At 51.0% G+C, this 288,358-nt stretch overlaps 5 protein-coding genes, 1 long non-coding RNA gene and 1 pseudogene across 10 annotated transcripts in view; 3 read left to right on the top strand and 4 right to left on the bottom strand.

Moving 5' to 3' along the window:
* The window catches only part of SPEN (spen family transcriptional repressor), a 63,761-nt gene extending 28,885 nt beyond the window's left edge, over window positions 1-34,876 (top strand). For 2 of the 4 annotated variants that reach the window (XM_083161821.1, XM_083161824.1), the window contains 12 exons: window positions 9,931-10,091; window positions 11,151-11,351; window positions 14,033-14,184; window positions 17,216-17,341; window positions 19,647-19,760; window positions 20,401-20,514; window positions 21,419-21,519; window positions 21,681-29,433; window positions 29,606-29,968; window positions 31,208-31,402; window positions 32,212-32,370; window positions 33,709-34,876. In XM_083161821.1, coding sequence (XP_083017947.1) covers window positions 9,931-10,091; window positions 11,151-11,351; window positions 14,033-14,184; window positions 17,216-17,341; window positions 19,647-19,760; window positions 20,401-20,514; window positions 21,419-21,519; window positions 21,681-29,433; window positions 29,606-29,968; window positions 31,208-31,402; window positions 32,212-32,370; window positions 33,709-33,840 — 9,571 coding nt within the window. In that variant the 3' untranslated portion in view covers window positions 33,841-34,876. The remainder of the gene's footprint in view (window positions 1-9,930; window positions 10,092-11,150; window positions 11,352-14,032; window positions 14,185-17,215; window positions 17,342-19,646; window positions 19,761-20,400; window positions 20,515-21,418; window positions 21,520-21,680; window positions 29,434-29,605; window positions 29,969-31,207; window positions 31,403-32,211; window positions 32,371-33,708) is intronic. The other 2 variants (XM_083161822.1, XM_083161823.1) reach the window with 2 other exon arrangements.
* A 15,423-nt stretch (window positions 34,877-50,299) lies between these two features.
* ZBTB17 (zinc finger and BTB domain containing 17) lies at window positions 50,300-101,165 on the bottom strand. Its single transcript, XM_083161825.1, has 15 exons — window positions 101,067-101,165; window positions 86,802-87,008; window positions 86,522-86,713; window positions 84,110-84,208; window positions 83,737-83,832; window positions 81,367-81,791; window positions 65,619-65,761; window positions 65,247-65,547; window positions 60,489-60,576; window positions 60,287-60,403; window positions 58,645-58,765; window positions 58,436-58,566; window positions 58,118-58,351; window positions 50,885-50,974; window positions 50,300-50,719 (listed from the first exon to the last, which is right to left on the bottom strand). Exons 1-15 carry the CDS (start codon window positions 101,071-101,073, stop codon window positions 50,457-50,459), a joined length of 2,514 nt encoding a protein of 837 aa, XP_083017951.1. The 5' UTR covers window positions 101,074-101,165; the 3' UTR covers window positions 50,300-50,456.
* A 5,544-nt stretch (window positions 101,166-106,709) lies between these two features.
* LOC146041661 (uncharacterized) lies at window positions 106,710-124,221 on the top strand. Of its 2 annotated transcripts, none has more exons than XR_014463525.1 (3): window positions 106,710-106,769; window positions 116,919-117,125; window positions 123,454-124,221. It is a non-coding gene; the product is annotated as an uncharacterized LOC146041661 (long non-coding RNA). The 2 variants fall into 2 exon arrangements; XR_014463523.1 differs by lacking the exon at window positions 106,710-106,769 and adding an exon at window positions 108,606-108,814.
* An 11,012-nt stretch (window positions 124,222-135,233) lies between these two features.
* Window positions 135,234-149,953, bottom strand: HSPB7 (heat shock protein family B (small) member 7). Its single transcript, XM_083161826.1, has 3 exons — window positions 149,717-149,953; window positions 138,219-138,352; window positions 135,234-137,184 (listed from the first exon to the last, which is right to left on the bottom strand). Exons 1-3 carry the CDS (start codon window positions 149,883-149,885, stop codon window positions 137,005-137,007), a joined length of 483 nt encoding a protein of 160 aa, XP_083017952.1. The 5' UTR covers window positions 149,886-149,953; the 3' UTR covers window positions 135,234-137,004.
* On the bottom strand, window positions 149,100-149,232 carry LOC146044473 (U2 spliceosomal RNA; annotated as a pseudogene).
* Window positions 149,954-176,116: 26,163 nt separating the features above from the next.
* CLCNKA (chloride voltage-gated channel Ka) lies at window positions 176,117-213,983 on the top strand. Its single transcript, XM_083161827.1, has 20 exons — window positions 176,117-176,245; window positions 187,003-187,165; window positions 190,644-190,772; window positions 191,319-191,447; window positions 191,892-192,031; window positions 192,116-192,193; window positions 193,957-194,035; window positions 194,166-194,291; window positions 197,470-197,554; window positions 206,969-207,070; window positions 207,263-207,347; window positions 208,859-209,032; window positions 209,764-209,833; window positions 210,773-210,883; window positions 211,117-211,330; window positions 211,554-211,687; window positions 212,119-212,216; window positions 212,342-212,425; window positions 212,496-212,582; window positions 213,332-213,983. Exons 1-20 carry the CDS (start codon window positions 176,240-176,242, stop codon window positions 213,368-213,370), a joined length of 2,133 nt encoding a protein of 710 aa, XP_083017953.1. The 5' UTR covers window positions 176,117-176,239; the 3' UTR covers window positions 213,371-213,983.
* Window positions 213,718-275,445, bottom strand: FAM131C (family with sequence similarity 131 member C). The gene is made up of 6 exons (XM_083161828.1): window positions 274,909-275,445; window positions 234,517-234,686; window positions 233,428-233,512; window positions 229,039-229,221; window positions 227,649-227,759; window positions 213,718-220,933 (listed from the first exon to the last, which is right to left on the bottom strand). The coding sequence occupies exons 1-6, from the start codon at window positions 274,928-274,930 to the stop codon at window positions 220,578-220,580; spliced, it is 927 nt and encodes a 308-aa protein (XP_083017954.1). The 5' UTR covers window positions 274,931-275,445; the 3' UTR covers window positions 213,718-220,577.
* Between the last annotated feature and the right edge of the window lie 12,913 nt (window positions 275,446-288,358).

The following is a 288,358-nucleotide window of genomic DNA, read 5'->3' on the forward strand; positions in this document are numbered from 1 at the left end:
TCGGGAGCAGAGCGGTTCTGATGGCAGATTGGGCACTTACATTACTGACGGACAGGATGGCATCCCTTCCCCAGGCCATGTCCTGGTCTCCTCCCGAGCTGTGGATGAGCAGTGTGCACGTGGCATTCCCCGGGAGCAGAGCGGTTCTGTTGGCAGATTGGGCACTTACATTACTGACGGACAGGATGGCATCCCTTCCCCAGGCCATGTCCTGGTCTCCTCCCGAGCTGTGGCTGAGCAGTGTGCACGTGGCATTCCCCGGGAGCAGAGCGGTTCTGATGGCAGATTGGGCACTTACATTACTGACGGACAGGATGGCATCCCTTCCCCAGGCCATGTCCTGGTCTCCTCCCGAGCTGTGGATGAGCAGTGTGCACGTGGCATTCCCCGGGAGCAGAGCGGTTCTGTTGGCAGATTGGGCACTTACATTACTGACTGACAGGATGGCATCTCTTCCCCAGGCCATGTCCTGGTCTCCCGAGCTGTGGCTGAGCAGTGTGCACGTGGCATTCCTCGGGAGCAGAGCGGTTCTGATGGCAGATTGGGCACTTACATTACTGACAGGATGGCATCCCTTCCCCAGGCCATGTCCTGGTCTCCTCCCGAGCTGTGGATGAGCAGTGTGCACGTGGCATTCCCCGGGAGCAGAGCGGTTCTGTTGGCAGATTGGGCACTTACATTACTGACGGACAGGATGCCATCCCTTCCCCAGGCCATGTCCTGGTCTCCTCCCGAGCTGTGGCTGAGCAGTGTGCACGTGGCATTCCCCGGGAGCAGAGCGGTTCTGTTGGCAGATTGGGCACTGGGCACTTACATTACTGACTGACAGGATGGCATCTCTTCCCCAGGCCATGACCTGGTCTCCTCCCGAGCTGTGGCTGAGCAGTGTGCACGTGGCATTCCTCGGGAGCAGAGCGGTTCTGATGGCAGATTGGGCACTTACATTACTGACGGACAGGATGGCATCCCTTCCCCAGGCCATGTCCTGGTCTCCTCCCGAGCTGTGGCTGAGCAGTGTGCACGTGGCACTCCCTGGGAGCAGAGCGGTTCTGATGGCAGATTGGGCACTTACATTACTGACTGACAGGATGGCATCTCTTCCCCAGGCCATGTCCTGGTCTCCCGAGCTGTGGCTTTGCAGTGTACACGTGGCATTCCTCGGGAGCAGAGCGGTTCTGATGGCAGATTGGGCACTTACATTACTGACGGACAGGATGGCATCCCTTCCCCAGGCCATGTCCTGGTCTCCTCCCGAGCTGTGGCTGAGCAGTGTGCACGTGGCACTCCCTGGGAGCAGAGCGGTTCTGATGGCAGATTGGGCACTTACATTACTGACTGACAGGATGGCATCCCTTCCCCAGGCCATGACCTGGTCTCCTCCCGAGCTGTGGCTGAGCAGTGTGCATGTGGCATTCCCCGGGAGCAGAGCGGTTCTGATGGCAGATTGGGCACTTACATTACTGACTGACAGGATGGCATCCCTTCCCCAGGCCATGACCTAGTCTCCTCCCGAGCTGTGGCTGAGCAGTGTGCACGTGGCATTCCCCGGGAGCAGAGCGGTTCTGTTGGCAGATTGGGCACTTACATTACTGACTGACAGGATGGCATCTCTTCCCCAGGCCATGACCTGGTCTCCTCCCGAGCTGTGGCTGAGCAGTGTGCACGTGGCATTCCTCGGGAGCAGAGCGGTTCTGATGGCAGATTGGGCACTTACATTACTGACGGACAGGATGGCATCCCTTCCCCAGGCCATGTCCTGGTCTCCTCCCGAGCTGTGGCTGAGCAGTGTGCACGTGGCACTCCCTGGGAGCAGAGCGGTTCTGATGGCAGATTGGGCACTTACATTACTGACTGACAGGATGGCATCCCTTCCCCAGGCCATGACCTGGTCTCCCGAGCTGTGGCATTCCTACCGGTGACCTGTATGTCGTAGGTAGATGATGACGGTGTAATGTGATGACATGGCCGGATTATGCAGCTCTCGTGTCTCCTCTCCACCCAAGGGAAAGATCTGATTGCTGGCATAGCACTTAGTAAATGGTAGCTCTGTCCTAGCACTTAGGGCATGATCTCATGTAGTCTGGACACTTTCCCATCTGCTATTGGGGCCAGTAGGGCATTGCACATCACGTGGGAATACCAGCCCCTGGCATTGTGCCCAGCAGGCGTTGTGTACGTGCTGTAGTAGCTGCTATGGCATACTTGCTGCTGGTTCCCAGAGTCTGGCCTTCTCCATGTCGCCCTCTACCCCTGCAGCTAGCAGAGCTGATCACCTGTGATCTACTGAGGAATGTGTCCCTTCCACCTTCTATTATCCTCACCTGTCTGACCGTTCCCAGGACTGCTATGTGCAATGCTTAATCACCTGCCACTTACCAGGTCACATGCGAGGAGTCGTCCTGACAACATTCTCCATAAATGAGTAACTTCTGTACAATAGCTGTGGCACGGGGAGTCACATGTCACAGGAGGCGTGTGATACCAGAGACTACTGATATATCACAAAACACCTCTCCTGCCATCTGGTTACTTCCTGCCTGCTTCCTACCTCTGGAATTCTCTACCTCTCCCCATCAGACTCTCAGACTAACATTCATTTTCTGAGGGTGTTCATATGCCTATCCCAAGCATCTTTACATTGCCGTACTCTCCACGGGGTACATTTACTATAATGTGAGATTAATCCCCAGTACCCCTTCACCTCTAACAGGAGGTTGATAGAACCCTAGAATGTGACGGCAGATAAGAGCCGCTTGGCCCATCTAGTCTGCCCCTTGTCTATCCATTAGGTATAATGTCATCCCTTGGGTCCCCTGATACCGCAGCGTGTATATACCATGTACTTCCTGCCTGCGCCTCTGTTTATGTACAGTGTTAGATGTGGCGTTATATATATGATGGTAAATAGCTGCGTCCTCCTACATCCCGCTCCGTGCACCTCATGGGGTGACATATCTCAGTCAGCCACCAGGTCCCCAAAACCTCTGCTAGCATTGGGCCCTATAAGCCATGGCGTACAAAGCGGTGTTGGGCTGCATTATAGATGTATGGGGACATGTCTGTAAGCATCAGAAATTGTGTGGGGTAACCGTTGATGTTTGTTGGCAGTGCCATATGAAGGAACACTACACTGAGCTGTAGGGTTAGGTATGGGAGGCTGACGCCTAGTGGGTAGGTGTACTATCCCGCTGTGTTCCGGCTCCCCTTTCCCTCGGTCCGGGGATGTCTGATAGACAGATACACCACCCAGGAGGCAGGGACAGCTGGGGTTTATAGTGCAGCTGCTCCCATTGTATCTTCTGTTTGTTCATGTATCAATGGGCCCAACCATCACATTGCAGCCCGTGCAGGAAACTGCGGTGTCATTGGTGCTCTGCTGCAGAGATCCAGTGGATTTATAAGATCAGTATCTCTTGGCATTACAGTTGGGATACGTTGGATTCCGCTGTAAGAATTATGTAGTTACTGTGTATAGAATACAGACAGTAATGTCAGTCCCCATCCTATGGAATAACTGGGAAAGGACTGAGGGAATAGAACATCTCCTATAGCTGTATTGGGATTCTCTGCGAGTTGGGAACACAAGTGACCAATCCTAGCCTAGATCTGCCCTCTGCCCAGCAATCTTTCCTCCCTGCATTTTCAGTTAGTAAATGAAGATTTGTCTCAGCTTGCGTCTCCCCATCCGTCAGCGTCTGGCTGCAGTGCCATCGAGTCAGGAACAGAGACTTAAATGTGTGTGTGCAGGTTATCAGCAGGCGTCCCTGTGTGTGTGTGCAGGTTATCAGCAGGCGCAGAGACTTCCATGTGAAATCCTGTATGTATGGCCTAGAAACCCCATTTCTGCTCTCCATGATGGTACGGCTGCGTTTCCCAGCATGCTCTGTTATCCGAGAACGATCCCTAAGATAGTCTCTGTGTTTCTGGTATAATCTATCCAGGGAAAATCACTAGCAAATGGTGTCGGCCAAACCGGTCAGACACGTTCTTGTTGGGGATACAAGACTAGTGCTTAGTAGCGTCTTCTGCACCCATGTGCTATTACTATCCAGCCAGCATCAGTGCAGACTAGAATAAACCTGCTACTTGCCCAGTGAGCTAGCACTTGCTGCTGGTTATTGTACTGTGTAATAGGGTATATAGAGGTCAGCGCTTGTTGTTATATCTGCAGGTGATGCTACGGGCAGGTCTGTGTTATCACTGGCGCACCTCGGGGGGCTTCCTGCTGACCAGCACTTATTTTTTCTTCCTTCTCAGTTTGCTGGAAGATTTGTATTATTACTGCGTGTTGTATATTAGGTCAGCAATATCTGAGTTGTCCCCAGACGTTTGACATGCCCAAGTTCAAGATTGAAAAAAAATGCTGACTCAACAAAAAGGTCGACATGAGTATTTCACTTTTTGTTGGTGTCCGTGTCGACATCTTGGCACCAGGACTCCCCAGTAAGTGTACTGCATCCCCTCGCCATACGTCTTGCTCCACTTCTCTGCCCACTTTATCGTTCCCACCGAAGGCCACGTGGTGGTGAATTATGACAAAGTAAAAAAAAAAAAATGGGGGAGAAAGTTCCAAAAGCTCATGTCATCCTTCTCGTGTCGACCATAGCCACCCTCAGGGACTCAGTAAGTTGGGCTGTCACCTCCCTTCCCATAATCTCACCTGGTGACAGAGACACAATGTACGAACTCTTAAAAGGTTGTACCCTACTGGCCATTAAAATGTCAGCTCTTGCAATCAGGACCCTCATTCCTCGTTAGGTGAGGATGTGACTGGCTGTGCTGGGATGCTCCCTATATAATCCTGTATGTTTGCTCATGTGCGGTGTTATGTAAGGGTATAAGGACATCCGTTGTCCATCAGGTGATCCGGAATGGAATGTCAAGGTCTTTGCTGTGTGTGTCATGGCTTGTGGTGGACTCACCGATGTGGTCTGCAATGTGCGAGCCATGACTGGAAGTGCTGGGTATTTGTGTCTGTGGCCAGCTTTCCCCCCAGCCATTGGGTGATTGGTTCAGTACAGATGGATTCCCGCAGTGTGGTTCTCTGGTTTGTGTCTTGTTTCTAGGAATTAGCTGGCAGCTGTCCATGCTCTGGGCTACATGGTCAGTCTGCAGAACCTCCATGTAATGCGTGTCCTACAGCAGATACCATCGGGGAGCCTTGTTCTAGGCCGGTAGCTGTCCGTTCTCTGGGCCACATGGTCAGTCTGGAGAACCTCCATGTAATGCATGTCCTACAGCAGATACCATCGGGGAGCCTTGTTCTAGGCCTGCAGCTGTCCGTGCTTTGGACCACATGGTCAGTCTGCAGAACCTCCATGTAATGCATGTCCTACAGCAGATACTATCGGGGAGCCTTGTTCTAGGCCTGCAGCTGTCCGTGCTTTGGACCACATGGTCAGTCTGCAGAACCTCCATGTAATGCATGTCCTACAGCAGATACCATCGGGGAGCCTTGTTCTAGGCCGGTAGCTGTCCGTTCTCTGGGCCACATGGTCAGTCTGGAGAACCTCCATGTAATGCATGTCCTACAGCAGATACCATCGGGGAGCCTTGTTCTAGGCCGGTAGCTGTCCGTTCTCTGGGCCACATGGTCAGTCTGGAGAACCTCCATGTAATGCATGTCCTACAGCAGATACCATCGGGGAGCCTTGTTGTAGGCCTGCAGCTGTCCGTTCTCTGGGCCACATGGTCAGTCTGCAGAACCTCCATGTAATGCATGTCCTACAGCAGATACCATCGGGGAGCCTTGTTCTAGGCCGGTAGCTGTCCGTTCTCTGGGCCACATGGTCAGTCTGGAGAACCTCCATGTAATGCATGTCCTACAGCAGATACCATCGGGGAGCCTTGTTCTAGGCCTGCAGCTGTCCGTGCTTTGGACCACATGGTCAGTCTGCAGAACCTCCATGTAATGCATGTCCTACAGCAGATACTATCGGGGAGCCTTGTTCTAGGCCTGCAGCTGTCCGTGCTTTGGACCACATGGTCAGTCTGCAGAACCTCCATGTAATGCATGTCCTACAGCAGATACCATCGGGGAGCCTTGTTGTAGGCCTGCAGCTGTCCGTTCTCTGGGCCACATGGTCAGTCTGCAGAACCTCCATGTAATGCATGTCCTACAGCAGATACCATCGGGGAGCCTTGTTCTAGGCCGGTAGCTGTCCGTTCTCTGGGCCACATGGTCAGTCTGGAGAACCTCCATGTAATGCATGTCCTACAGCAGATACCATCGGGGAGCCTTGTTCTAGGCCTGCAGCTGTCCGTGCTTTGGACCACATGGTCAGTCTGCAGAACCTCCATGTAATGCATGTCCTACAGCAGATACTATCGGGGAGCCTTGTTCTAGGCCTGCAGCTGTCCGTGCTTTGGACCACATGGTCAGTCTGCAGAACCTCCATGTAATGCATGTCCTACAGCAGATACCATCGGGGAGCCTTGTTCTAGGCCTGCGGCTGTCCGTTCTCTGGGCCACATGGTCAGTCTGCAGAACCTCCATGTAATGCATGTCCTACAGCAGATACCATCGGGGAGCCTTGTTCTAGGCCTGCGGCTGTCCGTTCTCTGGGCCACATGGTCAGTCTGCAGAACCTCCATGTAATGCATGTCCTACAGCAGATACCATCGGGGAGCCTTGTTCTAGGCCTGCGGCTGTCCGTTCTCTGGGCCACATGGTCAGTCTGCAGAACCTCCATGTAATGCATGTCCTACAGCAGATACCATCGGGGAGCCTTGTTCTAGGCCGGTAGCTGTCCGTTCTCTGGGCCACATGGTCAGTCTGGAGAACCTCCATGTAATGCATGTCCTACAGCAGATACCATCGGGGAGCCTTGTTCTAGGCCTGCAGCTGTCCGTGCTTTGGACCACATGGTCAGTCTGCAGAACCTCCATGTAATGCATGTCCTACAGCAGATACTATCGGGGAGCCTTGTTCTAGGCCTGCAGCTGTCCGTGCTTTGGACCACATGGTCAGTCTGCAGAACCTCCATGTAATGCATGTCCTACAGCAGATACCATCGGGGAGCCTTGTTCTAGGCCTGCGGCTGTCCGTTCTCTGGGCCACATGGTCAGTCTGCAGAACCTCCATGTAATGCATGTCCTACAGCAGATACCATCGGGGAGCCTTGTTCTAGGCCTGCGGCTGTCCGTTCTCTGGGCCACATGGTCAGTCTGCAGAACCTCCATGTAATGCATGTCCTACAGCAGATACCATCGGGGAGCCTTGTTCTAGGCCTGCGGCTGTCCGTTCTCTGGGCCACATGGTCAGTCTGCAGAACCTCCATGTAATGCATGTCCTACAGCAGATACCATCGGGGAGCCTTGTTCTAGGCCGGTAGCTGTCCGTTCTCTGGGCCACATGGTCAGTCTGGAGAACCTCCATGTAATGCATGTCCTACAGCAGATACCATCGGGGAGCCTTGTTCTAGGCCTGCAGCTGTCCGTGCTTTGGACCACATGGTCAGTCTGCAGAACCTCCATGTAATGCATGTCCTACAGCAGATACTATCGGGGAGCCTTGTTCTAGGCCTGCAGCTGTCCGTGCTTTGGACCACATGGTCAGTCTGCAGAACCTCCATGTAATGCATGTCCTACAGCAGATACCATCGGGGAGCCTTGTTCTAGGCCTGCGGCTGTCCGTTCTCTGGGCCACATGGTCAGTCTGCAGAACCTCCATGTAATGCATGTCCTACAGCAGATACCATCGGGGAGCCTTGTTCTAGGCCTGCGGCTGTCCGTTCTCTGGGCCACATGGTCAGTCTGCAGAACCTCCATGTAATGCATGTCCTACAGCAGATACCATCGGGGAGCCTTGTTCTAGGCCTGCGGCTGTCCGTTCTCTGGGCCACATGGTCAGTCTGCAGAACCTCCATGTAATGCATGTCCTACAGCAGATACCATCGGGGGAGCCTTGTTCTAGGCCGGCACCTGTCCGTGCTTTGGACCACATGCTCAGTCTGCAGAACCTCGTGTTCTCTCAGCCTATGGAGGTGCCATCAGAGTCCACCTCCCTAATTAACGTCTAATAGAACCTGACTCTAAGCCCGACCACACACGAATCACCCACTTACAGTAGCCTTACGATCTGTAGATGGGCGAGATTTACCACTTTGGATAGGTAACTGTTACTGCTCCCCCTTAACATCGTTCTGCTGGCCCACCCCATTTCAGCCCTCCTTATGGATGGTGGTTCCAGAGTCCGGCTGTTGAATGGCTCCCTGGGCTAATTTAATTTTTTCCTACTAACTGTAGTAGAAACACTTTGATGATGAAGCATGGATATGGCAGAGTCTATGGCCACCAGCTGGGAGGAGGCAGGAGGTGGCGTAGTGCCTTGGATCCCCTTTGTGTGTGGCCAGGCGCAGTCAGATGAAATATGATGGGAGATGTGGGAAAGATTTATCCAGTGATAATTACTAAAGTCTTTCCATGGTGGTCATGGCGTTTTATGACTCCCATGTGTCCTTCCTTATTATGCTGCCCTTCCCGATCCCCTGGTGCCCTTCCCACCCCCTGGTGCTCTGCCCTTCCCGCCCTCCTGGTGCTCTGCCCTTCCCGCCCCCTGGTGCCCTGCCCCAGAACCTGTATCCACACATTTCTCTTGTAACGTGTGCATTGTGCGCGGTCTCTCATGTAACGTGTGCATTGTGCGTGGTCTCTCATGTAACGTGTGCATTGTGCGTGGTCTCTCATGTAACGTGTGCATTGTGCGCGGTCTCTCATGTTACGTGTGCATTGTGCACGGTCTCTCATGTTACGTGTGCATTGTGGCGGTCTCATGTAACGTGTGCATTGTGGCGGTCTCATGTAACGTGTGCATTGTGCGCGGTCTCTCATGTAACATGTGCATTGTGCACGGTCTCTCATGTAACGTGTGCATTGTGCACGGTCTCTCATGTAACGTGTGCATTGTGCGCGGTCTCATGTAACGTGTGCATTGTGCACGGTCTCTCATGTAACGTGTGCATTGTGCACGGTCTCTCATGTAACGTGTGCATTGTGCACGGTCTCTCATGTAACGTGTGCATTGTGCACGGTCTCTCATGTAACGTGTGCATTGTGCACGGTCTCTCATGTAACGTGTGCATTGTGCATGGTCTCTCATGTAACGTGTGCATTGTGCATGGTCTCTCATGTAACGTGTGCATTGTGCGTGGTCTCTCATGTAACGTGTGCATTGTGCGTGGTCTCTCATGTAACGTGTGCATTGTGCGCGGTCTCTCATGTTACGTGTGCATTGTGCACGGTCTCTCATGTTACGTGTGCATTGTGGCGGTCTCATGTAACGTGTGCATTGTGGCGGTCTCATGTAACGTGTGCCTTGTGCACGGTCTCTCATGTAACGTGTGCATTGTGGCGGTCTCTCATGTAACGTGTGCATTGTGCGCGGTCTCTCATGTAACGTGTGCATTGTGCAACCAATCAGCACTGAGCTAACCTTTTGTAAGTGCATTCTATAAAATAAGTAGCAGCAGATTGGTTGCCATGGGCAATGACTCCACTTTTCCACTGCATGGTACTCCTACCCCCAATTTGCAGTGATTGAGGTGCCAATCAGCCGCCTACGACCTTGTTGTCCTCTCTGTTGTCTGCAGCTCTGTCCGTGCCTGAAATATGTCACAATTTAATGTTGATTATGAAACAAACGCTGCACGGCTGTAGTTGGGGACCTGCTGGGTCTGGCCGTGAGCATCGGGCTCCCCCTTGTGGATGAATGGTTCACTGCACACTCTAGTTTATTTCTTGGTTAGAATGTTGTGTTGAATACTTCCTGAGGTCTCATTCTTGTCCCTGTAGCTCTGAGTGTGATTATATATCCCCCCCATACCCTGTATCAGACATGCTGCATCAGGATTGGGTACATGCTAGGACTTGTAGTTCTACTAGAGCCGCTCCGTCCTGCAGCCAACCTAACCACAATTGCTTCTCTTACAGCAGTGATTCCAGCAGCACTTCCAGCGATGAGTCTCCTGCCAGGTCGGTGCAGTCTGCTGCTGTCCCAGCGCCTCCGTCTCAGCCACTTTTATCGCTGGATAAGGATGAACCGCGCAAAAGCTTTGGGATAAAGGTTCAGAATCTCCCCGTGCGCTCCACAGGTAGATATGTCTCTCCGTACGTCAGGCTGTGTGTACACACCATATGGATGCAGTGTATGATGTTTAGCTGCTGGTTATATAACAAGCTGCTGATATTCTCCCGTAGCAGCAATATGACGATTTGCTAACAAAGCAGCATCTGAAGGTGTAAGTCGGCAATAAGGGATTTATCTGCAATACATATGGCCGATCAATTTGTCTCCTGAGGTTTGGGTAACCCAGAGGTCGGGGCGCGGAACAAAGCCACAACCGGGTCAAGAACGGGTCCCAGTGCTCATGCAATTGGGACCATATCCCAATAAGAGGGCAAGTCGACCAAATATGTCAGTGCCTTTCTCCGCACAGAGTCCCGGCATTGATGTGACGTTGCTGGTAACACGGCGTGGAGTCTGATAGGGACCAGATACCATCAATTCTACACGGTATAACCGGTTATAGCGCCACACGCGACCATACATAACCTCCTCTCTTCCCATTGTCAGTCATCTGAAGTCACACTCCCGAACTAATTCATGGGGGTCATTGGGAAGTTTCTGTTGTCATTATGATATAAAAAGAGTAAACACAGTTGTGTGACAATAAATGGCGTCACCCAACCACTAATCATGACAAATGGCCAGAAATCACCCATTCTGCTGCTGGGGTATGTAACTTATCAGCACAACTGTAGGTTCACAGGAAGCAGGCAATGGTAAAAGAGAGCTTGTAAGTTGGGATTGGATACAACTTGTTATTTGATTGTATTGATAATGACACAAGGAGGGAACATCAAGGCGTTCCTGAAGTTCTTGAATTTTAGATTTTCCTTTAAGCTGAATAAATCCGTATACGCCTTGTTTGCACCATGGAGACAGATAGGAGACCTTAGTATTCATCCATCTCACTTTATGTATATAGGAGATATAAATACACATATCATGTAGCCCAATGCATGTGGGCTATGTTTATAGGGACATTACTACAATGTGTACATTGGCTTTATTTCCCAGCAGTGTCATCTCATGCATGATTGGTTGCCCTGTTCTGGTTGTATAACAGATGTTTGTGTGTTGTTTCCAGATACAAGCCTTAAAGACGGCCTTTTCCATGAGTTCAAGAAGTACGGGAAGGTGACGTCTGTGCAGATCCACGGCGTGTCCGAGGAGAGATACGGCCTGGTCTTTTTCAGGCAGCAGGAAGATCAAGAGAAAGCACTTAATGCCTCAAAGGCCAAACTCTTTTTCGGCATGCAGATAGAGGTCACTGCGTGGGTGGGGCCAGGTATGTTCCCTGTCACCTGATCACGGTCTTACATTAGCCTGGTTATTGGAGACTGACTCTGCCGCTTGTCTCCCGATGTATAATTGTAGATATCTTTTGCTGAGTGCCCAATGGCAACATACAGGGTAGAAGAAGAAAGGCGGCACTCGGGAGCTTTTCAGTAGTCAGAGTGCCGCCTTTCTTCTACCCTGTATATAGGTGTCATATCTATCTATCTATCTATCTATGAGAGATTTTATTTATTATTACCAGTTACTATATAGCGCACACATATTCCACAGCGCTGTACAGAGACTATTATTACCAGTTATTATATATCGCACACATATTCCGCAGCGCTGTACAGAGACTATTATTACCAGTTATTATATAGCGCACACATATTCCACAGCGCTGTACAAAATATTATTACCAGTTATTATATAGCGCACACATATTCCACAGCGCAGTACAGAGACTATTATTACCAGTAATTATATAGCGCACACATATTCCGCAGCGCTGTACAGAGACTATTATTACCAGTTATTATATAGCGCACACATTCCGCAGCGCTGTACAGAGAATATTATTACCAGTTATTATATAGCGCACACATATTCCGCAGCGCTGTACAGAGAATATTGTTACCAGTTATTATATAGCGCACACATATTCCGCAGCGCTGTACAGAGAATTTTATTACCAGTTATTATATAGTGCACACATATTCCGCAGCGCTGTACAGAGACTATTATTACCAGTTATTATATAGGGCACACATATTCCGCAGCGCTGTACAGAGACTATTATTACCAGTTATTATATAGGGTACACATATTCCGCAGCGCTGTACAGAGACTATTATTACCAGTTATTATATAGCACACACATATTCCATAGCGCTGTACAGAGACTATAATTACCAGTTATTTATATAGCGCACACATATTCCGCAGCGCTGTACAGAGAATATTATTACCAGTTATTTATATAGCACACACACATTCCGCAGCCCTCTACAGAGACTATTATTACCAGTTATTATATAGCGCACACATATTCCACAGTGCTGTACAGAGAATAATATTACCAGTTATTATATAGCGCACACATATTCCGCAGCGCTGTACAGAGACTATTTGATCACTCACATCAGTCCCTGCCCCAGTGGAGCTTACAATCTATATTCCCTACCACATGTACACGCACAGAGACATTCTAGGGTTAATTTGTTGGGAGCCAATTAACCTACCAGTATATATTTTTGGACTGTGGGAGGAAACCGGAGTTAGAGAGAGAGATGCAGGGAAGCCCGGCACTACTGGCCTGATAGGAACAGCATTGGAGCCTTGCCGCCACTACTGGCCTGATAGGAACAGCATTGGAGCCTTGCCGGCACTACTGGCCTGATAGGAACAGCATTGGAGCCTTGCCGGCACTACTGGCCTGAAAGGAACAGCATTGGAGCCTTGCCGGCACTACTGGCCTGATAGGAACAGCATTGGAGCCTTGACGGCACTACTGGCCTGATAGGAATAGCATTGGAGCCTTGCCGGCACTACTGGCCTGATAGGAACAGCATTGGAGCCTTGCCGGCCCTACTGGCTTGATAGGAACAGCATTGGAGCCTTGCCGGCACTACTGGCCTGATAGGAACAGCATTGGAGCCTTGCCGGCACTACTGGCCTGATAGGAACAGCATTGGAGCCTTGCCGGCACTACTGGCCTGATAGGAACAGCATTGGATCCTTGCCGGCACTACTGGCCTGATAGGAACAGCATTGGAGCCTTGCCGGCACTACTGGCCTGATAGGGACAGCATTGGAGCCTTGCCGGCACTACTGGCCTGAAAGGAACAGCATTGGAGCCTTGCCGGCACTACTGGCCTGATAGGAACAGCATTGGAGCCTTGCCGTCACTACTGGCCTGATAGGAACAGCATTGGACCCTTGCCGTCACTACTGGCCTGATAGGAATAGCATTGGACCCTTGCCGGCACTACTGGCCTGATAGGAATAGCATTGGACCCTTGCCGGCACTACTGGCCTGATAGGAACAGCATTGGAGCCTTGCCGGCACTACTGGCCTGATAGGAACAGCATTGGAGCCTTGCCGGCACTACTGGCCTGATGGGAACAGCATTGGAGCCTTGCCGGCACTACTGGCCTGATAGGAACAGCATTGGACCCTTGCCCAGGTGCCTGCCTGTGAAGGCATATAGGAAGAGATAGACGTCACTCCAGGGCTGGTGAGACATTGAAGCTTTACTGCGTTCTGTGCAGTTTCAGGCTGGTTGACCCTCTTCAGGACCGTTTAAGACTGACAACCTATATCTCCCAAAAGACAGCACTCAGGAGCCGGCTGTGAGTCTATACCTGATGAAGGGTGTCAAACCCCGAAAACTTGCTTAATACAGACGCATTCACTTTTATATCGCGTCCTGAGTGCTGTGTTTTTGGAGATGTATACACTGTTCATTCAGCACTGGGGCCAGCTGGACGGAGATTGTTTGCTTGAAACATTACTCAACACAAGTCCATAAATACACAACCAGCAAATATTGTTTGTTTAATAATGTACCTTTGTATTTCAGTGTCTAATAATCCTAGTATTACCCCTTCATGGACTCACATGTTGGTCCTACACAGATACGCCCTCTAATCCTCATGGTAGTGACAGCTGACGTTTGTTTCCTATAGAAACCGAAAGTGAAAATGAATTCCGACCTCTGGACGAGAGAATAGATGAATTTCATCCCAAGGCCACTAGGACTCTATTCATTGGTAACTTGGAGAAAACCACCACCCACCTGGACCTGCATAACGTTTTCCAGAGATTTGGTGAAATTGTGGTACGTCTGCTTTGTCCTGTCCTGTAACTTGTCAGAGCCCCCCTAGTTATCAGGTGTGGGGGCAGCTATGAGACGCTGGATAACGGCAGGTGGGGGGATTATGTTGGACAGATCCTGTCCCCCCTAGTTATCAGGTGTGGGGACAGCTATGAGACGCTGGATAACAGCAGGTGGGGGGATTATGTTGGACAGACCCCCCCCCCCCCCCTAGTTATCAGGTGTGGGGGCAGCTATGAGACGCTGGATAACAGCAGGTGGGGGATTATGTTGGACAGATCCTGTCCCCCCCTAGTTATCAGGTGTGGGGGCAGCTATGAGACGCTGGATAACAGCAGGTGGGGGGATTATGTTGGACAGATCCCGTCCCCCTAGTTATCAGGTGTGGGGGTAGCTATGAAATGCTGGATAACGGCAGGTGGGGGGATTATGTTGGACAGATCCCGTCCCCCCTAGTTATCAGGTGTGGGGGCAGCTATGAGACGCTGGATAACAGCTGGTGGGGGATTATGTTGGACAGATCCCGTCCCCCCCTAGTTATCAGGTGTGGGGGCAGCTATGAGACGCTGTATAACAGCAGGTGGGGGGGATTATGTTGGACAGATCCCGTCCCTCCTAGTTAGCAGGTGTGGGGGCAGCTATGAGATGCTGGATAACAGCAGGTGGGGGGATTATGTTGGTCAGATCCCGTCCCCCCTAGTTATCAGGTGTGGGGGCAGCTATGAGACGCTGGATAACGGCAGGTGGGGGGGATTATGTTGGACAGAGCCCGTCCCCCCTAGTTATCAGGTGTGGGGGCAGCTATGAGACGCTGGATAACAGCAGGTGGGGGATTATGTTGGACAGATCCTGTCCCCCCCTAGTTATCAGGTGTGGGGGCAGCTATGAGACGCTGGATAACAGCAGGTGGGGGGATTATGTTGGACAGATCCCGTCCCCCTAGTTATCAGGTGTGGGGGTAGCTATGAAATGCTGGATAACAGCAGGTGGGGGGATTATGTTGGACAGATCCCGTCCCCCCTAGTTATCAGGTGTGGGGGCAGCTATGAGACGCTGGATAACAGCTGGTGGGGGATTATGTTGGACAGATCCCGTCCCCCCCTAGTTATCAGGTGTGGGGGCAGCTATGAGACGCTGTATAACAGCAGGTGGGGGGGATTATGTTGGACAGATCCCGTCCCTCCTAGTTAGCAGGTGTGGGGGCAGCTATGAGATGCTGGATAACAGCAGGTGGGGGGATTATGTTGGTCAGATCCCGTCCCCCCTAGTTATCAGGTGTGGGGGCAGCTATGAGACGCTGGATAACGGCAGGTGGGGGGGATTATGTTGGACAGAGCCCGTCCCCCCTAGTTATCAGGTGTGAGGGCAGCTATGAGACGCTGGATAACAGCAGGTGGGGGGATTTTGTTGGACAGATCCCGTCCCTCCTAGTTATCAGGTGTGGGGGGCAGCTATGAGATGCTGGATAACAGCAGGTGGGGGGATTTTGTTGGACAGATCCCGTCCCTCCTAGTTATCAGGTGTGGGGGCAGCTATGAGACGCTGGATAACGGCAGGTGGGGGGATTATGTTGGACAGATCCCGTCCCCCCCGAGTTATCAGGTGTGGGGGCAGCTATGAGACGCTGGATAACGTCAGGTGGGGGGATTATGTTGGACAGATCCCGTCCCCCCTAGTTATCAGGTGTGGGGGCAGCTATGAGACGCTGGATAACGGCAGGTGGGGGGATTATGTTGGACAGATCCCGTCCCTCCTAGTGATCAGGTCTGGGGGCAGCTATGAGACGCTGGATAACAGCAGGTTGGGGATTATGTTGGTCAGATCCCGTCCCCCCTAGTTATCAGGTGTGGGGGCAGCTATGAGACGCTGGATAATAGCAGGTGGGGGATTATGTTGGACAGATCCCGTCCCTCCCAGTTATCAGGTGTGGGGGCAGCTATGAGACGCTGGATAACAGGTGGGGGATTATGAGACAGATCCCACCCCCCTAGTTATCAGGTGTGGGGGCAGCTATGAGATGCTGCATAACGGCAGGTGGAGGGATTATGTTGGACAGATCCCGTCCCTCCTAGTGATCAGGTCTGGGGACAGCTATGCTAATAAATCTACACTCTTAAGGCCCCCATACACTAGCCGATTTTGGTCCGATTTCGGCCAGATCAGTCGGATCTGGCCGAAATCGGACCAAAATCGGCTAGTTTTGATGTCCCCTCAGATCTGATGCGCGGTCCCGTGCGCATCGGATCTGCGTCGGGTGGTCGGACCTGCTGCACGTCCGACCACCCGACTTGGGACCTAGTGGGGCGGCGGTGGAGGGAGCAGGGGGGGGGGGCTGGGGACGCTGCGGGGGACACAGGTGGCATAGAGCCGGGCAGGGGGAGCCGGCCGGGAGCTGTCAGTAATGAATAAAAAAAAAAAGCCCATACAATGAATGGGCGGCCTGTGATTGGCTGAGCGCTCTCTCACCCAGTCAGCAATTGGCTGAGAGAGCGCTCAGCAGCCAATCACAGGCTGCCCATTCATTGTATGGGCTTTTTTTTTTTATTCATTACTGACAGCTCCCGGCCGGCTCCCCCTGCCCGGCTCTATGCCACCTGTGTCCCCCGCAGCGTCCCCAGCCCCCCCTGCTCCCACCAGCAGCCCTGCTCGGTAGCCTCCCCCCCCCCCCCCCGCTCCCCGGGTTTTTTACATGTGATAAATCGAGACGATTTATCACATGTAAAAAATGGCACATCAAGTGGCCAATCTAATCAAGCTCCCCCGGGGAGCAGCAGGGGAAGCTCAGGGGGAAGTCGGGGGCGACTTGTCCTAAGGACAAGTCGCCCTAGTGTATGGGGGCCTTTATATTGCACTTCCCGCAGTCTCTCCCCAGATCTGCAATCTGTTCCCAGTCCTGGTCCTTACCAGGGATGGATTTGTTTAGCAGTAATTTTGTGTGTGTCCGTGTATAATTCAGTTTAGTTGCAGCCCTCACAGCTGGCTGTGTATTCATACTGCTGTTGATCTGACTGTGTTCATCTCTTCTGCTGTCCAGGATATTGACGTTAAGAAGGTGAATGGGGTTCCTCAATATGCGTTTTTGCAGTACTGCGATATCACAAGTGTTTGTAAAGCCATTAAGAAGATGGATGGAGAATATCTGGGGAAAAACCGTCTCAAGGTAAATAGCTGAATGGTTCTCGCGTCTGCCTCATTTCTGTGCACTGGTAGACGCTGGTAGGCACAGTATAACAGAGCTGGGTGTAATGGTGCTCAGGGAATCTGAGAAATCCAATCTATTGCACTGCTCTGATTTGCCAGCTTCCACAAAACAATACGATCTGTATCGGCGATTTAGTGATGTTTAGTTTGCATGAGTTTTTCCCATTGGATGCTGATTTATGTGTACGATGGCAAATCAAATTGGAGAGTCTATGTAAAACAGAGGCAATATTGTCTGGCCATGCCAGTAATAGCAGTACAACCAATCACCAGTTCCTATAATGTCAGTGGTTGCATGCAGTGATGATGATGATAACGGCTTGTATGAGTTATCGCCACAAAATCGTGCGTCCTTCCAGATAACTGCAAAAGGGTTCGTCCTTCTCATGGTCACGTCTCATTGCTCCAGACACGGGGGGGGGGGGGGGGGGTTGCAGCCTGTTATGTGCCATCTCGCTGTAGATGTCTTATGTACTCCGCTGGTGTGTTACAGCCTGGCATGTGCCATCTCGCTGTAGTGTGGTCTTATGTACTCCGCTGGCGTGTTACAGCCTGGCATGTGCCATCTTGCTGTAGTGTGGTCTTATGTACGAATGCTGGAAATTCTCTGCCCAACGCAGGGCCTGGCGTGTCACAGCCTGGCATGTGCCATCTCGCTGTAGTGTAGTCTTATGTACTCCGCTGGCGTGTTACAGCCTGGCATGTGCCATCTCGCTGTAGTGTGGTCTTATGTACTCCGCTGGTGTGTTACAGCCTGGCATGTGCCATCTCGCTGTAGTGTGGTCTTATGTACTCCGCTGGCGAGTTACAGCCTGGCATGTGCCATCTCGCTGTAGTGTAGTCTTATGTACTCCGCTGGCGTGTTACAGCCTGGCATGTGCCATCTCGCTGTAGTGTGGTCTTATGTACTCCGCTGGTGTGTTACAGCCTGGCATGTGCCATCTCGCTGTAGTGTGGTCTTATGTACTCCGCTGGCGTGTTACAGCCTGGCATGTGCCATCTCGCTGTAGTGTGGTCTTATGTACTCCGCTGGTGTGTTACAGCCTGGCATGTGCCATCTCGCTGTAGTGTGGTCTTATGTACTCCGCTGGCGAGTTACAGCCTGGCATGTGCCATCTCGCTGTAGTGTGGTCTTATGTACTCCGCTGGCGAGTTACAGCCTGGCATGTGCCATCTCGCTGTAGTGTGGTCTTATGTACTCCGCTGGTGTGTTACAGCCTGGCATGTGCCATCTCGCTGTAGTGTGGTCTTATGTACTCCGCTGGCGAGTTACAGCCTGGCATGTGCCATCTCGCTGTAGTGTGGTCTTATGTACTCCGCTGGTGTGTTACAGCCTGGCATGTGCCATCTCGGTGTAGTGTGGTCTTATGTACTCCGCTGGCGAGTTACAGCCTGGCATGTGCCATCTCGCTGTAGTGTGGTCTTATGTACTCCGCTGGTGTGTTACAGCCTGGCATTTGCCATCTCGCTGTAGTGTGGTCTTATGTACTCCGCTGGCGTGTTACAGCCTGGCATGTGCCATCTCGCTGTAGTGTGGTCTTATGTACTCCGCTGGCTTGTTACAGCCTGGCATGTGCCATCTCGCTGTAGTGTGGTCTTATGTACTCCGCTGGTGTGTTACAGCCTGGCATGTGCCATTTCGCTGTAGTGTGGTCTTATGTACTCTGCTGGCGAGTTACAGCCTGGCATGTGCCATCTCGCTGTAGTGTGGTCTTATGTACTCCGCTGGCGTGTTACAGCCTGGCATGTGCCATCTCACTGTAGTGTGGTGACTGGTAACCTTTGCTCTAAGCTGACCTCTGATCACAATGCTATTACAGGTTAATAACCGTTCCTGCTCTCTATTATTTCCGTTCATTTATCCTGCTGATTGTCTTACAAGCTAGGAGCGCGCACATCCGCATCAGCGCGTTTTTACTATCTCTACATCTGACTGCTCGTTTTAGCTTTTTCTGGTTTCTGTCTCATTAGCAGCCTGTCGGCTCTTACATCGTATGTAGATGGAGGGGGCGATGGTGTCAGAGCTGTGCTCTTATAGATTAACATATATGTGCTTCCAATGCACTAGGGAGACCATGATCTCCTGCCAGACTCCTCTGGAAATGCATGGGGGTGAGAGGACAGCCATCTGGGATGGGAGTATTGGGGGCTTTGCCGTTTCCTGGTGACTGAGGTGCCATAGCTATATATATATATTATCTATACAGCAGTCTGTACTAGACCCAGTCAGTAATACTACAACACCCTGTCCTCTCTGTTCACAGCTGGGATTTGGGAAGAGCATGCCTACCAACTGTGTGTGGATAGACGGCCTGTCCTCCGGCGTCACCGAGCAGTATCTGACTCGCCATTTTAGCCGCTACGGGCCTGTGCTGAAGGTAGGTTGGGTTACAGTCAGTCGGTAATGTAGTGATTCCTGCATCTTCTTAAGTCTTTCCTGTCCTTTCCTCCTTTTGATTACGATTACATATATTGTCAGACGACACAATCGCTTATTAGAGACAAATCCTAGATGTTGACGTAACAAAGCTGGTCTGACTGTATTTGTAATAGTCATTGATAGCGCACACATAGACACCACAACCTGCACCATCTGTATTACACGTGTGAGCTTCAGCTTCCCCCTCCCCCACCGGCGGTTTGTGGAGCGGGCGCGAGCCGTACATAATGCATTCATATATACCATCGCTCAGCGAGGCTGCTCTCATTTGTGCCTCTGTACAAGCCCACAGCTGTCTTACCAGTAACAATAAATGAAAGGGGTTTTTATACAGAATAGCCGATGTGTCTTAAAGAGCCTGGTAATCAATCCTTTAGAAATGGGGACAAACCGTAGGCAAATTAGCCCACTCAACATCCAGCCAAATTGCGGAGTCCATTTTGCTACGTGGGATACGAGACGCCCTCTGGGTCAGAATCCTCATTGAAACGAGACAAGATGAACGCTGATCTTTCACCCAAGTCCCCAGTGGACGCGGCTCTTACGTGTACTTTTTTTGTTTTTTTTTCTCCCGACAGGTGGTGTATGATCGCTTTAAAGGCATGGCTCTGGTTCTCTACAGTGAGATTGAATCTGCCCAGGCAGCTGTAAAAGAGACCAAGGGGAGGAAGATTGGTGGGAATATCGTTAAGGTGTGCAGAGAACACCTTAATAAGTGCAACAAAATTTAAAACCTGATTTTATACTTTTCTAAACGTTTGGCAGGGGATTAATAGCAATAACCTGGGCAGCTGGTAACTGAGCGCAGCTTCCCCCAACACGAGTAGGGCGGACGCAAAGCATTTCGTAGCCGAGCGTCAGCCTCGTGTCGCTCTCTGAGCTTTCTTGGTGTTGTCGTTTCTATAAACTTCTCTTGTTACTGGTAAGCAGTTAAACCTCTGCACCAAGATCATCCCCGGTTCCTGGGTTGCGGATTCAGTTTTTGAATCGCATCCCCTTTAATTGCATAGTACAACATTTCTATGTGTGGTCAGAGGACGATTGATGACCTCTATATAAATATAAAACTCGCCATCCCCACACATCGGATAGGCTTACACATTCTGCCTCTTAACATTGTTTCCCGATGTCTGGATCTCCCTGCCTGTACCATACCATTTCCACTTTCCCTGCCGTTGTGACATTCCTCCTGTTCTGTCTTTTTGTGGCGATATATCATGATAACCGAGCAGCTGCTTCCATCACGTGTGCCGTGGAAAGTTCTCCTTATTCTAAAAAGCAGACAATTTGAGTTTATTATTCACCTGATATCAGGTTTTGTGCATTAGACATTAAATCTGGGGAATGGGGGTGGTATTAAGTTGTGGCTTTCATTTGCATTGAATTGCTTCCAGTATACGTGTCCTGGGCAATGACTGAATGGAACCCAGGTCTTATGCAAAACCTGATTTTATGTGACGACTGCATATATACTGCCCTTATAGTATTTATATCCCATGATCCTCTGCTTTTGTTTCATCTACAGTGCTGTTTTTAGAATGAATCGCTTTGTGCGCGTTCACATAAATTATCGCCGTTCTTGATTTTCTTTTAAAGGTGGATTTTGCAAACCAGGAGAGTCAGTTGGCTTTCTACGGCTCCATGGAGTCTTCGGGGCAGGATATACGGGACATCTATGAAATAATATCCGAGAGAAGGTAAGTGGTCATCACTTTTCTCACTGTAAAATTTGCTTGGCAAACCTGCTGTATTTTGGGGGGGGGGGATTTAACAAATCTGTTTTGTATAGCCTTTGCTTTTGTAAGTTTTCGAAACCATATATGCTTAGAAACCGATATATCGTATTTTCTTCTTTCAGAGGAGATGAAACACGGAGGGGATCTTATCATGAGTTTACTTCAACGGATCGTACTTATTATGAAAGTGTCCGTACAACAGGCACGTACACAGAGGAAACACGACGAGAGTACCCTGCCAGGAGCAGAGAGTTCTACCCTGACTGGGAATCTTACCAAGGCGATTATTATGATCAACGTTACTTTGATGAGTCAAGAGAATATAGAGACTACAGGGACACATACGATCAGGATATCCGTGAATACAGTTATAGGCAGAGAGAAAGGGAACGGGAGCGCTTCGACACTGACAGAGAGCGGGACAGTGAGCGGAGGCAGATAGAACGCAGCCAAAGTCCCACCCACTCAAGAAGACCGCAGAGTCCTGCAGGGTCACCAACACAATCGGAGAGAATTACAAGTGACCCGGAACGCAGAATCTACAGCCGCTCTTCTGATCGTAGCGGCAGCTGCAGCTCCGTTTCTCCTTCCAGGTTTGATAAGTCGGAGAAAGCTAGGGCTGAGCGATTCGTCAAAGGTGAGAAACTTGAGAAGGAACGCGCTTTCTCTGCTGAGAGAGCAGATAAAGAGAAGCGGCCTTTGCGCAAGGAGAAGACCGAGAAAGTTGATAAAGATAAACCTGATCGGACAAAGCGAAAGTCTAAAAATCATTCAACGAGCTCACAGTCTTCAGAAACAGATCAAGATAATGAAAAGGAGCCCAGCTTAGAAAAACAAAAAGGGAGCAGCAAGCAGCTGGCCAAAGAGAAGAATGACAAGGACTCTGCTTCTAAAAACCGCTTGGAGCTCATGCCATGTGTGGTTCTCACAAGAGTCAACGAAAAGGAGGGTAAGGTCTTTGATCCTCCTGGAGTAGAAAAATTGTCTAAGAATAAGTCAGACACTGAGTCAATAAAATCCCCATCATCAGATTCCAAAATTCAGCTGATTAGACTTGAGCAACCGAAGTTTGAGCAAACGAAACCTGAATCTATAAGGACTAAAGTGCCAAAAGACAAACTTCTCTCCAGCCACGTAGAAGTTGTAGACAAGGAGGGCAAACAAAAGCTAAAAAAGCACTTAAAGTCAGAGCCTCCAACAGAGGGACCCATGACCGCAGATCTGGACAAGTTGGAAGCGCGAAAGCGGAGGTTCGCTGATGTGGCTTCAAAGTGTGACCGGCAAAAACTTGATGTTCGGCGAAGCAACCCTGATGAGGAAGATGCACGTGCAGGCTCAAGGAAGCAGCTGGAGCCTTTATCTTCAAGAGATTTGACTTTGCTTCGGGAAGGGAATTTTGAAAGGAAGGGTTCCAGGAAGGAACTTTTAAAAAGAGACCTCTGCAAAAACAAATCTGATAGACATTTCATTGTCAACAGCCCCAAAGATGGACAAGAGCAATTGCCAGTCGGTTCCTCTATACGTCCTAATTCAGATCTGCATTTCCGATTAGGAGAGCCAGTAGACGAGCCGTTTGACCCTCCAGAGATCACCTATACAAAGATGAACTTCATCAAAACTCTTCAGAGACATGTACAGCTGTCAGAAGATGTTGATAAAGACTCTTTAAAAGGCGACGCAAAGATGTACCTTTCCAGGGAAGCGTTGGGCCTGGAGAGATCAGAAAATGAGGAAAAACTTGCAATCGATATAGATTACACCCAGAGTTACAGAAAACAGATGGAGCAAAGCCGAAAGCTGAAACAGCAGATGGAGTTGGAGATTTTGAAGTCTGAGAAGTTTGGGAGTCCGAGCAAAGAAGCTGAGGAATACGAAAGGCGCAGTCTTGTGCATGAAGTAGGGAAACCACCACAGGATGTCACAGACGACTCCCCTCCAAGTAAAAAAAAAAAGACTGATCACTTGGAGTATGAAATCACCAAGCCGGAAAGGAATTATAGGAGTTCCCGCCAGATAAGTGACGAGTCTGAGAGAACCTCGTTTTCTCCAAGCATGCGACAGTTTCCATTCAATGAGGAAGAATATAACCTAGTCTCCCCAAGACTAATGCCAATCAAAGAGTTCAAGGAGTCTTGTCCAGTAGATGAGAAGATGATGTTCCCTAACATAGTGCTTAAAGATGAACATTATAAATTAATACCAACAGAATCAACCAAGAAGGAACAAATGACTGACTCTGCCAAAGGTAAAATGACCATTAAGAGCCCTGAGGAAGAATATGGTAAATGGGATTGCCAAACCAAATTGGACAGCAACCGTGTGGATGTGAGTTTTCCCAGCAACGTAATAAAAAGGGAGGGCATCAGAAAGCGCTCGAGGGATCTAGAACCTGGCGAGGTTCCTTCAGACTCTGATGAAGACAGCGATCACAAATCCATTTCACCAAAAGTCTCCTCCTTTCTAGATGGTTCAAGGTTTTCTTTTTTATTACGAGATGGAGAAGAGAAGCTGAGGGACCGGGAGGAGCGTCTGTCTGCCTCGCTGGAGAGGAATAAGTTCTACTCTTTTGCATTAGATAAAACGATCACCCCCGATACAAAAGCTTTGCTTGAGAGAGCCAAATCTCTGTCATCTTCTCGTGAGGAAAACTGGTCTTTTTTAGACTGGGACTCCAGGTTTGCTAATTTCCGTAGCAATAAAGGCAAGGAAAAAGTGGACTCTGCTCCAAGGCCAATACCGTCATGGTACATGAAGAAGAAAAAGATAAAACCTGACTCTGATGGGAAGTTGGATGATAAGAAAGAAGACCACAAAGAAGAAGAACAGGAAAAGCAAGAGCTCTTTGCCTCTCGTTTCCTTCACAGCTCTATCTTCGAGCAAGACTCAAAACGTCTTCAACATCTTGAAAGGAAAGATGAGGAAGCTGACCATAGCGTCCTGCGACCTTACGGGAGGCAGCTTTCTTCTGACTGCATAAGTAATGCTCCCGATCTATTGCAGGAACCTGTGGTACTCTTCCACAGCCGATTTGTTGAACTCACCAGAATGCAGCAGAAAGACAAAGATAAAGAGCAGAGACCGAAAGAGGTAGAAAAACCTGAAGAGAAGGAGAGTCCACCAAAGACGCCAGACTCTGAATGCAAAGAACGGGAGGTTAAATCATTTGTGTCTGTTGTACCAGCGGCTCCACAAGAACCTGCTGCAGTTGTACACGAGAAAGTAGCTGCTAAGTCCCCACCGCCGTGTCCTCCTCAGCCTACAGAAGACAAGCCAGCAGAGCCCTGCGAGCCACCTGTTGAGGAAACTAAGCTGTCTATAGTTGCTTCTCCTGTTATTCTTCCTGTCCATCCATCAATTCCAGTGGAAACTGTGCAAAATGTTACTGAAATGATTGAGGTTCAGCCTGCCCCACCAGTTCCTGAGGTGGTCGCACCTGTCGAAAATTCTCTATATATGGACACAAAACCACCAACACCTGGTACATCGTTTTCAGAAGCCAATGCTGATCCAGTTACAGAGCTCAAAATTATATCACCGACCTCTTCACCTTCCATACCCGACAAAAAAGTGGAAGAATCTATTGAGCCACTTGAAGAACCACCACCTGCCTTTCCAAATACTGATGCAGACACGTGTCAGAAGCAGGAGACTGTTCCAGAAGTAGAAGAACCCCAGATCCCTGAAAATGATGTAGAAACAGAACCTCTTATCGCAGTGAGAAGCAAAAAGGCCTATAAAGGCAAAAGGTCTAATGCCAGCGATAAACCAGCCACAAGGAAAAGTGTGAGGATTGACCGTGAAAAGCGTAACCGATCTACATCTCCGCGTGGTGAGACCCAGAAACATGTGGACATAAAGAATGAACATGACCGAGGATCAAGGAGTGCAGCGAAGTCCCCAAGTGCTGTTACTGAACCTGAGGTGACAGAGCCATCCTTGCCTTTGTCACGAACGCGCAGAAATGTCAGATCGGTCTATGCTACCACAGGTGGTGATGAAGGACAGTCTTCCGTTAAAGAACAGTCAGAAACACCTCGATCCACACGAAAGAGATCAGATAAAGATATTACAGAACCTCCAGTTGTTGTACCTAACACACCAAGAAGAGGGCGACCTCCAAAGCTCCGCAAAAAAACAGCTGGGGACCAGTCTCCTTTTAAAGCAGAGGCAGTAAAGCAAGAGACAGAGGACACAGAATGTAAGGAACCAACTGAAAATGCTAAAACGTTAGAAGGGTGGAGGTCTCCTCGGTCTCAAAAAACGGCACAGAGCCATTCACCTGTGTCCAGTAGCCAGCAGGGTAAAAGAAGTAAAAGTGAGTCCACATCACAACTACACGAGTGTCTGGAAGACTCAACTGGAGATGTTACTGAAACCACTGAACCCGCCGTCGAAGAGGACTGCAAGCCAAAGTTGGGCAAAGATGAACCGACAGAAGTTAAGCAAGATATAAAAGCTGTAGAGCCAGATAAATGCCCCTCAGAAAGCCCGGTTACTGATGTCCCAGAGAAGATCGTAATGGAAAAAGCACCAAAACCTAAAGTTGGAAGACCTAAGAATTCAAAGGCCATTTTACGTTTGAAAAATGTGGAGATTCGTCTTAATGCAGATGAAGTAAAAGGTGCGTTGCGACCACATGATGATGCTGCTGCTGAGGAATTGGCTGTCTCCCCCGTTAAAATAAAAAGCCCCCAAAAGGAAGATGTTTCACCACCTTTTACAAAACCAGCCGAGACTGTTTTCCTGGAAACATCGGACACAGATGCCTTAAAAGAGCCCACAATTTCACCTGAAGCAGTACAGCTGGCACGGCAGATAGAACTTGAGCAGGCCGTTGAAAACATAGAGAAGATCACAGAGACAGCGACAGTCCCAGCTTATAAAGATGCTCAAGGCGGTGAAGTGTCGGAGGCTCGCTCCGAAGAGGACGGTGATAAGCCTGCACACCAGGCCAGTGAAACAGAGCTCGCAGCAGCTATTGGGTCCATAATATGTGACATTTCTACTGACACAGAAAGTTTTCCCCCAGCTCCACCATATCCACCTGCAGGAGAGGCGGAAGTTCCATCTGATTCTACCGCAGTTTCGGCTGCTGCTGCTGCTGCTACTACTACTCATGCAGATAACTTGGAGCCCGAGACAGACCAGACGGCAAACCTCCATTCTAATACTACTCCCAGCACCCAGAGTGGAACACCTGCACCAGTCTCTTCTGGTCGGTCACAATTGGTGGAAGCTAAAGAACCAGAAGTTAGTCTCAGCGAGTCTGCAGATTCTGCCAGAGAACCCGAACCTGCAAAAGATCCTGAGATCCTACCAAAACAGAGAGGTCGTAGCAAGGCGATTTCCAAGAAAAAGCGAAGGGGTAGCAGAAATCGTGACACAGTGGACAGCAGTCCGTTCGTTCCTGAGGCCGTTCAAAACAAATCTCCCAAAAAAGATGAAAAGATCCCCACAGACGAAGGACAAAAAGAGCAACTGGACAAAGTGCCGGTTATATCAAAACCTGAAAAAACGACAATTGATACAAGCATGGATACTGTTCCTGAAACTGTCTCCAAGGAAGGAGATGATGAATTTAAAGATGAAGATGTGTCGGGCGCTATGAGTATGTGCGATTCCCCGCAACCACTGTACATCGATGATGTTAGCCAGGGTAGCTTCAAACTACGTTCAAGTACCGAAAATGCCCCTGTAACTCCACCCGACATCCCCACCCCTTCCGTTCTGTCGGCTACACCAGGGAAAACTGCTCCTCCCGTTCCTTTGCTATCCCATTCCGGCTCAGCGATATTACCTGAATGGATGGTGAGACATGAAGAGAGTGCGACCATTTCCACTCCACCCCCTGCTTTGCCTCCAGATACCAAGGCTTCAGATGTGGATACAAGCTCAAGCACCTTACGAAAGATATTAATGGAACCTAAATATGTGTCATCATCTAGCAGTACTCCTAGTATCGTTACAGCAGCTATCTCTGAGCCGGTCTCCGCTTCGCATGTGGAAGAGTCCGTTCATCCCCAGGTGGAAGCTATTAAACCATTATCTGAAGAAAAATCATCTGTTCCTCTCACCAACACTGTTGCCACACCTGCAGCTGAGGCCCCTATTTTTCAAGAAAAAACAACTATAGTGGCCCCTAAGGCTACCTCTGTGATTAGTAGAATGCCCCCCAGCTTTGATCCTGAAGATTTGCCAAGAATAACACTAGCAAAGCACTCTGCACAGCCCCAGCCAGCTCCACCGTGCATTCCATCTCAGAAGATCAAGCCGAGGCATAATACGAATGACAGCCGGGCCTGCATGAAGCCAGCAATGACTATTCTAGAGGAAAGGCCTGCAGAAACTGGCCCTAGCCCAGGGCTGAGGGTGAACACCTCACAGGGGGTCATGCTTTTAAGTTACTCCGGCCAGAAGACAGAGGGTCCCCAGCGTATCAGTGCGAAGATTAGCCAGATCCCACCAGCAAGTGCCGTTGATATTGAAATACAACAGACTGGGTCAAAGACTCAAATTAAACAGGAGCCACTCACACCATCACAGATCTTACCAAAAGGGCCTCAAACCCCGACAGGTTACCAACCGTATAATGCGTCCCCAGTGATCTCAACGATCAAACAAGAGCGGTCGTCATTGGAAAAGCCTGAATCGAGCCACATTAGTGTTCCAAATGCTTCCTCTCAGTCTGGAGCTGTTAAAGTACTGACTCAGAATGCATCTCCTGTTCTCATGCATGGTCAGATGTTGCCGGGACAGATGGTATCTGCTGGGAAGAAGATTACAGACATAAAAGTAGAGTCAAAAGTTCTCCAGCCTACGAATATGAGCCCCCACCATTCTTCTCTGGCCAGTAAAATTCAGGCTGAATCCAACCATGTATCTTCTGGAGCTAGCACACCCACAGATAGAGCTCTACCACATCTTGGTATTAAACAGGAGCCTCATTCGCCCTGCAACACCGGTCATTCCACATCTCCATTTGGCCGGTCTTGTCACCCCAGTGTTACAGCTTCTTCCGCCTTAAATAACAATGCCTCTGTTATGCTGGGCCCAGGAATGCCAGTTCCTCAGTACATACCTAGCATGCTCCCTGAGCAAACGGTCATCATGCCACCTCATAGTGTAACGCAGCCGGTCTCCCTTGGTCATCTCTCTCAAGGTGACGTCAGGATAAATACCCCACCACTGCCCTCTATGCAGTATGGCATGAGATCGGAAGCCCACCATTCTCCCAGAGCAACTATGCAGCCCCAGATGGATGTCCGACCTCAGAGATCCAGCACACCTCAGCCAGCGCCTGTTCGAGAGATGGTACTCCCCACATTGTCTTCCCAGCATGCTGCGGATGAGGACATTCATTACCACCACCCTGTCGGCAGAGGTTCAGCCCATGTCCAGTCTGATGTGCTGGTAATGCAACATGACTACCGTATGTCGACTTCAGGGATGCGCCTGGATCCATACAGTGTTCCGCAGGATGTCATATTGCCACGTATGATGATGCACTCCCACATTACCTCTGTTGGCGACCACCACCAGGAGGCCAGGCAGTCGAGAACTCCGGAGGGTCCAGTGAAGACTCCTCCAGCCAGTAAAACACCACAGCCTGTGAAGGAAATGGCAAAACAGCCTGAGGTGAAACTGTCCCATTCTCAACACACTGATGCCAGAATGCTCACTGGGCTGAACCTATCCCAGCCAGTAGTGGTTCCACACGGAGTGCCTCTCATCCATCCTACCGGGAGCTCGTTCCATGACTATCGTCCAGTGTACACAGACATACGGAACTATCATCCTGCCACTCAGCTGTCCCATCCTTCGTTCCCTAGTGCATCACCCATTGGCCTGCAGTCACGGAGCATGACCCCTTCCCAGGTAAGGATGCTCACTTTCACCTCTAAAACACTGACATATAGTAGATGTCAAGCTAGCTGATGTCTGACCAGTATCGCCCACCCCATCACACCCACCCCTATTACCATCATGGGCTGTTACTTGTTTCCTGTTTCAGTTCTTCTTTCTAATGTGTTAACCCTTTCTATTTCAGGTCGGCTCTGATAGTGACCATTCACATGTAAACCCCCCAGGGCGCAGCAAAACGCCGCAGGATGCCAAGGTGTCGCAGTCGACTGCTAGTGAGCAAGTTCACCATACCACAATCAACCGGCATTCCGGGCAGATGGAGTCCCACATTCAGCACCTCCAGAGGTCATCGGTGGATACGTCTCAGACTTCCTATCCATCCCCCGTCACCATTACCATGAAGCCAGAGTTGCCCTCCCCTCACCAGGCCCAGAAGCAATCGGTCTTCTTACCATCCACAGCAAGCGCCCTACCCAGGACAGAGGTCCAGCCCCTCCCGAAGCAAGACCCCTCCCAGAGGTCTGTGGATATGGTGCAGCTGCTGACGGTGAGTATGTTTCCCCTTCCGAAATGAGAATTGGATGTCACCCAGAGACCCCTCGTGCAGCAGTGTACGTTTCCCCATCCAATATGAGGAAAGGACATTACCTAGAGACCACATGCAGTTTGCAGCAGAGTACGTTTCCCCGTCCAATATGAGGAAAGGATGTCACCTAGAGACCCCTCACGCAGTTTGCAGCAGAGTTTCCATGTCAGATATGAGAAACGGACGTTACCTAGAGACCACTCATGCAGTTTGAAGCAGAGTACGTTTCCCTGTCCGATATGAGAAACACGGATGTCACCTAGAGACCCCTCATGCAGTTTGCAGCAGAGTTTTCACGTCCGATATGAGAAACGGACGTCATCTAGAGACCCCTCACGCAGTTTGCAGCAGAGTTTCCACGTCCGATATGAGAAACGGACATTACCTAGAGACCACTCATGCAGTTTGAAGCAGAGTTTCCACGTCCGATATGAGAAATGGAGGTTACCTAGAGACCACTCATGCAGTTTGCAGCAGAGTACGTTTCCCCGTCCGATATGAGAAACACGGATGTCACCTAGAGACCCCTCATGCAGTTTGCAGCAGAGTTTCCACGTCCGATATGAGAAACGGACGTCATCTAGAGACCCCTCACGCAGTTTGCAGCAGAGTTTCCACGTCCGATATGAGAAACGGACATTACCTAGAGACCCCTCACGCAGTTTGCAGCAGAGTTTCCACGTCCGATATGAGAAACGGACGTTACCTAGAGACCACTCATGCAGTTTGAAGCAGAGTACGTTTCCCTGTCCGATATGAGAAACACGGATGTCACCTAGAGACCCCTCATGCAGTTTGCAGCAGAGTTTCCACGTCCGATATGAGAAATGGACGTCATCTAGAGACCCCTCACGCAGTTTGCAGCAGAGTTTCCCCGTCCGATATGAGAAACGGACGTTACCTAGAGACCCCTCCGACATTTTCAGCAGAACTATTCTGAGTCAAGTTATTCAGCATCTGAAGCTTATGATTGCACCTCCCACTGATAAGAAGTAATAAAGGATTATAAATGATTGTTGTAAGGTATTTGCCCGCTGTCGCAATGCTTTCTGTGGGTGTGGTGGTCATTATGAGCTGGCAGAATGTGATTAGCATTTTTCATTAGCTACTGCTGGTAAAGTAGATTATGGGGACCAGTTACCTTGCAAGGCTATGTCTGTAAAGGGAGTCAAAAATAACAAGTCTGTCTTTTTCTTTTAGAAATACCCCATTGTGTGGCAGGGACTCCTTGCACTGAAGAATGACACGGCCGCGGTACAGTTGCACTTTGTGTCCGGGAATAATGTCTTGGCTCATCGGTCTCTGCCAGCCCCAGAGGGTGGGCCACCGCTGAGGATTGCCCAACGCATGCGGCTAGAAGCCACCCAACTGGAAGGCGTCGCCCGTCGCATGATGGTGAGAGTTCATTCATAGAAGCATAGGCTAAGGATCCCATGATGCAATGCCATTGTTGTTCCCAGATTAAGTAAGAACATGGCTTTCTGTGCTGCTGTATGCGGCTACTGGCGAGGGGACGCGGTGCACCGATACAGTTTCCATTATTCCTGCAAGTCTTCTAGAGCAGTTGTGTCCTCATACTGCTGCTCATGCCACTAAGTGCACCAGGTACCAGGTGTCTGCTGCGATATTATGTACTCATGTGCGACCTTGTCTGTTCTGTAGGTTCCAGTTCAACAGCTGTGGCTTTTTCCCACATCAAGTTTTGTGTTTCATCTGCGACTTTGTACTTGTCAATAGTTAACAGTGTGTCCAAACCCACTTGTGCTGATTCCGCAAATTGTCCAGGTAAATCCGCGGTACTTATGTTAGTTGGGCGCCCACTATAGTAAGTACGCTCATACCCCCACTATCCATGTCGGCATGGAGCTGAATTTATATAGTGTGGCGAGCCACCGAGCCTGAAGCGTGGCGAGCCACCATGAGGGAACGCGGAAAACTAAGCAAATAGCTTAGTGGGCGCCCAACTAACATGTAAGTACCAAATCCGCTATACTACTCCTCACCAATCATCACAGTTGTGTTTGTGCCTTGCAGCAGCAGGTGTAGGATGTGTATAAGGACTCATCTGAAGTTTTAGATCCTACTCCAGAGCAGTTCTAATTGAAAGGGTGATACCAAACTTGTCAAGTGCACCTTTGTCTTTTTATCCTCATCGAAAAACTGTTATTGGTTGTTAAAGCGCTTTCCGGTCTGCTTGTGTGCAGGTGGAGAGCGACTACTGCTTGTTACTTGCACTTCCTTGTGGCCGTGATCAGGAGGACGTGGTAAACCAGACTGAATCTCTGAAAGCTGCATTCATCACTTACCTACAGGCAAAGCAGGCTGCGGGCATTATTAATGTACCCAACCCGGGATCCAACCAGGTACCGCCCCTGACTGACTTGTTTATAAACTGACATGAGTTGCTAGCCCTGCGCAAAGATAGTAGAGCAGACTTAAGTTGACAATTTCACTTTGCATAATTACTCTTCAATTAGCATAATTTATGGAAGATAGGGGAGAGGGCCCTTCTCACACACTGTTACAATCTATAATAAATATGAGTAGACATAGTGAGGAGGGTACGGCTAAGGCTGAAGATAGGGGGAGGTAAACTAGAATAAAAGAAAAAGGTTGTAACTTCCAAAATGTTAGCGACCAGAAGTTAGGAAGACGCCTCAGAAGAGTTGGGTATTCTAGAGAAGAAGAGACTGGGTGCTGTAATTGAGCAACAAAGAAGTGTCAGGAGCTGATCTAGAACTAGATAGAAGAGGGACAGGGACGGTGGTTTATCTTCCACCACAGCCCGTCTGATCTAGAATGAGATAGAAGAGCTGGCCCGCTTATGTAGAATGAGATAGAAGAGCTGGCCCGCTGATGTAGAATGAGATAGAAGAGCTGGCCCGCTGATGTAGAATGAGATAGAAGAGCTGGCCCGCTGATGTAGAATGAGATAGAAGAGCTGGCCCGCTGATGTAGAATGAGATAGAAGAGCTGGCCCGCTGATGTAGAATGAGATAGAAGAGCTGGCCCGCTGATGTAGAATGAGATAGAAGAGCTGGCCCGCTGATGTAGAATGAGATAGAAGAGCTGGCCCGCTGATGTAGAATGAGATAGAAGAGCTGGCCCGCTGATGTAGAATGAGATAGAAGAGCTGGCCCGCTGATGTAGAATGAGATAGAAGAGCTGGCCCGCTGATGTAGAATGAGATAGAAGAGCTGGCCCGCTGATGTAGAATGAGATAGAAGAGCTGGCCCGCTGATGTAGAATGAGATAGAAGAGCTGGCCCGCTGATGTAGAATGAGATAGAAGAGCTGGCCCGCTGATGTAGAATGAGATAGAAGAGCTGGCCCGCTGATGTAGAATGAGATAGAAGAGCTGGCCCGCTGATGTAGAATGAGATAGAAGAGCTGGCCCGCTGATGTAGAATGAGATAGAAGAGCTGGCCCGCTGATGTAGAATGAGATAGAAGAGCTGGCCCGCTGATGTAGAATGAGATAGAAGAGCTGGCCCGCTGATGTAGAATGAGATAGAAGAGCTGGCCCGCTGATGTAGAATGAGATAGAAGAGCTGGCCCGCTGATGTAGAATGAGATAGAAGAGCTGGCCCGCTGATGTAGAATGAGATAGAAAAATCAGTGCTGAACAGTAGAAAGGGGTTTTGGAGTGGAATGCGTGAAGTCAATGGGGTCAATGTCTCACCCAAACTTCTTGTCCTTCCAGCCCGCCTATGTTCTGCAGATCTTCCCGCCGTGTGAATTTTCAGAAAGTCACCTGTCCCGCCTTGCACCGGACTTACTCGCCAGCATCTCCAACATCTCTCCTCATCTAATGATCGTCATTGCATCAGCATGAGACCACTCGCGGGTCCTCACCGACCAGTCAGAGACAAGGAAGAATTGTGCCGAGCTAATGCCCTCTCCTGCCCTGCAGTGCGGAGGGTTCCCCCAATGCCGCTGGACGGAGCTGGCCATGCTGCTTTCCAGGATGTTTACATATTGCTTACGGACAAACTGACGCACACAGACTGCAAGATCCCACGCCCATCCGACGCGGCTAGTCCAGGATGGCTGCTGTTCGTGTGCTTTGTTCTGTTTTATTTTTGTTTTGTTTTCTTTTCTTTTTTAAGAAAAAAAAGCTGAACCTGCCTTTGCACTAAATTAGTGACTCAAGACCTTTGTACAGCATTCCCCCACCCGTTTTTATTTTGGTGTGTGTCATATTTTTGAGCGACATGCTGTGATATAGGGAAGCCTGGATTTAATGAATTAGCGATCAGACGCCTGTGAATATTGGGACTGGAGACTGGGAAAGATGGATGGTTTGGGGACGGCGGCTGATCTTCCGCTACAGCCCGGCTGATCTTCTCCGAGGACTTCTCGCTGATCTCCTTTTCATTTTGGGATGTACAGTTTACATTGGGGGAGGGAGGGCATACAAAAGGGAGATCTATTTTCCTTTCCTTGGATATTATAGGACTCCATGGGCGTGTGTACATAATTATATATAATATATATTATATATATATATAAATATATATAATACTGACTTTAGAGAAATCAAACCCCACGACATGCATTTTTTTTAATCTGTGCCAAAAATGTGTTTTCAGAAAGAATCTTATTTTCATACTCAGAAGTATCGTCCCTCATTTGTAAGTGCTTTTCATTGAGACGTTCTCCTCCGCTCATCGCCATCTGTGGGAAAGTGGACGACACTTGGACATGACTTTTTAAAACCTCATGTTTCCCCTCTTTATTTTTTTATTTTCAGTTTTTTTTTGCCGACACCTCTTAATTTATGGAATCTTCTTCCCTTCCCATTCTGGAGTTTTGTTTGTGTGTGTCCATTGGATTACAAACTTTATTAAAAAAAAAAAAAATTGATACAAGCCGGACTTTATATATGGTTATGTTGGACGCAGGTTTTACTTTCATTCCATTATTTGTGGCCTGTTTGCGAATGTGGCTCCTCTTTGTGCTCGTGACCAGTATCTCAGGGCTGGTTACATAACCTTGTCAGTCCAAAAACTCCCTGTGGCCATGTCCTAACGTGGAATCCACCTGGTACCTTTCATAATGGGTCACTGTGTGTAAGGACAGGGTAGAACGTGTGGTAGAGGCTTTTGGTCATCCTAACTCTGCAGGGGCAGATTGTATTCCTTTTTAGCCTGCTGAATCCATCTCCTCCCATTTGGTATTACGTACCAGAGCACTGGAAGCTGGGTTATACAGGTACATAGCGTAATGACTAAATTGAAGTGATACCTGTACTGGTCATCTGGTATATAGGGAATTACGTGATGGACTATATTGTACAGGCCACGTTTTCAGGGACCACAGACCTATGTGAGCTGTTTATATTCTCCTCTTGTCAGGTTGGAATCCCCTCTTAGAAGATTGAGTAGTGTTCTCCCCCCTTCTCGATCATGGCAAGGTACTCTTTACCTAAACCGGCGCCCGCGATTAGAATCGCGGGCGTCGGGGGTAAAAAATCGCGGGCATCGTGGGTACATAAAAAACGGGTGCGACGCGATGCCCGCGATTTTCCCATAGGGATCAATGTTAAAAGTCAGATTGGTCGCGATTTTAGTGTTAAATGCCTCAATGCCCGCGATTTTTACATAGGAAACAATGTTAAATGGGCCACAGAGCCCTAATAGTCCCACTGAAGTCTTAAATGGCCCCCACAATTTTTAACGCCACCCCACGATCAACGTGAACCCGAAGCGTGGCGAGCGCAGCGAGCCCACGAGGGGCGGCGGTACGCGTCCTCCGACCTTTTCATACCCCCACTATCCACGTCGGCGTGGAGTTGAGAATAGAATAGTGTGGCGAGCGCAGCGAGCCACCGAGCCCGAAGCGTGGCGAGCATACGCGGATACCTTCACAGTTATACGCGTCCCCTCGCGGGCTTCACAGGTGTCCGTGGCGACGCGGACACCTGTGAAGCCCGCGAGGGGACGCGTTTACCTGTGAAGGTATTCGCGGGGCTCGCTGCGCTCGCCACGCTTCGGGCTCGGTGGCTCGCTGTGCTCGCCACACTATTCTATTCTTAACTCCACGCCGACGTGGATAGTGGGGGTATGAAAAGGTCGGAGGACGCGTACCGCCGCCCCTCGCGGGCTCGCTGCCCTCGCCACGCTTCGGGTTGACGTTGATCGTGGGGTGCCGTTAAAAATTGTGGGGGCCATTTCAGACTTCAGGGGGACTATTAGGGCTCTGTGGCCCATTTAACATTGTTTCCTATGGAAAAATCGCGGGCATTGAGGCATTTAACACTAAAATCGCGTCCAATCTGACTTTTAACATTGGTCCCTATGGGAAATCGTGGCCATCGCGGGCATCGCATCGCACCCGTTTTTTAGTGCATTCGATGGTCGCGATGGGCGCCGTTCTAGGTAAAGAGTACCCATGGCAAATTTGTACTGCGTAAACGACGGTGCTCTTACCTACTGAGTGCCGGTATTGTTCATGGTTTATCAGGTGGCTGATTGTAGTGATTTAGGGTGTGCACCGTGGAGATTAGATCCCCACCTATACAATTATATTAGGTCTGCTTGTGTCACATTGGGAGTGCTGTTCTGAACGGCTGGACTTGGTAGTGGAACGAGTTTGGATTAACCCCTTACAGGGTTGGGTATATACCCGCACAACCTTATTTAAATTTTTTAATTGAAATATGGCAAGAGAGACCCCCGAATTTGTATTTATACCAAGGGGGGTGCTGTTCCCAACAGAAGTACAATGTATTTTGACAAAAGAGAGAAAGGCTGTATAGGGGAACGCACTGAAAGTTAAAACGTAACTTTTATTAGTTATATATTTAATTAAAAATGCCTTGTATCATAGTATGAGGCGGCATATAAACAGCAAAAAATATTGGAAAAATTAAAAATACATACAAATTACACACAGAATGAGTGATGAGACAAAAGATAAAGAAATAAGTGTTTCTAAAATACACAGAAGTTGGTTAGGGAGGAGAACTGCAATATAGTAGAGATTGAATCTCTATCTAATTATAACTCCTAGTATTATGTATCCAGGTATTCTTCGGAAGGAGATATCACAGGGAGTATGGTATTCAATTATATGGATACGGAGTAAATTTCAATCTCAGTATTTGAGAGTGATGCTTAGCTTAATGGCAAATGCCAGTTATTAATGTAAACTGTATAGGATATATATTTCTGGTCGTTGCCACAAATTATTCAGATACACAGAAACCACTCACTTTAATTTCACACACAATATATGGTATTATTGGAGATATCACTCAAACTGTGTACATGAGTGGTCCTTTCTCACAAGCAAACCGTGGCGCCTAAACCAGTATTTGATATATATTTAATACAATGGATATATTCCTGGGGGATATTCGCAGTGGGTATTCCACTCTCACTGGTTCCCTATTTGCGATATAATTCACAGATTGTCTTCATATGCACATAATAGTGTATTTTGATGGGTTATATTTTTATTCCCATATTCCAGTAGTACACCTGGTTATTGCCACAATTGGCAGTGAGATACAGTTCTGAGACTGTCCCTATACAGTAATAGGTATACCACTCTCACTGGTTACCTACTTGCGGTATAATCTCTTAATTTACAATAAGTATATTTAATACTGTAGATTTTATTCACACATCTCACTGATACACATAATTGTTACTCCAAACAGTTCAAAAAGTATCCATATACAGTGATTGATTATTTAATACCAATGAATTGGATCAGAACATCACTGTTTCTTATTGCTGCATATATTTATACATAAGTAGTGCAATTGTGGGCTTTGACTGCCCTCATGTGGTCAATTGACAAAATTACGCTTATGTCAATATTGCAGCAGTATAGTATCATATCTATCTCCCCGTCCCATCTCTCCTGATCTCCTGTTATACAATCAAACGTTATATTAATCTAATCACAGCATTACATTATGCTACAAGGAGTCCTCCCTAACCTAACTGTACCAACGCAGCGTTTCGCTGTTTAAGCTTTTTCAAGGCCACTGAAAAAGCTTAAACAGCGAAACGCTGCGTTGGTACAGTTAGGTTAGGGAGGACTCCTTGTAGCATAATGTAATGCTGTGATTAGATTAATATAACGTTTGATTGTATAACAGGAGATCAGGAGAGATGGGACGGGGAGATAGATATGATACTATACTGCTGCAATATTGACATAAGCGTAATTTTGGCAATTGACCACATGAGGGCAGTCAAAGCCCACAATTGCACTACTTATGTATAAATATATGCAGCAATAAGAAACAGTGATGTTCTGATCCAATTCATTGGTATTAAATAATCAATCACTGTATATGGATACTTTTTGAACTGTTTGGAGTAACAATTATGTGTATCAGTGAGATGTGTGAATAAAATCTACAGTATTAAATATACTTATTGTAAATTAAGAGATTATACCGCAAGTAGGTAACCAGTGAGAGTGGTATACCTATTACTGTATAGGGACAGTCTCAGAACTGTATCTCACTGCCAATTGTGGCAATAACCAGGTGTACTACTGGAATATGGGAATAAATATAACCCATCAAAATACACTATTATGTGCATATGAAGACAATCTGTGAATTATATCGCAAATAGGGAACCAGTGAGAGTGGAATACCCACTGCGAATATCCCCCAGGAATATATCCATTGTATTAAATATATATCAAATACTGGTTTAGGCGCCACGGTTTGCTTGTGAGAAAGGACCACTCATGTACACAGTTTGAGTGATATCTCCAATAATACCATATATTGTGTGTGAAATTAAAGTGAGTGGTTTCTGTGTATCTGAATAATTTGTGGCAACGACCAGAAATATATATCCTATACAGTTTACATTAATAACTGGCATTTGCCATTAAGCTAAGCATCACTCTCAAATACTGAGATTGAAATTTACTCCGTATCCATATAATTGAATACCATACTCCCTGTGATATCTCCTTCCGAAGAATACCTGGATACATAATACTAGGAGTTATAATTAGATAGAGATTCAATCTCTACTATATTGCAGTTCTCCTCCCTAACCAACTTCTGTGTATTTTAGAAACACTTATTTCTTTATCTTTTGTCTCATCACTCATTCTGTGTGTAATTTGTATGTATTTTTAATTTTTCCAATATTTTTTGCTGTTTATATGCCGCCTCATACTATGATACAAGGCATTTTTAATTAAATATATAACTAATAAAAGTTACGTTTTAACTTTCAGTGCGTTCCCCTATACAGCCTTTCTCTCTTTTGTCAAAATACTTGGTAGTGGAACGCAAGGTTCTGAATATAGAAAATCTCAAACGCGCAAGAGTGTATATCATAGGCACTATGAGGGAGGAATGCCAGCCCCCGAAAGAATTAGAGCACACAGAGTATGTGACGCTTAATAATACCAAAAAGTCAATGTTCATAAAAAATATAGACTATTTATTACACAATTTGAAGTATAAAAATGCTATCAGACCTCCCAGGGGTATTAAACATAAATGCATAAAATCATACAGCACAACGGTATCCCCATTAATGGGGTTGAATAAAATCTATATGTATATATAATTCTCTTAGTACTTGGGGCTCGCCAAGTCCTCATGCACTCTCAGTGTGGAATATGATACTTATGCATCACTCCTTCAGATATTGGGTGTTCAAACAATAATAGCTGTGGTCCTTCAGTACGCACTGTTGTCCTCCAATAAATAGATGGTGCAAATATCTAGATGCTTGTGAATGCACAAAAATATAATCTTAAAATACAGGATAGTGTCTCCAGTTCTCACCTGCCCTTGTGTGGCGGCCCCCAGCTCCTCACACTATATGGCGAGGTTCTGCAGCCTATGTGTGAGGAGAGAACGTAATACCTTGCCATCTGCAGACCACAGCATCCGTTGTACAGCAGGCACTGGAGGTGCTCTGGCCGTCAGCGCGGCTGTATAATCAGCTGGCCGCCAATCAGCAAACTCTTGGTGGGATGCAGCGCCAGACTCCAGTGGCCGCCAGAGATGGTCCTGGTGGCAGCTGTGTGTATTAACCGCTGATGGGATTGTTTCCTACTATGGAAAGTCGTTAACCTCTGTAAAAATTGCTCCGTGTGTATGTACTAAGCGAATAGCACCTCATCCCTGGCCATACATGCGGGCAATAACGCCCAGCGTATATGGACCTAAAGTCACTTTTTTTTTCACTGATTTACTATGCAGTTTCCCCCCCTTCACCATGGTTGTGTTGGTCTTGGCTGGCTACATTCTCCCCAGTGAGCTCATAGTAGAGATTGTCACTGTACAGGGTTGTTGCAGAGAGACGGTGCACCCATCTATTCACCGCTAATCTGGATAGCTTGCACCATCATATACACAAACAGGATACATCTTATCTAGAGTTAAAGCGTAACTTCTGCTAAAGGTAGAAACCATGTCCTCAAATTGCTCACAGACAATACTGACTAAACAAATTCATGTCTTAACTGTAAATCTGAGGGCACCGTTAACACTTTACTCTTCTTCCCCACCCGACTCGTCGCTCTCTGCACAGCATCTGCTTCCGTATGTGTCATTTTGCAGCGTCTAGCGCCTATACTTGTTGCATTAAGTATTTAATTTTTAAAGTTACTGTAATGAGCTTTGCTAAATACTATGAATAATTGGGGACAGGTAGGGCCTTACTTACAGTGATCACCAAATCCCAGGTGTTCCAGATCATGGTACCTCCTCTACATGGGTAAGTGGGAGTAAGATTGCTGCCACGGACCCTGGATCCGCCTACAACCCCGATGTCCCCTGTGGGAACCCGAAGAAGAAATGGGGGGGGGGGGATAACTTTGTTCTTCCATGCTCTGTACAGATATCTAATACAAGTTTCTGTTGTCCCCTTCCTGGGGCATTATCAAAGAACCCCAACCATGCCATGTCACTCTATAACCCAGCAGGGTCACAGAAGAGGGACCGGTCCGGGTGTTGCCTGGGTTGTGGTAATCAGAACAGATGGCTTCCATATGTACAGGCTTTGGGCATTCATTTGTGGTTCCTCCGAGGTTGGTTATTACTGTTTTCGTTGCGATTCTGGGTTATATTCTCATTGTATATTATATCTGATATTTCCTGGAGAACAATTGTAATGTGACTGACTGAAGAGCAGAGATTACTCACCCAGGACACAGTCCCATTGGGATGTTTTATACATGTGTGTTCTTAGTTCTATTTATTGATTTTTAAAGTTTGAACTAGAATATGGATGGAAACTTGACTCTGGTTGTGCACAGAGGACAATGGTTTTTAGGCCTCCAATCAGGTCCACACCGAGAAGCTTCAGAAAAGGTGCACTGACCATATGGGCTGGCACTGGGTTCTATTATTGGAAGCTTCAGCCTACAGTTGTCACATGCAGCATGGCGCGGCTTCCAGCAGGTGAGCAGTATCCTGGACATGGTTCTTTGCAGAAGATTTTCTAGTATAACCATGGTTTAGTGGCACCATGAGGAGTCTGGAATATCACAAATGTGTATATGCTTGTTCTTCTAGTATGAACATTGACCTTACATAGAGATCGGTCACAGCTTACAAGACCTGCGTTCTACTGGAGACATAATAGATGGTGTTGCATCATAAGCTATCGCTGGGTTATCCTATTGGTTGCATTGGAAAGCTCTTACCATCTTCCTGTCAATCACATGTTGCTGTATACATGTTTACCAATATTGCTCACTGCATGATTTTATTCTACAATAGTTCTGTGTATTGGTGCTTCAACAGGGGTGCAAATTGTTTAACAGGTTATAGGCGCAGACACTGCAAAACAGCTAAATATTCCAGTGCATGAGCGTAAGTCATCGCTGTATTTAAAAGTGAGTAAAGAAGGAAAGTAAACCAAAAGAAGAAGAAAAGCTGGCAGCTCAGAGCTTTAGCATCAGCCATGACAATGCTTAATAATGACAATGTCCAACAATGGATAAGAATGTTGACCAGCTAATACATCTGATGCCAAAAAGCTTGCAGATGGAAGTTGAACTGAAGGGATTGAATACAATCTACTCGTATCCAATACAATTATAAACAAACATAAGCAGTCTCCTACACATTGGTGTAATCACATTGGTGTAATTGGTTCTATGAAATTGCCCATCTCGGGTATCCAAAGATGCTTAGTGACTGTTTAATATGTTCAGCTACTTATCATTTGAAGAACAAAAATGTTATATTGTACAAATGTTGTGGACAAAGTCAATTACCCACGTCCACAATTATGAACTGCAGCTCTCTAGTGTGTCTGTATACACCCACCTAGTTATTTGAGATTGTTCCATATTAGTGGATTCTAGGATTAACAACTACAGCGAGCTGTAATTGAAATGCAAGAAGAGGGCTGTGAGAAGAGGACCCTGACCAAAGAGCTTCACAGTCTAGCGCAGGGCTGGGCAATTGCGGCCCTCCAGATGTTGAGGAACTACACATCCCAGGATGCTTTGCATTAGTTTTGCTATGGGGCCATGCTGAAACTGATGCAAGGCATGTTGGGATGTGTAGTTCCTCAACATCTGGAGGGCTGCAATTGCCCAGCCCTGGTCTAGTGGGAGTGGGAGACAGATGATAAGAGTCCTGAAGACAATAAGTGAGCATGGCAGGAATGACCAGGATATGAGGGGGCAGGTAGGGAGAGCGGCCTCTGTACTAGGTTATACAGGAAGTAAGCATCCCCTCCTATACACCGCCTCCCAGGCTAGTTACGTTCAGTTTTTTTCCAAGCCAGGCAGGAGACAAGATAGAAGGAAGAGAAACCCATACAGAGACACATTCAACAAATATATATGTGTGTGTGGTTGCTCAACAGAGGAACCATAACTGTGACATGTATAAGTACCTCAACAAAGGAACTTTTAACTAAGTTCACTCAACGGAGGAACTATGAACTTCAATACCATGAAGCAGGCGCGGCAGGGAGGGATCCCTGTGGCCCCTGACGTCCTCGAAGAAAGAGATTTAACAGGTAAGACATAAATCTCAGTTTCTTCTGCGGCAGACGTCAGGAGCCACAGGGATAACAGTGGGATGTCCTAAAGCAGCCACCTATGGGTGGGGACGCACCTGGGCCGCAGCTAATACACTCCGGCCAAATGCCGAGTCTTGTGAGGTAAACGTATCAAACGCATAGAAGTGTAAAGGTGCCCACAGACGCTACAATTATCGAATGCGTTTTGTACTTTTTAAGCACAAATTGCATCTTATGTACAATTATTGGATGGTGTTTATGTTCCCTGGAGCCCGATATTGTATGTCTAAAAAAGTACGTGCTGCACGTACTTTTTAGACTACATCTGAAATTTAACATTACAAACATGGGTTCATCACATGCATCCAAGTGCACATCTCATAGCAAGCTGGAAGAAAAATTGTATAGAACCATTGTACAGTCAAAAACGCATAGCACAGTACAATTGTAGCGTCTGTGGGCACCTTTAGAAAGTATGAGGAGACGACCAAGTCGCTGCCTTGCAAAGTTGCTCTGCTGTCGCACCACCCCTAACAGCCCAAGACGCACCCACAGATCTCGTGGAATGAGCCCGGACCCCCCTCGGAACAGGGAGGGGAGGCACCTAAGTAAGCTTGTTTGATGACAGACCTTAGCCACCGGGCAATGGTCTGCTTTGTAGCAGGCCAACCTCTTTTTTGAAATCCATAGAGGACAAAGAGAGAGTTGGATTTCCTAAGTGTTTTAGTATGGCGCACATAAATACGTAACGCACGCACTACATCCAGGAACCGCTGTTCAGGAGAAGCATCCGGCCTACGAAAGGCCGGGACCACTATCTCCTGATTAACGTGAAATTTGGACACCACCTTGGGAAGGTGGGAAGGGACGGTTCGAAGAACTGCCCTATCAGGGTGGAAAACCAGGAGAGGAGACTGACAGGACAGAGCTGATAAGTCAGAAACCCTCCTGGCCGAAGCAATGGGCAACAGAAAAACAGTTTACCATGTAAGCCAAGATAGATCCACTGATCGCAAAGGTTCAAAAGGGGGGCCCTGTAGGGCCTTAAGAACCAGAGAAAGATCCCATGGAGCAACCGGTGGGACAAATGGAGGTTGGATTCGCAAGACCCCCTGCAAGAAAGTGCGGACGTCTTGCAACAACGCCAGCTTCCTGCGAAATAGAATAGACAAGGCTGACACCTGTACCTTTAGTGAAGACAGTCGGAGGCCAGCCTCTAAACTCTTCTGCAGAAAGGACAGAATCCGAGACAACGATAGGTTTTTGGATTAAACTGCCGGGAGCTACACCAGGAAAAGTAAGCCCGCCAGATGCGATAAGCACCAGCCGAAGAAGGCCTACAAGCCCTGAGCATAGCGAAATCACACGAGAATTAAAGCCTTTAGCTTTTAACAAGCCGGTCTCAACAGCCACCCTGTTAAAGACAACCGCTGCAGATCGGGATGGAGGCACGGCCCTTGTGAGAGCAGATCCGGCCACAGAGGTAGCCGGATTGGAGGGGTCACTGACAGGGCCTGCAGATCCGAGAACCAGATCCTCCGAGGCCAATGAGGGGCCACCAGGATCAACGTGCCCCCTTTAACTTGCAAAGAACTCAGAGAAGGAGCGAAAATGGGGGAAAGGCATACATGAGAGCGAACGGCCACTGGGCTGACAGAGCGTCTACCATGCAAGCGGCCGGATCTCGAGACCTGGAACCGTACAGGGTGACCTGGTGATTGTGGTGTGATGCCATCAGATCCACCTCCGGTCTGCCCCACCGGTCCACCAACATCTGGAACGCTTTTGGATGGAGGGTCCATTCGCCGGCATCCAGAGTCTGACGACTCAAGAAGTCCGCCTCCCAATTGAGGAAACCCGGAATGAAGATTGCCGACAATGCAGGGATCTTGTTCTCCGCCCACTGGAAGATACAAGAGGCCTCCACCATGGCTGCCCAACTCCGAGTGCCACCCTGGTGGTTGATATAAGCCACCATCGTCGCATTGTCCGACTGGACCTGCACTGGGTGACCTTGAAGCCAATGACCGAGAGTGGAACTGTGCATACTCTGCCATGTCGAAGGCCGAGACCATTGAGCCCAGCACCCTCATGCAGGCATGGATTGAGACACACCTGAGCGAGAGAAGATGCTGAACCCGGGACTGTAGAGCCTTGCGGCGGACCTCCGGCAAGTAAATTCACTGATTTACTGTGTCCAACAGGGCCACTAGGTAAATCATGGATTGAGTAGGGACCATGGATGACTTTGGCCAATTGATTATCCAGCCGTGGCGTTCCAGGACCGCCACGACCTTGGTCAAGTGTGCCTGGAGAACCTGAGGCGACTGTGCCAGGATCAACAGATCGTCCAGGTATGGGAGAATTTGGACACCCTGGTTGCGAAGGGCACTGCACATCACTGCCATGACCTTCGGAAACACCCGGGGAGCTGTGGCCAGGTCGAAAGGCAGTGCCTGAAATTGAAAATGACGGTCCTGCAGCGCAAACCTGAGGAACCACCAGTGTTCTTGTTTGATGGGTACATGCAGATATGCATCTTGTATGTCGAGGGATGCCATGTAGTCCCCTGGTTGCAACGCCAGTACAATGGACCGCAAAGTTTCCATCTTGAACTTCGGGACCCGGAGGAATTTGTTTAACCTCTTTAGATTTAAAATGGGACGGAAGGTCCCATTGGGCTTCCGCACCAAGAAAAGACTGGCGTAGAAACCTGTGCCTTGTTGCGACACTGGAACGGGGGCTATGACACCTGCAGAAAATAGTTTTTGTATGGCCTGTTCCAGGGCTACGCGCTTTTCCAAGTCCTTGGGAGAACTTGTTGAAAAGAACGAGCTTGGTGGTCGACGGCGAAAGGTTATAGAATAGCCTTTGGAGACTACATCTCGAACCCATGCATCTGTCGTGGAATCTAGCCACATGTTCGAAAACCGAAGCAGGCAACCCCCCCACCCTGGGATCCCCCAGGTGGAGCGCCACCCTCTCATGCCAAGGGCTTATCCTCGGGTTTGTGGTCAGGACGTCTAGTGGGCCAGGGACGTTTTCCCCTGGCCTTAGAGGGCTTTGCGGGTTGGGCCTGAGTCCTTGTAAACGACTGCCCCCTACCCCTGCCCTGAAAACGAAAGGACTGGAACGCCGGGCGAGGACGTGGAGCAGGAGTGGATGGCAGGAAAGCCGCCTTTGAGGCAGCCACCGTGGCCATGATTTTGTCCAATTCTGATCCAAACAATAGAGAGCCCGCAAAGGGTAACGCCTCTAGAGTTTGTTTGGAATCAGCATCCGCTTTCCAAGAGCGAAGCCACAGAGATCGCCGTGCTGCCACTGCTGAGGCGGACGCTCCCAAGGTAAGAGTGGCTGCATCTAATGCAGCCTCCCCCAAATATAGTGCAGCCTGATGCATGATGTCAAGGATAGGAAACATGTCATCTACACTATCTCCCTCAGTAATAATATTAGTGAGGAGAGAAATCCATTTTACCATGGCCTTCGCCACCCAGGCAGATGCCAGGGTAGGCCGTGCAACCGCCCCAGCAGTTGTAAAAATAAGCTTAAGAAAGTTCTCCAACTTTCTGTCAGCGGGATCTTTAAGAGAGGCGGTTGGGATGGGCAAAGTACTGGAACGCACAATCTTAGCGATATGTGCATCCACTTTGGGAGCAGTCTCCCAGAGTACCCTATCCTCTGGAGGGAGCGGATACAAGGAATTAAACTGCTTAGGGAGCTGAAACTTCCTATTTGGCAAAACTCAGGCCTCCCCAAGGACATCCTCTAGCTCAGAAGACTTAGGGAACACTGACCGCGCCTGCTTGGGACGCTTAAAAGATGGGCCCACAGACTGAGCGAGCTCATAGACATCCTGTAAATTTAAAACGTCTCTAACCGCAATTACCAGGGCCCCTACATCGGCACATGGCCGAGACCCGGATGGTTCCGGCTGCAGGGATGGTGCAGTAGAGAGCTTGTCTATTAACTGCGACATGACCTGGGTAAGCTGGGCCCAAGCAGGTTCCTGTGAGGAAGCTGCCACGGGGCTGCGCATGCGTCTTTATACATTGTAAGCATAACCCCTCTACAAGCTGGGGTACGCTCGGCCTGCAACGTGTGCAGGACACCAATATAGGGGCCCATGTGTCCTCACCGCTTTCCTCTGACATTGTACAAGAGGCAGCTGATTGTAACATTTAACACAATATACTTTCTGACAGGCAGTGATAGTGTTAAGACAATATGAGACACAGCACACAAAGAGGCATACAATTAAAAATAAAAAATCTGGCACTGGGCTCCGTAAAGCACAAAGGCTGGCAGGAGCATAAATTACTGTAACCTGGTGTCCTTGAAGGAGAGGTACAGGTGGGATTTGCCCAGATGGCCCAGCCATGAAGAGATGGAACTCCAGACTTGCAGAGAGCTCTCTGTGTCCTTCCAACACGTGCAGCAGGCAGGCAGGAAGAGATCAGGGCTGGAAACCATGTGGGTATATCCTAGCTCCTGTCTCCGGGGGAGGGGCTGTGTGAGGAGAGGCTCCCTCCCCCTACTAGCAAATGGCCGCCAGGATTTAATGACTCATGCAGCGCCGGTAAAATGGCAGGGATCCGGCGCTTGCCGGGCGGCCCCGCATACCGACGCCGCTGCCCACACTCAAAGTCTCCCTGGTGGTCCAGCGGGACAGAGTGCTCAACACTATTAAAGGTGGCGGTTCTGCCGCTTGCTAGTGCAGCCCGGCGATCCCCCTTCGCCGGGCTGCTCAGCCGCCATTACAGACGCGCGCGCGTTCCCGGCGGGGAGCGCGTTACCTTTAAGCGGTGCTGACCGCTGAAGTCCCGGTCCCCGTCGCGGCTGTTCTCCCAGTGCATCGGAGCCAGCCGACACCCCCGCTGTGGAAGCCACGCGGGAGGTGTGCGGCTGCCGGGTCCCGGGTGATGGAGCGCAGTGCCGGGGTCTAAAAGACCCCCAGCGCTGCTGCTCTGTCACTGACTCTGTGTCAGTGTAAAATAAGAAAAAAAAATAAAAAACGAAGTTTATGCTGCTAAAAACAGCACCTTTCAAAAATGCGTGTTGGCTCCTGCCAGCACAATAAAAACTGAACGTAACTAGCCTGGGAGGCGGGGTAGAGGAGGGAGGAGCCAGGGCTGTCTCTGGGCAGCCAGAAGTTTTTAACCTTTCTGGTGCTGGATTGGTCGTGACCTCACTCCTTAACCCACTGTTATCCCTGTGGCCCCTGACGTCTGCCGCAGAAGAAAGGGCTGCCACTAGTGTGTACTGCGCTATGGACTACAAGTCAGCGCTATGACTAAAATCTGTACACAGCCCAGACTCTCCGAGCCTGACTTCTACTTTCCAACTGTGTAACTCATAGAGCCTGGGGAAGGCTGAAGTCAGCGGTGCAGCAGCTGGACCCGTCTGATGCTTATAGGCGGCAGGAGTGGTCCTTCTCCATCACAGGCCCGGAGCACATTGCTGAAAATGGCCGCTGCTGTGAGGAGGAGCGCAGGGGAAGCCGGGAGCCTGAGCTCTGCGCTAAGCTCCGCGAAGAGGCGTGCATTTGTCTCTCTCTGAACTGCCAAAAACCCGGTCTGCCCTGCTAACAGGGAGCCGGGATTATACTCACAGAAGCCGCTGGCCGGTGAGGCTCTGAGGGCTGCGACGCAGACTGCAGGCAGTGGCATCCAGCTTCTCTGGGACAGTGGTCCCAGGAGCCGGGGACCCTGGCGCAGATCTCAAGCAGTGGTATTGGGGTCCCCTGGCAGCTCCCACGGTGCAGCCAGCAGTTGGCTAGGCTGCTTGCTGTCCTCAAGTGTAAAAAGTAGATTAAATAAACATTATAAATAAAAATATAAATAAAAATAAAACCAGCTCCTAGGGCACAATCTAAAGGTGCGTACACACTTACAGATCTATCTGGTGGGAACAAAAACCGGGAAATGTATGGGAACAACTGACAATAAAAAAATTGTTCCCAAACACTTGAAAATAGACAGTGATCAGTCAGACAAATTGTTTAATCGTTTTTAAATTTATCAAAGCAGATTTTTTTTTTCAGTTTTCCTGCATTTGATTGTCAGTTGCTCCCATACATTTCCAGGTTTTTGCTCCCACCAGATAGATCAGACAGAAAATCTGTACATGTGTACGCACCTTTAGACTGCCTGGTTGGGCTAAGTAGAGGGGAGGAGCCAGCCACCCTTCTAATTTCTTAAAGTGCTTTAGCTCCTAGTATTCCCCACTGTAGATCTCCAGTGCCCCCTAGTGGATGAAGGAGAAAAATAAAGTTTAAAAAGTAGTAAGGCTCCATCAAGCAGCCCCTCTCTGTGGTGCATGGTGGCTCCTGCCAGTACCAAAAAAACAGAGTTGCCTGGCCTGGAGGCTGGGTAGAGGAGGGGAGGAGCCTGGCTGCCTGGGAGCAGCAAGAAGTTTAACCTTTCTGGTGCTGGAATGTGCTCACTCTCCCGCTCACTACCCAGCGTTAGTCCTGTGGCCCCGGACTAAGAATAAAGGGGGCAGCATGTGAGAAGTCTTGGAGGTAGCAGTGGGAGGCAGTAAGCCATAGGCTGGAAAGGCGGCGTGTGCATTAGTGGAGTGCACATGGTGGGTAGGAGTGTTTGGGATTTGGGAAGGGGGTCCACTGAAGGAGAGGTGGACAGTATGTTAGAGAGGAAGATCAGCTGGGCAGCGGCATTGAGGACAGATTCAATTGGATTACAATCACTTCATGGGATACCTGCACTATTCCTAATATCCAGCATAAGGAGAAGACGCCCAATAGGGAGGAAATTGAACCCTAACAAGGGAACTATTTGGGACTCTCATCACCCTGCTCTGGTCTACAAAAATACCAGAAAACATCAGATGGTGATACACATCAATATCTAAGCATCTTTCATTCGATAAAAAAGCCATTTTATATGGAGCTCCACAATATATGATATAACATCTACGTCATATTTTGATCATGTTTTATGTATTTTTTAAACATTAAATTGTCCTTTTAAATTGAGAAACCGCCTGGTCTACATATTGGCTCAGCCAGCGCTGGCACATCTCTCTTTGTTTTTTCCTATAATTGTTTGGGCTTGACAACCCGAGGGCCAATGTGTGTGTTTTCTGTAATATAATAAAGGGAGGATGGGGCAGTGTGGGGGCGGGGCTTATTCCCATCCTCCTCTCCACACATCCCCAGTGGAGAAGGTGTACAGCACGCTTGGCGGCCATCTTAAATGATCTCATTAAATGATGGCTGCCACAAAGCTGAAAAGGAAACTTTAGACACGTTCCTGCTGGGTTGCGTTTAGCTTTCTCCCAACACTGATATTAAAAAATAATATTTATTTAACACATAAGGGCACTGGTACAGGCCATAACTTATCACAAATACAAGTTTACAACTCTGCGGAAGTAGCTGGAGCGTTCGAGAACATCCCCCCATCCCATGTCCACAGTCCTCCCGACCTCCTGCACCGAGGAATGGTCACTCAGCAGGATTCTGGCATTCCATCGGCTGCGCTTGGACGTCTGTCCCTTCCCGGTGCCGGAAGAGGAGCTCGCCGGACTGGATGACCTGCTCCGTGTGCCACGTGGTCTGCGCATTGTACTGCTGATAAATGTCAGTGTCTGACTGGAACATGACCAGGGCCTGGGCTGTGTGCATCCGGACATGCTCGGCCAGGCTGCTGGCGTCCAGGAACTTGTCTCCACAGGAGTCGCAGGCGTATAGAATCTGGGTGTTTGGGTCTGAAAGAGGAGGAGACACGGAACACGTCTCAACACGCATGAAAAGAACCCATACATTAACCAAAGCGCATTATATGTGTGTGTGTGTGTGTCTGGCATTACTTATTCCACCTGGTGGCAGCGGCACACACAGCGCTCTGCCTCGCCCGCAGCCCCGCAGCTTACCTGCTTCCTGCACCTGTTTTACCGCCTTGGTGATCTCGGCTTTAAGTGCTTCTGTCTCATCTGCTGTGACCGAGGCCGAGATTGGAACCACTGGAAAAGAAGGCGATTTATTACACTGGTCACATGTCTATAATTACATTGGTATATACCACGCTCATCAATCACACCATTGCCTCTTGTCTATGATCTTCCTGTCCTGATTGGAGGAGGCCCAGGATATACCGGGACCTTTGTGCTCTAGTTACTAAGCTTTGGAAGAAGATACAATTCCAGCCAATCAGATCATGTCATTTTTCAAACACAGCCTGGTTCCTTCTATATTGTACAGTCAGTCACCCAGCTTCATCGGGAGCTCCTCCTCCTGCTCATATTCCTGCTCTTCCTGATGAAGCTGGGTGACTGGCCCCAGGGAAAGGCGTTGAGACACCATTCACACCTATTCCACTGGGAAACTTTATTCACCTCAGACTTTTATTTGGACATATCATCTTCCTACATTTACACCATAGCCCATCCGGAGGCCGTTCCGAGGTGACCACAGAACTGCAGGTTCATCCAGGTTCACAATCCTTGTTGTTATGTGTTACATATAATTTTATTCATTTCATTCCATATGTTTCAATTGTGCATTGTGGTACTCTAAATTAGAAGGGCGCCCACGATTTTGATCGTGGGCATCGTTAGTAAAAAATCTCGGGCATCTCGGGCATTGAATGCACTAAAAAATCGGGTGCGATCAACCGACGAGATGCCCGAGATTTCCCATAGGGAACAATGTTAAATGTCTCAATTGACCCAATTTTCCTGTTCAATGCCTCAATTGACCCGATTTTTCCATAGGAAACAATGTTAAATGGGCCACAGAGGCCAAATAGGCACCCTGAAGTGTATAATGGCCACCCGAATTGTTAACGCCACCCCACGATCAACGTCAACCCGATGCGTGGCGAGCGCAGCGAGCCCGCGAGGGGCGGCGGTACGCGTCCTACGACCTTTTCATACCCCCACTATCCACGTCGGCGTGGAGTTGAGAATAGAAAGTGTGGCGAGCGCAGCGAGCCACCGAGCCCGAAGCGTGGCGAGCGCAGCGAGCCCCGCGAGGGTACGCGGACAGCTGTGAAGCCCGCGAGGGGACGCGGATACCTGTGAAGGTATCCGCGTGCGCTCGCCACGCTTCGGGCTCGGTGGCTCGCTGCACTTTCTATTCTCAACTCCACGCCGACGTGGATAGTGGGGGTATGAAAAGGTCGTAGGACGCGTACCGCCGCCCCTCGCGGGCTCGCTGCGCTCGCCACGCTTCGGGTTGACGTTGATCGTGGGGTGGCGTTAACAATTCGGGTGGCCATTATTCACTTCAGGGTGCCTATTTGGCCTCTGTGGCCCATTTAACATTGTTCCCTATGGGAAATCTCGGGCATCTCGTCTGTCGCATCGCACCTGATTTTTTAGTGCATTCAATGCCCGAGATGGCCGAGATGGGCGCCCTTCTAAGTAAAGAGTACCTGCATTGTTTTATCACAGTTTGTTCTCAATAGCTAAGAAACCGTTCACCTTTTTACCTTTACATTATACACAGCCGGCGCTGGTGCAACACTTTTGGTTCCTATTATACGTACATTTGGGACTGACAACCCCAGTGCCAGCTGCTTGATAGTAGCTCTCACTACCTCTGTAATATGGCAGTTAGGATCTGATTGGCTGGGACATTATCTCCGTACATAGGCCCTCTATCAGCATGAGATTTAATTTTACTAATTAATCACAAAATTAGGAGTTCCCAGCGGCAGGCGGCATAGGTGGGGACACAGCACAGGTTAAGACCAGCTGGTACACCAGGTCTCTCAGGAAGATTCTGAAAAAGGATTGCAAAGAGCCGAATTCTGGGTTTCTATGGCCCTTGGTGGCATTGTGTGACCCGACTCTCACCGGGTGACCAGCATTTAGTGCTGAACGGTGTCAAACATCACCATTGGTTTTAGGGTGTTATCCGGAGACCAGCAGCCTCCAACAGTAAGTGAATTTAGGACTGGGCAACCTTGACAGCTCTGCCACATCTGTGACCTACAAACACTAGCAGGCAGTTACTCATGGCCCAAGGCCTGCTAGTATAAGGACCCTCATTGGGTAACGAGGGACTGCTGAGAGTGATTGCACTGCTAGATGATGCTCTCTAGTATGAAACTAGGCCAGGGGTACCCGAGGCCTCCACCTTCAGATTGTACTCATATAGCGCCCCAAAGGGATGGGGATTGTTTGCATACATTGTAGACCATAGGACGTCATTGCGGACAAAGTAGTAAGTGTTCTCCTACACACGTGACACTGACTCAGGCAGGTAGACGGCACCGGAGGTCCTCCACGCACAGCACAATCAGCTGGAACCCGACAAAGCTCACCAGTGCTGCCGGTCGGAGAACACAAAAAGCCCCGAGTGGGCAGGGACCAATGTAAACATGTACTACAAATGTCAGAAGGTCATCTGGGTTTCTAATGGCAACAAATAACATAAGTGACCACTAAGGCTAGGAAGGTTCCTCCGCAGATAATGCAGCCGTACCCTCTACGTAGTTATGTTCTTAGCATCATTTTTGGCTGAAATGTATGGGCCCATCTATCACGGCTAAGTGACGTCATGAGGTAGGTTCCCAACAAGTCCAGAGCATGAGGCCCCCAGGGCCAGCACAACTAAACGCCCCAAGGCATCACATTCCGCATGTTAGTGATCACGAGATTTATGTTTTACCTGTTAAATCTCTTTATGTGAGGACATCAGGGGCCACAGGGACGACAGTGGGTAGTGAGTGGGAGAGTGAGCATTTCAGCACCAGAAAGGTTAAACATCTTGCTGCTTCCCAGGCAGCCAGGCTCCTCCCCTAATCTACCCCACCTCCAGGCCCAGGAAGTCAGTTTTTAACAAGCCAAGGCAGGAGACAAGAGACAAGGAAGAAAAACACCGCACAGAGACACATTCTGAACTTATGTGAATTCACTCAACGGAGGAACTATTAACTTTTAACACAACTAAAGCCGGCGCGGCAGGGAGGGATCCCTGTGGCCCCTGATGTCCTCAAAGACAGAGACATAAATCTCGTTTTATTCTTCGGGCACATCAGGGCCCACAGGGCTAACACGGGGACGTCCTAAAGCAGCCACCTAAGGGTGGGGACACGCCTGCGCCACAGCAGTACACTGTGGTCAAATGCTGAGTCCTGGGAGGCAAAAGTATCAAACGCGTAGAAGCGCAGAAAGGTATTGGCTGTTGCACCACCCCTAACAGCCCAAGACGCACCCACAGACCTCGTGGAATGAGCCGGACCCCAGCAGGAACTGGGAGGGAGGAGCCCAAGTATGCCTGCTTGATGACAGAATAAAGACGGGAGATAGTCTGCTTAGTAGTAGGCCAACCGCTCTTCTGAAATCCATAGACGACAAAGAGAGAGTCCAATTTCCGAAGAGCCTTAGTGCGGCGCACATAAATTCACAAAGCACGAACCACAAATAGGGAAGACTGTTCAGGAGAGGCATCCGGTTGCTGAAAGGCAGGGACCACAATCTCATGGTTATCATGAAATTTAGACACCACAATGGGAAGGTGTGAAGGAACGGTTCGAAAAACCGCCCTGTCAGGATGGAAGATTAAGAAAGCTGATTAACAGGACAGAGCGGACAGGTGGGGCCGAAGCAATTGCCAACAGGAAAACCGTTTTCCAGGTAAGCCAACAAAGGTCTACTGACCTTAATGGTTCAAACAGAGCCCCGAGGACTAGTGAAAGATCCCACGGAGCAACTGTAAACAAAGGGAGGTTGGATACGCATGACACTCTGCATGAAAGTGTGGACATCCTGCAATAATGCCAACTACCTGCGGAACAGGATGGATAGAGACTGAACTTGTACTTTTTAAGAAGACAAACACAGGCCAGCCACCAATCCCTTCTGCAAGAATGACAGACGGCCAAACGCTAACTCCTGGAATTGAAATCGTGAGTGCGACACCAGGGAAAGTAAGCCCGCCAGAAACGATGGTAAGCACTGGCTAAAGAAAGGTTTGCGAGCCTTGAGCATAGTTGAGATAATCATTGAGTTAAAGCCTTTGGCTCTTAACAAGGAGGTCTCAATAGCCACCCCGTCAAAGCCAAGCGCTGGAGGTTTGGATGTAGACACGGACCTTGAGTGAGCAGGTCTGGACATAGGGGCAGACAGATCGGAGGGGCTACTCAGAGCGCCTGCAGATCCGAGAACCAGATCTATCTAGGCCAATGTGGAGCCACCAGGATGAATCTGCCCCCTTCCTCCTTCAACTTGCAGATTACTCTAAGGAGGAGCGAGATTGGGGGGAAAGGTGTACATCAGAGCAAATGGCCACAGGGCGTCTACCATGCAAGCCCCGTGGTCTTAAGTCCTGGACCCGTATAGGTTGACCTTGTAGTTGTGGCGTGATGACATAAAGTCCACCTCTAGTCTGCCCCAATGGTGTACCAAAATCTGGAACTCCTCCAGATGCCCCATCCACAGTCTGATGGCTCAGATAGTCCACCTCCCAACTGAGGACCCCGGGATAATGATTGCTGAGAGAGGAGTGATCTTCCCCTCTGACCACTGAAAGATGCAGAAGGTCTCTGCCATAGCTGCCGACTCCGAGTGCCCCCTGGTGGTTGATATAAGTCACCGTCGTCGCATTCTGCGACTGGACCTGCAAGGTTCCTCCAGGTCGAGGGACCGTAAGACTGCCCTCAGTTCGAGGACATTGATCGATTGATGGGATTCTTGTGCATTCCATAATCCCTGGAAAGATAGTTATCAAGTCACTGCATCCCAACCACGGAGGCTGGCGTCTGTGGTGAGAGGAGTCCACTGGTGAACCCAAAATGGTCTCCTCACTGTGAGGTTCCGGTCTAGAAGCCACCAGGACAGGGACATCCATGCGGCCAGTCACAAGACAATCAGGTGGGACCGAATATTGGAGTAGGATCCTGTCCATTTGGTGAGAATCTCCCGTTGTACAGGGTGCGAGTGGAACTGTGCATACTCTGCCATGTCGGAGACGATACCATCGAGCCCAAGACCCTCATACAGGCATGAATGGATACCCGCCTGAGGGAGAGGAGATGCCGGCCCCGGGACTGCAGATGGTCCTCTGGCAGATATATCCGCTGACAAACAGTACCGGGCACCCAGATGGATCATGGATTGTGCTGGAAGCAAGGAGGATTTGGGCCAATTTATCATCCAGCCGTGACGTTCCAGGACTGTAACCACCTTCGCCAAATGAGCCTGGAGACCTCTGGTGACTGAACAGGTCATCCAGATACGGCAGTATCCGGATCCCCGGATTACGCAGCCTGCTGACCATCACTGCCATGACCTTCATAAACAAACGAGGTGCCGTGGACCGGCCGAAAGTCAGAGCCTGAAACTGGTAATGACGGTCCTGCAGTGCAAACCGCAGAAACTGTTGATGTTCCAGTCTGATGGGGATATGCAGGTACTGGATATCCAGGGACGCCATGTAGTGCCCTAGTTGTAAAGCTATGGAGCGTAATGTTTCCATCCTGAATTTTGGGACTTGGACAAATTTGTTGAGCCGTTTTAAATTGAGAATGGGGCAGAATGACCCGTTGGGCTTCCAGGCTAAGAAGAGGCTGGTGTAGAAACCTGTGCGTCGCTGAGGTGTAGGGACTGGAGCTATGACCCTAGACAACAGGAGCTTCTGGATGGCCTGCTCCAAAGCTCTGCACTTTTATTTTAAGTCCCTTGGATAACTTATGGAAAAGAACGAGCTTGGTGGACACCATGCGTCTGTTGTGAATTCCCGCCAGATGTCAGAGAACCGCAGCAGGTGACCCCCCACCCTGAGATCCCCCAGGTGGAGCGCTGTTATGCGGACGGCTTATCCTCCGCCTGGTGGCCCAGGGACGTTTGCCCTTAGCCTTGGAGGACTTGGCGGGCTGGGGTTGGGTTCTTGCAAAGGAGTGCCCACTGCCCTGGAAACAAAAGGACTGGAAGGTCGCATGGAGACGTGGAGTAGGGGTGGACGGTAGGAAAGCTGACTTGGCTACCGTAGCAACAATTTTGTCCAGGTCCAACCCAAATAAGAGGGAACCCTCAAAGGAAAGTGCTTCTAGGGTTTTCTTAGAGTCAGAGTCTGCCTCAAACATGGGGGAGGTCAGGGTGGCTGCATCTAGTGCAAATAGAGAGCGGCCTGATGCATGATGTCAAATAGGTCCTTTGCACTCCCCCCCTCTGCAGCAGTAGATACAAGGGCGTAGTCCATTCCACCATGACCTTAGCCACCACCCTTGAAGTGGTATAAATGAGTTTTAAGAAGTTCTCTAACTTTCGGTCTGCGGAGTACTTAAGGGATGCGGTTGAAATGAGGAGAGTAGAGGATCGCACAATCTTAGCGACATGTGCGCCCACTCTGGGGGCTGTTTCCCAGCGGACCCTGTCCTCCTGAGGGAGGGGGTAAAGGCAGGCAAACCATCTAGGAAGTGTAAACTTCCTATTGGGTATCTCCCAGGCCTCCCAGAGGGTATCCTCCTTAGACCTGGAAAATACTGCCAGGGTCCACTTAAGATGTTTAAAAGTAGAGCCGGAGGACCTGGGCTGTTTAGCAGGGTCCTTTAAATGTAGGACCTCTTTGACCACCGTAACCAAGATGACCACATGCGGCAGTGGTAAAATGGCGGGGATCCGGGGCGCGCTGGGTGGCCCCACTTACAGTCACCGCTGCACACATACACTGTATCCCTGGTAGTCACTGACTCCTGCCAGCACCGAAAAAACAGTTCCTGTCCTGGAGGCAGGGTAGAGAAGGGGAGGAGCCTGGCCTGGAGGCGGGGTAGAGGAGGGGAGGAGCCTGGCTGCCTTGGAAGCAGCAAAAAGTTTAACCTTTCTGGTGCTGGAATGCTCTCTCTCCCACTCACTACCCAGCGTTAGCCCTGTGGCCCCTGACATGTCCCAAAGAATAAATAATACAGATAGAGCCTTCTCTGGATAGCCATGGTGAGCCAAGGCCTATCAGCTGCAATACAATACATAGAACAATACAGTAGGGGATTAGTTTAGGATTAAGTCCGACAGCTCTGGGTCACTTAATCCTATTAAAGGGCTAGATGAGGATGGCTCTACCCGTACGTCTGTGTTCTGTTGCAGTACAGTGTGGGGGTCATACCTACCTACATACACATACACACACACACACACACAGCTGTGTCATGCCGTGCCGCTTACCGGTCAGCTCTGTAACACCCGTGTTGGCGATATCCTCTGCTGCCAATGTCACCATCTCATCAGAGGCCACCGTCACAATATTCACCTCTTCCTCGTCCACGTCCACCTCGTCGTCATCCCTGTCCTCCATCTTCATGCCAGCCTTGCCTTTGTGCACCGTCTTCACATGAGAACGCAGGTTGTCCACCCGGTTGAAGCCTCGGCCGCACTTGTCGCACAGGTACGGCTTTTCCCCTGTTGGATCAGATGTTGCAGTGTTACCGAGCACAGGGATGCCCCCCCCCCCCCTACCCCGCAGACATGGCGGCCGGCGCTCACCGGTGTGAATGATGATGTGCTTCGTCAGGTCCCCCACGTTGACGAAAGCCTTGCTGCATATTTTGCACTTGTGAGGGCGGACGTTGTCGTGGTGTCGGATGTGATTGGCCAGCTGACTGGACTGAACAAACCTGAGCCAATAAACATGGGATTAGGAGAATGTCACAAAGCACAAGCTTACACAGGAGACAGGGGGGCTCCACACTCACCGCTTCCCACAGCGCTCACAGACATACGGCTTCTCCCCCGTGTGCTGGCGGACGTGAGCGATCAGCGAGCTTGCCTGAGTAAATGCTTTTCCACAGATCATGCACACACACGGCTTCTCTCCTGCAAGTGTAAGATCATACTTGTACTTACTCTCCGAGGCTGTAGGGGCAGTAGTACCACCTCTTACTCCCTACAGAGGGAAGTACCACCTCTTACTCTTACTTATAGCCCGTCCTTCCTCTGGGAAGTACCACCTCCTATGGCCCATCCCTGAACAGGGAAGCACCACCTCTTACTCCCTACAGTCCCTCCCCACACCACCTCCTACTCCCTACAGCCGGAATTACCACCTCTTACTCTCAGCAGCCCCTTCTCACACAGGGAAGTACTACCTCCTACTCCCTACAGATGGAAGTACCACCTCTTACAACTTATAGCCCGTCCTTCCTCTGGGAAGTACCACCTCTTACTCCCTACAGCCGGAATTACCACCTCTTACTCTTACTTATAGCCCGTCCTTCCTCTGGGAAGTACCACCTCCTATGGCCCATCCCTGAACAGGGAAGCACCACCTCTTACTCCCTATAGCCCCTCCCCACACAGGGAAGTACCACCAACTAGTCCCTATAGACCCTCCTTGCACAGGAAAGTACCACCTCCTACTCCCTATAATGCCATCCTTCCCCTGCGAAGTACCACCTCCTATAGCCCCTCCCTGAACAGGGAATTACCACAAACTGATCCCTATAGCCCCTCCCTACACCTCCTACTCCCATTACTCCCTCCCTTCACAGGAAAGTACCACCTCCTACTCTCTATAGCAGCTCCCCGCAGAGGGAAGTGCCACCTCCTACTCCCTATAGCCCCGTCCTTCCCCTGGGAAGTACCACCTCCTATAGCCACTCCCTGAAAAGGGAAGTGCCACCTCTTAGTCTCTATAGCCCCTCCCCACACAGGAAAGTAAAACCAACTGCTCCCTATAGCCCCTATCTGCACATGGAGCCACCACCTCCTACTTTTTGGAGCTCCTCCCTGCACAGGGAAGCACCACGCTTGTTTCCATACAGCCCCTCCCTGCACAGAGAAACATCACCTCCTAGTCTTTATAGCCCCTCCCTACAGCCCCTCCCCAGGATACTCACTAGAACGGAGACAAGCCACGCCAGGAGGGCTGGCACTGTATCATTCCGGCTTAGTAAAAGAGGGGGCTTCCTCTGTATACTGTGCCAACTGCCAAGTAACCAGTGCTGGGGGAGTGATGGGAGCTTCCTGCCAGCAGCTAATACAGAGAACTGACCAACATATGAGCCAGAGGCTTGTGTGCCCCCTCAGGGACTAGGCCGAGGATCTGCCCAACACTCCGGCATCCAGCAAACCTGCCCCAGAGTAGGCTAAGGTGGCTTCAGTTAGCCAAGCTGGGCTAATGCCAGCCTAAAACAAGGTGTGTCCATATAGGTCACAGCCTACCTAGATACCCATCTGGGGCACTGACATGATCCAGGTCTCCTACCCACACGCCACATGCAGGTGGTTAATAGTGAGGAGCAGGCTGTTCTTTCCTCAGGACTCCCCCTACTGGTGATGAAAGGGGGACAACAAGAAGCGTGGCACAGTATAGTAACATGAGGAGGAGGGCGTTACCGGTGTGGGTCCGGACATGCCGTTGTAAGGCCCCCGGGTCAGCAAATTTCCTCTTGCAGTGGACGCACACATAGGGCTTCTCTCCGCTGTGGATCCGCAGATGTCGCTTCAGATTCCCTGTAGGAAAACCACAGAAGTGGGGTCAGGATCAGAGGTTTCCCGGGGGCAGAAGACATCAGTAATATCAGAGCGATGGCCTCACCTGAGGTGGTAAACTGCTTCCCACACTCTCTGCACTTCAGCGGCCCATCCGCAATGTGAATCTTCATATGGGCTTTCAGATTCCCCAGCTGCAGCGATAAGGACACAGTCACCCCACAGCAATGTGTCACCCCGCAGCCATACATCAACACCACAGCAATGTGTCACCCCGCAGCTATACATGAACAATGCAGCAATGTGTCACCCTGCAGCCATACATCAACACCACAGCAATGTGTCACCCTGCAGCCATACATCAACACCACAGCAATGTGTCACCCTGCAGCCATACATCAACACCACAGCAATGTGTCACCCTGCAGCCATACATGAACAATGCAGCAATGTGTCACCCTGCAGCCATAAATCAACACCACAGCAATGTGTCACCCCGCAGCCATACATCAACACCACAGCAATGTGTCACCCCGCAGCCATACATGAACAATGCAGCAATGTGTCACCCCGCAGCCATACATCCACACCACAGCAATGTGTCACCCCACAGCCATACATCAACACTGCAGCAATGTGTCACTCCGCAGCCATACATCCACACCACAGCAATGTGTCACTCCGCAGCCATACATCAACACTGCAGCAATGTGTCACCGCGCAGCCATACATCAATGCCACAGCAATGTGTCACCCCACAGCCATACATCAACACTGCAGGAATGTGTCACCCTGCAGCCATACATGAACAATGCAGCAATGTGTCACTCCGCAGCCATACATCCACACCACAGCAATGTGTCACCCCGCAGCCATACATCAACACTGCAGCAATGTGTCACTCCGCAGCCATACATCAACACTGCAGCAATGTGTCACCCCGCAGCCATACATCCACACCACAGCAATGTGTCACCCCGCAGCTATACATGAACAATGCAGCAATGTGTCACCCTGCAGCCATACATCAACACCACAGCAATGTGTCACCCTGCAGCCATACATCAACACCACAGCAATGTGTCACCCTGCAGCCATACATCAACACCACAGCAATGTGTCACCCTGCAGCCATACATGAACAATACAGCAATGTGTCACCTCGCAGCCATACATCAACACCGCAGCAATGCGTCACCCAGCAGCCATACATCAACACTGCAGCAATGTGTCACCCCGCAGCCATACATCAACACCGCAGCAATGCGTCACCCAGCAGCCATACATCAACACTGCAGCAATGTGTCACTCCGCAGCCATACATCAACACTGCAGCAATGTGTCACCCCGCAGCCATACATCAACACCGCAGCAATGCGTCACCCAGCAGCCATACATCAACACTGCAGCAATGTGTCACTCCGCAGCCATACATCAACACTGCAGCAATGTGTCACCGCGCAGCCATACATCAACGCAACAGCAATGTGTCACCCCACAGCCATACATCAACACTGCAGCAATGTGTCACCCTGCAGCCATACATGAACAATGCAGCAATGTGTCACCGCGCAGCCATACATGAACAATGCAGCAATGTGTCACCCTGCAGCCATACATCAACACTGCAGCAATGTGTCACCCTGCAGCCATACATCAACACCGCAGCAATGCGTCACCCTGCAGCCATACATCAACACCGCAGCAATGCGTCACCCTGCAGCCATACAGCAACACCGCAGCAATGCGTCACCCAGCTGGCATACATCAACACTGCAGCAATGTGTCACTCCGCAGCCATACATCAACACTGCAGCAATGTGTCACCGCGCAGCCATACATCAACGCCACAGCAATGTGTCACCCCACAGCCATACATCAACACTGCAGCAATGTGTCACCCTGCAGCCATACATCAACACCGCAGCAATGTGTCACCCCGCAGCCATACATCAACACCACAGCAGTGTCACCCCACAGCCATACATGAACAATGCAGCAATGTGTCACCCCGCAGCCATACATGAACAATGCAGCAATGTGTCACCTTGCAGCCATACATCAACACCGCAGCAATGCGTCACCCAGCAGCCATACATCAACACTGCAGCAATGTGTCACCCCGCAGCCATACATCAACACCGCAGCAATGCGTCACCCAGCAGCCATACATGAACAATGCAGCAATGTGTCACCCCGCAGCCATACATCAACACCGCAGCAATGCGTCACCCAGCAGCCATACATCAACACCACAGCAATGTGTCACCCTGCAGCCATACATGAACAATGCAGCAATGTGTCACCCCGCAGCCATACATGAACAATGCAGCAAAGCGTCACCCAGCAGCCATACATCAACACCGCAGCAAAGCGTCACCCAGCAGCCATACATCAACACTGCAGCAATGTGTCACCCCGCAGCCATACATCAACACCGCAGCAAAGCGTCACCCAGCAGCCATACATCAACACTGCAGCAATGTGTCACCCCGCAGCCATACATCAACACCGCAGCAATGCGTCACCCAGCAGCCATACATCAACACTGCAGCAATGTGTCACTCCGCAGCCATACATCAACACTGCAGCAATGTGTCACCGCGCAGCCATACATCAACGCCACAGCAATGTGTCACCCCACAGCCATACATCAATGTGTCACCCTGCAGCCATACATGAACAATGCAGCAATGTGTCACCGCGCAGCCATACATGAACAATGCAGCAATGTGTCACCCTGCAGCCATACATCAACACTGCAGCAATGTGTCACTCGCAGCCATACATCAACCCCACAACACTGTGTCACCTGCAGCCATACATCAACACCGCAACCATATGTCACCACACAACAATGTGTCACCCTGCAGCCATACATCAACACTGCAGCAATGTGTCACCCTGCAGCCATACATCAACACTGCAGCAATGTGTCACCCCGCAGCCATACAACACCGCAGCACTGTGTCACCACGCCGCCATACATCAGCCCCGCAATAATGTGTCACCCCGCAGCAATACATCACCCTACAGCAATGTGTCACCCCTCAGCCATACATCAACCCTGCAGCCATACATCAACCCCTGAATAAAGTGTCACCCTGCAGCAATACATCAACACTGCAGCCATGTGTAACCCCGCAGCTATACATCAACACCGCAGCAATGTGTCATCCCACAGCCATACATCAACACTGCAACAGTCACCCCGCAGCCGTACATCAACACCACAGCAATGTGTCACACTGCAGCCATACATCACCCAGCAGCCATAAATCAACCCCGTAACAATGTGTCCCCCACAGCCATACATCAACACCGCAGCCATGTCACCACACAGCAATGTGTCACCCTGTAGCCATACATCGCCCCACAGCAATGTGTCACCCCCAGCCATACATCAAAACCGCAGCACTGTGTCACCCCGCATACAAACATCAACACTGCATCAATGTGTCACCCGCAGCCATACATCAACACAGCAGCACTGTGTCACCCCGTATCCATACCATCACCCCACGGCAATGTGTCAACCCAGCATACATCAGCCCCGCAAAAATATGTCACCCCGCAGCCATAGATCAAAACCACAGCACTATGTCACCCCTCAACCATACATCAACACCGCAGCAATGTGTCACCCTGCAGCCATACATCAACATCGCAGCACTATGGCACCCTGCAGCCATACATCAACACCGTAGCAATGTGTCACCCGCAGCCATACAATAACACTGCAACACTGTGTCACCCTGCAGCCATACATACCACCACAGCAATGTGTCACCCTGTAGCCATACATCAGCCCCGCAATAATGTGTCACCCCGCCGCCATACATCAGCCCCGCAATAATGTGTCATCCGCCGCCATACATCAGCACCGCAATAATGTGTCACCCCGTAGCCAAACATCAACCCCGCAACAATGTGTCACCCCGTAGCCATACATCAGCCCCGCAACAATGTGTCATCCCGCAGCCATACATCAACACCGCAGCCATACATCAACACCACAGCAATGTGTCACACTGCAGCCACACATCAACCCCTCAACAATGTGTCACCCCGCAGCAATACATCAACACTGCAGCCGTGTCACACCGCAGCCATAAATCAACAACGCAGTAATGTGTCACCCCGCAGCCATACATCAACACTGCAGTACTGTCACCCCGCAGCCATACATCAACACTGCAGTACTGTCACCCCGCAGCCATACATCAACACTGCAGTACTGTCACCCCGCAGCCATACATCAATACCACAGCCACACGTCACCACGCAGCCATACATTAACACAGCAGCAATGTGTCACCCTGCAGCCATACGTCACCACAAAGCAATGTTTCACACCACAGCCATACAATCCACAGCAATGTGCCACCCCCCAGCCATTCAGCGACACTGCAGCCATACATCACCACGCAGCAATGTGTCACACCGCAGCCATACATCAATACCGAATAAATGTGTCACACCACAGCCATACGTCACATGGCAGCAATGTGTCACCCCGAAGCAAGAAGTCAACCCGCAGCCATACATCAACAACAAAGTAATGTGTCGCCCCACAGCCGTACATCAACAACGAAGCAATGTGTCACACCGCAGCCATACATCAACGCTGATGCAATGTGTCACCCCACAGCAATGTGTCGCCCTGCAGCCATACATCAACACCGCAGCAATGTGTCACCCCGCAGCAGCAATGTGTCACCCCGCAGCAGCAATGTGTCACCCCGCAGCAGCAATGTGTCCCCTTTGTAATAACGTACCATCTCCGATGTAATAACGTAGCAGCACCTACACCCACTGCCACAGATCCTCCCCTAATTAATAATGTAGTAGCGCCTACACGCACCTGGTTGAACTTCTTGTCACAGTGGGGGCACTTGTGTTCCTTGTTCGTATCGTGGGTCTCCAGATGACGCATCTTGGAGGTGGGGTCAGAGAAGGGGCGGTTGCAGTACTCACACAGGTATGGCTTCTCTCCGCTATGGACTAGTTGGTGCCTCTTGAGGTTGCCCGATGTGGTGAAGTGTTTGGCGCAGACCTTGCAGTAGTAATTCGGCTCTCCGGTGTGCCGCTTCTTGTGCAGGTTCAGCAGACTGACCAGACGGTAACTCTTTCCACAGTCGTCACAGCCGTGAGGCTTCAGAGGGCTGCGGAGGGAGAACTATGAGCGACCTCAGATAACGTTTATATCTAGCTATAATATCCCTGGTATACTGACCTGTGCGTCTTCTCGTGCGCTTTACAGGCGGCGGGGTCAGAGAACGCCTTGTCACACTCCTGGCAGTGGTACGGCTTCTCCCCGGTGTGTATACGGATGTGCCGCGTGTAGTTCCCCGTGTGCGTGAACTCCTTATTACAGTACTGCAAAAAGAAGATCCGTCATACATGACAGGTCACTGGGGTGGGGGGGGTGTCAGTCACTGTACATGTACGGGGGGGGGGTACATGTATACGGGGGGTGGTCACTGTACATGTATACGGGGGGTGGTCACTGTACATGTATACGGGGGGTGGTCACTGTACATGTATACGGGGGGTGGTCACTGTACATGTATACGGGGGGTGGTCACTGTACATGTATACGGGGGGTGTCAGTCACTGTACATGTATATGGGGGGTGGTCACTGTACATGTATACGGGGGTGGTCACTGTACATGTATACGGGGGGTGGTACATGTATACGGGGGGTGGTCACTGTACATGTATATGGGGGTTGGTCACTGTACATGTATACGGGGGGTGGTCACTGTACATGTATACGGGGGGTGTCAGTCACTGTACATGTACGGGGGGGGGGGTACATGTATACGGGGGGTGGTCACTGTACATGTATACGGGGGGTGGTCACTGTACATGTATACGGGGGGTGGTCACTGTACATGTATATGGGGGTTGGTCACTGTACATGTATACGGGTGGGTGGTCACTGTACATGTATACGGGGGGTGGTCACTGTACATGTATACGGGGGGTGTCAGTCACTGTACATGTATATGGGGGGTGGTCACTGTACATGTATACGGGGGTGGTCACTGTACATGTATACGGGGGGTGGTACATGTATACGGGGGGTGGTCACTGTACATGTATACGGGGGTGGTCACTGTACATGTATACGGGGGGTGGTACATGTATATGGGGGGTGGTCACTGTACATGTATACGGGGGGTGGTCACTGTACATGTATACGGGGGTGGTCACTGTACATGTATACGGGGGGTGGTCACTGTACATGTATACGGGGGGTGGTCACTGTACATGTATACGGGGGGGGTCACTGTACATGTATACGGGGGGTGTCAGTCACTGTACATGTATATGGGGGGTCACTGTACATGTATACGGGGGGTGGTCACTGTACATGTATACGGGGGGTGGTCACTGTACATGTATACGGGGGGTGTCAGTCACTGTACATATATACGGGGGGTGTCAGTCACTGTACATGTATACGGGGGGTGGTCACTGTACATATATACGGGGGGGTGTCAGTCACTGTACATGTATACGGGGGGTGGTCACTGTACATGTACGGGGGGGGGGGTCACTGTACATGTATACGGGGGGTGGTCACTGTACATGTATACGGGGGGTGGTCACTGTACATGTACGGGGGGGTGGTCACTGTACATGTATACGGGTGGTGGTCACTGTACATGTATACGGGTGGTGGTCACTGTACATGTATACGGGGGGGGTGGTCACTATACATGTATACGGGGGTGGTCACTGTACATGTATATGGGAGGGTCACTGTACACGTATATGGGGGGGTCACTGTACTACCATGGGGGGGTCACTGTACATGTAACATGGGGGTCGCTGTACATGTAATATGGTGGTCACTGTACATGTAACATGGGGGGGTCACTGTACTACCAGGGGGGGGTCACTGTACATGTAATATGGTGGTCACTGTACATGTATATGGGGGGGGGGTCACAGAAACACAGAATGTGACGGCAGATAAGAACCACTTGGCCCATCTAGTCTGCCCCTTTTTTAAACATGTTACCTCAAACCATATTCGATCCTTATTTCTGTGTAAGGATATCAATATGCCTATCCCAAGCATGTGTACATTGTACTACTGTATTTGCGTCTACCACCTCTGTTGGGAGGCTATTCCACTTATCTACTACTCTTTCTGTGAAAAAAATTCTTCCTCACATTTCCCCTGAATCTTCCTCCCTCTAGTGTCAGTGCATGTCCTCGTGTTCTGCTGCTCCTCTTCCTGTGAAGAATGTCTCCCACCTGTACCTTCCTCCCTCTAGTGTCAGTGCATGTCCTCGTGTTCTGTTGCTCCTCTTTCTGTGAAGAATGTCTCCCACCTGTACATTCCTCCCTCTAGTGTCAGTGCATGTCCTCGTGTTCTGCTGCTCCTCTTCCTGTGACTAATGTCTCCCACCTGTACCTTCCTCCCTCTAGTGTCAGTGCATGTCCTCGTGTTCTGTTGCTCCTCTTCCTGTGACTAATGTCTCCCACCTGGACCTTCCTCCCTCTAGTGTCAGTGCATGTCCTCGTGTTCTGCTGCTCCTCTTCCTGTGAAGAATGTCTCCCACCTGTACCTTCCTCCCTCTAGTGTCAGTGCATGTCCTCGTGTTCTGCTGCTCCTCTTCCTGTGAAGAATGTCTCCCACCTGTACCTTCCTCCCCCTAGTGTCAGTGCATGTCCTCGTGTTCTGCTGCTCCTCTTCCTGTGAAGAATGTCTCCCACCTGTACCTTCCTCCCCCTCTAGTGTCAGTGCATGTCCTCGTGTTCTGTTGCTCCTCTTTCTGTGAAGAATGTCTCCCACCTGTACATTCCTCCCTCTAGTGTCAGTGCATGTCCTCGTGTTCTGCTGCTCCTCTTCCTGTGACTAATGTCTCCCACCTGTACCTTCCTCCCTCTAGTGTCAGTGCATGTCCTCGTGTTCTGTTGCTCCTCTTCCTGTGACTAATGTCTCCCACCTGTACCTTCCTCCCTCTAGTGTCAGTGCATGTCTTCGTGTTCTGTTGCTCCTCTTCCTGTGAAGAATGTCTCCCACCTGTACCTTGTTAAAACCCTTGATATATGTGAAAGTTTCTATCATGTCCCCCCTTTCCCTTCTCTGCACTAAAGTATACATACTAAGATCTTTTAGTCTTTCCTGGTACGTTTTGTGATGTAGGCCATGCACCATTTTAGTTGCCCTTCTTTGCACAGTCTATAAAGGGCTTTTGTACTTACCGTAAATCCTTTTTTCTGAGTCCACAGGTGTCACTGGAGTTACACTGGGGAATAGAAGGCGGCCACAGGGAGCATGGGCACTTTAAATATAAAATTAGTGTGGCCAACCCCTCCCCTCTCAGGCAGTTCTAAAGATTGTGCCCGGAAGGGAGCAGGAAGATAAAACACACTTCCGAAGAGGAGGTTAAACACCACATAACATCATTCAATACATAAGTATAGAAGAAAACATAGGTAGAGAAGAACAGTGAGAAAACACTGCAAAAAAACACATACAGTCAACAGACCATGTAACATAAAAACATACAGTAATAAACCGTAACAGGGAAAACTAAAAGGTAAGAACCCTGAAAGGTAACCTGCCCTAGGGCTAGGTAGAGAACAGGGCTGAGGCGGGCGTCCAGTGACACCTGTGGACTCGGAGAAAAGGATTTATGGTAAGTACAAAATCCCTCTTTCTCCTTCATCCACTAGGTGTCACTGGAGTTACACTGGGGACGTCCCAGAGCTTCCCAAATGGCCGGGAGAGCTCTGAGAACCCCATAGTACTGTGCGGCCAAACAATGAAGCAGGAGCCGCAAAGGTCTCAAACCTGTAAAACCTAACAAAGGTTCTACTGCCCGACCAGGTAGCAGCTCGGTAGGGTTGCTGGAGGGAGACACCTCAGGCAGCCGCCCAAGAGGGACCCACCGATCTGGTTGAATGCGCTGTTATGCCAGCAGGAGGAGTCTGAGAAGAGGTGACATAGGCCTGATGAATGGTCAGCCGAATCCACCTAGAAAGTGTTTGTTTAGATGCTGGCCACCCACGACGTAATGGGTTGTAGGTGACAAACAGAGCATTAAACTTTCTAAAGGGGGCTGTGCGAGACACATAGATGCGCAGAGCCCTGACCACATCCAGTGATCTTGCTTCCGGCGAGTCCTCGGTGAATGCTGGAACCACAATGGGTTGGTTCAAGTGAAAGGTAGATACTACCTTAGTTAGAAAGGACAGACTAGTGCGGAGTTCCGCTCTGTCAGAATGGAACTGAAGGAAGGGGGAACGACAAGAGAGAGCCCCCAGTTCAGATACCTGTCTGGCAGAGGCCAGTGCCAGTAAAAGGACCACCTTCCACGTCAGACAATGGAGGTCCACCTCCTCCAAAGGCTCAAACACTGAAGTTTGTAAGAACTGGAGAACCAAGTCAAGGTCCCAGGGAGCTGTTGGAGGTCGAATGGTGGTTGCAAATGCAGCACTCCCTGAAAGAAAGTCTGCACTTCAGGAAGAAAAGCCAGTTTCTTTTGGAAAAAGATGGAGAGAGCTGAGACCTGCACCTTCAGGGTATTCAGCCTCAGCCCCGAACTCAGTCCTTCCTGTAGAAAAAGGAGGAGTCTTGCCTTTTTAAACAGGGTCCTGGCAACTCCACGCCGCTCACACCAAACCACATAGGAACGCCAAATAGTAGGTATCACCGCTCTAGGAATACCAGCATGCCTCAGGATAAACCTTTCAGCAGCCACGCCGTCAAATGAAGAAGACTTAAATGTGGGAAGATGAAGGGTCCCTGGCTGAGAAGGTCACCCTGAAGAGGCAGGGGCCACGGCTCGTCTATCAGCAGTGCTGTCAGATTGGTGTACCAAGACTGACGTGGCTCCTTCTATCCGGATGCGTTGAAGAACTCGAGGTATCAATGGGAATGGCGGAAAGAGGTACACAAACTGGAAGGGCCAAGGAGCGACCAGTGCGTCCACTCCTGCTTGTGGGTCTCACGTCCGAGCAAAGTACCTGGGGAGTTGAAAGTTGTGTCGGGATGCCATCAGGTCCACCTGAGGACAGCCCCACCGATGGATCAACCTCTGAAAAATCTGAGGGTGTAAGCACCATTCTCTCTGATGCGCAACTGCGGGTGCCTCCCTGCTTGTTGATGTACGCCACGGCCGTGGAGTTGTCGGACTGGACGCAGGTGACCTTGCCCTGAAGGAGACGTTTTTCATGGAGAAGGACATAATAGACTGCTCTCAGTTCCAGAATGTTGATCGAGAGGAGATTCTCCTGTTGTGTCCATAACCCCTGGAACTGATGTTCCAAGGTGACTGCTTCCCAACCCTGGAGGCTGGCGTCCATGGTGAGGAGGGTCCAATCCCAAACCTTTTTCCTTGCTGGAGGTTGGTGGTGTTGAGGACAGACGAGCTTGAGGGGATAGGCTCAACATCTGTTGTAGGTGAAGGTGAGATCCCAACCACTGAAGGAGAAATGACAGCTGAAATGGGCGAGAGTGGAAACGCCCATACTGTATGGCCTCAAAAGGGGAGACCATCTTCCCCAGGAGCCTGGTACAAAGGTGAACGGACACCTGTCTGCGAGCAGAACAAGCCTGACCAAGGCCTGTAAGGATTGGATCTTGTCGGATGGTAAAAACACTTTCATCTGGACTGTGTCCAGGATCATCTCTAGAAACAAAAAACACTGAGCTGGTTGACGCTGCCACTTTTCGAAGTTGAGGATCCACCCATGGGATATCAGGGTTCTCTGAGAGAGAAGAATGTTCTCCAGCAGGGTCTCCCGAGAAAGACTCTTCAGCAGAAGGTCGTCCAGATAAGGGATGATTGTCACACCTTGAGTGTGGAGAACCTCCATCATCAATCATCACCGCCATAACCTTGGTGAAAAGCCGAGGTGCTGAAGAGATCAGTGATGATCCTTCACTGCAAACCAAAGGAATGCTTGGTGAGGGGGCCAGATGGGGATGTGTAGGAATGCATCCTTGATATCGATAGATACCAGGAACTGTTCCAACCCCTCCATTTTGAATTTGACCACCTGCAAGTATGGGTTCAAATCCTTTCACTTTAGAATGGGGTGTACCCAGCCATCTGGCTTTGGCATGAGAAAAAGACTGGAGTAGTAGCCCTGGGTACGCTGTGCTGCAGGGACCAGAACCACCACTCCTGTGTTTCTCGATTTGACAATGGCTGCCAATAACAGTTGCCCCTTCTCTGGAGGAACTGGCAGCACTGTCTTGAAGAACCTGTTTGGAGGAGATAAACGGAAATTAATCTTGTAGCCTAGAGCCACAAGATCCCTTACCCATGAGTCCTGACAGGGCTGGAGCCAGATGTGAATGAAGTTCTTTAGTCAAACTCCCACCCTGGGGTCCCCCAGATGGGATGGAAGACCATCATGGGACGGAAGACCATCATGCTGTGGGCCTGGTGGTCTTGGGGTCCAGTGTGGTTGTAGAGGCGCCTCTGCCGCGACCTCTTGAACCTCGGTGTGAGGGTGCACCACCTCTGGAATGACCCTTAAACCTGTTTGAGGGGCAAGAGGACCGAAAGGAAGGAACCTGTGTGGTCCTGCGAGAAGGAGACGGTGCTGCCGAAGGGAGGAAGTGAGACTTACCTCCTGTCGCCTGGGATATCCATTTATCCAGCTAGGGGCCGAACAGGACCTCCCCATTGAAGGCCAAGGCCTCCACTGCTCTTTTAGATTCGGTGTCCGCCTGCCATTGGCGCAGCCAAAGGGCTCTACGAGCAGATATAGATAGCGCAGAAATTCTAGCCACAACTATACAGATGTCCGAGGGCGCCTCCATCAGAAATGTTGAGGCTTTCTGAATCTGCTCAGACAGCTGAATGACAGTAGCACGGTCCGAACCCTTATGTATCTCAGTTGAGATTTGTGAGCCCACACACCTATTGCCTTATTTACCCAGCATCCGCCCTGTGCCGGACGCTGTAACACCCCAGCGGCTGAATAAATATTTTTCAAGGTTAACTCCAACTTGTTAGAGATGTCCTTAAGGGTGGTGGCTTAGGGACCCGCTGCCCGCCCCACTGCTCCCCCTGATGAGGATCACCGCCCGCTCCCTGCTCCCCGACATGTGATAAATCACAGGAGAATTGGGTCCGACTTGTCCCAAGGACAAGTCGGCCTAATGTATGGGGGCCTTAAGCGTGACATGACATCTGTGATCTGTGTAGCACAGAAAAGGGGGTCCACTGGGGTCTGTGTCAGACGGGGATTGTCAGTGAATTTATCACAGTCCCAATCCACTCTGAGGAAGGTGTAAATTTAGTATTGGACTTTTTACAAGCAATCCTCTTGGAGCTTCCCGCTGCCATTATTACAAATATAAGGCACACAGACAAGTCTACAGACTGCCACACACCCAAGGGAGAGGAGGTATAGAAACACCACATAGAAACACTGGATGGGAGAGATGGGAGAGTAGGTATAGAAGAACCAGATAGAAACACTGGATGGGAGAGATGGGAGAGGAGGTATAGAAGAACCAGATAGAAACACTGGATGGGAGAGATGGGAGAGGAGGTATAGAAGATCCAGATAGAAACACTGGATGGGAGAGATGGGAGAGTAGGTATAGAAGATCCAGATAGAAACACTGGATGGGAGAGATGGGAGAGGAGGTATAGAAGAACCAGAGAGAAACACTGGATGGGAGAGATGGGAGAGTAGGTATAGAAGATCCAGATAGAAACACTGGATGGGAGAGATGGGAGAGGAGGTATAGAAGAACCAGATAGAAACACTGGATGGGAGAGGAGGTATAGAAGAACCAGATAGAAACACTGGATGGGAGAGTAGGTATAGAAGATCCAGATAGAAACACTGGATGGGAGAGATGGGAGAGGAGGTATAGAAGAACCAGATAGAAACACTGGATGGGAGAGATGGGAGAGGAGGTATAGAAGAACCAGAGAGAAACACTGGATGGGAGAGATGGGAGAGATGGGAGAGTAGGTATAGAAGATCCAGATAGAAACACTGGATGGGAGAGATGGGAGAGGAGGTATAGAAGAACCAGAGAGAAACACTGGATGGGAGAGATGGGAGAGTAGGTATAGAAGATCCAGATAGAAACACTGGATGGGAGAGGAGGTATAGAAGAACCAGATAGAAACACTGGATGGGAGAGATGGGAGAGGAGGTATAGAAGATCCAGATAGAAACACTGGATGGGAGAGACGGGAGAGGAGGTATAGAAGAACCAGATAGAAACACTGGATGGGAGAGATGGGAGAGGAGGTATAGAAGAACCAGATAGAAACACTGGATGGGAGAGATGGGAGAGGAGGTATAGAAGAACCAGATAGAAACACTGGATGGGAGAGATGGGAGAGGAGGTATAGAAGAACCAGATAGAAACACTGGATGGGAGAGATGGGAGAGGAGGTATAGAAGAACCAGATAGAAACACTGGATGGGAGAGACGGGAGAGTAGGTATAGAAGAACCAGAGAGAAACACTGGATGGGAGAGATGGGAGAGTAGGTATAGAAGAACCAGATAGAAACACTGGATGGGAGAGATGGGAGAGGAGGTATAGAAGAACCAGAGAGAAACACTGGATGGGAGAGATGGGAGAGTAGGTATAGAAGATCCAGATAGAAACACTGGATGGGAGAGGAGGTATAGAAGAACCAGATAGAAACACTGGATGGGAGAGATGGGAGAGTAGGTATAGAAGATCCAGATAGAAACACTGGATGGGAGAGATGGGAGAGTAGGTATAGAAGATCCAGATAGAAACACTGGATGGGAGAGATGGGAGAGGAGGTATAGAAGAACCAGATAGAAACACTGGATGGGAGAGATGGGAGAGGAGGTATAGAAGAACCAGATAGAAACACTGGATGGGAGAGATGGGAGAGGAGGTATAGAAGAACCAGATAGAAACACTGGATGGGAGAGACGGGAGAGGAGGTATAGAAGAACCAGATAGAAACACTGGATGGGAGAGATGGGAGAGGAGGTATAGAAGAACCAGATAGAAACACTGGATGGGAGAGATGGGAGAGTAGGTATAGAAGATCCAGATAGAAACACTGGATGGGAGAGATGGGAGAGGAGGTATAGAAGAACCAGATAGAAACACTGGATGGGAGAGATGGGAGAGGAGGTATAGAAGATCCAGATAGAAACACTGGATGGGAGAGATGGGAGAGGAGGTATAGAAGAACCAGATAGAAACACTGGATGGGAGAGATGGGAGAGGAGGTATAGAAGAACCAGAGAGAAACACTGGATGGGAGAGATGGGAGAGTAGGTATAGAAGATCCAGATAGAAACACTGGATGGGAGAGATGGGAGAGGAGGTATAGAAGAACCAGAGAGAAACACTGGATGGGAGAGATGGGAGAGTAGGTATAGAAGATCCAGATAGAAACACTGGATGGGAGAGGAGGTATAGAAGAACCAGATAGAAACACTGGATGGGAGAGATGGGAGAGGAGGTATAGAAGATCCAGATAGAAACACTGGATGGGAGAGACGGGAGAGGAGGTATAGAAGAACCAGATAGAAACACTGGATGGGAGAGATGGGAGAGGAGGTATAGAAGAACCAGATAGAAACACTGGATGGGAGAGATGGGAGAGTAGGTATAGAAGAACCAGATAGAAACACTGGATGGGAGAGATGGGAGAGGAGGTATAGAAGAACCAGATAGAAACACTGGATGGGAGAGACGGGAGAGTAGGTATAGAAGAACCAGAGAGAAACACTGGATGGGAGAGATGGGAGAGTAGGTATAGAAGAACCAGATAGAAACACTGGATGGGAGAGATGGGAGAGGAGGTATAGAAGAACCAGAGAGAAACACTGGATGGGAGAGTAGGTATAGAAGATCCAGATAGAAACACTGGATGGGAGAGGAGGTATAGAAGAACCAGATAGAAACACTGGATGGGAGAGATGGGAGAGGAGGTATAGAAGAACCAGATAGAAACACTGGATGGGAGAGATGGGAGAGGAGGTATAGAAGAACCAGATAGAAACACTGGATGGGAGAGACGGGAGAGGAGGTATAGAAGAACCAGATAGAAACACTGGATGGGAGAGATGGGAGAGTAGGTATAGAAGATCCAGATAGAAACACTGGATGGGAGAGATGGGAGAGGAGGTATAGAAGAACCAGATAGAAACACTGGATGGGAGAGATGGGAGAGGAGGTATAGAAGAACCAGATAGAAACACTGGATGGGAGAGATGGGAGAGGAGGTATAGAAGAACCAGATAGAAACACTGGATGGGAGAGACAGTGAAAGAGAGAAGCTGCCACAGGGTCTAAACAGCGCTATGGTATATATATAGCAGGACGGTCACCAGGAGAGTAGGGATGTTGTAACTTGCAGCCTTGGGAGAGCGTGCAAGGATAACACAGAGTCTCCAGCAGCGCCAAGTACAAAGAAAATGGCTGCCGCCTGCACCCTATAACACTGGGGATAGTCGGGGCAGCTGGGAGCACCGCGCGGTAACTCCAACCCCCGCCCGACAGCTCCTTCTCCTCTACTTTAGCCGCCTTTTAGGTGCCCTGACCTCCGCTGCTAACAGTGAGGCAGGGAATACTCACAGAGCCGCAGCACTGCCGTCGGCGGTGTGACTGGGGGAGGATCGCGGCGCCCGTTTCATCTCCAGAGACGGTGGTCTCTGCCGCCAGGGAGCCAGGCGCAAACCGCAACAGCAGCTGGCTCCCTCCGGCAGGCTTCCCACGTAGCAGACAGATCAGTGGCGTAAGTTCGTTCAATTCGCCCGGAGGCAAGATAAAAGTGCCCCCCCCCCCTTCATAGAAAAAGAGAGAGCGAGAGAGATTGACTTACACTCAAACGCTGCCGCATCTCCCTGCCGCCTGCTTGCTTCAGTGACAGACAGTCACACTCGCACACTGGCTGTGTGGAGTGTACTGTCTGCCGCCCGACTCCTGGCTCTGTCTTCATCGCTAGGTGACAGAGGAGCAGCGACACGGGCGGGCTGCGCACATGGCTACGGGGGGGGGAGCAACCAAAACACAGGGGAGGGGAGGCGACCGCACGCCTGCACAGCTCACCACTACTAATAAGAAAACGGGAGCGCCTGCCCGCCCACTGACCCGCACTGCTACATAACAGCCGCACCGTAGTATGAGTAAGATAAGTGCGGCAGGCGGCAGCGGCACTAAGCGGAACAACGGAGGCAATGGAGCCAGTGCCCCCCTGTAAGCCTGGCGCCCGGCGGCAGATGACTCCATTGCCTCCGGGAGTTCCGCCACTGAGACAGATAGTAGCAGCAACTATCTGCCTGTCCTCATTGTAAAAACTCTCTGCTTTATCTATAATTATCAAAAAGCCCAGGAGTGAGCACAAGTGTGACCTGCTCCCTTGCGGGCACAATCTAAGACTGAGAGGGGACGTAGAAGGGGAGGAGTTGGCCACAATAATTTTTATATTTAAAGTGCCCATGCTCCCTGTGGTCGCCTTCTATTCCCCACTGTTACTCCAGTGACACCTAGTGGATGAAAGGGAAAATTCCTCCAGAACTGAACACAATACTCTAGGTGAGGTCGTACCAATGACCTATACAGTGGCATTATTACTTCTTTCTTTCTACTGCTGATACCTCTCCCTATGCAACCAAGCATCTGACTTGCCTTCTTCATTGCTTTGTTACATTGCCTACCTGCCTTTAAGTCCCCTGAAATAGTGACCCCTAGATCCCTCTCTTCCTCAGTAGTTTCCATTCTAGTGCCATTTATACTATATTTAGTCTTTGGATTTCTGAGACCCAAGTGCATGATTTTTCATTTTTTGGCATTAAACTGTAGTTACCATGCTCTTGTCCATTCCTCTAATCTACCTAGATCCTCAATCATTTGTTTTACCCCTCCTGGTGTGTCTACCCTGTTACATACCTTTGTGTCAGCTGCAAAAAGGCACATTTTACCCTCAATTCCATTTGCAATATCACCAATAAAGATATTAAAAAGCACCGGTCCAAGTACAGATCCCTGGGGTGCTCCACTTGTAACCTTTCCCTCCTGTAACTGTACTCTGTTTACTACAACTCTCTGTTTTCTGTATTGCAACCAAAATCTTATCCATTCAACTATCTTAGAATGTGGGACACAATCAGTCCTGTATATACACCCTACACCACCCCATGGACTGTCCTGTATATACACCCCACACCACGGACTGTCCTGTATATACACCCCACACCTCCCCACAGACTGTCCTGTATATACACCCCACACCACCCCATGGACTGTCCTGTATATACACCCTACACCACCCCATGGACTGTCCTGTATATACACCCCACACCTCCCCACAGACTGTCCTGTATATACACCCCACACCACCCCATGGACTGTCCTGTATATACACCCCACACCACCCCATGGACAGTCCTGTATATACACCCCACACCACCCCATGGACTGTCCTGTATATATACACCCCACACCGCCCCATGGACTGTCCTGTATATACACCCCACACCGCCCCATGAACTGTCCTGTATATACACCCCACAGCACCCCAAGGACAGTCCTGTATATACACCCCACACCACCCCATGGACAGTCCTGTATATACACCCCACACCGCCCCATGGACAGTCCTGTATATACACCCCACACCGCCCCATGGACAGTCCTGTATATACACCCCACACCGCCCCATGGACTGTCCTGTATATACACCCCACATCACCCCATGGACTGTCCTGTATAACACCCCACACCACCCCATGGACTGTCCTGTATATACACCCCACACCGCCCCATGGACTGTCCTGTATATACACCCCACACCACCCCATGGACTGTCCTGTATATACACCCCACACCACCCCATGGACTGTCCTGTATATACACCCCACACCACCCCATGGACTGTCCTGTATATACACCCCACACCACCCCATGGACTGTCCTGTATATACACCCCACACCGCCCCATGGACTGTCCTGTATATACACCCCCCCATGAACTGTCCTGTATATACACCCCACACCACCCAATGGACTGTCCCGTATAACACCCCACATCACCCCATGGACTGTCCTGTATATACACCCCACACCGCCCCATGGACAGTCCTGTATATACACCCCACACCACCCCAAGGACAGTCCTGTATACACCCCACACCACCCCATGGACTGTCCTGTATATACACCCCACACCACCCCATGGACTGTCCTGTATATACACCCCACACCACCCCATGGACTTTCCTGTATATACACCCCACACCACCCCATGGACTGTCCTGTATATACACCCCACACCACCCCATGGACTGTCCTGTATATACACCCCACACCACCCAATGGACTGTCCCGTATAACACCCCACATCACCCCATGGACTGTCCTGTATATACACCCCACACCGCCCCATGGACAGTCCTGTATATACACCCCACAGCACCCCAAGGACAGTCCTGTATACACCCCACACCACCCCATGGACTGTCCTGTATATACACCCCACACCACCCCATGGACTGTCCTGTATATACACCCCACACCACCCCATGGACTGTCCTGTATATACACCCCACACCACCCAATGGACTGTCCCGTATAACACCCCACATCACCCCATGGACTGTCCTGTATATACACCCCACACCGCCCCATGGACAGTCCTGTATATACACCCCACAGCACCCCAAGGACAGTCCTGTATACACCCCACACCACCCCATGGACTGTCCTGTATATACACCCCACACCACCCCATGGACTGTCCTGTATATACACCCCACACCACCCCATGGACTTTCCTGTATATACACCCCACACCACCCCATGGACTGTCCTGTATATACACCCCACACCACCCCATGGACTGTCCTGTATATACACCCCACACCACCCAATGGACTGTCCCGTATAACACCCCACATCACCCCATGGACTGTCCTGTATATACACCCCACACCGCCCCATGGACAGTCCTGTATATACACCCCACAGCACCCCAAGGACAGTCCTGTATACACCCCACACCGCCCCATGGACAGTCCTGTATATACACCCCACACACGCCCCATGGACAGTCCTGTATATACACCCCACACACGCCCCATGGACTGTCCTGTGTATATACACCCCACACCGCCCCATGGACAGTCCTGTATATACACCCCACACCACCCCATGGACTGTCCTGTATATACACCCCACACACGCCCCATGGACAGTCCTGTATATACACCCCACACCGCCCCATGGACAGTCCTGTATATACACCCCACACCGCCCCATGGACAGTCCTGTATATACACCCCACACCGCCCCATGGACAGTCCTGTATACACCCCACACCACCCCATGGACTGTCCTGTATATACACCCCACACACGCCCCATGGACAGTCCTGTATATACACCCCACACCGCCCCATGGACTGTCCTGTGTATATACACCCCACACCGCCCCATGGACTGTCCTGTATATATACTCCACACCGCCCCATGGACTGTCCTGTATATATACTCCACACCACCCCATGGACTGTCCTGTATATACACCCCACACCGCCCCATGGACTGTCCTGTATATACACCCCACACCGCCCCATGGACTGTCCTGTATATACACCCCACACACGCCCCATGGACAGTCGTGTATATACACCCCACACCACCCCATGGACTGTCCTGTATATACACCCCACACCACCCCATGGACTGTCCTGTATATACACCCCACACCGCCCCATGGACAGTCCTGTATATACACCCCACACCGCCCCATGGACAGTCCTGTATATACACCCCACACCGCCCCATGGACTGTCCGGTATATACACCCCATACCACCCCATGGACTGTCCTGTATATACACCCCACACCGCCCCATGGACTGTCCTGTATATACACCCCATACCACCCCATGGACTGTCCTGTATATACACCCCACACCGCCCCATGGACAGTCCTGTATATACACCCCACACCACCCCATGGACTGTCCTGTATATATACACCCCACACCACCCCATGGACTGTCCTGTATATACACCCCACACCACCCCATGGACAGTCCTATATATACACCCCACACCGCCCCATGGACAGTCCTGTATATACACCCCACACCGCCCCATGGACAGTCCTGTATATACACCCCACACCGCCCCATGGATAGTCCTGTATACACCCCACACCGCCCCATGAACTGTCCTGTATATACACCCCACACCACCCCATGGACTGTCCTGTATATACACCCCACACCACCCCATGGACAGTCCTGTATATACACCCCACACCACCCCATGGACTGTCCTGTATATACACCCCACACCGCCACATGGACAGTCCTGTATATACACCCCACAACACCCCATGGACTGTCCTGTATATACACCCCACACCGCCCCATGGACAGCCCTGTATATACACCCCCCCCATGAACTGTCCTGTATATACACCCCGCACCACCCCATGGACAGTCCTGTATATACACCCACCACCCCATAGACTGTCCTGTATATACACCCCACACCGCCCCATGGACAGTCCTGTATATACACCCCACACCACCCCATAGACTGTCCTGTATATACACCCCACACCGCCCCATGGACAGTCCTGTATATACACCCCACACCGCCCCATGGACGGTCCTGTATATACACCCCACACCACCCCATGGACTGTCCTGTATATACACCCCATACCACCCCATGGACAGTCCTGTATATACACCCCACACCGCCCCATGGACTGTCCTGTATACACCCCACACCGCCCCATGGACAGTCCTGTATACACCCCACACCACCCCATGGACTGTCCTGTATACACCCCACACCGCCCCATGGACAGTCCAGTATACACCCCACACCGCCCCATGGACAGTCCTGTATACACCCCACACCACCCCATGGACAGCCCTGTATACACCCCACACCGGTCTCTCCCCCTACTCTGGATAGATATTGGAGCACACACACAGGAGGACAATGTCCCCGGGAGCTTACCTCACACACATGGGTGTTGGCGCTGTACTGACGGGACTCTGTGCGATCAGCATAATTCATGGTGGAGGAACGCAGCTGCCGCAGGGCTCCGGAGGCATCCTGGGTGGAGTTATCCGTAGATACATTTTCATCCACAGAGTCTTCATTCTCCATCCTGGCCTCACTGATGGTCTCCTCGTTTTCCTGGTCATTCTCATGTTCTGGTGCACACAAGTCCTCGTCGTCCTGTTCTGTTAGCTGATCAGCGATCTGCTCCGCAGAATCCACGCTGACCGCCTCCTGCGTCGGCTCGCTGGATGACATCTGCTCCTTGCCCTGTGGCTCTGTCACTTGTTTACCCTCATTATTTTGCTGAGAAGTCGGGGACCAGGCTGCTGAACTCAATACATCGCCCGGCCTCGTCTGTCTATTCTCAGTATCTGTGACTGGTAAAGAGAAGACAGATTGGTGATGTGTAAGGGATCATGCCTTTAGGCTAAGCATAGGCCTGTTAGTGACCAATCATCTCCCAGTTCCATATGATTCCCAATCCTGTATGTGAACATACTAATCTTATCACCTCTCAGCCTCCGTTTCTCCAGTGATAACATTCAGCCTGGTATAACCTATCTTTGTATTCTAGTGATTCAAGACTTTTTACTAGTTTAGTCGCCCTTCTCTGTACCTGTTCCAGGGGCGGATTGGCCCCCCTGGGAAACTGGGCCATTTTCCGGTGGGCCGGTCCGAATTTGGCCGCTGTCCCCTCTGACTGGGCAGCTGCTGTCCCCCCTGACTGGGCACAACTCCTGGCTGCCCACAGATAATATGGACGCCGCAGGTCGCTCATTGGCGACGTCACTATGTCCCCCAGGAACAGTCACTGAGCAGCTTATGGCCGCGGCAACGCGGTAGTGTGGCACAAAGCCTGGTAAGTATTCGCCCCCTCGGGCGGCTGCCACCAGCATTCCCCCCCCCCCAGGGCAAACGTGGGCATGGCAGGGGGCTGGAGGGCGCCAGGCCCCGCCCACTTCCGCTTTGGGCCCAGCAACAGGGCCCCCCGGCTGACACCTGGATTAAATTTTCTTACTCAATTTCGTGTCGTCCGTAAATATTGCAATTTTTCTCACAATGTCACTTCCATTAATGAATATATTAAACAAGGTGGGTCCCAATATTGAACCTTGCAGGACTCCATTTGGACCTTACCCCAGCTGGAATGTATGCCATTTACCACCACTCTCTGTCCCCAATTGTGCAACCAGTTTTTAATACAATTGCAAATGTTATCTCCTAGCCCTTAATTACCTAGTTTCATTAATAACCTTTTATGAGGCACCTTGTCAAAGCTTTAGTGAAATCAAGCAGTATTACATCAACAGATTTCCCTAAGTCCAGCCCCCTACTGACTTCCTCATAGAAGCTAAATAAATTAGTCTGACATGATCTATTTTTGACGAACCCATGCTGAGCCTTACATATCGCCTTCTCCGGTTCTAAGAAATATTGGATACTATCTCTTATTATTCCTTGTAATATTTTCCCCACAATGGATGTATGGCTGACTGGTCTATAATTTTCAGGGTTAGTTTTGCTACCTTTCTTCCATACTGGCACTACGTTAGCTATGCGCCAGTCCCTTGGTACCGTCCCCTAGATTATTGATTCCCCGAATATAATGGTAGTGCTATGACAGAACTCAATTCTTTTAGTATCCTCGGGTGTATTTCGTCCAGGCCAGAAGATTTGTTACTATTTAGGTTCTGTAATGTATATTTGACTATTTCCTCACTCAAACATACAGTTTGGGAGCCATCAAAAGCCGAGCATTTAATCTGTGGAGATTCTCCCCTTGTAAATACAGAAGCAAAATATTCATTGAATAAATCCGCTTTGTCTTTTCCTTTTCCCTCCTTTTTTAGCTATTTCAAATTTGACTTTGCTGTTAAGCCACATAGGTTTCCTTTTGACATGTGTTCTTTTATTTACCCTAGAAATACATTTATCAGTGCCCTCCAGCAGTAATTTTTTTTAAAGTTTGCCACCTTTTAGTAGTATCCATACCTTCCAGTTTATATACTTCAAGGACTCCTCAAACTTACCAACGTTTGCTTTTCTGAAATTTAAGGACCTAGTTGCTCCAATATAATTATCCTTGTTAAAATGTAAATCAAATGTGATCATATTGTGATCAGTGTTCCCCAATGTCTCCCTTATGGTTATGTTAGTAAGAATGTCCCTGTTGTTGCTTATCAAGAGATCCAGGATATTGTTATTTCTGGTTGGACGTATCAATAAATGAATACAAGTGCATTAACAATTCGGTGCTTTTGTGCAAATCAACTGCAATTCTGTACATATAACGTATAACGAGACCCAATGACTGCGGCTCACCTCCATCTGTGGCCGTTGGCATTGGTTCCGGTAAGGGATGGGTCTCTGGCTCCTTTCCTTCCACCTCTTGGGGCACTTGGTTGCTGACAATGCCGCCTTACACAGAAAGCAGGAGATTATTAATGTGCATGATATTGGAGGAAATTATATAAGGCTCAGTTTGAGATACAGAACCAGGAACGTTCCCCGCTCCCTTTACAACGAGTGATGTCACTACCAGCCATGCACGGTGATGACATCAGATCAGGTTGTGTAGGAGTCTAGGATTAGGGATCAGGGTTTTATGGGTGCCCATTTAGCTATAGAACTTGAGCAATGGATTTCAGAAAACATTAAAGGGAGTAAATACATATGCCCAGGGTTTATTACTCACCCGTCTCACAGGACGTGCCACCGGTCTCATTGTGCGGGTACACAGCTGGCTCTCTGGTCTCCACATCACTGGCAGCATCTCCCTCTGCTTGTATGACGTCTGGAAGGAAGGTTATGGTCAGACATCGGCGGGGGCACACCTATACCATATCTCCGGTCACACCCCCAGCGTATGCACGGCCTGCAGGCACGGCTGTGACTCAGACATTAGATTGATGTCTTACCTGTTAAATCTCTTTCTTCAAGGATGTCAGGGGCCACAGGTCTAATGCTGGGTAGTAGAGTGGGAGAGAGAGCATTCCAGCACCCGAAAGGTTAAACTTCTTCCTGCCTGCCAGGCTCCTCCCCTCCTCTACCCCGCCTCCAGACCAGGAAGCTCAGTTTTTAACAAGCCAAGGCAGGAGAGAAGGAAGAGAAACCCATACAGAACACATTCTGAACACAGGTTAGTACCCCCAACAGGCAACTATGTAACCAAACCTTTAACGTAAACGTTAAAATAACTAAAACAGGCGCGGAAGGGAGGGATTCCTGTGGCCCCTGACGTCCTCGAAGAAAGAGATTTAACAAGTAAGACATAAATCTGGTTTTATTCTTCTGGACAAGTCAGGGGCCACAAGGCTAATGCTGGGACGTGCGAAAGCAGCCACCTAAGGGTGGGGACGTGCCTGTACTGCAGCCATTAAACTCTGGCCAAAGGATGAGTCCTAGGAGGCAAATGTATCAAACGCATAGAAGTGTAAGAAAGTATTGGCAGATATCCAAGTCGCTGCCCTGCCCCTAACAGCCAAAGACGCACCCACAAAACTCATGGAATTAGCCCGGACCACCGCAGGAACTGGGAGGGAGGCATCCAAGTCTGCCTGCTTGATGACAGATCTAAGCTAACGGGCAATTGTCTGATTAGTAGCAGGCCAACCTCTCTTTTGAAATTCCTAGAGGACAAAGAGAGAGTCTGGTTTCCGAAGAGCCTTAGGTGGTATTCATTGTGAGGGTCACGGCAGTCGAGCTTGCTCGACCGCCATGACCCAGTCCTGTTCTCGGTCAGCTCAACCGAGAACATGCAGGCGGGATTCAAAGTCCCGCCTGCCAGGGAGCGAGACGGGGCTTGGCCGCGAGTTGCGGCCGAGAAGAGGAGAGCTGCAGCCAGAAGCTCGTCACTTCCTGGCCGTTCTCGGCAGAACAAGCCTTGTGAAGTCGGGCTCGTACTGCCGAGATACCCTGCACAATGCTGTCTGGGAGGACAGCATTGAATAGGGCCCGGCGGGAGATGCTCGCCGGTGATTGAACATCCCCTTAGTGTGACGCACATTGATGCCCAAAGCACGGACCACATCTAGGGAGGTATCCGGTCGCCAAAGGCAGGGACCACAATCTCCTGGTTGACATGAAACTTAGACAGCACCTTGGGGAGGTGTGAAGGAACCGCCCTACCAGGATGGAAGATTAGGAAAGGTGACTGGGGGCGGGAGTACATGACAGCAAAACAGCCCTAGGGCTGACAGGGAATCCACCATGCAAGCCCTTGGGGTCGTGAGACCTGGACCAGTACAGGGTGACCTTGAGGTTGTGGTGCGATGCCATCGCTCTGGGTCTGCCACAACGGCGTACCAGGATCTGGAACATCACCGGATGGAGGGCCCATTAGCCACTTCCTACTGTCCCCGGGGGAGTGTCTGTTTGAGGTGATCCCTCTCCCCCTGCTAACAAATGGCCGCCAGGGAAGATGACCTCATGCAACTCTGGTAAAATGGCGGTGATCCGGCGCTGCTGCCCACACACTTTATCCATGGTGGTCCAGCAGGAATGGCGTACCAGACGTCCACTTGCTAGCGCAGCCCGGCGGTCCCCCGTGCGTGCCCGGGTGATGGAGCAGCAGCATGGGTGTATAATAGACCCCCAGCGCTGCTGCCCTGTCTGACCCACAGTCAGTGTATAAAAATAGAATGAAAAAAATAAAGATTTCAAAAGAAGTAAGGCTGCATAATGCAGCCCCTCTCTAAGGTGCATGTTGGCTCCTGCCAGCACCGAATAAACTGAGCTTCCTGGCCTAGAGGCGGGGTAGAGGAGGGGAGGAGCCTGGCTGCCCTGGGAGGCAGGGAGAAGTTTAACCATTTAGGTGCTGGAATGCTCCCACTCCACTACCCAACGTTAGCCCTGTGGCCCCTGACGTGTCCCAAAGAATAAATAATAAGAGATTGATTCATCTTGTATTGGACCCGTCACTGGCTGTGTTTGTATGTATCTTCCTATGTATGTGCGTGTGATATAGATTTATACTGTATATATACCCCTATCCTTCCATATACAACCTCAAATCTGCAACTCCATTACAGCTGGACTAGGAGACTATCACTCCCTCCACCCCCTATGACCCATGGGAAAGATACTATAACTCCCCCCCAGGCTGTACCTTGTCCGGAGGAGAGAGCCTCCAAGCCATGAGCAGCCTGCACGGCGGTTATACTGAGCGACTTCAGGGCGGTGCAGGCATTGACAATCTCTTGCATCTGCAGGAACCCAGCCACGGCCAGCACGTCCTCCACATTCTCCCGGCTCAGGTTCAGCCGCGCTGTGTACATGAACTCCAGCACTTGGCCCAGGCCTGACACAGGACAGAGATAACAATTACCGGGCTCATCTCACCATGCACTGCTATATAACCCAGCACACACTCACTAGGAGCCGCGTACCTGCTGCGTTACTGATATCCAGGTGGACCACGTCCTTCTGCTCCACAAACAGCATCCGGAAGTACTGGCTGCAGGCCGCTAGCACCGCCTTGTGCGCCTTGAAGTCAATTCCGTCCACCACGAAGGTGCAGTCGCAGAGAAGTCCGAGCTGTCTCTGCTGATTGAGCTGCTCCAGAACAAGCTGGCTGTGCTGTGGGAAATCCATGGCTGGGGAAAGAAGAGAGGCAAGATCAGACCACGTCCTACCGCACAAGAGACTGTAAGCTCCTATGTACAAGCCTGTATGGTGCTGAGTGGTCACTGCACCCCCACATTACAGCTAGATGATCACATCCGCGTCTTACCACACAAGAGACTGTAAGCTCCTATGTACAAACCTGTATGGTGCTGAGCGGTCACTGCACCCCCACATTAAAGCTAGATGATCACATCCGTGTCCTACCGCACAAGAGACTGTAAGCTCCTATGTACAAGCCTGTATGGTGCTGAGTGGTCACTGCACCCCCACATTACAGCTAGATGATCACATCCGCGTCCTACCGCACAAGAGACTGTAAGCTCCTATGTACAAACCTGTATGGTGCTGAGCGGTCACTGCACCCCCACATTACGGCTAGATGATCACATCCGCATCCTACCGCACAGGAGACTGTAAGCTCCTATGTACAAACCTGTATGGTGCTGAGTGGTCACTGCACCCCCACATTACAGCTAGATGATCACATCCACGTCCTACCATACAAGAGACTGTAAGCTCCTATGTACAAGCCTGTATGGTGCTGAGTGGTCACTGCACCCCCACATTACAGCTAGATGATCACATCCGCGTCCTACCGCACAAGAGACTGTAAGCTCCTATGTACAAGCCTGTATGGTGCTGAGCGGTCACTGCACCCCCACATTACAGCTAGATGATCACATCCGCGTCCTACCGCACAGGAGACTGTAAGCTCCTATGTACAAACCTGTATGGTGCTGAGCGGTCACTGCACCCCCACATTACAGCTAGATGATCACATCCGCGTCCTACCGCACAAGAGACTGTAAGCTCCTATGTACAAACCTGTATGGTGCTGAGTGGTCACTGCACCCCCACATTACAGCTAGATGATCACATCCGCGTCCTACCGCACAGGAGACTGTAAGCTCCTATGTACAAACCTGTATGGTGCTGAGTGGTCACTGCACCCCCACATTACAGCTAGATGATCACATCCGCGTCCTACCGCAGAAGAGACTGTAAGCTCCTATGTACAAGCCTGTATGGTGCTGAGCGGTCACTGCACCCCCACATTACATCTAGATGATCACATCCGCATCCTACCGCACAAGAGACTGTAAGCTCCTATGTACAAGCCTGTATGGTGCTGAGCGGTCACTGCACCCCCACATTACAGCTAGATGATCACATCCGCGTCCTACCGCACAAGAGACTGTAAGCTCCTATGTACAAACCTGTATGGTGCTGAGCGGTCACTGCACCCCCACATTACAGCTAGATGATCACATCCGCGTCCTACCGCACAGGAGACTGTAAGCTCCTATGTACAAACCTGTATGGTGCTGAGCGGTCACTGCACCCCCACATTACAGCTAGATGATCACATCCGCGTCCTACCGCACAAGAGACTGTAAGCTCCTATGTACAAACCTGTATGGTGCTGAGCGGTCACTGCACCCCCACATTACAGCTAGATGATCACATCCGCGTCCTACCGCACAGGAGACTGTAAGCTCCTATGTACAAGCCTGTATGGTGCTGAGTGGTCACTGCACCCCCACATTACAGCTAGATGATCACCTCTGCGTCCTACTGCAGAAGAGACTGTAAGCTCCTATGTACAAGCCTGTATGGTGCTGAGCGGTCACTGCACCCCCACATTACAGCTAGATGATCATATCCACGTCCTACCGCAAAGGAGACTGTAAGCTCCTATGTACAAACCTGTATGGTGCTGAGCGGTCACTGCACCCCCACATTACAGCTAGATGATCACATCCGCATCCTACCGCACAGGAGACTGTAAGCTCCTATGTACAAGCCTGTATGGTGCTGAGTGGTCACTGCACCCCCACATTACAGCTAGATGATCACATCCGTGTCCTACCGCACAAGAGACTGTAAGCTCCTATGTACAAACCTGTATGGTGCTGAGCGGTCACTGCACCCCCACATTACAGCTAGATGATCACATCCGTGTCCTACCGCACAGGAGACTGTAAGCTCCTATGTACAAGCCTGTATGGTGCTGAGCGGTCACTGCACCCCCACATTACAGCTAGATGATCACATCCGCGTCCTACCGCACAAGAGACTGTAAGCTCCTATGTACAAGCCTGTATGGTGCTGAGTGGTCACTGCACCCCCACATTACAGCTAGATGATCACATCCGCGTCCTACCGCACAGGAGACTGTAAGCTCCTATGTACAAGCCTGTATGGTGCTGAGCGGTCACTGCACCCCCACATTACAGCTAGATGATCACATCCGCGTCCTACCGCACAGGAGACTGTAAGCTCCTATGTACAAACCTGTATGGTGCTGAGCGGTCACTGCACCCCCACATTACAGCTAGATGATCACATCCGCGTCCTACCGCACAAGAGACTGTAAGCTCCTATGTACAAGCCTGTATGGTGCTGAGTGGTCACTGCACCCCCACATTACAGCTAGATGATCACATCCATGTCCTACCGCACAAGAGACTGTAAGCTCCTATGTACAAACCTGTATGGTGCTGAGCGGTCACTGCACCCCCACATTACAGCTAGATGATCACATCCGCGTCCTACCGCAGAAGAGACTGTAAGCTCCTATGTACAAGCCTGTATGGTGCTGAGCGGTCACTGCACCCCCACATTACAGCTAGATGATCACATCCGCGTCCTACCGCACAAGAGACTGTAAGCTCCTATGTACAAGCCTGTATGGTGCTGAGTGGTCACTGCACCCCCACATTACAGCTAGATGATCACCTCCGCGTCCTACTGCAGAAGAGACTGTAAGCTCCTATGTACAAGCCTGTATGGTGCTGAGCGGTCACTGCACCCCCACATTACAAATGTTGTGCAGGTTAGTAAATCACCAATGATGGTGCCGAGCGTGTAACACAAATGCATTAGGGTGATTATTAGGCAGGAGCTGTGCCCTCATACATAACCGCTGCAGTCACATCAGATCCCGGGAGACTGCTGGTGTTGGTCGTCTTTATCGCAACACAATGCAATTAGGAGGCAGGAGAAGACTGTGCTGAGTAATGTGACACTTGTATATCTGTGTGTGACTGAGTCTGTGATCTGTACACCAAGTGCTACAATGTAACAGTGCCAGCTTCCTCCAATACAAGTTCTGTTCTGCTCCGGATACAGCCTCAGTCACACACGGTATGCAGGTATCACATCACTCAGCGCAGTCTGCTCCGTATACAGCCTCAGTCACACACAGTATACAGGTGTCACATATCACATCACTCAGCGCAGTCTGCTCCGTATACAGCCTCAGTCACACACAGTATACAGGTGTCACATATCCCATCACTCAGCGCAGTCTGCTCCGTATACAGCCTCAGTCACACGCAGTATACAGGTGTCACATATCCCATCACTCAGCGCAGTCTGCTCCGTATACAGCCTCAGTCACACGCAGTATACAGGTGACACATATCACATCACTCAGCGCAGTCTGCTCCGTATACAGCCTCAGTCACACACACAGTATACAGGTGTCACACATCACATCACTCAGCGCAGTCTGCTCCGTATACAGCCTCAGTCACACGCGGTATACAGGTGTCACACATCACATCACTCAGCGCAGTCTGCTCCGTATACAGCCTCAGTCACACACGGTATACAGGTGTCACATATCACATCACTCAGCGCAGTCTGCTCCGTATACAGCCTCAGTCACACGCAGTATACAGGTGTCACATATCCCATCACTCAGCGCAGTCTGCTCCGTATACAGCCTCAGTCACACGCAGTATACAGGTGACACATATCACATCACTCAGCGCAGTCTGCTCCGTATACAGCCTCAGTCACACACACAGTATACAGGTGTCACACATCACATCACTCAGCGCAGTCTGCTCCGTATACAGCCTCAGTCACACGCGGTATACAGGTGTCACACATCACATCACTCAGCGCAGTCTGCTCCGTATACAGCCTCAGTCACACGCAGTATACAGGTATCACATATCACATCACTCAGCGCAGTCTGCTCCATATACAGCCTCAGTCACACACGGTATACAGGTATCACATCACTCAGCGCAGTCTGCTCCGTATACAGCCTCAGTCACACGCAGTATACAGGTGTCACATATCACATCACTCAGCGCAGTCTGCTCCGTATACAGCCTCAGTCACACGCAGTATACAGGTGTCACATATCCCATCACTCAGCGCAGTCTGCTCCGTATACAGCCTCAGTCACACACAGTATACAGGTGTCACATATCACATCACTCAGCGCAGTCTGCTCCGTATACAGCCTCAGTCACACACGGTATACAGGTGTCACATATCCCATCACTCAGCGCAGTCTGCTCCGTATACAGCCTCAGTCACACGCAGTATACAGGTGTCACATATCCCATCACTCAGCACAGTCTGCTCCGTATACAGCCTCAGTCACACGCTGTATACAGGTGTCACATATCCCATCACTCAGCGCAGTCTGCTCCGCATACAGCCTGTCACACGCAGTATACAGGTATCACATATCACATCACTCAGCGCAGTCTGCTCCGTATACAGCCTCAGTCACGCGCAGTATACAGGTATCACATCACTCAGCGCAGTCTGCTCCGTATACAGCCTCAGTCACACGCAGTATACAGGTGTCACATCACTAAGTGCAGCCTGCTCCGTATACAGCCTCAGTCACACGGTATACAGGTGTCACATATCCCATCACTCAGCGCAGTCTGCTCCGTATACAGCCTCAGTCACACGCGGTATACAGGTATCACACCACTCAGCGCAGTCTGCTCCGTATACAGCCTCAGTCACACGCGGTATACAGGTATCACACCACTCAGCGCAGTCTGCTCCGTATACAGCCTCAGTCACATGCAGTATACAGGTGTCACATATCACACCACTCAGCGCAGTCTGCTCCGTATACAGCCTCAGTCACACACAGTATACAGGTGTCACATATCACATCACTCAGCGCAGTCTGCTCTGTATACAGCCTCAGTCACACGCAGTATACAGGTATCACATATCACATCACTCAGCGCAGTCTGCTCCGTATACAGCCTCAGTCACACACAGTATACTGGTGTCACATATCACATCACTCAGCGCAGTCTGCTCCGTATACAGCCTCAGTCACACACAGCATACAGGTGTCATATATCACATCACTCAGTGCAGTCTGCTCCGTATGCAGCCTCAGTCACACGCAGTATACAGGTGTCACATATCACATCACTCAGCGCAGTCTGCTCCGTATACAGCCTCAGCCACACGCAGTATACAGGTGTCACATATCACATCACTAAGCGCAGTCTGCTCCGTATACAGCCTCAGTCACACGCGGTATACAGGTGTCACATATCACATCACTCAGCGCAGTCTGCTCCGTATACAGCCTCAGTCACACGCAGTATACAGGTGTCACATATCACATCACTCAGCGCAGTCTGCTCCTTATACAGCCTCAGTCACACGCAGTATACAGGTGTCACATCACTCAGTGCAGTCTGCTCCGTATACAGCCTCAGTCACACCCAGTATACAGGTGTCACATATCCCATCACTCAGCGCAGTCTGCTCCGTATACAGCCTTAATCACACACAGTATACAGGTGTCACATATCACATCACTCAGCGCAGTCTGTGTACAGCCTCAGTCACACGCAGTATACAGGTGTCACATATCACATCACTCAGCACAGTCTGCTCCGTATACAGCCTCAGTAACACGCGTTATACAGGTGTCACATATCACATCACTCAGCGCAGTCTGCTCCGTATACAGCCTCAGTCACACGCAGTATACAGGGGTCACATATCCCATCACTCAGCGCAGCCTGCTCCGTATACAGCCTCAGTCACACGCGATATACAGGTGTCACATATCACACCACTCAGCACAGTCTGCTCCGTATACAGCCTCAGTCACACAGTATACAGGTGTCACATATCACATCACTCAGCACAGTCTGCTCCATATACAGCCTCAGTCACACACGGTATACAGGTGTCACATATCACATCACTCAGCGCAGTCTGCTCCGTATACAGCCTCAGTCACACGCGGTATACTGGTGTCACATATCACATCACTCAGCGCAGCCTGCTCCGTATACAGCCTCAGTCACATGCAGTATACAGGTGTCACATATCACATCACTCAGCTCAGTCTACTCCGTATACAGCCTCAATCACACGCAGTATACAGGTATCACATATCCCATCACTCAGCGCAGTCTGCTCCGTATACAGCCTCAGTCACACGCAGTATACAGGTGTCACATATCACATCACTCAGCACAGTCTGCTCCGTATACAGCCTCAGTCACACACGGTATACAGGTGTCACATATCACATCACTCAGCGCAGTCTGCTCCGTATACAGCCTCAGTCACACGCGGTATACAGGTGTCACATATCACATCACTCAGCGCAGTCTGCTCCGTATACAGCCTCAGTCACACGCAGTATACAGGTGTCACATAGCACATCACTCAGCGCAGTCTGCTCCGTATACAGCCTCAGTCACACGCAGTATACAGGTGTCACATATCACATCACTCAGCACAGTCTGCTCCGTATACAGCCTCAGTAACACGCGTTATACAGGTGTCACATAGCACATCACTCAGCGCAGTCTGCTCCGTATACAGCCTCAGTCACACGCGGTATACAGGTATCACATCACTCAGCGCAGTCTGCTCCGTATACAGCCTCAGTCACACACAGTATACAGGTGTCACATATCACATCACTCAGCGCAGTCTGCTCCGTATACAGCCTCAGTCACACGCAGTATACAGGTGTCACATATCCCATCACTCAGCGCAGTCTGCTCCGTATACAGCCTCAGTCACACACAGTATTCAGGTGTCACATCACTCAACGCAGTCTGCTTCGTATACAGCCTCAGTCACACGCAGTATACAGGTGTCACATATCCCATCACTCAGCGCAGTCTGCTCCGTATACAGCCTCAGTCACATGCAGTATACAGGTATCACATATCACATCACTCAGCGCAGTCTGCTCCGTATACAGCCTCAGTCACACGCGGTATACAGGTGTCACATATCACATCACTCAGCGCAGTCTGCTCCGTATACAGCCTCAGTCACACGCAGTATACAGGTGTCACATATCCCATCACTCAGCGCAGTCTGCTCCGTATACAGCCTCAGTCACACACAGTATACATGTGTCACATCACTCAACGCAGTCTGCTCCGTATACAGCCTCAGTCACACGCGGTATACAGGTATCACATATCACATCACTCAGCGCAGTCTGCTCCGTATACAGCCTCAGTCACACACAGTATACAGGTGTCACATATCACATCACTCAGCGCAGTCTGCTCCGTATACAGCCTCAGTCACACGCAGTATACAGGTGTCACATATCCCATCACTCAGCGCAGTCTGCTCCGTATACAGCCTCAGTCACACACAGTATACAGGTGTCACATCACTCAACGCAGTCTGCTCCGTATACAGCCTCAGTCACACGCAGTATACAGGTGTCACATATCCCATCACTCAGCGCAGTCTGCTCCGTATACAGCCTCAGTCACATGCAGTATACAGGTATCACATATCACATCACTCAGCGCAGTCTGCTCCGTATACAGCCTCAGTCACACGCGGTATACAGGTGTCACATATCACATCACTCAGCGCAGTCTGCTCCGTATACAGCCTCAGTCACACGCAGTATACAGGTGTCACATATCCCATCACTCAGCGCAGTCTGCTCCGTATACAGCCTCAGTCACACACAGTATACAGGTGTCACATCACTCAACGCAGTCTGCTCCGTATACAGCCTCAGTCACACGCAGTATACAGGTGTCACATATCCCATCACTCAGCGCAGTATGCTCCGTATACAGCCTCAGTCACATGCAGTATACAGGTATCACATATCACATCACTCAGCGCAGTCTGCTCCGTATACAGCCTCAGTCACACGCGGTATACAGGTGTCACATATCACATCACTCAGCGCAGTCTGCTCCGTATACAGCCTCAGTCACACGCGGTATACAGGTGTCACATATCACATCACTTAGCGCAGTCTGCTCCGTATACAGCCTCAGTTACACACAGTATACAGGTGTCACATATCACATCACTCAGCGCAGTCTGCTCCGTATACAGCCTCAGTCACACACAGTATACAGGTGTCACATATCACATCACTCAGCGCAGTCTGCTCCGTATACAGCCTCAGTCACACGCAGTATACAGGTGTCACATATCACATCACTAAGCGCAGTCTGCTCCGTATACAGCCTCAGTCACACGCGGTATACAGGTGTCACATATCACATCACTCAGCGCAGTCTGCTCCGTATACAGCCTCAGTCACACGCAGTATACAGGTGTCACATATCACATCACTCAGCGCAGTCTGCTCCTTATACAGCCTCAGTCACACGCAGTATACAGGTGTCACATCACTCAGTGCAGTCTGCTCCGTATACAGCCTCAGTCACACCCAGTATACAGGTGTCACATATCCCATCACTCAGCGCAGTCTGCTCCGTATACAGCCTTAGTCACACACAGTATACAGGTGTCACATATCACATCACTCAGCGCAGTCTGCTCCGTATACAGCCTTAGTCACATGCAGTATACAGGTGTCACATATCACATCACTCAGCGCAGTCTGTGTACAGCCTCAGTCACACGCAGTATACAGGTGTCACATATCACATCACTCAGCGCAGTCTGCTCCGTATACAGCCTCAGTCACACGTGGTATACAGGTGTCACATATCACATCACTCAGCGCAGTCTGCTCCGTATACAGCCTCAGTCACACACGGTATACAGCTGTCACATATCACATCACTCAGCGCAGTCTGCTCCGTATACAGCCTCAGTCACACGCAGTATACAGGTGTCACATATCACATCACTCAGCGCAGTCTGCTCCGTATACAGCCTCAGTCACACACGGTATACAGGTGTCACATATCACATCACTCAGCGCAGTCTGCTCCGTATACAGCCTCAGTAACACGCGTTATACAGGTATCACATATCACATCACTCAGCTCAGTCTACTCCGTATACAGCCTCAGTCACACGCAGTATACAGGTATCACATATCCCATCACTCAGCGCAGTCTGCTCCGTATACAGCCTCAGTCACACGCAGTATACAGGTGTCACATATCACATCACATAGCACAGTCTGCTCCGTATACAGCCTCAGTAACATGCGTTATACAGGTGTCACATAGCACATCACTCAGCGCAGTCTGCTCCGTATACAGCCTCAGTCACACGCAGTATACAGGTGTCACATATCCCATCACTCTGCGCAGTCTGCTCCGTATACAGCCTCAGTCACTTGCAGTATACAGGTATCACATATCACATCACTCAGCGCAGTCTGCTCCGTATACAGCCTCAGTCACACGCGGTATACAGGTGTCACATATCACATCACTCAGCGCAGTCTGCTCCGTATACAGCCTCAGTCACATGCAGTATACAGGTATCACATATCACATCACTCAGCGCAGTCTGCTCCGTATACAGCCTCAGTCACACGCGGTATACAGGTGTCACATATCACATCACTCAGCGCAGTCTGCTCCGTATACAGCCTCAGTCACACGCAGTATACAGGTGTCACATATCCCATCACTCAGCGCAGTCTGCTCCGTATACAGCCTCAGTCACACACAGTATACATGTGTCACATCACTCAACGCAGTCTGCTCCGTATACAGCCTCAGTCACACGCGGTATACAGGTATCACATATCACATCACTCAGCGCAGTCTGCTCCGTATACAGCCTCAGTCACACACAGTATACAGGTGTCACATATCACATCACTCAGCGCAGTCTGCTCCGTATACAGCCTCAGTCACACGCAGTATACAGGTGTCACATATCCCATCACTCAGCGCAGTCTGCTCCGTATACAGCCTCAGTCACACACAGTATACAGGTGTCACATCACTCAACGCAGTCTGCTCCGTATACAGCCTCAGTCACACGCAGTATACAGGTGTCACATATCCCATCACTCAGCGCAGTCTGCTCCGTATACAGCCTCAGTCACATGCAGTATACAGGTATCACATATCACATCACTCAGCGCAGTCTGCTCCGTATACAGCCTCAGTCACACGCGGTATACAGGTGTCACATATCACATCACTCAGCGCAGTCTGCTCCGTATACAGCCTCAGTCACACGCAGTATACAGGTGTCACATATCCCATCACTCAGCGCAGTCTGCTCCGTATACAGCCTCAGTCACACACAGTATACAGGTGTCACATCACTCAACGCAGTCTGCTCCGTATACAGCCTCAGTCACACGCAGTATACAGGTGTCACATATCCCATCACTCAGCGCAGTCTGCTCCGTATACAGCCTCAGTCACATGCAGTATACAGGTATCACATATCACATCACTCAGCGCAGTCTGCTCCGTATACAGCCTCAGTCACACGCGGTATACAGGTGTCACATATCACATCACTCAGCGCAGTCTGCTCCGTATACAGCCTCAGTCACACGCGGTATACAGGTGTCACATATCACATCACTTAGCGCAGTCTGCTCCGTATACAGCCTCAGTTACACACAGTATACAGGTGTCACATATCACATCACTCAGCGCAGTCTGCTCCGTATACAGCCTCAGTCACACACAGTATACAGGTGTCACATATCACATCACTCAGCGCAGTCTGCTCCGTATACAGCCTCAGTCACACGCAGTATACAGGTGTCACATATCACATCACTAAGCGCAGTCTGCTCCGTATACAGCCTCAGTCACACGCGGTATACAGGTGTCACATATCACATCACTCAGCGCAGTCTGCTCCGTATACAGCCTCAGTCACACGCAGTATACAGGTGTCACATATCACATCACTCAGCGCAGTCTGCTCCTTATACAGCCTCAGTCACACGCAGTATACAGGTGTCACATCACTCAGTGCAGTCTGCTCCGTATACAGCCTCAGTCACACCCAGTATACAGGTGTCACATATCCCATCACTCAGCGCAGTCTGCTCCGTATACAGCCTTAGTCACACACAGTATACAGGTGTCACATATCACATCACTCAGCGCAGTCTGCTCCGTATACAGCCTTAGTCACATGCAGTATACAGGTGTCACATATCACATCACTCAGCGCAGTCTGTGTACAGCCTCAGTCACACGCAGTATACAGGTGTCACATATCACATCACTCAGCGCAGTCTGCTCCGTATACAGCCTCAGTCACACGTGGTATACAGGTGTCACATATCACATCACTCAGCGCAGTCTGCTCCGTATACAGCCTCAGTCACACACGGTATACAGGTGTCACATATCACATCACTCAGCGCAGTCTGCTCCGTATACAGCCTCAGTCACACGCAGTATACAGGTGTCACATATCACATCACTCAGCGCAGTCTGCTCCGTATACAGCCTCAGTCACACACGGTATACAGGTGTCACATATCACATCACTCAGCGCAGTCTGCTCCGTATACAGCCTCAGTAACACGCGTTATACAGGTATCACATATCACATCACTCAGCTCAGTCTACTCCGTATACAGCCTCAGTCACACGCAGTATACAGGTATCACATATCCCATCACTCAGCGCAGTCTGCTCCGTATACAGCCTCAGTCACACGCAGTATACAGGTGTCACATATCACATCACATAGCACAGTCTGCTCCGTATACAGCCTCAGTAACATGCGTTATACAGGTGTCACATAGCACATCACTCAGCGCAGTCTGCTCCGTATACAGCCTCAGTCACACGCAGTATACAGGTGTCACATATCCCATCACTCTGCGCAGTCTGCTCCGTATACAGCCTCAGTCACTTGCAGTATACAGGTATCACATATCACATCACTCAGCGCAGTCTGCTCCGTATACAGCCTCAGTCACACGCGGTATACAGGTGTCACATATCACATCACTCAGCGCAGTCTACTCCGTATACAGCCTCAGTCACACACAGTATACAGGTGTCACATATCACATCACTCAGCGCAGTCTGCTCCGTATACAGCCTCAGTCACACACAGTATACAGGTGTCACATATCACATCACTCAGCGCAGTCTGCTCCGTATACAGCCTCAGTCACACGCGGTATACAGGTGTCACATATCACATCACTCTGCGCAGTCTGCTCCGTATACAGCCTCAGTCACACACGGTATACAGGTATTACATATTACATCACTCAGCGCAGTCTGCTCCGTATACAGCCTCAGTCACACGCGGTATACAGGTATCACATATCCCATCACTCAGCGCAGTCTGCTCCGTATACACCCTCAGTCACACGCGGTATACAGGTGTCACATATCACATCACTCAGCGCAGTCTGCTTCGTATACAGCCTCAGTCACACACGGTATACAGGTGTCACATATCACATCACTCAGCGCAGTCTGCTCCGTATACAGCCTCAGTCACACACGGTATACAGGTATCACATATCCCATCACTCAGCGCAGTCTGCTCCGTATACAGCCTCAGTCACACACGGTATACAGGTGTCACATATCACACTACTCAGTGCAGTCAGTAGGGGAATGTGCTGTATACAAGGTATATGTTATATACTAGCCCTATACATGGGTATACAGCTGTATACAGGGTATATGTGTAGGGGGCTGTACTGTATACAGTGTATATGGTATATCATAGCCCTATACATGGGTATACAGCTGTATACAGGGTATATGTGTAGGGGGCTGTACTGTATACAATGTATATGTTATATACTAGCCCTATACATGGGTATACAGCTGTATACAGGGGATATGGGTAGAGGGCTGTGCTGTATACAGTGTATATGTTATATACTAGCCCTATACATGGGTATACAGCTGTATACAGGGAATAGGGGTAGAGGGCTGTGCTGTATACAGTGTATATGTTATATACTAGCCCTATACATGGGTATACAGCTGTATACAGGGGATATGGGTAGAGGGCTGGGCTGTATACAGTGTATATGTTATATACTAGCCCTATACATGGGTATACAGCTGTATACAGGGGATATGGGTAGAGGGCTGTGCTGTATACAGTGTATATGTTATATACTAACCCTATACATGGGTATACAGCTGTATACAGGGGATGTGGGTAGAGGGCTGTGCTGAATACAGTGTATATGTTATATACTAGCCCTATACATGGGTATACAGCTGTATACAGAGGATATGGGTAGAGGGCTGGGCTGTATACAGTGTATATGTTATATACTAGCCCTATACATGGGTATATAGCTGTATACAGGGTATATGTGTAGGGGGCTGTACTGTATACTGTGTATATGGTATATCATAGCCCTATACATGGGTATACAGCTGTATACAGAGGATATGGGTAGAGGGCTGGGCTGTATACAGTGTATATGTTATATACTAGCCCTATACATGGGTATACAGAGGATATGGGTAGGGGTCTGTACTGTATACAGTGTATATGTTATATACTAGCCCTATACATGGGTATACAGCTGTATACAGGGGATATGGGTAGGGGTCTGTACTGTATACAGTGTATATGGTATGTAATAGCCTTATACATGGGTATACAGCTGTATACAGGGGATATGGGTAGAGGGCTGTGCTGTATACAGTGTATATGTTATATACTAGCCCTATACATGGGTATACAGCTGTATACAGGGTATATGTGTAGGGGGCTGTACTGTATACAGTGTATATGTTATATACTAGCCCTATACATGGGTATAGAGCTGTATACAGAGGATATGGGTAGAGGGCTGTGCTGTATACAGTGTATATGTTATATACTAGCCCTATACATGAGTATACAGCTGTATACAGGGGATATGGGTAGGGGTCTGTACTGTATACAGTGTATATGGTATGTAATAGCCTTATACATGGGTATACAGCTGTATACAGGGGATATGGGTAGGGGGCTGTACTGTAGGCACCGGAAAGGTTGACCGGAAGTGGGCTCCCTAACCTCTGACCCCTGCGCACGAATTTCCCGCTCTCCCCCGGTACCTGCCATCCCGGAGCCGCCGGGGAATCACATTCTACAGAGAACAGTACAGCCGGACAAAGGGCGCCGCCATCTTGGAAAAGGGCGGAAGTTTAAGTATACGGCGCGCTTCTTTCTACGTCATTTCGCGTCATCATCGTTAACTTTGAGAAGTCACTGCCGCGCCGCCATCTTTCTCCAGGGCATCTGCCCTTATCTGTCCTCATCACTATTATGGGCGCCATTATCACCATTAATTAACTCTTGTCTTCTCTGTATGTGACCAGATTTAACAAGCCTTGGATCTTACACTTTCTGCTAGTATAGCAGCTATAGGCAATGCCATAGCCTGCCTGCATTCTGAAAGAGACTCCCTGACATAGCAGCAATCTCCCTCTCTCCCTCATTAGTCTAGCAATCTCCCCCATGTCTCCTAGCCCACATTACACTGGTACATCATAGTTACCTCCCCACCTGCATTCTGAAAGAGACTCCCTGACATAGTAGCAATCTCCCTCTCTCCCTCATCAGTCTAGCAATCTCCCTCATGTCACCTAGCCCACATTACACTGTTACATCATAGTTACCTCCCCTCCTGCATTCTGAAAGAGACTCCCTGACATAGTAGCAATCTCCCTCTCTCCCTCATCAGTCTAGCAATCTCCCTCATGTCACCTAGCCCACATTACACTGTTACATCATAGTCACCTCCCCTCCTGCATTCTGCAGGAGACTCCCTGACATAGCAGCAATCTCCCTCTCTCCCTCATTAGTCTAGCAATCTCCCTCATGTCACCTAGCCCACATTACACTGTTACATCGTAGTTACCTCCCCTCCTGCATTCTGAAAGAGACTCCCTGACATAGTAGCAATCTCCCTCTCTCCCTCATCAGTCTAGCAATCTCCCTAATGTCACCTAGCCCACATTACACTGTTACATCATAGTTACCTCCCCTCCTGCATTCTGAAAGAGACTCCCTGACATAGTAGCAATCTCCCTCTCTCCCTCATCAGTCTAGCAATCTCCCTCATGTCACCTAGCCCACATTACACTGTTACATCATAGTCACCTCCCCTCCTGCATTCTGCAGGAGACTCCCTGACATAGCAGCAATCTCCCTCTCTCCCTCATTAGTCTAGCAATCTCCCTCATGTCACCTAGCCCACATTACACTGTTACATCATAGTTGCCTCCCCACCTGCATTCTGAAAGAGACTCCCTGACATAGTAGCAATCTCCCTCTCTCCCTCATCAGTCTAGCAATCTCCCTCATGTCACCTAGCCCACATTACACTGTTACATCATCGTAACCTCCCCTCCTGCATTCTCCAGGATACTCCCTGACATAGCAGCAATCTCCCTCTCTCCCTCATTAGTCTAGCAATCTCACTCATGTCACCTAGCCCACATTACACTGTTACATCATAGTTACCTCCCCTCCTGCATTCTGCAGGAGACTCCCTGACATAGCAGCAATCTCCCTCTCTCCCTCATTAGTCTAGCAATCTCCCTCATGTCACCTAGCCCACATTACACTGTTACATCATAGTTACCTCCCCTCCTGCATTCTCCAGGAGACTCCCTGACATAGCAGCAATCTCCCTCTCTCCCTCATTAGTCTAGCAATCTCCCTCATGTCACCTAGCCCACATTACACTGTTACATCATCGTAACCTCCCCTCCTGCATTCTGCAGGAGACTCCCTGACATAGCAGCAATCTCCCTCTCTCCCTCATTAGTCTAGCAATCTCCCTCATGTCACCTAGCCCACATTACACTGTTACATCATAGTTACCTCCCCTCCTGCATTCTGCAGGAGACTCCCTGACATAGCAGCAATCTCCCTCTCTCCCTCATTAGTCTAGCAATCTCCCTCATGTCACCTAGCCCACATTACACTTACACCATAGTTACCTCCCCTCCTGCATTCTGCAGGAGACTCCCTGACATAGCAGCAATCTCCCTCTCTCCCTCATTAGTCTAGTAATCTCCCTCATGTCACCTAGCCCACATTACACTGTTACATTTTGGGGGGGAAAAGGAATGAGAGATAGATACATTTACATTGAATCATCAGCACCATTTCCCAGCACTTTACCAAGTATAGTAGCTCTGTCTAACTGCTTTGGGCTCATCTACATTTGGATATAAGTCAGGGTTGCCTACCCTCCCGGAATGGCCGGGAGGGTCCCGGAAATCAGGTCACCCTCCCGGCCCCCCGGAAAGGTGGCCAACCCTCCCAGATTCTGGGGGACCCCCGCTCCCCCTCCCCCCCCCCCCCTGATTGCGGTCCCCCATCCCCCCCTGACCGCGGCGTTTAAATTACCTTATAACTGCTGATCTCGGGGGGGGGGGGGGGGGCTAAAGTGTCATAATCGCGTCATTTAGCCCCGCCCCCTCCATGGAGATAGGCAAATTGAGTAAATCTCCTTCGTGGGGGCGGGCTTAATGATGTCACGTTTAAGCCCCACCCCTGAGCTCCTGCTGAAAGTCTCCTCTCCGGGCTTCTCCCGGAGAGGAGCTTTTAAAAGTCGGCAACCCTGATATAAGTCATTTTAGAAGATTCCTCTCAGATGTAGCAGTACACACCCACGCTTCTAGGTGCCACGAAAAAACTCTTTTCACAATCTCTCCATATATGGAGCATGACACCCCCCCTCAATGGGGCACTGTGCAAAATTTTACTACCAACTGTAATCTCTCTGAAACTAGTTTTCAAAAGTAGGCAAGTATGGGCAATGCTCAATTGATGCCCTATGCTATATTCCCCTCTGGGTAGGGATTCTCCGCCACTGGTGGGAGACAGAAGTGACCAATTGGGAAAGCCGCTTCCAGCTAAATGCACCAGTTTTGCATACCTCCCAACATGACCCATGCCAGGAGGGACAAAGTCTGGACTTTTTCTCTTAATGTATGATTGCCATCACCTGTGTTGAACAGGTTAACTAATAAGAAAGGTGTTTCTCCACAGGTGATGGCAATTATTAATTAAGAGGAAAGTCCAGGGGCAGAGCGTTGTGTCCCTCCGGGAGAGGGTCATGTTGGGAGGTATGGTTTTAGAGCACACAGGGGTCACTCTGGCGCACATGTCCGCAGCAGCGTTACCACGGACTACACTTTATAACTATAATGGTTCTTTCCTTTCAGACACAATCCTAGTTATTATCCCTGTCTGTAGATCCCCCGCATGGTATAGCGATATGATATCATGGGGCTCCGCCGCGGTCTGTTGGCACAGGGTCTACTGTATCTATCTGACAGGTGTTTCGCGCAGAAGAAAGGTGTGTACCCTTTGTTATGTTTGTGAACGACATATTGGGGGAAATTTACTAAAGGAAATTTGTATAAAAAATAGGTGTATTTGTATCCAGAAATACACTCATTTTTGACATTTTCTATCCCGAAAATACGGCAATTCGTATTCGTATTGATGTGCTATCAATACGAATACGAATTGCCGTATTTTCGGGATAGTAAATGTAAAAAATAAGTATATTTCTGGATACAAATACACTTATTTTTTATACAAATTTCCTTTAGTAAATTTCCCCCATTGTGTCTGCTGCATAGGAATAGCAATATATTGTAAGATCTGAGTCAGTATGCCAACAGTACATGTATACGGAATCGGTACATCTGTCAGACCACACTTAGGTCTACAGTCATTAGGTCGACCCCACTAGGTCGACTGGCAGGAAGGTCGACCTGACTTAAGGTCGACATGGGCCAAGGTCGACATGACTTAAGGTGGAATTTGCATAAAGGTCGACATGAGGAAGGTCAACTGGTCATAAGGTCGACATGGGTTTTTCACTGTTTTTTTACCCGAATGTCGACACAGTCGACATGGACACAGTTGGCAATGAGAATCGGACCCTCGCATTGCTCGCTTCGCTCGCCACAGCTTTAATAACCTCCTCCATGCCCTAGTGGATGGTAGGGCATGAAATACCGCCTGTCGGCACATGTCGGCTCAAAAAACAGTGAAAAACCCATGTCGACCTTATGACCAGTCAAACTGCCTCATGTCGACCTTTATGCAAATTCGACCTTAAGTCCTGTCGACCTTGGCCCATGTCGACCTTAAGTCTGGTCGACCTTCCTGCCAGTCAACCTAGTGGGGTCGACCTAATGACTGTAGACCTAAGTTCATTCTAATAGATGACCGCTTCCCATATATACACACAGACATAGTCACACAAGGGGGCCCCCTCTGACGGCCTCCTGTCTGAAGCACACTGATATCACTAGCTCTCCCTCTTGTGCAGCAGCAGAACCAGGCAGCCAGAATGTAAGCAGGACAGTGAGTGAAGACACAGGATTATCAGGTTTCATGAGTTTCCAATTAAGATTCCCGACCAGAGGAGAGATAGGAGACGATAGAGAGTAACACATGGATCCCATCCTTTCCTCTTCCCCACCAGGGTACCTGGGTCCTATGAAATCTGTTATCTGATGAGAGCATTTGGGTCTAGAGAGAGAGAGAGAGACACACACACACAGACACAAACAGACACACACACACACACACACACACACACAGACACACACAGACAGACACAGACAGACAGACACACACACACACACAACACACACACACACAACACACACACACACAACACACACACACACACACACAACACACACACACACACAGAAACACACACACACAACACACACACACAACACACACACACAACACACACACACACACACACACACACACAGACACAACACACACACACACACACACACACAGACACACACACAGACAGACACACACACACAACACACACACACACACACACACACACACAGACACACACACAACAGACACAACACACAACACACACACAGACACACACACACACACAACACACACACACACACACACACAACACACACACACACACACACAGAAACACACACACACAACACACACACACAACACACACACACACAGACACAACACACACACACACAACACACACACACACACACAGACACACAGACACACACACACAACACACACACACACACACACAGACACACACACAACAGACACAACACACACACACAACACACACACAGACACACACACACACAACACACACACACACACACACACACAACACACACACACAGACACAACACACACACACACACACACAACACACACACACACAGACACAACACACACACACACACACACAACACACACACAGACACACACACACAACACACACACACAGACACAACACACACACACAACAGACACACACACACACACACACACAGACACAGAGGCGGGAATTTACTAAAATGGGAGTTCTGTTTCAGATGGGATGTTGCTATGGGCAACCAATCAGAAGCTACTTATTTACTTAGCACTTTCTAGAAGATAATAGAGCGTATCTGATTGGTTGCCCATAGCAACATCCCATGTGACACAGAAATGTAAGGTTGTATAAGTTGAAAACTATATAAAATAATTGTCTCTCTATTAGGTGGCACTATGGACAGTTCCCGGACATTATAACACTATCTCTTATATATTTGGCTACATCTGTCACTCAAAGTGTGTCTGAAGCTGTAACGCTGGGTGGAGCCTTGACTCACATGACTGACTCACACGACAGAGAACCAGCCCAGTGAGCCCACAGACAGTGCCAGACACCCTCTGCCTCTCCATGTTACACAGCACTGCTACTCCACAGCCACCAGGTGAGCGCCCCCCGCCGCACCCCCCCCGCAATTTGAGGCAAAAACACCCCGCCTCCCCCGCGACCCCCCTCCTGCGATTCGCGGCAAAAACAACCCCCCCCCGGGACCCCCCCTCCCGCGATTCGCGGCAAAAATAACCACCCCGCAACCCCCCTCCTGAGATTCGCGGCACCGCCCCCCCCCCCGCGACCCCCCTCCCGCGATTCGCGGCAGCCCCAGGATTAAATGGCACATGCAAAACACTGACATGGCTATGGTCGACAATGAAAAAGGTTGACATGAGTTTTTGAAGATTTATTTTTCTTTTTTTTTATGTTTTCTTATTGTGTCGTCATGGACACCAATGAAGTGCCACACTTATGTCAACATTTACATGTGTTGACCTTTCTGTGTTGATTTTTTCTTGTGGCGATTCGCGTCACACCCCCACCCCCCCCACAACCCCCACTCCCGCGATTCACGACACACACCCCCCCACCCGCGACCCCCCCTCCCACGATTCGCCGCAACGCCCGCAACCCCCCCTCCCGCGATTTGCGGCAACCCACCCCCCGCCACCCCCCCTCCCGTGATTCTCTGCAACCCCTCCCCTTCCGCGATTCGCAGCAACCACCCCCCCACCCCCCGCAACCCCCCCTCCTGCAATTTGCAGCACCCCCCCCCCCTCCCGCAATTCGCGGCACCCCCCACGACCCCCCCTCCCGCGATTCGCGGACACCCAAGTTGCAATACAGGGCATCTTTCATACAAATCTAACCATATTTCTCCTATACAAACGTTCTCAAATTAAGGGGGCGCAGCCCCTTACGCCGGTGTGAAGAGCGCCCGTAGGGCGTGGTGAATCACCTAGTTGTATTATACACAGTCCACACCTCCCAACATGACCCATTCCAGGGGGACGACATCCTCTCTTATATGATTGTAATCACCTGTGCTGAATTTCCGTCCTTATAAATGACATAGTGTCGGGGTTCCCAAACGGCACTAGATTACCAAAATTATATCCCGGCACCCCTAGGTAAAAAAAGAAGTGGAAAATAAACATAAAACTAATTTGATTGTGTTTATAGGCCTGATTCTGGTTCACTCGCAAAAGCAAATTCTCTCTCTAATGGACAAAACAATGCTGCACTGCAGGTGGGGCAGATGTAACAGGTGTAGAGAAAGTTACATTTAGGGGAGTTATTCTGTTTCTGTGTAAATACTGACTGATTTTTTTTTACAATGCAAAATATATATATGCAGGGTGCCACGCCATACAGTTTGGGAACCACTGGCATAGTGTAACACAGGTGCCGCCAATCATAAGAGGGAAGTCCAGGGACCGACCATTTTGTACCCTCTGTAATGGCTCAGACCTGATTGCTGCTGTGTGATTATCGATAGACTGCGTACGGCCCGTAGGACACGACGCCTGTCAGTGAAGAAATCCTGCTGCTCTTCTCCTTCACCAGTGATTGACAGGAAGCCGGGGTCTGCTGGTGGATGGCCTTTGATGGACTCAGGCGTGATTCTAGTCACGCTACAATGCGGCGTGACATCATCGCATCACGCGAATGTGTGCACTATCATTACCAGTGTGTCTGGGGGAGAGAACAAGGACGATAATGCAGACTGCCGGTGGGTCCGCAAATACAGAATGACTGGGAGCCATTGCTAGAGGGTAATAAAAATAATAAACTATGGGTGGTCCAGTGCACCCCAGGACCACCAACCAGATTAAGGTTGGGGAGTGACAGTGACCTCACATATAATAGATGCGGCAGTGGGGGAGGGGGGAGGTGTCTCTGTACTGTATGTGCTGGGCCTGATTAGTGAGTCAGGCCTGGAGCTAGCGGCAGGTGGTGTACTGGGAGCCTGTACTGTCCTGTTTGACTTGTGTCCCCACAGATAACAGCAGACTGTAGCTTAGCAGCCTCCCCTCCCCCTCACCACCCCAGGGACAGTGTGCAGCAAACAACCGCAGCTTCCTCACATTCACCTGTGTTTATGCTACAAACAAATCTGCTGGAGGGGAGCGGAGGGCGCTGGTGCTGCACTAACAGGTGAGGGAACATTAACCCCTGAGATGCCTTAGAGGCTGGGAGGCAGGTCACATGCCTTACTAACCCACAAGGACCCAAAGTACCACAATCCGTGGCACTTCCTTTACACCGAACCATATTCAAGTGCGTTCGCAACTGCCTCTCATTCGCACGGGGACCGATGTTTTGTTATTGCGCATTCTCATTTCTGGCTGTACACCAAGCACAGCGAGGGCCCGGTCATTACAGCCGCCAGCGGTGATGTAGCGCCATCACGCAGCGCAGTACACGGCCCACAATCAGTCGTTAATCTCAGTGACATAAAGGTTGTGGTTACCTCAGGTAGTGTCGCTGCACTCTGGCTGCGGCCTGGTTACTGAGCACTGGTAGCCACCGGCCTGTACACCAAGCACAGCGAGGGCCCGGTCATTACAGCCACCTCCAGGGATGTAGCGCCATCACGCAGCGCAGTACAAGGCCCACAATCAGGCGTTAATCTCAGTGACATAAAGGTTGTGGTTACCTCAGGTAGTGTCGCTGCACTCTGGCTGCGGCCTGGTTACTGAGCACTGGTAGCCACCGGCCTGTACACCAAGCACAGCGAGGGCCCGGTCATTACAGCCACCTCCAGGGATGTAGCGCCATCACGCAGCGCAGTACAAGGCCCACAATCAGGCGTTAATCTCAGTGACATAAAGGTTGTGGTTACCTCAGGTAGTGTCGCTGCACTCTGTCGCTGTAATCAGTCCCAGGTACCAGTTATATAATTTTCAGTGTAATCAGTCCCAGGTACCAGTTATATAATGTGCAGTGTAATCAGTCCCAGGTACCAGTTATATAATGTACAGTGTAATAAGTCCCAGGTACCAGTTATATAATGTGCAGTGTAATCAGTCCCAGGTACCAGTTATATAATGTACAGTGTAATCAGTCCCAGATACCAGTTATATAATTTTCAGTGTAATCAGTCCCAGGTACCAGTTATATAATGTGCAGTGTAATCAGTCCCAGGTACCAGTTATATAATGTGCAGTGTAATAAGTCCCAGGTACCAGTTATATAATGTGCAGTGTAATCAGTCCCAGGTACCAGTTATATAATGTACAGTGTAATCAGTCCCAGGTACCAGTTATATAATGTGCAGTGTAATCAGTCCCAGGTACCAGTTATATAATGTACAGTGTAATCAGTTCCAGGTACCAGTTATATAATGTGCAGTGTAATCAGTCCTAGGTACCAGTTATATAATGTACAGTGTAATCAGTCCCAGATACCAGTTATATAATGTACAGTGTGATCAGTCCCAAGTACCAGTTATATAATGTACAGTGTAATCAGTCCCAGGTACCAGTTATATAATGGACAGTGTAATCAGTCCCAGGTACCAGTTATATAATGTGCAGTGTAATCAGTCCCAGGTACCAGTTATATAATGTGTAGTGTAATCAGTCCCAGGTACCAGTTATATAATGTACAGTGTAATCAGTCCCAGATACCAGTTATGTAATGTACAGTGTGATCAGTCCCAGGTACCAGTTATATAATGTACAGTGTAATCAGTCCCAGGTACCAGTTATATAATGTGTAGTGTAATCAGTCCCAGGTACCAGTTATATAATGTACAGTGTAATCAGTCCCAGATACCAGTTATGTAATGTACAGTGTGATCAGTCCCAGGTACCAGTTATATAATGTACAGTGTAATCAGTCCCAGGTACCAGTTATATAATGTACAGTGTGATCAGTCCCAGGTACCAGTTATATAATGTACAGTGTAATCAGTCCCAGGTACCAGTTATATAATGTACAGTGTAATCAGTCCCAGATACCAGTTATGTAATGTACAGTGTGATCAGTCCCAGGTACCAGTTATATAATGTGCAGTGTAATCAGTCCCAGGTACCAGTTATATAATGTGCAGTGTAATCAGTCCCAGGTACCAGTTATATAATGTGTAGTGTAATCAGTCCCAGGTACCAGTTATATAATGTGCAGTGTAATCAGTCCCAGGTACCAGTTATATAATGTACAGTGTAATCAGTCCCAGATACCAGTTATATAATTTTCAGTGTAATCAGTCCCAGGTACCAGTTATATAATGTGCAGTGTAATCAGTCCCAGGTACCAGTTATATAATGTGCAGTGTAATAAGTCCCAGGTACCAGTTATATAATGTGCAGTGTAATCAGTCCCAGGTACCAGTTATATAATGTACAGTGTAATCAGTCCCAGGTACCAGTTATATAATGTGCAGTGTAATCAGTCCCAGGTACCAGTTATATAATGTACAGTGTAATCAGTTCCAGGTACCAGTTATATAATGTGCAGTGTAATCAGTCCTAGGTACCAGTTATATAATGTACAGTGTAATCAGTCCCAGATACCAGTTATATAATGTACAGTGTGATCAGTCCCAAGTACCAGTTATATAATGTACAGTGTAATCAGTCCCAGGTACCAGTTATATAATGGACAGTGTAATCAGTCCCAGGTACCAGTTATATAATGTGCAGTGTAATCAGTCCCAGGTACCAGTTATATAATGTGTAGTGTAATCAGTCCCAGGTACCAGTTATATAATGTACAGTGTAATCAGTCCCAGATACCAGTTATGTAATGTACAGTGTGATCAGTCCCAGGTACCAGTTATATAATGTACAGTGTAATCAGTCCCAGGTACCAGTTATATAATGTGTAGTGTAATCAGTCCCAGGTACCAGTTATATAATGTACAGTGTAATCAGTCCCAGATACCAGTTATGTAATGTACAGTGTGATCAGTCCCAGGTACCAGTTATATAATGTACAGTGTAATCAGTCCCAGGTACCAGTTATATAATGTACAGTGTGATCAGTCCCAGGTACCAGTTATATAATGTACAGTGTAATCAGTCCCAGGTACCAGTTATATAATGTACAGTGTAATCAGTCCCAGATACCAGTTATGTAATGTACAGTGTGATCAGTCCCAGGTACCAGTTATATAATGTGCAGTGTAATCAGTCCCAGGTACCAGTTATATAATGTGCAGTGTAATCAGTCCCAGGTACCAGTTATATAATGTGTAGTGTAATCAGTCCCAGGTACCAGTTATATAATGTACAGTGTAATCAGTCCCAGATACCAGTTATGTAATGTACAGTGTGATCAGTCCCAGGTACCAGTTATATAATGTACAGTGTAATCAGTCCCAGGTACCAGTTATATAATGTACAGTGTAATCAGTCCCAGGTACCAGTTATGTAATGTACAGTGTGATCAGTCCCAGGTACCAGTTATATAATGTGCAGTGTAATCAGTCCCAGGTACCAGTTATATAATGTGCAGTGTAATCAGTCCCAGGTACCAGTTATATAATGTGTAGTGTAATCAGTCCCAGGTACCAGTTATATAATGTACAGTGTAATCAGTCCCAGATACCAGTTATGTAATGTACAGTGTGATCAGTCCCAGGTACCAGTTATATAATGTACAGTGTAATCAGTCCCAGGTACCAGTTATATAATGTACAGTGTGATCAGTCCCAGGTACCAGTTATATAATGTACAGTGTAATCAGTCCCAGGTACCAGTTATATAATGTACAGTGTAATCAGTCCCAGATACCAGTTATGTAATGTACAGTGTGATCAGTCCCAGGTACCAGTTATATAATGTGCAGTGTAATCAGTCCCAGGTACCAGTTATATAATGTGCAGTGTAATCAGTCCCAGGTACCAGTTATATAATGTACAGTGTAATCAGTCCCAGGTACCAGTTATATAATGTGCAGTGTAATCAGTCCCAGGTACCAGTTATATAATGTGCAGTGTAATCAGTTCCAGGTACCAGTTATATAATGTACAGTGTAATCAGTCCCAGGTACCAGTTATATAATGTGCAGTGTAATCAGTCCCAGGTACCAGCTATATAATGTGCAGTGTAATAAATCCCAGGTACCAGTTATATAATGTGTAGTGTAATCAGTCCCAGGTACCAGTTATATAATGTACAGTGTAATCAGTCCCAGATACCAGTTATGTAATGTACAGTGTGATCAGTCCCAGGTACCAGTTATATAATGTACAGTGTAATCAGTCCCAGGTACCAGTTATGTAATGTACAGTGTAATCAGTCCCAGATACCAGTTATATAATGTACAGTGTAATCAGTCCCAGATACCAGTTATGTAATGTACAGTGTGATCAGTCCCAGGTACCAGTTATATAATGTGCAGTGTAATCAGTCCCAGGTGCCAGTTATATAATGTACAGTGTAATCAGTCCCAGGTGCCAGTTATATAATGTACAGTGTAATCAGTCCTAGGGGCCAGTTATATAATGTGCAGTGTAATATGTCCCAGGTACCAGTTATATAATGTACAGTGTGATCAGTCCCAGATACCAGTTATATAATGTGCAGTGTAATCAGTCTCAGGTACCAGCTATATAACGTACAGTGTAATCAGTCCCAGGTACCAGTTATATAACGTACAGTGTAATCAGTCCCAGGTACCAGTTATGTAATGTGCAGTGTAATCAGTCCCAGGTACCAGTTATATAATGTGCAGTGTAATCAGTCCCAGGTACCAGTTATATAATGTACAGTGTAATCAGTCCCAAGTACCAGTTATATAATGTGAAGTGTAATCAGTTCCAGGTACCAGTTATATAATGTGCAGTGTAATCAGTCCTAGGTACCAGTCATATAATGTACAGTGTAATCAGTCCCAGGTACCAGTTATATAATGTACAGTGTGATCAGTCCCAGGTACCAGTTATATAATGTACAGTGTAATCAGTCCCAGGTACCAGTTATATAATGTACAGTGTAATCAGTCCCAGATACCAGTTATATAATGTGCAGTGTAATCAGTCCCAGGTACCAGTTATATAATGTGCAGTGTAATCAGTCCCAGGTACCAGTTATATAATGTGCAGTGTAATCAGTCCCAGATACCAGTTATGTAATGTACAGTGTAATCAGTCCTAGGTACCAGTCATATAATGTATAGTGTAATCAGTCCCAGGTACCAATTATATAATGTGCAGTGTAATCAGTCCCAGGTACCAGTTATATAATGTACAGTGTAATCAGTCCCAGGTACCAGTTATATAATGTACAGTGTGATCAGTCCCAGATACCAGTTATGTAATGTACATTGTGATCAGTCCCAGGTACCAGTTATATAAGGTGCAGTGTAATCAGTCCCAGGTACCAGTTATATAATGTACAGTGTAATCAGTCCCAGATACCAGTTATATAATGTGCAGTGTAATCAGTCCCAGGTACCAGTTATATAATGTGCAGTGTAATCAGTCCCAGGTACCAGTTATATAATGTGCAGTGTAATCAGTCCCAGATACCAGTTATGTAATGTACAGTGTAATCAGTCCTAGGTACCAGTCATATAATGTACAGTGTGATCAGTCCCAGATACCAGTTATGTAATGTACATTGTGATCAGTCCCAGGTACCAGTTATATAAGGTGCAGTGTAATCAGTCCCAGGTACCAGTTATATAATGTACAGTGTAATCAGTCCCAGATACCAGTTATATAATGTACAGTGTAATCAGTCCTAGGTATCAGTTATATAATGTACAGCAGTGGTTCCCAAACTGTGTGCCGTGGCACCCTGGGGTGCCTCGGAACACCTGCAGGGGTGCCCTGGCTTGGTGGTCTGGGACCAATTCAAAATTATTTATGGTCAATGTAATAGGCAAAACCAGTGCTGGTGGCTTCCAATCATAAAATATATGGACAAACAGAAGCAAATTCTGTCACGCACCAAAAAACTGACCCTAAAGATGACATATTAACACAATTTGCTTAATTTAATAATGTTTTCTAAATGACTCCATAACATTTTTTTGGCCATGGGATGCCACGACAACATTTCTGATACTATAGGGAGCCGTGATTCAAAAAAGTTTGGGAACCACTGATGTACAGTGTAATAAGTCCCAGGTACCAGTTTAATAACGTGCAGTGTAATCAGTCATAGGTACCAGTTATATAATGTGCAGTGTAATAAGTCCCAGGTACCAGTTATATAATGTGCAGTGTAATCAGTCCCAGGTACCAGCTATATAACGTACAGTGTAATCAGTCATAGGTACCAGTTATATAATGTGCAGTGTAATAAGTCCCAGGTACCAGTTATATAATGTGCAGTGTAATCAGTCCCAGGTACCAGCTATATAACGTACAGTGTAATCAGTCCCAGGTACCAGTTATATAATGTACAGTGTAATCAGTCCCAGGTACCAGTTATATAATGTGCAGTGTAATCAGTCCCAGGTACCAGCTATATAACGTACAGTGTAATCAGTCATAGGTACCAGTTATATAATGTACAGTGTAATCAGTCCCAGGTACCAGTTATATAATGTGCAGTGTAATCAGTCCCAGGTACCAGTTATATAATGTACAGTGTAATAAGTCCCAGGTACCAGTTATATAATGTGCAGTGTAATGAGTCCCAGGTACCAGTTATATAATGTACAGTGTAATCAGTCCCAGGTACCAGTTATATAATGTGCAGTGTAATCAGTCCCAGGTACCAGTTATATAATGTACAGTGTAATCAGTCCCAGGTACCAGTTATATAATGTACAGTGTAATCAGTCCCAGGTACCAGTTATATAATGTGCAGTGTAATCAGTCCCAGGTACCAGTTATATAATGTACAGTGTAATCAGTCCCAGGTACCAGTTATATAATGTATAGTGTGATCAGTCCCAGGTACCAGTTATATAATGTACAGTGTAATCAGTCCCAGGTACCAGTTATATAATGTACAGTGTAATCAGTCCCAGGTACCAGTTATATAATGTGCAGTGTTATCAGTCCCAGGTACCAGTTATATAATGTACAGTGTAATAAGTCCCAGGTACCAGTTATATAATGTGCAGTGTAATCAGTCCCAGGTACCAGTTATATAATGTACAGTGTAATCAGTCCCAGATACCAGTTATATAATTTTCAGTGTAATCAGTCCCAGGTACCAGTTATATAATGTGCAGTGTAATCAGTCCCAGGTACCAGTTATATAATGTGCAGTGTAATAAGTCCCAGGCACCAGTTATATAATGTGCAGTGTAATCAGTCCCAGGTACCAGTTATATAATGTATAGTGTAATCAGTCCCAGGTACCAGTTATATAATGTGCAGTGTAATCAGTCCCAGGTACCAGTTATATAATGTGCAGTGTAATCAGTCCCAGGTACCAGTTATATAATGTGCAGTGTAATCAGTTCCAGGTACCAGTTATATAATGTGCAGTGTAATCAGTCCCAGGTACCAGTTATATAATGTACAGTGTAATCAGTCCCAGGTACCAGTTATATAATGCACAGTGTGATCAGTCCCAGGTACCAGTTATATAATGCACAGTGTGATCAGTCCCAGGTACCAGTTATATAATGTGCAGTGTAATCAGTCCCAGGTACCAGTTATATAATGTGCAGTGTAATCAGTCCCAGGTACCAGTTATATAATGCACAGTGTGATCAGTCCCAGGTACCAGATCTGCAGTTAGTTCTGTGTGACAGATGATTGTCTCCGGGTATGTAACACTGGCAGAGGGAGGTGGGCATTGCTGGGTGCTCTCTGGGGATGTAGCACTCGCAGAGTGGGGGTGGGCTTTGCTGGATGCTCTCTGGGGATGTAACCCTGGCAGAGGGGGATGGGCATTTCTGGGTGCACTCTTGGAATGAAGCACTGGCAGAGGGGGGTGGGCATTGCTGGGCACGCTCCATTATGTAGCGCTGGCAGAGGGGGGTGGGCATTGCTGGGCACGCTCCATGATGTAGCGCTGGCAGAGGGGGGTGGGCATTACTGTGCACGCTCCGGGATGTAGCGCTGGCAGAGGGGGGTGGGCATTACTGTGCACGCTCCGGGATGTAGCGCTGGCAGAGGGGGGTGGGCATTGCTGGGCACGCTCCATGATGTAGCGCTGGCAGAGGGGGTGGGCATTGCTAGGCATGCTCCATGATGTAGCGCTGGCAGATGGGTGTGGGAACCATGCTGTGTTCCAGCTCCTCTCTGCGGTGTCAGGCTGAGGGGGGTGATTAGAGCAGGGGGAGCCCACACTCTGCTTGTGGCCTAATGTTATTACTGCAAACATAAATGTTTCATTCGTAGATACAGAGAGGAACCGGCTGCATATATCTGCCTGAGACCAGCTGCTGAGACAACACCATTATCCCAGTGCACACACATCCATCCTGCCCACCTATTGGTCCCTCACCCAAGTGCCGGCTCATATAGACTGGGGACAGAGTGCTGGGAAGGGGCTACACAGGAGAACTCATAGGATGTGCCTGAAATACAACCTGCACCAGATCCCAGGTAAGAGACACCTAAGAGGGGGACTGCAGATAATATACATGTAACACTGATGCACAGGTAAGATTCATACACAGGTAGCACTGATGCACAGGTAAGATTCATACACGGGTAGCACTGATGCACAGGTAAGATTCATACACGGGTAGCCCTGATGCACAGGTAAGATTCATACACAGGTAGCACTGATGCACAGTTAATATGCGTACACAGGTAGCACTGATGCACAGGTAAGATTCATACACAGGTAACACTGATGCACAGGTAAGATTCATACACAGGTAGCACTGATGCACAGGTAAGATTCATACACAGGTAGCACTGATGCACAGGTAAGATTCATACACAGGTAGTACTGATGCACAGGTAAGATTCATACACAGGTAACACTGATGCACAGGTAAGATTCATACACAGGTAACACTGATGCACAGGTAAGATTCATACACAGGTAGCATTGATGCACAAGTAAGATTCATACACAGGTAACACTGATGCACAGGTAAGATTCATACACAGGTAGCACTGATGCACAGGTAAGATTCATACACAGGTAGCATTGATTCACAGGTAAGATTCATACACAGGTAGCGGTGATGCACAGGTAAGATTCATACACAGGTAGCACTGATGCAGAGGTAAGATGCATACACAGGTAGCTCTGATGCACAGGTAAGATTCATACACAGGTAACACTGATGCACGGGTAAGATTCATACACAGGTAGCACTGATGCACAGGTAAGATTCATACACAGGTAGCACTGATGCACAGGTAAGATTCATACACAGGTAACACTGATGCACAGGTAAGATTCATACACAGGTAACACTGATGCACAGGTAAGATTCATACACAGGTAGCACTGATGCACAGGTAAGATTCATACACAGGTAACACTGATGCACAGGTAAGATTTAGACACAGGTAGCACTGATGCACAGGTAAGATTCATACACAGGTAACACTGATGCACAGGTAAGATTTAGACACAGGTAGCACTGATGCACAGGTAAGATTCATACACAGGTAACACTGATGCACAGGTAAGATTCATACACAGGTAACACTGATGCACAGGTAAGATTCATACACAGGTAACACTGATGCACAGGTAAGATTCATACACAGGTAACACTGATGCACAGGTAAGATGCATACACAGGTAGCATTGATGCACAGGTAAGATTCATACACAGGTAGCACTGATGCACAGGTAAGATGCATACACAGGTAACACTGATGCACAGGTAAGATGCGTACACAGGTAACACTGATGCACAGTTAATATGCGTACACAGGTAGCACTGATGCACAGGTAAGATGCGTACACAGGTAGCACTGATGCACAGTGTTTGCTATGTATGATAGGATTGATTATACTGAGTCCTGGTGTGTGATAATTGGGGATTCTGGTTATTTGGTAATAGTAAATGTGGGATACAGGTAAGGATTTTTTTGGTAAGATGCTATGGGCAACCAATCAGGTTCTATCTGTTATCTTCTAAAAGGTGCTAAAAAATAAGTAGAATCTGATTGGTTGCTATGGACAACATCCCATCTGAAGAAATTTACCCCGCAGAATGGGTTCTAGGCATATAGGTATGTATAATGGGTTCTAAGTATATAGGTATGTATAATGGGTTCCAGGTATATAGGTATGTATAATGGGTTCTAGGTATATATGTATGTATAATGGGTTCTAGGTATATATGTATGTATAATGGGTTCTAGGTATATATGTATGTATAATGGGTTCTAGGTATATAGGTATGTATAATGGGTTCTAGGTATATATGTATGTATAATGGGTTCTAGGTATATATGTATGTATAATGGGTTCTAGGTATATAGTATGTATAATGGGTTCCAGGTATATAGGTATGTATAATGGGTTCCAGGTATATAGGTATGTATAATGGGTTCTAGGTATATAGGTATGTATAATGGGTTCCAGGTATATAGGTATGTATAATGGGTTCTAGGTATATAGGTATGTATAATGAGTTCTAGGTATATAGGTATGTATAATGGGTTCCAGGTATATAGGTATGTATAATGGGTTCCAGGTATATAGGTATGTATAATGGGTTCTAGGTATATAGGTATGTATAATGGGTTCCAGGTATGTATAATGGGTTCCAGGTATATAGGTATGTATAATGGGTTCCAGGTATATAGGTATGTATAATGGGTTCCAGGTATATAGGTATGTATAATGGGTTCTAGGTATATAGGTATGTATAATGGGTTCTAGGTATATAGGTATGTATAATGAGTTCTAGGTATATAGTTATGTAGAATGGGTTCCAGGTATATAGGTATGTATAATGGGTTCCAGGTATATAGGTATGTATAATGGGTTCCAGGTATATAGGTATGTATAATGGGTTCTAGGTATATAGGTATGTATAATGGGTTCTAGGTATATAGGTATGTATAATGGGTTCTAGGTATATAGGTATGTATAATGGGTTCTAGGTATATAGGTATGTATAATGAGTTCTAGGCATATAGGTATGTATAATGGGTTCTAGGTATATAGGTATGTATAATGGGTTCTAGGTATATAGGTATGTATAATGGGTTCCAGGTATATAGGTATGTATAATGAGTTCTAGGTATATAGGTATGTATAATGGGTTCCAGGTATATAGGCATGTATAATGGGTTCTAGGTATATAGGTATGTATAATGGGTTCCAGGTATATAGGTATGTATAATGGGTTCTAGGTATATAGGTATGTATAATGAGTTCTAGGTATATAGGTATGTATAATGAGTTCTAGGCATATAGGTATGTATAATGGGTTCCAGGTATATAGGTATGTATAATGAGTTATAGGTATATGGGTATGTATAATGAGTTCTAGGTATATAGGTATGTATAATGAGTTCTAGGCATATAGGTATGTATAATGGGTTCTAGGTATATAGGTATGTATAATCGGTTCTAGGTATATAGGTATGTATAATGGGTTCTAGGTATATAGGTATGTATGATGGGTTCCAGGTATACAGGTATGTATAATGGTTTCCAGGTATATAGGTATGTATGATGGGTTCTAGGTATATAGGTATGTATAATGGGTTCTAGGTATATAGGTATGTATAATGAGTTCTAGGCATATAGGTATGTATAATGGGTTCCAGGTATATAGGTATGTATAATGAGTTCTAGGTATATAGGTATGTATAATGGGTTCCAGGTATATAGGTATGTATAATGAGTTCTAGGTATATAGGTATGTATAATGGGTTCTAGGTATATAGGTATGTATAATGGGTTCTAGGTATATAGGTATGTATAATGGGTTCTAGGTATATAGGTATGTATAATGGGTTCCAGGTATATAGGTATGTATAATGGGTTCTAGGTATATAGGTATGTATAATGGGTTCTAGGTATATAGGTATGTATAATGGGTTCCAGGTATATAGGTATGTATAATGGGTTCCAGGTATATAGGTATGTATAATGAGTTCTAGGTATATAGGTATGTATAATGAGTTCTAGGCATATAGGTATGTATAATGGGTTCCAGGTATATAGGTATGTATAATGAGTTCTAGGTATATAGGTATGTATAATGGGTTCCAGGTATATAGGTATGTATAATGAGTTCCAGGTATATAGGTATGTATAATGGGTTCCAGGTATATAGGTATGTATAATGGGTTCCAGGTATATAGGTATGTATAATGGGTTCTAGGTATATATGTATGTATAATGGGATCTAGGTATATAGGTATGTATAATGGGTTCTAGGTATATAGGTATGTATAATGGGTTCTAGGTATATAGGTATGTATAATGAGTTCTAGGCATATAGGTATGTATAATGGGTTCTAGGTATATAGGTATGTATAATGGGTTCTAGGTATATAGGTATGTATAATGGGTTCCATGTATATAGGTATGTATAATGAGTTCTAGGTATATAGGTATGTATAATGGGTTCCAGGTATATAGGTATGTATAATGGGTTCTAGGTATATAGGTATGTATAATGAGTTCTAGGTATATAGGTATGTATAATGGGTTCTAGGTATATAGGTATGTATAATGGGTTCTAGGTATATAGGTATGTATAATGGGTTCCATGTATATAGGTATGTATAATGAGTTCTAGGTATATAGGTATGTATAATGGGTTCCAGGTATATAGGTATGTATAATGGGTTCTAGGTATATAGGTATGTATAATGAGTTCTAGGTATATAGGTATGTATAATGAGTTCTAGGCATATAGGTATGTATAATGGGTTCCAGGTATATAGGTATGTATAATGAGTTCTAGGTATATAGGTATGTATAATGGGTTCTAGGTATATAGGTATGTATAATGAGTTCTAGGTATATAGGTATGTATAATGAGTTCTAGGCATATAGGTATGTATAATGGGTTCTAGGTATATAGGTATGTATAATGGGTTCTAGGTATATAAGTATGTATAATGGCTTTCAGGTATATAGGTATGTATAATGTGTTCCAGGTATATAGGTATGTATAATGGTTTCCAGGTATATAGGTATGTATGATGGGTTCCAGGCATATAGGTATGTATGATGGGTTCCAGGTATATAGGTATGTATAATGGGTTCCAGGTATATAGGTATGTATAATGGGTTCCAGGTATATAGGTATGTATAATGGGTTCCAGGTATATAGGTATGTATAATGGGTTCTAGGTATATAGGTATGTATAATGGGTTCTAGGTATATAGGTATGTATAATGGGTTCCAGGTATATAGGTATGTATAATGGGTTCCAGGTATATAGGTATGTATAATGGGTTCTACGTATATAGGTATGTATAATGGGTTCCATGTATATAGGTATGTATAATGAGTTCTAGGTATATAGGTATGTATAATGGGTTCCAGGTATATAGGTATGTATAATGGGTTCTAGGTATATAGGTATGTATAATGGGTTCCAGGTATATAGGTATGTATAATGGGTTCTAGGTATATAGGTATGTATAATGAGTTCTAGGTATATAGGTATGTATAATGAGTTCTAGGCATATAGGTATGTATAATGGGTTCCAGGTATATAGGTATGTATAATGAGTTCTAGGTATATAGGTATGTATAATGGGTTCTAGGTATATAGGTATGTATAATGAGTTCTAGGTATATAGGTATGTATAATGAGTTCTAGGCATATAGGTATGTATAATGGGTTCTAGGTATATAGGTATGTATAATGGGTTCTAGGTATATAGGTATGTATAATGGGTTCTAGGTATATAGGTATGTATAATGGGTTCCAGGTATATAGGTATGTATAATGGTTTCCAGGTATATAGGTATGTATGATGGGTTCCAGGTATATAGGTATGTATGATGGGTTCCAGGTATATAGGTATGTATAATGGGTTCCAGGTATATAGGTATGTATAATGGGTTCCAGGTATATAGGTATGTATAATGGGTTCCAGGTATATAGGTATGTATAATGGGTTCTAGGTATATAGGTATGTATAATGGGTTCCAGGTATATAGGTATGTATAATGGGTTCCAGGTATATAGGTATGTATAATGGGTTCCAGGTATATAGGTATGTATAATGGGTTCCAGGTATATAGGTATGTATAATGGGTTCCAGGTATATAGGTATGTATAATGGGTTCTAGGTATATAGGTATGTATAATGGGTTCTAGGTATATAGGTATGTATAATGGGTTCTAGGTATATAGGTATGTATAATGGGTTCTAGGTATATAGGTATGTATAATGGGTTCCAGGTATATAGGTATGTATAATGGGTTCTAGGTATATAGGTATGTACTGTATAATGAGTTCTAGGTATATATGTATGTATAATGGGTTCTAGGTATATAGGTATGTATAATGGGTTCCAGGTACAGAGGGTGGTATATGTACTAGGTTCTATTCTCGTATGAAAATGAGGTCGCGGCTAATTAGCATAAGCCGTGCCCTCATTTGCATACACCCGCCCCCTTTTCGGGGGCTATTCACCAACACATAAGTTGGGAGGTATGGGATGGGTTCTATGTATATTGGTTGTTATATATATATAGGTTCTGGGTATACAAGGTCCTGGTGGGACATATGTAGGATGGGTTCTATGTATATTGGTTGTTATATATATATAGGTTCCAGGTATACAAGGTCCTGGAGGGACATATGTAGGATGGGTTCTGTATTTAGTATATACTGATACTTAGCGTCCTGTTATTTGTGTAGGTGAACCCTCTGCTCTCTGTGGGCCTGTGTGACACTGATACCCACTATGTAACACAACGCCATTTTCTCTTCATCTTATTGCAGTAACCATAATAATATCCTCTCTCTTAGATTGCAAGCTGTGTGACAGGGCAACCAGACAACAGAACGTGACCATGGCTACCTCCCACCATACTTTCCTCCTAGACTGTGAGACGGGGGTGTGCCTCTATCTTACTGGAGACCCCAGACTTCTGACAGGCCACATCTCTGGGTCCTCCCGCACTCCCAAAACCGCCATCTCCGCCAACCGGCTGAGGAACCGCCTCACCACCTGCATGAGGGACCAGGACCCGGAGCACTCCGCTAGTACCAGTCTGGTAACGGACAAGTCCAGTGCTAATCCCAAAACACCTATGGGTTCTATACCTTCACCAACTCATCGGACATGGCCAGGGGGGGAGAAGAAGCTGAGTAAAGTCCTGCAGGACTCATTAAAGCAGTGTCTTCAGAGGCTGGCGTCCTGTGTCGGCATGAAATGATGGCATTATGGCTCATTTTGGGGGTGACAATTGTAAGAAGGTGGAGGAATGACCGCCACCGGTTATCACACACAGAATGTCCTGCCTAGGCCCATGATGACCACATAGCTGGAAGTGTGTGAGATGTGGTCACCACAATATCTCTCGCTAAACAAATGATTAGACCTGAATTAGATCATGTTATGTCACCTGGCAGATCCTGTTATATGTTATTGGGATTCAATGACGGACTGAACATAGACAGAAAATAGCAACATCGCCCTCAGCGCATGATAAATAATAATCTTCCCAAACAGCAAGGTAAAAAAACAATAATTTTAATATTTGTGCGTAGAATGAGTTTGTAATATGCAATGACCTGTAAATTCAATGATTCATACAATAAAAAAAAGATCTTCATGACAGTAATGTCACAGTTCCTAGTGACTGGATAGGCCGCACTCTCAGTGATGTCACTGGTTCCTAGTGACTGGATAGGCCGCAATCTCAGTGATGTCACTGCTTTTTAGTGACTAGATAGGCTGCTCTCTCAGTGATGTCACTGGCTTCTAGTGACTGGATAGGCCGCACTCTCATTGATGTCACTGGTTCCTAGTGACTGGATAGGCTGCACTCTCAGTGATGTCACTAGCTCCTAGTGACTGTATAGGCTGCACTCTCAGTGATGTCACTGGCTCCTAGTGACTGGATAGGCCGCACTCTCAGTGATGTCACTGGCTCCTAGTAACAGGATAGGCTGCACTCTCAGTGATGTCACTGGCTCCTAGTGACTGTATAGGCTGCACTCTCAGTGATGTCACTGGCTCCTAGTGACTGGATAGGCCGCACTCTCAGTGATGTCACTGGCTCCTAGTAACAGGATAGGCTGCACTCTCAGTGATGTCACTGGCTCCTAGTAACTGTATAGGCTGCACTCTCAATGATGTCACTGGCTTTTAGAGATTATATAGGCAGCACTCTCAGTGATGACAGTGATGTCACTGAATCCCAGTGACTGGATAGGCCACACTCTTAGTGATGTCACTGGTTCCTAATGACAGCAAGATCGGCATGCTGTATGAATACAGCACGTACTGTAAGTAGGGCAGAGTGTATTAAAGTTTATTTCTGCTCCAGGGTTTACACCAAACATTGTAAAATACAATGATAAGATTTAGTAGCATCAGTAAATCAGATGTAAATATTTACCACTGAAACATTCCAAAGTCCATTGTGGCCAGGCCAGGGAGATACATAGGAAGTGAGGTCATTCCCAGGATCCTCTGTTCCCAGGGGGCATATTTGTTGAACACATTTCCTTGAAACATACTCACAAGATGTAGGGTTTAGGACAGGGGCAAGTATTGTGTACAATCACTATATTTATTTTATTATTTATTTACAGTTTCTTATATAGCGCACACATATTCCGCAGCGCAGCACAGAGATTATTACCAGTTATTTATATAGCGCAAACATATTCCGCATCCTTTAGAGAGGATATTTAAACAATCACATCAGTCCCTGTCCCAGTGGAGCTTACAATCTATATCAGGGTTGCCTACCCGGCCGGAATGTCCGGGTGGGTCCTGAAAATCGGGTCACCCTCCCGGCCCCCCGGAAAGGTGGGCAACCCTCCCGGATTCTGGGTGTGAATCAAACCCATGACCTCTGTGCTATGAGGCAGTAATGTAACCACTACACCATCCGTACTGCCCCGTATATATAACACATGGTGGGAATAGAACGTAATGCTAACCATTACCCTGTCCATACTGAACCGGTATATATAACACATGGTGGGATAGAACCCATGACCTTAGCGCTGTGAGGCAGTAATGTAACCATTACACTGTCCGTACTGCCCCGTATATATAACACATGGTGGGGATAGAACCCATGACCTCAGCGCTGTGAGGCAGTACTGCTAACCATTACACCATCCATACTGCCCCCTACACATGGTGGGTATAGAACCCATGACCTCAGCGCTGTGAGGCAGTACTGCTAACCATTACACCATCCGTACTGCCCCGTATATATAACACATAGTGGGGATAGAACCCATGACCTCAGCGCTGTGAGGCAGTAATGTAACCATTACACCGTCCGTACTGCCCCGTATATATAACACATGGTGGGGATAGAACCCATGACCTCAGCGCTGTGAGGCAGTAATATAACCATTACACCGTCCGTACTGCCCCGTATATATAACACATGGTGGGAATAGAACCCATGACCTCAGCGCTGTGAGGCAGTAATGTAACCATTACACCGTCCGTACTGCCCCGTATATATAACACATGGTGGGGATAGAACCCATGACCTCAGTGTTGTAAAGGCAGTAATGTAACCATTACACCGTCCTTACTGCCTGTATATATAACACATGGTGGGGATAGAACCCATGACCTCAGTGCTGTGAGGCAGTAATGTAACCATTACACCGTCCGTACTGCCCCGTATATATAACACATGGTGGGATAGAACCCATGACCTCAGCGATGTGAGGCAGTAATGCTAACCATTACACCGTCCGTACTGCCCCGTATATATAACACATGGTGGGAATAGAACCCATGACCTCAGTGCTGTGAGGCAGTAATGTAACCATTACACCGTCCGTACTGCCCCGTATATATAACACATGGTGGGGATAGAACCCATGACCTCAGCGCTGTGAGGCAGTAATATAACTATTACACCATCCGTACTGCCCCGTATATATAACACATGGTGGGAATAGAACCCATGACCTCAGTGCTGTGAGGCAGTAATATAACCATTACACCATCAGTACTGCCCCGTATATATAACACATGGTGGGGATAGAACCCGTGACCTCAGTGCTGTGAGGCAGTAATGTAACCATTACACCGTCCGTACTGCCCCGTATATATAACACATGGTGGGGATAGAACCCATGACCTCAGTGCTGTGAGGCAGTAATATAACTATTACACCATCCGTACTGCCCCGTATATATAACACATGGTGTGGATAGAACCCGTGACCTCAGTGCTGTGAGGCAGTAATGTAACCATTACACCGTCCGTACTGCCCCGTATATATAACACATGGTGAGGATAGAACCCATGACCTCAACACTGTGAGGCAGTAATGTAAACATTACACCATCCGTACTGCCCCGTATATATAACACATGGTGGGGATAGAACCCATGACCTCAACACTGTGAGGCAGTAATATAACCATTACACCATCCGTACTGCCCCGTATATATAGCACATGGTGGGGATAGAACCCATGACCTCAGCGCTGTGAGGCAGTAATATAACCATTACACCGTCCGTACTGCCCCGTATATATATAACACATGTAACCATTACACCGTCCGTACTGCCCCGTATATATAACACATGGTGGGGATAGAACCCATGACCTCAGCGCTGTGAGGCAGTAATGCTAACCATTACACCGTCCGTACTGCCCCGTATATATAACACATGGTGGGAATAGAACCCATGACCTCAGTGCTGTGAGGCAGTAATGTAACCATTACACCGTCCGTACTGCCCCGTATATATAACACATGGTGGGGATAGAACCCATGACCTCAGTGCTGTGAGGCAGTAATATAACTATTACACCATCAGTACTGCCCCGTATATATAACACATGGTGGGGATAGATAATAACGTGCTCCTCTAGCACAACACCATAGGGGTGGGGTAGGCCTACCTGACGTGCCCCTCCTGATCCACTGGGCATAAGGATTGGTAAGCGTGTTGGGTCGACCACTAAGGGTCAAAATTGCTAAGGTCGACATAGTTGGATCGTTGACATAAGCATTAGGTCGACAATGCTAGGTCGACAGGCAAAATGCCGACATCAGTTTTTTTTTTAGCTAACATGTGTCGACACCCCTACCATCCACTAGGGCATTGTGTGTGAATATAACATTATGCCCGAAGTGAGGGGACATGGTACACTTTGACAATGTCCATGTCGACCATGTCGACAATTGGAACAAGTTGAAAACTGTTGTCGACCTTATTGTACAGAAAATGTGAGAACCAAACTTGCAGTAACAGGCATGACCATCAGGTGGCAGCAGGTCCCCATTACACTGTGGAGGTCATTCTTGTTGGCTGCTTTGCGAGCCATGTATTGTAGCTTGCTGGGCATGCGAATGCCTGCGCCCCGCTACACGGTGAATGTTCGCCCCGCACTGCGAATGCCTGCGCCCCGCTACACGGTGAATGTTCCCCCCGCACTGCGAATGCCTGCGCCCCGCTACACGGTGAATGTTCCCCCCGCACTGCGAATGCCTGCGCCCCGCTACACGGTGAATGTTCCTGCCGCACTGCGAATGCCTGCGCCCCGCTACACGGTGAATGTTCCTGCCGCACTGCGAATGCCTGCGCCCCGCTACACGGTGAATGTTCCCGCCGCACTGCGAATGCCTGCGCCCAGCTACACGGTGAATGTTCCCCCCGCACTGCGAATGCCTGCGCCCCGCTACACGGTGAATGTTCCCCCCGCACTGCGAATGCCTGCGCCCCGCTACACGGTGAATGTTCCCCCCGCACTGCGAATGCCTGCGCCCCGCTACACGGTGAATGTTCCCGCCGCACTGCGAATGCCTGCGCCCCGCTACACGGTGAATGTTCCCCCCGCACTGCCAATGCCTGCGCCCCGCTACACGGTGAATGTTCCCCCCGCACTGCCAATGCCTGCGCCCCGCTACACGGTGAATGTTCCCCCCGCACTGCGAATGCCTGCGCCCCGCTACACGGTGAATGTTCCCGCCGCACTGCGAATGCCTGCGCCCCGCTACACGGTGAATGTTCCCGCCGCACTGCGAATGCCTGCGCCCCGCTACACGGTGAATGTTCCCGCCGCACTGCGAATGCCTGCGCCCCGCTACACGGTGAATGTTCCCGCCGCACTGCGAATGCCTGCGCCCCGCTACACGGTGAATGTTCCCGCCGCACTGCGAATGCCTGCGCCCCGCTACACGGAGAATGTTCCCCCTGCACTGCGAATGCCTGCGCCCAGCTACACGTGAATGCTCCCGCCGCACTGCGAATGCCTGCGCCCAGCTACACGGTGAATGTTCCCCCCGCACTGCGAATGCCTGCGCCCCGCTACACGGTGAATGTTCCCGCTGCACTGCGAATGCCTGCGCCCAGCTACACGGTGAATGTTCCCCCCGCACTGCGAATGCCTGCGCCCCGCTACACGGTGAATGTTCCCGCCGCACTGCGAATGCCTGCGCCCCGCTACACGGTGAATGTTCCCGCCGCACTGCGAATGCCTGCGCCCCGCTACACGGTGAATGTTCCCGCCGCACTGCGAATGCCTGCGCCCCGCTACACGGTGAATGTTCCCACCGCACTGCGAATGCCTGTGCCCCGCTAAACAGTGAATGTTCCCGCCGCACTGCGAATGCCTGCGCCCCGCTACACGGTGAATGTTCCTCCCGCACTGCGAATGCCTGCGCCCCGCTACACGGTGAATGTTCGCCCCGCACTGCGAATGCCTGCGCCCCGCTACACGGTGAATGTTCCCCCCACACTGCGAATGCCTGCGCCCCGCTACACGGTGAATGTTCCCCCCGCACTGCGAATGCCTGCGCCCCGCTACACGGTGAATGTTCCTGCCGCACTGCGAATGCCTGCGCCCCGCTACACGGTGAATGTTCCTGCCGCACTGCGAATGCCTGCGCCCCGCTACACGGTGAATGTTCCCGCCGCACTGCGAATGCCTGCGCCCAGCTACACGGTGAATGTTCCCCCCGCACTGCGAATGCCTGCGCCCCGCTACACGGTGAATGTTCCCCCCGCACTGCGAATGCCTGCACCCCGCTACACGGTGAATGTTCCCCCCGCACTGCGAATGCCTGCGCCCCGCTACACGGTGAATGTTCCCGCCGCACTGCGAATGCCTGCGCCCCGCTACACGGTGAATGTTCCCCCCGCACTGCCAATGCCTGTGCCCCGCTACACGGTGAATGTTCCCCCCGCACTGCCAATGCCTGCGCCCCGCTACACGGTGAATGTTCCCCCCGCACTGCGAATGCCTGCGCCCCGCTACACGGTGAATGTTCCCGCCGCACTGCGAATGCCTGCGCCCCGCTACACGGTGAATGTTCCCGCCGCACTGCGAATGCCTGCGCCCCGCTACACGGTGAATGTTCCCGCCGCACTGCGAATGCCTGCGCCCCGCTACACGGTGAATGTTCCCGCCGCACTGCGAATGCCTGCGCCCCGCTACACGGTAAATGTTCCCGCTGCACTGCGAATGCCTGCGCCCCGCTACACGGAGAATGTTCCCCCTGCACTGCGAATGCCTGCGCCCAGCTACACGTGAATGCTCCCGCCGCACTGCGAATGCCTGCGCCCAGCTACACGGTGAATGTTCCCCCCGCACTGCGAATGCCTGCGCCCCGCTACACGGTGAATGTTCCCGCTGCACTGCGAATGCCTGCGCCCAGCTACACGGTGAATGTTCCTCCCGCACTGCGAATGCCTGCGCCCCGCTACACGGTGAATGTTCCCGCCGCACTGCGAATGCCTGCGCCCCGCTACACGGTGAATGTTCCCGCCGCACTGCGAATGCCTGCGCCCCGCTACACGGTGAATATTCCCCCCGCACTGCGAATGCCTGCGCCCCGCTACACGGTGAATGTTCCCGCCGCACTGCGAATGCCTGCGCCCCGCTACACGGTGAATGTTCCCGCCGCACTGCGAATGCCTGCGCCCCGCTACACGGTGAATGTTCCCGCCGCACTGTGAATGCCTGCGCCCCGCTACACGGTGAATGTTCCCGCCGCACTGTGAATGCCTGCGCCCAGCTACACGGTGAATGTTCCCCCCGCACTGCCAATGCCTGCGCCCCGCTACACGGTGAATGTTCCCGCCGCACTGCGAATGCCTGCGCCCCGCTACACGGTGAATGTTCCCGCCGCACTGCGAATGCCTGCGCCCCGCTACACGGTGAATGTTCCCGCCGCACTGCCAATGGATGTTTTCCATACAATCCATTCACAGGCTTGGAGTGCGGGCCTGAAATCATTCGATGGTCACAGACCATCGAATGATTTCTGTAGTTCTGTAGTTCTCGCAAATCTAAGTCGGTTTCTGCTGACTTACATCTGTGGCGCCCTGCTCCGACAACTGGGCGGGCAGCTGGCGTGCGGTAACGTCCTGGAAGCCAGGTGGAAGCATTCACATGGGGACAGCCAGCGTTTTCCTGGGCGCACCCAGCGAATGCCCCCTCCCCGCCTCCTCCTCTACGCCAGCAAGCACCACAGAGACTACGCAAGTCTCAGAAGGCGCCCGCGTGGAAGGTCTGCACATGCGAATATGCTCAATCGCAGCCTTCGCCATCAGTTCTCGTCGCAAATTCACAGGGGACCGAATGAACCAGAATAACCTCCTGTTGCGCAGCATTGTCTGTAGGCGATACCAGGGGCAACACAGGCCGGACATACTTTGGGTCGCAATGGCTGCGTGAAATGAAATGTGGCTGCCACAGCCCACCCCGTAGCTGCGCAGCCACGCCTACATTTACCTGGCCCCTCCCAGAAAACGCAGTGTCCAGCCCACATAACATGTTTGCACACATGCATTGGCGCTGTCGGGGTGAGAGTGGTCAGATCCCCAATTCTACACACATTCCCCCAAATAATGCTACAAGGGACGACTGTGGGATGACACCTCACATACAGTAATAGAGTCATGTCTCGTCCCTCACGGCTTGTTCTGTCACACCATGTTCCCATGCGGGCGAGGGGGTTCTGACCCGGGCACAGTATCTAATGGCGCGTCTGGTTCACCGCCGATCTCTCCTCGCCTCTTGTGTAATGTGACCCTGACGTGAGGCGACAGCTGCATATTGTCTCTGATGACGGAGGATGTGGATGGGGTAATGGAGTATACACATAACAACCTTTGTTACCAGCTAGCCGTGCCCAAGGCCGCAACGCTTAGGGCCTGATTCAGGAGGAATTAATCCCCCTCGTAGTCACTCCAGGGACCGTTTGTGCGGCTCTGCGGATGCGTGTGTGACACTGTACGAACGCCTTAGGTGACAGGGAGGGGGGAGCACAGTGGGGGGCATGAGGGGAACGGCCAGTGTTTTATGTCCCCATGAAGATGCTGGGCGTTAACCTGGGCATGCGGCATCGTCCCGCCCTCTTCAGCGGACACTTACGGAAATAAAGGTCAGTATAACCTGAGAGAAACCATCGATGGTCAGCATGCGAGAGGCTGTGCTAGCAAACAACCCCCCTCATGGTAACACGGGGATCTGGGGGGGACAGCCACTTCCACCGGGAAAACCTCCAGACGGCCGGATAGTGTCAGTGGCGTACAACAACTACAACAACTAGGTCAACAAGCATTGGGTCGACACCACTAGGTGGACATGCAGCATGCTTGACATGGGTCTAGGTCGACATGGGTTTAGGTGGACAGGTCAGTATAGTGTGCCGAGCATAGCGAGGCACCGAGCACGAAGCATCGCGAGCGATGCGAGTGCGGTGCACTGTAAATAAATGTCGATAGTGTCGACATTTGGGTAAAAAAACAGTGAAAACCCCCATGTCGACCTTTTGATGGTGACCTTGCCCATGTTGCTCTAATGTTTGTGTCGACCTAAAGACCATGTCGCTCTTACCCATGTCTACCTAGACCCATGTCGACCTAGACCCATGTCGACCCAATACTTGTCGACCTAGTTGTTGTAGACCAAACGGTCCACACCCTGGTGGGTGAGGCAGGTGAGGCAGACCCTTTCCTGTCGTACTAATGTATATAAATAACCCTGACCACTCCATTTGCACATAGGATTAGAGCGCTATAACCACATCCATAACGTAATACTAGCGGATATTTTTTAAAATAAGTTTATAAAGTATGTCAAAAATACAAAGAGTATATAAAACAAAACTCTTTTTTATTATTCTAATCATTTTTAAAGTAAAAAATCTGGAGTAAAAAGTCTATGGCAGGTGAGGCAGTGTCTCACCTACAGTGCCTCACCTGCAGTGCCTCACCCGCAGTGCCTCACCTGCAGTGCCTCACCCTCAGTGCCTCACCTGCAGTGCCTCACCTACAGTGCCTCACCCGCAGTGCCTCACCCACAGTGCCTCATCCGCAGTGCCTCACCTGCAGTGCCTCACCCACAGTGCCTCACTTGCAGTGCTGTTCTGCTCATCTCTCAGTGTATACTGCTGCACATGTGTATAATATCGGCATGTACCCCTGGGCTCATATATTGTGTGCAAATCTGGCTCTAGTACTCGCCAGGGACTCCTCCGCCATTTACCTCACCTTCAGCTTGTCTGGCTGGACCACTCCAGGGCATCGCTACTTTACACATAGACTCACATAAACACATCATTTTTCTATGTATGTCTTTTTTCACATATTTTTTCACAATTTTTTTCTTTTTGACACACCCTTTATCACTATGGGCGGTATTCAATGAGGCTGATTCGCCAGGTTTTTATGGCGATTTTGTGCTGTAAGGCGAATTTCTGACTAAAACGGTGAATCACCCTATTCAATGACCAGATGGCGAATACATTTCAAGGTTTTTTTCGCCATGATTCACCGAGTAGCAATCGCTATCTTTTTATGGTGAAGTGGAAGGTGAACTTTTAAAATAAAGTGTTTTGTTTTTTACATTTGGTGTCAAAAAATCTGGAATTTTATTCTGAGGAGGGGCATGCTACTTTTATTCATGTGCTGTAAGCACATGAATATATATTTAATTTAAAAAAAAATATATTTTTTTTACACAGATCAGCCAGCAGGGGGCCGGAGCCGAGCCACTCATTAGATATTCATATATTCACTTCACCCGATCATTACATATGCATGATCGGGTGTAGAGAATATACCCGGTCCCCTGCTGGCACCCCCGGGGGGCAGCCGGGCTCCCGGGGAGCCCACCTCCCCCCCACAAACGTTCTGGGGCAGGCAGGGAGACTTCCATCTCCCTGCCTGCCGCCGTCCTCAGGCTCCCTGCGGCGTCCGCCGCAGGAGCTCAAATTCGCCAGTCAAGGGCAGTGAGCCCCTGACTCGTTGAATACCGGAGCCGGCGAGGCTCCGGAACGTGGCGGGCAGTGGCGAATGTGCAGTGAATCCCTATTAGTTGCTTACACATACCCTACATTCTATGACACTTTACACTCCATTACACTTCACAGCTATATTTTATTTATGTGATGCCCTGGGGTGGTTTTGCTGGACTGGTTTGGGGGTGCCCTGTGCCCCAGGCATGAACCCCATAGTGCTAGGGACCTGCTCTAATGAGGAGACCTTAATGTGGTGAGCAGGTAGATATATTTGGCCACATGTATGCTAACATCCTCAGAAATGAATTATAAAAGGAATACATGTTGGCAGTAATGATTGCATAGTGCACCTGCCACCCCCCTCTGTCCTGCATATACCGCACGTCCCTGGATTGTGTATGTACATGAACACACACACGCACGCACACACTGTATTTCTGTCGATGGTCTGGGCTCCTGTTGCCATAGTGACGTGCTTTGTGGTGTATATATTATGTATATGTACATGCGCACGCACGCACGCACACACACACACTGTATTTCCCTCTGTTGATGGTCTGGGCTCTTGTTGCCATGGCGACGTGGGTTGTGGTCACTTTGTCTGCACCCTGAAGGTGACATTGCTGGTTCTCCGGGGTCTCAGATTTCGGGGATTAGCCGCAGCCGCGCCACCGTCTGTTCATTGTCAGAGCTCTATAAATAACAATTTCCAATGAAGGGGGAGATTAGAAAATGTCCCTTTCTCTGTGGCTCCTCCTTGTGGCCGAGAGGACAATTACACCTGAATAATACAGCGGCAGTGACAAAGGGGGTAATTCTGGTTGATTCGCAAGGCTGCAAATTCGTAGCGTTGAGAGTCCACCAAACCCCCCCTCTCACAGCGTGTGTTCCCCCCACCCCCCTCGCAGCATGTCTCCCCCCACCCACTCGCAACATGTCCCCCCCCCCCCCTGAAGGCTGCAGGGGATCACCCACATCATTCGATAGTTGGCGACCATCGAATGATGGCGAAGGTGCACGCATATAAAAGTGACCGTTAAGACACGGACGCTCGGGAGGTAGTGGCAGTTAGTGCGTGGATTGTCACCACCTCTTCCTATATACTGTTACTGTATATAGCTGGTAATGGGCATGTCTGGTTTATGTCCAGCAGATTTTATTTGATATACTGATTTATGATGTAATAGAGAAGAGAGCGAAAACGCGTGGGGTCACAGGTATACCCCATGCTGACGGCACTGTGTGACCTCAGGGAATGAGACTCAGACACTCGAGGAAGATACAAAGTATTTCATGTAACAATGGAAAAATACAATCTATGTACAAGAGAGAGGAGGGGTCTGGGTACTTGTAGGGGTGTATACTGTATCATCACCGACGCATCCCACCACCCGGGATATCTTATCTACGCTCCTACAGCCGCACATCCGTCACATTCACTGCCGATACATAGCACATTACCCCCCGAGGATAGCGCGCGCAGAGAGAGAGAATTCCATCGGTGACCACACGCGTTTCGCTCTCTGCATCTGCGGCACATACACCCCCAGGAACACATCACAGACCACCACACTGGTTGGTTCCCAGGTTACAAACCACTTACATTACAGCAGAAACAGCCGTCCGTCCTGCGTCCACCTACACCCCACACAACTGGCAAAAGCATATCCCATGCCTGGGCAATGAAGGTAACCCCCAAAGTGGCTTTTCCGGGAATATTAGTGTACAGGGCCTCCAACAGACCACCCCCAGGTCCTCCAACAGACCACCCCCAGGTCCTCCAACAGACCACCCCCAGGGCCTCCAACAGACCACCACCAGGTCCTCCAACAGACCACCCAAGGGCCTCTGTCAGACCACCCCCATGGCCTCCAACAGACCACCCCCAGGTCCTCCAACAGACCAGCCCCATGGCCTCCGACAGACCACCCCCAGGTCCTCTGACAGACCACCCCCAGGGCCTCCAATGGACCACCCCAGGTCCTTCAACAGATCACCCCAAGGGCCTCCAGACCAGCCCCATGGTCTATGTCAGACCATCCCCAGGTCCTCTGACAGACCCCAGGTCCTCCGACAGACCACCCCAAGGGCCTCCAACAGACCAGCCCCCAGGTCCTCCAACAGACCACCCCAGGTCCTCCGACAGACCATCCCTATGGCCTCTGTCAGACCAGCCCCAGGGCCTCCAACAGACCACCTCCAGGTCCTCCGACAGACCACCCACTGGGCCTCCGTCAGACCACCCCAAGAGCCTCCAACAAAAGGGCATGGGGGCATGATCTCACGAGTTGGGGGCATGGCCTCACAAAATGGGGGGCATGGTCTCATGGCCCGGACACACTGTTTTCATCAAATGGAGCTGTTGGGCCACCCTTGGGGACCTGGAGCTGTTGGACCACCCTCTGGGACCTGTTCACAGTGCTGGCTCCTGCACTATGACAGGAGCCTTGTGCTGCATGTAATATTACAGTACAGCACTTGGCTCCTGTCAATGAGCAGGAACCTGCACTGTGGTGCTACACCTAGGCCACTGGTTCTGTACATGTGCGACATACACTGCACTAGACTATATCTCATTACATGCTAATTACGCTTTCTACATGGGCTGGTGACAATTGGACCCCCCACGACCTCCGGAAATCCTTTGTTAGCCCCTGCACATATCGCTCTTACTTGCTGTGCATCAGCCCCACCACATATACTCTGAACCACCTCTTGCATCTTACTCATTCCCACTCAGGAACACGCTTGCGTAACGTAACTCTACCGGTGCCGCCATAATCCACATAAATGTGATGCAGAATGAAACGCAGGGTTTACTATTAGATCCTAGAGAAGGTTTTCTGGAATGTCCACAACAGAAAGTGTCCGTGTGACGACACACTCACCAGCAGTCACCACTGCCGCACACACACACACACACACACAACAATCGTGTCCAGCTGTGTGATAGGACTGTGGATCACACCGGGGTCACCGCCTCTACTGACGCGTCCGTGCTAATGTTGGACAGAGGTTTTGGAAAGGAAACGGACACAGAGTCTGGGGCACAAAGCGGAGGCGGCCTGGTCTGGCTAATGCCCCTCCGGCCTGCTTCACCGCCTCCAATTATATTTTTATCTCAGTCCGGAAAGTCGGGTGGTCCGTGTGCTTGGCCGGGGTCCTCTCGGCCTTGACGGTGAGTATGCCGTCCTCTCCCAGGACTGAAGTCACTGTGGTAGGGTCCACGTCCTCGGGCAGCTGGCACTTGTGGGTGAAGGTGTTCATGATGGTCCCGTCCGTGGCCAGCTTAGGGGGCAAGAGGGAGAAGAGGGGAGAGGGGGTTACTCATGGAAATAGAGAATCACAAAAGCCACGGGGGACATTGCACCCTTCCAGGTACTGGTTAATGCTAGGAAGGCTACCCAGGTCACCTTACCATATTAATATGGGCAGTTGCCTAGGGGCCTCCGAGCAGGGGCAGGTGGTGGTCACACATTCCGCATTCTCTACCTCACGGAACCCCTGGGATTTCATAAATGTGCACGGGGGTCCCGGGGCCCTTACCCTACAGTGCTGGTAAGATGGCTCTGCTCTGGCACACTCAGGAGAATAAAGAGTCCTTACTGGGTCTGTTTCCAACCAAAGTCCTGACTGTGTGGAGTTTGCATGTTCTCTGCGTGTTTGGTGGCTTGCCTCCAGTAGGGATATAGGGACCCTTAATTATAGGATTGCATATACAATGTGATCTATGTGGGGGCGTGTGCTAATGCATGTGCAGGGACAGGGGCCCCCGAATCCGGGCTGCGAATGCGCTGTCAACGCTGACCCCGCTGACCATAGGCTACAATGGGCTCCCGGCCAGCATCACAGCCCCCATAGGATGCGGCCAACGGCGGTGCAGGGAGGATTCTACATACATTCGGGGACACTAAATATTTGTCGCTAACCCCCTGGAAATTGATGTTTTCAGGGAATTAGCGCCATGTATTATAAGATAAAGGGGCCCCATAGTGTAAGGTCTATTGGAGAAGTACTGATGTGAGTGACTGCTATACCAGACTCCAATGCTGGGCCCCCTCGCTGTCTGGTCCCCTCGCTGCCTCGGCCCCCGTGCTGTCTGGGCTTCCATGCTATCTGGGCCCCCATGCTATCTGGGCCCCCATGCTATCTGGACCCCCATGCTTTCTGGGCCCGGCACTGGAGTCCCCTCCTGGTGGCAGCCCTGTGTATTGCACTTGGGTGACACCTCATACATACAGTATATTGGGAACTGATCACACGTATACTGTACATAACTACATATGGCATAGTGCACAGTACAACATGGGCCGGTCACTCACCTTCTCAGCGTGGACCTCAATCTGGTTGTTGGAGGTGGTGACGATAATGTCCTCTGGGGAGAAGTCTCTGACGTCCACAGCGAACTGATAGGTGTTCCCCAAAGACTTCATGTTCTGCGCTGTCCCAGAGCCGGCTGCGGAATAGATCAGTCACCATTACATACAGATAGACTGCACATATACACCATTACATATATACTGCGTATACTGTACATCATTATATACATATATATATACTGCTTATACTGTACACCGTTACATATATATATATATATATATATATATATATATATATATATATATACTGCACATATACACCATTACATATATATATATATATATATATATATATATACACTGCACATATACACCATTACATATACATATATATATATATATATATATACACATACACACACTGCACATATACACCATTACATATATATATATATATATACTGCACATATACACCATTACATATATATATATATATATATATATATATATACATACACACACTGCACATATACACCATTACATATATATATATATATATACTGCACATATACACCATTACATATATATATATATATATATATATACATACACACACTGCACATATACACCATTATATATATATATATATATATATATATACACACACTGCACATATACACCATTACATATATATATATATATATATATATATATATATATATATATATATATATATATATATAAAAGAACAAACATAGGCGTCACTCCGGGACTGGTGTAGAAAACAATTTACTGTGTGGCGGTCAACGCCGTTTCGGGTTTCCCCGTCGTCAGGACCAGGTCCTGACGACGGGGAAACCCGAAACGGCGTTGACCGCCACACAGTAAATTGTTTTCTACACCAGTCCCGGAGTGACGCCTATGTTTGTTCTTTTATATGCGGTAGAAACCTTCTACCTAGGAAGGCACCCGGGCACATTGCGTATTGAGTGCGACGAGTGCCGGACAACCCCCTCCTGACATTATATATATATATATATATATATATACAGGTCGAGTATCCCGTATCCGAATATCCGTTATCCGAATTATTCCGAAATACGGACATTCCAGAAAGTGAAAAAAAAATTTTTTTTTGCTAAAAACTCACTGGGGACATATGTAACAGCATCACTGGGGACATGATATGTAACTGGCACTATATATGTGCAAGACAATGATTGCTTGGCATTCAAATTCAGTGCTGAGATAGTACACATATTTTGTTTCACGTTTTGAAACCTTGTTTTTTGAACAATTAAAATATGTTTGTGTGTATTTTATGTGGTAATAAAATATATTTGTGTGTATATTATGTGTTTATACAGCATAAATGCAAGATACTTCAAAATACATCATTGAAATATTAAAATATTCCGAAATACGGCATAATCCGTTATCCAAAATTCTCCTGGTCCCGAGCATTTTGGATACGGGATACTCAACCTGTATATATATATATATATATATACACTGCACATATACACCATTATATATATATACTGCGTATACTGTACATCATTATATACATATATATATATATACTTCTTATACTGTACACCGTTACATATAACTGTCCCAGAGCCGGCTGCGGAATAGATTAGTCACCATTACATACAGATATACTGCACATATACACCATTACATATATATATATATACACACTGCACATATACACCATTACACATATATATATATATATATATATATATATACTGCACATATACACCATTATATATATACTGTGTATACTGTACATCATTATATACATATATATACTGCGTATACTGTACACCGTTACATATATATATATATATATATATATATATATATATATATAAACATACTGCGTATATTGTTTACCAGTGGTTCCCAGAGCCAGATTAAGGTCTAAATGGGCCTGGAGCTGAAAATGATCAAGGGCCTATTATGCGCAATAATAGGGGTTGTGGCCAGCACCTAATAATGTGGGGGCGTGACCAGTGTTCTGGTTGGGTGGTCTGCTCATGGGTGTGTCTCTATTTGTGTAAATACTTTCAACCAATTATATATGCCTGGAAAAGGCAGGGGGCTGGCATAGGAAAAATGCAGGGAGATATATTGGCGGGTTCCCTCCAAAGGTGCACATGCAGGATGCCGATGTCCTAAGATACTTGTGGGGTGAGGCGGCACTCCAGTCATAAAAAAATACTGAAAGCCAAAACCTGGTAGACAACATTTCAGCACCTTTTATGTGGTCACCTAAGTTTACCACACCATATACCCCTTATACAAATCATGCACCACAGTACTAACGCCCTTCTACTGTTTTTGCCTCTTACACATTATGGAGGGATTGATGGGAGATTGTCCCAAAAAACGAATCTGCGCTTGTGTGAGCCGCTCTGTGAAAGTGTTAGTAATTTGGAAGGTTTTGCTAGAAGCAATAACACCAAGCGCTTGTATTTGACAATTACAGTAGATAGGAAGGAGAGGGTTTAAGGTTAAAGCGAAGAGGAATATATTAGGAATAAAAGACAAATGAGAAAGGTAAATAATAAAAATAATAGGTACTTGTTTCCTATCTGGGCGCCCAGGTTTTCTACGTACGGCACCGTAATGAAATCGGATCGCATCGCATCGGATTCGGTACTCGATGATGTACGATGGCATACGATGCTATCCGATCCGATTTCATTTTAAATCGGATCGCATCGCATGCGGTGACGCGATCAACCAGATTTTTACATTGGAATCAATGTTAAATGGTCCCTGAGACCCGATTTTACATTGATTTCAATGTAATAACCCCGCAAACCCACGATTTGTATAGGAAACCCCCCCTGATGGTTTAAAATGCGCCTCCATTGTTAACGCCACCCCAGTATTGACGTCAACCCGAAGCGTGGCGAGCGCAGCGGTACGCGTCCTCCGACCTTTTCATGCCCTACTATCCACGTCGGCGTGGAGTTGAGAATAGAAAGTGTGGCGAGCGCAGCGAGCCACCGAGCCCGAAGCGTGGCGAGCGCAGCGAGCCCCGCGAGGGGATGCGGATACCTGTGAAGCCCGCGAGGGGACACGGATACCTGTGAAGTATCCGCGTCCCCTCGCGGGGCTCGCTGCGCTCGCCACGCTTCGGGCTCGGTGGCTCGCTGCGCTCGCCACACTTTCTATTCTCCACGCCGACGTGGATAGTGGGGGTATGAAAAAGTCGGAGGACGCGTACCGCCGCCCCTCGCGGGGCTCGCCACGCTTCGGGTTGAAGTCAATACTGTGTTTCTGTGCAGATGTGACAAGGGGAGGGCTTTGAAGGGTTAATAAATACAGTAGTGTTACAGATGGCCCATCCTATGGGCCAAGCATAAAAGCGGGAACGAAATCGGATCGCATCGCATCGCATCGTTCAATATCGTGTATGTGCATTTGTGGTATCCGATGCGATCCGATTTTTATACGGAGAATAGCATGGTGCGCAATTAACGTAGCGGGCGCCCAGATAGGAAACAAGTACCAAATAATATTGCCTGTGAGAGTGCTGGTGAGTGTCCTACGCTCTTGTCCTGAGTCCGACTCCTGTCACTGTGAGTGTCATCCTCTCCTTTGTCATTGCTAAGGAGAGGATGAGACTCACATTAGAATGACTTCTGCAGAGCATTCTTCCCTGAGACATCTGCTGAGGGAGGAAAACAATATATATCTGTGTGTTCCCATAGGCATTACGTGTGTTCCATAATGTGTAATGGGTAACGCCTCCATTTTCTGATGGCACGCCTCCTTTCCACAAGGCCACACCCCCTTTTCGCCGCACAGCTTAGCGGCGCAAGGGTCCCGTCTCCTTCTGGTGGGCCTGTGTGCTCAAAATGCCAGGGCCGATTTCTGGTCCCAGTCCAGCCCTGTACACAAACAGATTGAGCAATGATGCACAATATGCTTCAAAAACAGGGGCATTGTGCGCCAAAGGCGCGCATTAAAAATTGACACCATAATGTCCATTACGTGTTAAGCCACACACCATATTGTCCATTACGTATTATGCCAAACACCAGAATGCCTATTAAAAATTATGCTACATAAGTGCTGCTTACCTACATGCTCATTGCCAGGGGTTCTATGCTTCTTGCCATGTGGGATTACATGCTCATTGCCAAGGGGGAATACATGCTCGCAGTAACTGGGGGACAGCCGCCGCCGGGCACAAATGACAGCCATTGACAGCTGGGCAGAGAGCAGGGGGCTGCCCTGCTGTATTCAGAGCACTGCATGTCCCAACTATTTGAAATAATACCCCTTTCACACTAGAAAATGCAGGGATTTACCCAGGAATATGGTCCCGGGATCATGGAGGGACATTCCCGGCCCCTTTTACACCTGCATTTTCTGGTTTGAGGGGGAAAGAAAACCGCGTCCCCCCCCCCCCCCCCCTATAACCGACCAGCTATATTTTTGGAACCAACTGGCCCATTTACATGAGACCAGTATCATTAAAGAACTTTTGGTACTCTTTACTTAGAAGGGCGCCCATCTCGGGCATTGAATGCACGGTACTCTTTACCTAGAACGGCGCCCGTCGCGGGCATCGCGGGTACATTTATGCCTGCCCGCGACGCGACCGACGCGATGCCCGCGATTTTCCCATTGAAAACCATGTTAAACCAGAAAAATCGCGTCGGTCGCGTCGCGGCCGGCCATAAACGTACCCGCGATGCCCGCGACGCGATGCTCCCGATTTCCCATAGGAAGCAATGTTAAAAGCCGCGATGGACCCGATTTTAGTGTTAAATGCCTCAATCCACCCGATTTGGCCATAGGAATCAATGTTAAATGGGCTACAGAGCCCATTAACCCTTAAATGTCCCCCCAAATTTTTAACGCCACCCCACGATCAACGCCAACCCGAAGCGTGGCGAGCGCAGCGAGCCCGCGAGGGGCGGCGGTACGCGTCCTCCGACCTTTTCATGCCCTACTATCCACGTCGGCGTGGTGTGAGAATAGAATAGTGTGGCGAGCGCAGCGAGCCACCGAGCCCGAAGCGTGGCGAGCGCAGCGAGCCCCGCGAGGGGACGCGGATACCTTCACAGGTAAGCGCGTCCCCTCGCGGGCTTCACAGGTGTCCGTGGCCACGCGGACACCTGTGAAGCCCGCGAGGGGACGCGTATAACTGTGAAGGTATCCGCGTCGCCTCGCGGGGCTCGCTGCGCTCGCCACGCTTCGGGCTCGGTGGCTCGCTGCGCTCGCCACACTATTCTATTCTCAACTCCACGCCGACGTGGATAGTAGGGCATGAAAAGGTCGTAGGACGCGTACCGCCGCCCCTCGCGGGCTCGCTGCGCTCGCCACGCTTCGGGTTGGCGTGGATCGTGGGGTGGCGTACAAAAATTGGGGGGACATTTAAGGGTTAATTGGGGCTATTTGGGCTCTGTAGCCCATTTAACATTGATTCCTATGGGAAAATCGCGGGCATTGAGGCATTTAACGCTAAAATCGCGGTCAATCAGGCTTTTTAACATTGTTCTCTATGGGAAAATCGCGGTAATCGCGGGTACCCGATTTTGATGTACCCGCGATTTACCCGCGATGCCCGCGATTACCGCGATTTTACCCGCGATGCCCGCGATTTCAATCGTGGGCGCCGTTCTAGGTAAAGAGTACCGAATGCACTAAAAAATCAGGTGCGATGCGACAGACGAGATGCCCGAGATTTCCCATAGGGAACAATGTTAAATGTCTCAATTGACCCGATTTTCCTGTTTAATGCCTCAATTGACCCAATTTTTCCATAGGAAACAATGTTAAATGGGCCACAGAGGCCAAATAGGCACCCTGAAGTGAATAATGGCCACCCGAATTGTTAACGCCACCCCACGATCAACGTCAACCCGAAGCGTGGCGAGCGCAGCGAGCCCCGCGAGGGGCGGCGGTACGCGTCCTACGACCTTTTCATACCCCCACTATCTACGTCGGCGTGGAGTTGAGAATAGAAAGTGTGGCGAGCGCAGCGAGCCACCGAGCCCGAAGCGTGGCGAGCGCAGTGAGCCCCGCGAGGGGACGCGGATACCTTCACAGGTATCCGCGTCCCCTCGCGGGCTTCACAGCTGTCCGCGTACCCTCGCGGGGCGCGCTGCGCTCGCCACGCTTCGGGCTCGGTGGCTTGCTGCGCTCGCCACACTTTCTATTCTCAACTCCACGCCGACGTGGATAGTGGGGGTATGAAAAGGTCGTAGGACGCGTACCGCCGCCCCTCGCGGGCTCGCTGCGCTCGCCACGCATCGGGTTGACGTTGATCGTGGGGTGGCGTTTACAATTCGGGTGGCCATTATACACTTCAGGGTGCCTATTTGGCCTCTGTGGCCCATTTAACATTGTTTCCTATGGAAAAATCGGGTCAATTGAGGCATTGAACAGGAAAATCGGGTCAATTGAGACATTTAACATTGTTCCCTATGGGAAATCTCGGGCATCTCGTCGGTTGATCGCACCCGATTTTTTAGTGCATTCAATGCCCGAGATGCCCGAGATTTTTTACTAACGATGCCCACGATCAAAATCGTGGGCGCCCTTCTAAGTAAAGAGTACCGAACTTTTAAATGGGCTTCAAATGATTTTGGTCCCGTGAAACTGTGCCGTTTGCTTCCAGAGAAAACTGCCCTCAAACAGCCATGGAATTACATTTCAGAAATGAAAAAATTGGTTTACCCGCAATATCTCTAGAAACAATGAACCCATGTGGACCTGATATCAGATTGAAGGCCCAGCGATTTGGGTTCGACTGAGATCAACCACAAGCTTCTGTGATGCCGTTGGAACCGGGTGGAGGTCAGAATTAGTGGGTCCCATGTTATCCTACGGGGAAAACGTTCCAGCTTTGTCTGACGGTATCTCCGGTTCCCGGGAGGCTAGTGACGTGGGGCAGGGCTCGTTGGAAAGCCCAGGCCCTCAGCTACAAAATGGGCCTATTTAGAGAGTGGGCCTGGAGCTGTAGCTCCATCAGGCCCATTGTTAATCCGGCCCTGGTGGTTCCCAAACTGTGTGCCTAGGCTCCCTGGGGTGCCTTGGAGCACTTGCAGGGGTGCCTCAGGTTGGTGGTTCAAGTTATTTATGGCCAATGAAATAGACAAAATCAGTGCTTGTGGCTTCCAAGAAGTGAATCATGTTTCTCACCACATAACTGGACCTAAAGGCCGCCATACACTATGCGATTTGGGCCCGATTTGACCCGATTCGGATGAATCGGGCCGTGAAATCGGGCCAAATCGTATGTGCAGACATCCCATCCGACCCGATGCGCGGTCCCGTGTGCATCAGGTCAGATTCGGGAGGTCGGACGGGCTGCACATAAGATTTGATAAATCTTATGTGCAGCCCAAGGCGGGCAGGGGACGCAGCGTATAGTACGTGCGGTGGAGGGAGCCGAGCGGGGGACTGTAAGCAGGGAGCCGGGCTAGAGAGGCAGTGGGCGCACTATCCTGGGCGGGGGGGGGGAATGCCGCAAATAGATACTTCAAGGCGGTGAACGCCGCAAGGGGATCAGAGACAGAGACCGGGTAGCGTAGGGGAAGCCGGGCACATAGAAATGAATGGACAGCCAGTAATTGGCTGAGAGCTCTCTGACTGAGAGAGCTCTCAGCCAATCACTGACTGTTAATTCATTTCTATGTCCGCCCGCTGCTGCCCGGCTTCCCCTACGCTACCCGGTCTCTGCTCTCTGGTTCCCTTTGCGGAGTTCACCGCCTGGACCAGTGCGCCCACTGCCTCCCCTGCCTGGCTCCCTGCTTGCAGTCCCCCGCTCGGCATCTGGCTCCCTCCACCGCAGGTACTACAGGCTGTGTCCGCTGCCTGCTTGCAGCCCCCATGCCCTGCTCAGCTCCCGGCTCCCGCTGACAGCAGCTCCCCGGGGGGACTGCATGTGATAAATCGCATGCAAAACCTGGCACATCAAGTGCCAAATCGTAGGTGACCCCCCCAGGGGAGTTGTCAGTAGATTAGGTCATTCGGACAAGTCGGCCTAATGTATGGGGGCCTTTAGGAAAACATTTAAATCACAACTTATTTAATATCTTTCCTGAAACTAGTAACCAACTTTTGGCTAGGGGCGCTGTGAAAAAAATTCTGATACTTTAGGGTGACGTGATTCAAAAAGTTTGTGAACCTCTGCTGTACACCATTACATACATATATTATATATACACAACATATACTGTATATACATCTTTACATATACTGTATCATGTATATTATTTTGAGAAAGTGATCTTGCTGTTGATCCCTTTTCCTCCCTTGATACTTAACCAAAATCAATGAATAAGGTACCATTTTACAGATTAAGGGGAGGTTTCTGTTTCATTCGGTCCCTGGCGTATTCTGCAGTGCAGCATGGTGTTACCCAGGTCTCTCTGCACATGTTATATCTACCCCCTGCAGCGCAGCATGGTGTTACCCAGGTGCTCAGTTACCGGCTGCTTCTGCATGTAGCCCACACAGCTTTATTCTCACACTGCAGTATAGCTCAGAGGTAGCACATGGCCCTCCCACACCTAACTCTCCATGCATGTAACATCTGCCTCCCTGCAGTGCAGCATGGTGTTACCCAGGTGCTCAGATACTGGCTGCTTCTGTATGTAGCCCACACCTAACTCTCTGCACATGTTACATCTGCCCCCTGCAGTGCAGCATGGTGTTACCTAGGTGCTCAGTTACCGGCTGCTTCTGCATGTAGCCCACACAACTCTCTGCACATGTTACATCTACCCCCTGCAGTGCAGCATGGTGTTACCCAGGTGCTCAGTTACCGGCTGCTTCTGCATGTAGCCCACACAACTCTCTGCACATGTTACATCTACCCCCTGCAGTGCAGCATGGTGTTACCCAGGTGCTCAGTTACCGGCTGCTTCTGTATGTAGCCCACACAACTCTCTGCACATGTTACATCTGCCCCCTGCAGTGCAGCATGGTGTTACCCAGGTGCTCAGTTACTGGCTGCATCTGTTTGTAGCCCACACAACTCTCTGCACATGTTACATCTGCCCCCTGCAGTGCAGCATGGTGTTACCCAGGTGCTCAGTTACCGGCTGCTTCTGTATGTAGCCCACACAACTCTCTGCACATGTTACATCTGCCCCCTGCAGTGCAGCATGGTGTTACCCAGGTGCTCAGTTACTGGCTGCATCTGTATGTAGCCCACACAACTCTCTGCACATGTTACATCTGCCCCCTGCAGTGCAGCATGGTGTTACCCAGGTGCTCAGTTACCGGCTGCTTCTGTATGTAGCCCTCACCTAACTCTCTGCACCTGTTACATCTGCCACCTGCAGTGCAGCATGGTGTTACCCAGGTGCTCAGTTACTGGCTACTTCTGTATGTAGCCCACACCTAACTCTCTGCACATGTTACATCTGCCACCTGCAGTGCAGCATGGTGTTACCCAGGTGCTCAGTTACTGGCTGCATCTGTATGTAGCCCACACCTAACTTTCTGCACGTTACATCTGCCCCCTGCAGTGCAGCATGGTGTTACCCAGGTGCTCAGTTACTGGCTGCTTCTGCATGTAGCCCACACCTAACTTTCTGCACATGTTACATCTGCCCCCTGCAGTGCAGCATGGTGTTACCCAGGTGCTCAGTTACCGACTGCTTCTGTATGTAGCCCACACCTAACTCTCTGCACCTGTTACATCTGCCACCTGCATTGCAGCATGGTGTTAGGGGAGGGGGTACACACCAGAACGATTAGGGCTCAATTCCATCAATCTGGATCCAATTCCGACCGATTGGCTGCAGATTGGATGTAGATTGTATGTAGATTGTATGTAGATTGGGCATGTTTTTGCATGTTTAGATCCAATTCCGATCCGATTCCAATCCGATGCGCGTCCCCGCTGTCGTTTGGTCATTTACAGATCCTACCTGCTGCAGGTAGGATCTGTGAAAGATCCATTCAACTGGATACAGACTCAGATTGGATTGGGATCAGATTGGATGCAGATTGTTAGCAGATTGTGTGCTCCAACAGATCGTGCGAGCATCACACAATCTGCTAATGATCTACTAACAATCAGGATCGTTCTGATGTGTACCGGGCCTTACCCAGGTGCTCAGATACTGGCTGCTTCTGCCTGTAGCCCACACATGCTGGGCAGCTTTATTCTCACACTGCAATGTAGCTAGGACACGCCCCTCCCACATCTGACTCTCTGCACATGTTACATCTACCCCCCTGCAGTGCAGCATGGTGTTACCCAGGTGCTCAGTTACTGCCCCCTTCTGCATGTAGCTCACACATACTGAGGAGCTTAATCGGTACTTATGTATTATCTGGGCTGCCGATTTTTTGATTGTATGCCTTAATTTAAGGCATATAATTAGTGCGATGCGATGCGATATCGCATCGCATGCGACCATATCGCATGCGATGACCCGATTTTTCCATAGGATTCCATGTTAAAATGGACGGAGTCCATTTTAACATGGAATCCAGAGGGAAAAGGGGTCCTTTTCATACCCCTACTATCCAAGTGGGCATGGAGTTGGATATAAACCTGTGGCGAGCGTAGTGAGCCACCGAGCCCGAAGCGTGGCGCGCGAAGCGCGCCCCGTGAGGGGCCGGTATTCTGTGTCCCCTCGCGGGGCTCGCTACGCTCGCCACGCTTCGGGCTCGGTGGCTCGCTACGCTCACCACAGGTTTATATCCAACTCCATGCCCACTTGGATAGTAGGGGTATAAAAAGGACCCCTTTTCCCTCTGGATTCCATGTTAAAATGGACTCAGTCCAGTGTTTCTCCCCTCCTACCAGTGGAATTACGGCGCTAGAACTGTCCCTCCATCTGGCAGAGGGGAAGGTACTCAGCCAGACTTTTCCCTGCTCCCAGGCATGAGGGGTCCCAAACCCTCCGCCCATTGGAGCAGTTACTCGGTCCAGCCTTTATCCTTCTGCCAGGGGCCGGTCCATACCCACTGATATGAACAGATACTACACTTGATCTTAGCCATAAGGCCGAGAAGTGATGTGCCGCAGAGATGTCACTCGCAGCGCACACTTCTTCTACAAGTGACCGACAGTCAATAACGGAAGGATCCGGTAAAGGCTCTGCGTGTTTGCGCACGGTTGCTGCACTATTAGCATACCATCGTACATCAGACGCGTATGGGATTGCGGCTGCGAATGCATCATCCCGGAAACAGGCGCGGCGTACAGGGATTATACCCAGCACACCCTCACGCACAGGACAGCACATCTCCAGTGATATCACGACACATAAGTCATGCATGCTGGCAGTTGTAGTCCCACAAAGGTCACAGGGACATTGCAGCCCATAGCATCCACCGCCCCGGCTGTGAGGTGAGACGCAATCTATACCTGAGACACCAATCAGAAGCAGAGAGACTCTGGAAGTTTCCGGCCCAAGGGCCGAGGACGCGGGTTGCAGAGTGCGGTTATATATATATACGTATATCTTAGAGACATCTCGGTACTGGTGGCCCCCACTTGCCTGAGAATCCCAGGGGGTCTCTATGAGGTCTTCTGAACTTGCCGAAATCCTCGCTGAAGATGCCCAGGGTCTTGTCCATGAATGGCTCGCGGGGCTGCCCGCCGCCGGTGGAGGACGTCTGCTTGAAGCTGTGTTCCGAGCGGAAGGCAGAGGACGATTGCAGGTTCATGGAAACGGTGATGGGTAACGTGAGGCCTGGCTGGTGCGGCTGGTGCCCGGGTCTGGCTGCTGGCAATGCCTCCCTCATCCCTGGGCTTATATAGTGACTCCCTCCCAGCAGCATCTCCAGCCCCAGCTATATTTAGCCGCCTGCAGCATCCCGTTGGCAGCTGTGGAAAGTTTCTGTGCTGAGAGGTGGCTCCAAGCCTCCTGTGTCCCTGTGACCTCATACCTCAGATAGGCCGGGATATGGCCGCCTGCTCCGGGGGGGGGGGGGTCCAAACACTGGCATTCCTCTGTTAGTGCAGGGCTATTACCCCACAGCCCTTACACTCTGCCCACCTGCGCTACACTCTCTCCCCACCTGCCCCTCTGCGCTACACTCTCTCCCCACCTGCCCCTCTGCGCTACACTCTCTCCCCACCTGCCCCTCTGCGCTACACTCTCTCCCCACCTGCCCCTCTGCGCTACACTCTCTCCCCACCTGCCCCTCTGCGCTATACTCTCTCCCCAGCTTCCCCTCTGCGCTACACTCTCTCCCCACCTGCCTCTCTGCGCTACACTCTCTCCCCACCTTCCCCTCTGTGCTACACTCTCTCCCCAGCTGCCCCTCTGTGCTACACTCTCTCCCCAGCTGCCCCTCTGCCGTCAAATTCAATGGGTGAGATTTAATAGGATGAGAGATTCAGAATGTGAGAGATTTGGTAAGAAATCTCCAGTTTGTTTAAAGCAGCAATCATTTACACTGCTAAACCAGTTTGAATTTGAAGTGTAAATGATTGGCGCTTTAAAAAAAAAACTGTGGATTTGTCACCAAATCTCTCACTTTCTGAATCTCTCATTCCATTAAATCTCACCCTATGTTTCTATGTTTCTCTCAGCGTTTCCCGGACACTCCCAGCGTTTTCCCCGGACACTCCCAGCGTTTCCCCTCTGTGCTACACTCTCCCCCCACCTGCCCCTCTGCGCTACACTCTCTCCCCACCTTCCCCTCTGTGCTACACTCTCTGCCCACCTGCCCCTCTGTGCTACACTCTCTCCCCATCTGCCCCTCTGTGCTACACTCTCTCCCCACCTGCCCCTCTGTGCTACACTCTCTCCCCACCTGCCCCTCTGCGCTACACTCTCTCCCCACCTGCCCCTCTGTGCTTCACTCTCTCCCCACCTGCCCCTCTGTGCTACACTCTCTCCCCACCTTCCCCTCTGCGCTACACTCTCTCCCCACCTGCCCTCTGCGCTACACTCTCTCCCCACCTGCCCCTCTGCGCTACACTCTCTCCCCACCTGCCCCTCTGCGCTACACTCTCTCCCCACCTGCCCCTCTGTGCTACACTCTCTCCCCACCTGCCCCTCTGCGCTACACTCTCTCCCCACCTTCCCCTCTGTGCTACACTCTCTGCCCACCTGCCCCTCTGCGCTACACTCTCTCCCCACCTGCCCCTCTGCGCTACACTCTCTCCCCACCTGCCCCTCTGCGCTACACTCTCTCCCCACCTGCCCCTCTACGCTACACTCTCTCCCCACCTGCCCCTCTGCGCTACACTCTCTGCTTGTGTGGCCACACTGCAGTGCTTCTGTGTATGTGTGGCCATGCTGCATTGCTTCTGTGTATGTGCGGCCACGCTGCAGTGCTTCCGTGTATGTGTGGACATGCTTCTGTGTGTTTCTACACTGCAGTGCTTCTGTGTATGTGTGGCCATGCTGCATTGCTTCTGTGCATGTGCAGACATGATGAAGATGATGGTATGAATTTTTTTAACACACTAGTCAGTGACATCACATCGAAAGATTTGATGGTGGATGCCCAGTCACCATTTGATGGTGGGCTTCCGATGTCCATCCCTAGTGGGGGGTCAGTAGAAGTTCTGCGTTGGGTGCTGGCAGGGTAGAGCGCAGAGCGCTGTGTATATTATGTGCACTGTGCGGGTCTGTATCACACTATATAGGAGAGGCAGACACTGGTGATACAGCACAGACCCTCTGACAGTACTGTAATCCCCAGACCCCTTACTGTGTCACAGAAGCATCCCAGGAACGTGGTCCACATCATCCCGGGGCTTATGTTACACATCGCAGAATTATAAACAATGGGCGACATGAAATATTTAAGATAGATGTTTGCTTTGCTTCACTATAGATATATATATATATAGTAGGTGATTCATCGCGCCCTCCGGGCACTCTTTACACCGTTGTAAGGGGCTTACCCCACCCCCGGAGCATCAGGTCTGGCCGCACCCCCCCCCCCCTGGAGTTGCGGGTCTGCCCACACCAACCCCCCCGGAGCAGCGGGTATGCCCGCCCTCCCCCCTACCCCAGAGTGGCGGGTCTGCATGAACCCTCCCATCCCCGGAGCATACCCGCTGCATCAGTTCCGGCGCTCCGGGTGGTGGCGGGCATACCCACTGCTCCAGCGAGGATGGGGGGAGCAGGCAGACCCGCTGATCCAGGGGGGGGGGTGCGGGATTATCCGCTGCTCCATTGACCAGCGAGTAGGGGGGTGCAGGCAGACCCGCTGCTCACGGGGGGGAGGGGGGCGCTCAGAACCGCTGATCCCACTGATCATGGGGTTGGGGGGCAGACCCGCTGATCTGGGAGACCCGCTGCTTGTGCAGGGAAGCGGGGGGTTGTGTGGGAAGACCCGCTGCCCGCGTGTGGGGGGTGGGTTGTGCAGGCAGACCCGCTGGTTCTGAGGTTCGGGTGGTGCAGACTTGCTGACCCGGGGGGTGCGGGCAGACTCGCTGCTCTGGAGGTGGGGGGGTGCGGGCGGATCCGCTGACCCTGAGGTCCGGGCGGTGCTGACACGCCGATGGGGTGTGTGCGGGCAGACCCGCTCGAGGGGGATGGGGGTGGGGTGGGGTGGGTGTGCACCTCTGTAAATGGGGGGGGGGACCGGCTTAGGAGTGTGGGCTGTATATATTATGTGCAATGTGCGGGTCTGTAACACCGACTGTATATAGGAGAGGCAGACACAGCACAAGTTGCGCCCCAAATGTTTTGTCCTCTGTGTATACTCATTGCTCCGTTAACCCCATGTACAGTGTGGGGTGCGCTACTAGTAGTCAGGATATATATTTTGCATTATTATAATGAAGCCGCAGGCTCCCCGATACCAGGGTGTAAGTCATAGTTACCTCCCATCCTGCATTCTGCAGGAGACTCCCTGACATAGCAGCAATCTCCCTCTCCCTCATTAGTCTAGCAATCTCCCTCATGTCACCTAGCCCACATTACATTGTTACATCATAGTTACCTCCCCTCCTGCATTCTGCAGGAGACTCCCTGACATAGCAGCAATCTCCCTCTCTCTCTCATTAGTCTAGTAATCTCCCTCATGTCACCTAGCCCACATTACACTGTTACATCATAGTTACCTCCCCTCCTGCATTCTGCAGGAAAATCCCTGACATAGCAGCAATCTCCCTCTCTCCCTCATTAGTCTAGCAATCTCCTTCATGTCACGTAGCCCACATTACACTGTTACATCATAGTTACCTCCCCTCCTGCATTCTGCAGGAGACTCCCTGACATAGCAGCAATCTCCCTCTCCCTCATTAGTCTAGCAATCTCCCTCATGTCACCTAGCCCACATTACATTGTTACATCATAGTTACCTCCCCTCCTGCATTCTGCAGGAGACTCCCTGACATAGCAGCAATCTCCCTCTCTCTCTCATTAGTCTAGTAATCTCCCTCATGTCACCTAGCCCACATTACACTGTTACATCATAGTTACCTCCCCTCCTGCATTCTGCAGGAAAATCCCTGACATAGCAGCAATCTCCCTCTCTCCCTCATTAGTCTAGCAATCTCCTTCATGTCACGTAGCCCACATTACACTGTTACATCATAGTTACCTCCCCTCCTGCATTCTGCAGGATACTCCCTGACATAGCAGCAATCTCCCTCTCTCTCTCATTAGTCTAGCAATCTCCCTCATGTCACCTAGCCCACATTACACTGTTACATCATAGTTACCTCCCCTCCTACATTCTGCAGGAGACTCCCTGACATAGCAGCAATCTCCCTCTATCCCTCATTAGTCTAGCAATCTCCTCCATGTCACTTAGCCCACATTACACTGTTACACCATAGTTACCTCCCCTCCTGCATTCTGCAGGAGACTCCCTGACATAGCAGCAATCTCCCTCTCTCTCTCATTAGTCTAGCAATCTCCCTCATGTCACCTAGCCCACATTACACTGTTACATCATAGTTACCTCCCCTCCTACATTCTGCAGGAGACTCCCTGACATAGCAGCAATCTCCCTCTCTCTCTCATTAGTCTAGCAATCTCCCTCATGTCACCTAGCCCACATTACACTGTTACATCATAGTTACCTCCCCTCCTACATTCTGCAGGAGACTCCCTGACATAGCAGCAATCTCCCTCTATCCCTCATTAGTCTAGCAATCTCCTCCATGTCACTTAGCCCACATTACACTGTTACATCATAGTTACCTCCCATCCTGCATTCTGCAGGAGACTCCCTGACATAGCAGCAATCTCCCTCTCTCTCTCATTAGTCTAGTAATCTCCCTCATGTCACCTAGCCCACATTACACTGTTACATCATAGTTACCTCCCCTCCTGCATTCTGCAGGAGACTCCCTGACATAGCAGCAATCTCCCTCTCTCTCTCATTAGTCTAGTAATCTCCCTCATGTCACCTAGCCCACATTACACTGTTACATCATAGTTACCTCCCCTCCTGCATTCTGCAGGAAAATCCCTGACATAGCAGCAATCTCCCTCTCTCCCTCATTAGTCTAGCAATCTCCTTCATGTCACGTAGCCCACATTACACTGTTACATCATAGTTACCTCCCCTCCTGCATTCTGCAGGATACTCCCTGACATAGCAGCAATCTCCCTCTCTCTCTCATTAGTCTAGCAATCTCCCTCATGTCACCTAGCCCACATTACACTGTTACATCATAGTTACCTCCCCTCCTACATTCTGCAGGAGACTCCCTGACATAGCAGCAATCTCCCTCTCTCCCTCATTAGTCTAGCAATCTCCCTCTTGTCACCTAGCCCACATTACACTGTTACATCATAGTTACCTCCCCCCCTGCATTCTGCAGGAGACTCCCTGACATAGCAGCAATCTCCCTCTCTCCCTCATTAGTCTGGCAATCTCCCTCATGTCACCTAGCCCACATTACACTGTTACATCATAGTTACCTCCCCTCCTGCATTCTGCAGGAGACTCCCTGACATAGCAGCAATCTCCCTCTCTGCCTCATTAATCTAGCAATCTCCCTCATGTCACCTAGCCCACATTACACTGTTACATCATAGTTACCTACCCTCCTGCATTCTGCAGGAGACTCCCTAACATAGCAGAAATCTCCCTCTCTCCCTCATTAGTCTAGCAATCTCCCTCATGTCACCTAGCCCACATTACACTGTTACATCATAGTTACCTCCCCTCCTGCATTCTGCAGGAGACTCCCTGAAATAGCAGCAATCTCCCTCTCTCCCTCATTAGTCTACCAATCTCCCTCATGTCACCTAGCCCACATTACACTGTTACATCATAGTTACCTCCCCTCCTGCATTCTGCAGGAGACTCCCTGAAATAACAGCAATCTCCCTCTCTCCCTCATTAGTCTAGCAATCTCCCTCATGTCACCTAGCCCACGTTACACTGTTACATCATAGTTACCTCCCCTCCTGCATTCTGCAGGAGACTCCCAGACATAGCAGCAATCTCCCTCTCTCCCTCATTAGTCTAGCAATCTCCCTCAAGTCACCCAGCCCACATTACACTGTTACATCATAGTTACCTCCCCTCCAGCATTCTGCAGGAGACTCCCTGACATAGCAGCAATCTCCCTCTCTCCCTCATTAGTCTACCAATCTCCCTCATGTCATCTAGCCACATTTCACTGTTACATCACAGTTACCTCCCCTCCTGCATTCTGCAGGAAACTCCCTGACATAGCAGCAATCTCCCTCTCTCCCTCATTAGTCTAGCAATCTCCCTCATGTCACCTAGCCCACATTACACTGTTACATCATAGTTACCTCCCCTCCTGCATTCTGCAGGAGACTCCCTGACATAGCAGCAATCTCCCTCTCTCCCTTATTAGTCTAGCAATCTCCCTCATGTCACCTAGCCCACATTACACTGTTACATCATAGTTACCTCCCCTCCTGCATTCTGCAGGAGACTCCCTGACATAGCAGCAATCCCCCTCTCTCCCTCATTAGTCTACCAATCTCCATCATGTCTCCTTGTCCACATTACACTGTTACATCATAGTTATCTCCCCTCCTGCATTCTGCAGGAGACTCCCTGACATAGCAGCAATCTCCCTCTCTCCCACATTAGTCTAGCAATCTCCCTCATGTCACCTAGCCCACATTACACTGTTACATCATCGTTACCTCCCCTCCTGCATTCTGCAGGAGACTCCCTGACATAGCAGCAATCTCCCTCTCTCCCTCATTAGTCTAGCAATCTCCCTCATGTCACCTAGCCCACATTACAATGTTACATCATAGTTACCTCCCCTCCTGCATTCTGCAGGAGACTCCCTGACATAGCAGCAATCCCCCTCTCTCCCTCATTAGTCTAGCAATCTCCCTCATGTCACCTAGCCCACATTACACTGTTACATCATAGTTATCTCCCCTCCTGCATTCTGCAGGAGACTCCCTGACATAGCAGCAATCTCCCTCTCTCCCACATTAGTCTAGCAATCTCCCTCATGTCACCTAGCCCACATTACACTGTTACATCATAGTTACCTCCCCTCCTGCATTCTGCAGGAGACTCCCTGACATAGCAGCAATCTCCCTCTCTCCCTCATTAGTCTAGCAATCTCCCTCATGTCATCTAGCCCACATTACATTGTTACATTTTTGGGACAAAAGGAATGAGAGACAGATACATTTACATTGAATCATCAGCACCATTTCCCAGCACGTTACCAAGTATAGTAGATCTGTCTAACTGCTTTGGGGTCATCTACATTTGGATATAAGTCATTATAAAATATTCCTCACAGATGTAGCAGTGCACACCCACGCTTCTAGGTGCCACGTTCACAATCTCTCCATATATGGAACTAGACACGCCCTGTGGGTGGAGCATGACGCCCCCTCAATGGGGCAACTTGCAAAATTCTACTATCAACTATAATCTCCCTGAAACTAGTTTTCAGAAGTAGGCAAGTATGGGTTATGGTCATGTGACTGGCAGATAAGGGGTTATATGATGGGTTACGGTCATGTGACTGGCAGCTACGGGGTTACATTATGGGTTACGGTCATGTGACTGGCAGCTACGGGTTTAAATATGTATATAAGGTATATATATATATATATATATATATATATATATATATATATATATATATATATATATATATATATATATATATAGGTTGAGGGGTTAAGAGAACAGACAGAGCTCTCTCTACTATCTCCTGTCTGCCCCCCCCCCCCCCCTCCACCTTCTCTGTGTTGCATTGTTGCCTATTAAGGAAACTGTTAGTTGACTGTTCCCAGCTGTATTGTCGCTGCCCAGTGACAGTTTAGAGGTGGTCAGGTGCTAGTCCGCCTGGGGTTTGGGGTACAGTCCTCAAGTGCTGGGGGAAGCAGTCTGTGCCACAGAGGTATGGTGACTGGAAATAATCTGGGGGGAATTACACGTTGTATGGGGGGGGGGCAAAGATGGGTAACAGTAAAAGAGCTGGGAGTAATCATGATGTGAGAACTGTCTGAGGTTTGCCACAACATATATTGGGCCTGAGACTGGTTCACTTACAAGAGGCAGTACGGACGGTGTAATGGTTATATAACTGCTCCACAGCACTGACTGCCTCACAGCACTGACTGCCTCACAGCACTGAGGTCATGGGTTCTATCCCCACCATGTGTTATATATACGGGGCAGTACGGATGGTGTAATGGTTATATAACTGCTCCACAGCACTGACTGCCTCACAGCACTGACTGCCTCACAGCACTGAGGTCATGGGTTCTATCCCCACCATGTGTTATATATACGGGGCAGTACGGACGGTGTAATGGTTACATTACCGCCTCACAGCACGGAGGTCATGGGTTCTATCCCCACCATGTGTTATATATACGGGGCAGTACGGACGGTGTAATGGTTACATTACCGCCTCACAGCACTGAGGTCATGGGTTCTATCCCCACCATGTGTTATATATATACGGGGCAGTACGGATGGTGTAATGGTTACATTACTGCCTCACAGCACTGAGGTCATGGGTTCTATCCCCACCATGTGTTATATATACGGGGCAGTACGGACGGTGTAATGGTTACATTACTGCCTCACAGCACTGAGGTCATGGGTTCTATCCCCACCATATATATACAGTTATATATACAGGGCAGTACGGACGGTGTAATGGTTAGCATTACTGCCTCACAGCGCTGAGGTCATGGGTTCTATCCCCACCATGTGTTATATATACGGGGCAACACGGATGGTGTAATGGTTAGCATTACTGCCTCACAGCGCTGAGGTCATGGGTTCTATTCCCACCATGTGTTATATATACGGGGCAGTACGGACGGTGTAATGGTTAGCATTACTGCCTCACAGCACTGAGGTCATGGGTTCTATCCCCACCATGTGTTATATATATATACAGGGCAACACGGACGGTGTAATGGTTAGCATTACTGCCTCACAGCGCTGAGGTCATGGGTTCTATTCCCACCATGTGTTATATATACGGGGCAGTACGGACGGTGTAATGGTTATATTACTGCCTCACAGCACTGAGGTCATGGGTTCTATTCCCACCATGTGTTATATATACAGGGCAGTACGGACGGTGTAATGGTTGGCATTACTGCCTCACAGCGCTGAGGTCATGGGTTCTATTCCCACCATGTGTTATATATACAGAGCAGTACGGACGGTGTAATGGTTGGCATTACTGCCTCGCAGCGCTGAGGTCATGGGTTCTATTCCCACCATGTGTTATATATACAGAGCAGTACGGACGGTGTAATGGTTGGCATTACTGCCTCACAGCGCTGAGATCATGGGTTCTATCCCCACCATGTGTTATATATACGGGGCAGTACAGATGGTGTAATGGTTAGCATTACTGCCTCACAGCACTGATGTCATGGGTTCTATTCCCACCATGTGTTATATATACAGGCAGTACGGACGGTGTAATGGTTATAGCATTACTGCCTCACAGCGCTGAGGTCATAGGTTCTATTCCCACCATGTGTTATATATAGGGGGCAGTACGGATGGTGTAATGGTTACATTACTGCCTCACAGCACTGAGGTCATGGGTTCTATCCCCACCATGTGTTATATATAGGGGGCAGTAATGTAATGGTTAGCATTACTGCCTCACAGCGCTGAGGTCTTGGGTTCTATTCCCACCATGTGTTATACAGTATATACAGGGCAGTTGGAGTTTGTATATTCTCCCTGTACTTGCGTGGGTTTTCTCCAGGTACTCCGGTTTCCTCCCACAATCCAAAAGTATACTGGTAGGTTATTTGACTCCTAACAAAATTAACCCTATAATATCTGTGTGTGCATGTACATGTGGTAGGGAATATAGATTGTAAGCTCCACTGGGGCAGGGACTGATGTGAGTGTTCAAATGTTCTCTGTAAAGCCCTGAAGAATATGTGTGCGCTATGTAAGAAACTGTTAATAAATAATAAAATAAAAAGCAATAAATAAATAAAAAGCAAATTCTCTCTCTAATGGACAAACTATGTGCACTGCAGGTGGGGTAGATGTAACAGGTGCAGAGAGAATTAGATTTAGGGTTTATACTTCAAACTGATATATTGCAGTGTAAAAATAAAGCAGTCAGAAACCCTGCACAGTAACAAAATAACTCACCCAAATCTAACTCTATATACATATTACATCTGCCCCACCTGCAGTGCAGCATCGTTTTGTCCATTAGAGAGAATTTGCTTTTGCGAGTGACATGGAATCAGGCCCAGACTGTGTGTAAGAGGTGGAACAACCATTGGTGCAGCAGGTGCAGTGCACTGGTTCCTCTTAGGACTAATGGCCCCCCTGCTGCTCCTTTCACAATCTTCTTGTCACCCTCTGCCTCCTCCTGCCCCTCCCTGTCACCCCTACCTCTCTCTGCCTCCCATGCTTCTCCATGTCTCCCTCTGACTCCCCCTGTCATTTTCTGCCCCTCCCTGTCACCCCCTACCTCTCCCTGTCACCCTCTGCCTCCCATGCTTCTCCATGTCTCCCTCTGCCTCCCCCTGTCACCCCCCTGCCTCTCCCTGTCACCCCCCTGCCTCTCCCTGTCACCCCCTGCCCCTCAATGTCACCCATGCCTCTCCATGTCACCCCCTGCCTCTCCATGTCACCCTCTGCTCCTCCATGTCACCCTATGCCTTCCTCTGCCTCTCCCTGTCACCCTCTGCCTTCCTCTGCCTCTCCCTGTCACCCTCTGCCTCCCCCTGCCCCTCCATGTCACCCTCTGCCTTCCTTTGCCTCTCCCTGTCACCCTCTGCCTTCCTCTACCTCTCTATGTCACCCTCTGCTTCCCCCTGCCCCTCCATGTCACCCTCTGCCTTTCTCTGGCTCTCCCTGTCACCATCTGCCTTCCTCTGCCTCTCGCTGTCACCCTCTGCCTTCCTCTGCCTCTCCCTGTCACCCTCAGCCTCTCCCAGTCACCATCTGCCTCTCCCTGTCACCCTCTGCCTCTCCCCGTTACCCTCTGCCTCTCCGTGTCACCCTCTGCTCCTCCATGTCACCCTCTGCTCCTCCATGTCACCCTCTGCCTTCCTCTGCCTCTCCCTGTCACCCTCTGCCTCTCCCTGTCACCCTCTGCCTCCCCCTGCCCCTCCATGTCACCCTCTGCCTTCATGTCACCCTCTACCTCCCCCTGCCCCTCTATGTCACCCTCTGCCTTCCTCTGCCTCTCCATGTCACCCTCTGCCTCTCCCTGTCACCCTCTGCCTCTCCTGCTTCTCCATGTCTCCCACTGCCTCCCACTGTCATTTTCTGCCTCTCCCTGTCACCCTCTGCCCCTCCATGTCACCCTCTGCCTTCCTCTGCTTATCCCCGTCACCCCTGCCTCTCCCTGTCACCCCCTGCCCCTCCATGTCACCCCCTGCCTCTTGATCCTCCTTGATAAAGCTGCATTGTGGGGAAAAAGCGAAACGCGTTGGGGACCCCACCATCACCCTGATCTCTGACTTGCTGGACACTGGTTTAACCTCTGAACTGATCATCACCTCACTGCTGTCCATCTCAAACAGCAGAAATCATCTCTTTGCCTCCAGTGGCCGTGGACCATACTCCAACTGCCCTTAATGGCCACCTACTAGAGAGGACTCACTCCCCTCAGCAACCGGGAGTCATCCATTCCCTCAGCCCACAAGGGCTCACCATTGGATACCCCAACATTTGGGAGCACCCCACATCCCCCTCCATTGGACAAGATCCTTGCCCCACCATTATCTATCCACAAGTGGGAAAACATCTCTTGGAAACACCTCCAGTGGCCACGGAACTCACATCATCTCCTCCAGGCCACAAACTACAGTGGATCCATCACTTATTGGCTGGGTGCTTCACTTCTTCCACCAGCCCATCAGGGCTCAACACTGCTCCCCTGACAAGTGGGAGATACACCCAGGGCCGGTGTAAGGCTCCTCAACACCCTAGGCAAAACTTCAAATTACTGTGAACCCTGTCCCCCCCTCTCCCCAATAACCATTTTCCAACCCTTAATGCATGCTTGTCTAACATTCTGGAATGTCAGGGAGCCTCCCTAAAATTGAGGGATCCTCCCAGTCCCCCAGGAAGGTGTGCAAGTCCCCTGCTTTCCTTGGAGGCCCCCAGCACCCACCACCCACAACAGAGTACAAGGAAGAGGGGGCGACAAAGTAGGGACGTATCTTTGCCTCAAGTAAAAGTATGGAGGTGAGGTCTTAGAAGTTCCACAGCAGCCACCTGCATTAGGTACACAGGGATCATCAAAGACGTCCTTGATTTTTTGATAGGCAGACTTGGTGGCACCCCCCTAGCTCCCGGCGGTTATTGCCTACCCCAACTCAGGCAGGACGATTACAAAACCTTCATTGCCGAACATCAATGTGCAAGGAGTGGTAACTATACCTGTCTCCCCCTGCCTCTCCCTGTCTCCCTCTGCCTCTCCCTGTCACCCTCTGCCTCTCCCTGTCACCCTCTGCCTCCCCTGCCTCTCCCTGTCACCCTCTGCCTCTCCCTGTCACCCTCTGCCTCTCCCTGTCACCCTCTGCCTCCTCTGCCTCTCCCTGTCACCCTCTGCCTCTCCCTGTCACCCTCTGCCTGTCATCCCCTCTCTCTCTCTCTGTCTCTCTCTCTCTGTCTCTCTCTCTGTCTCTCTCTGTCTCTCTGTCTCTCTGTCTCTCTCTCTCTCTCTCTCTGTCTCTCTCTCTGTCTCTCTCTCTGTCTCTCTCTCTGTCTCTCTGTCTCTCTCTGTCTCTCTCTCTCTGTCTCTCTCTCTGTCTCTCTCTCTCTGTGTCTCTCTCTCCCTGCCTCTTTTAGCAAAAAAGCAATCGGGCACAAAAATGAATAAATGAATATATAAAAGGCTCCAGTAGTTGGTTAATGAAACCACTTTTATCAATTAAATTGGTACTTGTTTAGTTTCACGGCGGCAGCATGGCTGCACGCTACTTCCGGGTCTGTGTCCCCTTGCGGGGCTCGCTGCGCTCGCCCACACTTCGGGCTCAGTGGGTCCCTACGCTCACCACACTATCTGAAATCACCTCCACGGCAACGTGGATAGTAGGGGTATGAACTATTCACGTTGGCATGGAGTTTGTTTTAGAAACTGTGACGAACGCGAGGCGACGCCAACATCCGGTAGCAGCGCACGACATGCTGTCGCCGTGAAACTAAAGTACCATTAAATTGTATTAAGTTTATAATATTAGGCTGCTCCCAGTAACAATCGGCCAATTGTTCACTTGGGAAAGACTTATATAGAACTGTGTGCACAATTGATTTTGATGTCAATAGTGTATATAAAAGAGAGCGCCACACGATTGGGAAATGTATAAAACAAACTCCTCAATTTATTTGTATATAATCATTAAAAAAAAAAAAAAAAAACTTTTCATAAAGTAGATAGTATAAACAATAATTAATCAATTGATCGATTAATAAACACACTCTTTCTTAGTATTAATATTCAGCATAAACGGTTTCAAAATGATTAAATACTTATAAAAGAATTTATTTAAAATGTAATGTCCTGTATTAGGAACACAAAGTTATCTCACCCTGTTAGGCTCTGCTAGAAGTAAACAAAGTCAAATGTAAATTTATTTGTGGATGAGACGAAGGACCCAGCACAAAGAGGGGTATTAATTAGAATTTCACCCAAGGGTCTACTCCGGGAGACTTATATATTCATCCAGCAGTAATTGGAATAGTGTTGAATCCCCTCTGGGAAGTCCACCCGGTAGCAACATCGGCGAGGGGGTGCACCGATACCACAACGACATAGGCGAATCTAAGGGGTGTGCACGATACCACAGCGGCTCAAGCTCCGTGTGTCCGGCAGTCGTCGCCTGTTGACGGACTCGCCGTGTACGGTGTCTCGTGGTGAGCGAGCGTCTATCCCCTGCTCCCACAAGATGACCAGCCGGCAGCAGCGATGGCAGAAAGGTGAGACGGCATTCGAGTGGCTCAAGCAGGGCCGTATTATAATGGGGACACAAGGGGTCAGTGCCCCTGGGCCCCCCTATAGCTAGGGGCCCCCTGTGGTTGGCATGTATTTTTTTTTCTTTAGCTAAAGGTTTTGTGCATGGGAGTGGGGTAGTGCTGCAGCTTCACCTATCTGCCAATGTGACAATGATTAATGGAGCTGAGCAAAAGTGTGCAGTGCATTACTGGGAGTTGATTAAGTCCCATGACACTTTGCACCAGAGGGCAGAGGCTGAGACGTTTGTGCTGAGCTCTGATTGGTGGAGCTCATTACATGCTTCTCAGGCCCATGGATAACAGCAGCAGCAGCAGCCTAGTCATGGGAGGGTTTTTAATCAGAGGCAGCACTGGGACTGTGAGGTCTCCTACAGAGTAAGTTGCAGAGGGACAAACACGGGCTTTTCGTTTGGTATGTATGTACATATGTACAGATGGAGCCGGGCTTGTCTTTGCAGGGGATGGCGATGGCGACGCTGGGCTCAATGGCACTGGGCTCAAGCTCTACTCTCTGGCAACTGTTGCCTAATGACAGAATTGCCGTAGATGTGTCCAGCGGTGAGCGAGCCGCTACTCACCAGGTTAGCAAAGTATGTAGCCGGGATTGAGCTTTTCAGCTGCTCCGAGGTATGCTGGGCAGGTACAGGTGCACAGGTAACACTGCGGCCTGAATACTGCGACTCCACCGTGAAAGTATGAGTTCAGAGATGAAGCAGGGGTAACAAATCCGATATGCTGAATAAGGGGGTATAATGGTTGGAACCCCAAAGCCCTTAGCGCATTTGTCCGTTATCACGTCAACGGTTTAATCAGATTAATCATTAATTATTGTTTATACTATTTACTTTATGAAATGTTTTGGTACTTATATGTTAGTTGGGCGCCCACTATAGTTACTACGCTCATACCCCCACTATCCATGTCGGCATGGAGTTGATTTTATAGTTGCAGAAAACTAAGCAAATAGCTTAGTGGGCGCCCAACTAACATATAAGTACCAGCGTTTTTATATGTTTTTTAATGATTATATACAAATAAATTGATGAATTTTGTATTATAAATTTTCCAATCGTGTGGCGCTCTCTTTCATATAAACTATTGACATCAAAATCAATTGTGTATATAGTTCTATATAACTCCTCTCCCTGTCACCTTCTCCCTGTCACCCCCTGCCTCTCCCTGTCACCCCTGTCACCCCCTGCCTCTCCCTGTCACCCCCTGCCTCTCCCTGTCACCCCCTGTCACCTCCTGCTTCTCCCTGTCACCTCCTGCCTCTCCTTGCCTCTCCTTGTCACCACCTGCCTCTCCCTGTCACCCCCTGCCTCTCCCTGCCACAACCTGTCACCCCCTGTCACAACCTGTCACCCCCTGTTACCTCCTGTCTCTCCCTGTCTCTCCCTGTCTCTCCCTGTCTCTCCCTGTCACCCCCTGCCTCTCCCTGTCACCCCCTGCCTCTCCCTGTCACCTCCTGCTTCTCCCTGTCACCTCCTGCCTCTCCTTGCCTCTCCTTGTCACCACCTGCCTCTCCCTGTCACCCCCTGCCTCTCCCTGTCACCCCCTGTCACCCCCTGTCACCCCCTGTCTCTCCCTGTCTCTCCCTGTCACCCCCCTGTCACCCCCTGTCACCCCCTGTCACCCCCTGTCTCTCCCTGTCACCCCCTGCCTCTCCTTGTCACCACCTGCCTCTCCTTGTCACCCCCTGGCTCTCCCTGAAGCCGACACTGCCCTTTATCTAAACAATTAGTGTTTGGAAACACAACGTTGTCTCTCTCTCATCTGGTATCTGATACTAGCCTAAGATAGTAGAAAGCAGAAGGGATATATTGTGACACAAAAGCACACCATTCTCTTCCTATCCAGCTTGGTAAACCACTGTGTAAAATGTATATGTCACTGGGAGACAAGAAATTGTATGTAAACAGAGGTGTAAAGCAGCAGGACTACCCCATATACTCGTCATATGAGAACAAGAGAAATTCATGATACCTCATCATTTACAAGGGACATCCACAAACGAATAGCCCCCTATTGAATAGTAAACTTTCGCGACTGGAGAACAAAATGATATGTTTCAAATTGTATGAGCAAAGATTGATGTTTTTCGGTATTGGTACAATATATTGAATTGGGATAAGAGTATCTTTAGAAACTCTTATATCCCACTAAGTGACAGAGGTCACCCTTCCTTTTAAAAGTACGACAAATAAAAGTTATATTTTATATTCTTTACAATATTACACGAATACATAATTTAAGTGTGCCCCAGGTAAGACATAATCAGCCTTCTCTTTCATTCTACTGCAAAAAAACTCTCCCTGCCTCCCCCTACCTCCCCCTACCTCTCCATGTCACCCTCTCCTTGTCACCCCTGCTTCCCCCTGTCACCCCCTGTGGGCATGCAAGTGGATAAGGCTGCCGTGTACCACCATAAGATTACCATATATGATGCATCCCACCTCAAAAAGGCCTTGGGCCCCCGTCCAGTTGCTCATCACAATATGAGGCCTCTGTTGGCAGTGTCCCAGTCACCACAGCTTGTGTGTGTGTGTATATACTGTATATATATGGGAAACTCAAGCATTGTGCTCACTTTTGGCCACTAGGTGGCGCCTGACTGAGCAATCCACATTGCTTTGGGGTGCACGCAGCCCCCGGCACTGACATTACTGTGTCCATCATGATGACGGGCTGGGAATTTATAATACAATCTGATTGCTCCAGGAAATGATGCAACTGTTACCGTGTACCGATACCGTGTGTGCAACCGCTCACAGTCATTATGTTGGCATGCACAAGGTGGACACTGATAAAAAGTCAACACAAAATGAAAAGGTCAACATGAGTTTTTCACATTTTTGTCCACACTGACCCTTGCGTATGTCAGCCCACTAACTGTCGACGAAGACACTGTGTCAGCCGTCCAGAGACTGATCACATATCCATATCCATACATATATGTATCTACCGTATGCTATAATTGGGGATTCTAGTGCTGCAATGTCCACAGAGATGGTATCACAGTGTCCTGGGAAGACGTTCTGTAATGTGTCTCTCTGTTCCCGGGATCTGGCCAGCAGTTGGGGGTCTGTGACACGTGTCCTGCTGTGTGGACATACAAGGCTATGTCTGGACTGCAGAAATAGAGAGGCTTAGTAATACTGGGCACAGGCTGAGTCACTGCTGGCTGTAACGTGTGACAGTGCCCTGGGCACGTGACTGTCTGGCTGACCACCTCCCCCACCCACATGCCAGGGGCTTATGTATTCAGGCAAGGTGGTGCTGCGTTGTGAGACCCCCACCCACCCAGCTGTTATACGGTTACACCCAAACAGCGCACCCATCTCATCTGCAGGGAAAATCTAGGTGACACCGGCTGTAGGGTGGTTTCAGAATGCCCGGACCTCGCTGATCTGCTCCCTGACCTCACTGATCTGCTCCCTGACCTCACTGATCTGCTCCCTGACCTCACTGATCTGCACCCTGATCTCGCCGATCTGCACCCTGATCTCACTGATCTGCTCCCTGACCTCACTGATCTGCACCCTGATCTCACTGATCTGCTCTCTGACCTCACTGATCTGCTCCCTGACCTCACTGATCTGCTCCATGACCTCACTGATCTGATTCCTCATCTCATTGATCTGTGCCAGGATCTCGCCGATCTGCACCCTGATCTACTGCAAACTACTACTACTACCACTACATGTGCAATTTGCAGTAAAGGTGCATGAAGAACACATAACCAGGTGGATGCTGGGGGATGCAGTCAAAATCCAGACGGTCAAAATCCCGACAGGGTCAAAATCCCGACAAGGTCAAAATCCCGACATTTAAAATCCCGACAAGGTCAAAATACCGACATATAGAATGTACAGGTGAAACAGTCAACATGACTTTGGGTCGACAGGTCTCGAGGTCGACTTTTTTCACTGTTTTTTGGGCTGACATGCTGTATTTCATGCCCTACCATCCACTAGGGCGTGGTGGGAGAATAAAATAGTGTGCCGAGCGCAGCGAGGCACCGTACCCTAAGCATTGTGAGTGAAGTGAGCGATGCGAGGGGCTGCGGTTCACTTTCAACTGTGTCCATGTCGACTGTGTCGACATTTGGGTCAAGAAACAGTAAAAAAAAAACATGTCGACCTCGCGACCTGTCGACCGAAAGTCATGTTGACTGTTTCACCTGTACATTCTATATGTCGGTATTTTGTCCTTGTCGGTAATTTAAATGTCAGGATTTTGACCTTGTCGGGATTTTGTCCTTGTCGGTATTATGACCCATTCGGGATTTTGACCGTTGGGATTTCATACCGGATCCGATGCTGGACCTCGGGTGGAATGAGCTGGTTCCGCTACCCCAGCCATGTCCTGCGATTGGTGCAACACTTTCCTATGGTATTATAGGGTGCTGCCATGACTGCAGATTGTGGGTGTAACAGCAGTAATTATCCTGTATCCCTGCAGTCACTTTTATTAAATGTTTCCACAACAGAGAGACGTATTGTCACAACACCTGAAGGAGAATTACTGAGCGTGGTGTGGCGTGCATACCTATCTGTATATAGTGCAATCTGAGTGTATGTGTGTATATCTCTAAGGGGTGCATTTATCAACCTAGAGCGATGCAGGCACGGTGACATCGCCGGACATCGCATTGCGGTATTGTGAAATACCGCCTGGATGTATTATTAGAAGGGCGCAGGGACAGGGCTCCGAAAGGAGCCCGTCCCTGCGAAGCCCTGACCCAGAAGCCGGGGGGTCTGCGCATGCACGGTAATGCGCTAACCCCCGCCGACCTCTCTGACCGCACTGCCCCGCTCGGCAGTGCAATCCCGCAGCCATAGGCTACAATGGGCTATCGCCATCCCAGAATGGCGATAGCCCAGGGATGCAAAGCCGGGCTGCCTGATGTTAATACATCGGGCAGCTTCGCATCCCCCATAGAAACCTATGGGGGATGCGTCCAGCGGCGCTGCAGGGGGGATCGCAGCAGGGATCGGAGATTCCTGCTGCGGTCCCTCTTCAATACATTTAGGTGATAATTAATATTTGCGGGTAAACCCCGAAAACTGGTGTTTTCGGGGATTTAGCTGCAAATATGGTTTGATAAATGGGCCCCTATATCTCTATATCTCTCACACTTGCCTACCTGACCTTCTCCAAGAGGACACAATGCTCTGTTCCTGGACTTCCCTGGTAATGTATGATTGCCAGCACCTGTGGGGAGCTAGGTAACTGATAAGAAAGGTGTCACCACAGGTGCTGGAAATCATACATTACCAGGGTAGCCCAGGAGCAGAGCATTGTGTCCTCCTGGAGAGGGGCATGCTGGGAGGTATGGATAATGTATGATTGCCAGCACCTGTGGGGAGCTAGATAACTGATAAGAAAGGTGTCACCACAGGTGCTGGCAATCATACATTACCAGGGAAGCCCAGGAGCAGAGCTTTGTGTCCTCCTGGAGAGGGGCATGCTGGGAGGTATGGATAATGTAGGATTGCCAGCACCTGTGGGGAGCTAGGTAACTGATAAGAAAGGTGTCACCACAGGTGCTGGCAATCATACATTACCAGGGAAGCCCAGGAGCAGAGCATTGTGTCCTCCTGGAGAGGGGCATGCTGGGAGGTATGGATAATGTATGATTGCCAGCACCTGTGGGGAGCTAGATAACTGATAAGAAAGGTGTCACCACAGGTGCTGGCAATCATACATTACCAGGGAAGCTCAGGAGTAGAGCATTGTGTCCTCCTGGAGAGGGGCATGCTGGGAGGTATGGATAATGTAGGATTACCAGCACCTGTGGGGAGCTAGGTAACTGATAAGAAAGGTGTCACCACAGGTGCTGGCAATCATACACTACCAGGGAAGTCCAGGAACAGAGCATTGTGTCCTCCTGGAGAGGGGCATGCTGGGAGGTATGGATAATGTAGGATTGCCAGCACCTGTGGGGAGCTAGGTAACTGATAACAAAGGTGTCACCACAGGTGCTGGCAATCATACACTACCAGGGAAGTCCAGGAACAGAGCATTGTGTCCTCCTGGAGAGGGGCATGCTGGGAGGTATGGATAATGTATGATTGCCAGCACCTGTGGGGAGCTAGATAACTGATAAGAAAGGTGTCACCACAGGTGCTGGCAATCCTACATTGCCAGGGAAGCCCAGAAACAGAGCATTGTGTCCTCCTGGAGAGGGGCATGCTGGGAGGTATGGATAATGTATGATTGCCAGCACCTGTGGGGAGCTAGATAACTGATAAGAAAGGTGTCACCACAGGTGCTGGCAATCCTACATTGCCAGGGAAGCCCAGAAACAGAGCATTGTGTTCTCCTGGAGAGGGGCATGCTGGGAGGTATGGATAATGTAGGATTACCAGCACCTGTGGGGAGCTAGGTAACTGATAAGAAAGGTGTCACCACAGGTGCTGGCAATCATACACTACCAGGGAAGTCCAGGAACAGAGCATTGTGTCCTCCTGGAGAGGGGCATGCTGGGAGGTATGGATAATGTAGGATTGCCAGCACCTGTGGGGAGCTGGGTAACTGATAAGAAAGGTGTCACCACAGGTGCTGGCAATCATACATTACCAGGGAAGTCCAGGAACAGAGCAGTGTGTCCTCCTGCAGAGGGGCATGCTGGGAGGTATGGATAATGTATGATTGCCAGCACCTGTGGGGAGCTAGGTAACTGATAAGAAAGGTGTCACCACAGGTGCTGGCAATCATACATTACGAGGGAAGTGCAGGAACAGAGCATTGTGTCCTCCTGGAGAGGGACATGCTGGGAGGTATGGATAATATAGGATTGCCAGCACCTGTGGGGAGCTAGGTAACTGATAATAAAGGTGTCACCACAGGTGCTGGCAATCCTACATTACCAGGGAAGCCCAGGAGCAGAGCATTGTGTCCTCCTGGAGAGGGGCATGCTGGGAGGTATGGATAATGTATGATTGCCAGCACCTGTGGGGATCTAGGTAACTGATAAGAAAGGTGTCACCACAGGTGCTGGCAATCATACATTACCAGGGAAGTCCAGGAACAGAGCACTGTGTCCTCCTGGATAGGGGCATGCTGGGAGGTATGGATAATGTATGATTGCCAGCACCAGTGGGGAGCTGGGTTACTGATAAGAAAGGTGTCACCACAGGTGCTGGCAATCATACACTACCAGGGAAGTCCAGGAACAGAGCACTGTGTCCTCCTGGAGAGGGGCATGCTGGGAGGTATGGATAATGTATGATTGCCAGCACCTGTGGGGAGCTAGATAACTGATAAGAAAGGTGTCACCACAGGTGCTGGCAATCCTACATTGCCAGGGAACCCCAGGAACAGAGCATTGTGTCCTCCTGGAGAGGGGCATGCTGGGAGGTATGGATAATGTAGGATTGCCAGCACCTGTGGGGAGCTAGGTAACTGATAAGAAAGGTGTCACCACAGGTGCTGGCAATCATACATTACCAGGGAAGCCCAGGAGCAGAGCATTGTGTCCTCCTGGAGAGGGGCATGCTGGGAGGTATGGATAAGGTATGATTGCCAGCACCTGTGGGGAGCTAGGTAACTGATAAGAAAAGTGTCACCACAGGTGCTGGCAATCATACATTACCAGGTAAGCCCAGGAGCAGAGCATTGTGTTCTCCTGGAGAGGGGCATGCTGGGAGGTATGGATAATATAGGATTGCCAGCACCTGTGGGGAGCTAGGTAACTGATAAGAAAGGTGTCACCACAGGTGCTGGCAATCATACATTACCAGGGAAGTCCAGGAGCAGAGCATTGTGTCCTCCTGGAGAGGAGCATGCTGGGAGGAATGAATAATGTAGGATTGCCAGCACCTGTGGGGAGCTAGGTAACTGATAAGAAAGGTGTCACCACAGGTGCTGGCAATCATACATTTCCAGGGAAGCCCAGGAACAGAGCATTGTGTCCTCCTGGAGAGGGGCATGCTTGGAGGTATGGATAATGTAGGCTTATTACCAGCACCTGTGGGGAGCTAGGTAACTGATAAGAAAGGTGTCACCACAGGTGCTGGCAATCATACATTACCAGGGAAGCCCAGGAGCAGAGCATTGTGTCCTCCTGGAGAGGGGCATGCTGGGAGGTATGGATAATGTATAATTGCCAGCACCTGTGGGGAGCTAGGTAACTGATAAGAAAGGTGTCACCACAGGTGCTGGCAATCATACATTACCAGGGAAGCCCAGGAGCAGAGCATTGTGTCCTCCTGGAGAGGGGCATGCTGGGAGGTATGGATAATGTAGGATTACCAGCACCTGTGGGGAGCTAGATAACTGATAAGAAAGGTGTCACCACAGGTGCTGGCAATCCTACATTGCCAGGGAAGCCCAGAAACAGAGCATTGTGTCCTCCTGGAGAGGGGCATGCTGGGAGGTATGGATAATGTATGATTGCCAGCACCTGTGGGGAGCTAGATAACTGATAAGAAAGGTGTCACCACAGGTGCTGGCAATCCTACATTGCCAGGGAAGCCCAGAAACAGAGCATTGTGTTCTCCTGGAGAGGGGCATGCTGGGAGGTATGGATAATGTAGGATTACCAGCACCTGTGGGGAGCTAGGTAACTGATAAGAAAGGTGTCACCACAGGTGCTGGCAATCATACACTACCAGGGAAGTCCAGGAACAGAGCATTGTGTCCTCCTGGAGAGGGGCATGCTGGGAGGTATGGATAATGTAGGATTGCCAGCACCTGTGGGGAGCTGGGTAACTGATAAGAAAGGTGTCACCACAGGTGCTGGCAATCATACATTACCAGGGAAGTCCAGGAACAGAGCAGTGTGTCCTCCTGCAGAGGGGCATGCTGGGAGGTATGGATAATGTATGATTGCCAGCACCTGTGGGGAGCTAGGTAACTGATAAGAAAGGTGTCACCACAGGTGCTGGCAATCATACATTACGAGGGAAGTGCAGGAACAGAGCATTGTGTCCTCCTGGAGAGGGACATGCTGGGAGGTATGGATAATATAGGATTGCCAGCACCTGTGGGGAGCTAGGTAACTGATAATAAAGGTGTCACCACAGGTGCTGGCAATCCTACATTACCAGGGAAGCCCAGGAGCAGAGCATTGTGTCCTCCTGGAGAGGGGCATGCTGGGAGGTATGGATAATGTATGATTGCCAGCACCTGTGGGGATCTAGGTAACTGATAAGAAAGGTGTCACCACAGGTGCTGGCAATCATACATTACCAGGGAAGTCCAGGAACAGAGCACTGTGTCCTCCTGGATAGGGGCATGCTGGGAGGTATGGATAATGTATGATTGCCAGCACCAGTGGGGAGCTGGGTTACTGATAAGAAAGGTGTCACCACAGGTGCTGGCAATCATACACTACCAGGGAAGTCCAGGAACAGAGCACTGTGTCCTCCTGGAGAGGGGCATGCTGGGAGGTATGGATAATGTATGATTGCCAGCACCTGTGGGGAGCTAGATAACTGATAAGAAAGGTGTCACCACAGGTGCTGGCAATCCTACATTGCCAGGGAACCCCAGGAACAGAGCATTGTGTCCTCCTGGAGAGGGGCATGCTGGGAGGTATGGATAATGTAGGATTGCCAGCACCTGTGGGGAGCTAGGTAACTGATAAGAAAGGTGTCACCACAGGTGCTGGCAATCATACATTACCAGGGAAGCCCAGGAGCAGAGCATTGTGTCCTCCTGGAGAGGGGCATGCTGGGAGGTATGGATAAGGTATGATTGCCAGCACCTGTGGGGAGCTAGGTAACTGATAAGAAAAGTGTCACCACAGGTGCTGGCAATCATACATTACCAGGTAAGCCCAGGAGCAGAGCATTGTGTTCTCCTGGAGAGGGGCATGCTGGGAGGTATGGATAATATAGGATTGCCAGCACCTGTGGGGAGCTAGGTAACTGATAAGAAAGGTGTCACCACAGGTGCTGGCAATCATACATTACCAGGGAAGTCCAGGAGCAGAGCATTGTGTCCTCCTGGAGAGGAGCATGCTGGGAGGAATGAATAATGTAGGATTGCCAGCACCTGTGGGGAGCTAGGTAACTGATAAGAAAGGTGTCACCACAGGTGCTGGCAATCATACATTTCCAGGGAAGCCCAGGAACAGAGCATTGTGTCCTCCTGGAGAGGGGCATGCTTGGAGGTATGGATAATGTAGGCTTATTACCAGCACCTGTGGGGAGCTAGGTAACTGATAAGAAAGGTGTCACCACAGGTGCTGGCAATCATACATTACCAGGGAAGCCCAGGAGCAGAGCATTGTGTCCTCCTGGAGAGGGGCATGCTGGGAGGTATGGATAATGTATAATTGCCAGCACCTGTGGGGAGCTAGGTAACTGATAAGAAAGGTGTCACCACAGGTGCTGGCAATCATACATTACCAGGGAAGCCCAGGAGCAGAGCATTGTGTCCTCCTGGAGAGGGGCATGCTGGGAGGTATGGATAATGTAGGATTACCAGCACCTGTGGGGAGCTAGGTAACTGATAAGAAAGGTGTCACCACAGTTGCTGGCAATCATACATTACCAGGGAAGCCCAGGAGCAGAGCACTGTGTCCCTCATGGAGAGGGTCAGGTCGGGGCCGGCAACAGAAATGGGGGCCCGGTAGGTACTTATGTAGTATCTAGGCGTCCGATTTAGAAATCGGGTCGGATCGGTATCATCGCATCGCATGCGACCAAATCGTATGCGATGCGATGCGATGGTCCCGATTTTTACATAGGATTCAATGTTAAAATGGTCTGAGTCCATTTTAACATTGAATTCAATGGGAAAAAGGGGTCCTTTCCTTTCCCCACTATCCAAGTGGGCATGGAGTTGGATATAAACCTGTGGCGAGCACAGCGAGGGGACACAGAATACTTTTTAAGAAATCTGCGTTCGCTCGCCATGCTTCGGGCTCGGTGGCTCGCTACGCTCGCCACAGGTTTATATCCAACTCCATGCCCACTTGGGGAAATGAACAGGACCTTGTTAACATTGAATCCTATGCGAAATCGGATGCAATTCGATGCGATTTTGCCGAAAATCGCGTCGAATCGCATCTGATTGTATGCCTTAAGGTAAGGCATACAATCCGAAAATCAGCAGCCCAGATACTACATAAGTACTGCCCGGTACACTGATATCTCTGTCAGGCCCCCCTAATCCCATCTCATTGAGCAGAACATTTTTTAGTACACTGCATATTGAATGTGTTTTTTATTGGTACAAAAGAAACATAATTATTATTCCCCAATACCGGAGGAGTGTCTGAGTATGTACCCTTACCGGAATCAGGGGGAAGAGCCTTTATAAACCATTGCTAGGCACTGCAACAGCCATGCTTACTGCCTCTGAGCGCCTCAGAACCTTGGGGCCCCTCACAAGCTTGATGCCCGGGACAGGTGTCCCCTTTGACACCCCCTAATGTGGCAGAGAGAGCATCTTTCATGTGGAGAGATGCTCTCTCTGCCACACTATATATAATACTTGCCTACCAGACCCAGGGGGTGTCAAAGGGGACACCTGTCCCGGGCATAAGCTATCAGTTACCTAGCTCCCCACAGGTGCTGACCAGGTTTGGAGCAGTAGCAGAAGCCATGTTGGGTAATTAGCAGCACCTGTGATCTCCTGATATAAGTGTTTCCAGGGCAGATTGCAAAGGTTCCTGATGCTGGATTAGCTTCCCAAGTGATAGGCCGGGGTGTGGGCTATGGTAGTGCCCAATGGACCATTTGCAAGAGTCCGTCTATGCTGTGATTACCTGTATGCTGCTGCCTGTAAATACACTTGTCTATGGAATTTAATCTGGTATGCTGTAGCCATATCTGTATCTGTATCCCTGTGTATGTGATCCTTGTCACAATATACAGTATATGTATATATATATATTTATATATATATATATATATATATACAGATATATATATATATATATATATATATATATATCTCTATATAGATATATATCTATATATATCTATATAGATATATATATATAGATATATATCTATATAGATATATATATATATATGTATATTATACACCAGTAAAGGTGAAGATAGCATTACCAACCAGTGCCTCTCACCTGTACCTGGCTGGGAGAGCTCTGGCACAGGAGGAGCATTACCTGCCGGCATCTCTCACCTGTACCTGGCTGGGAGAGCCCTGGCACAGGAGGAGCATTACCTGCCGGTGCCTCTCACCTGTACCTGGCTAGGAGAGCTCTGGCACAGGAGGATCATTACCTGCCGGCATCTCTCACCTGTACCTGGCTGGGAGAGCTCTGGCACAGGAGGATCATTACCTGCTGGTGTCTCTCACCTGTACCTGGCTGGGAGAGCTCTGGCACAGGAGGAGCATTACCTGTCAGCATCTCTCACCTGTACCTGGCTGGGAAAGCTCTGGCACAGGAGGAGCATTACCTGCCGGCATCTCTCGCCTGTACCTGGCTGGGAAAGCTCTGGCACAGGAGGATCATTACCTGCCAGCATCTCTCACCTGTACCTGGCTGGGAGAGCTCTGGCACAGGATCAGGGATCTGCAGACAATGCTGGGAGCGCAGAATACAGGGCAGGGATTGTGCAGCCATGAAGGTGACTGGACAGGAATTCACCTGCTGCTCATTCTTATTCTAAACACAGGACGCCCAGGGGCCGGTTCTGCCTGACTGCTCAAGGACATGTTAATAGCACCTGTAAACCATGGATGTGAGTATGAGAGTGTTTGGGGAAGCAGGAGGACGCTGGGGTGGGGGAGAGTGTTTGGGGAAGCAGGAGGACGCTGGGTTGGGGGAGAGTGTTTGGGGAAGCAGGAGGACGCTGGGTTGGGGGAGAGTGTTTGGGGAAGCAGGAGGACGCTGGGGTGGGGGAGAGTGTTTGGGGAAGAGTGAGGACACTGGGCTCAGGCAGCGGAGGTGTTGCTACCCATAGGAGGAGGAGAGAGACTGTGGGGCAGTGGAGGTGTTGCTACCCATAGGAGGAGAGGAGAGTCTGTGGGGCAGTGGAGGTGTTGCTACCCATAGGAGGAGAGAGACTGTGGGCCAGGTGTGATGATCTGGCTGGGATAACACCTGAGGGGGCAGCAGTTTGCATCGAGGAGTCTTCACCTGTGCACTAGGTACGTCCCAAACTCTCATAACTAGCTGGCACCTGTATAACCAGGAGCTTGCACATGATTGGGCAGAATCAGGGGGGTGCTGACAGATAGGTGTTGGAATTAGGAGTATAGATCTGGTGCATCTGTGTCAACACCAAGTATAGAGTCGGTACCAATATGCCGACACCATGTATAGAGCTGGTGCCTCTGTGAATATTACTGGATATACATTATTACTCTGTGTACATGACTGTTACTAATGATGACATAGACTAATACCCCGTGTACATGACTGTTACTAATGAAGACATAGACTGATATCCCTTGTACATGACTGTTACTAATGATGACATAGACTGATATCCCGTGTACATGACTGTTACTAATGATGACATAGACTAATATCCCGTGTACATGAATGTTACTAATGATGACATAGACTAATATCCCGTGTACGTGACTGTTACTAATGATGACATAGACTAATATCCCGTGTACATGACTGTTACTAATGATGACATAGACTAATATCCCGTGTACATGACTGTTACTAATGATGACATAGACTGATATCCCGTGTACATGACTGTTACTAATGATGACATAGACTAATACCCCGTGTACATGACTGTTACTAATGATGACATAGACTAATACCCCGTGTACATGACTGTTACTAATGATGACATAGACTAATACCCCGTATACATGACTGTTACTAATGATGACATAGACTAATATCCCGTGTACATGACTGTTACTAATGATGACATAGACTAATATCCCGTGTACATGACTGTTACTAATGATGACATAGACTAATACCCCGTGTACATGACTGTTACTAATGATGACATAGACTGATATCCCTTGTACATGACTGTTACTAATGATGACATAGACTGATATCCCGTGTACATGACTGTTACTAATGATGACATAGACTAATACCCCATGTACATGAATGTTACTAATGATGACATAGACTGATATCCCTTGTACATGACTGTTACTAATGATGACATAGACTGATATCCCGTGTACATGACTGTTACTAATGATGACATAGACTAATACCCCATGTACATGAATGTTACTAATGATGACATAGACTAATACCCCGTGTACATGACTGTTACTAATGATGACATAGACTAATATCCCGTGTACGTGACTGTTACTAATGATGACATAGACTAATATCCCGTGTACATGACTGTTACTAATGATGACATAGACTGATATCCCGTGTACATGACTGTTACTAATGATGACATAGACTAATATCCCGTGTACATGACTGTTACTAATGATGACCTAGACTAATATCCCGTGTACATGACTGTTACTAATGATGACATAGACTAATACCCCGTGTACATGACTGTTACAAATGATGAAATAGACTAATACCCCGTGTACATGACTGTTACTAATGATGACATAGACTAATACCCCATGTACATGACTGTTACTAATGATGAAATAGACTAATACCCCATGTACATGACTGTTACTAATAATGACATAGACTAATATCCCGTGTACATGACTGTTACTAATGATGACATAGACTAATACCCCGTGTACATGACTGTTACTAATGATGACATAGACTAATATCCCGTGTACATGACTGTTACTAATGATGACATAGACTAATATCCCGTGTACGTGACTGTTACTAATGATGACATAGACTGATATCCCGTGTACATGACTGTTACTAATGATGACATAGACTAATATCCCGTGTACATGACTGTTACTAATGATGACCTAGACTAATATCCCGTGTACATGACTGTTTCTAATGATGACATAGACTAATACCCTGTGTACATGACTGTTACTAATGATGACATAGACTAATATCCCGTGTACGTGACTGTTACTAATGATGACATAGACTAATATCCAGTGTACATGAATGTTACTAATGATGACATAGACTAATATCCAGTGTACATGAATGTTACTAATGATGACATAGACTAATATCCTGTGTACATGACTGTTACTGATGATGACATAGACTAATACCCCGTGTACATGATTGTTACTAATGATGACATAGACTAATATACCGTGTACATGACTGTTACTAATGATGACATAGACTAATACCCCGTGTACATGACTGTTACTAATGATGACATAGACTAATACCTGTGTACATGACTGTTACTAATGATGACATAGACTAATATCCCGTGTACGTGACTGTTACTAATGATGACATAGACTAATATCCCGTGTACGTGACTGTTACTAATGATGACATAGACTAATATCCTGTGTACGTGACTGTTACTAATGATGACATAGACTAATATCCCGTGTACGTGACTTTTACTAATGATGACATAGACTAATACCCCGTGTACATGACTGTTACTAATGATGTCATAGACTAATACCCCGTGTACGTGACTGTTACTAATGATGACATAGACTAATACCCCGTGTACGTGACTGTTACTAATGATGACATAGACTAATATCCCGTGTACGTGACTGTTACTAATGATGACATAGACTAATACCCCGTGTACGTGACTGTTACTAATGATGACATAGACTAATATCCCGTGTACATGACTGTTACTAATGATGACATAGACTAATATCCCGTGTACATGACTGTTACTAATGATGACATAGACTAATACCCCGTGTACATGACTGTTACTAATGATGACATAGACTAATATCCCGTGTACATGACTGTTACTAATGATGACATAGACTAATATCCCGTGTACATGACTGTTACTAATGATGACATAGACTAATATCCCGTGTACATGACTGTTACTAATGATGACATAGACTAATATCCCGTGTACATGACTGTTACTAATGATGACATAGACTAATATCCCGTGTACGTGACTGTTACTAATGATGACATAGACTAATATCCTGTGTACGTGACTGTTACTAATGATGACATAGACTAATATCCCGTGTACGTGACTTTTACTAATGATGACATAGACTAATACCCCGTGTACATGACTGTTACTAATGATGTCATAGACTAATACCCCGTGTACGTGACTGTTACTAATGATGACATAGACTAATACCCCGTGTACGTGACTGTTACTAATGATGACATAGACTAATATCCCGTGTACGTGACTGTTACTAATGATGACATAGACTAATACCCCGTGTACGTGACTGTTACTAATGATGACATAGACTAATATCCCGTGTACATGACTGTTACTAATGATGACATAGACTAATATCCCGTGTACATGACTGTTACCAATGATGACATAGACTGATATCCCGTGTACATGACTGTTACTAATGATGACATAGACTAATACCCCGTGTACATGACTGTTACTAATGATGACATAGACTAATATCCCGTGTACATGACTGTTACTAATGATGACATAGACTAATATCCCGTGTACATGACTGTTACTAATGATGACATAGACTAATATCCCGTGTACATGACTGTTACTAATGATGACATAGACTAATATCCCGTGTACATGACTGTTACTAATGATGACATAGACTAATATCCCGTGTACATGACTGTTACTAATGATGACATAGACTAATACCCCGTGTACGTGACTGTTACTAATGATGACATAGACTAATACCCCGTGTACATGACTGTTACTAATGATGACATAGACTAATCACCTTCTTGGTACATACAGTAGATAACTGGAATATATACTGTAGGTAATCCATAAAAGCCCCAATATAGATCCCACTGCCCAGGTGTCTGGTGCCACTGACCCACAACCATCTCCCCTATAAATCAGGGCCCCATTTCCCGGGGTGTAATTGATGCCCTATTAAAAACGGAAAAGAGATATGGGAGGGTTATTCTGGTTCACTCGCAAAGGCAAATTCACTCTCAAATAGACAAAACCATGTGCACTGCAGGTGGGGCAGATGTAACATGTGCAGAGAGAGTTAGATTTACTTCAAAGTGAGATCTATATTGCAGTGTAAAATAATGCAGACAGTATTTTCCCTGCACAGAAACAAAATAACTCACCCAAATCTAACTCTCTCTGCACATGTTACATCTGCCCCCCTGCAGTGCACATGGTTTTGTCCATTTGAGAAGCAATTTGCGTTTGCGAGTGAACCAGAATATGGGCCATGGTGCGTGTATAATAACATAATATGACGTACAGAGAGAGCACTGTCAGCACATAGCCAGTTTAAGGCAGGGTTGCCTACCCTCTCAGAGTCTCCTGAAAATCCCACTGCGCCCCCTGATCGCGGCCTTCTTACCCCGACCTCGGCATTTAAATGCTGCAATCCACGGGTCTCAGAAGAGGGGGCGGGGCTAAAATGTCACAACCGCGTCATTTTAGCCCCGCTCCCTCCACCGAGATCCGTGAATTTGGCTGTTTTACCATCCTGGGGGCGGGACTTAATAACGCCACGCTTAAGCCCCGCCCCACGAACTGCTGCTGAAGGAGAGTCTAAAAGTCGGCAACCCCGGTTTAAAGGGGGGGGGGGGATTCAGGGGATATTGTTCCCCAATCCCCCCCCCCCCCCCCCCCCCCTCCGGACAGAACACAATAACACTGGCTCTTCTGCCTCCTATCCTAGTGTGTATAATAACATAATAAGGGCCAGATGTATCAAGCTTCACAAAGTGATAAAATGGAGAGTGATAAACCACCAGCCAATCAGCTGCTAACTGTCATGTTACAAGCTGGGTTTGAAAAATAACAGGTAGGAGCTGATTGGCTGGTGGTTTTGAGAAGCTTGATACATCTGGTCCTATGACTTATAGAGAGAGCACTCTCCAGGTGGCCAGGTGACAACGGCCGGTGGGTCAGACTCACAAGGATACAGTCACCGGTGGGCAGATCAGGGAATTGCCCGGGTGGTGTGTGGGCCCTACATGACAGCCAGATGGTTATTATTACATCTCAGACACGAGGATGCATGATGGGTTTTCCATAAATAAATTGGACGTATAACACCCTCCGGAAATCCTGACACTTTCTGTACATTCCCCGTTATGCTGCTTTTCCAGTGTCGGCTGCTCTGGACGCACTTTGGGCTATCAGTGGGTATTAATAGTGCATCACTGTGAGCCCGGCCTGTGGAATGTGTTTGTGAGATTAATTGTAGAGCTGCGATAAAAGCAGAGGCAGATCCCAGATACACAGACAGTGACACAGAGTCCGGACTGTCCCTGCGACCTTGTGGAAGGTCACTGCATCCTCCTACTGCAGCCGACCCTGCTTATATACAGTCATAGTGTTACCCCCTCACCCCATCCCCCAGGGCTGGCAATAGAAATCTTGGGGCCCTGTACAATGAAATTTCTGGGGCCCCCACCTAATCCCAAATCCACACAACCCTCTTCTGCACGAGCCTCATTTAACCTTTCACTGCTCCAGATCCTGCTTCCAAGTGCGGACTTCTCTCATTCTCAGTCCTGCTGGCCTGGCTCCTGGCTGCTGCCTTCTGCTGGCCTGTCACTGTCACAAAAGAATGCCGAGCATCACGAGCAGGCACGGAACAGACGACCTGCGCTATAAAGTACAGGAGCCAGAGACTGAGGCCAAAGTGCCAGCGGCGGGTACGGCTGTGCGGCTGCAGCCACAGGCCGTGTTCACACACAGAGTAGATGGCTCAGAGCGTCGAACGGCAGTGCACGCACACAGTAGACAGCAGTGGCACACAGTGAGTCAGTCTCAGCCACACACAGATGGTACATAGTAGACGGCCGGGCCGCGAGGGTCACTGACAGGCCAGCTAGAACAGACGGTGGCCGTGATGGGGCATGGAAGCTCTGGGGCCCTTTAGATCGCTGGGGCCCGTCACACTTGTCCCCCTTGACCCCCCCTGTCGCCTGCCCTGCCATCCCCCATATGGCTGAGACATGGCTAGTGGCTGCAACATATACCATGGTGCAGGGTCACCCAGAGCAGCCACAGATCTGGCTCCTGTGTATATATTACTGTGTCAGATCTGGGGTGCCGGACGGGGTCCCGACAGGCATTTACCCGATGTCGGGATCCCGACTGTCAAAACACCGACAGCCGGGTTCCCGATGGCCGTCGGCTATGTTCCCTCGTGGGGGTCCACGACCCCCATAGAGGGAGAATAGAATAGGTGGCTCACGTAGCTAGCGTGGCGAGCGCAGCGAGCCTGCAAGGGGCTTAGTTGCACTCACCATGCTGTCTCGGTCCGGCAGGTCGGGATCCCGACGTCGGGCTAATGACTGTCAGACCCCTGTACCACACCCTCAGATCTGATGACCTCACTGCAATGCAGCCTTATATCGCTCAGGGTGGCTGCACAATGGTCTGTGTGCGATTCAGCACAGGACTCTGGGGAGCTGCAGAAGTGTGTCTTTACTAGCTGCAGTCATTCTGAACAATGGCTGCAGAGGCACTTCCTGTATAACAAACATTTCCTGTATAACAAACACTTCCTGTATAACAAACACTTCCTGCGCAACAAGCTGATGGGGGCTAATAGATACTAATAACACTGTTCCATACCTCACAACTGTCCCACTTGTCACGGAAACGTCCCATCTTTTTGGGACGTTTCCATGTCCTGGGACCGGGGGGGGGGGGGGGTGGGGGGGGGGTTGCTATTTGGGAATCCCCCTTTCACCCATGAATAGACACTGTGCGCATGAGCCTGAGGAGCTGGGGACACAGCTGCTAGCCACGCCCCCACAGCAGCCAAATGGGGGCGTGACCTCATGGGAATAGGCCACACACTCTTACCGCTAGGCCACGTCCCCATAATTTTAGGTGCGCGCCCTCGGGGTGCAAGGTGTACCTCTTACCGGCAGTCCAAAGGGGCTGAATAGATGGGCCAAGTGGTTCTGATCCGCCGTCAAATTCTATGTTTCTATGTATGCTGCTGTGTTACCTTATATTACATACTATTAGCGTACCTCATGTTACATGTTATACCCATACATTATACTGTACCCATAGTTATGTATATGATGTACTATATTCCCACACCATATATTATATACTAGCTCACATATCCTTATTTACCATGTACTTGTCCTAAATTATCTTGTACTGTAATTCGTTATGTGTTTTTTGCTCATTTATGTATTGTTAGGCGCTGTGGAACCCTTGTGGCACCATATAAATAAACAATGATAATAATAATAATATCCTATAACTGTCTGAGGGACAGAGATGAGCTGCTGGCTGTCGCCATCTGCTGGCTGAAGTACTGCATTACCTGGCTCAGCAGCCTAGTGATCTTCATCTCCCATCCTTCCCCATCGAGTCGGTCTGTGATTGGAGAACGGCTGCTGTCAATCACCGCATAAAGCACTTAGGGGCCCATTTATCAAATAATACTATATACAAAATAATATGCGCATATATGTTATATCCCCCAACTCTTGCGCACGTTGTGGGAGGCTCCGGATGTTCAGGTAGTCCCCCTGCTCCCACGGAATCATGGCCGGATCTCCCGCACCTTCCTTATGAAGTGGGCAGGATGAGGAGATTATACGCTTTATTTGTGGCTCTGCGTGTTGGGGGTGGGGCTAAATGAGCAACATTCTCTTGTGGTATACATACATATACATACATAAACATACATATATACATACACAAATACATATATACACATAAACACATATACATACATGCATTCATATATAAGTACTTATACATAAACACATACATACATATACATACATATACTGTATACATATATATATATATACATATACACACACACACACATATACTGTACATACATATACTGTAAATATATATACATACACTGTACATACATACATACATACATATACTGTACATACGTACATATACTGTACATACTTGCATACATCTCTTATATATTTGGCTACATCTGTCACGCAAAGTGTGTCTGGAGATATAACGCTGGGTGGAGCCTCTGACTCACATGACTGACTCACATGACAGAGAACCAGCCCAGTGAGCCCACAGACAGTGCCAAACACCCTCTGCCTCTCCATGTTACACAGCAAAGACACAGCTACTCACCAGACACACCAGGTGAGCGCCCCACACCTCCATACCTCCCAACATGACCCTCTCCAGGAGGGACAGAATGCTCTGTTTGTGGACTTCCATCTTAATTTATGATTGTCATCACCTGTCATTTTAAACAGGGTAATTGATAAGAAAGGTGTTTAAGCACAGGTGATGGTAATCCATAAATTAAGAAGAAAGTCCAGAAACAGAGCAATGTGTCCCTCCTGGAGAGGGTCATGTTGGGTATGCACCTCCCTCCCTCCCTCCCCCCCCCCATTCACGGCATCCCCACGATTAAATGGCACATGCAAAACACTGACATGGCTATGGTCGACAATGAAAAAGGTTGACAAGATTTATTTTTCACTTTTTCAATGTTTTAATATTCATTCTCATGTGTCGACATGGACACCAATGAAGTGCCACACTTATGTCAACATTTACATGTGTTGACCTTTCTGTGTTGATTTTTTCTTGTGGTGATTCGCGGCACCCCCCCACGACCCCCCTCCCGCGATTTGCAGCACACCCCCCGCAATTCGCGGCACCCCCGGTGACTCCCGCGATTCGCAGGCCCACCCCGTGACACGACCCCCCCTCCTGCGATTCGCGGCACCCCGTGACCCCCCCTCCCACTATTCGCGCCAACCCCCCGGGCCCCCCCTCCCGCGGTTCACGGTGCCCCCCACGACCCCCCCTACCACGATTCCCCACCCCTGACCCCCCCTCCATTTATTGCGGCAACCCCCCGCCCCCGCGACCCACCCTCCCGCGATTCACTGCAACCCCCCACGGCCCCCCCATCCCACGATTTGCGGCACCCAGACACCCCCCCCGCGACCCCCCCTCCCGCAATTCACGGCATCCACCCACGACCCCTCCTCCCGTGATTCACGGACACCCCTCACCTCCTCCCCCCCCACCCCCGCGCGCGATTCACGGCAACCCCAGGATTAAATGGCACATGCAAAACACTGGCACGGCTATGGTCGACAATGAAAAAGGTTTTTGAAGATTTATTTTTCTTTAGTTTTCATATTCATTCTCATGTGTCGACATGGACACCGATGAAGTGCCACACTTATGTCAACATTTACATGTGTTGAACTTTCTGTGTTGATTTTTTCTTGCAGCAATTTTTTTCCAGTGACAACTAAGAACTTTGTGCACGTCAACCTACACATCATCAACCAATTCTTTGTATAATATATAACACCTGTTCTGTTTTACTGTAGGTGTTTTAAGTCAGACCTTTTTCTGCTACTATTACTGTTTATGTAAATGCATTCTGAATGATAGCAACATCCTACCATACTTCTACAAGAATATATAACCAACTAGGTGATTCATCGCGCCCCGTGCCCCCCCCTCCCGCAATTCACGGACCCCCCGCGCACCCCCCCTCCCGTGATTCGCAACCCTCCCTCGCGCAATTCACGCCCCCTCCCACGCTTTGCGGAACCCCGCCCTCTCCCGCGATTTGCCGACACCTGCGCCCCCTCCCTCCCTTGATTCACAGCACCCCCCGCGCCCCTCCCGCAATTCACGGCACCCCTAAGCCCCTCTTTAGTCCCCCGTATACTCACACACCCCTATCACTACCCAGCTTCCTGCTCTCCTGAACCGTAACTTCCACCACTGGGGAGTCACTGACGCTGTTTTGCCCACATGCCCCTATCATGCCTCATAGCCCAGCCTCCTGCTCTCATGTACCCTAACTCCCACCCAGTAGGAGGAGACACTGACTAAGGGCCACCATCCTGTACTCCTGTACTGCCACGCTGGACCCTCACCCACTGGCAGAAGCTGCACAGTATCTCCCACCCTCCTCTTTAGTCCCCCTTATGCCCACACACCCCTATCACTACCCAGCCTCCTGTTTTCCTGTGTCGTGACCTCCGCCAGTGGGGAGCCGCTGACTCAGAAACACTCTACTATACTATTGCACACACACACACCTAAACAACATGCACACACAGCCCCCCCACACACACCCACAAATGTCACTGTACCATCCACACTATCAATGTACATCTTACTCTGTAACCGCTTTTTAATTAAACAAAACAATACACACCCCCTTCCACATCATATGCTCTCTATTTAACACATTTCACCTATAACTCAAGTTGCAATACAGGCCATCTTTCATACAATTCTAACCATCTTTCTCATTTACAAATGTTCACAAATTAAGGGGGCGCAGCCCCCTACGACGGTGTGAAGAGCGCCCGTAGGGCGCGATGAATCACCTAGTATATACATATACACTCTGGGTAAAGCAGCAATATTCCAGCCGGCGCTCAGAGACTGTACTGATGACGTTCTGTCTTGGCTCATGTCAGGTCTCTGTACCATCCATCTCACACACTGGGGCCCCTGGGATCCTACTCACTGGAGCCAGCACTATGGATGAACCTGGGATTGAACAAGGAGATGGTGAGGACAGAACACTGGTGCGGAAAGATGTTTTCAGACCTTGGCCTAAAACGCGTCAGTTGGTGAAAGGTGGGTATGCTCTGAAGGGCACTTTATACTGACCTCTGATGCCATATACTGAATTATGATGACCGGGTGCTCTCTGTACTGCTCTGTGATGACATATGACTGTGATGGCCTGGTGCTCTCTGTACTGCTCTGTGATGACATATGGCTTGTGATGGCCTGGTGCTCTCTGTATTGCTCTGCGATGACATATGACTTGTGATGGCCTGGTGCTCTCTGTACTGCTCTGCGATGACATATGACTGTGATGGCCTGGTGCTCTCTGTATTGCACTGCGATGACATATGACTTGTGATGGCCTGGTGCTCTCTGTACTGCTCTGCGATGAAATATGACTGTGATGGCCTGGTGCCCTCTCTACTGCTCTGCGATGACATATGACTTGTGATGGCCTGGTGCTCTCTGTATTGCTCTGCGATGACATATGACTTGTGATGGCCTGGTGCTCTCTGTACTGCTCTGCGATGACACATGACTGTGATGGCCTGGTGCCCTCTGTACTGCTCTGCGATGACATATGACTTGTGATGACCTGGTGCCCTCTGTACTGCTCTGCGATGACATATGACTTGTGATGACCTGGTGCCCTCTGTATTGCTCTGCGATGACATATGACTTGTGATGGCCTGGTGCTCTCTGTATTGCTCTGCGATGACATATGGCTTGTGATGGCCTGGTGCTCTCTGTACTGCTCTGCGATGACATATGACTGTGATGGCCTGGTGCCCTCTGTATTGCTCTGCGATGACATATGACTTGTGATGGCCTGGTGCTCTCTGTATTGCTCTGCGATGACATATGACTTGTGATGGCCTGGTGCTCTCTGTACTGCTCTGCAATGACATATGACTGTGATGACCTGGTGCCCTCTGTATTACTCTTCGATGACATATGACTGTGATGACGGGGGTGCTCTCTGTACTGCTCTGTGATGACATATGACTTGTGATGGCCTGGTGCTCTCTGTACTGCTCTGTGATGACATATGACTGTGATGGCCTGGTGCTCTCTGTATTGCACTGCGATGACATATGACTGTGATGACCTGGTGCCCTCTGTACTGCTCTGCGATGACATATGACTTGTGATGACCTGGTGCCCTCTGTATTGCTCTGCGATGACATATGACTTGTGATGGCCTGGTGCTCTCTGTATTGCTCTGCGATGACATATGGCTTGTGATGGCCTGGTGCTCTCTGTACTGCTCTGCGATGACATATGACTGTGATGACCTGGTGCCCTCTGTACTGCTCTGCAATGACATATGACTTGTGATGACCTGGTGCCCTCTGTACTGCTCTGCGATGACATATGACTTGTGATGACCTGGTGCCCTCTGTATTGCACTGCGATGACATATGACTTGTGATGACCTGGTGCTCTCTGTACTGCTCTGCAATGACATATGACTGTGATGACCTGGTGCCCTCTGTATTACTCTTCGATGACATATGACTGTGATGACGGGGGTGCTCTCTGTACTGCTCTGTGATGACATATGACTTGTGATGGCCTGGTGCTCTCTGTACTGCTCTGTGATGACATATGACTGTGATGGCCTGGTGCTCTCTGTATTGCACTGCGATGACATATGACTGTGATGGCCTGGTGCCCTCTGAACTGCTCTGCGATGACATATGACTTGTGATGGCCTGGTGCTCTCTGTATTGCTCTGCGATGACATATGACTTGTGATGGCCTGGTGCTCTCTGTATTGCTCTGTGATGACATATGACTTGTGATGTCCTGGTGCTCTCTGTACTGCTCTGCGATGACATATAACTGTGATGGCTTGGTGCTCTCTGTATTGCACTGCGATGCCATATGACTGTGATGACCTGGTGCCCTCTGTATTACTCTGCAATGACATATGACTTGTGATGACCTGGTGCCCTCTGTATTACTCTGCAATGACATATGACTGTGATGGCCTGGTGCCCTCTGTATTGCACTGCAATGACATATGACTTGTGATGACCTGGTGCTCTCTGTACTGCTCTGCAATGACATGTGACTTGTGAAGGCCTGGTGCCCTCTGTATTGCACTACGATGACATATGACTGTGATGGCCTGGTGCTCTCTGTATTGCTCTGCGATGACATATGACTTGTGATGGCCTGGTGCTCTCTGTATTACTCTGCGATGACATATGACTGTGATGGCCTGGTGCCCTCTGTATTGCACTGTGATGACATATGACTTGTGATGACCTGGTGCTCTCAGTACTGCTCTGCGATGACATATGACTGTGATGGCCTGGTGCCCTCTGTATTGCACTGCGATGACATATGACTGTGATGGCCTGGTGCCCTCTGTACTGCTCTGTGATGACATATGACTGTGATGACCTGGTGCTCTCTGTACTGCTCTGCGATGACATATGACTGTGATGACCTGGTGCCCTCTGTATTACTCTGCGATGACATATGACTGTGATGGCCTGGTGCCCTCTGTATTGCACTGCGATGACATATGACTGGTGATGACCTGGTGCTCTCTGTATTGCACTGCGATGACATATGACTGTGATGACCTGGTGCTCTCTGTACTGCTCTGTGATGACATATGACTGTGATGTCCTGGTGCCCTCTGTACTGCTCTGTGATGACATATGAGTGTGATGGCCTGGTGCTCTCAGTATTGCACTGCGATGACATATGACTGTGATGGCCTGGTGCTCTCAGAATTGCACTGCGATGACATATGACTTGTGATGGCCTGGTGCTCTCTGTACTGCTCTGTGATGACATATGACTTGTGATGACCTGGTGCCCTCTGTACTGCTCTGTGATGACATATGACTGTGATGGCCTGGTGCTCTCTGTACTGCTCTGCGATGACATATGACTGTGATGGCCTGGTGCTCTCTGTACTGCTCTGTGATGACATATGACTGTGATGACCTGGTGCCCTCTGTATTGCTCTGCGATGACATATGACTGTGATGGCCTGGTGCCCTCTGTACTGCTCTGCGATGACATATGACTGTGATGGCCTGGTGCCCTCTGTACTGCTCTGTGATGACATATGAGTGTGATGGCCTGGTGCCCTCTTTATTGCTCTGCGATGACATATGACTTGTGATGACCTGGTGCCCTCTGTACTGCTCTGCGATGACATATGACTGTGATGACCTGGTGCCCTCTGTACTGCTCTGTGATGACATATGAGTGTGATGGCATGGTGCTCTCTGTATTGCACTGCGATGACATATGACTGTGATGGCGTGGTGCCCTCTGTATTGCTCTGTGATGACATGTGACTTGTGAAGGCCTGGTGCTCTCTGTACTGCTCTGTGATGACATATGACTGTGATGTCCTGGTGCCCTCTTTATTGCTCTGCGATGACATGTGACTTGTGAAGGCCTGGTGCTCTCTGTACTGCTAGAGCACTGTCTACAAAGGGGTGATTCGGGGATACATTATGGATTTCCTGTTGGACGGCCACGTGCTGACCAGTTCCTCTCTTTGCCTCCACAGTTTGTCTGCAAGCAGTGAAAGGGATCCTGTTCCGGGTCGGAGAAGACTGGTATTTTCTCTTTGTGCTGGGAGTCATCATGGCCCTGATCAGCTTCACAATGGACTTCACTGTCTCCAAAATGTTAAATAGTAAAAGTTTTCTATTGTTTCTCAAAGGAGGGCAGAAGGGGATAGGAGGGCAACTGTCCTAGATGTCACTCACTAGGGATCAGGGTCACCACTGGGAGGGGGGATGGTGCAGATAATGAAGCCCCTGGGTGGCGCTATACCTGGTGCCAATGGCCCATATGGATAGTCACTACTAGGCTTCAGGAGACAACATAGCATTAAGCACCATCATCTTGCAGGAGCAGAACCATCATGGCCCCTCACATCAGGGGTCCATAGTGTGTATGACTACTGCCCAATATCGCCCAACACTGCCGACACTCTAACCTCGCTCCCGTAGGAATCCCAAATGGCCCTCACACCTGTAGGCTATAATTGTTTCATATGGACTAATCTATTGCTGCAAATGTTCTCAGGTTCTCAGAGGACCACCAGCCTAGACTCCGCCATTACCACGAGGCGGAACAACGAGGTTCTTGGCTTCTGGACGAGCCCCCAATACAGATCCCCGGCCCCTTTTTACTATACGTGTACCTGGCCTACCTAACCTGAATTCTCCCCTCACAGCTCACCGGTGGCTCCACCAGGAACTACGGGAGAACTTACTGCTCCAGTACCTCTCATGGATTGTGTACCCTACGGCCCTGGTCGCCTTCTCCACTGGTTTTTCCCAGAGCATCACTCCTCACTCGGGAGGTAAGGGGGGTATATTACATGTTTCAGATGCAGGAGGGGGGTACAACTACAGACCAGGCCCACCTGGCAGGAGACGTGGACCCCTCAGAGACAGTGTGGCTCCTTCCTGGTAACAGTAGACGGTATGTTGTGTGGTGTCCAACGTTGTTATGGGGTCCCTAGTGAATGGTAGGATGATGTCATCCTTCGGGAACTGTCAGTGTTCTGATGCATGATATCAGAGTCCCTGGTGCTGTCCTCGGAGCAGATGTGTGGCCACGGCTTCAGGTCCTGGTGATAGTCTCAGGGAAGCAGAGGATGCCCTGACCATAGTCCATATAGGCAGAAGCCTACAGCCTTTATAAAACACCCCCACTGATGAGGCCTCTGCCCGGCCAGCTGAGCCCACAATGGGGCATTGGAAAGAAACATTTACATTTAAGGACTATATTGATTTACCCGCAGGGTCTGGCATCCCGGAACTGAAGACCATCCTAACCGGGGTCATTCTGTCGGAATATTTAACCATCAAGAACTTTGGGGCGAAGGTCGTGGGACTGACCTGCACCCTGTCCGCAGGCAGTGTCATGTTCCTGGGCAAAGTGGTGAGTGCTGCGCTCATTGTGTAGGGATGATGGGGTGGTTGTGACATCATGATCAATAACAAGGCCCCGTTTTGTCTCCTCCAGGGCCCCTTTGTGCACCTGTCCAGCATGATCGCAGCCTACCTGGGACGGATGAGGTCCTCCGTCATCGGAGACTATGAGGTCTGATCGCAGCTTCCCCTCTGAAATGTAATAAATGACCCATGGCACAAATAACAACACTAGGAATCACTACCTGCAGAATGCCACAAACCTGCCAGGAGACACTGCAGCCCCCAGTCACGTCTGTGTCATATCTAGTATTATATGGCGGGTTCAAAGCCTGTCGCACTGACGGCTTCTGCAATGTACATTCACTTTGAGCTGTGACAGTTTTTAGCCCACAAACTCTCCACCCCACCCCCCCCCGTACCTATCTGCTCCTACCTCCAATCTCACAGCTCCCTCTCTCCATATCCAGCAAGTATGAAACAGATCAGTGTCCCTGCAAAAATTGCTTTCATTTTCTGTTATGACATAATATAGTACACAAAGGAGTAATTTGGTTCGTCGAGTGGCCTCTAGTGGTCTCACTCATAGAGGTGAGGAGCAGTTAGCCTTTTATATATATAGAGATGTCGCTGTTTAAGACAGATGATTGACTCCATTATAACACAGCTTTTCGGCTCTCGGGGGCTGCGAGTGGCACCTAATATCTGATAGTCTTCCAGCCATTCCATCTATGAGTTCTCTACCCCTCCCTATCAGACTCTCCGCCTCTTTACAAAACTGCAACAGTTCCTCCCCAAACCAGGCCAACCCTCACCCTATCCCTCTGGTCCATCTGTGTCACCCCTGTCCATACTTGCCTACCTTCCTGGGATGGCCGGGAGGGTCCTGAGAATTAGGTCCGCCTATCGGTCCCCCGAGAAGGTGGGCAAGTCCCGAATTGCATCATCGTGGCCCCACCCCCTGCTGTGAAATGCCTTTAATACAAGCATTTTACAGCAGGGGGTAGGGCCACAATGATGAGATCGCAGTGGACAAGCCCCCAAACAAGTCTCATCAGGTTGGCCCCACCCCTTTCTCAGCATGGACGCCGGTCCCACCCCCTTTTCCTTCTAGTTGGCTTTCCTCTCCCAGAAAGGACAGAACAAAAGTAGGTAACCCTGTCTGTCTGCCCCTCACGAGCAGGGCCCTCTTCCCCCATGTGCTTTTCCTTCTCTTACTTTGACTCTCAAACATTTGTGTATGTACTTTGTTAGGTGCTGCAGATCCCTTGTGGAGCCATATAGATGTGGGATAATAGTAATAATAATAATATACTGACCAACTTGTAGTGACTATCCCTGTTATAGCCAGCAGGTGGCAGTGTGGTCTGCCCATTGCATCCCCTATATGCAGACTATCCCTTGTCCCTGTATAAGGGGTGTGTGTACCAGCCCGCGCTGGTACACACACCCCTTTTTTCCTATACGTTTTGAGGACCTGACAAGTCCTAGTACCAGCTGCAGATAGTAGCGCACTGATCACCTCCCCCCTTTTTTTTCTCTTGTCCCTGTATAAGATGCGCGCGAGGTCTTTACAACTAGGTCACCTAAGAAAGAAAAACTCTGTACTAACGTGAAGAAAAAACCCCAATAAATAAAATATTGCATGCAGCTGGGGTAGCTTTTGCCAATACAACGTGTAATCAGCGCCAGAACCTGACAACGGTAGGATACATGACTATTGGGCTGACTGAGTGTTGTTAGCAAAGCAAAAAAAGCATACAAATGGTTAATGCTGCACTGCATGGGGGCAGATGTAACACGTGCAGAGAGAGTTAGATTTGGGTGGGGTGTGTTCTTACTGAAATCTAAATTGCAATGTAAGAATAAAGCAGTCAGTATTTACCCTGCACAGAAACAATATAATTGTTATATTCCGCCTCATTCTCTCCACAGAACAAGAGTAAGGAGCATGAGATGCTGGTGGCGGCGGCTGCAGTCGGCATATCTACCGTGTTTGGCGCTCCCATCAGCGGTAGGAAATGGCCTCATTATCAGACAGTGTCTCTCCTGTATATGCACCATTATAACTGACATGCTATGGCGAGACCACTGGAAATGAGTGTCAGCTTATGGGAATAGCCCCTGTGTGTGTCTCTTTGCAGGGGTATTGTTCAGCGTGGAGGTGATGTCATCGCATTTCGCTGTACGGAACTACTGGCGCGGATTCTTCGCTGCCACCTGTGGAGCCTTCATGTTCCGCCTTTTAGCCGTCTTCAACAGTGAACAGGGTAATGAGGCCGCACACGGGCCACCCCCGTCTCTCTTCTCCATGTGTTCTGCACAATTGTTCTACCGGGCACAGTATCCTGATTCAGTGCTGGTGCGAGTGAGTGCTGTACTGGTCAGTGCTGTGCTGGTCAGTGCTGTGCTGGTCAGTGCTGTGCTGGTCAGTGCTGTGTTGGTCAGTGCTGTACTGGTCAGTGCTGTGTTGGTCAGTGCTGTGCTGGTCAGTGCTGTGCTGGTCAGTGCTGTGTTGGTCAGTGCTGTACTGGTTAGTGCTGTGTTGGTCAGTGCTGTGTTGGTCAGTGCTGTACTGGTCAGTGCTGTGTTGGTCAGTGCTGTACTGGTTAGTGCTGTGTTGGTCAGTGCTGTGTTGGTCAGTGCTATACCGGTCAGCAGGGCTTAAAGTGGTTTGGGAGAGGTGGCGGAACTCATTTCTCTTGCCCCTCCATCTCCCCATTAGGTGGAGCCCAGTGCCAGGGTTTTTGGCACCCCTGCAAGCTACAAAATTTGTGCCCTACCTTCTATACTTTATAAAGGGACAGTGGTCTCACAATAGTATCCCCAATTCTAATTATACCACACAGTAGCACAAATCATATTCACATTACACTGCATGTAGTCACCCTGATTCATATTACAACACAAAGTAGTGCCCCTTATTCACATTATGATACACATTAATGCCCCTTATTAAAGTTACGCTACCCAGTAGTACTCTTTATACATGTATGCCACGCAGTAGTGTCTCTTACACATAATTGCTTATACACATAATACCAACAGCAGTAGTACCAGTTACACATATCGGTCTCTGTTCCTCCAGCAGCTTCCTCTCCTCTCTTCCTCACTTCAGGGGTGGGAATGGCATGACATAAAAGGGGGTTGCTGGGACAGAATTTTCTCTTGGAATTATTGTGCATGGCTGTGGAGGAGGTGGAACTGAGTTCCCCCTACCATTAGAGGTGGTGGAACTCAGTTCCACCCAGTTCCCCCTTACTTTAACCACTGCCAGTCAGTGCTGTACTGGTCAATACTGTGCTGGTCAGTGCTGAGCTTGTGAGTGCTGTACTGGTCAATGCTGTGCTAGTCAGAATGCAGGGGGGAGAGCATATTGTAGCGGGGGAGAGGAAAGTGCAGAGGGGGGTAGGAGAGTGTAGTGGGTAGAATGTAGAGCGGGAGAGGAGAGTGCAGCAGGTAGAATGTACAGGGGGGAGAGGAGAGTATAGCGGTAGAAAGTAGAGTGGGAGAGGAGAGTACAGCAGGAAGAATGTTGAGTAGGAGAGGAGAGTGTAGCAGGTAGAATGTACAGGGGGGAGAGGAGAGTGTAGTGGGTAGAATGTAGAGCAGGAGAGGAGTGTGCAGCAGGTAGATTGTAGAGCGGGAGAGGAGAGTGTAGTGGAATAATGTAGAGCGGGAGAGGAGAGTGCAGCAGGTAGAATGTAGAGCGGGAGAGGAGAGTGCAGCAGGTAGAATGTAGAGCGTCAGAGGAGAGTATAGCAGCTAGAATGTAGAGCAGGAGAGGAGAGTGTAGTGGGTAGAATGTAGAGCGGGAGAGGAGAGTTCAGCAGGTAGAATGTAGAGCAAGAGAGGAGAGTGCAGCAGGTAAAATGTAGAAAGGATGAGGAGAGTGCAGCAGGTAGAATATAGAGTGGGAGAGGAGAGTGTAGTGGGTAGAATTTAGAGTGTGAGAGGAGAGCATAGCAGGTAGAATGTAGAGCGGGAAAGGAGAGTGCAGCGGGTAAAATGTAGAGCAGGAGAGTAGTGGGTAGAATGTAGAGCGGGAGAGGAGAGTGCAGCAGGTATAATGTAGAGCGGGAGAGGAGAGTAGGGGGTAGAATGTAGAGCGGGAGAGGAGAGTGCAGCAGGTAGAATGTAGAGCGGGAGAGGAGAGTGCAGCGGCTAGAATGTAGAGCGGGAGAGGAGAGTACAGCGGGTAGAATGTGGAGCAGGAGAGGAGAGTACTGGGTAGAATGTAGAGCGGGAGAGGAGAGTGCAGCAGGTAGAATGTAGAGCTGGAGAGGAGAGTGCAGCAGGTAGAATGTAGAGCGGGAGAGGAGAGTGCAGCGGGTAGAATGTAGAGCGGGAGAGGAGAGTACAGCGGGTAGAATGTGGAGCAGGAGAGGAGAGTACTGGGTAGAATGTAGAGCGGGAGAGGAGAGTGCAGCAGGTAGAATGTAGAGCTGGAGAGGAGAGTGCAGCAGGTAGAATGTAGAGCGGGAGAGGAGAGTGCAGCGGGTAGAATGTAGAGCGGGAGAGGAGAGTGCTGTGGGTAGAATGTAGAGCAGGAGAGGAGAGTACAGCAGGTAGAATGTAGAGCAGGAGAGGAGAGTGCAGCAGGTAGAATGTGGAACGGTGAGGAGAGTGCAGCAGGTAGAATGTAGAGCGGGAGAGGAGAGTGTAGTGGGTAGAATGTAGAGTGTGAGAGGAGAGCATAGCAGGTAGAATGTAGAGTGGGAGAGGAGAGTGCAGCAGGTAGAATGTAAAGCTGGAGAGGAGAGTGCAGCAGGTAGAATGTAGAGAGGGAGAGGAGAGTGCAGCGGGTAGAATGTAGAGCGGGAGAGGAGAGTGCTGTGGGTAGAATGTAGAGCAGGAGAGGAGAGTGCAGCAGGTAGAATGTAGAGCGGGAGAGGAGAGTATAGCAGGTAGAATGTAGAGCAGGAGAGGAGAGTGCAGCAGGTAGAATGTGGAGCGGGAGAGGAGAGTGCAGCAGGTAGAATGTAGAGTGGGAGAGGAGAGTGTAGTGGGTAGAATGTAGAGTGTGAGAGGAGAGCATAGCAGGTAGAATGTAGAGTGGGAGAGGAGAGTGTAGTGGGCAGAATGTAGAGCGGGAGAGGAGAGTATGGGGAAGAAAGTAGAGCGGGAGAGGAGAGTGCAGCAGGTAGAATGTAGAGCGGGAGAGGAGAGTGCAGCTGGTAGAATGTGGAGCGGGAGAGGAGAGTGCAGAGGATAGAATGTAGAGCGGGAGAGGAGAGTGCAGCGGGTAGAATGTAGAGCGGGAGAGGAGAGTGCAGCAGGTAGAATGTAGAGCGGGAGAGAAGAGTGCAGTGGGTAGAATGTAGAGCGGGAGAGGAGAGTGCAGCGGGTAGAATGTTTTATGACTATACATAACACAGGAATGTAATGTATAGTTATGTATTAGTGATTGGCTGGTCAGTAACCCCCCTCCCCGTGTATCCCCTACAGAGACCATCGCAGCTGTGTTCAAGACCAACTTTAAGATCTCATTTCCCTTCGACCTCCCTGAGACTTTCTTCTTCATGATATTGGGGTAAGGATGAACGTTCCGCAGTATATACTGTACATATGCAGTGTGTGGTACGCAGGAAGACCGGTGCCTGAACCCCAACTACCGCAGGGAGACCGGTGCTTGAACCCCGACTACCGCAGTGAGACACCGGTGCCTGAACCCCAACTACCACATGGGAGACCGGTGCCTGAACCCCAACTACCGCAGGGAGACCGGTGCCTGAACCCCAACTACCGCAGGGAGACCGGTGCCTGAACCCCAACTACCGCAGGGAGACCGGTGCCTGAACCCCAACTACCGCAGTGAGACACCGGTGCCTGAACCCCAACTACTGCAGGGGAGACCAGTGCCTGAATCCCGACTACCACAGGGAGACCGGTGCCTGAATCCCGACTACCGCAGGGAGACCGGCACCTGAACCCCGACTACCACATGGGAGACCAGTGCCTGAACCCCGAATACCGCAGGGAGACCGGTGCCTGAACCCCAACTACCGCAGGGAGACCGGTGCCTGAACCCCAACTACCGCAGGGAGACCGGTGCCTGAACCCCAACTACCGCAGGGAGACCGGTGCCTGAACCCCAATTACCGCAGTGAGACACCGGTGCCTGAACCCCAGCTACCGCAGGGAGACCAGTGCCTGAATCCCGACTACCACAGGGAGACCGGTGCCTGAATACCGACTACCGCAGGGAGACCGGCACCTGAACCCCGACCACCACATGGGAGACCAGTGCCTGAACCCCGACTACCGCAGGGAGACCGGTGCCTGAACCCCGACTACCGCAGGGAGACCGGTGCCTGAATCCCCACTACCGCAGGGAGACCTGTGCCTGAACCCCGACTACCGCAGGGACACCGGTGCCTGAACACCAACTACTGCAGGGAGAGCGGTGCCTGAATCCCGACTACCGTAGGGAGACCGGTTCCTGAATCCCGACTAACGCAGGGAGACCGGTGCCTGAATCCCGACTACGGCAGGGACACCGGTGCCTGAACCCCGACTACAGCAGGGAGAGCGGTGCCTAAACCCCGACTACCGCAGGGACACCGGAGCCTGAATCCCAACTACCGCAGGGAGACCGGTGCCTGAATCCCGACTACCGCAGGGGAGACCGGTGCCTGAATCCCGACTACCGCAGGGAGACCGCTGCCTGAACCCCTACTACCACAGGGGAGACCAGTGCCTGAACCCCGACTACTGTAGGGAGACCGGTGCCTGAACCCCGACTACTGTAGGGAGACCGGTGCCTGAACCCCTACTACCACAGGGGAGACCAGTGCCTGAACCCCGACAACCGCAGGGAGACCAGTGCCTGAACCTCGACTACCGCAGGGAGACCGGTGCCTGAACCCCCAACTACCGCAGGGAGACCGGTGCCTGAACCCCGACTACCGCAGGGAGACCGGTGCCTGAACCCCGACTACCGCAGGGAGACCGGTGCCTGAACCCCAACTACCTCGGGAACACCGGTGCCTGATTCCCGACTACCGCAGGGAGACCGGTGCCTGAACCCGGACTACCTCGGGAGACCGGTGCCTGAATCTTGACTACCACAGGGAGACCGGTGCCTGAATCCCAACTACCTCAGGAAGACCGTTGCCTGAATCCCGACTACCGCATGGAGACCGGTGCCTGAACCTTGATTACCGCATGGATACCGGTGCCTGAATCCCGACTACCGCAGGGGAGACCGGTGCCTGAACCCCCAACTACCGCAGGGGAGACCGGTGCCTGAATCCCGACTACTGCAGGGAGACCGGTGCCTGAACCCCAACTACTTCGGGGAGACCGGTGCCTGAATCCCGACTACCTCGGGAACAGCAGTGCCTGATTCCCGACTACCGCAGGGAGACCGGTGCCTGAATCTCGACAACCGCAGGGATACCAGTGCCTGAACCTCGACTACCGCAGGGAGACCGGTGCCTGAACCCCCAACTACCGCAGGGAGACCGGTGCCTGAACCCCGACTACCGCAGGGAGACCGGTGCCTGAACCCCCAACAACCGCAGGGGAGACCGGTGCCTGAATCCCGACTGATGCAGGGAGACCGGTGCCTGAACCCCAACTACCTCGGGAACACCGGTGCCTGATTCCCGACTACCGCAGGGAGACTGGTGCCTGAACCCGGACTACCTCCGGAGACCGGTGCCTGAATCTTGACTACCACAGGGAGACCGGTGCCTGAATCCCGACTACCTCAGGAAGACCGTTGCCTGAATCCCGACTACCGCATGGAGACCGGTGCCTGAACCTTGATTACCGCATGGATACCGGTGCCTGAATCCCGACTACCGCAGGGGAGACCGGTGCCTGAACCCCCAACTACCGCAGGGGAGACCGGTGCCTGAATCCCGACTACTGCAGGGAGACCGGTGCCTGAACCCCAACTACTTCGGGGAGACCGGTGCCTGAATCCCGACTACCTCGGGAACACCAGTGCCTGATTTCCGACTACCGCAGGGAGACCGGTGCCTGAACCCGGACTACCTCAGGAGACCGGTGCCTGAATCTTGACTACCACAGGGAGACCGGTGCCTGAATCCCGACTACCTCAGGAAGACCGTTGCCTGAATCCCGACTACCACAGGGAGACCGGTGCCTGAACTTTGATTACCGCATGGATACCGGTGCCTGAATCCCGACTACCGCAGGGTGACCGGTGCCTGAACCTTGATTACCGCATGGATACCGGTGCCTGAACCCCCAACTACCGCAGGGGAGACCAGTGCCTGAATCCCGACTACTGCAGGGAGACCGGTGCCTGAACCCCAACTACTTCGGGGAGACCGGTGCCTGAATCCCGACTACCTCGGGAACACCGGTGCCTGATTCCCGACTACCGCAGGGAGACCGGTGCCTGAACCCGGACTACCTCGGGAGACCGGTGCCTGAATCTTGACTACCACAGGGACACCGGTGCCTGAATCCCGACTACCTCAGGAAGACCGTTGCCTGAATCCCGACTACCGCAGGGAGACCGGTGCCTGAACCTTGATTACCGCATGGATACCGGTGCCTGAATCCAGACTACCGCAGGGTGACCGGTGCCTGAACCTTGATTACCGCATGGATACCGGTGCCTGAACCCCCAACTACCGCAGGATAGACCGGTGCCTGAACCCCCAACTACCGCAGGGGAGACCGGTGCCTGAATCCCGACTACTGCAGGGAGACCGGTGCCTGAACCCCAACTACTTCGGGGAGACCGGTGCCTGAATTCCCGACTACCTCGGGAACACCGGGGCCTGATTCCCGACTACCACAGGGAGACCGGTGCCTGAACCCGGACTACCTCAGGAGACCGGTGCCTGAATCTTGACTACCACAGGGAGACCGGTGCCTGAATCCCGACTACCTCAGGAAGACCGTTGCCTGAATCCCGACTACCACAGGGAGACCGGTGCCTGAACCTTGATTACCGCATGGATACCAGTGCCTGAATCCCGACTACCGCAGGGTGACCGGTGCCTGAACCTTGATTACTGCATGGATACCGGTGCCTGAATCCCGACTATCTCAGGGAGACCGTGGCCTGAATCCCGACTACCACAGGGGGACCGCTGCCTGAATCCCGACTACCGCAGGGAGACCGGTGCCTAAATTCCGACTACCGCAGGGAGACCGGTGCCTGAATCCCGACTACCGCAGGGAGACCGGTGCCTGAATCACCACTACCGCAGGGGGACCGGTGCCTGAATCCCAAATACCGCATGGTGACCGGTGCCTGTATCCTGACTGCCGCAGGCAGACTAGGGATGCCAATCCCGGGGCATTTTTTCAATCCCGGGATTCGGGATTGAAAAATGCTCAATCCCGGGATTCCCGGGATCCCGGGATTGGCCTCCCTAATAAAAAAAAACGGCCCCTCCCCCAGATGACAATATAAATTTCTCCTAAAGCTGCCCCCCGCACTGTCACTTACGGCGGCGGGGGTTGTGGTGACAGGGCAGCAGCAGGACGGCTATCTCCGGCGGGTGGGCGGAAGGCTGGGGTTGGCACATCGGGCGTCTGTCCGGCTTTGGGACAGTGTGCTGTGCTGACAGGCAGAGCAGCGGCTGGGCTGCACAGCGTGACGTGATGTCAGGGTTCACGCTGCGCAGCCTGGGCGCCGCCATGCTTGTCAGCACAGCACTCAGTCCCTCCCAACTCCCGACAGCAGCACCGGGGGTAAGAAACAGTCAGCCGGGCAGCATCTGAGCCATCTTCTTGTGCTCAGTGCTGCCCGGCTTTAAACCAAAACTAATGGGGTTACTAATCCCGGAATCCCGGGATTGGAAGCTTCAATCCCGGGATTCAAATCCCGGCAATTTTAGGTCAAAATCCCGGGATCCCGCCAATCCCGATCCCGGGATTGGCCTCCCTAAGGCAGACCTTTGCCTGAATCCCGACTACCACAGGGAGACCGGTGCCTGAACCCCAACTACTTTGGGGAGACCGGTGCCTGAATCTCGACTGCCTCAGGGAGATCGGTGCCTGAACCCCAACTACCGCAGGGAGACCGGTGCCCGAACCCCAACTACCGCAGTGAGACAAGTGTCTGAACCTCGAATACCTCAGGGAGACCAGTGCCTGAATTCCAACTACCTCAGGGAGACCGGTGCCTGAACCCCGACTACTTCATTGAGACCGGTGCCTGAATCCCGACTACCTCAGAGAGACCGGTGCCTGAACCCCGACTACCTCAGGGAGACCGGTGCTTGAACTCCGACTACCGCAGGGAGACCGGTGCTTGAACCCCAACTACCGCAGGGAGACGGTGCTTGAACCCCAACTACCACAGGGGGACCGGTGCCTGAATCCTGACTACCTCAGGAAGACCGTTGCCTGAATCCCGACTACCACAGGGAGACCGGTGCCTGAACTTTGATTACCGCATGGATACCGGTGCCTGAATCCCGACTACCGCAGGGTGACCGGTGCCTGAACCTTGATTACCGCATGGATACTGGTGCCTGAACCCCCAACTACCGCAGGGGAGACCGGTGCCTGAATCCCGACTACTGCAGGGAGACCGGTGCCTGAACCCCAACTACTTCGGGGAGACCGGTGCCTGAATCCCGACTACCTCGGGAACACCGGTGCCTGATTCCCGACTACCGCAGGGAGACCGGTGCCTGAACCCGGACTACCTCGAGAGACCGGTGCCTGAATCTTGACTACCACAGGGACACCGGTGCCTGAATCCCGACTACCTCAGGAAGACCGTTGCCTGAATCCCGACTACCGCAGGGAGACCGGTGCCTGAACCTTGATTACCGCATGGATACCGGTGCCTGAATCCCGACTACCGCAGGGTGACCGGTGCCTGAACCTTGATTACCGCATGGATACCGGTGCCTGAACCCCCAACTACCGCAGGGGAGACCGGTGCCTGAACCCCAACTACTTTGGGGAGACCGGTGCCTGAATCTCGACTGCCTCAGGGAGATCGGTGCCTGAACCCCAACTACCGCAGGGAGACCGGTGCCCGAACCCCAACTACCGCAGTGAGACAAGTGTCTGAACCTCGAATACCTCAGGGAGACCAGTGCCTGAATTCCAACTACCTCAGGGAGACCGGTGCCTGAACCCCGACTACTTCATTGAGACCGGTGCCTGAATCCCGACTACCTCAGAGAGACCGGTGCCTGAACCCCGACTACCTCAGGGAGACCGGTGCTTGAACTCCGACTACCGCAGGGAGACCGGTGCTTGAACCCCAACTACCGCAGGGAGACGGTGCTTGAACCCCAACTACCACAGGGGGACCGGTGCCTGAATCCTGACTACCTCAGGAAGACCGTTGCCTGAATCCCGACTACCACAGGGAGACCGGTGCCTGAACTTTGATTACCGCATGGATACCGGTGCCTGAATCCCGACTACCGCAGGGTGACCGGTGCCTGAACCTTGATTACCGCATGGATACCGGTGCCTGAACCCCCAACTACCGCAGGGGAGACCGGTGCCTGAATCCCGACTACTGCAGGGAGACCGGTGCCTGAACCCCAACTACTTCGGGGAGACCGGTGCCTGAATCCCGACTACCTCGGGAACACCGGTGCCTGATTCCCGACTACCGCAGGGAGACCGGTGCCTGAACCCGGACTACCTCGAGAGACCGGTGCCTGAATCTTGACTACCACAGGGACACCGGTGCCTGAATCCCGACTACCTCAGGAAGACCGTTGCCTGAATCCCGACTACCGCAGGGAGACCGGTGCCTGAACCTTGATTACCGCATGGATACCGGTGCCTGAATCCCGACTACCGCAGGGTGACCGGTGCCTGAACCTTGATTACCGCATGGATACCGGTGCCTGAACCCCCAACTACCGCAGGGGAGACCGGTGCCTGAACCCCCAACTACCGCAGGGGAGACCGGTGCCTGAATCCCGACTACTGCAGGGAGACCGGTGCCTGAACCCCAACTTCTTCGGGGAGACCGGTGCCTGAATTCCCGACTACCTCGGGAACACCGGGGCCTGATTCCCGACTACCACAGGGAGACCGGTGCCTGAACCCGGACTACCTCAGGAGACCGGTGCCTGAATCTTGACTACCACAGGGAGACCGGTGCCTGAACCTTGATTACTGCATGGATACCGGTGCCTGAATCCCGACTATCTCAGGGAGACCGTTGCCTGAATCCCGACTACCACAGGGGGACCGCTGCCTGAATCCCGACTACCGCAGGGAGACCGGTGCCTAAATTCCGACTACCGCAGGGAGACCGGTGCCTGAATCCCGACTACCGTAGGGAGACCGGTGCCTGAATCCCGACTACCGCAGGGAGAGCGGTGCCTGAATCCCGACTACCGTAGGGAGACCGGTGCCTGAATCCCGACTACCGCACGGAGACCGGTGCCTGAATCACCACTACCGCAGGGGGACCAGTGCCTGAATCCCAAATACCGCATGGTGACCGGTGCCTGAATCCCGACTACCTCAGGAAGACCGTTGCCTGAATCCCGACTACCACAGGGAGACCGGTGCCTGAACCTTGATTACCGCATGGATACCAGTGCCTGAATCCCGACTACCGCAGGGTGACCGGTGCCTGAACCTTGATTACTGCATGGATACCGGTGCCTGAATCCCGACTATCTCAGGGAGACCGTTGCCTGAATCCCGACTACCACAGGGGGACCACTGCCTGAATCCCGACTACCGCAGGGAGACCGGTGCCTAAATTCCGACTACCGCAGGGAGACCGGTGCCTGAATCCCGACTACCGCAGGGAGACCGGTGCCTGAATCCCGACTACCGCAGGGAGAGCGGTGCCTGAATCCCGACTACCGTAGGGAGACCGGTGCCTGAATCCCGACTACCGCACGGAGACCGGTGCCTGAATCACCACTACCGCAGGGGGACCAGTGCCTGAATCCCAAATACCGCATGGTGACCGGTGCCTGTATCCCGACTGCCGCAGGCAGACCTTTGCCTGAATCCCGACTACCACAGGGAGACCGGTGCCTGAACCCCAACTACTTTGGGGAGACCGGTGCCTGAATCTCGACTGCCTCAGGGAGATCGGTGCCTGAACCCCAACTACCGCAGGGAGACCGGTGCCCGAACCCCAACTACCGCAGTGAGACAAGTGTCTGAACCTCGAATACCTCAGGGAGACCAGTGCCTGAATTCCAACTACCTCAGGGAGACCGGTGCCTGAACCCCGACTACTTCATTGAGACTGGTGCCTGAATCCCGACTACCTCAGGGAGGCCGGTGCCTGAATCCCGTACTACCACAGAGAGACCGGTGCCTGAACCCCGACTACCTCAGGGAGACCGGTGCTTGAACTCCGACTACCGCAGGGAGACCGGTGCTTGAACCCCAACTACCGCAGGGAGACGGTGCTTGAACCCCAACTACCACAGGGGGACCGGTGCCTGAATCCCGACTACCTCAGGGTGACCGGTGCCTAAACCTTGATTACCGCATGGAGACCGGTGCCCGAATCCCGACTAACTCAGGGAGACCGGTACCCGAATCCCGACTACCTCAGGGAGACCGGTGCCTGAATCCCGACAACCTCAGGGAGACCGGTGCCTGAACCCCGACTACCGCAGGGAGACCGGTGCTTGAACCCCAACTACCGCAGGGAGACCGGTGCTTGAACCCCAACTACCGCAGGGGAGACCGGTGCCTGAATCCCGACTACCGCAGGGAGACCGGTGCCTGAACCCCTACTACCACTTGGGAGACCGGTGCCTGAACCCCTACTACCACTTGGGAGACCGGTGCCTGAACCCCTACTACCACTTGGGAGACCGGTGCCTGAATCCCGACTACCGCAGGGTGACCGTTGCCTGAATCCCGACTACCTCAGGGAGACCGTTGCCTGAATCCCGACTACCGCAGGGGAGACTGGTGCCTGAATCTCGACTACCGCAGGGAGACCGGTGCCTGAATCCCGACAACCGCAGGGAGACCGGTGCCTGAATCCCGAATACCGCATGGTGACCGGTGCCTGTATCCCGACTGCCTCAGGGAGCCCGGTGCCTGAACCCTGACTGCCGCAGGCAGACCTTTGTCTGAATCCCGACTACCGCAGGGAGACCGTTGCCTGAATCCCGACTACCGCAGGGGGACCGGAGCCTGAATCCCGACTACCGCAGGCAGACCGGTGCCTGAATCCCGACTACCGCAGGGAGACCGGTGCCTGAATCCCGACTACCGCAGGGAGACCGGTGCCTGAATCCCGAATACCGCATGGTGACCGGTGCCTGTATCCCGACTGCCTCAGGGAGCCCGGTGCCTGAACCCTGACTGCCGCAGGCAGACCTTTGTCTGAATCTCGACTACCGCAGGGAGACCGGTGCCTGAATCCCGACTGCCTCAGGGAGATTGGTGCCTGAACCCAGACTACCTCATTGAGACCGGTGCCTGAATCCCGACTACCTCATTGAGACCGGTGCCTGAATCCCGACTACCTCATTGAGACCGGTGCCTGAATCCCGACTACCTCAGGGAGACCGGTGCCTGAATCCCGACTACCTCAGGGAGACCGGTGCCTGAATCCCGACTACCTCAGGGAGATCGGTGCCTGAATCCCGACTACCTCAGGGAGAGGTTAGGCTGTGCGGAGGAAGAGTTAGGGTTAGGTGGTGAGGAGGAAGAGTTAGGGTTACGTGGCGGGGAGGGATAGTTAGGGTTAGGCTGTTGGGAACGAGAGTTAGGGTTAGGCTGTAGGGAGGGAGAGTTAGGGTTAGGCTTTAGGGAGGAAGAGTTAGGGTTACGTGGTGGGGAGGGAGAGTTAGGGTTAGGCGGTGCTGTATGCTGGTCATCCATACGTGTCCTGTATTAAGGTCTGTGTATGGACGCCATTGAAGCTTCTTTGTTCAGAGACTCACACCATGTAAAGCTAAGTTTCCACACGTTACATTTCTCCACCCAAAGCGGTTATGTGATTTTGGTGAGTGTTGACTGCTGTGCTTTGTTGTCCTAGGGTGATCTGTGGGGTCATCGCCTGCGCCTTTCTGTTCTGCCAGCGCTGGCTCCTGGGATATGTCCGGAGAAATCCTTTCACCATTAAGCTTTTGGCGACTGAGTAAGTGTAAAACGCTCATCCCCGCACCCGGAGAATATTCTCCAACTCCAAATGTATGTATAGCTGGGTGGACACGATGGACCATGAATGATACATTCATGGTCCATTGTGTCCACCCAGCTATACATAGCTGAATATTGTATTTATTACTCCGCATAGAGCTAAACATTGTGTTTGTGTATTTGTGTCTAGTAAACCCGTGTACTCCGCCTTGGTGGCCCTTCTGCTGGGGTCGATAACGTTTCCTAATTTCCTGGGGAACTTCCTGGCGTCACGGGTACGTTCACCATCCAGCATCCTCTATTTTCCGCTATACTATATCTATGTAGAGTGGGTGTGTTGTCCATTACTTAGAGTGGGTGTGATGATCATTATGTAGAGTGGGTGTGATGATCATTATGTAGAGTGGGTGTGTTGTCCATTACTTAGAGTGGGTGTGATGATCATTATGTAGAGCAGGTGTTATGGTCATTACGTTGAGTGGGTTTGATGATCATTATGTGGAGTTATATGTGATGGCTATTACATACAGCAGGTGAGATGACCGTTATGTAGAATCTGTGTGATGACCACTATGTAGGATTGGGTGATGACCATTACCTAGAGTGTAAGTAGGCACAGAAGTTGGTGAGGTAGATTTGCCAGGCCAGTCCTTGTTTACCAATCCTATGACTGCATTCTACTTATCTAACTCTTGTTCCACTGATCCCCTCATCCCTATTATTCATGGGATGCAGTCAAAATCTCGACGGTCAAAATCCCGACAGGGTCAAAATCCCGAACGGGTCATAATACCGACAAGGACAAAATCCCGACATGGACAAAATCCCGACAGGGTCAAAATCCCAATATTTAAAATCCCGACAGGGTCAAAATCCCAATATTTAAAATCCCGACAGGGTCAAAATCCCGACATATAGAATGTACAAGTGAAACAGTCTACATGCCTTTCGGTCGACAGGTGCGAGGTCGACATGGGTTTTTTCACTGTTTTTTGAACCGACATGTGCCGACAGGCGGTATTTCATGCCCTACCATCCACTACGGCGGGTGGGAGAATAAAATAGTGGGTACTTATGTATTATCTGGGCTCCCATGTTAAATGCACCCCATTTTTTCATACCCCTACTATTCAACTATGCATGGAGTTGATTGTATATAGTGTGGCGAGCGCAGCGAGTCAGCGTGCCCGAAGCGTGGCGACCGGACGCGGTCTCATAAGAAAATCGGGAGCCCAGATATTACATAAGTACCAAATAGTGTGCCGAGCGCAGCGAGGCACCGTGCCCGAAGCATTGCGAGTGAAGCGAGTGATGCGAGGGGCTGCGGTACACTTGCAACTGTGTCCATGTCGACTGTGTCGACATTCAGGTAAAAAAACAGTGAAAAAACCCATGTCGACCTCGCACCTGTCGACCGAAAGTCATGTAGAGTGTTTCACCTGTACATTCTATATGTCGGGATTTTGACCCTGTCGGAATTTTAAATGTCGGGATTTTGACCCTGTTGGGATTTTAAATGTCGGGATTTTGTCCATGTCGGGATTTTGTCCTTGTCGGTATTTTGACCCGTTCGGGATTTTGACCCTGTCGGGATTTTGACCATCGGGATTTCATACCGGATCCTTACTCATTGCTGGGATCCTCTACAAATCCCAACAGTTACTTGTCATATACATGCAATGCGACTACTACACTATGCAGGTGTACTGAAGAGTATTCCTCCATTGATGTATGATGTGTGTCCTCTTTTCCTCTCGCTTGTGTCCATCCACGTTGTCCTGCTCAGCTCACGATGAAGGAACTCCTTATCTCTCTCTTTGACAATCGAACCTGGTGGACGCTGTCCCAGAATGCCTCAGTTCCAAGGCAGCTAGGAGTGGACCCCAATAATTTGTGGCTGGAATGGTCAAACCCTCAAATCACTATTTTTGGCACTTTGGCGTTTTTCATTGTCATGAAGGTAAATTTCTGATATAAATGTTCTCTCTGCAGCTCGGATGATCTTATCCCAATCCGTAACATCCTCCAGTGACAGATCCCATCCTCAGAAATATCTTCTTCTTCTCAGAATAAATATTCCTCCAGGGTTTGATTTCTCATTAAGAGAAGTGCAAGTGTCTGGACATGTATGTCCAATATATACAGTATATTCCTCCTAGAAGATATTTTGATATCTAGAGGCAATATTAATGCAAAATGAGGCCTGTAATCTCAGTAAGAGCGAGTGACAGCAACGTCGGAAGATTACAGAAGACACGCTGAGAGCAACACAGTAGAGAGAGAGAGATAAAGCACCAGCCAATCAGCTTTGAAATGTCATTTTTCAAACACAGCCTTGAGCATGAATGTTATGCTGGTTGGACCGTACTTTATTTCTCTCCACGTTATCTACCATCAAGGTGGTACATCTGCCCCACTGTAAAATAAGTCATTTATTAGTAATCGTTTTGAGGAGTCAGCGTCTGATTGGCTCATACCTCGCTGATACCACTGGTCAATTATGAATCATACTGTAGGAGTGAATATTGGCGGCGCCCAGCGTGTACATAGAGGCAGCGGTGTGGGTGAGGCCCTCACAGCTCACGTGACTGCCCTCCCCGTCTCCTGTCCTATGCCGGTTGTTATCCATCTGCAGAATCGGTAGATTGGTCTTTCCCTGAGAATATGATGACTCTCCGTCTTGTTTTCCAGTTCTGGATGTTCACCTTGGTCACCACGCTGCCCCTGCCCGCTGGCTACTTCATGCCGGTGTTTATATATGGTGAGTTTCCTTGATGTCCAAGGGTTCATAGACCACAGGGGACAGAGGACACAACATAGCCCCTTATACACTGCTTGTCTATTGGGGATGCGCCTGGTCATTCAGGATGCCGGCAGTTGGAATACCGAAGCAGGTATCCCGACACTGGAGGGTGGTGTAAGTCCGACGTCACTCAGAATGGCCATGCCGGAATCCCGACTGTTGGCATTCCAAACATAAATATGCCGAGGCTTGTTAGGGTGAGGACGCTGAAGGGGGAGGGTTTAGGCAGTAGAGGGTAGGTTAGATTCTGGGGAGGAACGGAGCAACACTTGAATTCCCCCCACAGAGGTGAGAGGTACTGTTAGCCTTTTATTATATTGGATGTTATGTTACATAAGTCTGCGTTCCCAGAACTATGGAGGGTTATTCTGGTTCACTTGCAAAGGAACATTCACTCTCTAATGGACAAAACCATGTGCACTGCAGGTGGGGCAGATGTAACATGTGCAGAGAGAGTTAGATTTCTGTGTTTTATTGTTTCTGTGCAGGGTAAATACTGGCTGCTTTATTTTTACACTGTAATATAGATATCAGTTTGAAGTACAAACCCCACCCAAATCTAACTCTCTCTGCACATGTTACATCTGCCCCGCCTGCAGTGCACATGGTTTTGTCCATTAGAGAGTGATTGTGCCTTTGCGAGTGAACTAGAATAACCCCCTAGGTGTATTCAGTACAGCGCATAAGGTGGTGGATTATCCATGTTGTCTGCAGGCTGCATCCTCTATAATGGTTAGCCACACCCCCGGTGGTGGCTAACCACACCCCCAGTGGTACCAGTGGTGGCTTGCCACACCCCTTAAGCATGGGTCCTTACCACTGCATTCTCCAGCTCTTCATGCCCCAGTGCGACACTGGTGTGTGTGTGTGGCCTCATTGCACTGCTGTCCTTTCCAGGGGCTGCCATTGGACGGTTGGTGGGTGAAACAGTTGCCTATATCTTCCCAGATGGCATCACAACAGATGGCATTCGTAACCCCATTATTCCTGGAGGCTATGCACTGGCAGGTGAGAATGACGCTGGTAACCCAGATATACAGTGGTCTCACTGTTACATAGCGTCTTATTGGCAAAACAGAGGAAAAGGACGCACAAGCAGCTTCTGCTAATTACAATTATAGAATGGCTGCGTAATGCCTAAGAAGGCTAGATGTAGATGGATTTTGGGACTGCGACCGCACGGCCTTTCTGTATCCACCATATTTATTCTGAACATATGCCGTCATGTCTGTGTTGTGCAGGAGCCGCGGCCTATTCCGGGGCAGTGACGCACACCCTCTCCACGGCATTGCTTGCCTTTGAAGCCACCGGTCAGATAGCGCATATCCTTCCTGTCATACTGTCTGTGCTCATCGCCAATGCCATCTCCCAGAAGTTCCAACCATCTTTCTACGATGGCACCATCATTGTAAAGAAGCTTCCGTATCTTCCTCGTATTCGGAGTCGGCAGATAAAGTGAGGGAACTCTGTTTACTTGGTGACTATGTGATCCCACTGGAGCCTTTACCCCCGTACCATGTAGAAAAAAATCCCACTTCTAAAAATGAAGAACTTCCTGGTTTCTTGGTGGTGGCACCTGCCTTCTACTCCAGCTTCTACTCCGACCATACTTCTCTATATAGTGTATATGTCATTTTGTAGGTGTATTATATCCTCTGTGAATGTTCTGCCTCCATAGCTCATACAAGGTGAACACCAAGGAGTTTATGAACATAGATCTTAAGGTCCTCTCCAAAGAGGCCAGTTTTGAAGAGGTTCTCCAGGTTATTACCTCTTCTGATGACTCTGAGTTCCCTGTGGTGGACAACACAGGTACGTTGTCATCAAACTCATTTCCTGTCCCCAGGAGTCACACAGATGAGGATGTTAATGTTGAATGGAGATGGTCTTTCAGGGCATTGGATCTCAGTATCCCGGGGGTAGTTTTCCAAGACACAAGGCTCTAGACCTTTAATGGGATAACTGAGAAGAACCTTAATCCAGATTGCCTTGAACATTGAGTGCCTGGTCATTTTCAAGGCTCATGAATTTTGGGTTGGTTTGGGATTGCAAAGACAGATTCTATATCAAAGTGACTCACGCGTTTCACATATTCGATGCCTTTGGGCTAATTAACCATGGAGCCTCTCATGCTTTCTGTGAAATAGTAAGCGTGTTATAAACATCAATGTATTACATGTCCCAGAACATATGATGAGAAACCTGACACATGAATTGATATTGTGTGATTACATTTTCTACAGAGTCTCGTGTTTTGGTGGGTACCGTGAAGAGGTCTCAGCTGGTCCGTTTTCTGGAGACCCATGAGTCCAGTCAGGAACCCAGGAACATGGAACATAAGGTGAAAGAATAGCAGGGATCAGGGCTCCTACTCATGCGATGTACTGCTACATGGACTCGAGAAGTCCTGGCAACACACTATATATATATATATGTCTCTCATACATGTCCGTGCTTTACACGCAGACCACATATGATGGTAACCTGAGCGATGGGTGCACCATTGAACCAGTCAATTTCCAGCTGTCTTCATGGACATCTCTACATGAGGTAAGTGCCCCTAAGCACTGAGCTGGTGCACATTGCTCTCAGTAAGTGACCTCTGCCCTCCCTGTCACAGGCTCATCACCTCTTTGAGTCGCTAAATCTTCAACATTTGTTTGTCACCGAATACGGGAAGCTGGTTGGCCAGGTTACACGGAAGGAGGTAAGAGTTCTGGGAAGGGGGAAAGGGGTGTGTGTCCTGTAGTGATACTAATATCTTGGTGAGTAGTCATGCCTTATACCCGATCCTCTACTACATTATAGGAGACCCTAAGAGGCCCTTGCACAAGTGATCTGAACCTGTTTATTTTAATTTGTTTGGGTGTAAATAGTGGTGTAACTCCCAGAGACATTGGAGGCATTGGCTGCTGGGCTCCAGCTGTCAGAGGAGGCTGCTGAACTAGGAAAGGTTCCTAACACATTCTTTAAACACAGCCTGTAACATATAAGGCAGAATCTGATCTGCTGGCACTTTATCAAGACAAAAAGGGATATTTTGGGCTAGCAGGAGCCTTAAGCCCCAACTGTCCCATCTCACCTGGCGCTTTCCTCCACGTTCATAGTTTTGTAAGATAATTACATTGTGTATACTTTAATTTAATGTCGTTTTCTTACACAACCAGCTGCGGGACGTATACCCGGGTGACCTTCCCACATAGACAGCTAAGACAAAAGATGTGTATACACTGCGCTGCGGGTTTTGTGTAAAAATGAATGAGTGAATATTAAATGTTCCACACTGATCACAAAGACACTGGACACTCTAATTAATGAATAAATGAATGAACTGGTATGAACTGGGGGAGGGCCTGTCGCTGGAGCTGGGCACCTGGTTACTGATCCTCTGCCCCTGCCTAGGGAATATCCTGCCTACGTCCATGTGACGCATCGTTATTATCTGTGTCGTTTCAGATTAGGATAGCCATTGAGAACCTGGCGAACCCCAAATAAGGCTCTTTGTATAGAGGTCAGGAGACTCCAATGCAGCTGAGGACAGATGCACGGACCCCTCTGAGGTGATCCCGGGGACTCCCTTATACAGACCAGGATACCACCGACAGCAGGAGCGGGAGTTCTGTCCGCACTGCCCTTAGAATAGATGTCACCTGTGTCTCTCTGTATTCATTTATCTTGTCACTTCTTATTGTAGGGCGTTCACAGATATTAATGACCAGACAAATCACACGTTTAGCGCCCCACTTGGGGGCACAGCTGTATTTCACACAGAGATACAACGCTCACATCACCTTGGGGATCACACCTGTCTGTATGGTGCATCAGGGAGGGAGGGGGGGGGGCTGTTTCTGTGGCCCCAACATTCCAGGAACCAGCACAGCAGTGATACATTGGCTTCAGTCGCCACGATTCCCGATTAATCACCTACAGAGGCCGCATCTTCGTCATTTACACTTGTTATGATTAATGTTGGAAAATAAAACATTTTATATTATTCTGTGTCTTTATTATTAGAATTGCTTCTACGCCAGGTGAGATGGAACCTTCACTGTGAGATATTGGGATGTATAACAGAGATGTATATTATTCAGTATAAGGGCAGGATGTACAAAGCATCGCCTCCGCCATGTGGAACATCGCGCCACATAGATACATATGTATTTACCTATGCGATTAGTATCACAAAGTACAGCTCTAGCGATAAATGATGCCCTTTTCGATGTTGTAAATGCCTGGTCCCTCTGCGCTCTCGGTGATGTGACTGGATAGGCTGCACTCTCAGTGATGTCACTGGTTCGTGTGACTGGATAGGCTGCACTCTCAGTGATGTCATTGACTCCCAGTAACTGGATAGGCTGCACTCTCAGTGATGTCACTGGCTCCTAGTGACTGGATAGGCTGCACTCTCAGTAATGTCACTGACTCTCAGTGACTGGATAGGCTGCACTCTCAGTGATGTCATTGACTCCCAGTAACTGGATAGGATGCACTCTCAGTGATGTCATTGACTCCCAGTAACTGGATTGGCTGCGCTCTCAGTGATGTCACTGGCTCCTAGTGACTGGATAGGCTGCACTCTCAGTAATGTCACTGACTCTCAGTGACTGGATAGGCTGCACTCTCAGTGATGTCACTGGTTTGTGTGACTGGATAGGCTGCACTCTCAGTGATGTCATTGACTCCCAGTAACTCGATAGGCTGCACTCTCAGTGATGTCACTGGCTCTTAGTGACTGGATAGGCTGCACTCTCAGTAATGTCACTGACTCTCAGTGACTGGATAGGCTGCACTCTCAGTGATGTCAGTGGCTCCCAGTAACTGGATAGGCTGCAAACTCAGTGATGTCACTGGTTCCTAGTGACTGGATAGGCTGCACTTAGTTATGTAACTGGTTCCTAGTGACTGGATAGGACACCCTCTTAGTGATGTCACTGGTTCCTAGTGACTGGATAGGCTGCACTTAGTGATGTCACTGGTTCCTAGTGACTGGATAGGCTGAACTCTCAGTGATGTCACTGGTTCCTAGTGACTGATGGGCTGCATTCTCAGTGATGTCACTGGTTCCTAGTGACTGGATAGGCTGCACTTAGTGATGTCACTGGTTCCTAGTGACTGGATAGGCTGAACTCTCAGTGATGTCACTGGTTCCTAGTGACTGGATAGGCTGCACTTAGTGATGTCACTGGTTCCTAGTGAATGGATAGGCCGCCCTCTCAGTGATGTCACTGGTTCCTAGTGACTGGATAGGCTGCACTTAGTGATGTCACTGGTTCCTAGTGACTGATGGGCTGCATTCTCAGAGATGTCACTGGTTCCAAGTGACTGGATAGGCTGCACTTAGTGATGTCACTGGTTCCTAGTGACTGGATAGGCTGAACTCTCAGTGATGTCACTGGTTCCTAGTGACTGGGTAGGCTGCACTTAGTGATGTCACTGGTTCCTAGTGAATGGATAGGCCGCCCTCTCAGTGATGTCACTGGCACTGGTTCCTAGTGACTGGATAGGCTGCACTTAGTGATGTCACTGGTTCCTAGGGACTGATGGGCTGCATTCTCAGTGATGTCACTGGTTCCAAGTGACTGGATAGGCTGCACTCTCAGTAATGTCACTGACTCTCAGTGACTGGATAGGCTGCACTCTCAGTGATGTCACTGGTTCGTGTGACTGGATAGGCTGCACTCTCAGTGATGTCATTGACTCCCAGTAACTCGATAGGCTGCACTCTCAGTGATGTCACTGGCTCTTAGTGACTGGATAGGCTGCACTCTCAGTAATGTCACTGACTCTCAGTGACTGGATAGGCTGCACTCTCAGTGATGTCACTGGTTCGTGTGACTGGATAGGCTGCACTCTCAGTGATGTCAGTGGCTCCCAGTAACTGGATAGGCTGCAAACTCAGTGATGTCACTGGTTCCTAGTGACTGGATAGGCTGCACTTAGTGATGTCACTGGTTCCTAGTGACTGGATAGGACACCCTCTCCTTGATGTCACTGGTTCCTAGTGACTGGATAGGCTGCACTTAGTGATGTCACTGGTTCCTAGTGACTGGATAGGCTGAACTCTCAGTGATGTCACTGGTTCCTAGTGACTGATGGGCTGCATTCTCCGTGATGTCACTGGTTCCTAGTGACTGGATAGGCTGCACTTAGTGATGTCACTGGTTCCTAGTGACTGGATAGGCTGAACTCTCAGTGATGTCACTGGTTCCTAGTGACTGGATAGGCTGCACTTAGTGATGTCACTGGTTCCTAGTGAATGGATAGGCCGCCCTCTCAGTGATGTCACTGGTTCCTAGTGACTGGATAGGCTGCACTTAGTGATGTCACTGGTTCCTAGTGACTGATGGGCTGCATTCTCAGAGATGTCACTGGTTCCAAGTGACTGGATAGGCTGCACTTAGTGATGTCACTGGTTCCTAGTGACTGGATAGGCTGAACTCTCAGTGATGTCACTGGTTCCTAGTGACTGGGTAGGCTGCACTTAGTGATGTCACTGGTTCCTAGTGAATGGATAGGCCGCCCTCTCAGTGATGTCACTGGCACTGGTTCCTAGTGACTGGATAGGCTGCACTTACTGATGTCACTGGTTCCTAGGGACTGATGGGCTGCATTCTCAGTGATGTCACTGGTTCCAAGTGACTGGATAGGCTGCACTCTCAGTAATGTCACTGACTCTCAGTGACTGGATAGGCTGCACTCTCAGTGATGTCATTGACTCCCAGTAACTGGATAGGATGCACTCTCAGTGATGTCATTGACTCCCAGTAACTGGATTGGCTGCGCTCTCAGTGATGTCACTGGCTCCTAGTGACTGGATAGGCTGCACTCTCAGTAATGTCACTGACTCTCAGTGACTGGATAGGCTGCACTCTCAGTGATGTCACTGGTTCGTGTGACTGGATAGGCTGCACTCTCAGTGATGTCATTGACTCCCAGTAACTCGATAGGCTGCACTCTCAGTGATGTCACTGGCTCTTAGTGACTGGATAGGCTGCACTCTCAGTAATGTCACTGACTCTCAGTGACTGGATAGGCTGCACTCTCAGTGATGTCAGTGGCTCCCAGTAACTGGATAGGCTGCAAACTCAGTGATGTCACTGGTTCCTAGTGACTGGATAGGCTGCACTTAGTGATGTCACTGGTTCCTAGTGAATGGATAGGCCGCCCTCTCAGTAAAGTCACTGGCACTGGTTCCTAGTTATTGGATAGGCTGCACTTAGTGATGTCACTGGTTCCTAGGGACTGATGGGCTACATTCTCAGTGATGTCACTGGCTCCTAGTGACTGGATAGGCTGCACTCTCAGTAATGTCACTGACTCTCAGTGACTGGATAGGCTGCACTCTCAGTGATGTCATTGACTCCCAGTAACTGGATAGGATGCACTCTCAGTGATGTCATTGACTCCCAGTAACTGGATAGGCTGCGCTCTCAGTGATGTCACTGGCTCCTAGTGACTGGATAGGCTGCACTCTCAGTAATGTCACTGACTCTCAGTGACTGGATAGGCTGCACTCTCAGTGATGTCACTGGTTCGTGTGACTGGATAGGCTGCACTCTCAGTGATGTCATTGACTCCCAGTAACTCGATAGGCTGCACTCTCAGTGATGTCACTGGCTCTTAGTGACTGGATAGGCTGCACTCTCAGTAATGTCACTGACTCTCAGTGACTGGATAGGCTGCACTCTCAGTGATGTCACTGGTTCGTGTGACTGGATAGGCTGCACTCTCAGTGATGTCAGTGGCTCCCAGTAACTGGATAGGCTGCAAACTCAGTGATGTCACTGGTTCCTAGTGACTGGATAGGCTGCACTTAGTGATGTCACTGGTTCCTAGTGACTGGATAGGACACCCTCTCCTTGATGTCACTGGTTCCTAGTGACTGGATAGGCTGCACTTAGTGATGTCACTGGTTCCTAGTGACTGGATAGGCTGAACTCTCAGTGATGTCACTGGTTCCTAGTGACTGATGGGCTGCATTCTCCGTGATGTCACTGGTTCCTAGTGACTGGATAGGCTGCACTTAGTGATGTCACTGGTTCCTAGTGACTGGATAGGCTGAACTCTCAGTGATGTCACTGGTTCCTAGTGACTGGATAGGCTGCACTTAGTGATGTCACTGGTTCCTAGTGAATGGATAGGCCGCCCTCTCAGTGATGTCACTGGTTCCTAGTGACTGGATAGGCTGCACTTAGTGATGTCACTGGTTCCTAGTGACTGATGGGCTGCATTCTCAGAGATGTCACTGTTTCCAAGTGACTGGATAGGCTGCACTTAGTGATGTCACTGGTTCCTAGTGACTGGATAGGCTGAACTCTCAGTGATGTCACTGGTTCCTAGTGACTGGATAGGCTGCACTTAGTGATGTCACTGGTTCCTAGTGAATGGATAGGCTGCCCTCTCAGTGATGTCACTGGCACTGGTTCCTAGTGACTGGATAGGCTGCACTTAGTGATGTCACTGGTTCCTAGGGACTGATGGGCTGCATTCTCAGTGATGTCACTGGTTCCAAGTGACTGGATAGGCTGCATTTAGTGATGTCACTGGTTCCTAGTGACTGGATAGGCTGAACTCTCAGTGATGTCACTGGTTCCTAGTGACTGGATAGGCTGCACTTAGTGATGTCACTGGTTCCTAGGGACTGTATAGGCTGCACTCAATGATGTCTCAGTGGCTGTGATAGAATCAGGCTGATTGGGGGAGGAGCTGACATCACATGACTTCCCCTCACACACCTGGCCACACCTGCATTATCCCTGACACTCCCAGATAACAGCCACTCACCATATAATGATTCCCCAGTGTGCGCAGTGTGTGTGTAGCCCAGGACTTATCAGCGGCTGTGATAGAATCAGGCTGATCGGGGGCGGAGCTGACGTCACATGACTTCCCCTTACACACATGGCCACACCTGCATTCTCCCTGACACTCCCAGATAACAGCCGGTTACCACCCCCGGCCCCAGACGCCGGCTTCCTGTCAGTCACACTGTGTACAGCCGGCGATAAAAAAAAAAGCAGGATTTTATCGCAGGACGGCCGTGCACATGCGCAGTCTATCGATAATTGCCTGGTCTGCTAATTAGCAGCCATGCAATCAGGTCTGAAATAGGCCCCTGAAATCTCGATATAGCAATCTGCCTACTTGTTATCCCGACATCTAACACTAGGTGGCACCAGAACACCACATTGCTGGGAGTTCTAGGAACACCTGGCTGAGAAGGCGTTCAGCAGATGGTGGTGTATAAGACCCAGCCACCTGCCCTGGGAATTGCCCCTTGTGTTGTAGGCTGTGACACCTCAGGCTGTCACCTGAGATGTCATTGTCACTTGTGTTACTCTTCTAGATGGTGGAGTGCACCAGTTATTGGGATTTGGTAAAGAAAGGAACGGTCCAAACCCCGGACCAGCTCCCTGCAGCAAACTCTGCCGTTCTGGAGCTTGTAGTGCTTGTCCCGGTTATAGCTGAACACTACAAGCTGGGGAATGGCACAGCTGGCTGCAGAGGTGATCCGGGGTCTGCTCCGTATTCCGGGGACACCTGGTTACACTACCGGTCAGCTCCAGGTAGTGTCACCTCTTCCATGGATAACACAACACAGAGAGATCAGGCATTGTGTATTATTGTGCTGCACTGTACTGTCACACTGTATACTGTCATAGGAAAGTACTGTGCCACGGTATGCACTAATTTGAACATGTATGCTGAGGTAGGACACCCTGTAGGGACCATACCGGGAGATCTGGAGTACTTTTGGTTAATGACTGAGACATGTACCAGGCAGCAGGTCCTTGTGATCAGCATGTATATTGGTATGTTATATGTAACAGAGACACGCCAACACGCTCACTACAACATCAGCCAGGAACATGGGACGCGGCTAGACACAGACTCACAGCACAGGACAGAGTAAGGCTCAGGGGCTAAACCTTAGGCAGAAAGCCGAGCTCTCCATGGTAACAGATATATTGCTGCTGTGCGAGAGTCCACGGGGCGATCAGAGGACTGCTGCACGTTCTACGCCAGGCCACGTGTATCTGAAGCTGCTATAGGAGTCCCCGTTCTGTCCCTCTGGTGAGGACCTCCACCATCTGTCCATGGTCCTGGAGGCCACAGGTTCTAACTGTTCAGAGGTGGAGGGCCAGATGATGGATCCAGATCTCAGTGTTAGACCATTCTGGTGGCCTTGGTCTCCTCAGAGACAAATCATGGGGAGGTGCTGGAATACTGAGGTCACTATCGAGGGTCACAAAACATGATTCCGAGAACCAGTCCCTGAGGGCACCAGACCTCCCATCCGTCCATCCTGTATGACTAGTTGTAGAAGACCTCATCATCGAGGGTCACAAAACATGATTCCGAGAACCAGTCCCTGAGGGCACCAGACCTCCCATCTGTCTATCCTGTATGACTAGTTGTAGAAGACCTCATCATCGAGGGTCACAAAACATGATTCCGAGAACCAGTCCCTGAGGGCACCAGACCTCCCATCTGTCCATCCTGTATGACTAGTTGTAGAAGACCTCATCATCGAGGGTCACAAAACATGATTCCGAGAACCAGTCCCTGAGGGCACCAGACCTCCCATCTGTCCATCCTGTATGACTAGTTGTAGAAGACCTCATCATCGAGGGTCACAAAACATGATTCCGAGAACCAGTCCCTAAGGGCACCAGACCTCCCATCCGTCTATCCCGCACCACTAGTTGTAGAAGACCTCATCCTCGGATAGGGAGCTGCTGTCCACGTAGTGGAGCGAGCTGTTGAGTCGGGGTTTGCAGGCTTCCGGAGCAGTCCCTGCCTCGCCCAGTGCCGGGGCCTTGGTGTTATCCAGACTGTTACTTCTTACCCCATTCAGCAAGGGGTACCGGAACGTGGACTGGTTAGAAGGGGGCTCAGTCACATCCCATCTCTCCACGGGCAGCAGTTGGTGGGACACAGCAGCTAAGGACACAGCGGAGGAATAGGACAGGCCGGGGAGGCTTCCCCCCAGGTCTGAGCCGCAGGTCCCATGTGCATAGCTCAGCAGTCGGCTCTGTAGGTAGAGGCTCTCCATGTCTGCGGGGAAGAGAGAGACTGGTTACACAAGGCCTGGGGCTTGGGAAATGTCCAATGGGGGTACAGCCGTGAGAGGGCACTACTCTGACTACTGAAACATGAGAGAAGGGCAGAGGGGGGAGAGGGGGAGAGAATGGCAGAGGGGGGGAGGTAGAGGGAGGCAGAGGGGGAGAGGGAGAGAAGGGCAGAGGGAGAGAAGGGCAGAGGGAGAGAGGGAGAGAAGGGCAGAGGGGGAGAGGGAGGCAGAGGGGGAGAGGGAGGGAGAGAAGGGCAGAGAGGGAGAGAAGGGCAGAGAGGGAGAGAAGGGCAGAGAGGGAGAGGGAGGCAGAAGGAGAGAGGGGCAGAGGCAGAGAGGGGCAGACGGACGGACAGAGAGAGAGAGAGGGGGGGGAGAGAGAGAGAGAGGGGAGAGAGAGAGACACAGAGGTAGAGAGAGAGAGAGACAGAGAGAGAGAGAGACGGGGGGAGAGCGAGAGGGGGAGAGAGAGGGGAGAGAAGAGAGAGGGGGGGAGAGAGAGGGGGAGAGAGAGAGGGGACAGAGGAGAGAGAGAGGGGGAGAGAGGAGAGAGAGAGGGGACGAGAGAGAGAGAGAGGGGGGACGAGAGAGAGAGGGGACGAGAGAGAGAGAGGGGACGAGAGAGAGAGAGAGGGGACGAGAGAGAGAGAGAGGGGACGAGAGAGAGAGAGAGGGGACGAGAGAGAGAGAGGGGACGAGAGAGAGAGAGAGGGGACGAGAGAGAGACACAGAGGGGACGAGAGAGAGACACAGAGGGGACGAGAGAGAGACACAGAGGGGACGAGAGAGAGACACAGAGGGGACGAGAGAGAGACACAGAGGGGACGAGAGAGAGACACAGAGGGGACGAGAGAGAGACAGAGGGGACGACGAGAGAGAGAGAGGGGGGACGACGAGAGAGAGAGAGGGGGGGGGACGAGAGAGAGAGAGGGGACGAGAGAGAGAGAGGGGACGAGAGAGAGAGAGGGGACGAGAGAGAGAGAGGGGACGAGAGAGAGAGAGGGGACGAGAGAGACAGAGGGGACGAGAGAGACAGAGGGGATGAGAGAGACAGAGGGGACGAGAGAGACAGAGGGGACGAGAGAGACAGAGGGGACGAGAGAGACAGAGGGGACGAGAGAGACAGAGGGGACGAGAGAGACAGAGGGGACGAGAGAGACAGAGGGGACGAGAGAGACAGAGGGGACGAGAGAGACAGAGGGGACGAGAGAGAGAGAGAGAGAGAGAGAGAGAGAGAGAGAGAGAGAGAGAGAGAGGGGACAGAGGAGAGAGAGAGAGGGGACAGAGGAGAGAGAGAGGGGGAGAGAGGAGAGAGAGAGGGGACGAGAGAGAGAGAGGGGACGAGAGAGAGAGAGGGGACGAGAGAGAGAGAGGGGACGAGAGAGAGACACAGAGGGGACGAGAGAGAGACACAGAGGGGACGAGAGAGAGACAGAGGGGACGAGAGAGAGACAGAGGGGACGAGAGAGAGACATAGGGGAGACGAGAGAGAGAGAGAGGGGGGGGACGAGAGAGAGAGAGGGGACGAGAGAGAGAGAGAGAGAGGGGACGAGACAGACAGAGAGAGGGGACGAGAGAGAGAGAGGGGACAGAGGAGAGAGAGAGAGGGGACAGAGGAGAGAGAGAGGGGGACGAGAGAGAGAGAGAGAGGGGACGAGAGAGAGAGAGAGAGAGAGAGGGGGGACGAGAGAGAGAGAGAGGGGGGACGAGAGAGAGGGGGGACGAGAGAGAGAGGGGACGAGAGAGAGAGAGGGGACGAGAGAGAGAGAGGGGACGAGAGAGAGACACAGAGGGGACGAGAGAGAGACACAGAGGGGACGAGAGAGAGACACAGAGGGGACGAGAGAGAGACACAGAGGGGACGAGAGAGAGAGAGGGGACGAGAGAGAGACACAGAGGGGACGAGAGAGAGACAGAGGGGACGAGAGAGAGACAGAGGGGGGACGAGAGAGAGAGAGGGGGGGGGACGAGAGAGAGAGAGGGGACGAGAGAGAGAGAGAGAGGGGACGAGAGAGAGAGAGAGAGGGGACGAGAGAGAGAGAGAGAGAGGGGACGAGACAGACAGAGGGGACGAGAGAGACAGAGGGGACGAGAGAGACAGAGGGGACGAGAGAGAAGAAGGAAGAAAGAGAAAGAGAGAAAGAGAGAAAGAAAGAAAGAAAGAAAGAAAGATGAGATAAAGTGAATGTGTGCAGGAACAGTGTAATTATGCCATCATACACTAGCTGTATTTCGGGGTGACCCACTTTGTCCCCACTCCATAGCACATATCTGGGTTGTTTCCATTAATCAACGCTGCAGAGCCAGGAATAGAAGCGCTGAGCGTGTGGTTACCAGGAGGACATACAGGACCAGGGCCCGGGGGACAAGCAGGCTGCAAAGCAGATGGGGCTTCTTCTTATTAACCTCTGAGCTACAGGACGATGGTGTGTGGTGACCAGGAGCAGATATACTGTACACGTGATCCTCTCATGCATCCCACCTGGAAGCCCCTCACACACCGTACACGTGATCCTCTCATGCATCCCACCTGGAAGCCCCTCACACACCGTACACGTGGTCCTCTCATGCATCCCACCTGGAAGCCCCTCACACACCGTACACGTGATCCTCTCATGCATCCCACCTGGAAGCCCCTCCCACACCGTACACGTGATCCTCTCATGCATCCCACCTGGAAGCCCCTCACACACCGTACACGTGATCCTCTCATGCATCCCACCTGGAAGCCCCTCCTACTCGTACACGTGATCCTCTCATGCATCCCACCTGGAAGCCCCTCACACACCGTACACGTGATCCTCTCATGCATCCCACCTGGCCCCTCCCACACCGTACACGTGATCCTCTCATGCATCCCACCTGGAAGCCCCTCACACACCGTACACGTGATCCTCTCATGCATCCCACCTGGAAGCCCCTCCCACACCGTACACGTGATCCTCTCATGCATCCCACCTGGAAGCCCCTCACACACCGTACACGTGGTCCTCTCATGCATCCCACCTGGAAGCCCCTCACACACAGTACACGTGGTCCTCTCATGCATCCCACCTGGAAGCCCCTCCCACACCGTACACGTGGTCCTCTCATGCATCCCACCTGGAAGCCCCTCCCACACCGTACACGTGATCCTCTCATGCATCCCACCGGGAAGCCCCTCCCACACCGTACACGTGATCCTCTCATGCATCCCACCTGGAAGCCCCTCCCACACCGTACACGTGGTCCTCTCATGCATCCCACCTGGAAGCCCCTCACACACCGTACACGTGATCCTCTCATGCATCCCACCTGGAAGCCCCTCACACAACGTACACGTGGTCCTCTCATGCGTCCCACCTGGAAGCCCCTCACACACCATACACGTGGTCCTCTCATGCGTCCCACCTGGAAGCCCCTCCCACACCGTTCACGTGGTCCTCTCATGCGTCCCACCTGGAAGCCCCTCCCACACCGTTCACGTGGTCCTCTCATGCGTCCCACCTGGAAGCCCCTCCCACACCGTACACGTGGTCCTCTCATGCGTCCCACCTGGAAGCCCCTCTCACACACCGTACACGTGGTCCTCTCATGCGTCCCACCTGGAAGCCCCTCCCACACCGTACACATGGTCCTCTCATGCGTCCCACCTGGAAGCCCCTCCCACACCGTACACGTGATCCTCTCATGCATCCCACCTGGAAGCCCCTCCCACACCGTACACGTGATCCTCTCATGCATCCCACCTGGAAGCCCCTCCCACACCGTACACGTGATCCTCTCATGCATCCCACCTGGAAGCCCCTCCCACACCGTACACGTTATCCTCTCATGCATCCCACCTGGAAGCCCCTCCCACACCGTACACGTGGTCCTCTCATGCATCCCACCTGGAAGCCCCTCCCACACCGTACACGTGGTCCTCTCATGCATCCCACCTGGAAGCCCCTCACACACCGTACACGTGGTCCTCTCATGCATCCCACCTGGAAGCCCCTCCCACACCGTACACGTGGTCCTCTCATGCATCCCACCTGGAAGCCCCTCACACACCGTACACGTGGTCCTCTCATGCATCCCACCTGGAAGCCCCTCACACACCGTACACGTGATCCTCTCATGCATCCCACCTGGAAGCCCCTCACACACCGTACACGTGATCCTCCCCTGCATCCCACCTGGAAGCCCCTCACACACCGTACACGTGATCCTCCCATGCATCCCACCTGGAAGCCCCTCACACACCGTACACGTGATCCTCCCCTGCATCCCACCTGGAAGCCCCTCACACACCGTACACGTGGTCCTCTCATGCATCCCACCTGGAAGCCCCTCACACACCGTACACGTGATCCTCTCATGCATCCCACCTGTAAGCCCCTCACACACCGTACATGTGATCCTCTCATGCATCCCACCTGGAAGCCCCTCCCACTCGTACACGTGATCCTCCCATGCATCCCACCTGGAAGCCCCTCCCACTCGTACACGTGATCCTCTCATGCATCCCACCTGGAAGCCCCTCCCACTCGTACACGTGATCCTCTCATGCATCCCACCTGGAAGCCCCTCCCACTCGTACACGTGATCCTCTTATGCATCCCACCTGGAAGCCCCTCACACACCGTACACGTGATCCTCTCATGCATCCCACCTGGAAGCCCCTCACACAACGTACACGTGGTCCTCTCATGCATCCCACCTGGAAGCCCCTCCCACACCGTACACGTGGTCCTCTCATGCATCCCACCTGGAAGCCCCTCCCACACCGTACACGTGGTCCTCTCATGCATCCCACCTGGAAGCCCCTCACACACCGTACACGTGGTCCTCTCATGCATCCCACCTGGAAGCCCCTCCCACACCGTACACGTGGTCCTCTCATGCATCCCACCTGGAAGCCCCTCACACACCGTACACGTGGTCCTCTCATGCATCCCACCTGGAAGCCCCTCACACACCGTACACGTGATCCTCTCATGCATCCCACCTGGAAGCCCCTCACACACCGTACACGTGATCCTCCCCTGCATCCCACCTGGAAGCCCCTCACACACCGTACACGTGATCCTCCCATGCATCCCACCTGGAAGCCCCTCACACACCGTACACGTGATCCTCCCCTGCATCCCACCTGGAAGCCCCTCACACACCGTACACGTGGTCCTCTCATGCATCCCACCTGGAAGCCCCTCACACACCGTACACGTGATCCTCTCATGCATCCCACCTGTAAGCCCCTCACACACCGTACATGTGATCCTCTCATGCATCCCACCTGGAAGCCCCTCCCACTCGTACACGTGATCCTCCCATGCATCCCACCTGGAAGCCCCTCCCACTCGTACACGTGATCCTCTCATGCATCCCACCTGGAAGCCCCTCCCACTCGTACACGTGATCCTCTCATGCATCCCACCTGGAAGCCCCTCCCACTCGTACACGTGATCCTCTTATGCATCCCACCTGGAAGCCCCTCACACACCGTACACGTGATCCTCTCATGCATCCCACCTGGAAGCCCCTCACACAACGTACACGTGATCCTCTCATGCATCCCACCTGTAAGCCCCTCACACACCGTACATGTGATCCTCTCATGCATCCCACCTGGAAGCCCCTCCCACTCGTACACGTGATCCTCTCATGCATCCCACCTGGAAGCCCCTCACACACCGTACACGTGATCCTCTCATGCATCCCACCTGGAAGCCCCTCCCACACCGTACACGTGGTCCTCTCATGCATCCCACCTGGAAGCCCCTCCCACACCGTACACGTGGTCCTCTCATGCATCCCACCTGGAAGCCCCTCCCACACCGTACACGTGGTCCTCTCATGCATCCCACCTGGAAGCCCCTCCCACACCGTACACGTGGTCCTCTCATGCATCCCACCTGGAAGCCCCTCCCACACCGTACACGTGATCCTCTCATGCATCCCACCTGGAAGCCCCTCACACACCGTACACGTGATCCTCTCATGCATCCCACCTGGAAGCCCCTCACACACCGTACACGTGATCCTCTCATGCATCCCACCTGGAAGCCCCTCACACACCGTACACGTGATCCTCTCATGCATCCCACCTGGAAGCCCCTCCCACTCGTACACGTGGTCCTCTCATGCATCCCACCTGGAAGCCCCTCCCACACCGTACACGTGATCCTCTCATGCATCCCACCTGGAAGCCCCTCCCACACCGTACACGTGGTCCTCTCATGCATCCCACCTGGAAGCCCCTCCCACTCGTACACGTGATCCTCTCATGCATCCCACCTGGAAGCCCCTCACACACCGTACACGTGATCCTCTCATGCATCCCACCTGGAAGCCCCTCACACACCGTACACGTGATCCTCTCATGCATCCCACCTGGAAGCCCCTCACACACCGTACACGTGGTCCTCTCATGCATCCCACCTGGAAGCCCCTCCCACTCGTACACGTGATCCTCTCATGCATCCCACCTGGAAGCCCCTCCCACACCGTACACGTGGTCCTCTCATGCATCCCACCTGGAAGCCCCTCCCACTCGTACACGTGGTCCTCTCATGCATCCCACCTGGAAGCCCCTCCCACACCGTACATGTGATCCTCTCATGCATCCCACCTGGAAGCCCCTCACACACCGTACACGTGATCCTCTCATGCATCCCACCTGGAAGCTCCTCACACACACTCCCAGGGGCGGACAGAGCAGGATTTCTGGCTTACCTTGTAGCTGTCGGACCTCCTGAGACCCCAGCTCATACCGCATTTCTTCATCATCCAGGGAGGACCAAGCGCTCAGTGTGGCTTCTGTGATAGCAAATTGTTCTGCAACTCCTGGGGAGAGGACAGTTGTGCATGAGACAATGGCTGGTGGGGCAGCGTGGGGGCACCATGGCTGGTGGGGCAGCGTGGGGACAGACAATGGCTGGTGGGGCAGCGTGGGGACAGACAATGGCTGGTGGGGCAGCGTGGGGACAGACAATGGCTGGTGGGGCAGCGTGGGGACAGACAATGGCTGGTGGGGCAGCGTGGGGACAGACAATGGCTGGTGGGGCAGCGTGGGGACAGACAATGGCTGGTGGGGCAGCGTGGGGACAGACAATGGCTGGTGGGGCAGCGTGGGGACAGACAATGGCTGGTGGGGCAGCGTGGGGACGGACAATGGCTGGTGGGGCAGCGTGGGGACGGACAATGGCTGGTGGGGCAGCGTGGGGACGGACAATGGCTGGTGGGGCAGATGTATTACCGGCTTCGTTCTGTACTATGCGATGTGCGCTCCCGCGCATCACATAGTACGGTACAAAAAGTATGTGCTACACATACGTTTTGTACTAGGCAAACATCGTATCGGATCGCAGTGCATGCACAATGCATGCACACTGCATGCACAAGGGATGCGATCCGATACGACGTGTGCTCTTTAAGCACAGAACGGATCCGATGAACGGACCGTGTATGTGGGGCTTAAGAAGATAGCGCACCAGCCAATCAGCTGTGTTTGAGACAGTTGGGAGTTGATTGGCTGGTATGTTATCTCCTTGCACTTCATCTCCAGTTTATCTCATCGCCAGGCTTAATACATCTGCCCAATGTCTGGTGGGGCAGCGTGGGGACCATTGGCTGGTGGGGCAGCGTGGGGACCATTGGCTGGTGGGGACCATTGGCTGGTGGGTCAGCGTGGGGACCATTGGCTGGTGGGGCAGCTTGGGGCACCATGGCTGGTGGGGCAGCGTGGGGCACCATGGCTGGTGGGGCAGCGTGGGGCACCATGGCTGGTGGGGCAGCGTGGGGCACCATGGCTGGTGGGGCAGCGTGGGGCACCATGGCTGGTGGGGCAGCGTGGGGCACCATGGCTGGTGGGGCAGCGTGGGGCACCATGGCTGGTGGGGCAGCAAGGGCTTCTGTGTTATAGCTGCTGACTCTGTATCAGGGTTGGTTTCCAGTAAACTCCATTAATACCATATAACAAATGACCTGCAATGCCACCGGGAATTACACCGTCAGGTCTGATTATGGGATGATGGGAATTGTAGTCAGTCTCTAGAGAGTCTAAGTAGACATAAGACAGAGGTCTGGACACCCTGTATAACAGCATAGGGTCTGCCTACCTTACCTGCGGCAAAACGCGCTTCTTTCAGCTCATCAGTCAGATCTGAGTAATGCTCCTCATCTGTCAGCGAGGGGTCCCAGCCGGACTGGGGGGCGCTCCATCCCTTCCACTCAATAAGATGGGCTACACGACCCCGTGCCATGGCTGTAGGCTTGGTGATGTGGTCCTTAATGGTCTGCACCAGTCCTAGATGGCGGGACAGAGAATGGACACCCAGCATCATCTGATTAGCATATTCATATGAGCATCATCTGGGGAGTCATTACATGGTGAGCGGCTGTTATCTGGGAGTGTCAGGTAATACGCAGGCGTGGCCAGGTATGTGAGGGGAAGTCATGTGATGTCAGCTCCGCCCCCGATCATCCTGATTCTATCACAGCCGCTGAGTAAGTCCTGGGCTACGCACACACTGCACACACTGGGGAATCATTACATGGTGAGCGGCTGTTATCTGGGAGTGTCAGGGAATACGCAGGTGTGACCAGGTGTGTGAGGGGAAGTCATGTGACATCAGCTCCGCCCCCGATCAGCCTGATTCTATCACAGCCGCTGAGTAAGTCCTGGGCTACGCACACACTGCGCACACTGGGGAATCATTACATGGTGAGCGGCTGTTATCTGGGAGTGTCAGGTAATATGCAGGCGTGGCCAGGTGTGTGAGGGGAAGTCATGTGATGTCAGCTCCGCCCCCGATCAGCCTGATTCTATCACAGCTGCTGAGTAAGTCCTGGGCTACGCACACACTGCGCACACTGGGGAATCATTACATGGTGAGCGGCTGTTATCTGGGAGTGTCAGGTAATACGCAGGCGTGGCCAGGTGTATGAGGGGAAGTCATGTGATGTCAGCTCCGCCCCGATCAGCCTGATTCTATCACAGCCGCTGAGTAAGTCCTGGGCTACACACACACTGCACACACTGGGAATCATTACATGGTGAGTGGCTGTTATCTGGGAGTGTCAGGGAATACGCAGGCGTGGCCAGGTGTGTGAGGGGAAGTCATGTGACATCAGCTCCGCCTCCGATCAGCCTGATTCTATCACAGCCGCTGAGTAAGTCCTGGGCTACACACAGACTGCACACACTGGGGAATCATTACATGGTGAGCGGCTGTTATCTGGGAGTGTCAGGTAATACGCAGGCGTGGCCGGGTGTGTGAGGGGAAGTCATGTGATGTCAGCTCCGCCCCCGATCAGCCTGATCCTATCACAGCCGCTGAGTAAGTCCTGGGCTACGCACACACTGGGGAATCATTACATGGTGAGCGGCTGTTATCTGGGAGTGTCAGGTAATATACAGGCGTGGCCAGGTGTGTGAGGGGAAGTCATGTGATGTCAGCTCCGCCCCCGATCAGCCTGATCCTATCACAGCCGCTGAGTAAGTCCTGGGCTACGCACAGACTGCACACACTGGGGAATCATTACATGGTGAGCGGCTGTTATCTGGGAGCGTCAGGTAATACGCAGGCGTGGCCGGGTGTGTGAGGGGAAGTCATGTGACATCAGCTCCGCCCCCGATCAGCCTGATTCTATCACAGCCGCTGAGTAAGTCCTGGGCTACGCACACACTGGGGAATCATTACATGGTGAGCGGCTGTTATCTGGGAGTGTCAGGGAATACGCAGGTGTGGCCAGGTGTGTGAGGGATGCGGTCATTCGTCAGACTGCATTTAGGTCTACAGTCATTAGGTCGACCCCACTAGGTCGACTGGCAGGAAGGTCGACCTGACTTAAGGTCGACATGGGCCAAGGTCGACATGACTTAAGGTCGAATTTGCATAAAGGTCGACATGAGGAAGGTCGACTGGTCATAAGGTCGACATGGGTTTTTCACTGTTTTTTGAGCCGACATGTGCCGACAGGCGGTATTTCATGCCCTACCATCCACTAGGGTGTGGTGGGAGAATAAAATAGTGTGCCGAGCGCAGCGAGGCACCGTGCCCGAAGCATTGCGAGCGAAGCGAGCGATGCGAGGGTCCGATTCTCATTGCCAACTATGTCCATGTCGACTGTGTCGACATTCGGATAAAAAAAAACAGTGAAAAACCCATGTCGACCTTATCGACCTCAGCCTGATTCTATCACAGCCGCTGAGTAAGTCCTGGGCTACGCACACACACTGCACACACTGGGGAATCATTACATGGTGAGCGGCTGTTATCTGGTTGTGTCAGGTAATACGCAGGCATGGCCAGGTGTATGAGGGGAAGTCATGTGACATCAGCTCCGCCCCCGATCAGCCTGATTCTATCACAGCCGCTGAGTAAGTCCTGGGCTACGCACACACTGCACACACTGGGGAATCATTACATGGTGAGCGGCTGTTATCTGGGAGTGTCAGGTAATACACAGGCGTGGCCAGGTGTATGAGGGAAGTCATGTGACATCAGCTCCGCCCCCGATCAGCCTGATTCTATCACAGCCGCTGAGTAAGTCCTGGGCTACGCACAGACTGCACACACTGGGGAATCATTACATGGTGAGCGGCTGTTATCTGGGAGTGTCAGGGAATACGCAGGCGTGGCCAGGTGTGTGAGGGGAAGTCATGTGACGTCAGCTCCGCCCCCGATCAGCCTGATTCTATCACAGCCGCTGAGTAAGTCCTGGGCTACACACAGACTGCACACACTGGGGAATCATTACATGGTGAGCGGCTGTTATCTGGGAGTGTCAGGTAATACGCAGGCGTGGCCAGGTGTGTGAGGGGAAGTCATGTGACGTCAGCTCCGCCCCCGATCAGCCTGATTCTATCACAGCCGCTGAGTAAGTCCTGGGCTACGCACACACTGCACACACTGGGGAATCATTACATGGTGAGCGGCTGTTATCTGGGAGTGTCAGGTAATACACAGGTGTGGCCAGGTGTGTGAGGGGAAGTCATGTGACGTCAGCTCCGCCCCCGATCAGCCTGATTCTATCACAGCCGCTGAGTAAGTCCTGGGCTACGCACACACTGGGGAATCATTACATGGTGAGCGGCTGTTATCTGGGAGTGTCAGGTAATACACAGGTGTGGCCAGGTGTGTGAGGGGAAGTCATGTGATGTCAGCTCCGCCCCCGATCAGCCTGATTCTATTACAGCCGCTGAGTAAGTCCTGGGCTACGCACACACTGCACACACTGGGGAATATTTAGCTGGTGAGTGGTGTGAAGATGGTTTTGCAGCTAATCTTTGCAATTCGCGTCTTGCACAGGACGGGATATCATTCTGATGGGGCAGCGATACCGGATCGCAGGGCTCTGCAGCTCTCAATAACTCCTTTATATGGATAATCCACTAAGTGTTTTCCTGTGGTACGAGGCATGGCACCGCACACACACACACACACGCGCACACACGCACACGCACACACACACACACAGCTATATATAGGAACACTGGCAGGAATTGCATGTTCTGACTCAGTAAACAGGAGAATGATCCGAGGAGACGGATCCATGTGGTTTCCACAGAAACCTTCATCATGTTATCTCAGGGTCACAGCTAATTACTGAGCAAGTGAGAAACCATCACACAGCTGCCGGCGGGCTCCGAGACCCCCACCATGGGGTACACCGGCTCCGAGACCCCCGCCATGGGGTACACCGGCTCCGAGACCCCCGCCATGGGGTACACCGGCTCCGAGACCCCCGCCATGGGGTACACCGGCTCCGAGACCCCCGCCATGGGGTACACCGGCCGTCATCTGCCCCATGGGAGGGAAGGGACAGTCACAACCACCTCAGCCACGCGAGGGGGCACTCGCCTCCACCTCAGCCACGCGAGGGGGCACTCGACTCCACCTCAGCCACGCGAGGGGGCACTCGACTCCACCTCAGCCACGCGAGGGGGCACTCGACTCCACCTCAGCCACGCGAGGGGGCACTCGACTCCACCTCAGCCACGCGAGGGGGCACTCGACTCCACCTCAGCCACGCGAGGGGGCACTCGACTCCACCTCAGCCACGCGAGGGGGCACTCGACTCCACCTCAGCCACGCGAGGGGGCACTCGACTCCACCTCAGCCACGCGAGGGGGCACTCGACTCCACCTCAGCCACGCGAGGGGGCACTCGCCTCCACCTCAGCCACGCGAGGGGGCACTCGCCTCCACCTCAGCCACGCGAGGGGGCACTCGACTCCACCTCAGCCACGCGAGGGGGCACTCGACTCCACCTCAGCCACGCGAGGGGGCACTCGACTCCACCTCAGCCACGCGAGGGGGCACTCGACTCCACCTCAGCCACGCGAGGGGGCACTCGCCTGTAGCATCTAACTCTGTGTCTGACCAGATGCTCAGCACTGTACACGATGGTCTGCGCCAAGGACCTTTCCCTCCTATTCTCCATCGCCACAGACTATTTTATTATAGCAAAGTACCCACAGGACGTACTGCTGCCGATGCGTCCCTTACCTATGAGTGAGGACGTAGCCAGCTCCGTAATCTCATAGTTGCCGGCGTTATCCTTTGAGTTACACATGAAGCCGTTGGGCGTCTTCTATGAGGAGAGACAAGTGAAAAGGGCACGAGTGTGAGCGGGAACATTACAAGAGGGGGGCACTTTACATGAGGGTGGTACGTTACTGAAGGGCGGCACTTTGTACTATGGTGGCACTTTACAGAAGGGTGGTCTGTTACTGAAGGGCGGCACTTTGTACTATGGTGGCACTTTACATGAGGGTGGTACGTTACTGAAGGGCGGCACTTTGTACTATGGTGGCACTTTACATGAGGGTGGTACGTTACTGAAGGGCTGCACTTTGTACTATGGTGGCACTTTACATGAGGGTGGTACGTTACTGAAGGGCGGCACTTTGTACTATGGTGGCACGTTACTGAAGGGTGGTCTGTTACTGAAGGGCGGCACTTTACAGAAGGGTGGCACGTTACTGAAGGGCGGCACTTTGTACTATGGTGGCACTTTACATGAGGGTGGTACGTTACTGATGGGCGGCACTTTGTACTATGGTGGCACTTTACATGAGGGTGGTACGTTACTGATGGGCGGCACTTTTTACTATGGTGGCACTTTACATGAGGGTGGTACTTTACTGAAGGGCGGCACTTTGTACTATGGTGGCACTTTACGTGAGGGTGGTACGTTACTGAAGGGCGGCACTTTGTACTATGGTGGCACTTTACGTGAGGGTGGTACTTCTATGTGATCAGTGTTATTACTTGTGCAGGTTGGTGCCAGGCTCCAGCCAGTGGTGACATATGCCAGCGACACCCGCTGTGCCCTATGCTGGTGCCAGGCAGCTGAAGTCTATGTTGGTTTAGAAGCGTAGCACTGTAGCAGATCTTTAGCTGGGCGAGTTACCCAGAGGGGGGAGGTTCCACCTGTGGCATTGGGTGACACAATGCCACATAACACCACACCAATGCCCCTGGTGTTATGTACAGTACAATGCCTAGTTCCATGGTTAATCTTTATAGAGAGCTGGCATTTATACCCAGAGGATGCCAGAGGCTGGTCCACGCACTGTACACTACGGCACCCACCTTCCCCAGCACCCCTTCTTCCTCATCCTCCTCTTCCTCGTCTTCCTCTGGGCTCTCGGTGGGGGCAGCGCCCTCTGGTGGTGCTGGTAATTCCACAGGTGCTGGTGGTCCGGCTGACTTCAGGTTATTGTTGGACAAGTGAAAATCTTTGTGGCCGCTGAAGAAACACTCTAAAATAGAGATAAAGGACAGTATGACTGGGAAAGGAACACACCAACGTTCACAATCAGCCTTGTCTTCGTCCCAGCGCTCGCAGATCAAATTTACACTGACTGTTATTTGAAAAGCCGGGAGGTGGCATGCGACAAACGGCGGCTGGGGGGGGGGGGGTCAGCTATTCAGCGGGACGCCATGATTGGTGCTCGGTGAGCTGCGAGCTTTGCAGCTTACCGAATCAACCAGAATCGGGCCCATTCAGTAGATTGTAAGCTCCTCGGGTCAGGGACGGATGTGAGTGACTAACAGACTATGGTAAGTGTGTGCTCTGTATAAATACCCACAATACGGAATACATATTGGAATCAGATCCGGACTGCGGCAGTAGCACCGTTCCCACGCTGCTGTGACAGCCGATCGCTCTGCGGGAGAGCAGCCACTGCCCACGCTGAGCGCGGTGCTGTACAGAGAACGCTCTGCGGGAGAGCAGTCACTGCCCACGCTGAGCGCGGTGCTGTACAGAGAACGCTCTGCGGTGTATGTGCACAATTGTGTCCAATTAATGGATTAAAGGCTTACGGTGACGCACAAAGGTGTGTACCGCCCCCCACCCCCACTCAGTGCCCCCATCTCACAAACCCTGCACTGGCATCATATTCTGTCATGCCAGATTATCTTCTATAGTGTGACTCCAGTTTTATCCGGCCCCACACACCTCACCCCATCCCTGTGGTCACACCCGCCCCCCCCCCCCCACACACACACACACACACACACACACACACACACACACACACACACACACACACACCTCACCCCATCCCTGTGGTCACACACACTCACCCCCCCCACACACACACACACTTCACCCCTTAACTAACATAACACACACACCTGACCCCCCTGAGGCCACGAACACACCTCACCCCATCCCTGTGGTCACACACACACTCACCCCCCCCCCCCCCTACACACACACACACACTTCACCCCCCCCCCCCCTACACACACACACACTTCACCCCTTAACCAACATAACACACACACCTGACCCCCCGGAGGCCACGAACACACTTCACCCCATCCCTGTGGTCACACACACTCTCCCCCCCTTGCCCCACACACACCCCATCCCCATCATCACACACAAACACACCTCACCCCCCCCCCCCTCACACATACATTTCCTGCCCACCGAACTGTGCTGTTTGCTTTGGTACTGAGGAGTTATGTCCTAACCCTTGGAGAGAGATAAATAGAATGGAGAGAAAGTACCCGCCAACTATTTTTGAAACACAGCCTGAAATATGGCATCTGATTGGCTGGTACTGCGGGGTAGTTGTAGGAATGGGCGTTGTGGGTATTGGCGCATGTCAGGTGTGCGGATAAGGCTTCTACCCTATGCATTAAGGAGATGTCTGTGATAATCTGATATGAGAAAGAAACAAGTATGTCCGAGCGCAGATCTATATTATAGCCCCCCTGGGTCTGCAGCTGTCTCGATTAAGGGGATACGCCACCCCTTAAAATCAAGACACAAAAACAGAGAATTTAGAGATCTGATATGATATATGTGATATTTGGCAGGCTGCCCTCCCCGATCAGCGCCGGTGCCTGGACCTCGGGGACTGTTACCTGCCTATGCGCCAAGTGATGCTGGTGGCCATGGGGCATGCTGGGAGAGATCTATGTTGGATTCCTCACCCAGAACTGCAGACAGAAGCCTTCAGTACATTGCATAAGAGATATTAAAGAAGAAATGGAATAAAAACAGGGTTTTTATCGCAAATATGCTTCAGTAAATCCTGTCCTGAGTCTTACATAGGCGTCTGATCCCTGCATTGGTGGCTTCCACTTTGTACATGTCAGCTTGCTTATACCATCTGTGCTGAAACTTGGATTGCCTTATAACCTGGCCTGTTAAGCCCCATATACACTAAACAATATCGTTTGAGTGATATTGTCAATGATTTCCCTTGATCGCTCAGTGACGTCGCTCGGCCCCCCCACTGCATGTACACATATGGGGGGGGGGGGGGGGGTGTCATCATTAACAACCCTCGGTCACGCGCATTGCTAACGATATTGAGTGCACACACTAAGCTATACTACACAATAGGGGTTATTCTGATTCACTCAGAAAGGCACAATCACTCTCTAATGGACAAAACCATGTGCACTGCAGGTGGGGCAGATGTAACATGTGCAGAGAGAGTTAGATTTGGGTGTTTTATTGTTTCTGTGCAGGGTAAATACGGGCTGTTTTATTATTACACTGCAATATAGATATCAGTTTTAAGTACAACCCCTCCCAAATCTAACTCTCTCTGCACATGTTACATCTGCCCCACCTGCAGTGCACATGGTTTTGTCCTTTTGAGAGTGATTGTGCCTTTTGGAGTGAATCAGAATAACCCCCAATGTGTATGATTATTAGGACGCCTTGAGGACAGAGTTTGGGAACCGCTGCGTAAACGGGGTTATTCCTAATTACACTGTCTGTGTTACATAAGCAGCGTTACGCGGTACACTTGTGCTGCACACATAGGAGTTGTGTGTGTGTGTGTGTGTGTGTGTCAACACCATACCAAGTGCTGGCGACAATATATAGATGTCACATTTCCACAGATAATAGCCACGCTCACAATAGCGCTCAGCAGCTGTCCCTGGCAGAACAATGCTCTGCAGGTTTCAGTAGCAGAGCAATATACTGCAGGCTCTGTACAGGCTGCAGAGATGAAGGCCTGAGGGTCTCCATGACAACAGAGACATGCAGACAGAGGAAAAGCAAGTCAAACACACAAACATCACACACACACACACACACACGACCACTTCACAATCCCCGCTGTCTGCCATACATTACCGTAAAGCCGCACTTCGCACCTTGTCCCAAATAACGTACACTTACACTAACAATTCATATTAAGACCAGGAGACGTAAGTATGGCGAACCCTCCTCATAGCATACTCTAATAGTCATAGGAATACCTTACATTATATATCACAATAATATCATACATGTATGTGCAGTGTGCGGGAGAGTCTGTGATATAGGGCAGTGTGCGGGAGAGTCTGTGATATATGGCAGTGTGCTGGAGAGTTTGTGATATAGGGCAGTGTGCGGGAGAGTCTGTGATATATGGCAGTGTGCGGGAGAGTCTGTGATATATGGCAGTGTGCAGGAGAGTCTGTGATATAGGGCAGTGTGCAGGAGAGTCTGTGATATAGGGCAGTGTGCGGGAGCGTCTGTGATATAGGGCAGTGTGCAGGAGAGTCTGATATAGGGCAGTGTGCAGGAGAGTCTGTGATATAGGGCAGTGTGCGAGAGAGTCTGTGATATAGGGCAGTGTGCAGGAGAGTCTGTGATAAAGGGCAGTGTGCGAGAGAATCTGTGATACAGGGCAGTGTGCGGGAGAGTCTGTGATACAGGGCAGTGTGCGGGAGAGTCTGTGATACAGGGCAGTGTGCAGGAGAGTCTGTGATACAGGGCAGTGTGCGGGAGAGTCTGTGATATAGGGCAGTGTGCGGGAGAGTCTGTGATATAGGGCAGTGTGCGGGAGAGTCTGTGATATAGGGCAGTGTGCGGGAGAGTCTGTGATATAGGGCAGTGTGCGGGAGAGTCTGTGATATATGGCAGTGTGCGGGAGAGTCTGTGATATAGGGCAGTGTGCGGGAGAGTCTGATATAGGGCAGTGTGCGGGAGAGTCTGTGATATAGGGCAGTGTGCAGGAGAGTCTGTGATATAGGGCAGTGGGCGGGAGAGTCTGTGATATAGGGCAGTGTGCGGGAGAGTCTGTGATATAGGGCAGTGGGCGGGAGAGTCTGTGATATAGGGCAGTGGGCGGGAGAGTCTGTGATATAGGGCAGTGGGCGGGAGAGTCTGTGATATAGGGCAGTGGGCGGGAGAGTCTGTGATACAGGGCAGTGTGCGAGAGAATCTGTGATACAGGGCAGTGTGCGGGAGAGTCTGTGATACAGGGCAGTGGGCGGGAGAGTCTGTGATACAGGGCAGTGGGCGGGAGAGTCTGTGATACAGGGCAGTGGGCGGGAGAGTCTGTGATACAGGGCAGTGTGCGGGAGAGTCTGTGATACAGGGCAGTGTGCGGGAGAGTCTGATATAGGGCAGTGGGCGGGAGAGTCTGTGATATAGGGCAGTGGGCGGGAGAGTCTGTGATATAGGGCAGTGTGCGGGAGAGTCTGTGATATAGGGCAGTGTGCGGGAGAGTCTGTGATATAGGGCAGTGGGCGGGAGAGTCTGTGATATAGGGCAGTGGGCGGGAGAGTCTGTGATATAGGGCAGTGTGCGGGAGAGTCTGTGATATAGGGCAGTGGGCGGGAGAGTCTGTGATATAGGGCAGTGGACGGGAGAGTCTGTGATATAGGGCAGTGTGCAGGAGAGTCTGTGATATAGGGCAGTGTGCAGGAGAGTCTGTGATATAGGGCAGTGTGCGGGAGAGTCTGTGATATAGGGCAGTGTGCGGGAGAGTCTGTGATATAGGGCAGTGTGCGGGAGAGTCTGTGATATATGGCAGTGTGCAGGAGAGTCTGTGATATAGGGCAGTGGGCCTTATTCTGATCGGTGCGGCCGGATCCGATCATGCGGCCAGGACCGTGCGTGCGAAACCCCGACTTCCATACGGATCGCAAACTCTGTCCGTACGCGGTAAGAAGCTGGCCGAACGGACCGCACGTGTATTTTTCACGGAATACGCCTCCTCCATCTAAGGGAACCTCCCCCATCATTCGATGGTCGCAGACCATCGAATGCAGGACCGAGTGCTCCACCAGCTCCCGCAACCTCAGACCACACGGACATTTTTCCGTGCAAAAGCAGGGATCTGGGCGGGCAGCTGACATCCGGCGATGTCATATGTCCGCCCCCTACACGTGCGTCACGGCCGCATTACCATACGTACGCCCAGCGTTTTCATGGGAACGCCCATGAAACGCGGGGCGTATGCATATGGTAATGAGCCCAAATAGCCCTTCACGCCCCTCTCCACCCCCTGTTCGGAGTGTTCACATATCATGCGGGATTTGGCCGTACGCCCCGCTCGCACATGCGCAGAGACGCCTCTGCACATGCGCAGACACAAAACATCGGCGGGCCAAACGCACGCGGATATATCCGCACCGACCAGAATAAGGGCCAGTGTGAGGGAGAGCCTGTGATAAGGGGCAGTGTGCTGGGAGAGTCTGTGATATAGGGCAGTGTGCGGGAGAGTCTGTGATATAGGGCAGTGTGCGGGAGAGTCTGTGATATAGGGCAGTGTGCGGGAGAGTCTGTGATATAGGGCAGTGTGCTGGGAGAGTCTGTGATATAGGGCAGTGTGCTGGGAGAGTCTGTGATATAGGGCAGTGTGCTGGGAGAGTCTGTGATATAGGGCAGTGTGCGGGAGAGTCTGTGATATAGGGCAGTGTGCTGGAGAGTCTGTGATATAGGGCAGTGTGCTGGAGAGTCTGTGATATAGGGCAGTGTGCGGGAGAGTCTGTGATATAGGGCAGTGTGCGGGAGAGTCTGTGATATAGGGCAGTGTGCTGGGAGAGTCTGTGATATAGGGCAGTGTGTGGGAGAGTCTGTGATATAGGGCAGTGGGCGGGAGAGTCTGTGATATAGGGCAGTGGGCGGGAGAGTCTGTGATATAGGGCAGTGTGCGGGAGAGTCTGTGATATAGGGCAGTGTGCGGGAGAGTCTGTGATATAGGGAAGTGTGCGGGAGAGTCTGTGATATAGGGCAGTGTGCTGGGAGAGTCTGTGATATAGGGCAGTGTGCGGGAGAGTCTGTGATATAGGGCAGTGTGCGGGAGAGTCTGTGATATAGGGCAGTGTGCTGGGAGAGTCTGTGATATAGGGCAGTGTGCGGGAGAGTCTGTGATATAGGGCAGTGTGCGGGAGAGTCTGTGATATAGGGCAGTGTGCTGGGAGAGTGTGATATAGGGCAGTGTGCTGGGAGAGTCTGTGATATAGGGCAGTGTGCGGGAGAGTCTGTGATATAGGGCAGTGTGAGGGAGAGTCTGTGATATAGGGCAGTGTGAGGGAGAGCCTGTGATATAGGGCAGTGTGCTGGGAGAGTCTGTGATATAGGGCAGTGTGCGGGAGAGTCTGTGATATAGGGCAGTGTGCTGGGAGAGTCTGTGATACAGGGCAGTGTGCGGGAGAGTCTGTGATATAGGGCAGTGTGCTGGGAGAGTCTGTGATATAGGGCAGTGTGAGGGAGAGCCTGTGATATAGGGCAGTGTGCTGGGAGAGTCTGTGATATAGGGCAGTGTGCTGGGAGAGTCTGTGATATAGGGCAGTGTGAGGGAGAGCCTGTGATAAGGGGCAGTGTGCTGGGAGAGTCTGTGATATAGGGCAGTGTGCTGGGAGAGTCTGTGATATAGGGCAGTGTGCGGGAGAGTCTGTGATATAGGGCAGTGTGCGGGAGAGTCTGTGATATAGGGCAGTGTGCTGGGAGAGTCTGTGATATAGGGCAGTGTGCGGGAGAGTCTGTGATATAGGGCAGTGTGCGGGAGAGTCTGTGATATAGGGCAGTGTGCGGGAGAGTCTGTATGACAGTATGACCTTGCATTACACTGCACACATCGGGCAGTCATACTGTCACCCCCAGCTCTGGGAGTACCGTCCTTGTGCACAGTATGACCCTGCATTACACTGCACACGTCAGGCCGTCATACTGTCACCCCCAGCTCTGGGAGTACCGTCCTTGTGCACAGTATGACCCTGCATTACACTGCACACGTCGGGCCGTCATACTGTCACCCCCAGCTCTGGGAGTACCGTCCTTGTGCAGAGTATGACCCTGCATTACACTGCACACGTCAGGCCTTCATACTGTCACCACCAGCTCTGGGAGTACCGTCCTTGTGCACAGTATGACCCTGCATTACACTGCAAACGTCATACTGTCACCCCCAGCTCAGGGAGTACCACCCTTGTGCACAGTATGACCCTGCATTACACTGTACACGTCAGGCCGTCATACTGTCACCCCCAGCTCTGGGAGTACCGTCCTTGTGCACAGTATGACCCTGCATTACACTGCACACATCAGGCCGTCATACTGTCACCCCCAGCTCTGGGAGTACCGCCCTTGTGCACAGTATGACCCTGCATTACACTGCACACGTCAGGCTGTCATACTGTCACCCCCAGCTCTGGGAGTACCGTCCTTGTGCACAGTATGGCCCTGCATTACACTGCACACGCCAGGCTGTCATACTGTCACCCCCAGCTCTGGGAGTACCGTCCTTGTGCACAGTATGACCCTGCATTACACTGCACACGTCGGGCCGTCATACTGTCACCCCCAGCTCTGGGAGTACCGTCCTTGTGCACAGTATGACCCTGCATTACACTGCACACGTCAGGCCTTCATACTGTCACCACCAGCTCTGGGAGTACCGTCCTTGTGCACAGTATGACCCTGCATTACACTGCACACGTCAGACCGTCATACTGTCACACCCAGTTCTGGGAGTACCGTCGTTGTGCACAGTATGACCCTGCATTACACTGCTACCATCATACTGTCACCCCCAGCTCTGGGAGTACCGTCCTTGTGCACAGTATGGCCCTGCATTACACTGCACACGTCATACTGTCACCCCCAGCTCTGGGAGTACCGTCCTTGTGCACAGTATGACCCTGCATTACACTGCACACGTCATACTGTCACCCCCAGCTCTGGGAGTACCGTCCTTGTGCACAGTATGACCCTGCATTACACTGCACACGTCAGGCCGTTATACTGTCACCCCCAGCTCTGGGAGTACCGTCCTTGTGCACAGTATGACCCTGCATTACACTGCACACGTCTTACTGTCACCCCCAGCTCTGGGAGTACCGTCCTTGTGCACAGTATGACCCTGCATTACACTGCACACGTCATACTGTCACCCCCAGCTCTGGGAGTACCGTCCTTGTGCACAGTATGACCCTGCATTACACTGCACCTGTCATACTGTCACCCCCAGCTCTGGGAGTACCGTCCTTGTGCACAGTATGACCCTGCATTACACTGCACACGTCATACTGTCACCCCCAGCTCTGGGAGTACCGTCCTTGTGCACAGTATGACCCTGCATTACACTGCACACGTCATACTGTCACCCCCAGCTCTGGGAGTACCGTCCTTGTGCACAGTATGACCCTGCATTACACTGCACACGTCTTACTGTCACCCCCAGCTCTGGGAGTACCGTCCTTGTGCACAGTATGACCCTGCATTACACTGCACACGTCATACTGTCACCCCCAGCTCTGGGAGTACCGTCCTTGTGCACAGTATGACCCTGCATTACACTGCACCTGTCATACCGTCACCCCCAGCTCTGGGAGTACCGTCCTTGTGCACAGTATGACCCTGCATTACACTGCACACGTCATACTGTCACCCCCAGCTCTGGGAGTACCGTCCTTGTGCACAGTATGACCCTGCATTACACTGCACACGTCATACCGTCACCCCCAGCTCTGGGAGTACCGTCCTTGTGCACAGTATGACCCTGCATTACACTGCACACGTCATACTGTCACCCTCAGCTCTGGGAGTACCGTCCTTGTGCACAGTATGACCCTGCATTACACTGCACACGTCATACTGTCACCCCCAGCTCTGGGAGCACCGTCCTTGTGCACAGTATGACCCTGCATTACACTGCACACGTCATACCGTCACCCCCAGCTCTGGGAGTACCGCCCTTGTGTACAGTATGACCCTGCATTACACTGCACACGTCATACTGTCACCCCCAGCTCTGGGAGTACCGTCCTTGTGCACAGTATGACCCTGCATTACACTGCACACGTCATACCGTCACCCCCAGCTCTGGGAGTACCGCCCTTGTGCACAGTATGACCCTGCATTACACTGCACACGTCATACTGTCACCCCCAGCTCTGGGAGTACCGCCCTTGTGCACAGTATGGCCCTGCATTACACTGCACACGTCATACCGTCACCCCCAGCTCTGGGAGTACCGTCCTTGCGCACAGTATGACCCTGCATTACACTGCACACGTCATACCGTCACCCCCAGCTCTGGGAGTACTGCCCTTGTGTACAGTATGACCCTGCATTACACTGCACACGTCTTACTGTCACCCCCAGCTCTGGGAGTACCGTCCTTGTGCACAGTATGACCCTGCATTACACTGCACACATCATACTGTCACCCCCAGCTCTGGGAGTACCGTCCTTGTGCACAGTATGACCCTGCATTACACTGTACACGTCATACTGTCACCCCCAGCTCTGGGAGTACCGTCCTTGTGTACAGTATGACCCTGCATTACACTGCACACGTCATACTGTCACCCCCAGCTCTGGGAGTACCGTCCTTGTGCACAGTATGACCCTGCATTACACTGCACACGTCATACTGTCACCCCCAGCTCTGGGAGTACCGTCCTTGTGCACAGTATGACCCTGCATTACACTGTACACGTCATACTGTCACCCCCAGCTCTGGGAGTACCGTCCTTGTGCACAGTATGACCCTGCATTACACTGCACACGTCATACTGTCACCCCCAGCTCTGGGAGTACCGTCCTTGTGCACAGTATGACCCTGCATTACACTGCACCTGTCATACTGTCACCCCCAGCTCTGGGAGTACCGTCCTTGTGCACAGTATGACCCTGCATTACACTGCACACGTCATACCGTCACCCCCAGCTCTGGGAGTACCGTCCTTGTGCACAGTATGACCCTGCATTACACTGCACACGTCATACTGTCACCCCCAGCTCTGGGAGTACCGTCCTTGTGCACAGTATGACCCTGCATTACACTGCACACGTCATACCGTCACCCCCAGCTCTGGGAGTACCGCCCTTGTGCACAGTATGACCCTGCATTACACTGCACACGTCATACCGTCACCCCCAGCTCTGGGAGTACCGCCCTTGTGCACAGTATGGCCCTGCATTACACTGCACACGTCATACCGTCACCCCCAGCTCTGGGAGTACCGTCCTTGCGCACAGTATGACCCTGCATTACACTGCACACGTCATACCGTCACCCCCAGCTCTGGGAGTACCGCCCTTGTGTACAGTATGACCCTGCATTACACTGCACACGTCATACCGTCACCCCCAGCTCTGGGAGTACCGTCCTTGTGCACAGTATGACCCTGCATTACACTGCACACGTCATACTGTCACCCCCAGCTCTGGGAGTACCGTCCTTGTGCACAGTATGACCCTGCATTACACTGCACACGTCATACTGTCACCCCCAGCTCTGGGAGTACCGCCCTTGTGCACAGTATGACCCTGCATTACACTGCACACGTCATACTGTCACCCCCAGCTCTGGGAGTACCGCCCTTGTGCACAGTATGACCCTGCATTACACTGCACACGTCATACTGTCACCCCCAGCTCTGGGAGTACCGTCCTTGTGCACAGTATGACCCTGCATTACACTGCACACGTCATGCTGTCACCCCCAGCTCTGGGAGTACCGTCCTTGTGCACAGTATGACCCTGCATTACACTGCACACGTCATACTGTCACCCCCAGCTCTGGGAGTACCGTCCTTGTGCACAGTATGACCCTGCATTACACTGCACACGTCATGCTGTCACCCCCAGCTCTGGGAGTACCGTCCTTGTGCACAGTATGACCCTGCATTACACTGCACACGTCAGGCTGTCACCCCCAGCTCTGGGAGTACCGTCCTTGTGCACAGTATGACCCTGCATTACACTGTACACGTCATACTGTCACCCCCAGCTCTGGGAGTACCGTCCTTGTGCACAGTATGACCCTGCATTACACTGTACACGTCATACTGTCACCCCCAGCTCTGGGAGTACCGTCCTTGTGCACAGTATGACCCTGCATTACACTGCACACGTCATACTGTCACCCCCAGCTCTGGGAGTACCGTCCTTGTGCACAGTATGACCCTGCATTACACTGCACACGTCATACTGTCACCCCCAGCTCTGGGAGTACCGCCCTTGTGCACAGTATGACCCTGCATTACACTGCACACGTCATACTGTCACCCCCAGCTCTGGGAGTACCACCCTTGTGCACAGTATGACCCTGCATTACACTGCACACGTCATACTGTCACCCCCAGCTCTGGGAGTACCGTCCTTGTGCACAGTATGACCCTGCATTACACTGCACACGTCATACTGTCACCCCCAGCTCTGGGAGTACCGTCCTTGTGCACAGTATGACCCTGCATTACACTGCACACGTCATACTGTCACCCCCAGCTCTGGGAGTACCGTCCTTGTGCACAGTATGACCCTGCATTACACTGCACACGTCAGGCTGTCGCCCCCAGCTCTGGGAGTACCGTCCTTGTGCACAGTATGACCCTGCATTACACTGCACACGTCATACTGTCGCCCCCAGCTCTGGGAGTACCGTCCTTGTGCACAGTATGACCCTGCATTACACTGCACACGTCATACTGTCACCCCCAGCTCTGGGAGTACCGTCCTTGTGCACAGTATGACCCTGCATTACACTGCACACGTCATACTGTCACCCCCAGCTCTGGGAGTACCGTCCTTGTGCACAGTATGACCCTGCATTACACTGCACACGTCATACTGTCACCCCCAGCTCTGGGAGTACCGTCCTTGTGCACAGTATGACCCTGCATTACACTGCACACGTCATACTGTCACCCACAGCTCTGGGAGTACCGTCCTTGTGCACAGTATGACCCTGCATTACACTGCACACATCATACTGTCACCCCCAGCTCTGGGAGTACCGTCCTTGTGCACAGTATGACCCTGCATTACACTGTACACGTCATACTGTCACCCCCAGCTCTGGGAGTACCGTCCTTGTGCACAGTATGACCCTGCATTACACTGCACACGTCATGCTGTCACCCCCAGCTCTGGGAGTACCGTCCTTGTGTACAGTATGACCCTGCATTACACTGCACCCGTCATACTGTCACCCCCAGCTCTGGGAGTACCGTCCTTGTGCACAGTATGACCCTGCATTACACTGCACCCGTCATACTGTCACCCCCAGCTCTGGGAGTACCGTCCTTGTGCACAGTATGACCCTGCATTACACTGCACCCGTCATACTGTCACCCCCAGCTCTGGGAGTACCGCCCTTGTGCACAGTATGACCCTGCATTACACTGCACACGTCATACTGTCACCCCCAGCTCTGGGAGTACCGTCCTTGTGCACAGTATGACCCTGCATTACACTGTACACGTCATACTGTCACCCCCAGCTCTGGGAGTCCCGTCCTTGTGCACAGTATGACCCTGCATTACACTGTACACGTCATACTGTCACCCCCAGCTCTGGGAGTACCGTCCTTGTGCACAGTATGACCCTGCATTACACTGCACACGTCATACTGTCACCCCCAGCTCTGGGAGTACCGCCCTTGTGCACAGTATGACCCTGCATTACACTGCACACGTCATACCGTCACCCCCAGCTCTGGGAGTACCGCCCTTGTGCACAGTATGACCCTGCATTACACTGCACACGTCATACTGTCACCCCCAGCTCTGGGAGTACCGCCCTTGTGCACAGTATGACCCTGCATTACACTGCACACATCATACTGTCACCCTCAGCTCTGGGAGTACCGCCCTTGTGCACAGTATGACCCTGCATTACACTGCACACGTCATACTGTCACCCCCAGCTCTGGGAGTACCGTCCTTGTGCACAGTATGACCATGCATTACACTGCACATGTCATACTGTCACCCCCAGCTCTGGGAGTACCGTCCTTGTGTACAGTATGACCCTGCATTACACTGCACACGTCATACTGTCACCCCCAGCTCTGGGAGTACCGTCCTTGTGCACAGTATGACCCTGCATTACACTGCACACATCAGGCCGTCATACTGTCACCCCCAGCTCTGGGAGTACCGTCCTTGTGTACAGTATGACCCTGCATTACACTGCACACGTCATACTGTCACCGCCAGCTCTGGGAGTACCGTCCTTGTGCACAGTATGACCCTGCATTACACTGCACACGTCATACTGTCACCGCCAGCTCTGGGAGTACCGTCCTTGTGCACAGTATGACCCTGCATTACACTGCACACGTCATACTGTCGCCCCCAGCTCTGGGAGTACCGTCCTTGTGCACAGTATGACCCTGCATTACACTGCACACGTCATACTGTCACCCCCAGCTCTGGGAGTACCGTCCTTGTGCACAGTATGACCCTGCATTACACTGCACACGTCATACTGTCACCCCCAGCTCTGGGAGTACCGTCCTTGTGTACAGTATGACCCTGCATTACACTGCACACGTCATACTGTCACCCCCAGCTCTGGGAATACCGCCCTTGTGCACAGTATGACCCTGCATTACACTGCACACGTCATACTGTCACCCCCAGCTCTGGGAGTACCGTCCTTGTGCACAGTATGACCCTGCATTACACTGCACACGTCATACTGTCACCCCCAGCTCTGGGAGTACCGTCCTTGTGCACAGTATGACCCTGCATTACACTGCACACGTCATACTGTCACCCCCAGCTCTGGGAGTACCGTCCTTGTGCACAGTATGACCCTGCATTACACTGCACCCGTCATACTGTCACCCTCAGCTCTGGTAGTACCGTCCCTGTGCACAGTATGACCCTGCATTACACTGCACACGTCATACTGTCACCCCCAGCTCTGGGAGTACCGCCCTTGTGCACAGTATGACCCTGCATTACACTGCACACGTCATACTGTCACCCCCAGCTCTGGCAGTACCGTCCTTGTGCACAGTATGACCCTGCATTACACTGTACACGTCATACTGTCACCCCCAGCTCTGGGAGTACCGCCCTTGTGCACAGTATGACCCTGCATTACACTGCACACGTCATACTGTCACCACCAGCTCTGGGAGTGCCGTCCTTGTGCACAGTATGACCCTGCATTACACTGCACACGTCATACTGTCACCCCCAGCTCTGGGAGTACCGCCCTTGTGCACAGTATGACCCTGCATTACACTGCACACGTCATACTGTCACCCCCAGCTCTGGGAGTACCGCCCTTGTGCACAGTATGACCCTGCATTACACTGCACACGTCATACTGTCACCCCCAGGTCTGGGAGTACCGTCCTTGTGCACAGTATGACCCTGCATTACACTGCACACGTCATACCGTCACCCCCAGCTCTGGGAGTACCGTCCTTGTGCACAGTATGACCCTGCATTACACTGCACACATCATACTGTCACCCCCAGCTCTGGGAGTACCGTCCTTGTGTACAGTATGACCCTGCATTACACTGCACATGTCATACCGTCACCCCCAGCTCTGGGAGTACCGTCCTTGTGCACAGTATGACCCTGCATTACACTGCACACATCATACTGTCACCCCCAGCTCTGGGAGTACCGCCCTTGTGCACAGTATGACCCTGCATTACACTGCACACGTCATACCGTCACCCCCAGCTCTGGGAGTACTGCCCTTGTGCACAGTATGACCCTGCATTACACTGCACACGTCATACTGTCACCCCCAGCTCTGGGAGTACCGTCCTTGTGCACAGTATGACCCTGCATTACACTGCACACGTCTTACTGTCACCCCCAGCTCTGGGAGTACCGTCCTTGTGCACAGTATGACCCTGCATTACACTGCACACGTCATACTGTCACCCCCAGCTCTGGGAGTACCGTCCTTGTGTACAGTATGACCCTGCATTACACTGCACCCGTCATACTGTCACCCCCAGCTCTGGGAGTACCGCCCTTGTGCACAGTATGACCCTGCATTACACTGCACACGTCATACTGTCACCCCCAGCTCTGGGAGTACCGTCCTTGTGCACAGTATGACCCTGCATTACACTGCACACGTCATACTGTCACCCCCAGCTCTGGGAGTACCGTCCTTGTGCACAGTATGACCCTGCATTACACTGCACACGTCATACCGTCACCCCCAGCTCTGGGAGTACCGTCCTTGTGCACAGTATGACCCTGCATTACACTGCACACGTCATACTGTCACCCCCAGTTCTGGGAGTACCGTCCTTGTGCACAGTATGACCCTGCATTACACTGCACACGTCATACCGTCACCCCCAGCTCTGGGAGTACCGTCCTTGTGCACAGTATGACCCTGCATTACACTGCACACGTCATACTGTCACCCCCAGCTCTGGTAGTACCGTCCTTGTGCACAGTATGACCCTGCATTACACTGCACACGTCATACTGTCACTCTCAGCTCTGGGAGTACCGCCCTTGTGCACAGTATGACCCTGCATTACACTGCACACGTCATACCGTCACCCCCAGCTCTGGGAGTACCGTCCTTGTGCACAGTATGACCCTGCATTACACTGCACACGTCATACTGTCACCCACAGCTCTGGGAGTACCGCCCTTGTGCACAGTATGACCCTGCATTACACTGCACACGTCATACCGTCACCCCCAGCTCTGGGAGTACCGCCCTTGTGCACAGTATGACCCTGCATTACACTGCACACGTCATACCGTCACCCCCAGCTCTGGGAGTACCGCCCTTGTGCACAGTATGGCCCTGCATTACACTGCACACGTCATACTGTCACCCCCAGCTCTGGGAGTACCGTCCTTGTGCACAGTATGACCCTGCATTACACTGTACACGTCATACTGTCACCCCCAGCTCTGGGAGTACCGTCCTTGTGCACAGTATGACCCTGCATTACACTGCACACGTCATACTGTCACCCCCAGCTCTGGGAGTACCGTCCTTGTGCACAGTATGACCCTGCATTACACTGCACACGTCATACTGTCACCCCCAGCTCTGGGAGTACCGTCCTTGTGCACAGTATGACCCTGCATTACACTGCACACGTCATACTGTCACCCCCAGCTCTGGGAGTACCGTCCTTGTGCACAGTATGACCCTGCATTACACTGCACACGTCATACTGTCACCCCCAGCTCTGGGAGTACCGTCCTTGTGCACAGTATGACCCTGCATTACACTGCACACGTCATACCGTCACCCCCAGCTCTGGGAGTACCGCCCTTGTGCACAGTATGACCCTGCATTACACTGCACACGTCATACTGTCACCCCCAGCTCTGGGAGTACCACCCTTGTGCACAGTATAACCCTGCATTACACTGCACACGTCATACCGTCACCCCCAGCTCTGGGAGTACCGCCCTTGTGCACAGTATGACCCTGCATTACACTGCACACGTCAGGCCGTCATACTGTCACCCCCAGCTCTGGGAGTACCGCCCTTGTGCACAGTATGACCCTGCATTACACTGCACACGTCAGGCCGTCATACTGTCACCCCCAGCTCTGGGAGTACCGCCCTTGTGCACAGTATGACCCTGCATTACACTGCACACGTCAGGCCGTCATACTGTCACCCCCAGCTCTGGGAGTACTGCCCTTGTGCACAGTATGACCCTGCATTACACTGCACACGTCATACTGTCACCCCCAGCTCTGGGAGTACCGTCCTTGTGCACAGTATGGCCCTGCATTACACTGCACACGTCATACTGTCACCCCCAGCTCTGGGAGTACCGTCCTTGTGCACAGTATGACCCTGCATTACACTGCACACGTCATACTGTCACCCCCAGCTCTGGGAGTACCGCCCTTGTGCACAGTATGACCCTGCATTACACTGCACACGTCATACTGTCACCCCCAGCTCTGGGAGTACTGCCCTTGTGCACAGTATGACCCTGCATTACACTGCACACGTCATACTGTCACCCCCAGCTCTGGGAGTACCGTCCTTGTGCACAGTATGACCCTGCATTACACTGCACACGTCATACTGTCACCCCCAGCTCTGGGAGTACCGTCCTTGTGTACAGTATGACCCTGCATTACACTGCACATGTCATACCGTCACCCCCAGCTCTGGGAGTACCGCCCTTGTGCACAGTATGACCCTGCATTACACTGCACACGTCATACTGTCACCCCCAGCTCTGGGAGTACCGCCCTTGTGCACAGTATGACCCTGCATTACACTGCACACGTCATACTGTCACCCCCAGCTCTGGGAGTACCGCCCTTGTGCACAGTATGACCCTGCATTACACTGCACACGTCATACTGTCACCCCCAGCTCTGGGAGTACCGTCCTTGTGCACAGTATGACCCTGCATTACACTGCACACGTCATACTGTCACCCCCAGCTCTGGGAGTACCAGCCCTTGTGCACAGTATGACCCTGCATTACACTGCACACGTCATACTGTCGCCCCCAGCTCTGGGAGTACCGCCCTTGTGCACAGTATGACCCTGCATTACACTGCACACGTCATACCGTCACCCCCAGCTCTGGGAGTACCGTCCTTGTGCACAGTATGACCCTGCATTACACTGCACACGTCATACTGTCACCCCCAGCTCTGGGAGTACCAGCCCTTGTGCACAGTATGACCCTGCATTACACTGCACACGTCATACTGTCACCCCCAGCTCTGGGAGTACCGTCCTTGTGCACAGTATGACCCTGCATTACACTGCACACGTCATACTGTCACCCCCAGCTCTGGGAGTACCGTCCTTGTGCACAGTATGACCCTGCATTACACTGTACACGTCATACTGTCACCCCCAGCTCTGGGAGTACCGTCCTTGTGCACAGTATGACCCTGCATTACACTGCACACGTCATACTGTCACCCCCAGCTCTGGGAGTACCGCCCTTGTGCACAGTATGACCCTGCATTACACTGCACACGTCATACTGTCACCCCCAGCTCTGGGAGTACCGTCCTTGTGCACAGTATGACCCTGCATTACACTGCACACGTCATACCGTCACCCCCAGCTCTGGGAGTACCGTCCTTGTGCACAGTATGACCCTGCATTACACTGCACACGTCATACTGTCACCCCCAGCTCTGGGAGTACCGTCCTTGTGTACAGTATGACCCTGCATTACACTGCACACATCATACTGTCACCCTCAGCTCTGGGAGTACCGTCCTTGTGCACAGTATGACCCTGCATTACACTGCACACGTCATACCGTCACCCCTAGCTCTGGGAGTACCGTCCTTGTGCACAGTATGACCCTGCATTACACTGCACACGTCATACTGTCACCCCCAGCTCTGGGAGTACCGCCCTTGTGCACAGTATGACCCTGCATTACACTGCACACGTCATACTGTCACCCCCAGCTCTGGGAGTACCGCCCTTGTGCACAGTATGGCCCTGCATTACACTGTACACGTCATACTGTCACCCCCAGCTCTGGGAGTACCGCCCTTGTGCACAGTATGACCCTGCATTACACTGCACACGTCATACTGTCACCCCCAGCTCTGGGAGTACCGTCCTTGTGCACAGTATGACCCTGCATTACACTGCACACGTCATACCGTCACCCCTAGCTCTGGGAGTACCGTCCTTGTGCACAGTATGACCCTGCATTACACTACACACGTCATACTGTCACCCTCAGCTCTGGGAGTACCGTCCTTGTGCACAGTATGACCCTGCATTACACTGTACACGTCATACTGTCACCCCCAGCTCTGGGAGTACCGCCCTTGTGTACAGTATGACCCTGCATTACACTGCACACGTCATACTGTCACCCCCAGCTCTGGGAGTACCGTCCTTGTGCACAGTATGACCCTGCATTACACTGCACACATCATACTGTCACCCCCAGCTCTGGGAGTACCGCCCTTGTGCACAGTATGACCCTGCATTACACTGCACACGTCATACTGTCACCCCCAGCTCTGGGAGTACCGCCCTTGTGCACAGTATGACCCTGCATTACACTGCACACGTCATACTGTCACCCCCAGCTCTGGGAGTCCCGCCCTTGTGCACAGTATGACCCTGCATTACACTGTACACGTCATACTGTCACCCCCAGCTCTGGGAGTACCGTCCTTGTGCACAGTATGACCCTGCATTACACTGCACACGTCATACTGTCACCCCCAGCTCTGGGAGTACCGTCCTTGTGCACAGTATGACCCTGCATTACACTGCACACGTCATACCGTCACCCCCAGCTCTGGGAGTACCGCCCTTGTGCACAGTATGACCCTGCATTACACTGCACACGTCATACTGTCACCCCCAGCTCTGGGAGTACCGTCCTTGTGCACAGTATGACCCTGCATTACACTGCACACGTCATACCGTCACCCCCAGCTCTGGGAGTACCGCCCTTGTGCACAGTATGACCCTGCATTACACTGCACACGTCATACTGTCACCCCCAGCTCTGGGAGTACCGCCCTTGTGCACAGTATGACCCTGCATTACACTGCACACATCATACTGTCACCCCCAGCTCTGGGAGTACCGTCCTTGTGCACAGTATGACCCTGCATTACACTGTACACGTCATACTGTCACCCCCAGCTCTGGGAGTACCGCCCTTGTGCACAGTATGACCCTGCATTACACTGCACACGTCATACTGTCACCCCCAGGTCTGGGAGTACCGTCCTTGTGCACAGTATGACCCTGCATTACACTGCACACGTCATACTGTCACCCCCAGCTCTGGGAGTACCGTCCTTGTGCACAGTATGACCCTGCATTACACTGTACACGTCATACTGTCACCCCCAGCTCTGGGAGTACCGTCCTTGTGCACAGTATGACCCTGCATTACACTGTACACATCATACTGTCACCCCCAGCTCTGGGAGTACCGTCCTTGTGCACAGTATGACCCTGCATTACACTGTACACGTCATACTGTCACCCCCAGCTCTGGGAGTACCGTCCTTGTGCACAGTATGACCCTGCATTACACTGTACACGTCATACTGTCACCCCCAGCTCTGGGAGTACCGTCCTTGTGCACAGTATGACCCTGCATTACACTGCACACGTCATACTGTCACCCCCAGCTCTGGGAGTACCGTCCTTGTGCACAGTATGACCCTGCATTACACTGCACACGTCATACTGTCACCCCCAGCTCTGGGAGTACCGTCCTTGTGCACAGTATGACCCTGCATTACACTGCACGCGTCATACTGTCACCCCCAGCTCTGGGAGTACCGTCCTTGTGCACAGTATGACCCTGCATTACACTGCACACGTCATACCGTCACCCCCAGCTCTGGGAGTACCGTCCTTGTGCACAGTATGACCCTGCATTACACTGCACACGTCATACTGTCACTCTCAGCTCTGGGAGTACCGCCCTTGTGCACAGTATGACCCTGCATTACACTGCACACGTCATACCGTCACCCCCAGCTCTGGGAGTACCGTCCTTGTGCACAGTATGACCCTGCATTACACTGCACACGTCATACTGTCACCCCCAGCTCTGGGAGTACCGTCCTTGTGCACAGTATGACCCTGCATTACACTGCACACGTCATACTGTCGCCCCCAGCTCTGGGAGTACCGCCCTTGTGCACAGTATGACCCTGCATTACACTGCACACGTCATACCGTCACCCCCAGCTCTGGGAGTACCGTCCTTGTGCACAGTATGACCCTGCATTACACTGCACCCATCATACTGTCACCCCCAGCTCTGGGAGTACCGTCCTTGTGCACAGTATGACCCTGCATTACACTGCACACGTCATACTGTCACCCCCAGCTCTGGGAGTACCGCCCTTGTGCACAGTATGACCCTGCATTACACTGCACACGTCATACTGTCACCCCCAGCTCTGGGAGTACCGTCCTTGTGCACAGTATGACCCTGCATTACACTGCACACGTCATACTGTCACCGCCAGCTCTGGGAGTACCGCCCTTGTGCACAGTATGACCCTGCATTACACTGCACACGTCATACCGTCACCCCCAGCTCTGGGAGTACCGCCCTTGTGCACAGTATGACCCTGCATTACACTGCACACGTCATACCGTCACCCCCAGCTCTGGGAGTACCGCCCTTGTGCACAGTATGACCCTGCATTACACTGCACACGTCATACTGTCACCCCCAGCTCTGGGAGTACCGTCCTTGTGCACAGTATGACCCTGCATTACACTGCACACGTCATACTGTCACCCACAGCTCTGGGAGTACCGTCCTTGTGCACAGTATGACCCTGCATTACACTGTACACGTCATACTGTCACCCCCAGGTCTGGGAGTACCGTCCTTGTGCACAGTATGACCCTGCATTACACTGCACACATCATACTGTCACCCTCAGCTCTGGGAGTACCACCCTTGTGCACAGTATGACCCTGCATTACACTGCACACGTCATACTGTCACCCCCAGCTCTGGGAGTACCGTCCTTGTGCACAGTATGACCCTGCATTACACTGCACACGTCATACTGTCACCCACAGCTCTGGGAGTACCGTCCTTGTGCACAGTATGACCCTGCATTACACTGCACACGTCATACTGTCACCCCCAGCTCTGGGAGTACCGTCCTTGTGCACAGTATGACCCTGCATTACACTGCACACGTCATACCGTCACCCCCAGCTCTGGGAGTACCGCCCTTGTGCACAGTATGACCCTGCATTACACTGCACCCGTCATACTGTCACCCCCAGCTCTGGGAGTACCGCCCTTGTGCACAGTATGACCCTGCATTACACTGCACACATCATACTGTCACCCCCAGCTCTGGGAGTACCGCCCTTGTGCACAGTATGACCCTGCATTACACTGCACCCGTCATACTGTCACCCCCAGCTCTGGGAGTACCGCCCTTGTGCACAGTATGACCCTGCATTACACTGCACACGGCATACTGTCACCCCCAGCTCTGGGAGTACCGCCCTTGTGCACAGTATGACCCTGCATTACACTGCACACGGCATACTGTCACCCCCAGCTCTGGGAGTACCGCCCTTGTGCACAGTATGACCCTGCATTACACTGCACACGGCATACTGTCACCCCCAGCTCTGGGAGTACCGCCCTTGTGCACAGTATGACCCTGCATTACACTGCACCCGTCATACTGTCACCCCCAGCTCTGGGAGTACCGTCCTTGTGCACAGTATGACCCTGCATTACACTGCACACATCATACTGTCACCCCCAGCTCTGGGAGTACCGTCCTTGTGCACAGTATGACCCTGCATTACACTGCACCCGTCATACTGTCACCCCCAGCTCTGGGAGTACCGTCCTTGTGCACAGTATGACCCTGCATTACACTGCACACGTCATACCGTCACCCCCAGCTCTGGGAGTACCGTCCTTGTGCACAGTATGACCCTGCATTACACTGCACACGTCATACTGTCACCCCCAGCTCTGGGAGTACCGTCCTTGTGCACAGTATGACCCTGCATTACACTGCACACATCATACTGTCACCCCCAGCTCTGGGAGTACCGTCCTTGTGCACAGTATGACCCTGCATTACACTGCACCCGTCATACTGTCACCCCCAGCTCTGGGAGTACCGTCCTTGTGCACAGTATGACCCTGCATTACACTGCACACGTCATACCGTCACCCCCAGCTCTGGGAGTACCGTCCTTGTGCACAGTATGACCCTGCATTACACTGCACACGTCATACTGTCACCCCCAGCTCTGGGAGTACCGCCCTTGTGCACAGTATGACCCTGCATTACACTGTACACGTCATACTGTCACCCCCAGCGCTGGGAGTACCATCCTTGTGCACAGTATGACCCTGCATTACACTGCACACGTCATACTGTCACCCCCAGCTCTGGGAGTACCGTCCTTGTGCACAGTATGACCCTGCATTACACTGCACACGTCATACTGTCACCCCCAGCTCTGGAAGTACCGTCCTTGTGCACAGTATGACCCTGCATTACACTGCACACGTCATACCGTCACCCCCAGCTCTGGGAGTACCGTCCTTGTGCACAGTATGACCCTGCATTACACTGCACACGTCATACTGTCACCCCCAGCTCTGGGAGTACCGTCCTTGTGCACAGTATGACCCTGCATTACACTGCACACGTCATACTGTCACCCCCAGCTCCGGGAGTACCGCCCTTGTGCACAGTATGACCCTGCATTACACTGCACACGTCATACTGTCACCCCCAGCTCTGGGAGTCCCGCCCTTGTGCACAGTATGACCCTGCATTACACTGCACACGTCATACTGTCACCCCCAGCTCTGGGAGTCCCGCCCTTGTGCACAGTATGACCCTGCATTACACTGTACACGTCATACTGTCACCCCCAGCTCTGGGAGTACCGTCCTTGTGCACAGTATGACCCTGCATTACACTGCACACGTCATACGGTCACCCCCAGCTCTGGGAGTACCGTCCTTGTGCACAGTATGACCCTGCATTACACTGCACACGTCATACTGTCACCCCCAGCTCTGGGAGTACCGTCCTTGTGCACAGTATGACCCTGCATTACACTGCACACATCATACTGTCACCCCCAGCTCTGGGAGTGCCGTCCTTGTGCACAGTATGACCCTGCATTACACTGCACACGTCATACTGTCACCCCCAGCTCTGGGAGTACCGTCCTTGTGCACAGTATGACCCTGCATTACACTGCACACGTCATACTGTCACCCACAGCTCTGGGAGTACCGTCCTTGTGCACAGTATGACCCTGCATTACACTGCACACGTCATACTGTCACCCCCAGCTCTGGGAGTACCGTCCTTGTGCACAGTATGACCCTGCATTACACTGCACACGTCATACTGTCACCCCCAGCTCTGGGAGTACCGTCCTTGTGCACAGTATGACCCTGCATTACACTGCACACGTCATACTGTCACCCCCAGCTCTGGGAGTACCGCCCTTGTGCACAGTATGGCCCTGCATTACACTGCACACGTCATACTGTCACCCCCAGCTCTGGGAGTACCGCCCTTGTGCACAGTATGACCCTGCATTACACTGCACACGTCATACCGTCACCCCCAGCTCTGGGAGTACCGCCCTTGTGCACAGTATGGCCCTGCATTACACTGCACACGTCATACTGTCACCCCCAGCTCTGGGAGTACCGTCCTTGTGCACAGTATGACCCTGCATTACACTGCACCCATCATACCGTCACCCCCAGCTCTGGGAGTACCGTCCTTGTGCACAGTATGACCCTGCATTACACTGCACACGGCATACTGTCACCCCCAGCTCTGGGAGTACCGTCCTTGTGCACAGTATGACCCTGCATTACACTGCACACGTCATACTGTCACCCCCAGCTCTGGGAGTACCGTCCTTGTGCACAGTATGACCCTGCATTACACTGCACACGTCATACTGTCACCCCCAGCTCTGGGAGTACCGCCCTTGTGCACAGTATGACCCTGCATTACACTGCACACGTCATACTGTCACCCCCAGCTCTGGGAGTCCCGCCCTTGTGCACAGTATGACCCTGTATTACACTGCACACGTCATACTGTCACCCCCAGCTCTGGGAGTCCCGCCCTTGTGCACAGTATGACCCTGCATTACACTGCACACGTCATACGGTCACCCCCAGCTCTGGGAGTACCGTCCTTGTGCACAGTATGACCCTGCATTACACTGCACACGTCATACTGTCACCCCCAGCTCTGGGAGTACCGTCCTTGTGCACAGTATGACCCTGCATTACACTGCACACATCATACTGTCACCCCCAGCTCTGGGAGTGCCGTCCTTGTGCACAGTATGACCCTGCATTACACTGTACACGGCATACCGTCACCCCCAGCTCTGGGAGTACCGCCCTTGTGCACAGTATGACCCTGCATTACACTGCACACGTCATACCGTCACCCCCAGCTCTGGGAGTACCGCCCTTGTGCACAGTATGACCCTGCATTACACTGCACACGTCATACTGTCACCCCCAGCTCTGGGAGTACCGTCCTTGTGCACAGTATGACCCTGCATTACACTGCACACGTCATACTGTCACCCCCAGCTCTGGGAGTACCGTCCTTGTGCACAGTATGACCCTGCATTACACTGCACACGTCATACTGTCACCCCCAGCTCTGGGAGTACCGTCCTTGTGCACAGTATGACCCTGCATTACACTGCACACGTCATACTGTCACCCCCAGCTCTGGGAGTACCGCCCTTGTGCACAGTATGACCCTGCATTACACTGCACACGTCATACTGTCACCCCCAGCTCTGGGAGTACCGCCCTTGTGCACAGTATGACCCTGCATTACACTGCACACGTCATACTGTCACCCCCAGCTCTGGGAGTACCGCCCTTGTGCACAGTATGACCCTGCATTACACTGCACACGTCATACTGTCACCCCCAGCTCTGGGAGTATCGCCCTTGTGCACAGTATGACCCTGCATTACACTGCACACATCATACCGTCACCCCCAGCTCTGGGAGTACCGCCCTTGTGCACAGTATGACCCTGCATTACACTGCACACGTCATACTGTCACCCCCAGCTCTGGGAGTATCGCCCTTGTGTACAGTATGACCCTGCATTACACTGCACACGTCATACCGTCACCCCCAGCTCTGGGAGTACCGTCCTTGTGCACAGTATGACCCTGCATTACACTGCACACGTCATACTGTCACCCCCAGCTCTGGGAGTACCGTCCTTGTGCACAGTATGACCCTGCATTACACTGCACACGTCATACTGTCACCCCCAGCTCTGGGAGTACCGCCCTTGTGCACAGTATGACCCTGCATTACACTGCACACGTCATACTGTCACCCCCAGGTCTGGGAGTACCGTCCTTGTGCACAGTATGACCCTGCATTACACTGCACCCGTCATACTGTCACCCCCAGCTCTGGGAGTACCGTCCTTGTGCACAGTATGACCCTGCATTACACTGCACACGTCATACTGTCACCCTCAGCTCTGGGAGTACCGTCCTTGTGCACAGTATGACCCTGCATTACACTGCACACGTCATACTGTCACCCCCAGCTCTGGGAGTACCGTCCTTGTGCACAGTATGACCCTGCATTACACTGCACGCGTCATACTGTCACCCCCAGCTCTGGGAGTACCGTCCTTGTGCACAGTATGACCCTGCATTACACTGCACACGTCATACTGTCACCCACAGCTCTGGGAGTACCGTCCTTGTGCACAGTATGACCCTGCATTACACTGCACACATCATACCGTCACCCCCAGCTCTGGGAGTACCGTCCTTGTGCACAGTATGACCCTGCATTACACTGCACACGTCATACTGTCACCCACAGCTCTGGGAGTACCGCCCTTGTGTACAGTATGACCCTGCATTACACTGCACACGTCATACGGTCACCCCCAGCTCTGGGAGTACCGCCCTTGTGCACACTATGACCCTGCATTACACTGCACACATCATACTGTCACCCCCAGCTCTGGGAGTACCGTCCTTGTGCACAGTATGACCCTGCATTACACTGCACACGTCATACTGTTACCCCCAGCTCTGGGAGTACCGTCCTTGTGCACAGTATGACCCTGCATTACACTGTACACGTCATACCGTCACCCCCAGCTCTGGGAGTACCACCCTTGTGCACAGTATGACCCTGCATTACACTGCACACGTCATACTGTCACCCCCAGCTCTGGGAGTCCCGCCCTTGTGCACAGTATGACCCTGCATTACACTGTACACGTCATACTGTCACCCACAGCTCTGGGAGTACCGTCCTTGTGCACAGTATGACCCTGCATTACACTGTACACGTCATACTGTCACCCCCAGCTCTGGGAGTACCGTCCTTGTGCACAGTATGACCCTGCATTACACTGCACACGTCATACCGTCACCCCCAGCTCTGGGAGTACCGTCCTTGTGCACAGTATGACCCTGCATTACACTGCACACGTCATACCGTCACCCCCAGCTCTGGGAGTACCGCCCTTGTGTACAGTATGACCCTGCATTACACTGCACACGTCATACTGTCACCCCCAGTTCTGGGAGTACCGTCCTTGTGCACAGTATGACCCTGCATTACACTGCACACGTCATACTGTCACCCCCAGCTCTGGGAGTACCGTCCTTGTGCACAGTATGACCCTGCATTACACTGCACACGTCATACTGTCACCCCCAGCTCTGGGAGTACCGTCCTTGTGCACAGTATGGCCCTGCATTACACTGCACACGTCATACTGTCACCCCCAGCTCTGGGAGTACCGTCCTTGTGCACAGTATGACCCTGCATTACACTGCACACGTCATACTGTCACCCCCAGCTCTGGGAGTACCGTCCTTGTGTACAGTATGACCCTGCATTACACTGCACCCGTCATACTGTCACCCCCAGCTCTGGGAGTACCGTCCTTGTGTACAGTATGACCCTGCATTACACTGTACACGTCATACTGTCACCCCCAGCTCTGGGAGTACCGTCCTTGTGCACAGTATGACCCTGCATTACACTGCACACGTCATACTGTCACCCCCAGCTCTGGGAGTACCGTCCTTGTGTACAGTATGACCCTGCATTACACTGTACACGGCATACCGTCACCCCCAGCTCTGGGAGTACCGTCCTTGTGCACAGTATGACCCTGCATTACACTGCACACATCATACCGTCACCCCCAGCTCTGGGAGTACCGCCCTTGTGCACAGTATGACCATGCATTACACTGCACACGTCATACTGTCACCCCCAGCTCTGGGAGTACCGCCCTTGTGCACAGTATGGCCCTGCATTACACTGCACCCGTCATACTGTCACCCCCAGCTCTGGGAGTACCGTCCTTGTGCACAGTATGACCCTGCATTACACTGCACACGTCATACTGTCACCCCCAGCTCTGGGAGTACCGTCCTTGTGCACAGTATGACCCTGCATTACACTGCACACGTCATACTGTCACCCCCAGCTCTGGGAGTACCGTCCTTGTGCACAGTATGACCCTGCATTACACTGCACACATCATACTGTCACCCCCAGCTCTGGGAGTACCGTCCTTGTGCACAGTATGACCCTGCATTACACTGCACATGGCAACCTGTCATATGAGTGAACGGCTGTCACATTTCTCTGGAAATTGCTCATATGAGTCACTAAAAGCTTTCTGCTGCCGGTAACACCACGAGCCGCTGCTCACCGACCGGCAATGATCACACTAATGGCGCCATTTCCATTCTCTGCTCCTGCATGGGGGCATTACATACCATGGCATTGTACAGATGGAGACCCCTGGCTCCACAGGAGGCTGAAGTCAGCTTCATATTTAGGACATTCACTTTTGAAAGGGTTAATGAGTCCTGGGTCACTAACTGGACACCAGAAATCAAGAGGGGGGGGCACTCACATACTGTATGACCCAAGGGTATTTTACTTATTCAATATGAATAATGATAACAAGGTGTATGTGCCCACTTTGCCAGCATATGTCCAACTCAATATTGGACCAAACTAAATACAATTGGGTCATATTTAAGTGACACTCCTCGGTTGATTTCAGGTGTCAAATTTGTGGCCCAAGGTTCATTAACCCTTGTAAAGTGATTGTCCTGAATAAGAAGCCGGAGCTCGGATAAGAAGGGAATAAGAAGCCGGAGCGCGGATAACAAGGGAATAAGAAGCCGGAGCTCGGATAAGAAGGGAATAAGAAGCCGGAGCGCGGATAACAAGGGAATAAGAAGCCGGAGCGCGGATAAGAAGGGAAGAAGAAGCTGGAGCGCGGATAAGAAGGGAAGAAGAAGCTGGAGCGCGGATAAGAAGGGAAGAAGAAGCTGGAGCGCGGATAACAAGGGAATAAGAAGCTGGAGCGCGGATAACAAGGGAATAAGAAGCTGGAGCGCGGATAAGAAGGGAAGAAGAAGCTGGAGCGCGGATAAGAAGGGAAGAAGAAGCTGGAGCGCGGATAAGAAGGGAAGAAGAAGCTGGAGCGCGGATAACAAGGGAATAAGAAGCTGGAGCGCGGATAACAAGGGAAGAAGAAGCTGGAGCGCGGATAACAAGGGAATAAGAAGTTGGAGCGCGGATAAGAAGGGAAGAAGAAGCTGGAGCGCGGATAAGAAGGGAAGAAGAAGCTGGAGCGCGGATAAGAAGGGAAGAAGAAGCTGGAGCGCGGATAAGAAGGGAAGAAGAAGCTGGAGCGCGGATAAGAAGGGAAGAAGAAGCTGGAGCGCGGATAAGAAGGGAAGAAGAAGCTGGAGCGCGGATAAGAAGGGAAGAAGAAGCTGGAGCGCAGATAACAAGGGAATAAGAAGCTGGAGCGCAGATAACAAGGGAATAAGAAGCTGGAGCGCGGATAACAAGGGAATAAGAAGCTGGAGCGCGGATAACAAGGGAATAAGAAGCTGGAGCGCGGATAAGAAGGGAAGAAGAAGCTGGAGCGCAGATAACAAGGGAATAAGAAGCCGGAGCGCGGATAACAAGGGAATAAGAAGCTGGATCGCGGATAAGAAGGGAATAAGAAGCTGGAGCGCGGATAAGAAGGGAAGAAGAAGCTGGAACGCGGATAACAAGGGAATAAGAAGCTGTAGCGCGGATAACAAGGGAATAAGAAGCTGTAGCGCGGATAAGAAGGGAATAAGAAGCTGTAGCGCGGATAAGAAGGGAATAAGAAGCTGTAGCCCGGATAAGAAGGGAATAAGAAGCTGGACACATGCTGGCATGCAGGCGTGCCTATGGAAACCGCTGGGAGTGTCCGGGATAACGCAGGCGCGCCTAGGAAACTGCTGGGAGTGTCCGGGATAACGCAGGCGCGCCTAGGAAACTGCTGGGAGTGTCCGGGATAACGCAGGCGTGCCTAGGAAACCGCTGGGGGTGTCCGGGATAACGCAGGCGCGCCTAGGAAACTGCTGGGAGTGTCCGGGATAACGCAGGCGTGCCTATGGAAACCGCTGGGAGTGTCCGGGATAACGCAGGCGTGCCTATGGAAACCGCTGGGAGTGTCCGGGATAACGCAGGCGTGCCTAGGAAACCGCTGGGGGTGTCCGGGATAACGCAGGCGTGCCTAGGAAACCGCTGGGAGTGTGCGGGAAAACGCAGGCGTGCCTGGGAAACCGCTGGGAGCATCCAGGATAACGCAGGCGTGCCTGGGAAACCGCTGGGAGTGTCCGGGATAATGCAGGCGTGCCTGGGAAACCGCTGGGAGTGTCCGAAAATGTTGGAAACAAATGAACATTTCTTGTAAAATTTGGTGAGAATCGAAATAAGAGCGCTGTGTGCACAAGTTTTCAGGGATAATACTATGAGGAATGCAGCAGCTCTAGTGGGAGAGACGAGGAATCGGAACTGAACAAAATATTACAAAAGTACTTCAATTTGGGCGTGAAAATCATCGGTGACGGTCAGGAGCATCACAGACCATCGTCAGAAACAGTCTTGACATGAGGAAAATGTAGAAATAATGCCAAAGGGACCTCACAGATCTCACATTACCCGCGGCGACTCCCGCGGCACTGTCAGTCAGGAACCTGCTCCCGCGGCGCTGTCAGTCAGGGACCTGCTCCCGCGGCGCTGTCAGTCAGGGACCTGCTCCCGCGGCGCTGTCAGTCAGGGACCTGCTCCCGCGGCGCTGTCAGTCAGGGACCTGCTCCCGCGGCGCTGTCAGTCAGGGACCTGCTCCCGCGGCGCTGTCAGTCAGGGACCTGCTCCCGCGGCGCTGTCAGTCAGGGACCTGCTCCCGCGGCGCTGTCAGTCAGGGACCTGCTCCCGCGGCGCTGTCAGTCAGGGAGCTAGTAATAACTGACGCTCCTCATTCACCGTATCTGTCCCCCAGTGACTCTTCTCTGTTCCTAAAGACAAACAAAATATTAAAAGGTAGGTATTTGAGGACATTGATGTCACCAGGGGTTGTAATAAGGTGCGATTTTTTTTAGACACGTGCAATTTTTGGCCAAAAACGTCCTGAACCACCTGTGTGTGATACAAAGTCAGTAGCTAGTCAGGTACCACCTGTGTGTGTGATACAGAGTCAGTAGGTTGCCAAGTACCAAGTGTGTGATACAGAGTCAGTAGGTAGGTAGTCAGGTACCACTTGTGATACAGAGTCAGTAGGTTGCCAGGTACCACCTCTGTGCGATACAGAGTCAGTAGGTAACACGTACCACCTGTGTGCGATACAGAGTCAGTAGGTTGCCACGTACCACCTTTGTGCGATACAGAGTCAGTAGTAACACGTACCACCTGTGTGCGATGCAGAGTCAGTAGGTAACACGTACCACCTGTGTGCGATTCAGAGTCAGTAGGTAACATGTACCACCTGTGTGTGATTCAGAGTCAGTAGGTAACACGTACCACCTGTGTGCGATACAGAGTCAGTATGGAGTCAGGTACCACCTGTGTGTGATACAGAGTCAGTATGGAGTCAGGTACCACCTGTGTGTGATGCAGAGTCAGTAGGTAACATGTACCACCTGTGTGTGATACATAGTCAGTAGGGAGTCAGGTACCACCTGTGTGTGATACATGGTCAGTAGGAAGTCAGGTACCCCCTGTGTGATACAGAGTCAGTAGGGAGTCAGGTACCACCTGTGTGTGTGAGATACAGAGTCAGTAGGGAGTCAGGTACCACCTGTGTGTGATGCAGAGTCAGTAGGTAACATGTACCACCTGTGTGTGATACAGAGTCAGTAGGGAGTCAGGTACCACCTGTGTGTGATACATAGTCAGTAGGGAGTCAGGTACCACCTGTGTGTGATACATGGTCAGTAGGAAGTCAGGTACCCCCTGTGTGATACAGAGTCAGTAGGGAGTCAGGTACCACCTGTGTGTGATACAGAGTCATTAGCTAGTCAGGTACCACCTGTGTCTGTGATACAGAGTCAGTAGGTTGTCAAGTACCAAGTGTGTGATACATGGTCAGTAGAGAGTCAGGTACCACCTGTGTGTGATACATGGTCAGTAGGGAGTCAGGTACCACCTGTGTGTGATACATGGTCAGTAGAGAGTCAGGTACCACCTGTGTGTGATACATGGTCAGTAGCTAGTCAGGTACCACCTGTGTCTGTGATACATGGTCAGTAGCTAGTCAGGTACCACCTGTGTCTGTGATACAGAGTCAGTAGGTTGTCAAGTACCAAGTGTGTGATACATGGTCAGTAGAGAGTCAGGTACCACCTGTGTGTGATACATGGTCAGTAGCTAGTCAGGTACCACCTGTGTCTGTGATACATGGTCAGTAGCTAGTCAGGTACCACCTGTGTCTGTGATACAGAGTCAGTAGGTTGTCAAGTACCAAGTGTGTGATACATGGTCAGTAGAGAGTCAGGTACCACCTGTGTGTGATACATGGTCAGTAGGAAGTCAGGTACCCCCTGTGTGATACAGAGTCAGTAGGGAGTCAGGTACCACCTGTGTGTGATACATGGTCAGTAGGGAGTCAGGTACCACCTGTGTGTGATACATGGTCAGTAGGGAGTCAGGTACCCCCTGTGTGATACATGGTCAGTAGAGAGTCAGGTACCACCTGTAATAAAGAGTCTGTAGGGAGTCAGGTACAACCTGTGTGTGATACATGGTCAGTAGGGAGTCAGGTACCACCTGTGTGTGATACATGGTCATTAGAGAGTCAGGTACCACCTGTGTGTGAGATACAGAGTCAGTAGGGAGTCAGGTACCACCTGTGTGTGATACATGGTCAGTAGGGAGTCAGGTACCACCTGTGTGTGATACATGGTCAGTAGGGAGTCAGGTACCACCTGTGTGTGATACATGGTCAGTAGGGAGTCAGGTACCCCCTGTGTGATACATGGTCAGTAGAGAGTCAGGTACCACCTGTGTGTGATACATGGTCATTAGAGAGTCAGGTACCACCTGTGTGTGAGATACAGAGTCAGTAGGGAGTCAGGTACCACCTGTGTGTGATACATGGTCAGTAGGGAGTCAGGTACCACCTGTGTGATACAGAGATTCACAGTGCCCTGGGTTGGGACATGGGAGTATGTGCAGGGAACTGCGCACAGGCAGATGTGGCTATCTCCGCATGTGTAAGTAGCAAGTGATAAGCCTTCATATATTTATTATCAGCCGTAAGTAGTAGATAGGCGATTAGCCTCCCATCAGAGGTGGTAGAGGCAAATACAGTTGTACAATGTAAAGAAATAAGGATCAAATATGGTTTGAGGTGACAGGTTTAATAAAGGGTCAGACTAGATGGGCCAAGTGGTTCTTATCTGCCGTCACATTCTATGTTTCTGTGTTTAAGTACAGAACCTGCCCATCATCTCGCCCTCTGTCATTCCTTGCTAATAATAGGTGGGAGGCACCACATACTGTACCTCCTGAACATATACAAATAAATTCTGACAGCCATGTATGGTTTGACCTTAAGAGTGACCCCCTATAACTTTACCCCTGTCTAAAATCAGCAATGCATGTTCTGTATTGTATATAGTGTGTCACACACACAGCACCTATACAGCAGGTCAGTCCCTATAACCAGCTGTCCTGTAATGTATATAGTGTCACACACGCAGCACCTATACAGCAGGTCAGTCCCTATAACCAGCTGTCCTGTAATGTATATAGTGTCACACACGCAGCACCTATACAGCAGGTCAGTCCCTATAACCAGCTGTCCTGTAATGTATATAGTGTGTCACACACGCAGCACCTATACAGCAGGTCAGTCCCTATAACCAGCTGTCCTGTAATGTATATATAGTGTGTCACACACGCAGCAGGTCAGTCCCTATAACCAGCTGTCCTGTAATGTATATAGTGTGTCACACACGCAGCACCTATACAGCAGGTCAGTCCCTATAACCAGCTGTCCTGTAATGTATATAGTGTCACACACGCAGCACCTATACAGCAGGTCAGTCCCTATAACCAGATGTTCTGTAATGTATATAGTGTCATACACGCAGCACCTATACAGCAGGTCAGTCCCTATGACCAGATGTTCTGTAATGTATATAGTGTCATACACGCAGCACCTATACAGCAGGTCAGTCCCTATAACCAGCTGTCCTGTAATGTATATAGTGCGTCACACACGCAGCACCTATACAGCAGGTCAGTCCCTATAACCAGCTGTGCTGTAATGTATATTGTGTGTCACACACGCAGAACCTATACAGCAGGTCAGTCCCTATAACCAGCTGTGCTGTAATGTATATTGTGTCACACACGCAGCACCTATACAGCAGGTCAGTCCCTATAACCAGCTGTCCTGTAATGTATATAGTGTGTCACACACGCAGCACCTATACAGCAGGTCAGTCCCTATAACCAGCTGTCCTGTAATGTATATAGTGTGTCACACACGCAGCACCTATACAGCAGGTCAGTCCCTATAACCAGCTGTCCTATAATGTATATAATGTGTCACACACGCAGCACCTATACAGCAGGTCAGTCCCTATAACCAGCTGTCCCGTAATGTATATAGTGTGTCACACACGCAGCACCTATACAGCAGGTCAGTCCCTATAACCAGCTGTCCTATAATGTATATAGTGTGTCACACACGCAGCACCTATACAGCAGGTCAGTCCCTATAACCAGCTGTCCCGTAATGTATATAGTGTGTCACACACGCAGCACCTATACAGCAGGTCAGTCCCTATAACCAGCTGTGCTGTAATGTATATTGTGTCACACACGCAGCACCTATACAGCAGGTCAGTCCCTATAACCAGCTGTCCTGTAATGTATAGTGTGTCACACACGTAGCACCTATACAGCAGGTCAGTCCCTATAACCAGCTGTGCTGTAATGTATATACTGTGTCACACACGCAGAACCTATACAGCAGGTCAGTCCCTATAACCAGCTGTGCTGTAATGTATATTGTGTCACACACGCAGCACCTATACAGCAGGTCAGTCCCTATAACCAGCTGTCCTGTAATGTATATATAGTGTGTCACACACACACAGCAGGTCAGTCCCTAAAACCAGCTGTCCTGAAACGTATATTGTGTCACACACGCAGCACCTATACAGCAGGTCAGTCCCTAAAACCAGCTGTCCTGTAACGTATATTGTGTCACACACGCAGCACCTATACAGCAGGTCAGTCCCTATAACCAGCTGTCCTGTAATGTATATAGTGTGTCACACACGCAGCACCTGTACAGCAGGTCAGTCCCTATAACCAGCTGTCCTGTAATGTATATAGTGCGTCACACACACAGCATCTATACAGCCGGTCAGTCCCTATAACCAGCTGTCCTGTAATGTATATAGTGTGTCACACACGCAGCACCTATACAGCAGGTCAGTCCCTATAACCAGCTGTCCTGTAATGTATATAGTGTGTCACACACGCAGCACCTATACAGCAGGTCAGTCCCTATAACAAGCTGTCCTGTAATGTATATAGTGTCATACACGCAGCATGTATACAGCAGGTCAGTCCCTATAACCAGCTGTCCTGTAATGTATATAGTGTGTCACACACGCAGCACCTATACAGCAGGTCAGTCCCTATAACAAGCTGTCCTGTAATGTATATAGTGTCATACACGCAGCATGTATACAGCAGGACAGTCCCTATAACCAGCTGTCCTGTAATGTATATAGTGTGTCACACATGCAGCACCTATACAGCAGGTCAGTCCCTATAACCAGCTGTTCTGTAATGTATATAGTGTCATACACGCAGCACCTATACAGCAGGTCAGTCCCTATGACCAGATGTTCTGTAATGTATATAGTGTCATACACGCAGCATGTATACAGCAGGACAGTCCCTATAACCAGCTGTCCTGTAATGTATACAGTGTTTCATACACGCAGCACCTATACAGCAGGGCAGTCCCTATAGCCAGCTGTCCTGTAATGTATATAGAGTCATACACGCAGCACCTTTACAGCAGGTCAGTCCCTATAACCAGCTGTCCTGTAATGTATACAGTGTCTGACACATGCAGCACCTATACAGCAGGTCAGTCCCTATAACCAGCTGTCCTGTAATGTATACAGTGTTTCATACACGCAGCACCTATACAGCAGGACAGTCCCTATAACCAGCTGTCCTGTAATGTATACAGTGTTTCATACACGCAGAACCTATTCAGCAGGTCAGTCCCTATAACCAGCTGTCCTGTAATGTATATAGTGTCATACAGGCAGCACCTATACAGCAGGTCAGTCCCTATAACCAGCTGTCCTGTAATGTATATAGTGTCATACACGCAGCACCTATACAGCAGGTCAGTCCCTACAACCAGCTGTCCTGTAATGTATATAGTGTCATACACGCAGCACCTATACAGCAGGTCAGTCCCTATAACCAGCTGTCCTGTAATGTATATAGTGTCAAACACGCAGCACCTATACAGCAGGTCAGTCCCTATAACCAGCTGTCCTGTAATGTATATATAGTGTGTCACACACGCAGCAGGTCAGTCCCTATAACCAGCTGTCCTGTAATGTATATAGTGTGTCACACACGCAGCACCTATACAGCAGGTCAGTCCCTATAACCAGCTGTCCTGTAATGTATATAGTGTCACACACGCAGCACCTATACAGCAGGTCAGTCCCTATAACCAGATGTTCTGTAATGTATATAGTGTCATACACGCAGCACCTATACAGCAGGTCAGTCCCTATGACCAGATGTTCTGTAATGTATATAGTGTCACACACGCAGCACCTATACAGCAGGTCAGTCCCTATAACCAGCTGTTCTGTAATGTATATAGTGTCATACACGCAGCACCTATACAACAGGTCAGTCCCTATAACCAGCTGTTCCGTAATGTATATAGTGTCATACATGCAGCACCTATACAACAGGTCAGTCCCTATAACCAGCTGTCCTGTAATGTATATAGTGCATCATACACGCAGCACCTATACAGCAGGTCAGTCCCTATAACCAGCTGTCCTGTAATGTATATAGTGTCATACACGCAGCACCTATACAGCAGGTCAGTCCCTATAACCAGCTGTCCTGTAATGTATATAGTGCGTCACACACACAGCACCTATACAGCAGGTCAGTCCCTATAACCAGCTGTGCTGTAATGTATATTGTGTGTCACACACGCAGAACCTATACAGCAGGTCAGTCCCTATAACCAGCTGTCCTATAATGTATATAGTGTGTCACACACGCAGCACCTATACAGCAGGTCAGTCCCTATAACCAGCTGTCCTGTAATGTATATAGTGTGTCACACACGCAGCACCTATACAGCAGGTCAGTCCCTATAACCAGCTGTCCTGTAATGTATATAGTGTGTCACACACGCAGCACCTATACAGCAGGTCAGTCCCTATAACCAGCTGTCCTGTAATGTATATAGTGTGTCACACACGCAGCACCTATACAGCAGGTCAGTCCCTATAACCAGCTGTCCTTTAATGTATATAGTGTGTCACACATGCAGCACCTATACAGCAGGTCAGTCCCTATAACCAGCTGTCCCGTAATGTATATAGTGTGTCACACACGCAGCACCTATACAGCAGGTCAGTCCCTATAACCAGCAGTGCTGTAATGTATATTGTGTCACACACGCAGCACCTATACAGCAGGTCAGTCCCTATAACCAGCTGTCCTGTAATGTATAGTGTGTCACACACGTAGCACCTATACAGCAGGTCAGTCCCTATAACCAGCTGTGCTGTAATGTATATAGTGTGTCACACACGCAGAACCTATACAGCAGGTCAGTCCCTATAACAAGCTGTCCTGTAATGTATATAGTGTCATACACGCAGCACCTATACAGCAGGTCAGTCCCTATAACCAGCTGTCCTGTAATGTATATATAGTGTGTCACACACACAGCAGGTCAGTCCCTAAAACCAGCTGTCCTGAAACGTATATTGTGTCACACACGCAGCACCTATACAGCAGGTCAGTCCCTAAAACCAGCTGTCCTGTAACGTATATTGTGTCACACACGCAGCACCTATACAGCAGGTCAGTCCCTATAACCAGCTGTCCTGTAATGTATATAGTGTGTCACACACGCAGCACCTGTACAGCAGGTCAGTCCCTATAACCAGCTGTCCTGTAATGTATATAGTGTGTCACACACACAGCATCTATACAGCCGGTCAGTCCCTATAACCAGCTGTCCTGTAATGTATATAGTGTGTCACACACGCAGCACCTATACAGCAGGTCAGTCCCTATAACCAGCTGTCCTGTAATGTATATAGTGTGTCACACACGCAGCACCTATACAGCAGGTCAGTCCCTATAACAAGCTGTCCTGTAATGTATATAGTGTCATACACGCAGCATGTATACAGCAGGTCAGTCCCTATAACCAGCTGTCCTGTAATGTATATAGTGTGTCACACATGCAGCACCTATACAGCAGGTCAGTCCCTATAACCAGCTGTCCTGTAATGTATATAGTGTGTCACACACGCAGCACCTATACAGCAGGTCAGTCCCTATAACAAGCTGTCCTGTAATGTATATAGTGTCATACACGCAGCATGTATACAGCAGGACAGTCCCTATAACCAGCTGTCCTGTAATGTATATAGTGTGTCACACATGCAGCACCTATACAGCAGGTCAGTCCCTATAACCAGCTGTTCTGTAATGTATATAGTGTCATACACGCAGCACCTATACAGCAGGTCAGTCCCTATGACCAGATGTTCTGTAATGTATATAGTGTCATACACGCAGCATGTATACAGCAGGACAGTCCCTATAACCAGCTGTCCTGTAATGTATACAGTGTTTCATACACGCAGCACCTATACAGCAGGGCAGTCCCTATAACCAGCTGTCCTGTAATGTATATAGTGTGTCACACACGCAGCACCTATACAGCAGGTCAGTCCCTATAGCCAGCTGTCCTGTAATGTATATAGAGTCATACACGCAGCACCTATACAGCAGGTCAGTCCCTATAACAAGCTGTCCTGTAATGTATATAGTGTGTCACACACGCAGCACCTATACAGCAGGTCAGTCCCTATAACCAGCTGTCCTGTAATGTATACAGTGTTTCATACACGCAGCACCTATTCAGCAGGTCAGTCCCTATAACCAGCTGTCCTGTAATGTATACAGTGTCTGACACATGCTGCACCTATACAGCAGGTCAGTCCCTATAACCAGCTGTCCTGTAATGTATACAGTGTTTCATACACGCAGCACCTATACAGCAGGACAGTCCCTATAACCAGCTGTCCTGTAATGTATACAGTGTTTCATACACGCAGCACCTATTCAGCAGGTCAGTCCCTATAACCAGCTGTCCTGTAATGTATATAGTGTCATACAGGCAGCACCTATACAGCAGGTCAGTCCCTATAACCAGCTGTCCTGTAATGTATATAGTGTCATACACGCAGCACCTATACAGCAGGTCAGTCCCTACAACCAGCTGTCCTGTAATGTATATAGTGTCATACACGCAGCACCTATACAGCAGGTCAGTCCCTATAACCAGCTGTCCTATAATGTATACAGTGTGTCACACACGCAGCACCTATACAGCAGGTCAGTCCCTATAGCCAGCTGTCCTGTAATGTATATAGAGTCATACACGCAGCACCTATACAGCAGGGTTGCCTACCTGACCCTCCCCATGAGGGATAGAATGCTCTGTTCCTGGGCTTCCCTGGTAATGTACGATTACCAGCACTTGTGGGGAGCTAGGTAACTGATAAGAAAGGTGTCACCACAGGTGCTGGCAATCCTACATTACCAGGGAAGCCCAGGAACAGAGCATTGTGTCCTCCTGGAGAGGGGCATGCTGGGAGGTATGGATAATGTAGGATTGCCAGCACCTGTGGGGAGCTAGGTAACTGATAAGAAAGGTGTCACCACAGGTGCTGGCAATCATACATTACCAGGGAAGCCCAGGAGAGCATTGTGTCCTCCTGGAGAGGGGCATGCTGGGAGGTATGGATACTGTATGATTGCCAGCACCTGTGGGGAGCTAGGTAACTGATAAGAAAGGTGTCACCACAGGTGCTGGCAATCCTACATTACCAGGGAAGTCCAGGAACAGAGCATTGTGTCCTCCTGGAGAGGGGCATGTTGGGAGGTATGGATAATGTAGGATTGCCAGCACCTGTGGGGAGCTAGGTAACTGATAAGAAAGGTGTCACCACAGGTGCTGGCAATCATACATTACCAGGGAAGCCCAGGAACAGAGCATTGTGTCCTCCTGGAGATAAGCATGCTGGGAGGTATGGATAATGTATGATTGCCAGCACCTGTGGGGAGCCAGGTAACTGATAAGAAAGGTGTCACCACAGGTGCTGGCAATCCTACATTACCAGGGAAGCCCAGGAGCAGAGCATGTTCTCCCTGAAGAAGATGGTCAGGTAGGGAACCCCTGCCATACAGTCAGGGTATGTGGGCAGAAAGCAGCAGGTCCACTTGTGCAGTAACTCGCAGTACAGTCTGTGCTAGGGTCGGGGTACAGGTAATACCCCCAGGGGTGCCAGTGCTAATGCACCCAGAACTCACCCTTAGAGATGCAGGACCCCATAGTGACCAGCAGGAATATCCGGATAATGATCCCCTGAGTCAGCTCCAGCTGGACGCTTCTCCCTCTAACCACCCACAGTCCACCATGGTCTTCTCAGGAGCCTCCACTCCACTGGGGGTCTTCTCAGCAGCCTCCCCTCAGCTGAGGGTCTCACCAGCCTCCATTTCGCAGCCTCCACTCTCCTGGGGTCTCCGCAGCCCTCACTAAACTGGGAATCTCAACTGCTGCCTCCAATCAACTGGTGGTTCCAGCAGCCTCCAAACATCAGGGGACAGAGCGACCTCCACTAATCAGCAGCCTCCGTGTACCTGGGGTCTCCGCAGCCTCCCACCACTGCTGGTCTCGGCATTCTCCTCTGCACAGATCTGGGTGGTCCGTGGTTGCCCTGCTGGCCCTGGGCAGGATCTGTCAGCGGCTGTTGGGCATCCCTGGCACAGGCAGTGAGGACGGAGGAGGAGAGGGGTCTGTGTGCTGGGAGCAGCTGCAGACAGTCCGCCCCTCTATCCTCATATCTGGGAGGGTTTCAGCAGCGTCTGTTATACGGGGAGGTGGCAGCAGCAGCCCGGGGATTAACGCTACCTGTGCTGGGGAGCAGCTACAGGAGCCTCCCGGGGGAGATCACCTGCAGCAAGCGGCCACCAGCCAGGGGAGATCACCTGAACCCAGCGGCCTCAAGCCAGGTGTTATCACCTGCACCCAGCGGCCAAAAGCCAGGTGAGATCACCTGAACCCAGCGGCCTCCAGCCAGGTGTTATCACCTGCACCCAGCGGCCTCCAGCCAGGTGAGATCACCTGCACCCAGCGGCCACCAGCCAGGTGAGATCACCTGCACCCAGCGGCCACCAGCCAGGTGAGATCACCTGCACCTAGCGGCCTCCAGCCAGGTGAGATCACCTGCACCCAGCGGCCTCCAGCCAGGTGAGATCACCTGCACCCAGCGGCCACCAGCCAGGTGAGATCACCTGCACCCAGCGGCCTCCAGCCAGGTGAGATCACCTGCACCCTGCGGCTTCCCGGGGGAGATCACCTGCAGCAAGCGGCAACAGTCAGGTGAGATCACCTGCACCCAGCGGCCACCAGCCGGGTGAGATCACCTGCACCCAGCGGCCTCCAGCCGGGTGAGATCACCTGCACCCAGCGGCCTCCCGGGGGAGATCACCTGCAGCAAGCGGCAACAGTCAGGTGAGATCACCTGCACCCAGCGGCCACCAGCCGGGTGAGATCACCTGCACCCAGCGGCCTCCAGCCGGGTGAGATCACCTGCACCCAGCGGCCTCCAGCCGGGTGAGATCACCTGCACCCAGCGGCCTCCAGCCGGGTGAGATCACCTGCACCCAGCGGGCTCCAGCCGGGTGAGATCACCTGCACCCAGCGGCCACCAGCCGGGTGAGATCACCTGCACCCAGCGGCCACCAGCCGGGTGAGATCACCTGCACCCAGCGGCCTCCAGCCGGGTGAGATCACCTGCACCCAGCGGCCTCCAGCCGGGTGAGCTCACCTGCACCCAGCGGCCTCCCGGGGGAGATCACCTGCAGCAAGCGGCAACAGTCAGGTGAGATCACCTGCACCCAGCGGCCACCAGCCGGGTGAGATCACCTGCACCCAGCGGCCTCCAGCCGGGTGAGATCACCTGCACCCAGCGGCCTCCAGCCGGGTGAGATCACCTGCACCCAGCGGCCACCAGCCGGGTGAGATCACCTGCACCCAGCGGCCACCAGCCGGGTGAGATCACCTGCACCCAGCGGCCACCAGCCGGGTGAGATCACCTGCACCCAGCGGCCTCCAGCCGGGTGAGATCACCTGCACCCAGCGGCCAACAGCCGGGTGAGATCACCTGCACCCAGCGGCCAACAGCCGGGTGAGATCACCTGCACCCAGCGGCCACCAGCCGGGTGAGATCACCTGCACCCAGCGGCCAACAGCCGGGTGAGATCACCTGCACCCAGCGGCCTCCAGCCAGGTGAGATCACCTGCACCCAGCGGCCACCAGCCAGGTGAGATCACCTGAACCCAGCGGCCTCCAGCCAGGTGTTATCACCTGCACCCAGCGGCCTCCAGCCAGGTGAGATCACCTGCACCCAGCGGCCACCAGCCAGGTGAGATCACCTGCACCCAGCGGCCACCAGCCAGGTGAGATCACCTGCACCTAGCGGCCTCCAGCCAGGTGAGATCACCTGCACCCAGCGGCCTCCAGCCAGGTGAGATCACCTGCACCCAGCGGCCACCAGCCAGGTGAGATCACCTGCACCCAGCGGCCTCCAGCCAGGTGAGATCACCTGCACCCTGCGGCTTCCCGGGGGAGATCACCTGCAGCAAGCGGCAACAGTCAGGTGAGATCACCTGCACCCAGCGGCCACCAGCCGGGTGAGATCACCTGCACCCAGCGGCCTCCAGCCGGGTGAGATCACCTGCACCCAGCGGCCTCCCGGGGGAGATCACCTGCAGCAAGCGGCAACAGTCAGGTGAGATCACCTGCACCCAGCGGCCACCAGCCGGGTGAGATCACCTGCACCCAGCGGCCTCCAGCCGGGTGAGATCACCTGCACCCAGCGGCCTCCAGCCGGGTGAGATCACCTGCACCCAGCGGCCTCCAGCCGGGTGAGATCACCTGCACCCAGCGGGCTCCAGCCGGGTGAGATCACCTGCACCCAGCGGCCACCAGCCGGGTGAGATCACCTGCACCCAGCGGCCACCAGCCGGGTGAGATCACCTGCACCCAGCGGCCTCCAGCCGGGTGAGATCACCTGCACCCAGCGGCCTCCAGCCGGGTGAGCTCACCTGCACCCAGCGGCCTCCCGGGGGAGATCACCTGCAGCAAGCGGCAACAGTCAGGTGAGATCACCTGCACCCAGCGGCCACCAGCCGGGTGAGATCACCTGCACCCAGCGGCCTCCAGCCGGGTGAGATCACCTGCACCCAGCGGCCTCCAGCCGGGTGAGATCACCTGCACCCAGCGGCCACCAGCCGGGTGAGATCACCTGCACCCAGCGGCCACCAGCCGGGTGAGATCACCTGCACCCAGCGGCCACCAGCCGGGTGAGATCACCTGCACCCAGCGGCCTCCAGCCGGGTGAGATCACCTGCACCCAGCGGCCAACAGCCGGGTGAGATCACCTGCACCCAGCGGCCACCAGCCGGGTGAGATCACCTGCACCCAGCGGCCAACAGCCGGGTGAGATCACCTGCACCCAGCGGCCTCCAGCCAGGTGAGATCACCTGCACCCAGCGGCCACCAGCCAGGTGAGATCACCTGCACCCAGCGGCCTCCAGCCAGGTGAGATCACCTGCATCCTGCGGCTTCCCGGGGGAGATCACCTGCAGCAAGCGGCAACAGTCAGGTGAGATCACCTGCACCCAGCGGCCACCAGCCGGGTGAGATCACCTGCACCCAGCGGCCTCCAGCCGGGTGAGATCACCTGCATCCAGCGGCCTCCCGGGGGAGATCACCTGCAGCAAGCGGCAACAGTCAGGTGAGATCACCTGCACCCAGCGGCCACCAGCCGGGTGAGATCACCTGCACCCAGCGGCCACCAGCCGGGTGAGATCACCTGCACCCAGCGGCCACCAGCCGGGTGAGATCACCTGCACCCAGCGGCCTCCAGCCGGGTGAGATCACCTGCACCCAGCGGCCAACAGCCGGGTGAGATCACCTGCACCCAGCGGCCAACAGCCGGGTGAGATCACCTGCACCCAGCGGCCACCAGCCGGGTGAGATCACCTGCACCCAGCGGCCACCAGCCGGGTGAGATCACCTGCACCCAGCGGCCTCCAGCCGGGTGAGATCACCTGCACCCAGCGGCCACCAGCCAGGTGAGATCACCTGCACCCAGCGGCCTCCAGCCAGGTGAGATCACCTGCACCCTGCGGCTTCCCGGGGGAGATCACCTGCAGCAAGCGGCAACAGTCAGGTGAGATCACCTGCACCCAGCGGCCACCAGCCGGGTGAGATCACCTGCACCCAGCGGCCTCCAGCCGGGTGAGATCACCTGCACCCAGCGGCCTCCCGGGGGAGATCACCTGCAGCAAGCGGCAACAGTCAGGTGAGATCACCTGCACCCAGCGGCCACCAGCCGGGTGAGATCACCTGCACCCAGCGGCCTCCAGCCGGGTGAGATCACCTGCACCCAGCGGCCTCCAGCCGGGTGAGATCACCTGCACCCAGCGGGCTCCAGCCGGGTGAGATCACCTGCACCCAGCGGCCACCAGCCGGGTGAGATCACCTGCACCCAGCGGCCACCAGCCGGGTGAGATCACCTGCACCCAGCGGCCACCAGCCGGGTGAGATCACCTGCACCCAGCGGCCACCAGCCGGGTGAGATCACCTGCACCCAGCGGCCACCAGCCGGGTGAGATCACCTGCACCCAGCGGCCACCAGCCGGGTGAGATCACCTGCACCCAGCGGCCTCCAGCCGGGTGAGATCACCTGCACCCAGCGGGCTCCAGCCGGGTGAGATCACCTGCACCCAGCGGCCTCCAGCCGGGTGAGATCACCTGAACCCAGCGGCCTCCAGCCGGGTGAGATCACCTGCACCCAGCGGCCTCCAGCCGGGTGAGATCACCTGCACCCAGCGGCCTCCAGCCGGGTGAGATCACCTGCACCCAGCGGCCTCCAGCCGGGTGAGATCACCTGCACCCAGCGGCCTCCAGCCGGGTGAGATCACCTGCACCCAGCGGCCTCCAGCCGGGTGAGATCACCTGCACCCAGCGGCCTCCAGCCGGGTGAGATCACCTGCACCCAGCGGCCTCCAGCCGGGTGAGATCACCTGCACCCAGCGGCCTCCAGCCGGGTGAGATCACCTGCACCCAGCGGCCTCCAGCCGGGTGAGCTCACCTGCACCCAGCGGCCTCCAGCCGGGTGAGCTCACCTGCACCCAGCGGCCTCCCGGGGGAGATCACCTGCACCCAGCGGCCAACAGCCGGGTGAGATCACCTGCACCCAGCGGCCAACAGCCGGGTGAGATCACCTGCACCCAGCGGCCAACAGCCAGGTGAGATCACCTGCACCCAGCGGCCAACAGCCAGGTGAGATCACCTGCACCCAGCGGCCAACAGCCAGGTGAGATCACCTGCACCCAGCGGCCACCAGTCAGGTGAGACCACCTGCACCCACACTCCATCCAGGTGAGATCACCTGCACCCAGCGGTCACCGTCCAGGTTAGACCACCTGCGCCCAGCAGGAATCACCGATTTTTTCCTGCATCGCTGCCAGCCGCATCCCCCATAGGTTTCTATGGGGGATGCGAAGCTGGCCGATGTATCAACATCGGGCAGCAGCGCATGCCACCCCTGGATTATGGCCATTCTGAGATGGCGGTAGGCCATTGTAGTCTATGGGCTACGGATCGCACCGCTGCCGGGGCAGTGCAGTCAGCTGGGCCGGCGAGGGGTCAGCACTTATCGCGCATGCGCAGACCCCCGGCACCCAGCTCAGCATATTGCAGGGGTGGGCTCCTTTTGGAGCCCTGTCCCTGTGCATCCGGGAGGATACATACAGCCGATGGGCTCGCATTTTACAATGAGATAGTGGGCGATAATATTCTGCCCTGATAAATGGGCCCCTATATTACCTGTGCCTGGAAGCGTTCAACTGGCTCAGATTAGCTGCAGCTAGGGAGCCTCGTAATGTGAAATCACCTGTACCCACAATCCTCCATCCAGGTGAGATCATCTGCACACAAGAGCTTCCATCCAGTGACATCCCTAAGAAGGCAGCCTATCCAGTCACTAGGAACCAGTGACATCACTGAGAGTACAACCTATACAGTAACTAGGAATCAGTGACATCACTGAGAGTGCGGCCTGTCCAGTCACTAGGAGCCAGTGACATCACTGAGAGTACAGCCTATCCAATCACTAGGAGCCAGTGACATCACTGAGAGTTCAGCCTATCCAGTCACTAGGAACCAGTGACATCACTGAGAGTGCGGCCTATCCAGTCACTAGGAGCCAGTGACATCACTGAGAGTACAGCCTATCCAATCACTAGGAGCCAGTGACATCACTGAGAGTGCGACCTATCCAGTCACTAGGCACCAGTGACATCACTGAGAGTGCAGCCTATCCAGTCACTAGGAGCCAGTGACATCACTGAGAGTGCAGCCTATCCAGTCACTATGAACCAGTGACATCACTGAGAGTGCGGCCTATCCAGTCACTAGGAGCCAGTTACATCACTGAGAGTATAGCCTATCCAATCACTAGGAGCCAGTGACATCACTGAGAGTGCGGCTTATCCAGTAACTAGGCGCCAGTGACATCACCGAGAGTGCGGCCTATCCAGTCACTAGGAACCAGTGACATCGCTGAGAGTACAACCTATACAGTAACTAGGAATCAGTACCATCACTGAGAGTGCAACCTATACAGTCACTAGGAACCAGTGACATCACTGAGAGTGCGGTCTATCCAGTCACTAGGAACCAGTGACATCACTGAGAGTACAACCTATACAGTAACTAGGAAGCAGTGACATCACTGAGAGTGCGGCCTATCCACTCACTAGGAGCCAGTGACATCACTGAGAGTACAGCCTATCCAATCACTAGGAGCCAGTGACATCACTGAGATTGCAGCCTATCCAGTCACTAGGAACCAGTGACATCACTGAGAGGGCGGCCTAACCAGTCACTAGGAGCCAGTGACATCACTGAGAGTGCAGCCTATCCAATCACTAGGAGCCAGTGACATCACTGAGAGTGCGGCCTATCCAGTCACTAGGAACCAATGACATCACTGAGAGTACAACCTGTACAGTCACTAGGAATCAGTGACATCACTGAGAATGCGGCCTATCCAGTCACTAGGAGCCAGTGACATCACTGAGAGTACAGCCTATCCAGTCACTAGGAGCCAGTGACATCACTGAGAGTACAGCCTATCCAGTCACTAGGAGCCAGTGACATCACTGAGAGTGCAGCCTATCCAGTCACTAGGAACCAGTGACATCACTGAGAGTGCGGCCTATCCAGTCACTAGGAGCCAGTTACATCATTGCAAGTACAGCCTATCCAATCACTAGGAGCCAGTGACATCACTGAGAGTGCTGCTTATTCAGTAACTAGGCGCCAGTGACATTACCAAGAGTGCGGCCTATCCAGTCACTAGGAACCAGTGACATCGCTGAGAGTACAACCTATACAGTAACTTGGAATCAGTGCCATCACTGAGAGTGCAACCTATACAGTCACTAGGAGCCAGTGACATCACAGAGAGCGTAGCCTATCCAGTCACTAGGAATAAGTGATATCACTGAGAGTACAACCTATACAGTAACTAGGAATCAGTGACATCACTGAGAGTGCAGCCTATCCAGTCACTAGGAACCAGTGCCATCACTAAGAGTACAACCTATACAGTCACTAGGAGCCAGTGACATCACAGAGAGCGTAGCCTATCCAGTCACTAGGAATCAGTGATATCACTGAGTGTACAACCTATACAGTAACTAGGAATCAGTGACATCACTGAGAGTGCAGCCTATCCAGTCACTAGGAACCAGTGACATCACTGAGAGTACAACCTATCCAGTCACTAGCAACCAGTGACATCACTGAGAGTACAACCTATCCAGTCACTAGGAGCCAGTGACATCACTGAGAGTGCAGCCTATCCAGTCACTAGGAGCCAGTGACATCACAGAGAGCGTAGCCTATCCAGTCACTAGGAATCAGTGACATCACTGAGAGTACAACCTATCCAGTCACTAGGAACCAGTGACATCACTGAGAGTGCAGTCTATACAGTCACTAGGAGCCAGTGACATCACTGAGAGTGCAGCCTATCCAGTCACTAGGAACCAGTGCCGTCACTAAGAGTACAACCTATACAGTCACTAGGAGCCAGTGACATCACAGAGAGCGTAGCCTATCCAGTCACAAGGAACCACTGACATCACTGAGAGTACAACCTATCCAGTAACTAGGTGCCAGTGTCATGGACTGTATCATAGTGAAGTGATAGGCACATTCCTACAATGGTAGTCAGGGCCCGATTAAAAGGTTCCTGGTCCTCCTGTCATGGCGCCCCCTCCTGGCTAGTACTACTGTAATCTCAGAATGTGCTGACTGGTGACATCATGCTCCATTCTGTACATGGTGCAGACCTGGCTCCTGTCTCATGGTAACACGTTAACCAGCTCCTCCTGATGGTATAGAGAATTGGCTGAAACTCCCCATAAGTAATGGCTAGTACTACTGTAATCTCAGAATGTGCTGACTGGTGACATCATGCTCCATTCTGTAACCAGCAAAATGACAAACCTGATGACGCCCCTGTGCACAGCTGCCATTGGCTGAAATTTCCCTCCCCTGTGCACTGCTGTCAATGGCTTGGCAGTGGGGCGAATAGGGGGAAATCCATTCACAACCACTTACCATCAAATGGATTCTCCATGCACCCAGGGCCATCTGGTTTTGTGTAATGGGCACTATTACTGTGGCTTTATGTGTATCTCTTATATATTTAGCCAGATCTGTCACTCATCCCCTGTGTATATAACGTTCCCGCCAAGCGGGATACACAAATCCGCCCCCCCTAGGGAAAAGACCAGTGTTCTATGTGTATAACGTTCCCGCCCAGCATTATACACAAACCCGCCCCCCCTAAGGAAAAGACCAGTGTTCTACTCACCCCACCCCATTGACATCCCCTCCCCCCGCCCAGCCAGGGCTACAGTACACGCCCACCATCCACCATTTCTCCACAGCCACCATCCACCATTACACCCGCGACCCCCCCTCCCGCGATTCGCGGGCCACCGCAACCTCCCGCGATTCGCGGGCCCCCTCGCAACTGCCCCCCCAGTGATTCACGCCATCCCCCGCGACCCCCCCTCCTGCGATTCGCGGGACCCCCGTGACCCCCCTCCAACGATTCGTGGCCCCCCCATGACCCCACTCCACTGCGATTCGCGGCACACACACCCCCGACCCCACCTCCCGCGATTCAAAGCACCCCCGCGCCCCCCCTCCCACGAAACCCAGCCCCCTCTCGCGATTCACAGCACCCCCCTCCTGCGATTTGCGACCCCCCCTCCCGCGATTCGCGGCCCCCTCACACGATTCTAGCCCCCCCCTACGATTCGCGCCGCCCCCCCTCCCCTCCCGCAATTCACGGCACCTCCCGCGCCCCCCTCCCACAATTTGCGTACCCCCTCCCGCAATTCACAGACCCCCACGGCACCTCCCGCACCCCCTCCCGTGATTCGCGCCCCCCTCCACACGATTCACACCCCTCCTCCCGCGGTTTGCAGACCCCATCCAAGCGATTCGCGGACCCCCCCTCCCACCATTCACGGCACCCCCTGCACCCCCCTCCCACGATCCGCGGCCCCCCACGACCCCCCTCCCGCGATTCATGACCCCCCGTGCCCCCCTCCCGTGATTCGCGGACCCCCACACCCCCTGCACCCGGGAGCTGCATACTGTTCCCCACCCTCTTCCAGTTCTAGGGTTGCCCATCGACCATCAATGATTTCAAATAATCGATGGTTTATGGCCGATGTTGAATACTTTTGCCATCGATGTGGGAGGACCAGATGGTTTCCCTACATAGATGGCAAAGGAGAACCGATCAAGTTTCAATTTTTTTTAAGGTGCCGGGACACGGAGCATAGCTCTGCCCCCCACACCCGGAAGTCCCGCCACCGAGTTCTGATTGACCCACGGCCTATTCAGTCAGATATAATGGATGACCATCGATAGCTACAACAATCAATGGTTATCCAAGTAATATGTTACTACTATCGATGGCAGGGTGAAAAATTGCCATCAATGCCAACCATCGATGGCATCTGCACCAATGCCCATCCCTACTCTGCAACAGGCAAAAACCTTTACTACCCCTCATGTCCACACACCTCTATCACTGCCCTGCCTACTGTTCTCCTGCCCCGTAACTTCCGCCAGTGGGGACCCGCTCACCCTGTGTTGCCCACATTCCCCTATCATGCTTTACCACCCAGCCTCCTGCTCTCATGCACCCTAACTCCCACCCAGTTGAAGGAGACACTGACTCAGGGGCACCGTCCTGTACTCCTGTGCTGCCACGCTGGACCCTCACCCACTGGCAGAAGCTGCACAGTGTCCTCCACCCTCCTCTTTAGTCCCCCGTATGCCCACACACCCCTATCACTACCCAGCTTCCTGCTCTCCTGAACCGAAACTTCTACCACTGGGGAGTCGCTGACGCTGTTTTGGCCACATGCCCCTATCATGCCTCATAGCCCAGCCTCCTCCTCTCATGCACCCTAACTCCCACCCAGTAGGAGGAGACACTGACTCAGGGGCACCGTCCTGTACTGCCACGCTGGACCCTCACCCACCCTCCTCTTTAGTCCCCCTTATGCCCACACACCCCTATCACTACCCAGCCTCCTGTTTTCCTGTGTAGTGACCTCCGCCAGTGGGGAGCCGCTGACTCAAAAACACCCTACTATACTATTGCACACACACACACCTAAACAACATGCACACACAGCCCCCCCCCCCCCCACACCCACAAATGTCACTGTACCATCCACACTATCAATGTACATCTTACTCTGTAACCGCTTTTTAATTAAACAAAACAATACACACCCCCTTCCACATCATATGCTCTCTATTTAACACATTTCACCTATAACTCAAGTTGCAATACAGGCCATCTTACATACAATTCTAACCACCTTTCTCATATACAAATGTTCACAAATTAAGGGGGCCCCTTACGACGGTGTGAAGAGCGCCCGTAGGCAGGGCCGGCAACAGAAATCTTGGGGCCCTGTACAATGATATTTCTGCCCCCCCAGATTCTCTAAGCTTCAAAAGTGATAAAATGGAGAGTGATAAACAGACAGCCAATCAGCTCCTACCTGCCATGTCACAGACTGTGTTTGAAAAATGTCAGGTAGGAGCTGATTGGCTGGCTGTTTATCACTCTCTATTTTATCACTTTTGAAGCTTAGAGAATCTGGCCCTTAACCTTTCGCTGCTCCAGATCCTGCTTTCAGGTACAGATTTCTCTTGTTCTCAGTCCTGCTGGCTCCCGGCTGCTGCTTCCTGCTGGCTCCTGCTGCTGCTGGCCTGTCACTTTCACAAAAGAACGCTGAGCACTACGAGCAGGCAGGGCAGGTCTTTCGCAGAGTCCGGAACAGGCGACCCGCGCATGCGCAGTAAAAGTACAGGAGCCAGAGACTGAGGCCACAGCACCAGTGGGGGGTACGGCTGTGCGCCTGCGGCCCCAGGTCATGCGCACACAGAGAGTAAAGGGCTCTGCGCACCGAGTGGCAGGGCGCACACACATAGTAGATGGCAGTGGCACACAGTGAGTCAGTCAGACTCAGCCAAAAACAGATGGTGCACAGTAGAGGGCCACTGACAGGCCAGCTAGTACAGGCAGTGGCCATGCCGGGTTGCATGGAAACTCTGGGGCCCTTCAGATCTCTGGGGCCCGTCACACTTGTCCCCCTTAACCCCCCCCTGTTGCCTGTGCTGCCCGTAGGGCGCGATGAATCACCTACTATACATAGTAATTAAGGCTGAAAAAATACATTAGTCCATCGAGTTCGGCCTATCTAACGTGTAACTACTGACGTAAGTCATATCTATAGGATTCCCTTAGTAGCCAGTTTTTCTGTAAATTCATTAACAGTAGTTGCTGTAACCACCCCACCGGCAATGAGTTCCAGATTGTTACTGCTCTAATGGTGAAGAATCCTCTTCTTAATTCAGTACAGAATTTATTTTCCTCGAGCCTCAGTACATGCCGCGTGTCCTAAGTATAGGCCTGTTACTGACCAATCATCTCCCAGTTCCATATGATTCCCAATCCTGTATGTGAACATACTAATCATATCACCTCTCACCCGCCGTTTCTCCAGTGAGAACATATTCAGCCCGGTATAACCTGTCTTTGTATTCTAGTGATTCCAGACCTGTTACTGGCTTAGTCGCCCTTCTCTGTACCTGTTCCTATTCATTTATGTCCTTTTTAAGGTGCTGTGCCCAGAACTGAACACAATATTCCAAGTGTGGTCTCACCAAGGCCTTGTAAAGAGGCACTATCACATTGGCACCCCTTGTATCCATGCCCCTTATAATGCATGCCAGTGTCCTGTTTGGTTTTGCTGCTGCAGTAGAGCAGTGTGCACTATTACCCAATTGTTCAGCTATGATGACCCCCAAGTCCTTCTCTACAGCAGAGTTCCCTATAATAACTCCATTTAGCCTATAAGTAGCTTGTTCATTTTTGTTCCCATAATGAATTACTTTACATTTATCAACGTTAAACTGCATTTTCCACCTTTCCGCCAAATATCATTAATGAATATATTAAACAAGGTGGGTCCCAATATTGAACCTTGCGGGACTCCAATTTGTGTAATGAGCACTATGGACCTTATTCAGATCCATTCGGTCCTCCGCGCGTGCACAGCGGGTGGGGGCACCGGGCAGCCCCATTCGCATATAGGCACGCTGGGCGTTCCCAGGCTAATGAGGCTGTGATGGACATGCGGGGGGGGGGGGGGGCGGGCAGCTGACATCCCCGGATGCCAGCTGCCCGTCCTGTCTTCGCACAGGGCGCCCGCAGTTTCCAGTCACTATATAGGTGTCTCTGAACTGCGAGCACTGGGGAAATCATTCAGTTGTGTAAATCATCCATTCGCAGCTGTGCGGGGGTCGTGCGTGTCCGGCGCAGCGGACGGCGTCTGAAGGATTAGCAAGGCTGTGAAATTTGCAGCCTTGCGAGTCAATCCGTATAAGGTCCTATGTGTAAGGGGTATTACTGCTGAGTGACATAATGTGAATAAGGAGCACTATTATGTGGTGTAATAGGAATCAGTGGCACTACATGTGGTGTAATAGGAATTAGGGTCACTACATGTGGTGTAATAGGTATCAGGGGCACTACATGTGGTGTAATAGGTATCATGGGCACTACATGTGGTGTAAGCTATCAGGAGCACTATTACGTGGTGTAATAGGAATCAGGGGCACTACATGTGGTGTAATAGGAATCAGGGGCACTACATGTGGTGTAATAGGAATCAGGGGCACTACATGTGGTGTAATATGTATCAGGAGCACTATATAATGTGGTGTAATAGGAATCAGGGGCACTACATGTGGTGTAATAGGAATCAGGGGCACTACATGTGGTGTAATAGGTATCAGGAGCACTATATTATGTGGTGTAATAGGAATCAGGGGCACTACATGTGGTGTAATAGGAATCAGGGGCACTACATGTGGTGTAATAGGTATCAGGGGCACTACATGTGGTGTAATAGGTATCAGGAGCACTATATTATGTGGTGTAATAGGAATCAGGGGCACTACATGTGGTGTAATAGGAATCAGGGGCACTACATGTGGTGTAATAGGAATCAGGGGCACTACATGTGGTGTAATAGGAATCAGGGGCACTACATGTGGTGTAATAGGTA

Source organism: Crinia signifera, chromosome 19 (genome assembly GCF_055691185.1).
Source record: "Crinia signifera chromosome 19, ASM5569118v1, whole genome shotgun sequence".
In the NCBI taxonomy this organism is placed as follows: domain Eukaryota; kingdom Metazoa; phylum Chordata; class Amphibia; order Anura; family Myobatrachidae; genus Crinia; species Crinia signifera.

Excerpts from the sequence above, each read along its gene's own strand:
- ZBTB17 (XM_083161825.1), bottom strand. Across the intron at positions 65,548-65,618 it reads GCGCACGAGAAGACGCACAG|CCCTCTGAAGCCTCACGGCT; the intron begins GTCAGTATACCA and ends CTCCCTCCGCAG. Across the intron at positions 60,404-60,488 it reads GAAGCAGTTTACCACCTCAG|GGAATCTGAAGCGACATCTG; the intron begins GTGAGGCCATCG and ends GTTTTCCTACAG.
- HSPB7 (XM_083161826.1), bottom strand. The coding sequence starts at position 149,885 with ATGAACCTGCAATCGTCCTCTGCCTTCCGCTCGGAACACAGCTTCAAG. Across the intron at positions 138,353-149,716 it reads AGACCCCCTGGGATTCTCAG|CCGGCTCTGGGACAGCGCAG; the intron begins GCAAGTGGGGGC and ends TCTATTCCGCAG. Across the intron at positions 137,185-138,218 it reads TTGAGGTCCACGCTGAGAAG|CTGGCCACGGACGGGACCAT; the intron begins GTGAGTGACCGG and ends TTGCCCCCTAAG.
- CLCNKA (XM_083161827.1), top strand. Across the intron at positions 191,448-191,891 it reads CATCACTCCTCACTCGGGAG|GGTCTGGCATCCCGGAACTG; the intron begins GTAAGGGGGGTA and ends ATTTACCCGCAG. Across the intron at positions 212,583-213,331 it reads GCCAGGTTACACGGAAGGAG|ATTAGGATAGCCATTGAGAA; the intron begins GTAAGAGTTCTG and ends GTGTCGTTTCAG.
- FAM131C (XM_083161828.1), bottom strand. The coding sequence starts at position 274,930 with ATGGGGTCCTGCATCTCTAAGG. Across the intron at positions 227,760-229,038 it reads AGAAGCGCGTTTTGCCGCAG|GAGTTGCAGAACAATTTGCT; the intron begins GTAAGGTAGGCA and ends TCCTCTCCCCAG. Across the intron at positions 220,934-227,648 it reads GGAGGTCCGACAGCTACAAG|ACATGGAGAGCCTCTACCTA; the intron begins GTAAGCCAGAAA and ends TCTTCCCCGCAG.